The sequence below is a fragment of the Grus americana genome, chromosome 4 (genome assembly GCF_028858705.1).
Source record: "Grus americana isolate bGruAme1 chromosome 4, bGruAme1.mat, whole genome shotgun sequence".
Classification (NCBI taxonomy): domain Eukaryota; kingdom Metazoa; phylum Chordata; class Aves; order Gruiformes; family Gruidae; genus Grus; species Grus americana.
The window spans coordinates 45,425,185-45,664,086 of NC_072855.1; the positions used below are offsets into that span (position 1 = coordinate 45,425,185).

Sequence of the window (238,902 nt, forward strand, 5' to 3'; positions counted from 1 at the left end):
AGCTGGTTAATTTGCCTGTCAACAGCTGGCAGCGTGAGACATCCTTTGCTTCAAGTGTGAGGATGCGTACTGAAGAGGAGGTGGATTATGGAACTTCATGGTGCAACAGGATTCGCAGATTAAAGACGCTTGAGGTGATGCTGCTGGATACTTAAAAGTTTTCCTCATGGACATGTCTGTAAAGTATAGACTGTTCCACATCACCAGCCTCATTAGTGGCCTGTCCAGGGAACGGTCCCTACCATTACTGTATTTTCACATAACATGGGAGAACCCAAATGCGTGTGCCTGGTCTCTGCTTATTTTGCAAGCATTCAAAGGTTGAGAAAGACTCTGGGTGTACTCCAGGCAGGTCCAGGGACCGCGGAATAGCAGCAGCATTTAGGTACAGTGAATAATTGTTGACTTGCCTCACCACATACCAGCAGAGTACTGCTGCTCCTTGTCATTGCTTTAAGGCTGAGAGCTAGATGTCACAGCAAAGACAGATACCTAATGTTTGCTCTCATTGTCACTGTTACAGAAGAATTTGACAGCAGCCACTGTTGTTAAGCTTTCATTCTTATTTTTCTAGAATTGCAGCATGTTGGTCCTTCACTTTAGGCATCTATGGAAATAACTATTATATGTGATACTGAAACACTGCAGAAAACTTCACAATACTGTGGAGGTATGTGTCCTTAACATTGTTGGTTTATGTCATTAATGACTACTAGTCAAGAAGAAACAAAAAAGAATAGTTGTCTTCCTTTCAATAATTGTCTTGTGAGCAGAAAATTTATACTGCAAAACCATGAATGTTACTGTTATTTTTAAGACAAAATTAAGCTCTAATAAAAGACATGTAACATCTCTCAGATAGTCATTTTTAATACGATAGCTAAACCCATAGTAGATGTATGCCTTCAGTCATAACTACAATTTCCTATTACACTCATGACATTTTTGCTAGTAACACAGAAGATAGTATTAATACATTGTAATTGTGTCACAGAATATCATTCATGTGCAAGTCAATTTGCTTGAATGCAGTAAAAATACTTTTAAGATTGGAACTTCACTAATGTTGAATGTATATATAAGATCTTCCCCCCCCAAAAAAAAAAAAAATCAATGTCTGATTTGCTAGTGTAAACAGCAGAGTCTACTGGTTCACTACAGACACTTGTTTCCTGAAAATATATTGCTCTAGCTCAGGAGGAAAAGTTCTTTTTTTTCTTGTAGTCACTATTTCAGTTGTTTACGAATTTCTTTCAGCTGACATGAGCTCCTGAGGGTTCTGTTCAACTTGTTGTATACACTACTTTGAGCCCACGACACTGCTTTCATTTGGGACAAGGAGGCAATGCTGAATTTTAAAAGAGTATTTGAAAAGGGTCCCCTCTCCCACTCACTATACCTCCCCGCCTTCCACTCCAACTTCGAGCTTCAGGCTACTTACCTAAAACTGGTTTCAGGTGAGTTCACGTCTTACCAAGCACTGCTGTAATTCTCCATCAGCCACGACAACTGTTTGTGGAGTCACAACCTACCAATGGAGCACGACAGCATGTGGCAGCATGCCGTTGTAGACTACCAGGAGGCACTGTGGACAAATAGGAACAGATTTATGATGACAACTACTTGATCCTGAGGACCTGACATCCATACGAGACAGAGGGTTTGTCTGTTTATTCACTTTGGACTGGCTCATCTTTTTTCCCCCAGGAACAGAACGCCCATCTGTGGCTGGCGAACATTGCTGCCAGTGTTCCACCCAGGAGGAATCCAGTTCGCTAACTTTGAGACTGCTCCAGGATGCAAACCAAAGTACAGTAGGTGGGGATAGCCAGCACACCCCGACATGCACTAACATCAGCTTAGCACTTGAACACTGAACTCCCTCTCACTCGGATGCATTTATGCTTCTGCCCACCAACTTTTGTATAAACCCAGAACTGAACATGAGACTCCCTTTCAGCCAGGCATTGTCTTTTTATGTGTATATTTTTATAACAATACAGCTACAAAGGAGACCGTTCTGAATTAGATCTTTTGGATGCTGCCACGCAATAAATACTAGATAACAAGCATTTGGCATTTTCACGCTAGACATCCTTTGTCAAAAGGGAAATCTAAGTTAAATCATCGCCGGTCAATGCTGATTCGTGACAGCATAAGGATACATACGCCATTTTCCATTGTAAATACATTTTCCAATGGAATGTTATGCTTGCGTAACTGAGGAAAATATATCCCTGTATTAATAGCCTGCACATGCAGTCAACTCAGTCTACAGAAACACTAGATCCCTGCAGTCAATCATTCCTTCCAACACAGCAAGGCCCAAACTGTTCAAATCAGTTACTTAGCTCAGTTATCAGAGGTTTCTAGGTCACCTTGGACACATTTAAGCAGTAATGCCTGTGGAAACAGTGGAACCTGTAGTGTTGCGATGTCAGAGCAACAAAGCTAAGCTAACGTAGCGTGCAGTATTTCAGTATTCTAAAATCAAAACTTGATTTAGAATATCAGAACAGACATAACAAATTCAGTCAGAAAGGTTTCTTAGCTGGTAGGAAGAATTCCAGGAAAGACTAGAAAAAGAAAGAGGTTCATGTCACCAAACAGCTAGTACTTGAGGTAGTTATTTTGGATGGAAAAATGTTTAAGACTCAGTTTATTTGCCCCTGCCTTGTGTCCAAGAATAGGCTACACATGCTCACTGCAGTGCCAGGTATCTATGACAGATCCATGCCCTTCTGGAGACCAGATGGGATACCCTATGGCACTTCCAAAACATAGCAATGCGTGCACAACTGAACTGAGCTCCACGAGAGAGAGCTCTTCCAGATACAGATCCTGAACGTAGGTATCCAAGAGTTAGTTGTCTAAGCTTACATCATATAGGCTTGAATCAGTTGTCTGAATGGAAATCAGACTCATGCAATTACTCAGTTAACAAGACTTTTAATATGAATATCCTAATCTCATTAACTGACTATTTGGAGTTTAGTTATGTCATTATTTTTCAGTAAAACTGCATAATACGTAGAAACCACCTCTGTGTAGGATGTGAACCTGTGATATTATCACCCCTTTAAATAATATAGATCACAAAGAATCCAAAACTATATGAGATTAGTTTTGAACTAAATGCAAAAGGAGCTAGAGATGGCACTAGCCACCACGCCATATCCTCCACGTTATCTAAAGCTGCTTACAGGTGTAAGCTTTGCACTGTGTGACTTATCTAAATGAACCGTGCATTTGAAGGCTTACGAGAAAGAGGTAAAGTTTAGATTGCACAAGCAGTAATCTCTAAAACAGTGCACTCCTTGAATATGCATCCTTAAACCATACTGGGATGGCAGCATTTTCCGCATGCGAGTGCCTCCCGTGTGCCGGAGGAAGCAGCTGGTCTGCAGTTCCTGCGAGGCACCGCTCTGGGGAGACTGTTCGCCACCACGCTCAAGACAAAGCAGCTGCTTGACAGAAGGAGCAGCCAGGGAGAAGAGAATGACTGAAGCCTTAGAGAAACTGAAATGAAAATAAACCAGCTTTCTAAATCATCATCGCGTTCCTATAACATGTCATTATGCTTCAAATTCTGAAAGCAATAAGCCGCCATTTTCCCCTTGGGATAGTTAAAAACAATAGAAAACAACAGGCTAGAACTGTTTCCAAATAAAATTATTTTCAGACTTGAATTCTTGCTCTATGTTTATACTACAAACATTACCAAGCTTCATATTCCAAGAAGAATAGTTAACACTATATTAACTGGTCTTAAAAGTTAGCTTGTGGGTTGTGGTTCACTTGTGTTGCAGTAAGACAAAACCTCATTCTGCCTAAAAGTATATATATTATATAAAGATAAAAACCCCAAGCATCTTAGGGCTGAGTGGAATTACCTGTAACATTAGAGTAGGCGTATTAGTTAAGATCAAACCTGGAACTCATACACGCACAAGCACATATATACGCGTGTACACGCACAGAGACATAGAAAAGCAATTGCTACTCTCTCTTTTGAAAGCCCAAAGGTCCTAGCGAAGGAGAATAAATTTCAGCTGTACACAAACCTGGCTCAAAAGCGTTAAATTCTTCTTCACCTTTCTTAGTTCAGGCAACCACTATATTATGTATGAGAAAAATAGCTTATTCTCACCATAACCCTTCTGTAAACTATTAAATCTAGTCATCACCTGCCTGCGTCTCACGTAACTGCAACAGTATCCTCCAGCTGAGTCTCCTTAGGTCCGACAAAAGAAAACGCAGATCCTCCACCTTGGACTTGAAGGCACATAGGTGGATGCCGGCACTGCAGGTTTCTGCGCAGGGTTAGATGGGCACCGAGAACTATTGCATTTGTATTCAATCTGCTTGCAGAGGTGTCTTTAATACCTTCTATGACACACACGCACACACAAATCCCCACGATCTCAGGAGGTATGAACTTCCCTTTGCAATTAACCCCAGAAATATTCACTTTCAGACAGGCACTGTGAAGACCCCATCGACCCCATTGCCAGGTACCTACAGAACATTTACCTGCTAACTCTGCCCAAATTGCAGCTCTGCTAAGTTAGGGGCAAAAAGCGCAAAAAAGTGGGTGGCACGGCTGATGTACAGTACTGAGCAGTGCAGACCCTGGGGGGACCCTCTCTATTACCTATGCCATAAAGGTACATAGCAGTGACGTATTAGGTTAACGTGCCCCGTTTGGAAATAAATGTAGTTTCACCTGAGTTAACTTCTTTCAATATTGCAAAGTTTAGGAAGTCTGATACAGAGCAGCGAACGAGTTTGAATGCCAACGTCCTCTTTCACATTTGAGAGATTTCACCAAAGATAGCCTGCGTGTTCTTCACGAACCCTCATTTCCTTAGGCTACCTTTTGTTTCCTTGAATGTCCTCATAACGCTTTACTGACAAAAACTTGGGGTTTTGACACGATATGAGATGTTATGATTGACTGCATTCTTCTACCTCCTTGGAAACCAGGGTTTCTTAACTTCTGAGAACTAAAGTGAACTATTATGAAACCAGCTACCTGAAACTGAAAAATTAATTGTTCTGTAAATGGTTCAGAGTTCAAAGAAATCTTTAAACTTTCCTATCAGCACACTTTAGTATCTTTAAATCAAGTGGAAAAATGGGAGTATTTTACAACATGTTTCCTCTGTTAAAAAAGAACCTGATCATTTTAATACACAGATCACAGAAACTTATTCAGACAAAGATTTGTTTGTTTGTGTGATAGACCAAGGAATCACTGGATTTTGAGGTGGTTGGGTTTGGGGTTTTTATGGGGGTTTTGGGGCAGGGGAGGAGGTTTAATTAAATTTAGCATTATTTTCATCACACAATCTGTGTTGGGACTGTATCTTATTTTAACGAGTTGAGTGTCACTTTTATGAGCCATTTGCTCACCCCCTTCAGATTCTTATGTAAGTGGTATCAGGAATTCCTCTCTGGTGAAAGGAAGCTGAGCCACTTACCTTTTTATCAACAACGTAACTTCAGTTTATGCCTAGAGCAAACACCATAGATGGAATTACAAACTCACTGAGGCTTTCTTGCTAAATACATACACAGAGTACAAATATGTTGTCATATGCACACGCAGAGCTTAAGTAAAACAAAAGGAAAGAGCACAGCTAAAATATAAGGAAAGTATCTAGACTGATACTAGCATACATCACCTGAATTTGCATTTAATGTCTAAACAGAGAAGGTAAACATCATGTTTAATCTTCTGAAGCCTCTAGCACCAAATTATCCTCTCCCTCTCTCACTCTTCTTTGAAGATCCACTTGCAGTGTCACATCATTTACAGAAAAAGCTATTGTAAGAAATGGCTTAGCTGCAGTGTGAGCGTGGCATCGTCTACAGCGGCACTTTACAGGACTTGGAAGCAAGCAGACTCTGTAATACAGACAGAAACCCGACGTTCCCCTGCAAACCTGGCTGCACTGCCTGCTGGGGCCTGGGGACAGGGCGGGAAACTGCAGGGCCGGGGAAGTGCTGCACATTTCCATACAATCAAGGCATCGGCCAGCACCATACGAAGGTGACAGAAGCTGGGATGATGAGGAATTACGGGATGAGTGAAGGCTGCAGTTGCCAAGTGGGATCATTCTGCTCTGCGCCGCTCCCTTCCTGGCCACGTGTTGCTTTTTTCTTCTTGTGTGTCACCACTCACTGTGGGAAACTGATCCAGCCACATCTTTTTTCCCCTGAAGTTGTTTCCAGCCATATCGGTTTCTGTATCTGGCATATCAAAGGTCTGCGCTAACACAAAGTGGGAACAGCTTGCCAAAGACGGGGCTGCCCGTTTCAAAGGCAGCTGATGCTTGGACTGGCTTAAGTAACACCGCGAAGCTGCGCATTGCGGGGTGGCAAGGGGGACGCAGAGAGAAACAAGCAGAGAAAGATAATTTTGCTATTGAAAAAGAAACTCCAATGTTCTCCATTTAAAACGTCTAATAACTCTGCAGAAAGGGTGCACTGCTTTAAGCCCTATTTTGGATGTGTGAAACTTGTCATCTGAGAAGTCCTTTCTTCTTAAAATAGAACAATTTCTCTTCAATTATTTAATACCCTCATATTTGAGGATTGAAAATGTATTATTACACTATCCAACATTAGGATGATGACTACAGCGAGGATATTGTTTGAAGGCAGAAGCTTTCTCAGGCTTGTGAATGAATCTGCTAATACACGTTACTTTGAAACAGAACTGCAGCATTTTTTTTAAACCTCCATGTGACAGTTTTGCAGCTGCACATTCTCAGCTTCCATGTATACATCACAAGCTGTGCACATGAAGAGCCATACGGTGTGTACTGAAGACACTTGAAATTTGGCTGATGTTATTCCACAAATCTATTCCTTGGATATATAGCTGAACAATTATTAGTTCACAATTCAAAGAAAACTGAATAAATTCTAGGAATACAAATGAGGAGAAAAACCCAAGCGACCTCAAACCTGTTTTCTCAGAACATTTTTTTTTATTCTTTTATTTTAGTGGATAGCTATCCCACTGAAATAGACTATATTTTTCTATTCTTAAAGTAGGTTGCAGTCAACTGATACAAGTACATGAAGTTTCCTATTATACAATGAATCTGTTGAGATAAGTACCAGCTGGATCTATCCCCAACAGCAATAACAACATGTAGAGCATGATTATAATGTAACAGATTGTGAAACAGAAGAGGTGGTTTCACTTGTAATAAGGCCCTATGTTAATACCGTAACAGAAGAGAGAGTTTTGCTTGCACACAATGCTTGTAGCAAGCCCTTATGTTAATATAGTAAATTATTTCAGAGGTACATTCTCTGAAAATATTGCCTATGAACATTTTTAGGAGCTTGATTACACATGCACATATGGGAAAACATGGGCCCACTGCTGAATGAAGTGGGGCACCTGGTGACATAGGACATGGAAAAGGCTGAGGTACCAAATGCCGCCTTCACCTCAGTCTTTACTAGCTAGACCAGCCTTTAGGAACCCCAGGTCCCAGAGACCGGGGGGGGAAATATGGGGCAAGGAAAACTACCCTTGGTAGAAGAGGGTAGAAGATGGTATTCAAAAGCCATGTGGACATGGTCCTGGGCAACTGGCTCGAGGTGGCCCTGCTTGAGCAGGCGGGTTTGACCAGATGACCTCCAGAGGTTCCTTCCAACCCCAGCCATTCAGTGATTCTGTGAAAACTTAGACAAGCTATGCCTTGCAAGTAGTACGTGCTTTTAGTAGGCAAGAACACGTACACAGGCAAATCTAAACATCATGCACAAGGAGTTGGCAAGCAGAGCTACAGAAAACCATCCAAATGTCAACTAGCTCAGAGGCAGATCTATGTTCAGCAATGAGTGTAAATGCAAACAGTTTGAATTATTTGACAAGGAAAGATTTTGTCTAAATCTCTCATGAACTGAATTTGTTTCCTCTCTAAGCTTTCCAAAAGCCATTCTGCTGAGCAGCATTTATATTTGATTTTGAGATCTTTAGAGCTACTCTACGGATTTTTTGACAGATTTTGAAGTTGTCTGTACAGCCATAGCTGTTGGTACCTTCCAGGGCAAGGTATTTTTGGTCTTGCTATTGGCAACAATTACCAGGTCACTGTTCCTATGTGTCTCTCTCTATTGAAAAGTATTTGCAAATTAACTTTTTTCTTCTAAAGGCAATGACCGAGTAGTCAAGTAGAACACCAGCTTGGGAGCAAAGCTAGTGGGAACATTGGCCTGTTTGCCAAACGTCTGCATACCAGCCCTCATCCAAGATGGCCTGCTGACCGCCAAGAAACATTCAGTGACACGCTTGTGGCTGATAGATCAAGTTGAAAACAGCCACCTGCTGTCAGCTTGCATGATTTTGTTTTTCTAAACAAGGCTCACAGCATTTGGTGCATGGTTTTTTTTCAAAAAAGCTCCAGTGCCCAGATTTTTGTTTCCCAGTTCTGATATTACAATAAAGCAGCTTGGAACATGCTTCTTAATAGCATGTTTTGCAGAAGGCGACCGCTCCCCCGAGCAGTTAGTTATTACTGAAGAAAATCTATACATTTTTATAGCCCTAATGATGTGTTTTAAGACACTACTCTACATTCCTGAATAACCAAAAATTTCTACACTTTATTGTACTTATATACAGCTCTTATCTCTTTGAAATTTGACAGCATCCCCGGGATGCGTAACTGCTGTTCTTATTACATGTAGAAAATTGTAGGAGAAAGGTTATTTGGCTTCAAATGTCAGAAAATCCATGCAGAAAACAAGGATTAAATATATATATAAATATATATATATTCAAGTATTTTGTTTCCCATTCTTCTTTTAGGTTGTATCTTTTGATACTGGTGCAGTAGCAGCACCCTACATAGATCCCTACCATGACCAAAAAAGTTCAAACTGCGTACAGCCTGCAGTTGCACATTAATGAATTTATAATGGCAAGTCAATGTAACTGAAATAAGTTTGGAAAGACCAATATTTCATTCCAGAAAAGAGACCTGAGTTCAAGAGATTACTTATTAGCTAGCGAGTATATTTTCCTGTGATAGGAGTACATTTTGATGCAATAAGGTTTGGACACACGCCCAGAGGTTCCTGTAAACCCTTGCAAAGAGCAATTTCACTCACTCATCCCAGGTCACAGGCTTCATGTTCAGAGTAACAATCTCCAAATGTAAATAGGATACATGTGATCCCCGGGCTCGAAAACAGACTACTCGAAATGGAATAATAAAGATGTTAAGTTGGATTCTTTATTTATAATAGCTTAAGTAGGATTACACAGTTCTGAGCATCCCATTCTCATCTCTTCCATTCTCCTTAGACATGTTAACCATTGCCAAGAACTCAGGGCTGGCTCATGATCACCACATACTTTTAAAAAACCAAACCCAACAAGAACAAAGAACAAGCAAAAAAAAAAATCTCCCGCAGTTCCAGCGTCTATGAAATTTACTCTGTAGTAAATAGTACAAGTGGTTACCATGTGTGGATTCTAAAATCCAGCTGCTCTTCTAGTCTTGTTCCTATTGTAGGAGGAGATTCGATTTTCTTTACAAAACTATTACTTTAAAAGCAAAGGATTTTGCAGGAAGCATCTTTACAGAACAATAAAAACAACAGACAGAAAAAAGAAAAAGGAAAAAACCCTAAGAAATCATCTCAGGATTTTTTTAGGCAGAGACATGCACCACTTTCAGAAGCAGAGAAATCAAAATATGCTTTTCAGGCATCCCCAGAAGTGCAGTACCACACAGTCAGCACACGAGGTCTCTGGCACACGCTGAGAGTCATCCCTCAGCCTTTCCTCGTACATAGCTCACTAAAAATAGCATTTCACAGGTTAGCTTTGAAATCTGGGACCTCTCCCCGAAAGAGCTATGCCGACGTAAGCCAGCTGCCAAGCCCTTAAGCTGCAAGTTTTGCAGAAAAGAAATGGAAAGCTGAATTTTTTAAAAAATATTATTATTATTAATTATTAGTAGTAGTATTATAAAGAACACATGTGAGAAGTACTGCTGCACTTCAGCTGCACACAGGGACATCCTCAGAGCAGTCACGCTCTCATTGCTCATAGTCCTGGAGCTGCCCTCCTCCTCATCCTGCCTCTCCCTTATTTATTTCCACTCTGGCTGTACACAACTGTATCACCTGTTCGCAGTATATTAGCATGCTCCTGTTGGAGGACATTGCGATACTTGGGCACAAACTGGTATCAGGACTTTTAGGAATACAGCCTTGATCTCCTCACTTCTCTCTGTGACTTGTTCAACCACAATTTCTCCATGCTTTGTTATCCCGTCCATATTATTCTCCAGATGTTTTCTAGGTGTCTTTAAGCAGTAGCATACATCTTGTGTGCAGGTAAGAACCTGATCTGTCTCCATGTAGATTACTGTCAAAGGAGGCAACAAACATGCTAAGGATACCGTGCTTGTCTTGAGCCTTGTTTGCCCCAGCACTTTATGTTGTAGCCATAGAGGGTTTATAACTTACTGCGTCTTAGATGAAAGAGAGACTTGCAAAAAGCTCAAAGTAACGATCGGCAGGCAGAATCGGCCTGTCAACTTATAAACACTATTTTTGTGACTAGAGATATTTTGATTTTAAAACACAAAATTTCAAAATTGTTATCTTCAGGTATTAATTCCCATGATGTATTTTAAGTAGAAGTTTTCTCATGTAATTTTTATAGTCTGTTCTCTGAATTGTACTTTGTTCTTTGTATTAGTTTGGATTACTTTTATAAATGAGATCAGTAAACAAAAAGAGATCTAATCCCATCTGACTGATGTTTCTATCACCAATAGCTGGTGAAAGAATTGCTGCCACTCTGTCCTGCAAAACTAAGTGCATTCAAGATGTTTTTGTGTGTTTTAGCCATGCTCTGCATGCTTGTGGTTTGGCCAGAATGTGAGTATACCTAAAAGATTACTGAGAGAAGGTCAGATCAGCGTAACGTCCATTCTGCGGTTTGGACTAATTACCTTCCTTGTACATTTTTTTCTCCTTGGAGTGAAACATGCAATTTTGCAACAAAAAGTTGGGAGCACTAAGGTCATTGTTTGAAACAGCTAAAAGGTGGGGATTGAAATAAGTGTTATATTTGCTTCATGTTCTCCAGGCCATTATGACAATAGCAGTCTTAGTCATTCCATCACTATTTTTCTTCCTTAAGTATGGATGAAGAGGTCAATAAATTTAACTGAACTCTCATCTTTGAAAAACACTATTTATTGTAATAAGAATAAATGCTATGTCATCAACATGCGGTATTCTATTAAGTACATATTTTTAGCAGATTTGTGAAAGGTATTGATTGGGTACATCTGGCCAATTCCATGTTTCTAAAATCCCAGCACATTTGATTTATAAAATAATATTTCAGGTGAAAGAAGGTGACCTTCACTGAGCAAGCAGTGTTTTTCAAACTATTTAAGTGTGCATCTATAATTTAAGAATTCTGCAGAGAAATGTACTTTTTTTTTAAGCTTGGCAATGCAGAGCATGATTCAAGAAAATAAGGGAAATAAGAGTTATTCATGGATATTATTTTATAAATGCATTCTGCCTTTATCAATGGGCCTCCAATCTAAATTAAACATCCAAATTTGATGTAGTAAGTGAAGGTAAACAGTGGGGAGGGACTGGAATGAAGGGCAGATTGTGCCGTTACAATGCAGTGAAAGCTCATGTGTGAAACAAATATTAGTATAGGCTGAATTTACAAAGATTGCAAGATACACAGCTGAAGGGAGAAGGAAAGCAGTAAAATAATGTATGAAACATTGACCTACAACCCCCAAGCTCCCAAACAGCAGCAACAGCAGTTTATTTGACAACCGTAGGTGAACAGTGCAGAGGACACCACTGATCGCCAGGCTAAGCCAGCCTTACGCCCCTGTCTCCAGAAGGACAGCGAGCGGGCAGGGATTCACAACACACTGGCAGTGGGGCAGCCCACAGGAGAGCCCTCAGCCCATCACGCCGCAGGAACTTGAACTACTGGCAAGCAGCTCTTTCGGACGAAGTGGGGACATGACCGCTTTCAGGAGGTCAGCAATTTGCATTTTTCCCCTTTTATTTATGCGAGCCTTTTATTTATGCATGCTTTCAGAGCATCAGAAATCTGCAGAAGCTCATGCTTCAACCACGATGCTGTTTTGTAGTGACCCACACCACCAGGCAACCTTCACAAAGGTCGACGGGGACGGAGGGCAGGACCTTCTCGGCTACAGAGCACAGACTGCTCCAGAGTGAAGCACACCGGGACTTCCTGCTGTGGAAAAAGTACATAGCAAATCGTGTAGGCATTGGGATGGCTCACTACCGTGTAATATGACACAGGTCTACGTCTTAATGAAACAGTGTTAGAACTGAAACACTGGATAATATAGCTGCAATATCAGGGAGCAGGAGGGAGGAATTACAGGTAGATCAACTGAAAGGAGTGTAACTTTTGCTTACAGAAATCTTGCTAAAAACCATAGCATTTTTTGTTTTCCACCGATTACAAATAAGCATATTACTTCACAGTATAAAAAGAGTTGAGAATGCGAACGACATACCTAGATAGTTGCGCACTTCTCCATTTGGCAAAGACTGGAAGTACGGACTAAGGAAACCCTAGTAGCTATCTGCAGCAGAAGCAGTTGTAAATCTGTGCTACTCAGTTTCCCAACCACAAAAATGATTCCTTTAGGAACATCTTGCAGGAAAACCAGTATCAGCAATACGCAGTAAGGAAGGTTATTTTGAGAAAATAATCGGCAAACAAGACATTACAGTACAGGCTGCGATGAGAAACCATACGTTCCTCAGGCACTTGTGAATTGCATGAAGAATTAAGAATTATAACAGTACAAGCCAGGACTTCTCAGGATACAGGAAAATCAACATTTTCTTTCATAGCCATCTGTCTCCATGCTGAGATGTATCCTCGAGAGAAAATGTCCTGCTTGTTGGCCAAAGACACTAACTGCTACAAATGAAAGTATGCTCAAGAAAAGCCCATCTTAAGTGTCAAGCGTTTCTTGTGCATATAGCATTAGTGAGCTTCAAAACTGGAAAAAGAAATTGCTTGTGACACTTGGAGCAGCACCAGATGCAAAGAGGAACACAATATCAGCACATCAGCAGGCAGCAAACGCATTCAGCTGCAATGATTTCTTTAGCAGTATGCAGAAGAAGAAAGTGAAATTTCAGCTAAAGCTATTAAAATTACGAGGACACAATCATCAGAACAACTTTACAACCAAGGACGAGTTTACAACTAAGAAAGGAATAAAGGCTGACACCGCAGGCACTACAAAAATCCACATACTCCTGATTTCAGTTAAAACATGCAAATTAAGAAACCTCAATGATGCTAAGCCTGAAACAGAAAATTCAAACAAAATTTGAGTAAAAAAACCAAACCCAAACTAAAAAAGTACTAAGAGCAAACAATGTACTGTGACATCCCAGCAGGTTAGAGGTCTGCAAAGATTTAAAAAGACACAGACTGCGTAACACCTACCTCAGGAAGAATTCATTGCACTCAAAGAAAAAACAAATCCTGGAAAACAAAGGCAAAATTACTGAAATTAGACACTTAAACCCCAGCCCAGTAGTCGTAAAGACACTAAAACAATGCCTGCATCAGATCCAAGCAACTTAAACACTAAACCAACTCATCCCATTAGTTATAATTATTGACGGTATCACTTGACTGAATAGAGTAACTCACTCTCTGCAAGTGTACTGACGTTTTGAAAATAACATTTGTGCACAGTGTATCAACCAGGCCTTTAAGGGAGCCTTGCCCACAAGTGATGACATTTTTATGTCCCTAATGCAAGGATAACATGAAGGAAGCTGTAGCCACAACCTTCAAATGCCTGCCAGAAATACCTGGGAACGTGAAATTAAAATTGGCTGCAATAATACCTACGGGACACCTGCTGACCTCTGCAAGTCTTAGTCCTATCCCCTACAGGAAAAGGGTGATACTAACTGCTCAAAGACATTACTTCAGCTATTCAGAAACTATCAGAGTTTGTAAACTACTCCATACTAACTGCAATTGCAACATTACATGCCACAAGAAGTAGGATGTATCCAGTTGGCTCCCTAACCCCAGTAGCTCGGCAGCATAGGCAACCACAAACTAGAAACAATCTTCAATGAATTACAGAAGACACAGGGGGACTTCAAAAACATTAAATAAGCCTGTGACATGCCAGTTTCCATAAAGGGAATGGAAAAGATCCAAACACAAAGATACACCAAAAAAAAGTGCCTATGCTCTCCACCCTGGAAAGCCAGTCACCTGAAGAGCAAGCGCCAGAACGGAGACATCCCAACCAACCAAATGTTGTAATGCACAAAGTGAAGGTAGTTCAGTCCTGTACAGGTCATTAACAGCCGATCTCCAACACTGTTTTGGAAAGAAACACGTTTGTTATAAAGCATGCAAATGGGTCAAACATGATTAAAAGCAGCAGCAATGTGATTAAAAAAAATAGTCGGATAGACTAGATGATATTAATTACACAACAGACCTCTCTAACTTGTAAGATAATTGTTCGAATTTGCGAGGTCTGACCAGAACCACCAGCCCTCCCTTGGTTCCGCTCCTCCCCAACTCCCTCCACCGGTCCTAAGCCACACTCGATTTGTGTCTGACAAAGACTTCAATGAATAAAAAAGTTCTGTATTCATCAGATCATAACTATTGCGAGTACAACAAAGTAAGCTTTATGCCACGGATGTACATATAGGGTACTACATAGAAACCTGAACAAACCAGCTTTCAGGAAACAATTGAGGAAAGGGCTATGTATATGCAGACAAAGAACTGAAGTCTGGATTTGCCCTGCCTGGGTACACTCCTTTCAAGCTTTTTGAGCACTGAAGTGCTGCCTCCTTCCATTGTTTCTGAAGACTGCATACAAAACACACTTTGGGAGGAAGGAAATGGGTGGTACTGTGTCCTACAAAGGAGCAAAGAGAAGCTGTGTGAGAAAGCAGCTAATATAAGCAACAGGAAGAGGTTAATAGGGAGGGAGAATCGTGCATGTGAACAACAACGGAGGCATGAGAAGGAGGAAAAGCATGTTTGTGCTGGGAAGAGGAGAAGCAGCTAAGTACACCCTTTCTTAGTCAACAAAGCTCTTAAAACATGAATGATTTATTGAATCATATGCAAGAGCAATAAATATATAAGCCTTCTGAACATGAATTTCAATAAAGTCTTTGCTATGAGCTTTTCACAAACATAACAACTGACTTGCAAAATGACTTCATGTGGACTGAGACACAGCATGCAAAATTTCAGGAAGCTCAGTGATTTGCCAACGTTATTATTTGAACATAAGACAAAACAAAATTCAAAATTCTTTAGAAAATTTTATATTCAGTGTTAATCACAGAGGGATCTCCATCAGTTTTCAGGTCTGTTCAGCTTAAACAGTTGCACTGTCCTAACATCTCCACTCACAACACAGGGACACAAAGGCATTACACAGAGCCCAGGCACAGCCAAGTCCTTTGGCTTCGGGAGTCACAGAAAATAGGATTGCAGCTTTTTCTTGGAGGTAGCATTTCACAGACCTTTAAGCTTTCTTGTTCTCCTCTAACTCTGCCAAGAAGGTGCGGACTTTCTCAAAGTACAGCACTGAAACCTGGGTAAAATTCTTCAGCCAAGGTCTCAGATAATGTTACATGGAGTAAAAGATTCACTTATTTCATAGGTTACCCAAGATACAGAAGCTGTCCAGAATGTGTGTCATTAGCAAGGGGAAGAAACATGTAGGGCAAGGCTCCAGGATAACAAAACACAAAAAAGAGTAACCAGAAAAAACTAATACTCATCCTCTAACTCAAACCAAAATTGGCAAAGTAAACAAAGATTAACAAACTAGTATTTTGGAGGATGGAGATGAAAATCGACAGAAGTCAAGCTGAATTAGACTTTTCCGTTGATACAAAAAGCAATAGATTCTTCAACTGAAAAAATACCTCAAAACCAAACCAAGTCATTGGGGCCACTACATGGCCAGGAAAAAGCAGAGCTCAGGAATAATCCACCTATAGCTATGCAACAAAGTGAAACCTTCTTCAATATGGAAAATGTCATTAAATACGGAGGCTAATGAAAACAGTGATAGCATCCAGCCCAGAGTTCTGAGATATCACAGACTGAGTAGTAAGACTTGATGAAGCTATCAAGTGAGGAGCCATACCAGGTGACTGAAGAATAACAAATGTATGAGAGAAGTGGGGGCAACAAACAATCCACCAGCCTGAGCTAATATATATACACACAAAGCCTGAGAACAAGTCTCAAAAAAAGGAAGTTGTTTAAGGTCCTGAGCTAAACACAGAAAGGAATAAAATGCAAGCTAGAGATGATATAAAGTAAAAGAAGCTACGTACCTGCGTGGGAGGTAGGAATAAACTGTGCTGTAAGAATATCAATTTAGAGAGGGACTACTGTTCTCTATCAGGTTGGGACCAAATATAATAATTAATACTCATCATCAGAGCACAAACACAATTGGCTGAGAATACAGCGTTGGAAGGCATTGACAACAGATAGATCAGAATATTGATGACAGGATAATCACAGTGATAGAAATAGGATCAAATTCAGATCAAAATACAGATCGCACTTCATTTCAAGCAGTAGTTTTAGATCTGCATTAAAAAAAAAAAAAAAAATCAAACTGCACAAGACACAGAGGGCTACACACGTTTCCACTCCCCTACCTGCCCTGCTGAAGTTTGGCTTATTCTAATAAGACAGTCAGGAAGAACATATGGCCACCGTAACATAGGTACAAGAAAAGAGAAAGGAAGAGAGCTACTCGGCTTGAAGAACGTTAAACGCGAGAGTGGTGTACACATGTAAACCAGCACATGGAGGCTATTACCTTTCGACACTGGGGCTGTGGATCAGCCTTCCAGTTAAGAAACACAGCAACAAAGGCTATCTCTTCTTCAGAGCAAAACATGTGCATCACGGGGTTATATGAGGGTTTCCTGAACTGTCAGATCAGAACCACCCTTCCGGTTCTGCGCTGATGTTGGAACGCAGGACCTCAGGCTGGAAAGTTGCTTTCTATCAGTGCGATTCCCCGTGTCTGTCTTGGGCTCCGACCACCGACACCAAGGAAGCAAAGCCATCCTGGGCCACACGGACTACCTTCTGTTAGAAAAAGCCACAGTTCAGATGATCTTTTTTGTTACACAAAATTCAATAGACACTAGTTTAAAAAACCCTCATATTTCTCTACTGATGAGAAAAGCCTCAAAAGAGATTGAACAACCACCTAGGCAATTTATCTCTGCCACAGCTACTGACCCTGGGGCAAGTGGCAATTTTTTTCTGGGACTGTATCAGAAGATAACGACTGCATGTCAAAATAATTTGGTGATGACTGAGAAGGCACTTGAAACATCACTACTCTGGTGGAAGTTTCAGAAAAAAATAAAATAAAATTACAAACTACAGCCCTCAAATGCCTTTAAATAATGCTGTACTGGCTTCTTTTCCAGTGCAGACAACCTAGCTAAAAAAAGTGGATGCTGCATTAGCGTACAATGTTTACGTATACACATACGCACAGAGGCAGTTTTATTGCCAGCAAGGGCAACAGTGCTGCAAAGAAAGGGATCCTACTTTCAGAGGTTAGACTATATAGGACAAACCTACCCGTTTGAGGATCCACCAAAAACCAACCAAACGAAAACTGCAAAACCCCCCAACAAATTGTCCAAACTGCAAGAGAAGACTAAGCACGCCAAGCCATGAGAGACTGTCACCAAAAAACAGGCTGAGGTAGACGAGTCTACGCTTAAGGAGAAGGCAGCACTTCTCACTAACACAAACCGAGTGGTGACACAGGGAGCCAACGCTCATTTCCTCACAGGGAGAATGGAGCCCTGTGTGCTGAGTGTCCCTCTGTCAAATTCATCCCAGGCAAACCAAACTAGTGTAGTTTGGATTATACAGCTGACGGTTGCTAGTAGTTGGAAACTTTCAAGGTTTATAGCTTCTTGTTTTGTTCCAATGATACAATGATGTCAACTTACGAAGAACAGCCAATATTCTGGAAGCTGGGGTGCACCTACTCGTTCCTAAATAGTCACTGCATCTAAGCAAGACAGAACTTTAAAGATCTTTGTATTCTAGTAAAAAATACAATTTTATCTCATTCTTAGTGGAAAACAGAAAGTAACTGATTCCATCTTATGTCAGTAATAAACGTCCTTTCCCTCCCAGCCTTCTCTCAAAGCATGCCGTTTGTAGACACAGGACCGTAAAGCTTACTTAAAGGACAATCTAGGGATAGGTGACCAAATTATCCTAATCATTTCAAATGGTTCCTTTCTCCTGAGGGGGTCAACTGTCAGAGTAACTTGAACAATGTTCATATTTCCTCAACAGATCTGTGTTATTTCATGAATGTTAAGACAGGCTGTTGCTGCTATCCAAGTCCACAAAAATCTTTTTGGTGTTTCATCACATACCAGGTAATATATAAGGGATTAATACTTGCAATTAAATCATTACTTGCAATCCCCAGACTTGATTTTTGTCTCAACTATTATACAATCCACACGAGACAGGAATTCTGGAACTATATTACATTTCCTACTAGTTTTGAAGCAAAGAGTTTGTTTTGGTTTAAAGTAGCAATGCTTTAGGTGAAACAAATATTTTAGTCCCTGATTTGTAAAATATGCATGCTTCTCTAGATGACCAAGGTTAATCCATTAAAGCAGTATCTTCAATACCTCAGCTTTTAAGACTTTATGCATTACAGTACACATTGGAGTCAGCCATGAAAGAAGTAGCCTCTGCCTCAACAAGTTTCAGTAAAAAGTCATAAAAGAGTACAGAAATGAATGACATTTCTGCAGACAAAAAAAATTTCCTTAGACTTCAGCATTCAGTGCAATTTTTATTAATGTAACACCAAATCCCAGCAACCGGTAGTTACTTGTCCACACCTTGCTGCATCCCCACAGTGAGTGCAACATTCGTATTACAGGTACTAGATCCAATCTGTTTCAGAAGTCGTCATACCACAGCCAGGCTTTTAGCTCTACTGAATCGGTTGCTGTGTTAAGTGCTCTTTATCTCCCAATCCAAAATGAGTTAAGCTACGTGTATTGGACGATGAGCATTGAGGATGTCTCTACATAGTGTGTTCTAAAAATATTAGTTACAGAAGGGAGGTATGAACAGGCGGGTAGGGAATGCTGCCTAATTGAATACTATATCAAGCATATTGAAGAAAATTTACAAGTGTGCAAATGGTTCATACACCTCACAGGTTGATAAGAGGACTTATTTCCCTAACAATGTACCTTTAGTATTATCAAAGGACAAACTTGCAGGTAAGATAGATAAAAATGTACGTTCGTTCTGCTAGTGGCAGAACTAACGGTAGTTCTCTAGCTTGTGGAAATGTACCCAACAAGTATTAGACATGGATTCGCAAAGATTAGTTACACAGACACACACGCACCATACAAATCTAATAGTCCCCATAATTTGCTTCCTTACAGTGCTAGAGATTCCAGTGGTAAAAAGAGAATGTTTGATACCTGTATTTTCAGTGACTCCTAACTTGCTTATGATTGTATTTTAAGTGTGGAACATTTTTAGAATTATGTTAGGAAGAATTCAATCTATACAGAGCATTTTGTTGTTTCTCCTTGCAATAAACTAATTTTAGATTTGGAAACACCACCTGTCAAGCATTTTAAAGCTAAATGGGATACAGTTGATAATAGCTTTAGCAGTGACATTTTAACCCAGTCTTCTGCATACTGCTGAAAATAATGAATCTAACATCTGGAAAAAAGAAATCTACAGATTTGACATTGAATTAACATCAACTTTTATTACTGGTGGTGCTATTGGGTCATCTTTATTACCTGAAATACCTTCTTCGGTAAAAACTCAAATGGATCACTTTCCATACTTCTCCCTACCCAAATGTTACAACGTGTATTCTTTACTTTTACACCATACAGAATACAAAATCACCACAGTCCTTCCTTTAAAACTCTTTACATTCTACATATACCTAAGACTGTATCTATACTCCTTTTTTGGTGTCTCAAGTGTTTCTGCTGGGGACACACAACATATCAGTCATTTTCATTCAGCAGTACACATACACACCCCCCCAAACTTTTCAAAAATTATCAGCAGCATAACTTAATATTAAGAAAAACTCCACACCAATGGTTTGCCCACATCACTTGGCAATGTCCCTTTAATATTAATACACAGAGAAGTAAAATTTTTTCATAAATTTGTTCAAGTATGTGGAACATGTAAAATGCATAAGAATCAATATGGACTTCATTAATGTTATATTTATTTATTTTCCAGCTTCATACAAACTGGATGTAGAAGCATAAACATAGTACATTTCTACCATTTTCAACAAAAATATAACCAATATGTACAATTATTGTATTAAAAATACAAAAGGGATACAGACTCCACCAATGTCTTTCTAAAAGACATACAGGTACAAGTAGTATCAAAAGTATGAGGAAATCACCAGTTAATTGTACATTCTGCACTTGACATCACAGAGCGAACTGAGATTAGCAGTCCTATGGTCTACAATTACTTAATGCTTATATAACATTTGTGCAACTTGTGATAGAGCTAGGATTTTGTATTTCTATATGCACATGAGGTCCATAGCCTTGAGAATAAATCTGGCAAATAATGCATATTACATGTAAAATTACAAATGCATAATTGACAATGTGATATATAAGCAAATAGACAAAAAGCTATGATTACAGGAGAGAGAATTAAATAAAGCACTGACATTTGTTTGATACAGTGAAAAAACACTGCAATTTGATCTTTAAAAGTTGAAGCTATTTACGTTTATCTACTGATCAATATGATCAGCTGAGTTCAATGGAAAAAAAAATAAAAAAAAAAAATCCAAGACCAGCAGTTCCTCACATTTGAGTACTACTCGGATTGGCAGCCTTCACTTCTCCGGAGTCTGTGCAAAAACAACACAAAAATAGAGGGGAGGGTCATTTCAGTCATTATAGGGTTAATAGCAGCTGTGAGCAGGTGGTTGCTACACATTGGCCTTCTCTACACATGCAGTGTTCCATGAAGCCATTAACAGTTGTGACTATTTCTGCATTGCAAAGGCTGGCAAATCTAAACGTGTTATTTTTCATTACTTAAAGGCTCGTTTATCCCCTAATGCCAAAGTCAATAGATGGAGGTTATTAGATCAGTGTTAACAGCTGACACAAGCTGTGACATCCCAACTTGCCTTCACTGCAACATTATCCAGTTAATTTTTCTTTTAATATAACTACTATATAGTAAAAAAAAATAAAATAAAAATAATATATAACTTAAAGGTGGGGTTGCCGTCTGTCTCATTAGGAAGGGACACTTTCATTTCTCATATGCCATCCTGTATTCCGCAAGGCACAGGTATGAGACACGCAGTGTCCTCTTCCATCACCGGCCAGTTGCAAGCACACGTTTCTGCATTCACACTAGACCCGGCTGAGGATGCCATTAACGCTAACATTTACGAAAATTTGAAGATTCCAGGGTGGGGCACATTAAGAGTGAAGCCAGACGGTCAAGGAAAGGCTGCATCCCGTACCCTCTGCCTTCCCTTCTGCCCTGCTCAGCCATGCCATAGCAATATTCTTTCCAGGAGCTCAGGCTGGCAACCCTACTCACAGGTATGAAACAATACTGTAATTACTATGCAGATGCGGTATTTGATCTCCGAAATGCAAACATAGAAAACTGTAACAAAGGCATTGTAAACAAGCAAATAAGCACTGCCTCCTTGAAGGATTTCAATGCATTTTTCTCTTTGTAGGTTAAAGGCCAAATGCAATTTGACAACTAGCTTATCTCATTATCCCAATGAGACTAAGTGCTAGGATTGCGATTAAAATCTAAAAGGAAGATTTAAAAAAACCCTTCCAGGCATTGGGAAGTGCAGCCAGAGTTAATCATCCTGATGTGATGATCTTGGAATTTGGAATGATACTGTGTGATGTGGCAGACAGCGACAGTGGTAGCTTGGAGATTGCTGCACTGTGCATTTCAAGCAACACAGTTTGAAAAGTGCCAGGGCGATTTCTTCACAGTATTTCACATGCAAGGGGAGAGGGGACAGAAGGGGGGGGGGGGGCGGAGGAAGAAGCCCCATGCTGCTTTAAGGCAGGGAAGGAGGCAAATAGGTCCACCATCCTTTAACTATAGTTCCAAGGCTCCTATTCTAGGGACGTCTTCTTGTGCTCTCCTTTAAGGTGGCTCACTCTGGATCCAGAAAAGCCCCAAGTCTTAGACAGCAGAGACTTGTTCATCTTCTGCAAACACAATAGGATAAGGGAAAATAGAATTTAGTTCATATAGAACAAGACTGCTACTGAATGAAATAACCTGTACTGTGCTCATGTGTTTTCCATTTCGTTGTATTAGGTATATATTTTTAAACAATCTAAATATCTGTACATTTCAGGTCTCATGACAAAGAATTCCTTTGTAATTTTGTCTCGAAGAAAATAAGACAATTGCTATAACTGAGCTAGAGTGCAGTTCCTCAGCCTGAGGAACACAACAGCTATTCCTAGATGTTCAATAGCTTCATAAAGACATCCTACATTTTTCCCTGTGATTTATTCAAATTAAGATTGCATAAAAATTGAGTGCCACTGTAGTCATCATTGGTAGAAACAATTAAAATTCTCCATCATATTAATTCTCAAAGTTTGAGGCAATTTGATCAAGGTGGACTTCATTTTTTTTTCCATCATGTTCAACTGCAGAGTTCATCCTGCACATAAAACCTTTGTAACTAAGCAGCTAGGGAAAGAAGGGGAAAGTTAGCCTTTCTATCATCAAGCAAAACAAAGCCTTCCAATATGTGATCTGGGCACTGCCCTGCCTATATTTTGAGCTCCTAGCCCTAAAGATGCAATCCAGCTATGCTTGCACTCCATAGAAAACCAGCTATCATTATAGCTGAGCTAAAGCATAAAGATACAGACACGCTCGGGCAAGCCAGGCAGCAAAAGAGTAGTGGGCTCGTTCCGTGAAGCAGTTGGTGTGGAAGACCCAGTGTCTACAGCGTAAGAGATTCAGGTAGAATGTGAGCGACTATGCAAATAAACCTGACTAACGATGCCCTGTGGGGCGGATGGGCAGGTACTCTATAGAGGCTAGGAGACTTTTTTGACCATTAAATACATGGTTAGTGAGAAACATTAGGTACGCTGGCAACTTTCAGGGCAGGCAGGGCTGTACCTGATCTCTGTATTGCAGAGAAAATGACTAAGCCAACTGCTTGGTTGCCTAAGGTTCAGGTGGACCTACATTCCAAATTTTAAATTGCATTTAGGATGAACTAAATTCCTCCCCTTCCAAAAAGTTAACAAATAGTAAGTTATGAAAGATGGAAGAGAGCTCAAAGTATGGCAAGAATTTCTATGGCAGAACACATTTGCGTAATTTGCTTTGTGTCTGTGAAAGCATTGACCATTTTTGCATGCAGCACGCTCAAAATCTAACAATTAGAAATTTACCATCTTCCTCTGTGGAAAACCCTTGAGGCGGATAGTGAGCAAGACGTGGATCTGACTCATTTGGTTTATGCCACTGAGGTTTGTTCACAGGCCTGCTAGTGGAATGGCCATGCGACTGCTGCTGCGTAGTTGATGTCCCATGGGTCTCACATGTTCGTGCCACCATTCTAGACCTCTGAAGTGCTATGTTGTAATCCGGAGGCTTTCTGGTTGGATGGGAAGCACCTTCTGCAAACTCAGCAATAGGTATTCCTACATAACCAGGAGGAGTTGGAGGTGGTTCCCGATATCGACCCTCTTTTCGCGCTGCAGGAAAACCAACAGATTATTGTAAGAGATAGTAAGAGGAAAACTGCTCGAAGGAAAATAAACAGTGAAAGTTAAATAAACATCAACCAATTCAACAGCCCAGGAAGAGAAAATCTGAACCATACAGTAGACAATGAGGTCTTTAAAAATAAACCATGCAAGAAAGTACAGAATATACAACGTACACAGGATATAGCTACTCTTCCAGTAGTGAAGCATTATTCTAATAAAATTCACCAAATTTCATAGGGAATTCGTTCAAACTTAGCAACTGAAGGTGTCCCATCAATTGTATAGCATAAAATGTACAATGATCAAAGTAATGTGAAAGACTCAAGAGTCCACAGAAGTAGCAACCATCAGGAATATTGGCATCTCCCCAAACGTACGACTATCTTAATCCTGAAGATGGGCTTTGTACCTAAGAGCTCATCTCTTTTGTTTTTAGCATCTTGCAGGGAAGGAAGAAAAAAAAAAAAAAAAAAGGACCTGATATATTATTTCTTCCTACAAATCTTACTACTTAATGAAACGTAAGCTACAATTCCAAAAGTTATGGAAGAGAAGTGGAGCTTTATCTTCATATTTTCTATATGCAGTACTGTGTCTGCTGCTCTTACGGTTGTATCATCTGCAAAATTAAAACTTGAAAGCATGCCCATAAGAACAATGATTGCATATCATTTTATGTAGGAGATGGAAAGACCACCACCTAGTTTGTGGATCTCATTTGAGGCACAACTGTTTACCTGAACAAGACTTTGGGCATACTTAGTAGTTCTCTCTTGCGGAGAGGAAACAGTAGTTAAGAACTTTAAGCATCTGTGGGGACACACAGCAGACAGGCGTGAGACTGTTTTGGAGTTATGTATCTAAAGAAGTCAGCTGGGGCTTTGATACTGAACACTTTTCATGGGTCTAGCCCTTTAATACACGAGCACTTAACTTACAGTACAAAGGCAAACACAGCAGGAAAAACCACTGACACAGACGATTTACTCTCCACAGCTTGTCATACACTGTATATTCTTGCACAAGCGGTGATCACAACATCATTCTGCATTATGCAGCATGGAATTGACTGAAAGGGCAGTACAAGCTTAAAATGGACCAGTGCTACTTGCATGTGAGTTTTTATAGATTAAAGTCTTGGTATTATAACAAAACCAAATAGCTTCCAATAGAATCTGAGTATTTTTCTTGGGCAAATTGTTTTAACCAAGCAAAGCAGCATGAAGAAGTTTCTGAGAAATTTTATTCAAAGATTTCTGAAAAGTAACTTTGAGACAGACGAAATTCTGTAAAAAAAAAATAAATAAAATCTATTGAAATACTGCCAGAGATCAACGCCTATTCAGTGCAAAAGAACCATGCAAAAATAGTGGCTTCTGTTGGGCAGTGATACGCAGAGTTACATTTGCAGGACAATTAGGTAATAATAGTACTGAAGCGTGTAGCAGCATGTGGCTTGAAATTTCAGATCTCTTTCACGTTCTCTCAAGTCTCTAAAAACATAGTGGAAAGCACTGCCTTGAGAGGCAAGTTTGGACATGCTTGTTCCACATTCTGGTGGAAACCAAGGGCATCAAAGAGTAAAATTAGAGAGCGGCATGAATCAGAACCTGGAGTCCTGAACTGAATGGCTTCCTCCTCTTCATAGTTCAGGGATTCGGATCTGCACCCAAGCTTTGAGGCAATGGGCCATTGCTAAGCAATATGCTTGGGCAGAAAATGGAAAAGCAGTTTATCACAGTGGTCTCAGCATGACCTCAATCTGGCAGGCTTTTTCAGCTGTGTCAGCACAAAATGGCTTTTAAATAGTTCTTCATATTAACCTGAAGAAAGGCAAAGTGAAGGGGAATGAAAGGAATGAGAGGTAAAAATGCAGAGGTCTTGGATGGCCCAAGGACTGGGATGCGTAAAAGGAACAGGACAAGAAAAATGCTAAGCACTGCCAAAGACACCTCCACATTAATTTATATATTATCTAATCTTTCTTTTGTTGAATGATTATAAATGTATTTCAGCTCTAATTTCTTAGGAACCTCTTCAGTTTCAGCAGTCCAAAGAAACATCTTGGTATTTAAGCACACAGTGATCCCATTTTCAGAAGTAAGGAATATTCACAATTATCAGACAAGTCATACAGATGTATAAAGTAAAAGGCTTCTAAAAAAAAAAAAATCAGGCCACGCTTATTGAGATATCCAAATATAGAATGTGGAGCCTTACTGTGAAGAGAAATTCACATTTCAGAACCGACACCTAAATACATCAACCTCTCAAAACACTGCCCAGCAGCTGAGCTAGTTTTTTTGATGTATGGCAGGCTCTCTTGAAACACAAAGGCACTGCCAGAAATGAGAATCAACAATAAGTGACATTTTCCCTAGCAATAAATGCACAGTTAAAGGGGAGAATTTGAGAGAGACTGCAAAGTGTCCAGTTTTGCTTTAAAAAATAAAAAAAAAACCAAACCAGACAAAAGAAATGCAGTTTTAGAACAATACGAAGAACCATAAGCAAATGAACTAAAATATTTCACAGTAAACAAAACTTAACTTACCAATAAGCCCCTTTGTACTGCTTGATGATACTGCTATGTGCGTGGGCATGGGAGCTGGCTTTGACTCCTCCGCTGGTACAGATGTTATGCTACTGGTTTCAGCTTCAATAGAAACATCCTTCCCACCCCTCCGCTTTATGGTACCTGTATCCCCTTCCGAGTCCTCTCCCCAGTAGCCTGTTGAGGATGCCCAGCTTGCTCTGGACTGTGCTTGATCAAGGCCCTCCCTACCTTGACTTTGCCTGCCATACTTTGTGCCATGATCGGGGAACATCAGCTGGTCCATATGACTGCCCGAGGCCCACAGTCCTGCCCCGTCGCCTGAACTATCGAAATGAGCGTGTCCAAAAGGCAGAGTCTCCCAGCTTCTCTGGTGCTGGATTGTTTGTATGTTGTCGTGAGAACCACTGGAACAAGAAGTCCAGCTACCACGGCCACTGTCAGCTGCATCGAGCGAAGCTCTGTCCCCCTGATCCTGCGACAGTTCTTCTGTGCTAGGAGAAGAAAGCACAGTTGCTCCAGCGTACAGGCCTCTGGTCTCCGACAGCGGTGCATAGGAGCTAGGTGCACATTGACGAGGGGAAAAAAAAAAATAAATAAAAAAAAAAGAACCCACAGTTGGAATCAGAGATCATTTACAAGACACACGAAGAATTCAACAGTCAAGAGAAAAGCAAGCATATGGAACGTTTCGATGCAATTTATATTAAGTATTATTTGCATTAAGAAGTAATTCAATTTTGAGAATACTCATTTCAAGCGCATCCTCAATAAAACAACAACAAAAAAATAATTACTGGATAGATACCCTGACAAAACTTAACACTTCAGTGGAGTTATTTCAAAAGGTAAAATCTTAACTTCAGGCAGCCCTTTAAGACAGGCAAACTGCACTGACATACACAGAATAAAAGGGAACAGAGTGACAGAGAGGTTTCTACTGCTTTTCCAGCCATGCAAAGCAAAGGATCAAAAGTTAGAGTTTTTGCAGGAGGTGGCTAAAACTCAGGTTTAGGTTTCTGCTCTTCAGATTTTTTTCTGCTTAGGAAACCCAAAGCCAACTTTTCAACATTTCTTGCAAACAGAAATCTATTTTAACTTTAATTTTGGGAACACACACCACTTCGTAGAGCAAGTAAGCTCTCCATAGCCTTTCAGGAATTAAGTAAGCCTGACACTATCACTTACATATAGCAACAGTGAAAACCGACAAAGTGTCACTTTGGTTTAGCAGCTATCTGGGCTCCTGGGATTTGTCCCTCCAGGACAGCTTGCTATGCAGACTGGAACTCTGCTCTTCCAAATATTTAAAACATCTGATTAAAGAGTTTGCATAGCCTGGGATTCCCAAAGCTGAAGTACACCAGTTTTGGAACAGGTCTGCCATCCACAGACCCCTCAGGATTAAAAAACCTGAAACCATTCAGAGGACTGAAGCATCCAAATAACAGTTCAGAAAAGTAAGTGGAGACTAAATAGGAGCCAGAGCTCCAATTATTTTCAGACCGAGGCTCACTGCTAGAGATTTAGAGAATTCCTCACAGCACTAGCTTCCCTACCATTACAGAAGTTAATTATCTAGAAAATTACCTAGAAAACCAACAGCCTAATGTGAATTTTAGCTTCCAATTATTGTTGACTAGGAGAGATATTTGGGGAAAAATATTTCTGAGTTCGATAAATACACACTTTCCTATGAAACAGACTGGAAAATTACTAGCTATTTCTGTTCTCGGCTTGATCACTGAATAATTGTATGAATAATTTCTCATCTAATTCAGTTAATTCCCCATCTAGAAAACAGGCTAGGATACTAGTCTGCCATGAAGAGGATAATCTACAGCACTACTAAATGCTCAGATGATAAGGTCTACTGAGGTAAAGTCTTACTGCTGTAGACCTCATGACACATTCAGGAGTGCAAAACCTTTTCTTGTCAGAAAATGGAGCATTATCACAAAACGCAGCACTGAAACAGTGATTTTTAAGAGCAGGGGAGAGAAAAATATTTGAGCAAGATACTGGGAAAGTTACAGGAACAAATATACTTTTACATGCCACACACTATATGAAAGTATAATGTAAGTAAGCACAAATAAAATTCCTACCCTAAGCTGTATTGATCTGGTTCAATCATGATTCTTCTATCAATCCTTCCCACACCAAGATTTGTCTCCACGATGCTGACAGAATGTCTCTGTCTCCTCTCCTCATGCAGGGAGACTGGCATAGAGTCAAAAGAGGAATTGCTGACAATACTAGATCTGGAAGAAATTTCGCTGTGACCAGAATCTGAAAAGTTATCCACCGTGCCGCTAGGAGCCAAAGTGTAGCCTGCAAAGGGAAAGTCACGTTAATCAGGCTCTCCGAGAAGCCTGCTCAGTTATTTCCAGGCAGCCGGCAATACTGCTACCATAGTAAATCGAAATGACGATTACATTTACACAGAAGCAGCACTGCAAAAGACAAAGACACATAGCAGAACTGTGTAACATCGTGTATTCTGTCTCATAATAAGAGGTTTAAGATTGTGGGAACATGCACCACTCATTTAGGAACCAAGTGCTCACTCTCCTTCCTCTCTGCCCTCCTCCCCCAAATTATTTTCAAATGCATCATCACACTTGTATCCCTGCATTATGAAATCTCACTTCTCAAAAAAACCAACCACCTGCCTGAACATAAACAGTGTCACCAAGACTGGAAAGAAAGAGATGCCCTGGACAAGACTACTGCTTAGAGTAATCCGAGACACCCCCTCACACAGTTTTTCTGTTCTGCAAAGCTACGCTTCAGAGATGAACAGCAGATACAACATGAAGCACAGATGTCTGGGCTGACGGCTTATTACGTATCTTGGCTGACAGAGGGCCTGAAGTGTTTTTCAATAAAATTTAAAACACATATTCAAGATTTTCAAGCTTTCTTTGTGGTACTTGGCTAACTAATTACATTCCCAAAAGATGATATTCTAAAGTATGTATTACCAGAATTACACTGTAATTTGGAGGTAGCATTGACACCGCCAGACTGAGATAAAAATCTGCAAACCATGAAATGTCACAGAGGTAAATTCAGCTTTTGTTTTAGTATTAAACAAAGTTGAGCTGAATGCTCTTGCCAGCTAAGTCAAAGATCATTAAACAACATTCATCTACAAGTATGTACAGTTTTAATTTTTTTGCTTTCAATCTACATGTAAACATCAAGCTGACTTCAAGTGATCTATTCCAATTCACTTGCTGGGAACATGGATTTAATGCTGTCAGATTTGCCTGAAAGAACATACCATTTTTGCTTGAAAGAAAGCAAAAGAAGCATTAGCTTCATGACACCATCAAGCCGAGGATTTTTTAAAATTTATAATTATGTTTGCAATTGGCTTTTTGCAAAAATAAAGTGCTTTTCCCATTACGAGTCAAGTACAGAATCCAATTCCATTTTAAAGAAATGCACAGGCCTGACCAAGTTTATATAATTTCACTCTTTGCAAATATAGTATCTGGGAGAAATCATCCCAATCTCTTACAAGGACTTGAGATGATAATCTAAGTCTTCTCTACATAACATCCTCCATCTGACTTTAGTAAAGATCACTTCAATAGATATCTTGGATGGGCATTTGTACTTTCTTGCCACGTTCATCTCTCCCCTTTTGAGATCTCTGCTTATTCAACAGAAGTTGGTTTTTCCCCTTTTGTTTCCATAAACCCTGCCTGTCCCAGAGCTCCTCGGTGAATTGTTATTCTTGTTACTGCTCTCACTCCCAAGAGGAGAGGAGGAACTGGTTAGGTCCATTAGTCTGGAGCCATAAGGCCTGAGCTGATGGGCACTGCCTCCTACCACATTAAGACAAGGGCTTAGCTATCCATTAGATAAGAAAGTAGAAAAAGTGATACCCGTATAAGTTTCAAATCCTCACCATCCCTGTGCAGTTTAGGGAAAGTTAATGCTACTGGGAAGTTTCCCATGCACTCATCTCTTTAGCATTCTGAACTTCTGTGATGGGGACTCAACTCCAATATATATATTTTACAATAATGTTATATTATGTAACTGTTAAACTGAACTGTCATGATACTCTGAAAAGAGAAAAACTTAGAGAATGGAGGCATTTTCCTGTAGTTTAAACAAAAAAAATGTCCCTTTCGAAGTATGATAGCCTAGTTGTAATGCAGGTAACTTCTGTTTTATCAATTCATAAGCAGAACAAGTACAATAAAAAAACCGAACAGGGTTAAAAAAAAAAAAAGTCTTTTAAAGTCCTAAATTCACTTTAAAAAACAACTCTACAAAATAATTTAAAATTAACTCAGTTAAGAAAGCTCCAATGTGTAATACCGTTCCTCGGATATCCATATACGTTGTTTGAATAATTAATTAGGCTGCTAGTAAAACGTTGAGTATTAGTGATTTGAATTCCAAATATCTTAATCCTTCCTGTCATACATAGGTCACATCCCATCCAGATGCATGACACAGCAAATAATTCCTCTAATAGGCTAATGTGCTCAATGCTGTACCCAGATTTTAAGTTTCAATCCGCACATCCTTCCACTGGCAGGAAACACTGATGACGGGAATATTTTTGTCAGAAGCGGTTGCAGTGAGAGTGACCTACTGCATCAAATCCTGTATCAGATCAGGCTATCTTTCCCGGCTTTTGCTAACCAGAGGGCTTGCAGGTATCCCTGAAATCAGGTTCCCAGGTAACCTTTCATGTATCCCACTCTGCACTACACTTTCTGCCTTCTTGCTGACCACATGTGACAGAAACAGGAGCAGCAGTAGTTTATCCCGAGTGTCCGAATTCTCACTCAGAAGCTTCCAAAGTCTATGAGCTTCAGGAAACAGGATGAGAAACATTGCACGTCTAATACCTTTCCTTGGAGAGCTCTGTGGGGAAGTGGGAGGAGAAGACAGCTGTGAAGATGCACTCGAGACCGTGTCTTCAGATTGTTTCTTGTGACGATCCAAACTTCCTTCTTCAGATAATGAAAGAATTTTCTTTAAAGCTTGCGGGGAGTTAATGCCTTTAAATAAGAATTAATGCAGGCAGATGTAAAGTCCAGTATAAACACGTCTTTCTGTTTCACAATGCATTTATAGAGCACACGCCCTACAGGAAAAAATTTTTTTCCTGTATATTTGTGAGTTTCTGACACCAGCTTAAATGAAGGAAAACGTTTAAACATACTCCTGTTTAAAATACAGCATTTTATTTCTGTATATTAGTGAAGCTGGTATTTCATTCTGGCCACCTAAAATAAAATACTTTGTCACAAAAAACACAACGCAGATTTGTGTTGCAGAATAGTGCCTATACAATATATAAATCAAGGATATGCACAGTAATGGTTACTGAGAAACTTGAACTAAAATTATGTTGAACACAAACACACACAAATCTCACTGGTTAGTGAAGGTTTATACAGTAAGAATTGAAACTGTTCTCCTGTTTCTTTTCTATTCTATTCAGAGTAGTCTAGAAGGTCAAAGAAAGCTGGAAAGAAGATTAATAAGATTAGGCTTACAAAACAAGGCCATCCTGCAGCTGCCTTTCTCCCTTTCATTTTTGAGAACGATCTCTGCACCAGCTTATTTTGGGAAACTAAAGAGTAAAAACATCCTGAAGATGACGTATGATGTAAAGATCTAGGGCATCAAGAATTGCTTTTCTCGGGCAACATTTATCCATCTTTCTCTTCCCCTCCCCTCAAAAATCCACCTTGGCACAGTCTTAAAAGTGAAGATGAAGCTTCTCTGACAGTTTTGGCAATGTTTGCGGTAGGGGTTATTTTCAAGCATTCTACAGAATTTATCTTTGATCTGTTGGTTCACAATGCTTCTATCAATAATTTACAGCTGCTTCATCAACACAACCTAGTCAGTTTTCAGAAACTTTTCCACCATGAGCAAAGACGCAGTCTATGGCGCTTCAAAGTCCTTTTAATATTAAAATTTAATGGTAAAATCAACAAGAACTAGATGAATATTGAATTGTTTCTTGCTCATTTTGCTGCTTCTAATGTCTCACTAGGAGCCTAAGCAGTGCACAAGTAAAACTAATAAAAAGTGAAATCAGAATTAAGCGCTTGTGAAATTACCATCATGCAATAGGGAGGGCCAGTTATGCTACATACACTTATTAGGAATACTACGTACTTTAAGTGATATACAAGAAGTTCTTTAATAATGCATTGTCCTGGTTTCAGCTGGGATAAAGTTAATTTTCTTTCTAGTAGCTGGTATAGTGCTGTGGTTTGGATTTAGTGTGAGAATACTGTTGATAACACACTGAAGTTTTCAGTTGTTGCCAGGCAGTTGCAGTCCCTACACTCAGTGAAGGACTTTTCAGGTTCCCAGCCCTGCCAGGTGCAGCAGAAGCTGGGAGAGCACAGCCAGGACAGCTGGCCCAGCCTGGCCAGAGGGATATTCCATACCATAGCATGTCATGCTCCTTACATAAACAGGGGAAGAGAGCTGGGACCGCTGCTCAGAAACAGACTGGGCATCGGGTTGTGTTTCGATGGGTGGCGAGCAATTGCATTTGTGCATCACTTGTTTTATGTTTATCATCATCATCGTCATCATCTTCCTTTGTTATCCTATTAAACTGTCTTTATCTTAACCCACAAGTTTTTGTCCATTCTCCTCCCCATCCCACTGTGGGTGGAGAGGGCAAGTGGCTGTGTGGTGTTTAGTTGCCAGCTGCAGTTAAACCATGACACGCATATATGTTATGTACACATGCTGGGAAGCAGATCTGGAAATCAGATTAGAAGAAATTCCTATAGTTTGATGTCTTTCTGAGGCATACACAGGCAGCAACTACTGAACAACAATAAAAAAGCACTAGAGAGCAGAAGCCAAAGGGACAACAGTCAACGTGAAACTTCAGGCATACATTTCCAACAGGACTACCAGCTTCAGCAGGCCCGAATTTCACATTAAATGTTCAACTTTTGAAAAAACACCAAAACTTCTGAGGCATCTCAGATGGGTCACTCAAAAACTCCAAGTCACTAATCCCTTTGGAAAAGTTAAGCCAATATCCCAGGGCAGATAGTCAGAAATGCGCATTCTTTCCACCTGCTAGTGACAGGTAAATACTTATACTGATAAAATTGGCAGGATGCTCTCCTAGATTTCTTTCTTTCCATTTCTCAAGAAAAGAATTATGCATACACGTGCATGAACTGGCATAGCCTGCATATAATACTACCAGAAATAAACGTCTGAATCTTACTTGATTAAAAATGCCTCCTTGCCATAACAAGCAAACTTGTATTAAATCGAACACTTCATCGTTCCACTTACCGAACGGTGGTAGGTCTTTGACCGGCACTTTCTTGCGAGAGGGATAAAGAGATACGGCAGGGACCTGCAACGCTTGGTTTACTTTATGTTGCTGCTGCTGCTGCTGCGCTTTCTGCTGGATGCCTGCCCGAGGAGCCACCGGTGACGTTTCGGATTTGCCAGATCGCTTGTCTCCTGTATTCTTTGGCACTTTGCAAGAAATGGAAGAAAGCACAGAATGACTACTAGCTAAAAATATTGTGGGAGTTTTAACCTGAACAGTGCAAATCCCTCCAATTAATAATTAAAAGGTGCTCAAATACTTGTATAATTAATGCAGTAGGATACCTTTAGAGAGAAAAGATGAAGAGGAAAAGAGGGGGAGATTTAACTCCATTTAAAATATGTACCTTATCAAAGAACATTTACTCTCTTTCTCAGAAAAACCCCTCTCATAAATGACTATTATTATAGTTATCAAAAAGATGACCAGAAGTTAGAGTGGGCTATCATAAGGACTACAACTGGTTTAGAATGGATAGTTACTATTTTTTGCTACCCTGAAGGAAGGGAAGGGCATAAGATACTGCATTCCCTCAAATCAAAATGAAACCCATATCCAGCATAAGGTTCCGCCCTGCTGCAGCCAGGTACAGCCCTCCAGGTGTCTCTGAAATGCCTGGACATAAGGAAATCCCCTTTTCCCTCTCCAGGCCAACGTATCCGGGATGACCAACCCTATTCACACCAGTCTGACTACATCAGAACTGTAGAGAAACTTTTGGCTCCTCTATACCCTTTGTATGGACAAATTTGAAGAAGCTTTATGCACTTCAGCATGACATCATCTGAAAGCCCTATCTCCTACATAAATGCTACGTCTCTGTCTTGTTAATCTGCAAGATGATTTCCTTAAGATTCACAGATGTTCAGTACTGGGAAATGACTAGACACATCATTTTCCACCTCCTTGTCTAGCTACTGATCCCAATTACTTCCTCAGAGAAGAAACAGGTATATTTAACAGTTTCTTTGAAATCCATAACAAACGACAATGCTCACGTGTGTTGGTGGCTGGCTCGCACTGCAGAGACAAGGTCTGGAGACTCTCTTCATCCATTTCCAGATCCAAGTTTGAGAGATACTGCTTCACTTTCCGTGCCATCTGAGCATCTTCATACAGTTTTTTGGCATTAAGGAAGGAGCTGCGACGGACTCGCTTTTTATGACCCCCCGTTTGCGCGACATCCAGCACGGCTGCATTTGTACTGCCCTGGCTGAGAGACCTGGAGCGAAGCGGGGGCAGGATGGGAGAAAAAAGGGGAAATGTATGAGTTAGACCAACACAGTATCACTTGATAGACATGAAACGTGCAAAAGATTGCATGAATGTCAGTCTACAGTCAAAGCTTACATGCCTCATTCCAGTAAGTCAAACAGCTATAACAGATAGAAAGATAAGGGTCAGGAAATCTTTTTACTTGGTTACAGGCACTATTTTAATTACACAAATATTTTAACCTATTCTGCTCCAACTAGGCAATATCACTTCACACATCTAGAAAAGCATTCAGCTAGCTCTCTTATGTAAGCCAGCTACGGAGAAGACTGGAGCATTAGGAAAAGCTCATGCAGTAAGGCAATGCTGACAGAAGACTATAGTTGAGGTTCAAATTTAAATACATATACAGAGGGCATTTTAAAAGCTCTCCAAATACTTTTTACATCAGACTGTCTACAAAATGTACAGCTCAGTTTTACAGAATAGAACTTGCTTGTAACTTGCTAGGTTGAAGACAGCTTTTTGTTAAATAAAATGATCAACTAGTTCATGATGAAATAAATTTCATGCACATTTCAATGTATGTATGTCTATATGAAAGCTACGCATTGTTCCTGAATTGTTAAGAGTAAAAATGATGGTTGAATTGTAATATGAAAATAAGTTAGTTTAGCAGATACTGTAAGTTTTAATTTTTGTATTTGATTGTGATAATTGCTTATTAGGCATAAGAAAGGTAACAGCAATTTTCAGGTGTTGCAACCTTGCCATTTTACAATTTCTCTTTTACTGAAAGTCACTTCTTTTGGCAATTCAAATTGGAGGTGTGGGAGAAGAACACCCCACTCCTATCTACGACGACTTATAAATAATTTATGACTTTTGTGTTTTAACCTCAAAAGCAAAAGCACTCCTGGATTAAAATGTATTGTCAGTAAAAAGGGGTTAACAAAAGAAAAAATGTCAAAGCATCAGAAAATTAAAGATAGTGAGTAGGAAACAATGCAAATGGTAAGGGAAGAATGAATGTCTGTGTGTGTTGTCTCCAACCACTTACCCCAAACTCCTCCATTTCTTCTTCCTGCAAGTGAGAGCCAGGAAGAGTAAAGCATGGGTTTTAGAAGAGACAGAGAAAGATCACAAGCTCAGAAAGAAAAAGACCAGACCTCAGGACAAGCAGTTCTGGAAGCCCATAAACATTAAAAAGAGCCTTGACTCAGGCATACAGTCAGATATTACAAATTCTTCTAGCTCAAATTAAGAAAAAGAGTATGCAATAAGCTGGCCTAAAATGAAGCCAAAGAGCATTCACTCCACGTTTTCTAACACTACTAGCTGACACTGTTTCAGATACATTCCCACTTCTACTAAATCAAAATGATAAGGCTGGCACACATAAATTTTTCAAACACACACACACATGTGTGTTCAAGACAGTATCTCCCCCTCTCTACCACTGATGGAATCTCATTTTCATGAAGTAACTGGCAGCTAAGAAATAATATAAAACAATTTAATATATATTCATAAACACAAAATGTAATGATTTCTCCAGTTTTAGAACACCACATAATTTTAGTAAATTGTTAACAACAAACAAAACACTCATACTATTCTGATACAACAAGGGGCACTTGAAAAGTGCCTCTTGTTGACTCCTAACCTTCTCTCAGCTGGGAAAAGCTTTGCCTAATCCAACACACTTACCTTGTCCTAAACATTAAAGCAGGATCCATATTCACAGATGCCATGCGACCAACATGGCGTATCTCCTTCGCAATCATCCTCAGCTTCTCAAAATTGACCAAGCCCTCCACTTTTGAATCATTTCCTACAATCAACAATTAATAACATCAGTTATTAGGTAGCAAAGTTAGTTTTCCTTAGCTGGTAAAAGATGACGTACTTCTGCTTTTACCTTCGTGAAGGAATGTAAGGTCTTTTTTGATAACAGGAAACAGGGGGATAATAGGGGGCTGTAGGTTTTGGCTGTTAAGGACATTACGATATTTTGCCATATTCCTAGATGGATCAAACAAGTCCTGTAGATCTTGAAACAGTTTTTCATACTTGCTTGGAAGCTTTTCCCAAGTAGTTCGGAGCCTTGCAACCGGTGCCAAATTCAGGCCACTTGAAACAAACAAAAAAAGTGCAAAAAAAGTTCAAGAACAACAGAAAGAAACAAAAAAATCCTTGAAAAGGCCATGTTAAATTTTGTATGGGAGAAATACCATCTAGCCAGAATAGCGTAGCACAATAATGTCAATAAAGTAACACAAGTGAAAACTTCCTTTTGTTCGTGTGTATTACAGAAGAATTACGATCATTTCTATATAAAAATTGTAAAAACTGAAGATATCTGCATGATGCAATCATAAGCAGATAAAAATTATACTTAGATGAGTAATTAAACCTTATAGAGAGTATGTACTTATTACTTTGGAACAGTGTCTGGATTTGACAACAATATCATAATCTAGGAGTAACTCAGGATCACTGCTTATTTCCAGATTTCCATACTGGAGGAAAAACCATCTTCCACCTGCATAATGTTTAGGTGGTGACCGCACAGTGACCCACCTTCTTCCTGCAACAATGCATCTGACTTTGTTGTGTCCAAATCAAATTACTGCAACAGACTCTATATATCTGAGGCTATTCTGAAGCTGTAGCTGGTACAAAACCCAAGGGTTTTATCCCTTACTGACATTGGCAAAGTGAGTATCTTACACAGTGGCCAGCTTTTCTTGCAATTCCTTTCTACCTGTTGGAAACTTCGGTATCTAGAATCTTTCCTTCATTCAAGTTTTTGCTAGCAGGCAGGCTGCTTTTATTTCTCATAGAGGCCAGTTGAAATAGCTGAGCTAAATCTCTAGATATTTATGTCTCAGAGATGCTGACTGATTATCAACATGGATCCTTAACTTTGGAGTTTGCCACTGGTTTTGAAAACCATTCAAATGCGATCTTCAGAAAAAACGTCACAGTCAATCTGTTGATTGAATGTGACACGGGCTTTTGCCAGAGACAGTGATAAAATTATCATTTAAATGCAACTTACTCAAGCTTTTTCATAACAGGCAATATTTAGGGATTTTTATTTTATTTTATTTTTTTAGGTCTTTCTGCCTAACTTGGGAGGCTCTAAAGGAAATGTGAATGTTTTAAAAATGTGTATAAACACACACATTAGAGTTTCCCCTCATCCTTTTCATTGCTAAACTAAGAAAGGTTTTCTGTCTGAGATTTTCAGTACATTCTTTATTCTTATTAAAAGATCTTTAGTTACAGCTTATTATATGGCATTATAGTCTCCTACTGACTATTATCAGAGTTCCATTCAAGAAACTGCTGATGCAAAGAAAACCAAAGGCAACATAGCATGGCTCGATGAATTCAAGATACTGGGAACTATGTATAAAATGATGAGCTCCCTTTGGGAAATTAACCCATTTTTTTATGACAATGTTATAATTTTTCTTCATATAACGGCTGTTTCTTTTGGTCTTTGTTTTTAAATAAGTGTAGTAGTTTCTCTAGTGCCACGTTCACAGATGACTCTTGCCTCATTGTCTTTAGCAATAAGTACATAATAGTAGCATTCCAGATAATATTTCAGCAAATATTTCAATGTCAAGTTCAGAATTCTGGAAAACACCCTTATCGAATTGTCAAGTGTACATGCTAGCAGTATTAACTGATTTACTCTGTTTCATACATATTTTTATGACATAAAGTGAGACTTTGCTTCTTACACAGAATTAAAATTATTAAGGGGCAATACCTAATGATGGCAAACATCGAGTTGAAGTTCTTGCATTCTCTGCAGTGTAGTGCTATCTTAATGAAATGCTTAATGATCTTCATCCTTTTCAGCTGGTTGGTTTCTCTTAGAATCTCAGAAGCTACCCAGAATGTTTCTTGATTTATCACCTCTTCAAATTTTTTTAGATTAGTGCAACCTGTTTTTGATTTAAGCTTAAACAAGTCATCTATGTATTCTGTGGGTTCAATATTACGGAATAGCTCAAAGTTTCTCATGGAGAGTTGGGTAGCCACCTCAACAGTACTGAGCTGTAGTAGGGAAATTTGACTCTCCCTTAGTAACTCTTGAGCATCTTCATCTGAACAAAGAGTTTCCGTTTCCATGTTGTTCTTCAGGTAGTACCTTTAAAAACAAAATTCAAAGACACTTGATACAAGATACTCAAACAGTAGTGAAAGTTACAGTAATAATTCAGTTGGAATCACAGAATAAATGGAATTTCAACCGGCTTAGATATTCATTAGAGGTTACATAAGGAGCAATTTCTTCTAAAGAAACACAACATTAATAATTAAATAATGCTCCTATTAACAGGATTTTGACTTAATAAACTGGCATCATCAGCTTTAGCTCACAATCTCCAATCTCACCTGCCACTCAGCTGTATCCTGTCAGCAAGCTTGGATAGCTGATCAGGAAGCCTCCTTTGCTTGATTACACCCTCAGGTGTGACAGAGACTTCACATAGTGAATATGCATCAGGGGTTGCAGTGAGAGCAAATTCCCTGATGGCCTGGATGACCACTTCCTTTGCTGTTGTGTCCTTACTGATCATGATGTAGCGACTTTGCTGATCTGCCTTGAAAACCCTCAGGACTTGATCTGGTAAGTCTAGAAAAAAAATACATGCAATTTAGGTATGGAATTTAGTAAAGCAGAAGAAAAATCAATGGTATAAGAACAAGCAACAATATCATTGAGCCTAATCACTAATACTATCAGTTTTTACTTCAATATCATTTTCACCTCTCTTCTTCTTATAAAACAGCTGTTTGTTTGTGGGGTTTTTTTTGAATTAATGAAAGACTAGTTCTATGAACAACGAGGAAAAGAAGCCACAAAAATATGTTCAATTTCCAAAGTCTGGACAGGCAAACCAATGAGTAGTCTGATTTTCACAGATGTTGAGTCCTGGTAAATTCCATTTAAGTCTGAGAAAATTCAGGGACACTCAGCAACACTATCCTATACACTAACATAGAAGACATTTAAGCAAATTAGGTGATAGGAGTGTCAGTCCTCCTAATGATGCTTTTAAGAAAATAGACTCATTTACCTATGCCTGACACTCAAGCATAGTGCCACACACAAAGTCAAGACTTGTACATCTAAGTAACTAGGAAGATGTACGTATAATGGCCAGCATGCATGTATACACAAATAAACTGCACTAGTATTAATGCATCCAGGTACTTAACTATCAAGTAATAGACTGAAAGCTTGCTCTTTATTCTTTGTGCCAATGTTTTAGTAATTAAGAACAAAACCCGCCAAAGACAGAAAAACACAAATATTCAAGTTCTAAATATACTATTGTTTCAAGTGACTGATGACAGAAAACTTACAGTGAATACCTACAAGATGGCTATTTTTAGGAAACCTAGACAATTACCAGCTTAACTCCAAATGTTGCATTTGATTTTTCCGTAAGCTTATTAATGGATTGAAATCTAGACCCATTAATCAACTGAAGCTTCTTGATTATTATCATTACATTATAAAAAGAAAACAAAGAGCTAAAATTGTACAGCTATCCATCACTGGATTTTTTAACATAAGGTACTTTTAACTGACAAGATAAAGTACTTTCAATGTATTTAATTTAATTTCTTCCCTCTGTTACAAATAACCTTTTCTAGTTTTGCGTGGCATGACATTTGGTCATCTATTCTTTCTTTAATGAATACTTCTCTAAAAATATTTTTTTTTTAAGATCATAAAGGTCACGTGAACAAAAAACCAGATAATAATAGAAAGCCTGCTGAATCTAGAGCCAAAATAATGATTATTATTAAAACCAAAGATACTGAAAAAATAGCTGCCAGGTGAGAACATTCATTTTGATACAATTGCAATCTTTTTTGACAAAAGCTGAGTGTGTATAACGTATTCAAGTTACTACAGAAAGATCTAGTCAGCAACAGAAATCTGGTGACAAAATAACAAAAATTAACATCTTGCCACTACTGCTGCATGTCTCCAAAAAAATCTTTTGGAAAGCATTAAGATAAATGTCTCTGATATGAGTTGATTTACATGCTACAAAGGCTGTTCAGGCTTAAATATATTACTTTACAGATTTCATGCAACTAAGCCCATAACTTTTAAGCTCACAGTAGTATTTTTGCAACTTGAGAAGCACTAGTACTGAAACACATTAGAATTGAGTGATGACATCATCATTTACACATAACGGGCTTCAGTATAGGCCAGTTTTTAGCCATTTCCAAGTACTTGAGGCAAATGTACAAATACCTTATAACTAGCAAGCCATTTGTGCCTTTTCTCACCAATTCTATATTGGCCCATCTTCCTTCAGTAATTAGTTGAAGAGGGATCCGGAGCAGTACTTGAAATAGTTTCTACATTTTATGACATCTTGAGGAAGACAGATGCTGACGACACAGCCGTTCAGAGCTGTTATTAAAAACCAGAACACGCTCTAGATCTTGTTGCCTCTTGCTCTTACAGAAGTACTTGCCACTCAAAGAAATGCTATGAAGATGGGAAGCTACTGTAAACAATACCAAGGTGGGAACTCGCTTAATACTCCCAAGAAACAAGCGTTTTGTGCAAGGAGAAAATAACCTGCTCTGTTGGATCACTGAAGTCAATATGAAGAAATACAGAGAACGGCAAATAGAAAAGTATCATCTCTGCACCGCATTTTACCATCCAATTGCTCAGGCTGCATACCTATCAGAGCTGGTAGCAAAAGCACTGCACAGAATACAGAGAAGTCTGCCAGCAATTGAAATGATTACAGCTAAAGCAACGGTAGCAAGTAACGCAGCACAAGAATTTTTAAATAAAACAGCTCTTGAAGAGAATTGCAACCGGCCCCCTTCACTCCTTTCCACAAAAGTAAACTGGAGTGGCAGGCTGAAGAAAGCAATGCTATATGATAGGAATCTAGTCCCTTAGAAAGCTTGTGTGGGGAAAAAAAGGTACCAGTGACTGGCAGCTGATCATTACTGTATCATTTTGACTTTGAATCGAATAGCAAAAACAGCACAAGGGAAGAGAAATCAAAGTGCTATTGACTATTTGAACATTTAAAAATAAACATTAAAAAGTATATTTGAAAAAGCCTGAGCAAATCAGAAGAGAAACTAAAATGACTCCTTGCAGATTTCAAGCCTAAAAAAAAAATAAAAGTATGTTCTCATTTTCTGCTCAAAGCCTACCCTTCCAAAACAACAAGTTGTTTTATTTTCTATCCTGAGGAATATTCCCCAAAGCCTCAAAGGATGGCTGTTCTACCACTTTTCTCTTTCTTCTCCAGTGCATTCAATTTCTTGCAAGCTGCCTCCATCTCCATCTTTAATTTAGACCAAGGTAATAAAAGAAATTAAAATTGCAGGCTTTAATTTTTTCCCAGACTTAAAGTATATAGAGGTATAATTCAATTCTTCTATCTACAATGCAACCATTCCTAAAGCCCTTAAGGTATGTGCTTTTTATTTCAGTTACCCTTTCTCCTCCTTCCCACACAGGGAAAAATTACACCTGCAAATTACTTTTAAAATATCTAATATGTGGACATTTAGGCAAATTTTAAGAAAATAAAAAAGTTTTTTTTTTTTTTAAATGAGAAAGCACTAATTACTTAATACATTTTCTACAAAGATAATGGAAAAGCTGCTATAACACTGAAGCAATGGCATTAGATCATTATTTATCTCATTTTCTCAAAGCAAAAGGCAAACAGTAGAACATTATGAATTTATTAAACTTCTCTGAACTCCATCTGTGATGGAAGGATCTTCAGACCTGTAATGGCTTTCCTTCTCAATTAGTGGAGTTTGTTTGAGCTGTGTGAGACAGCGATGCCCGCAACTCTGGAAGTTAGCCAGTTGCTGTGCTCGTCATTAGGGGCACATTAATTACCTAGAACCGTCTGGTCTAGGTAAATGGCAAGCTGGAGAATGGAATATTCACCCATTTATAGATAAAGTGCTGATGAAAAGTTACACTCTTATTGATAAAGACTATCTTCAAAGTGTTGGACACTAGTCATTAGGTAAAATAGAAAAAAATACCATATCTTCCCACTCAGGAGCAATCTTAGACATCGGGACAAAAATCACACACCACCTTCTTGTAGTCTTCTCTAGCCCTAAAAAGCCTAAGACGAAGTGATGCTCAGCATCACAGTTTCAAGTGCAGTGATTGCACCAACTTGGACAGTACGTAGGCTGATGTTTAAGCACTGTCCCTTTAGGTAAGGTTTGAAATCCCTCAGGCTTAGGAGAGCACTGAATTTTTGGTTCTACTTTCGAGAAATACTCTAAAAATTAGACTAAAATAACCAAGTGTCTGCACAGCTACCACCACCACATCCTCCTCCAGCAGTTATGTTTTAATAGCAAAGATTTGGATACTTAACTCAGAGAAGGTTTCCCGCTAAGAATTTTCCTACAGCCAGATAAGAGCCCAAATCCCAGCCCCGCCAGGAGCTCTGGCTAAACCCTTCTCATAAGATAAGGCTCTCAAGTTTCTTATATTCTCCCCCTTTTTCCTCCCTCACTCGCCACTATGCTTTGCTCCTCTCTGCTAAATGTGTTCATTTTTAAAAGTATTTCAGAATGGGACTTGAAATCACTTTATATACAAAGAATTCAGCATACAGTCATAGGGCAGGGTGACTAACAGGCAACTTTGAAACTCTGTCCTTTACAGATGTAGTACAAGACGATACAAGCCTGTTCAGAAAAAGACTGAAACACGTGTCCTGTGTCCCAGTCCGATGCCCTTTCGCTTTACTGTAAGCTAATGATCTACTGTGCTATTTGAAAATAGCAAGTCTTTACAAGACTGACCTATCAGGGCAAATTATAAAATACCAAGCAAAATCAGTTTTTACTGGCCAAGAGCATTCAATCAGTAAGACGCACTCTGTATACAACATATGTGAAAAATAGATATCCAATACATTTGGGTAAAGTGTATTGGAGCAAATGTAATAAATCCTAGTGTATTAATATTTGGCTAATCTGTGGATGACAGCATACAGTTAATAAAAACTCACATGCATCTTCAGACAAGTCCAGAAAAAAGAAGGAAAAAAAAAAGCGAGAAAAAAAGAGAGAGCGAGAAAAAAAAAAGAGATCAATGAAAGGAAATTATAAGGTAAAGAACAAGAAAAAAAGGAGCCTTACCTGGAGTAGTATTGAAGTCTAAGATGCGGTGATGAGACTGCAGTAGATCAGGATTACTGGATGACAGGGTTCCGCTGACAGGTAAAGCAGGAGGAATGTGCTTCGTTTGCCTCAGTCCCACAATGCTGTCATCCTGAGACTGGCCAATTCCAATGTCACTGTGTCCCGAAAGAAATAAAATCAGGATTTACAGACATCCAGAGCTTGGGCTATACTAGAGGGATGCAGAGACTTATATATCGCTACATTTTCACACTTTCAATCATTAGTACAGTAATCACTATTTAGAAGTTAAAGTTCTCCAGACAACAACACTTGCTGTCTAGCTTTGTCAACAGCACCCAAATGTCCACTCAAAGTGATTAGGTCTGCTGCTCACACTGCTGGAAGGTCCTCGTGTTCACCACTAAGCTCTGAGGAGCTGCTAGGCTTGTTATTTTTTGATGATTTCGCACAGTGGCCAAAATCTGTATTCAAAAGCTGGTACATACCTCATCATTCTTGCATCACTCCATTACCTGAATTTTGATTAATACCACTGTGCCCTCAGTGCTGTTTCATAAGACCTGAATTGCACAGATCTTTCATGCCATCACAGATTTGGAACTGCACTTTGGGACATATCATAACCACTACTAAGACCTTTCAACAGACAGATAAGATTGTTGACATCATCCATTTTCCTACCCTCTATCACCTTCTCTGAGTTTCTCTTCACTGAATGTGACTGAAGGGATGCCAACTAACTCGGAAGCCTAAGGTAAGCATCCGCACTTGGGTGCTATCGGTATCCCCTCTAAAGTGCCTGACAGCTGTAAATAACGTTTTCTGTGATAAAGGTGAAGGATCTCGTCTTTTAAATTGTGAAAGGCAGGGTATCTAAGGAGGTCAGTAGTGCTAGATGGATCAGAGACAGAGCTATCATGATATGATAGAAGGCCTATTTTTTGCTCATTGTTTTGAGTTCATAACCAGCAAGTGAAGCAGGACAAAGTTGGAGCTAGCCATTGAACTTTTCTATATTAGGTGCAAATCCTTAATAAAATACTCTGAGGGTGTAAAACGTTGAATGGCAGCCATTGTAGAAAATGAAATTAATTAAAAATTTAGCCACTATAGACAGAGTCTTTTTAAAAGGATAACACATCTAAATCTGTATCTACACATGTAAATAAAGCATAAACCAGAACTTAGATTTCATTGCAAACTGCTGCAACTCTTAAAAAGTCAAGCTACTAAATTAAATGATGCAACACAAATGACCATTTGTACCCTAATTTTGGGCACATAAGCTTTTGCCTAGTGTTCTATCCATCCTCAGAAAACCTAAACAGAAGTAATTAAGGGCCTGATAATTATCCCTGTTGAGCTGTTACAGCACAAGCATCCTTTTGTGCTTACCAATGAATTACTTTACCCGGTACATTCTTGTACCACTTCTTTAAGTGCTATGAATTGAACAGCACTCTGGGCAGCAAGGACAGTATCTCTGGGCATTGAAGACACAATTTTAACTACATGGACACAGCAACTGCTTTTTTGGAAGGCAATGCAACTCAAAAAAGGTTGGAGGGGTATCTTTGTATGATGTGTTTGGGTTTTCTCATCGTTTTGTTTTTAAAAAATAAGGTAACTCAGTATTACAAAAATATTTTCCGAAGTGTAAACCCCAAGCCATGAGAGTGACAGAAATACCCAAGTCCACTGTAAAAAAAGTTCTTGGATTCTCTCTCAATCCAAGAGAGAATTAAGCTGAATCTGAACATCTGTATTTTTGTACTTGCACATAAAGCCCAAAATACTGTGACAAGCAGTGATGATCAACTCTGCACACAGCACTTTTATGCTAAGCCACGAGCAAGTCTTTCACTACAGCTAAAAGCATTCCCAGCAATCCACGTCTTGTCTTTCAAGTAGGAACCACCCCCAAACACACAAGCAAAACCACGTAAACAAAAAACCCCAAAGCCCCAGAACCCCAAAATGCTTTCTAGTGTTACTAAAGAACTATATAGTATATTTCATAAATGTGCCAACACCAGTACTTTCTCTAAATTCAAACCAAATGAAGACAATGTGACCCTTCCCTTTATATTAATAGTTTCACTTGCATTATATATTCTTCTTGGGGTTTGTCAGTGTTATATAATCTTATACCTGTCCTGTGCGTCATGACCAAAGCAGCTTCAGTAAAGTGGATCAACTGACAAATGTTAGGTTTTTTAAAAAATAAAAGCAATGTTTCTAAAATTCGTCTCGATTCTAAGTATTCATATACTAAATTGGAATGTATTTACCTCACGGTCAGTTTACTCTATTTTTAAAACTTAAATCAGAATCTGAGAGACTCCTAACTTATGCAAACAAGAAACGAACCCCAGAAATTTCAGTTACAAATAGCAACACTAGAAAACTCCAGGTCCTATGAAGATCAACTGCCCCTGCTGTTAGGTAAAATACTTTAGTGAAAGGAGATTCTGGTTTTAAAGGAAAGGCATTTCTATTGTTTTCTGTATGCATTTGCCATGCAGGGAGATAGCATTAACTAAGAAATAACTTTCCTGCTGAATGACAAACAGGGTGGAAGGGATAACGGAATAGCGGAGCTGTCTGAATGCTTCTTCCTTCCAAACACAGCAAACTGTGCATCCCACCGCAGGGCTGCAAATAGAGAGGAGAGAGGGGGGCTGCTTCTTTGTCTGGGATGCTGCACTATGGACCAGGCAGAACTTTTCTAGAAGTGGAGGTGGGGGTTGTGTTTAATCCCTGTTTGGAGCAACTGAGCCTATAGATCACAAAACCACCCTGGATTAGAAGTAAGCAAAGAGCTTGAGTGGAGGCTGTAGCCAGCAGCACACTTCAAGAGATGCCTCATAGCTGGCTGAGAGAGGGAGAATTCCCAGTAGAAGCAGAGGAAATGGTGCTGTTTGCTCTGACCGGGAAGTTACCTGACATTACTGGACTAAAAAGCAAGACTGAAGGAAGGCATTATCTCTGATTTAATGTCTCATGAAGCAGACAGGCTCTCTTTAAGAGTGACCTCATTCTAGTTTAAAGATTGGTTTTATCTGGATACATTCTGGAGGCATGGGAGAGCTCTGCAGTATTCACGTTCAAAAAAAGGTGGACAGTTTCACCTTATAAGCTAGCTGACTCATGAAATCTTCAAATATCTACTTTAACAACTAAATCAGCTTTTTCATCCCTCCTTATTTTGAGTATTTAAAAACACATGAAAATAGGTTAAGTGCCTTAATATATGCAATACCATTGATTATTAGGAAAAACGAGATAGAAGTTGCTACACAATAAGGGGGGAAAAAAGCATGAACAGGAAAGTCTACAGCTACACATCTATGCAGAAACCGTGCAGACACAAACAACGTCAACAGGCTTTGCAGACAAATTGCTATATATAACATATGAAGTAAAGCTAGCAAAAGGAAAAGAAAATAGGTCAAGTGTACTGTTTTTCTGAGTCTTACCCAAAGAGGTCCCTGCACAGAAAAAGTGCAAAAATGAAAGGAATCAAAGACAAAAAAAAAATTATGCAAAAGCTGTGAACAATGGTGAACAATGCGAAAAATCATGCCTAAGTATACATGGCTCAGCAGAGGAACAATCATACAAGACCAGTGAAATAAAAGAAAACATTCTGAAGACAAACAAGAGGATTTACAGATTCTCCTCTAGTGAATGTATCTGTGTCAGTTTAAGAAATATCCATTATTTGGATATAACAATTTATATTCTTTTAACCTTTACATTACCAACATTCTATTTTTAATGTTTCAGAATAGTATTCATTTAGTAGGGAATACCTAAAGTAATAGCAGGAAAAAATCCTAGATTTTCAACACAAATGTCTCTTTAATGACTTTACATAGAATAGATTTCTTCCTCAATGGGACACAGAAAAGAAAAATGCAAAAGAAAACACTGATTACACATCAACTACCCTCTACAATTAATTTTTCCCTGTCAATGCCATCTGTCTTGGCCAAGAACCAGATTCCCATAAAATCATATAAAACTCATTCTTCTATTGTTTCCAACAATCCTTATCAGAACTCTCTTTCTAAAATGCGTTCATAGAATAAAAGATATCATATACCATATTTAGCTTTCATTAAAAACATACTTAATTCTATCAAAGAACCCAAGTTAAAATTTTAACCTCAGTCTCCCTTACAGCAGGACATGGAAATTCTTATAGACGACTGGAATGGGGACAAACTGAAATTGTTGCTCCTATCAACCATTTGCAAGCAAACCTGCTTGCAGAGTTATTCTGAAATTAATTGCCTGGGATGCTTCCAGTTAACAGTCCTCTTAAAAGAAAACAGTAAATGACATGAAAAAGTATTTGTGCCATCAGTCTATCTAGAAGAGGTAAAATACATCCATATTGACGTCAGGAACTGCATTGTTAGTAGTCTATGATAATTCAAATATTCAGACTAGTATTTTCTAGTATATTTTTCCAGATATAAGTGTGGTTTGCATTAATAAGTAAAAAAAGTATCATGACAAATTATAAGTATCAAGAGAAATTATTGCAAGTTAACACAAAGTAAATATTTAAGAGGAAATAAAAAAAACTCACTTGTATGGTTTCTGAGGCAGAATACTGATTCGAGTCTTGTCAAGTATCTTCTTTAATTTATTTCTTCCCCCAACTGTGTTGGCTTTACTTTTCTTATTTACTTTTTCTAATCCTATTACCTGCTCCACATCAACAGCAAGGTCTGGGATGGAATAACGACTCGCCTTTTTAATATCACCAATTTTAGGCAGGTGGGGAGCACCATTTCTTTTTTCCTCTGACAACCGTGTTAACAGTTCTTTAAAAACTGCACAAGACAGGAAAAGGGAGGAAAGAAAAAGAACAAAAATGTAAAAGAAAGCTCTGTGCATCAGACCAGTTTAATATTAATCATTACATAAACTGATTAGGATATTCTGTCAATTCAAGTATTAAATGAATTTAGATATAAGACTTAAAAAAATTAAAATTTTTAAAAGGACATTCATTTTCTGTAGCATGAATCAGAAAATCAGTAAATTGGCCCAGCTCAGAATAGAAGTACACTGGATGACCACATGGTTGCACGGATGGTGTCAAGAGAAGGACTTTGACTTTTCAACCCAAAGACACAGGCTTCTGCGGAATAATAGCATGCATAAAAAGAGCACACTAGACAAAAATGAGATAGGAAAACTAATAACTGAGAAAGAAGGTTTTAAACAGATAGCCAGCAACAAAAGCTCTCAGATGGACAAGAAATTATTAGCAACAGGATCAAAAAAAATCAGAAATCATAGGGGAAACTGCAACGAAGTCAGAAAGAAAATATAAGAAGGTATGATACTACTGAGGCATCTTGGATGTTTGACAGGGCTGTTGCATCCATCTGCCAGATATATAAAAAAACCTCTCAGACTCCCTCAGCTCCCTAGCTAAGAGTCACCTCTGAGGTAGAAATATCTGATGAATTTATGAATTAGTTCTTGTACTACAACTTTTATCTTCACAAAAATGTTTATATATTTATTTAAATCAAACAAAACTGATTTGGAGATCAAGTCACATATTCTGAGAGTGAGAGGAAGTCTTCATATATAAATGGAAAAATCATCTGATGAGTTGATTTGTAATAATAAATGAAAACTGATAATTAAACCCAAGGAATTGTACAAAAAGTGGGAACGAGGGATGAGTGGGGTGAGGTTTTACTATTATGTATTAATTTTGTCATTAATATTCATCCTTATATCCGGAGGTACACAACAAATCACCAAGAGACTTCAAAAGCTTCAGGTAAGACACACAAAGAAAAGTGGAGGAGAGTAATCCGAGCCAGTAACTTTACCGTCGAATAGGAGGTGGGGGCTGGAGGGGCAAATTAGATACAGATAAATTAAAAAAAGGAAGCTCTCCTTTTGGAATTTGTTGATAAGGAATACTGCATGCAAAACACAAAAAGTAACTGTTCTAAGACTCTACTGTGATGTGATTTTAGTATTTGTAGTTGAGCAACACAATCAAAAACTTAGAAAAATACAACTGAAGAAATCAGGTTTAACACTACACATACTAAAGCAACACATGAGATCCAAAAACCTAGTCTGTGAAGGATGGTTATACAGAACTTACACATAGAGGAACAAGCACACACTGCTAAAGAAGCATATACAGATGTATTTGTATATTATATATAAAAGCCTTAATTACGAGAAACTATTGAAATATTAGAATCTTTACTGCAAAGCAAAAAAAAAAATTAAATCCCCAGAAAATAGATTTGACAAATGACTTTTGGAGATAACCTAAGCTTATTTAATCATCAGTTAGTGCAGTGACATCCTGTGGTAATATTCTGCCCTACTTATTTGCGATGCAGAACCTGATCCTGAAAGAGATACTTGGGGAACACATCACTAAATTATATAAATAATCCAAATATCCAGTGGTAAAAATCAAACAAACCCCACAAACTATTAATTACTTAGGATGCTAACTGAGGTTCTGAGCTGCATAAAGACTCCTTCATGACTGCTTTAGTACTTTTTAGAGGGAGAAGTGAAGAGAATAGACTCAGAGGGTAGCGAGATTGTTTTCACCTAGCTGGCAAGAACTCATTGTAGGCCACAATCATGGTAGGCATGGACTTATCAACTGAAATTCCAGAAGAGGCCTCTTTCTTGAGAAAGCACTAAATGTTACATGTCAAGCATGTTGTGTAAGTTTGAGCTAAATGGTTGCAATAGTTCCTCTTAACCCAGAACCATACTCTTGTGAGAGTGAAGTCACTTCATATAAGACCCTATTCATAATTTTTTCTCTGCAGTTATGAACTAAGGTATTTAGGGACCTGCAAGCGTCGTTTTTCTATTCTCCCCAGTACAAAGTGAAAAGTGTTTCAAACAAAACTATTTTAAACTATTAAAAAATAATTTAATCTTTCATCTAAATTAGAAGAGAAATTAGAACAAAAAGTGTACACAAACTTACCAAATAAATTGGTTTTCACAGTGATAGACAGATGAGTGTTATTTCTAAGGATTTCCATGGCTTTTGACAGCTGAATGTTTTCAAAGTTTTGACCATTCACTTCCAGTATCTAAAAATACAAACACAGGTAGCATTATTTTTATCTAGCGAACAGAAAAGAAACAAAAAAGGGAGGGAAAAAACCCACCAAACATTTTAACGTTACGTACCTGGTCTCCACGTTTCAAGCCTGCTTCTGTAGCTTTACTACCAAAATCTACACTGTCAACAAAGATTCCAAATCCCTTTTCTGACCCTCCCAGCAAGATAAAAGGCAAAGGGGCTTCTCGAGATGGCTTTGTTAAGGTTATCAATCTTCGTTTAGCTTTAGCAGCACAAGCAATATTTAACAGCCTCAAATGTCCACCCATTTTCTACAAGAGAAAAGCATAATGAGTTATATATAACAACAGCCTGGATACTCCCTGCCATCCCGAGTTGTCAGAAATTCCCCTCACTCTTACCTCCCTCTCCAAATTGTTCTCAAATTCTTCCAGAAATCGAGTCATAGCAGGATCTCCTTCAAAATCATTGAAGTGATTGTTCACCCACAACAATACTACCCGTGTAACCTGAAAATTAATCAATAATATAAATATTCTCCAGGAATACCCAGAACAGCACTAGTGCTAAGCCCTTTAAAAAATACTGCTCCTTAAAGCCTCTGTAAATTTCCACTGGAATCCTAAATATTATATATATATACACCCAAACCTAACTTTACTAATATGCAATCATTTACCAGGAGGATAGAATGAATTAAGTGTTAAAATTATTTTCACTAGTATAAGCAGTTGTATGTTGTATTTCATAATGAATACTATGAGTTAAAAAAATTCACACTAGCTGTATCAAATTTCATTGAGCAGGGAATAGAGCACACAGGTATGAGGCAACGAGTTAGATCCATTTCTGACTTATAACAACAATTTCCTGTTCATGTACATTTCCAAATCTGCTTAATTCTTCAAGCGCATGATCAGAAAGCTTCCGATACTGCTTTATACTGGTTCTTGAATACCACAAATCTTTAGGTAAGCCACCATTACCTTCATTAGGCATCTACCTCTGTAAAAGAGCTATTGTATGTTTAGAGAAGCAGGAAAGAGGAGCTTTTGTGAGAAGCAGGAAAGAGGTTTTAACAGCGAATACATGCAGTTCTTTTCCTTCGAGTCAATCTTTCAGTTCACTACTCCTCCTTTCTCTCCACCCCTACTCCCCCCAAGCAACTACGATTATCAAGTTCAGAAGGATCTTAGCTGGTATTTTACAGTTTGCTAGGAAAAAACCCTGAAGGAGTACTATCAATTAATATTATTGAAGGTAAAGCCACAAAATATGAGCTACATTTTTTAAAACTATATGCTTCCACTATAACATTTGATCTTAGTATGTAATTTGACCTGGAACATCAGCAGCACTTGTCCTGGCAAAACAAAAGAGTTTTGATGTCTTGAATTAATATTGATTCACGCTATTTTTAAAAAGCTTCTGAATCCAAAATGGTTGTGCTACTCAAAGTTACCTCTAAAAAATACAGCTGCATTTCTTCTGTTATGCTGGGAAAATAAGTTAGTAAGGGAAAACCTCTAAACATTTCAAAAACTAGAGCTTAATAACAAAATCTCATACAAATTTTAATCAGCTAAAGCTAACACTCGTCCATTCTTTGCATCTGCACAAAATCTAAATCTCTGCAGCCTCTTATGCTAAAAGTCTGACACCAGGCATCCAAAACCAAACATACACAGTTTCCAAGTGGTTTGCATTTTACCCCAGAAAAGCAAGTGAATTCAGAAGAATTGCTAAAATTAATGACCAAACTAATCAGGTACTTCAGAACTCCAGGGGAGTTCAGATTTCTAACAGGAGGCAACTGCACAGCACTGCTGTGTTGCAGCTCCCAACCACAGGGATGTAAGGCTAGGGGTAGCATTGCTGACGTTGGTGAGGTTTTTCCACCTTTGAAAGTGAAGATGAACTTCCTTTCTGTTAAAGATCTGTGGTGTTTTTCATTAATGTAGATGACATTGGAATATCCAGACAATGTCTGGTCAAATTTAGGCTAATTGCAGATTTTTAAAATTAGCTGGGAAGTTGCAAGCCATACCACGTAATATATTTTAAATCACTACAGTAATAGCTTCATTATCAATGCTGCTTTCAAAGCTGGGACTTACTGATGTACACCCAAAGGACACTGCGCTGAAAGCGTTGAACAGTGACTTCCAGAGGAATGCCATTACTTGTGTCACAAACAGAATTAATGCTGTAAAACCAAGCAACCTGCTGCTGGACAAAATCACCAGTAAGGCTGGATCTCAAGCGTCCCGGTCTGACTGCTACTGAGTACTGACCACCTTCATGAAGTTTTACTCACCCCTTTCCCCCTCCTCACTGCCTATCAGCACCTAATATAAAATAGCCAAAATCTTCCAGATTCCTTGATCCTGACTTGCTTATCTCCACTTGCCCCAAGCTGTTCTCGGACTCTCGCCTTTCTGTCAGCACTACTGGATGTCAGAAAGGGTCGGCTCTGGAGACGGCAAATCAAAGAGCTGCTCTGCTTTCAGACCTGATACCAGCAACTGTTCTGGCTCCTGCTTTTACAGAGGCTGAGGGGATTATCCATTGGAGGACGAGAAAAATAAGTTTAAAGAGGAACTCCAATATCATAGCTCTGAAGCCGTAACAAACCTATGCTAAAAAATATTAGCTGCAAAGCCCTTCCTCTCTGCCAAACGCAAGATCCTTCCTCCAAGGCACAGACATACTAGCATTTCTACAAGAAATACCCAGATCTAAATATAAGTTGAAAACCAAATTTCTCTTTAACGTTATTGCTATAATTCCCTTGTTTTCAAATTTGCAAAAGACACGTGGAAATTTTTACTAGGTTTTGTTTTGGGGTATTTTTGGTGCTGGTGTTTTTTTGTTTGTGGGTTTTTTTGTTTGTGGGTTTTAGGTTTGGGTTTTTTTGTTTGTGGGTTTTAGGTTTGGGTTTTTTTGTTTGTGGGTTTTAGGTTTGGGTTTTTTTACATATGAGAAAGTTGCATACAAGTGAAAATAAAGCATTACACTGTGAAGCACAATATAGCCTCAATGGACAGTGTGCCAAAATTGGATATACAGGGCCTTCTTCTTCCATCATGGCAGTTTTGTTTAGGGAAAGGATGTTTGATTGATTTCTTGTGTTTAGGTTGGTTTTTTTTAATGCTGTGTAAGACTCAACAGATTCTTAAAAATGGCTATATTTTCTAGTCTCTTTATATAAAAATAAATTATCACAAAATGTTTGTCAAGTTGTGTTACCTAGTATTATGTATGGAAAACAGAACTCAGTTATATGCTCAAATTACAAGACACAGTAGAATTCTATTGAATTGTATTAAATAAAAATACTGATTATTGGAAAAAAGCTTTCCCTATACTTGCAAGCAACTAAGTTATGTTGTAAAAACACAGCAAGGTAAAATATGGCTAATTTACCTTGCCTGAGCACATTAATACTTAAAAAAAATACAATAAAATAGGGAAAAATATTTTCTTTGTTTTCTCCATATATTCTGCCATTAAAATATGTCACCATATTTGTGTCTTATTCAGTTTAGTCATTCTCTCTAAAACATATTTTATTCTTAATAGCTTATATTTCAATGCAAATGGTAACAGGTATGTATTCAGGGGATTTTAACCTTATCCCTGAGGCTGGGGTCATTGAACCACTCCAACAACTTCTTGCCCACTTCCATTGGGCTGGAAAGAAAGGTCCGATATGTCAACAGGAAGTCTTCTATAAATGTTGGGTCTACCACAGAGTGCTCTTCCACCAAATGCATTGTTAACCTTTCAGCTGTTCCCTATTAAAAAAAAATAAATCTTCATTACTGAAATAGATTTTCAATAAATCCATTTTTTTTCTTGTAGCATGCTAAAGATGCATTACACTAAAGAGAATACTAGCATCTGTTGACTGATGAGCTAAGCAAACGTAACAGCTTAACCATTGTGATAAGAAATGTAAAAAAATTTATGTAATTAATTTCTAGAGAAATCACCTAGTTACCCATGTGCATAATTATAAAGAGAAAAACTAGAAATAATAACTGTCTATTTGCAAACATACATTTTTATAATATATAGCACTACTAATCCTGGACCTAACTTGCCAAGTTAAGAAGCTTATACAACACAAACTTTTGCAAGACATTCCCCTCTTTTGCTTTTACCTTGATGACAATGTGACCTTTTCTTGTTCCAGTGCGATCAAGCTCCCTGTGCTCCTTCACCATCACAATCTCCCCTTCCTCTTCTACCTTCTGCATGTTCTTTTCCACTTGATTGAGGATGCGGCAATAATCTTGCTGGGCTATACAAACAAACTGGAAAGAATCATTGCGCACCAGTATTAAAACGTAAAATCTTCAGAAAAAGCATTTAGACTTAAGATGCACGTAATCTATTAATAGAAAAGATGAAGTAGTTTCTCAACCTGCAAATGTGAGCCAAATTTGTCTTTCCAGCAGTTCAGCTGTAATAAGCAGATGAACACACAAGCACAGTACTTCCACTACAATCTTGCAGTTAGAGACCAAGATTCAACAGAGCAAAATGATTTTGCATTATCAGCCATTTTTGTTTAGCTGCTTTGACCTCCCCTCTGCTGGAGATGAAGCGCAGTATCCAAGCTGGTATTTTTTCTCCCATGCAAGCTTTTGTGTGGTATTTAGAAGCGTTAAGAGACTGAAGGGAAACCATAGCTTTTTTTTTTTGCTTATTGTTATAGTAAATAATTTTCATTTTTCATAGCTATGATTATTAAAGTCAATCATTAAGAAAACTAACATGTATTCAATTACGTGAGTGCAGGCACACAGAAACAAATTACTTCTGGATTAAAGTATACAGCAGGAAAAATATTTTCTACAATCATCTGCTCAGCCAAGAATACATGCAAGAATAGATATCGTCAGACTATTCCTAGCACCTACACTGTGCAAATATAATGAAGACCACCCACTACAACTTAGAAAAAGAAAATGCTGTACACACTATGAATTGCGTTCTATAACTTGTTACAAGTTTTATACCTTTGTGTCTCTTTTGGGGCAAGATTAAACTGTCTCCTTATATAAACTTGGGTATTTAACTGAAAGGAAATAACAGTATTTCTTCTGATTTAAAATTAATTTACATACCTTTTCTATTTCCAGCAGCTAGTAGTAGCTGAAACAGAAGTCCCACATTTGTAGCAAAACCTTATCCTAACAAGATACTGTTTATGTACTTTTTGAAAGTTAGATGGGCAAACTAAACCAGGTGATTCCATTTACACACATTTACACCCATTTCAAGGGGCATTTGCTGGAAAGTAATTAGCCATCAGGACCGAGCAAAATGCTTAATTCACCCAGGGTTTGGGTATAATTTTCTGGATAGGAATACGCAAATAGCAACCACATATCCAGCTTAGGCTAGTAGTTTTATGCTATGAGAAGCATTCCTTACATCTGACTGCTTGTGTTATAGCAAACATCAAGGCATTTTCCTTGAAAGGCCAGATTAGCTGAAACTAGAAGATTTTCCACTCAAACCATGGGAGAGAGAGCTTGTATTTCTTTAAGATTCAGTAGCTGAGTCAAGTAAGGAAGAATGGCTGTTACCTGTAAAAGAGCCTGTAATGGCTAATGGACCTTGAGATCCTGCTAAGGGAAAGTTTGAAGCAATGGATGTATGCACCAGGCTGCTGGGCCTCAAGTTCTGGAGAAAGCATGTAGGCAAACCTCTTCATCCAAAGTGATCCCTTATCCAGGAATTTAATTTCCCAGACTGTGGGTATGCAGGAGCCATATTTCCCAACTATTGTACAGGGTTACACACTGGAGATTTTACATATATTTGGTTTAAAATAAAACCGTGTCTGGCTATTGAGTTGCATTACATACATGTATGTACGTGTTTTTGCATGTACTACAGTCCAACACTCTACCTGGCAGTCATCCACTTTGGTTCTCATCACTCCTTTCATATATTCTTTTTCCATGGTAGGGGAAACACCAAAACTGTTCCCCATGCAGAGTATTTCTGTTCTTCCATCAGGGTACGTCACTTCCACAGAGCCATTCAAAATGACTGACCAGGAATCCAGCTACAAATCAAATGTTGCAGGACACATGAAAACTGAATCACTTAACATTGTAATATCATACCATATAGATACAACCCTCACAATTTTTCCAAAGGAATGGTTTGTTAGCACCTATTTAAAACATCTATAAGCTAGTTCACCTTAAATGTGCAACTATTTCCAGCTCAAGAAAACTGAGATCTTAAATTTATCTTCAATGATCAGGGTTTATGTAAGATTGTTAAAAAAAAAAAAAAAAATTTAAAAAGGGAAAGAAGGTTTTAAAACATCACCTGAACACCAAAATAAACTCCCAATCCAGCTTCCAATGAAGGAAGCATTTTGTATATTATCAAGAGTATTTTCTTCTGCTTTTAATGCATAAGAAATGTTGTGTGAATGCGTAAACAAAAGCTTTCAAACTAATCCAGAGCAAAAAGAGGTTTAATTTACCTGCCTAATGTTACTTTTTTTTTTTTCAATTGAGCTACAAAAGAGGACCTTAACCCTGTGGAATCTGGGATGTTTGGTATAATAGCAGAGTCAAAAGCAACTTCTACTGACCTCTTCCCCATCGTTTAGTACAATAGTTCCCGCTCTCTCCACAACTGCAAACACCATTACAGCACAGAGCTCTCTCCTCACTGACATTGTCATGTTGGCAAAAGCAGGCAATTGATGCATGAATTCCAGTAGTTGTTCTGAAGGAGAAAAAGCCCACTGAGTCGTGCATGTCAAAACAACAAAGCACAGTAAAGACAGTTCTTCAGCAAGATGCCGGAGGCTACTTAAGCTAAAATGCTGCACAATCGTTTCTGTATACTAATAAATCATGTACAGTGCCCTGTTGTAATTACTGGGTATTTTGTAGACACAGACTGGCTGGTCATATTATCAATAGAAGCCCTGCAAAGTAAAAGTCAGCATAATGGAAGAATTGTAATGTAACTGAGGGCTCTGAATACAACCAATGATATCTGTAATACTCCAGCCAGGGCAATAACTCCTTAAGACTATGATGGGCCTATATAAAACACAGCAAGACATTAAGAAGGGAAATTTCACAAAACTGAGCAAATTCATTGGTAAAGCCATCCCTTCCTAGGCTAGACTTAACAGTAAATTGTACTTGATCATCATCTAGCGGATTCACAAAGTTCTCCTTGGACAGACCTGACAGGATTACTGTCTTAAAGGTGACTACTGCTCTGTCTTCTGCATGCACTGGAGCTGCACTTGTACTCAACAGTGAACTTATCCCATATTTTCACTTTTTAAATTGCTCATAACTACAGAACTCAATTTTTTTTAGTAGTCCTGCTGAGGGATGCTAGTCATTTTTGCATTCAGTTTGATCTAAAATACCTACTGAAAGAAGTCAATACGACCTTATCATTTTCCTAAATTTTTATTTACTCAGAATTGCTGAATGGTGAGGTTAGAAGGAACCTCTGGAGGTCATCTGGTCAAACCCACTTGCTCAAGCAGGGCCACCTATAGCCAAATATCTCCAAGGAGGGAGATCTCTCCACCACCTCTCCAGGCAACCTGTGTAGCACTTGGTCACAGTAAAAAAAAAAAAAAAAAGCATTCCCTGGTGGTCAGACAGAGCCTCCTGTGTTTCAGTTTGTGCCCATTGCGTCTGGTACTGTCACTGGGCACCACTGAGAACAGCCTGGCTCTGTCTTCTTTACACCCTTGCTCCAGCTATTTGTACGCATTGATGAGATCCCCCCAAGCCTCCTCTTCTCCTGGCTGAAGAGTCCCAGCTCTCTTAGACCTTCCTCATATAAAGAGATGCTCCAGTCTCTGAATCATCTGATAATCAGCCTTAATCATCATTAAGTCATACTTTGATAAAACAAAAAAAAATTAAAACTCAGCCAGTGAAACAGATTAGGTTAGAAATTGTAAGAATTTGAATTCTAGTCCTGCTTTGCTTTCAATGTATTAACCTGTACGTTAACACAGCAAATTAGTTTGATTAGATGCACATTTACATACAGGTCTTAGCAGCCCCAATGTTTAACAGAAATGTATATCTTTGCTTTGCCAAGCTTCTGTCTAACTGTTTTCCAGTTCTGATATCAATTAGAAGTTGAAGCTTGAGATCAAAAGGGCCAGCAACTAATAGTGTTCACCCACATTATGTGTGTTTTCCTCCTCTTCTTTGGCGGTACGCATTCACTGGCTGAATTTATAGCATTTATGAATTACCTTACAGAATAAACACTAAACTTACCAACTACAGAAGCCAGTGATTAAAATAAAACCTCAAGCTCAAAAATTAATTTATTTTTGGTGGAGAACAAGTTTGACCGTATTTTACTACATTGCAATACTTACCTATGTCATCATCTGTCCTGTCTATTGGGTCTTTCTCCAAGCAGTCTCTAACAATATCCCTACTCATCAAAGGATCTGATGCCCTTTCAATGTCTTCTTCGTCGTCATCATCCTCAGAATCCACTGCTGTCTCCGGCAACCCACTGAGATCCATATCACCAGCCTCACTTTCTGTAGCCTAAATTCATGTATAAACAATTAAAAAAAAAATGAAAACATTCAAATGCTTCACTGCTACTAGTTTTCTAGTTAAATGTAGAGAAATTAATTCTGTTACCTAGCTGATCACTCAAATTCACTCAATATTTTGTATATTGCTTTTTTCTTTACATATGTTTTTAAAATAACTTACAATTAATCAACCCAAAACCATTGTTTAAACAGGTCTTTTAACACTTGTTTCAATCAGCCACACAAACAGGATTCAACAGACATTATTTAATCAGTGAGTCTTGGGGGAATTGAAGGCAGTCATATTTCAAGGAACAATTTCTTGAAGTATTGAATATATTTTTTAAAAAATAAACAGTTTATTTAAAACAGTTTCAGTTCCCACCCCAACTTTACGTTTTCAGATACTCAGGAATACACTGTAATTTTAAATAGACAGTTTTGGGCAGTAAGTACAGCATCAAAACGCAACAGGAATTTTGCTGTCTCCCACTAACCTAGGACTGGATTTTTCTTTTACAATTCCAGCTGAACACAGTTAAATACAGCTTTCATTGACCGATAAACTGTATAAGAATTTACAGATGCAGAAAAAATGCGAAGTCACTGCTTAAACACCACAGATGGACTACTTTGCAAACTGGCAAATTTAACCTACTTTAAACTGTATTAAAATGAAGGAAAACATAGTCCATATATAGCCTGAGGTCATTAGTATAGCACCTAAAGGTAAATACATTTTAATGATTTAATTTTAAGACCAAACACTTAATAAATCCCACAAACATTTGTCTGTCATGGCTGATAAAGCTGCTTTTTCTGAGAACCTGATTTAATACCACGGCAGCTGCCAAGGCTCAGCTATGACAATTTTTAAGGAAATGTGAGTTTCTAATGAGCAAGTTTTAAGCCATGGCTCGAGAAATCAAGTTTCACATGCCTTATAGGGATGGTTTGTTTCCAAGACTCTGGAAGCACGCAACACATTCACATCTACTTTAAAAATACTACATGGAGCAAACACAGCTACTAAAGCCTGTTTTAGCGATCTGTCTCTCACACTGGTAAAAAACCCCACCCAAAACGAGGTCACCCTCCAAACATAGAGAAGGTAAGACAAATTACGTTGGTATTTTCCTAGAATCACCTTCCCTGTTTCTGCCTCACTAGCTGTGTCTGACATCTGTTACTGTCACGGCCTCACACACGGCCACCTTATGAACGGTAGCATACGGCTGGACACGGATCAGGGCAGCGACTGTCATTCTTAAATGCTTCTGTCCTACAGCACGACACAAGCCTTGTAACAGGGTCTTGTTAATATAAAGAGCACGATAACAGCACCTACGTGATATTCAAATTATTCTCACTTCGTAGTTTGTTGGTTTTGAAGAAAAAAATGCTAAGCATTTCTTAAGCAGTATAAAGATGGATGTTACTGGCATACAAACAAACCACAAAAACGATAGCGCTGATAGCCGTATTTTCATTTGCAGTCTCACTGTGTTTAACATCCATGTTCCCTATGATGTATTTGAAACAGTTGCTGTAACTACTCTTTCAAAATAGCCTTCATCAGAAGTGACTGGTGGAAAAAGTAGTGACGATAGAGTCAGCAGACACACAGCTTATGACACCAATCTGTCAGAATCAGAAGCCTCCACCAGTGACAATTCCAGTGACAGTGGGATTCACCAATTCACAGTCAATTTTGCAAACCTTCCCATTACTAACAAGCGCCCCTCCTACCTGCCCAGATTAAGCTCTCTCAAAAGCACGTTAGTAAAATGAATGCAGAAGTAAATTTAGTCACACAATGCTAACATACATGAGAAAATTCCACGTATTGTATAAAATCTGATTATTAAAAGACTAGTTATTTGACTATCTTAAAACTACAAAACAGAACTGGATAGAAGTTGATGCTGTTTCAAAAAAAAATTCTCACACTGAAATTAAGTGCAAACATTGTATTCAGAAAATACTTTAAAAATACTGCTAAAGGCTACAAGCATTTCCCAAAGAGGATCACTTTTTACCGAGCTAATTAAATCTTTTTGACAATTGAAGTTATTGTTAGAAACCTGAATGATAAAGGAACTAGTTCTAACTTACTAGTTATCAAAAAATACAAACCACTGCAACAAAGTTCAGAATTGAATGCAACAATCCACAGAGTAGTAAGAAAAATTATTAATTTAACTTAGAACGCCTTTAAAAATAAACCTTATCTTTTGAGAAAAAAATATCTTTTTTCAAGTAACTTTCTGAAAATATTATGATTACACAAAAGTTAGAAAAGGAACACAAATGTAGCCTTTCCACATAGGCAACAGGCATTCATAGTAGTAAAGTATCAAACAACTCATCCGCCAAGGACTCTTCCTGTTTATACATGCAGAAAGTTTTGCATGAGTTTTGTTACATTATGAAGAATACTCAAATCTGTCTTCATGGTAAAAGCACACACCAATTTATCTACAAAAACATTGCAAATAGCTTCTTTAGGCTTAGTAGCATGCAGTAGCATACTTAGTAGTATGACATTAAGTATTCAAAGTCCTCTTGCTGACACGTTAAACTTCATAACCCACCTACTTTGAGTACTTTTGTACTCCCTCATGTTTTAGAAAAATCCAGCATGTCCACGCAGAAACACAGTTATGAAGCAATAGCCACGCATTTATGTAAAACTAAAGGGAAAACCTTGATTAGCTCCTTTAAGCACAGGGGCTTCCTTATAAACCTCCACAGCAGAAAATCCAGAGCACCAGGTGAATACCCGGCAGAATTTGTACTACAGTCAATCACGAGGCTTAGAACTTCTCAGGGCATGTAATCAAGGATGAAATACAACTCAGGAATCAGTGCTTTCATAGGTGCATGTTGTCCTTTGTTTCGAGAGTAATAAGAGAAATTAGCTTCACTTAAATAAATCTAAAGAGATTGCATGTAAGAAAAACGCTGTTTGCAGCTTAAAGTACAAAACAATGTCTCTCCAAACTCTGAACACCAGCTGCAATAAAAATTTTCTTCACAGTTGGAAAGATGGCATGAGAAATTTGCTGAAGCTTCAAAGGAATCACATAATAGTGACAGCCTAATATTTTATTTGTCACATCACCAACGAGAAAGCCAGGAGACTCAGACAGACATTTTCAAGCCTGGGGTGAAGAGTTATTTCACATTTGGTACCTAAGGAGAATCTGCACAATTTTAAGCAGTGTCTATAAAGGCTAATACCGTACTAATATAAAAAGAGTTGCTCCAACTGCTAAGGATCTCCAAGTCCAAAATCACTTCTAGATGCGAGTGATAACAGCTAATTAAACAAATACTGTGAAAAAACTGGAAAAAGATGCAAAGTAAAGGAGCCTTGTGTAAGTTCTCAGTTAGCCTTTTGCTCCTTGACTGATTTGGGGGGGGGTGTGTGGGGGGGTGAGCATGTGTTTAAAAAAAAAAAAAAGAAAGAAAAGAAAAAGTACTATCATTCATTCCCCTTACATCAAACTGGGCAGACTGGGGAAATGGAAGACCCTGTTGGTCCCTTTAAACTGGTATGAGAAGAAACTGATTAAGCCCAACTGTACTGGTCTTTCATTTTTTTGGAGGCATCATGAACACAGACATAACGAGAGAGGCGATGGACTACATGAACAGCTAAAGATGACGACCTCCTTCACTACCTCATTTCTTTCTCCAACCAATTTTGGGGTATCTGTTGAGAAAAATATTAGAAGAGCTCAAGGGGGATGTTAGCTCATCCAAGAGATCTATATCTTTACACAGTCAAGTAACTCTCCCTCCAATATACATGCTTGCGCATGCGTGCGCGCACACGCACACACACAGACACACCCCCCACCCACCCACCACCCTTACTATGGGAAAGAGGGTGAGAAGACTTGGAGAACTGCTTACAAGATGACCTTCATGGTCATCTTTTCTACACTGGTTTGGGGAAAAAGCTTCCAGCTGAGCATAACAATATAAAGAGAAAAAAACTAGAAAACCCTTAAACACATTAACTACTGATTTCTTAGTATTTTAAATAGAATATTTTAGCCTAGACTTTTTGGTTTTGATTTTTATTTTAACTACTTTCTTTAGGAAACATTAAGAAAAAAATGCATCATATTGAAGAATAAATCCCCTTTGTGACAAATTGTCAGCACCTAAATCGATAATCCAAAATCTCCAAACATGCAAGAAAAACAACACTGGGGACAAAAAAAAAAAAAAGAAAGAAAGAAAGAAAAAAGCATAGAGGAAACTTGTTGCGCAAAGCAAAAATATGTTCGTTGTCTGGTGCAGTCCTTCAAGTCCATGAAGCTAACAAAGAAAGCATCCATGCTCAGCCCAAAAAACCCACCCCCACCTTATTTTTTGATCGTGGTAGTTTAAGAGCTAAAAAATAAACCAAAAATGAAATTAAGAATGTTTATTAGTGAAAGCATTCATTTTTTTACTTCCTAATTTTTAAGCCAACACTGATAGAACACACCAAGAACATAGGCACTACACCTCTCGTGAAATCACTTGCAAAAGTCTCATTAGCTTGAAATATTTCCTCCTGTCATATAGACATATCGGATCCAGCTTCTCCACAGAGAGAAATCATGGCTGGGCTTTTGTTTTACATGAGCTTTCAATTCACTGGATAAAAGTTTACAGTATCAATACATTGCTACGAAATTCAATCCATGTAATTACAAGTTTTTAATAAACAAATACATATTATCATATATATTACAATCAATTATAATTATTACATGCACAGAAATCATACATAAATCTAAAGTAGTAAAATTATTTTTTCATACTCCACTGACATGAGTGCAAATGACCATGAAATACATTAAAACTCCTTCAGTCTAAGATTTTTACTGCACTCCCTCTTCATATTTGTTCTCTCATTATCCACTACAAAATTTACAACGGATCTGTCACAGGAGTCAGTCTGAGCAGTTTTCCTCCCTAGAGATGGAAAAACGTAACCACCAGGAACAGCGTCCTCACCCATTGCCAACTAATTTCCGCTTTCTCAAAACCGAGCAACGCTTGCTGAGACCACAGGCATACAGAACAGCAACTCTGGAACTTACTCCTAGGCTGTAAACTGCAGAATGGATTAGAGGAGCTGAACCCACCAGGAGCGAGAAGGTACTGCCCAGCTCTTAGCTGAAACTGCAGGGGAAGGAGTTCAGTAGGACATAGTTTACCTGAGCCGTTTCAGACGCTCTTGCATTACCCAGAGCCCTGCACTGCAGAGGCTGATACAGTCAGAAAGACCGACTTAATCTTAAGGCAAAACCTCTTTATTTTGCATACAGCGACTTCGGGGCAGGCTGCACGGACTCTCTGGTTTGCGAGATAAAACTTTGGACGCTCTCGGGAAGACCTTCTGGAAGGTGGACCTTTCTTGTAAAAGTTACCGTATCGGACTCGTGAGAAAACAAAGTTGACATCTTGAAAATTTCCAAGCAATACACACATCCTGGGAGGGTGTCGGAAAGGATGTTCCCGGTTTCCTGTACCGCCAGGAGTATCTGGGCAGACACCAGAGGGCACGTAGGGCCGGCAGGAAGCCATGGGCTGAGGACAGGACAAGGCAAAGAAAGGCTGGCAAAGGACAGAGCTGAGCCAACACAACACAACGACACCTTCCCAAAACAGGGAGGGGCAATAACACGCGTTCACGGGCTTAAACCTCCTCGCTCTCAAACCGGGATCCTCATCTGGTAATATACGTGACAGGTAAAGGAAGCATTTAGGAGCAATCAGGAACAGGTATTTGCTTCCGTACAGGAAGCATTACCTAAGCACGAGAAACAGGAGCGAGCAGCCATACGTGAGGAGCAGCAGTGAACCATTTGCTTTGCCAAACCAGCACAAGTGTTGTTCTTGGCAAATACAAGCCCGCACACAATCTATTAACAGTCAGCATCCCCTTCCTCTCCAGTCACATTACAGAGTCAGTCACTTTATGAACTTATTTCCTAAAACAAAAAGTAACAACATTTAAGGACCATACTGATTGGGACCTGAAATATTTTTGAGACTTCGGTAGGGTAAACACAAAGGATTATTTATTTTATTTTGGTAAGTACTTCTTATCCTAAAAGAAGTTCTTTCATGTGCAACGTTTGACAAACAAATTTAGTTACAGCATTAATATTTAAAAGGAAATATTCTCAGCTCAATGCTGAAAGCATCTGAAGATTCAGCTTCATGATTTATTAAAAAAAAATCTTAAAAGGCCATGAACGTATTTTCACTGCAAACAGCTGCTCTGAAGGCTACAGAACTAAAACTTACTAGGATGCAAGACCTGACATATCATTAACTCAGATTTCAAAGGTAAAGATCCAATTAATAGAATAATTGGAAAAAACCCAGCATTTCTTTTATTTATCAATTGAAGGATAAGATGGCAATCTTTCTAAATCATTCCTTTCTACTTAGGCATAATGAACATAAGTCCATTCTACTGAACAGAAAAATGACGTTATATACCTAACATAAGAATCAGAGGAACAACAATACTGAACTTTGCCTAAGACCTCTTAAAATTGAAGTAAAAAAATAACATGTAGATGATTTGGTTATGGCTTACTGTTTTTGAGAAAAACACTTGGGAGAGAAGTAAAAGGCAAATAATTGAGAGAGAATGACTGAAACAATCTCAGTTTCAAAAAGTATTTCTGTTAATATAATCCTTGACCCGAGAGAACTGAAATTACAGCCATTTTATTTTGTTGTGGCATTTTTTTGGCAGTACTTCAACCTAACATTGCTGCAATACATTCCTTTACAACTGAAACTGAGGTAAGAAATTAATGATTAGCAATGTGAGGAATCATTAAATCAAACAATACTTGGTACCGTAAAAAGTTAAATTCAATAATTTAATCTTAAGCTTATCAGTTTCAACAACCGAACTTATCAATTCATTTTTTAAATAAATGCTTCTTCAAGTATGTGTATTACCACAAAAACATGAGGCTACATTCCACAATACATGCTCATATTTCTCGATGTTGATAAGACATAAGTAATTTTAATAATTACTGTAACGTTGTACAATTACACAGTTCTCAATACATCTCTGCCAAGGCATCTTTAAATTAGGTGTTAACTGTAGATTTAAGAAACTAGTTAATATTTTTAAGACCATCAAGAATGACAAGGTATCCCCAATATTTTTTTAAATTAAATTGAAAAGAATATTTAAAAAATGTTCCCCATAAAAATATTTCACGAAACCATTAACTCTTTTCAAACACCAACCATCCCATTGATTCCATTACTGCAAACAAAACTTATTATGGGATTCATACACCAGGTTGGTGACTACAGAAACATGTATTTCTCTGAAGCTTCTGTACGGTTGTTTTTCTTCAGTTTTCCAGAGATTCAGTGATCCTTTTCTAGTTATAAAAGTTTTGCTGAAACTCTGCAAAAATTTACTTCCAACTTGTCTAGAGAGTAACTGTATGACTGTAACTAAATGCCACCTACAACTGTGTCTCTAGAGGTACTTGTTATTTTTATGTTAAAATGTAAAATCTTTGGAATGAAAGGTATGAAAATCTATAGAAGACTTGAAGAACAAAGCTGATTTTACATCTTCTTCACCCTCATGGTAAAAACCTAAATCCTGTCTCCAAGTAATCCCCTCTCAGAAGAAATTCTGACAAACATACTTGACTGGCATATGCTATGCCCAAAGTGTTCAGTTACTTTGACATTTTTCACAAAAATAAACCTTTGCATTATTGCAATTACTATCTAAATTGAACTGGGACCTTTTTATAGCCTATCTTCTCCCACAGAAAAGCCTACAAGCTTTTTCACCTGAAGCAGACTACAGGCTGCATCTATGCTCACAACTGAACTTGTACATACTTGTACAGAAGATGCTTTTCCCATTGTTTAAATGGCTACATTTGCATTTTTAAAAGCATCCTAACAAACATTATTCTAGTAAACAGTACTTATTAACTAGAACTAGTATAATTAATTTTTTTTACAATTGTTGTGATAGAACAACATTTTGACTTTTTTTTCAGAACAACAAATTGCTATATTTTCTTATCAGAAGGACAAGTCCTCCTCTTTGACACTGCAAGAACTGTAAACATCACATGAAGGATCTAGACCTTCAGATTTTTTTTCCTAATTTTTATTTAGAGGAAGTACACACACCCCAAAGTGCTCTAGGGGCCCTCTGTATCAGTTTCACAGTAAACCTCTCCAAACTCAAGCTGCTCCAAATGAACAGCATAGATCTTTATGACAAGAAGCACCCCCAGAAGTATAACAACTTAAAAAGCCTCACCAGTTCAACCTCTCCATCTTTCCCAGGACAGCCAGAAGACACAGCACTACTGAGATGCTGGCACCAGGTCTCTACAGGGTGGGGAAACTGGAATATGCCCCTCAGGTCAGGCCAGCACGGGCTGCTCACTGCTTCTTTCTCTCTCCCTACCACTGAATACGTTCTAGATGTTGAAGCCAATACCTCTAGGAACTGTAAAATACAGCATCAAGAAGAAGAAAAACCCCTCACGTTACAAGGTCCTAAATCTACAGTTTTGAAATTCTGATCCAGCTCTTAATCATCACACCCAGCTCACGCACACTTTTCATTAGCAGATCTCAAAGTCTAGTCTTCTAGCCCCCACTGCCACAGCTGTCGTTTTACACGTGGCAAATCGGAGACACAGGTGAAGTGTGGAAGCCAGGAACGAAACCCCTTTACCCCCTAGGTCCCACCAGGGACCTCTGCTGGAGAGGCCACGCTGGCTTCTCCACGCTGAAGTTCAGGAACATTTCCGCCCTCAAAAGTCACAAATTACAAACAAAATTAACAAAGCACAATCCTGCAACGTTGCCAAACTCTACACCCCTACATTGCTGACTCGGATCCTGACCAAGGCAACACGCCTCATGTCGTTGTGCTGCAGATTACTTGCTGAGTTTTCACAAACGTCAGATCTAGTATGCGGCAGATAAAACCCTGAAATTATTACAATTCAAACAAAAAATTAGTGGTTTTGAAATCTATTGAGTCCTGCTTCAGACAAAACCTGACAATACACAATAGCACAGGTGTTCAGCTATTAATGTCAAAGCTGTTGGCAATTGCACCTCCCATCAGCATCCATTCCAGTCTTACCTGGTAGATATCAGAAAGGCTGCTGCTTCCTGAATCACTAGTGATGCTACATCCTGAGTGACTAGATGAAACGTGGGTCACCTGTGGGTGGAGACTGTCAGTAAGGTGCAGCTTTGTGAAATCTGCAGGAAGCTATAGGTGGAGCAGAAAAAGCATCATTACAATTTGAGGTAGATACACAGCAAAATGAATTCAAATCATTTATGTTACACTTTACTCTCTGCCAGTACCAAGTGTATTAACAAAACCATTGGGGCTTGAGAATGCAGCATAAAAGTTTGAGTTTTGCAGTTTTTTCAATTCATGCAGAGGTCAGCAAAATACCAACAAATTGCTGCAAATATAAGGGATTTAAAAAACCCCAACATGTATCTGAGGACAAACACCAGTGAAGCGATAACCCTTATGCCAAAACTCTTCAGTATCTTGCTATAGGGTTTGGATAGAATTAAAGCACATGTGAATATTGTGCTAGCTTCGATACCAATGGTTTCCTGTAGAATGGGGATTAACAGCAAGTCAAGTCACATACTTTAAAACAAACCAAGCACTGCTCTGGATTTGGCTAACTCTTTTGCTTCTGAAGTTGACAAAGTACATTAGAGACACGTAAAATCTAAGCCACCGTGCTATCTGTTATACTTTGAGCCAAATAATATGAAGGCAAATAGGAAATGTGGGAAGACTGACACAACTGCAAAGAGCTACAAATCCTGAAATGAGTGTGCTCACAGGTGGTGCTGAAGAACAAATCGAGACACTGTATTTGATCATTTAACAATCACCCATCAGGATTTGTGACTTATATTTTTACTATTGCTTTATGCACACAGATCCCATGAAAATCTTTAAGAACTGCAGACATTGCCAGACTGCAAAAAGTGAACTTTGATAAAGGAAAATATTAGCATTTAAATATCACTTCAGACAGCAATTTCAGGGGCAAATTACTCCTCTCCCCAAGAAGCTTGCATCCCACCACTAGTTAGTAAAAATACGTCAAATGTATCAATTTTGGTATGCAATAAATGCTTCAATAATTTTAAAAAACCTTTTCTCATTAATTATTTTTTCGGTTTGTTTCAACTCAGACAAGGTAGATAGATACTCTCTATGGAGGTGTGTTTGTACCAAGAACGTCGCCCACAGTGTATCCATCCATGTCAGTTACGAATGCTACCCTGGCACTATTAACATTCTCCCTGGATGGAAATGAAATTAAATAAGAGCTCATTCAGCATTAAGATGTAGTAAGTCGATCAGTATAAAAGGTTATGAAAAAAGTCATCTGCAAGTCACAAGAGAGTGTGATTGAGAAAACGATTAGCTCTGGGCAGTTAAAGGTACTGAATGATTTTACTGATGTTTGCCCGGTTTAATCCTGTTTATGGAACATGCCCTGAAAGATCCCTGGCTTTAGGATTTGTGGTGAAAGCACAGACAACTGGAAACCTCATTTAGAGTGACTGGCATTTCCTATTCTAATATACCTGAAAAGGATTTCTTCCTTATCACAGCATGACTGCATCAGCGATAGCAAAAATGGCTACATTTTAAATTATTCTTTCTTAGTATTTTACCTGAAAGAGGGGCTAAAAACAGGAACCAGACATTCATAATCCTAAAAAGCTTCAGTAAGCCCAGAGGTAGAGTTGATCTTCACATACCAATCAACAAAGAAAGGGCAATTAACAAAAGCAATACTCTAATAGATACAGCCATGGATGCTGCCTCCAGAAAAAAACTAATTATGTTCACTACTGTTGATGAGATACCAAAAGGAGAAAATACGGTATGAAAGAGTGCCTTAGTTATAGTATCTGTTGTCTCTGCTGCTTGCCTTTTCAATCTGTAAATCTGAAGTAAATATGAAATCCATAGGGAGGTGCATATCCACAGTCTTGAGCCCAGCCAAACATGCTCTATTTTTCATAGTGCCCTTCAAATATCTCCATGTCATTAACAATTGCATTTATTTTTTATCAATGCAATAACAATTATTAAGAACCTTACATCAAAGCAAATCCAGTTAGCATGTTAAAAAATGAAATCAAACTATGTTTAATTTAATGAGTGCACTTAGTGTTTTAAATGAACCGCAAGGATTTATGTTTTGTTACTACAGAGGCAATCGGAAAAGGCAGAGGATTCTGCAATAACTGATGAAACACATCGCAAATAAAAGCAAGCCTTCTGGATTTTTTTGACTGTAGACAATCAGCTGAATGTTTGGTGATTGCTGGTTTCAGAGTAACTCCTCAAGTCAAAGCCATGCTGCATGAGCAGGACTTGCCAAGTGGTGACAGCAGAAGATCAGAAGCAGGCATTTTACTCAGGGCAACCTAACTAGTCACTTTGATCCTAATCAAATAGGACTATTCACAAGCAGAAAGCACATGCTCACATCTTTGCAGAATACTACATCTCTGTGCTACATGCCCGAAAGCGGCATCCGCTTCGACTGCTCTACCCCCAAATAAGTTAAGGTGAGAAGTTGTGCAAGGAAAAAAAAATACAAAAATTAAATAAGCTGAAACATTTAAACTGTAAGCTCAATTAAAAGTGTGTGTGAGAAATATATGCATTTCTATCTTAGTCACATACTGCTATTTTAAATATTTAACGTACAGAGTTGTACCCAACAGGGGGAGAGGGGGGGAAGTAAAGCACTGATGGCAATGAAAACCCACATGTGCTTAAGTCTTCCATGCAAGAGGCTACACCTGTCACTCCTGGACCACAATCTTTGGGAAATGGTTTTCGGTAAGCAGAGCAAGAATAAAATGCAACATCCAACATCAGTAGTGCCAGCAACCAGCACAATGTTGTTTGACCCACACCAGGGTATTTACATCTAATTTCTTACTTGCAGTGGAACATGATTAGAAAATAATATCACGAAATCATGCTATTATGTTCAGTTAAAAAATGGCTAGGCACATCAATCTCTGCTTTTGGGAAACATGACAGCTAACTTCACTACAACAGGTATATTTGCTGTGCTACTGAATATCCCTTTATTACAAATTTTTTAAGCACTCTGTGCTTGTATTCAGTTATCATTCCATTCAACAGCTCAGTACTGACTTTAGTATTCCGTACATTGGTAAAAATAAAGGTTTTCTGGGAACGTTTTAACGTGCGTACAGGCTAGATCTAGCCCATGCTTTATCTTCCAGACCATGCAGCAATATGAGACAGTCTAAGGACATACCCTTTGCCTCAGCAACATCACCTATCACAGACTGAAGACACCACAAATGGCATCAGAACTGAAGAGTCATTTTTCTCTTGCTTCCCATTGTCATTAAACAATGGCATAGTTTTAAAGAGTCATTCAAAGTAATAAGGATCAAAGGCAACTTGTATATTTTACATAACAAGTACTTATTTTTCTGCAACAGAACTAGGCTACAGCTTTGCTGAAGCCAGCAACTACAATATTTCTTAATTTTATTGCTGAACACTTGGAGTTGCAGCATCAGAAGGAAATAACAGACATAATAAAAACATAGCAGGGTAATTTAGAAAAATTAATGCATGATTTGTTCTTAAGTAAATACAGTTTCAAAATACATTATATGTACACTACATTAAATAATTAATAGTCATTAAAAGTCTCAGATAACTGTCCTGATAACCTATTTTCAGGACAAACTTTGTAAGTGAGAAACACTGAGGCTGCATATGCATAGATCAAATGAAGCGTAACAGGGGGACAAACATTTTTAATACAAACCAGGAACCAATAAAATAGTTAACACCAAAGCCCTAATCTTAATTTGACAGAAGTTGAAACAGTATTTTATAAACATATATGTAGCTTCTAGTAAGTGAGCATGCGTGCGTACATACACACATTTAAACAGTTTACACACATGAGGAAAAAACAGTTCCTCTGGGAACTCCAAGCTTTTACTTCTTGAAAACCCTAAAACAAATGAAAACTTAAACAATTATGTGAAACTGTCTTAGGGACAAAGAGGTATCTCCATTTTGAACTGTACAATACCTTAAACCCTATCACATCTTCTTATCTTAAAAGCAGCATTTTATTACTTCCACCCTCAAAGTGAGTCACTGCTTTATGCATGCAAAGCTAACAATTACTTTGCTCTGAATATGTTCCTCCTATTTTAAGAACATCATGATTTTCTCCTACCTTACAGCGTGCCTTTCTGTATAACAAAAGGCAACTTCTATTGCAACTTCTACTCAAGAAATCATTGGGTTCATCCTACTAATACAGTATTTTTTAAAAAAGAATGTATTTTCAGAATATTTACTGGACAAGAAATTAAAATCTTTGAATATAGCATAAAAAGGTATGAAAACAGCTAAACATGAGTGAAATGACATAAAAAAATTTTTCTTGCTGTAAATATTATTGCTTTATAGTTTTTTTGTTGTGAGGGTTTTGAGGTTTTGTTTGGTTTGGTTTTAGTTTTTTTAAATACAGTTACATGTGAAAACAAGTATAAATGCAACAATGGGAAAGACAGACACAAGAATGTCATTTCAAAATACAAGAGAAATTCTGGTGGGAGAGCTCCAATATAATACTCATTTTAGAGCAAACATATCAGTTAGCATTTTATAAACAAAGGTCTTCAACTGAGGCCGGTCAGAACTTTATCAAAGATTTATAAAGCCTGCAAGGCAACTGAAGTGCATCTGCAGAAAGATGGAATTTAAGAAAGCAAAGGTGTAACATTCTGTTATGCAGTTCCCAATGAATGATCCTCTAGGTAATTCAGTGTCACTGAGACAGGCCAAGCAAGTACGGTAGCCTAAGACAACACAAAATATCGCCTTTATAGCCTCTGTTTCCACTTTCTGAAGTTAAAGAAATGTAAGCACACACCAATTCTCCAGCCTCTAAACAGATGTATCTAAGCACTTATTCTGTAGTACTTCCTTACTAACAAAATAATATAATAAAAGCCACCATAATTAAAAAAAAATGTTTATTTCTTGTATAGATGACACACTTAGTCCCACAAATCTAAATAAGTAAATTACAAAGTTATTTTGGTATCCTGTATCTTTTCTTAAAGGAAGAGCAACAGCAGCCAAATAAAATAAATCCTATGCCTTAGCCTTTCCCATTTTTTTTCCCCACCAAGACATAAATTTTAAAATGTTTATTGCACTACAAGAGTGTAGGTCACCAACCCAGTATTCTTCAGTATCCTATCAATTCAGTAACATTTTATTTTATGTAATTGTTCATTTTTATATTAAGTGTTTGTAAGTCTGCTGTATGCATTTTAAGGTTGTATGCAGATTTATGATATTTAATGACTGATGGAAGAAACACTTCTAGTAATGGTGGGTATTCATCAACATGCTATTTCAACAAAATTCTTTCACTAACCAAGAGAGACATCAAGGAAAACATTTTTATGGTTCAGTGACCTAAAACACAGCAGTCAATGTAAGTAATTACAGAATAATAAAGTAATTTCTATCGATTCTGCCTGCACACATGATGCAGGCTGACATGTCCAGTGCAGAGTTAAATTTAAAATAAAAGTTTAAACTATACGCAGGTCAAATTAGGATGCAATTCCCATGGAAGCAGGATTTCCTTGTACTTAGGGGTGGGATGGAAAACATTTAAGAAGTTTCTATGTATTTTCTCTGAAAACTTCAGCAAGAGCAAAATAAAAACCTTCTGACTTGAATTATGTCTTCTGTACATCATTCACTTTACACAATAGTATCTCATGTATTTTGAATCTCCAAATTTTCCTCAAATAGACATCTTTATGTGAAACTGTGGCTCGAACTTCATGAAGACCTACTCTTAAAAACATTCTTTATCTTGACTACAACACAAGACGCAACCCATGTTCTGAAAATAGAGCATTTGGGCAGCATTGCTGTGAAGCAGTTGTTTATATACAAAGCCCACAGCAGAACAGTTCTAACAATAATCATCGTAAGGATCTTTTCTGGCAAGCTCTTCATATTTTCCTGCAGTGATAGTTTGCTATAGGTAGCCCCCCATAAAACTATTCAGAAGTTTAAGCTAATGTTCAGAAGTTTAAGCTAATGTTCAGAAGTTTAAGCTAATGTTCAGAAGTTTAAGCTAATGTTGGTCTCAGGGAGAGAGCGAGACAGAGCAAGTGCACGAGAACTTCATTTTGTTTCCCTTAGAAAAACACACAATGACTGCCACTTACTGTATGTCTCGTAGCTCTCAGCAGCTAATCCTATGAGCATTTAATGCATTGAACACAATTATCCTTTGCTTGAAGGATTATTGACTTCTGCAGAGGGACAGAGGTGGTGAAATGTAAACGGGTATCTGGGGAATGGAGAAAAGCTCTCAGGGACAACTCTTTTCAAAGGAAAATTATGAAATGCATCGCTGACACACAACCATTCTTATTTAATGTAACTACTTTATCTGCTATTATTTCCTTTTTCTTTTGACAGCATTTATGGCACAGGTTCAATGCAGCACTTTATAAGGAAAAATCATATCATACAGGTATTTACAGTGACTGCGAACCAAGAATACAAAAGGAAAAAATGCAGAACTGATTTGAACCAAATCATACTAAACTGAACTAAATCATACTGAACTAAATCAGGCTAAACAATTCTCCAAAGCTCTTCTCAGGTTTTTGAAATTCTGAACTCAAACAATTATAATGTATTTACAATGAGCAACAAATCTGCAAGATCAGAATATTTTTATTTAGAATCTTACTCAGAAGTCTGTCTCAGTCAGACCTGGTAAAAGCATAACTTCTTCATTGGACAACAAAGGAAAATTTAGTACTTTTAAAATGTGGAATTTGTGGTGGTTTTAAAGTTAGAACAGTTCTGCTCCAGGGATCAAACTAAGATGACCATTCTATGACTGTTTAACCATGGATATATGTTTAAGTACCAACAACTCCCTGACAACCTCAGCCACATGGAGAAACGTGGTCTGCTAAAATTTTTCCCAAACAGTGCAGTGGAAGTGAAACCTTGCAGAAGGGAGTATGTAGGAGGTCTTCCTCCTCTTTTTTCATTAAGCATCTGGTATTTTATGGTGATCTGTTTATTTCATAAGGTGCCTACAATTTAGATCAGATCCCAATCTCAGTCACTTCTGAACTACTGTGAAAAGCAGAATCTCTATTTCAGTATATTACGTCTGCACATTTACAAGGACATATCGTGTAACTCCTGGGAGCACCCCGCTGTCTCACCAGGCACTCGCATTCAGAGCCCTAACAGAGCCTACACACCCCACGCCCGCACAACAACTAACAGCTTCCCAAAAACACCGAGTAAAATCGAGAAGGGAATTCGTACTGTGGAAATCTACATAATGAGAACGGACAACTAGGGACAGGCACTCAATGACGACTGCAGTTTAGGCTGAAGGAAAGACCGTTCTGAGGCATTTCAATTGACTTGTGAAATATCTCTAGGGTAGGAGCGCAGAGAACTGAGCTCAACCACTGAACTTCAGTAAAAGCTCCCCATTATTTACTAGCAATAGACATGGAGGACAAAAAAATAACAAAGGCTGGCTTTGCAGAGATCTCTCTCTCGGGAATAAATGATTTTCATAATGCATGTTCAACTTGATGTTTTTCCCACAGTTAGATATCTCTAAATACTTTCTCTTGTGGCCGTTTGGGTGTGTAATACGCTGAGAACCACTGCTGGACCGGAAACTAAATGGCCTACTTTCAGGATTTTTTTGGGGACCTATAAGGTTAAATTTTGAACTCTTTGGCCTGTTACAAGTTACTGTGGGAGAGGAAGGAACCAAGAACCTGGTCAGAAACTTTGCTTCCACAGGAAATCAGATAAAAGATTTATGCCTAAGGATGTAAAAGCAAAAAAAAAAAGTTCAAGAACACTTTATGTGGGCACATATGTTTACAGGAAATGTTAATTCAAACATTTTCAAGCAAGACGTTTTAAGTCCTACAGAAAATTTTAAGTGAGGGTATGCCCACGTATACCTCGCATGCAGGCTCGTTTGGGGTTTCTTACACAGCAGTCTAACAAGCGGACACGGGGGATGCTGAAGAGCAATTACACCAGCAGGGGTAAAACTGGTGGCACCTACAGCCAGATTTTATTTTCAACTTTAAAGCACCACTCAGGATTGAAAACCACTACAGACAAGTAAAGAGTGTAGCCCAGAGGTGAAAACATCTATCCTAAGCACATTTTAAACGGGTAAAGCAAAGATCTATGATACGTATACAACTTCAAGTGTTGAAACCTCCATCAGTAGGGCGTTCTTACACCATGTGTTGCTTTCTGTGTTTTATACCCGATCACGGAATATTTCATTGCATGATTACAGCACTCTAGCCAATCTAACCAAGCCTGGTTAAGTTTTTCAAACACTCATGAAGGGACAACCCAGTTTTGAAGTGCAGCTGTTTAATCTGAACTACTGCAGTTTAATTACTGAACTACAGCCCTGAATTTTACTGCACTGAACTGACTTACAATAGTAAAAGAAATCATAGCAAATTGATTCTAGAATAAAGAAAAAATAAATTAAGGGCTACCCAAATAATTTTTATTTTTTTAAAGATTGAATATGAAAAAATATAGATATAGGAAGTATCTTAGAATTCCCCTTTTTCCAAGCGGGGGAAAAAACAAACGTGCTGGTAAAACCCTGATGGTATCGCAGTGCAAAGACGCTGTCAGTACAAGGGATGAGCAGGACACTCTGTGAGAATAGGATGACTCCTACTTGGAGTAGGAGAAATAAAATACAGCATGAGAAGATGTGAGATCATGCACTTGGAGACGAAAACGAAGAATCTAGGAACTTATCTGTCAGAAATGACTGTGAAAAGAGTTTCAGTATATTTGCTAATCAAAAGGTGACTGAACTGTTAAGGTGATGCAGTAGAAGAACCCAATGAGATCACAACATGCATCATCCAGAAATACAGAAGTTCTAGGCTCTTCTCCACAGCCCCAGCAGAGACCTTATTTGGAAATGCTGCACACATTCCCAGCTATATGTTTTCAACAAAGATAGACTTAAAGTCATAACATACATAGATTCAGAGAACTATCACGATTATCAGAAAAAGAAAAATTAGTATTTGAGAAAGTGCAAGAGGACGATGGCTTATTCAGCCCAAGCTGAGAGCGGGTATGATAACTATCTACAAATAGGAAGGAGGAAAAAGAAATATTTCCAGTAAAAGGCAATGCAGGTGCAAAGCCTAATGAGCAGGAAGTTGAAAGAAGGTTGCTACCTAATGAACCACAGAGATCCTCAAAACCAAGCTCAACAGGAGCTGTGGTAGAGAAGGCTTTCAAACCCAAACTAGACAAAGTTATGAACATGCTGTGCAACAGTGTGTGATGGCAGTGACCCAGAAAATCCCTTCCAGATCCATGTCACTCCTCCAAGCAGAAAAATCTGAAGCTAGCCTGTTTTTTGGTTTTTTATATACTTTATCATTCATAAGCATACTAACCAAAGGAGGAAAAAAGACAAAAATCAACATCATTAACATCATAACATTTTAGATTTTTCTTATTGGTATCTTCTTGGTAAAGATTTAAGTATTCTGTACGCTTCCAAGGAAAATATTTTTAAAAGCTATAGATACGCGGGGAGTTGCTGTGCACAGATGCAAACACCAGAGACTTCCATCTGTACACTGAGTCTTACCTCTATAAAGTACCAAATTAATTGAAAGAAATTGGATGAAAATTTAAATAGAGACATGACAATTCATAAGCAATTAAACAGATTATTTTTTTTATGTTTGATGCCAATGCCACCCTTAGAGTTTTAACTAAATGATTATCTTTGCTTTATAGTATCAAGGAATTGCTCATGAGAAAAGTGGGTGAGGTTGGTTTTTTCCTAATGCCACAACTCTGCTTTTCAGTAACTTAAGCAACAGGAAAGGAATATGTATGATTTCTTCTGCTAATGACTGGCTCCAAATAAGAAATCATGCACTGCAACTACATGTTTTCCATGTGCTTGCTCTACAATGGAAACTTCCTCTATTTTCCTTGTCTGACAATGAAAGACGCACACTTTTGCTTCACCTCAAGCAAAAACTGAAGAAACACAATATTGCAGGATGCATATTCTCAACACACAAGAGGCTATCAAAGTACTTGCTCAACCTTGTTTTTAAGAATGTTCTGATTGTAGCATTCTTTCATATAAAGTAAAAATGTGTATTACCAGAAAGTTTTGAGATTCTTAACTACATAACAGTAAGCATTTTGAAATAATGATATGAAATTAAAAAAAAAAAAAAAAGGAAGGCAAATAATTCTGCTTTAAAATGAGGATGATATTTTTAGAATAAAGTGATTTTTGAAAGACAGCTTATAGATGCTAATTCTGAGACTGCTGTACAGACAGCAAAGAGGTTTCATATTTGTATTATAAAGTAATATATGTAATGTCTCGCTATTTTTCTGGATAACAAGAATAGCACAGCAACAACTCAAAATATTTTTAAATGACAAGTATTTCCCTTTATACATGACTAATGTTGCAAAAATCTTAAAATAGTATGATTTTACCTTATCTATGATTTATTACTTATAAGTTTTGAAAGTGCAACTGTACTCATGCCATAGCAACATAACAGCAGTGAATGTTGCTATAACATTCCCAGCTTTAATTGCTACATTATTTTATTTACATTTTCCCCTCATATGATAACAAAAGAAAATTAATGAAAATTTTGGACAATATCAAATGCTAAGTTCAAGTAGCTTTATTTTTTGTTTTAATCACCTAATTTTTCCAAATATCTACAACAACATATTTACAAGGTAATGGTTTTCCAGCTTCCTTCAATGATGAAGCAAAACACAACGACCCTACACGGTGCCTGCTAAAACCAAGGCTGCTGGTCAATTCATTGTCAATTGAATTGAAACACCATGTCATTCTGCTTAAAATCCTGACATTCAGATGTGACTTCCAGAAATTTATCTATTTGTGTCTGTGCGGGTAGGTGTACACACATTTTAAATCATCCCTTACCTTCCTGCCTTAGGTCAACAGCATACTAAAAACCACAATTCATGTAGCAACTTATATATTCTGTTGACACCATGAAATATTTCATTGGTGCCTATTTAGGAAGGGATTTGAAATCAGAGATTACCAAGCTGCAGAAAAAATAAGCAGCACAGAAATCAGCTGGAAATACCAGGACCAATAACTGCAAAAACAATCAGGGAAGTTTATGGGTTTTTCTCCCACCTACCAGAAGATAAGCTATAGAGACCCAGTGTGTGTGCATGTACATCACCCACGGCATTAGGTCACCTTGCAATAACCAGAAAAATTGAGAATCAAATCTTAATTGCTGATTTATGACAGCACTAGAATGGGTTTTGCTATAACACCCCATGGTGCAAGAGATTAAGAAGGTTACTTTCTTTCAGAAAAGTGGTAGATGTTTTAGTCATTTACTACATTTAAATATGTTATCTCTGCATGCTTAACTGAATAAAACACCAGCTGGAACATTGAACCTCCACTTAAAAAAAAAAAATCGTATTACTCTAACTCAGGAATTCCTAAATTTAGTTTTCCCTGGGTACCAGGGAAGAAAGAATAGTAATGTACAATACTAATGGAAGTGGCAGGTGTAGGAATGACATTTAACTGTCTAAACAACCTCTTCCTTCAACAGGAAAGAGGTAGATAACTAGATTTTCTGTATACTACTGCTGACATGGACGCCACTGTTTGTGAAACTACACTTCAGTATACATTTATTTAGGAACCACAGCTGTATTTGGGGACCTTGGAAACTCTCTGCTACCCAGAAATATCTGAAATCCTTTGCTCTGAAGTGCAAGAAATCTCTCATCTTCTCCCAAAACTAAATAAAAAAATTAAAAATTAGCAACTAAAACAACCTCCTGTTTTGGAAACGAGCAAGACTGAACGGGACAGAAACTCCTGGAGTCAGACAACAGAAAAATGTTTGCAGAAGTCATTCACCAACAGGCAAGGAGAGGTACACCTAGCACACAGGCTTCTACAGTCATTCACAGAAACTAACACTGTTTTCATTTTAGTTTGCTTTTTATTCTGCTCTTACAGCTGTGAACAGCTTCACTTTTAAAAGAATTAGTACGAGTCTTCTCTGTTGCCTTAAAAAATTCAGTGGACCACCATTTCCAGACGCGGAGTTAAATAATTAAGTAGGACACTTTACAGAAATCCATAAATTCATGCATCTTCCTTTTCCTTGTGGTTCCTTAAAACTGAGGACAACAGAAAAAAGATCCTTCTACATTATTTATGGCTATTTCAAACAAAAGCCCCCTATAGTCATCATCTTATTCAAAGACCAAAAAACCTAGCTAAAAATGCACTGGTGATGTGGGTCAAAACTGAAAAGGCAAGCACACCAGGGAGACACATCCAAGTCTGACATCTGGCTCTTTTCTGAGCAATCTAGACGAGTAAAGAGCTACTGCCTGCCAAGTATTTGGAAGAGTTTTGTGGGGTTTTTTTCTAGCTCGTTATCAGGAATACATTAAGATTTGGAGGTCAAGCTGTACGCTGACCAGTGAAGCAGCAGAGGCAGACACTCTACAATGCAAGTTTTGAAGTGCCTTTAGCTGCTTACATATAAGGAGGAAAAAAAACAAATCAAGAGCACAAAATCATAGTTGGGTTAAAATGAGAACAGGGCTGATGGTTCAGCAAACCTAGGATATAGCCAACTAAGAAATAACTCCCATGAGTCTGTTTAGATTTCCCAAAACCTAGACTGATTATTTCTTTCAACCACAACCAAATGCACCCAGTTTTCCAGTACAATGTCCTTCATCCTCCCGTTTTCAGGCCATCGATCCCACTACCAGGATTAATTTTTGGTCCAGTTCCACAACCATATTCTCTTTTTCAGGCATTACCATGCCCTTTCAAATCATCCCACGTCAGACCTTCCTGACACTCATGTAACTCCTGCAGCATTCGGTAGGTTGGCAGGCGCACAGCAGCAGATCGGCATTTAGGAAACAATGCCGTGGATGGAGTCCTAACAGCACAACCCAGCTCCCATTCTCCTGGCTCTGCAGGAATAACAGCAGCACAGAACAGTAAAAGCCTATTTTTAACTATAAAGCATATAAAGCAAGCCAACATGACTAAATATACAAAGGGAGCAGACCTACAAAATAGCACGATGTCATTTTTATGAAATCATTCTTCAGAGGAAGAAAAAAAAAAAGCTTTAATCCATTTTTCTTACATGCAAAGTCACAGTCTGGAGTCAAGCTATAAACTAATAAATCCTACCCAGTCGGTGTGTGCAAATGACCCAGCGCACAGCGCCTGTGCTTATAAGCAAGCAAGCTGACAGGCTGCAGTCAGATAAAATGAGGCAATATTTATAGACTGAGTGAAAGAAATCACAGGTTGAGGAATTTGACCACTGGGTTATTGTCTGGGTTTACAATGTGGTTCCTCCCTGGCTGTCCATATACCTCTAAGGATCAGGTAACTGCAGGTAACAAGAGGAGCATTACTGCTACCAAGCATCAGCAATGTTTTCACTTGGTCACCAACCAACCCTGGGGCAGCTGAAATAAGGTATCAGAAGGTAGACGTACTGGGATTCGTGCTCCAACATTTGCAATGGAGACCATGGATCACAAAAAGACTGATGCCCTTATTTTTAGCTCTTTGACCAGCTTAAGGTTTAGGCTAAGTAGAGAAGGAATGCCAGGTTAGCTAAATACTGTAAAGTTGCTTCATGGTAGCAAGCTTCACGTTTGCAGTGAGAGCAACCCCAAAAGACAGATGAAACCTTCTGGCCAAAGGCTGGATCCACATTCTTGCATATTACCATACTGCACCAGTCTAATAAGCAAGTCTAGTATTCCAAGTGCAAATTACAAACATCACCTACATAAAATTTCACCCTATCTTCCAGTCATTTCACCAAATGCAATTGGTTGCAATCCTGCATCTTTTCTGAGCAAAACAACAAAACATTAAAAAAATAAAATTAGGCAATAGCTCATCTCCACCCTGATATCTCAGATATATGAGGGACTAAGTAGCAGCACTATTTGGGTCAGGTGCTATGTTAACATAAGGCTATTTACCTTCAACATCACCCACATAAAAGCATTGCAATCTCTTGTCCTTCTCTGCCCTTCTAGTATCCCCATACAAACACAGAGTTTAGGAAGGAATGACAAACACTCCTCTAAGTTGCAGCTCCTGGGCATAGGATCAGCTTTCACAAGTAACCCACTGAGTGGAGACTCCTTCACTACCAGACTTAAATACAATATCGAAAATGAAGTGTGGCAGCTGCAAGGTTCTTTGGTCAAGGGTAAATCTCAAGACATTAATCTCTCACTTTTCTCAAATCCTTAACATTAACTATACTTCTCATGTAGGGTCTTCACAGTCAGTAGTACTTGTCATCCATTGGCAATAAAGAACACCAGAAACACTGCTTCACTATTACATTTACCTGCATAAAATACCCTACTATCGAGATTTTCTTCTTCTATTTCCATTAATTTTTAAATTTAGAGAATGCGAAGAAGAATGCATCAATAATAGTAAGTGAAAATAATCATCTAGTTATGTATTTGCTGTTGCAACTAGGATATAAAAAAAAATTGTATCGGACTTTAATAAAATAACCCTGAGATCCTGAAAATCTTGTATTTATTTCAGTCAGACAAAAAAATCACACCACTGTGTATTTATGAAAGGGTTAGTAAAATTAGTTCAGCTTTTCAAACATCAAGGATGCTGTTTATGACTAATTTGTAGTAATTTAAAGACTAGAATACACCAGGGAATAAAAACCATCTAAGACAGTTGAAGAAAATCAAACTTTAAATAGGCTTTAAAAAAAAAAAATTATTCTTTAGAGTTTCCAGTATTAACATCATTCATATCCCAGAGAGCTGATTGTTTGAACACAGTTTAAATGTTTATCCAATTCTAGTTCACAAATTAGAAAACATGGTTCCTAATGCTCATATTGTTAAATCATGTGTCATTATCTTTTGACATTTCACTGATTTTGCAGACAACCTGTAAAGCTATCAAGTAGTATTTTGTAGACGAGCTTCAGGTCATCTCAGCAGCAGATACAGAACATAAGACACTTCCTCTTGTTTTTGCGTACTGGAGTAGCAGTAGCAGCAGTCACAACTGCAAAAACAAGCGACACAACTGCAGCAGTTTCTAATCCTCTCATAAGCTACATATTTCTTTGCATATCACTGTCTGAGATTCCCTGCCTTACATAATTAAAATTGAAATAAAAAAAAATCTAACTTACTTCATCTCGCTGGCATATTTTTACAGGTCCATTTGCTAAACGGTTAGGTTTATGCACTTGGAAATTGTTTAAGTACAAGCATAAATACCACTGTTTAAAACTCTCGAGCCAATATTCTGCAAGGGCATGCAAATATTTTGCAGACGGAAGCATTAACTTGAGGTAGGGAGACACAGGATTTCCTTAGCTGACTATGCCTGCTTCTAGTTACAATGGACTTCATGCTACTCTATGTGCATATTCAAAATTCCCTGGTATTTTTAACCTACGCTACTTAGCACAACATATTCCATTATCCATACCCATTTATAAAGCTTCTATTATTCCTCTGTCTTTATTAACTTATAGAATCAGGAACAAATCTACAGTACCTTAAGGGCTTTAGGGTTTTTTGTTTCCTTTGAGCTTTGGCCTTTTTTTTGTGAGTTTTTTGTTTTGTTGGTATTTTTTGGGTTGGGGTTTTGTGTTGGGTTTTAGGGGTTGTTGGTTGGTTGACTTTGGTGGTTTTTTAATTGTTGATTATCAGGAGCTCTCAATTTTTGCTGGATTTTCAGCATGCCTGAAAATCAGGCAGGAGTGCCTAGTAATGATAAATTGTATTAGTCTGTTGGTCTCAAAATAGAATTTTGAAAGAAGCTGACTTTCCTTTTCAGGTTCACATCTGTATTATAATGACACATTTCAGGGTACACCATCATAAATAGCACTCTAAGACCACCACTAAATTTGGCCGCTTTGGAACATAAACCAGAACTGGTAATATTGATTATGTTAGTTTCCTAATTCTCATTGTGAGGCCCGATCTTTTCCTATGTCAAACTTGCTAAAGAAATGCCCTGCTGTGACATCTTCTATGGCAACTATCCATGCTGACCTGGAAAAATTCCAGCTACTTCTTAAGAAGGTAGAGAAAGCAGTTTTGTGTGCACGCACACACACAGTATACATATAGATGGTGGCTTTTTTGGTGTGGGTTTGTTTTGGGTTTTTTTCTTCTTTTTTTCTTTTAAATTTGTTGTGCAATCCCCAGGCATTGAAATAGTAACAGAAAGGTGGCAGGACATCTCCTATGTGCCAACGATGTTTTCACTGCCATCTCTACAGGTCACTAATGCATTCGCTCTCATTCCTATGAAATGACCCAAATTTTTCTATTAATGAGCTTTTGAGAAAATCTGCAGTTAAATGTTGTCCTGGAGAACAGGAATTTAGCCAGTCTCTACCACAGATCTCTGGTAGGATGCCAGGCAAGTCACTTGAAATCAACCTTTCAGGCAATCATTAGGCCATAGGTGTCTGAACTGGGCCAATACACAGAAAATTCAAGTAACAAAATCCATACTCAGAACACTTACTTAGGCCTAGCTATGCTGAGAAATAAGCATCTTAAGTTCTCAAAATTCTGTCCTTACTTTTTGCCAAAGATTTGCTTTAGCAGAGCTACCTGAAAAATGAAGATAACCTGTCCCCCTGCACTACTTTAATGAATCACATGAACACTGTAGTTACAAACACCTAAAAAAAGCCACAGAAGCAAAAAAATAAATTAATGCTTTCATGTTCTGGGCAGGACTTGAATAGTACGCCATAAACACAACCTGGCCATTTGAGCCATAAAGCCATTGCAAAATATCAAACAGCTGCTCATTAAACCAGAGCTATCTATCTTGAGATGAATCTTGTGGAAGATACATGGTCATGTAATTAAAGGCTGTATCACAATGCATCTATGAAGAAGCGAAATACATTTCCTAATCACATGAAAAATCCGCAACTCCTTTATTGGTCTTCAGAGAGGATTTTTTTTTCAAAATATACAAATTAGAAGGAAAGGAATAATAAGAAGGGGGCAAAACAGAAATCTGGTTTCAACAAGCAATAAAGGTGTCTAACAACGACAAAAAAATCTGTATCAAGTCCCAGTGCAATGTAATTCATTAAGATGAACAAAATCACAACCATCAGCAGCTACAGTTGCTAACAGGTTACTACCTAGTTGGAGTTCTTTTTCATACATCTTTTTTTTTGGTCCCCCCCCACCCCCGATACATCTATATATACATAAAAAATATCCAGGTATGATGCCACCTCAGATTGTTCACCTTACCAAGCATACCCACCTGATCACTTCATCGTAGCTCTTTCACATGCATTATTAGTGCAGTGTGATGCTCACTCAAAGAACAAACTATCCCGGGTGACGTTCATTGTCTGAGTTATAAAACAGTACTGATGGTCTCTTCCAGAAAATTATGCTTATTCTGTATAGTTCTAGATTTCATAAGAAAGCATGCCAACCCACACCCTTACTATATCAACAAACTAAAATAACCGTATTTGAACAATTACCACTCGAGACTTTTCCTCAAAATACCACTCATTTCCTTCTCATACCCGAGAGTGAGGGGGCCTCTCACACAGGACTACAAATCTTTGTGAACAAAAATATGGTAAGAACAAGCCAAAGATTTGACTTATTGCTTTCAATATTTTTCAGTAATTCAAGACAGGTCAAGCACATCAAAAGACTGTAGTAGCTACATGATCCCTAAAGGAGAGTCACTGGGTTAGCAGTGAAACTTATGCTTTATTAGCAGACTTTGTTTCAATAATACCCGAAGTAAAAATCTAACTTATCCTTTCTTACAGGTTGTGCATAAGTCACTCCAATGTACCCTGCAATTCACGAGTTGTTGTTAATCACTACACAGTCATGAAAGAACTATGCATCTCATGTCACATTTTTAAAGGCCATTAGACTTGTCAATTTTTTTTTTTTTTTTTTAAATAACCTTAAGTAAGTTCCTACAGACACCACACAGAAGGGAAAAAGGAGAAATGAGATGGAAAGATAGCATTCTAAAAGGCCCGAGTCTACTGTGGGAACCTTCATATGCTAGATCTTTGTGTGATTTTTCCACATAATAAAGCAGGTATACATGTGATGTGTGAAACACTTCAAGAGACAGTTGTTTCAACATCCACAAAATGACCATCACTCATCCTCCTAATATTTAAGATTAGGAAAATCATAATGAGCACTACAAAGCTAGTTGAGAGGACTCTTAAGACCAGCAAGGATACAGCCAAATAGAGCAAACCTACTGAACTACATGAAATCTGGTTGAGTACTTTAAAGACAAGAACTAAGCAGAATCACTTTTTCAACAATCCAGTTTTCATTTCTCTGCCTTCTTTCACTCAGAGCAAACTTTTACTCCCTGTTCAGTAGATGACAACAGTTGTGTATCAAGGAACATCGCCTTCAGTTGTGTATCAAGGATGAACACCTTCAGAGAGGAGTCCGTAGCACTCCTTCAGACTCTTCCAATTTATGAAATATGAGACAGGTGGGACCAGTACACTTGATTGATGCTGCTGATTTTATTTCTTCTATTAAGTAATCTAGGAAATGCAACACAATTTTTCACTTTTCCTTGCTCCACTTTCACAATGATGAACATAGTGGTCAGTTTGCACACCATTTTCACAGAAGGGTAGATTTCACCCATATCCCTCATTCCTCAACTGAACTAGTGTGAAATTAAGATTTACCAGCATGAAGTAAAATTAATTTACAGAACTTCGTGAAACTTTGCACAGGAGATTTTTGCATTCAATTCTAGACTGTCCCAGCAAATCAAGCTGTGAGACTCTAGATGGGGATGTCACAGAAGAAATTTAGGCTCTCTCCTTGACATAAGATCAAGTCAGATATCAATAAAACATTTAGGATTCTGGAAATATACTAGCATGAAAATAACTCATCACCAAAAAGGATTAATTCAATAAGTCTTCCTTTTAGGCAAAGCAAGACAAAGCCTGTATACCTTGAAACTCCAAGCTTCCCTTCCCTCTCTACCAAGAATTCACATCTTTCAGTCCCATTTTCCAAGCAAAATAACCTCTACCTGGAGAACAACCATGGAAAAGTTTCATTGCCAAAGTGGTTTTTTTTCTTGAGCTACATTGTGTTCTAACAGTTTCATTTTAAATTTATATATAAACTCTAAACTATCACTTTTGTTTATGCAAAATCTGCAATTGCATGCCAGCCCTATGTCAAAGTATGATTTCTTTCTCTTGCACATATATGAACATTTCTTAAGGTAAACTAATTTTCTTGTAAAGTCATACTTTTACTTTCTCCCTTTTATTATTCCTACATTTTGGTCTAGAGAGTGAATTTATCTCTGTGATTAATTAACTCAAAGTAATACAACTGAAATATGACAGAGCTTATAACGTAGAGTCTCTAAAATGCCAGGTTAATTTTTTTTCCTTTACCTATAAGCAATTATTTTTTATATTACATAAATACACGTTATATAAATATATATGTGTTTAGAAGCTGTGTTGCCAGAATCAACCTAGAACTTTTCATCAACATTCTTTGGAGAGTAGAAAAAACAACACATATGCAGCTTTCTCATTTTATTCCAATTTGCAAAGTCAAGGTATCCTATTCTATTTCAGCTTCTTCAGTACTTGAGTTTCAGAAAGAAAGGAGTTGGGTTTTTTTTTTAGATTAAGTTCTAAATATTTCATGAACACCAAATGATTTGGTAACATGAACTCCTTTATTCTTAGAATGTAATTAAGAAGAAGGGAAAAGAACAAAACAGTCTACAACAAGAAACTGTGATATGTCTGCTACATGCATAAGAAAAATCAACTAGACACATTCTGAAATGTTTCTAGATTAGTTTCTGTATTTCTATACAAACTGAATTCTTGAAGGCAGTGTTCCTCCTTTAAAAAGTTCCTGCTATCACATCTTCCCAATACTTACGATTCTTAGCTGTATACGCTGAACATACTGTACATATTCCCACGCACATTCTAACACACACAGTATGCACAGAACATATATATAAATATCTTTTCAAGAAACAAATTGTCAGATTGAAAATTACATTGCACCATATAAAATCTAGCATGAAGATTTAAACGTGTTTACCAAGCCATAAGAATCTATACTTCTAGAATCTTTTTATCATGTAAAACCTAAATTTCTAATTCCTGACACCTGAGGCCCTGTTAAATAATGTTTGCTCTTCTGCTTATGAATGCATTTTTCCCAAACAATAAACACAGGCAGCCTATGGGATTAAAGCATGACAAAGGTGTAGCTGACTCATGGGATCAATTAGAAAGCATCAGTACTTACGCCTTTTGTTCATTCCGTGTTTTACTAACAGTTTCTGCATTTTGAGCATAAGTGTATCACAGATGTTAAACGCCATGCTACAAGGCAACAGCACACTAGTACCATACACTAGACAGAATAAATCTATTCTTATCACTACCTACAATTATATTACTTGTTATACAGCTTGAGTATTTCTTTAAAGTTTTAACAAATGCATAACAATTTTAGCTGAATGCTCGTAGCTTTTTGCCCATTGTATGCCAGCATTTTCTCAGTAAATTTTTAACATTCAAGAAGAACCTACAGAGTTGCCTTTTCTAAGCTAAAAACAATCTTAAATACAGCCACCGACTCTAATGCCTCCTCAGGTACAGCTTTCCCCCAAAACCCACTATTAAATTCACAAGCAGGAAAGCCCGTGAGCAGGACGACAAGCAGTTTCAATCTCCATGCAGTTTGCCCGTGACAGGTTATTGATAGAAGAAACAGAATTTGCAATACTTACTGAGTGTTTCTCCTGCTGGCCCATAACTCCATGGTTAGCTGGGATTGCAAGTGGTTTCATAATGAAGAAACATAAGCTGAACTGAATTTACACATCATGTACCAATTTCTTATGGATGGCAAGTCACCCTCCACGGCATTAAATTAAAAAGAGGAGGAGGGGGGGAAACCAAGCTGGAGCTAAAAGTGTCACTATTGGTAAGCTCAAAACCCCCCTCGCACTTGTAGTGCAGAGCAGCAATCCAAACGACGCGTTAGTCTCCATTTTTGTAACACTGAAAGTCTAAGCATGTCAGGACGTACAGAGCCTGATGAAACCCTACATATCCAGCATTCATCCGAGGAAACAAAACCATTCCCTGAGCCTGAGGAATGGGAAGAAAAGAAAAAGGAGGAAAAAAGCTAAAATGGCTGACTGCACAGAGACTCCCTCAAAAAGGCTTAATACAGTATTATATTAGTGAGGGTGCAGGAACCAGCCTCCAGCATTCAGCCAAGCATTGTTAATACTCCTGTTTCATTTGCAATCACACACACTCACACACGCAGCCTCCCCCCCCGCTCCAGCACTACCCTCCACTCCCCCAAAATCAGGGCAGAGCACGCGAATAGGGACCTCCTCCCCTAGCTGCTAATGATGCTGACAGAGTAGTGACCAGTGATCTCTGTTCCACTCAGCTAACCAAGTTTGCACAATTAATCTTAGCAGCATGACATTGATGGACATTTAATTTTATGATGCCTGTTCCTCGCAATCAAGACAAGCACGTCTACTGCCCAAAGAGTCAGCAACGAAAATACAACACAGTTACACACACACACACACACAAACCCAGAGAATCATGAGTCTGAATGCAATACGCCAATATAATTACGTTATTGTGCTTACTTTGGAAGACCATGGCTGCAGGCAGTTGGCATAGCAACGCACAAGGAAAGCCATTTCCTGGGTAGAAAGAATGCTTCCTTTTCTAAATAAAAAATTCCTCTTAGGATACAAACGGCATTGCTGCTTCCTGCAGAAAGCAAAGACACTGTAGTCTGTCTCTTAACCTGCACACAGGCACACACTCAATGCAGTTCGAGTGATGTAAGTGGATTTCTCTCTCCTCTCCCTCCCTCTCCCTTTATCCACCGAAATATTCAAGTCAAATGGAAGACACATTCCTTGAGGCTCGCCCCCTCGGATACTTAACCATTTCACTCATTAAGGTAGAGATGGACAATGCAGATAAAACAGCAAGCTCTTGCCTGTATCTGGTATCAGCCTCTGAAGATCAAGGCAGCCCCAGAGGGGAGGGATCCCTTCGCTGCTGGCTCCTAAGAATATCACTGAAGTCAGGGTGGGAATAAGGACCCACGTTTACCTCGGCAAATCCTGAACTGAACACGACTTTTCATGAAGATGAGGATCAAGCAGAGGGTTTGACATCACCTCCCTTCTTCCCCCACCCAAAAGAGTGCTGCTGCAGAGCTGTAAACATGGTTATCAAGTATTTATAAACAGTGCACTTGACGAGCTCGCTCAGATTTTCAGCAGCTCCACCGCTACGCAGGCCTCAGGCGCCCAGGGGCTGTGGCAGGTAAACGTCCAGAACCCTTTAACGCAGCATTTAAAGTCTTTCTGAGGATAGCTCCTGCTTCTCCTTGCACACCGAACACACAAATTCCACTAAAAACAAAAGGGGATGCAAGATCTGGAAGAGTTTGACATACATATGGCTTTTATAATTCTCCTCTCTGACTGTAATTACATCTTAAACTCGGAAATTTCCCCGGTCACTCCCATTTAACACTATACCACTATACCAGCAACATCATACTGCAGAGGAGCTGAAACGCCACGGGGAACACGCTCAAGCAATAAACTAATTGTCAGCCTAATACGACGTGCATCTTAAGTGCCACGAATTCACGTTGCTCGGCACGGGGGAGAGCAAGCCAGGGCAAACAGGAACACGCCACTCTTCCTTTAGGCTTCAACTTTACTACAGTTCTCTATAACACGTTTACAACACGTTCTTTAAAATCAGAGACCATCTGTGCTTAAAGTAACTTCAAAGTCTTTTTTTCTTTTTTTAACAAGAACAATAGAAAATAAAAGACTTAACAGTTGTTACACAGGCATAAACACACAGGAAAAAATGAATACTATGGAATATTATGTCACACAATCCGCAGCTGCCTTCCACCAAAATAACATGTCCACTGATTATGAGTTTAGTTTGTTACACAGTGATTTCTTTCGGTACTGCCAATGACTGCTAGTAAATGAGGCTATAAATATTAGTGGAAATGAATTCTAGTAAAGCAAGAAGAGATTCTGAAATATCTGGTCTATTTCTTGCACAGTTATTCTAAGGACAACACGTCATACACAGCACATTTTAAATTGAATATATTTACATTTATGAGAGTTTAATGACACTTGTACCCTTGGTGTTCTAGTATACGCTAAAAGATGAGTTATTCTTTAAACAATTGAATTACAAAAATTAGTTTAGAATTTTTAAAAGTCTTTGTAATATGCCGGTACAACTAACAGATGATTTAAAAATGTTAAATTATGCTTAAGCCTTGTAAAACAGTCTAATGCTGAGTGCAATCAATTTTCTGATGAAGTGTTGACCAGAAATAGCGGAAGTTATTCATTCTAGGAAGCTTAGACAAACCCTCTCTAGTACAAAATTAAAAAATATTACTTGCTGACAAAGCAATTAAAACCCTCTTGAGTCTGATTCGGTGGCCTTGCGGTTAACACCGTGAGCAGATTGGAGTGTGGGGTTTTAAGCTTGTGTCAGGAAAAAATGAAGTTCTGCCAAGACAGAAGTGTCTCCCCAGCGCAGGAAGGGAGCGCACCACTTTCTGAACTCCGTTACCTACATAGCTATCAACATGCATCTTACCATCAAGTTGGTATTTCCAACCAAAATCCAGCTTAGGTTTCTGTGACATAAGCCTTGAAGAGTAACATGCAAACATGAACAAAACCAGTAGTGGAAATCAAAACTTCCAGATGATGATGCCATCAAACACTCCCTTACTACTTATGCTGGTCACTACTATACACCTCTACTCATCTGTTCGAAAATTAAGTCAGTACTTCATACATGAATGCAAAATTTAAACGAACTTAACAAAGCTTAATTGACGTTCATGTGCAACAAACTGACGAAAACTTGGTGGTTTCCAAAATAGAAAAAAAACCTCTTTGCATTCAAAATATGAAAAGTCATATTTATGTAATTAGGTGAAGAAAACACCACTCTGAAGCAATTTGTGAGTCAAAACAATTTCAAGAAATAAATGGTTGGTTCCATTTCCCTATTCCTCCCTCCTCAACTGCCACCACTTTCCAGGTATGGTGGGTGCAGTGTAATCATATGCACTATCCATTATCAGTTCAGAAAATAGTTATGTATAAATTATATTTTATAAGAAAATAATTAAAGCAGAAGTTCAGTGAATCATTATATGTTTCACTGAAGAATTAATGGAATTTAAATCAGTGTCAGACACCAGAACGATATATCCTGGACAGTTTCTGTCACAAACAAGTATGAATAGTTTATCTAAAACCTAACTGCAACGTTGTGCTCATGTATTTCAAAACCCACATAAGAACACCTTGCTTAGACTTAAAATTGAAGAGAGCAAGACATTTTTGCAAATGCTTTTTGGCAACTGAAGTGAGACGTTAATAAACCTGATGTGCAGTAATTGGACATGACGGGCTATCCCCAGCTGCTTTCAAAATATTGTATTTATAAGAAAGCTGGCATCTCTATGATTCACAGAGGAGAACGTTAAAAAAAGTCCTTTCAAAAGTAACTATAAATGTTAGGACATCTTTGGACTACCCACAGGTTTCAGGATTCATAAACAGTAGTTCTGAATTTAAGGTAGAAACTGATACAGACTACAGCAGCATTGACCGTATTGCCTCTCAGCTATTTTACATTCTAGAATGTAATCACACATGGATATTTTTCTCCTAAGCAGTGTCAACAATGCTTGGAGTATTAACCTTTTTAGGTTAATGACAAATGCTACAACAACAGATTACCTCAAATCTTCAATTTCAAGCAGTCACCTTAACTTACACCTATTTACAGCAGTACTTAATATTTTATACAGATTATGTACACAGAAACCATTCTTTTCCTGAAGTACCTCAAAACCAGAAGTTATCCGCACATTTTCCCTTTCGCTTTAAATGCAGTATGAAGTACCATTTCCTTCATGTTCAAAATCTTAGACAAAAGACAACTGAACACTGCAAGGTCACGAAATTTACTGCCACATCATGACTCTTAGTAACTAGAAAACTAAGGGGGGGGAGGGAAGGCAAATAAATAGAAAAAAGACCAAGAAATAAGGCAAAGAAACATAACCATTATGTGTGTCTCAAACATTCACAGTGAAGGGACTACATTACACAGTCATGTAGGTGGAATATAGACACCTAAATTGAAGAGTGCAAGAACGGAGTACATAAGGCACAGGTATCTTTACTTCCCACCCCCTGCTTTCACTTAGAAGGGTATGAAGGTTTAAAACTTAATTTTAAGCTCAGCACTACTGGACACCTAACTGTTTAGTTCCCAGGAGCGTGCTTCTGCGTTTTATAATACTTATGCTCCCTCCCTCCCACTATCCTTATGAGAGAGATCACTAAATAACAACCTGATGCTTCCATCAGATTTAAAAACACTGGCTGAAACCACCAAAACCCCAGAACAGTAATTCACTCCAAATGCTACAACACATTTAAATGTCCCGTACAATATGAAAGTCTTATTCTAATGTATTTAAGCAAATTTACTGCCAGTAATTTAAATCTCTGGCCATCTGACCCAATTCCACGCAAGCGAGTTCCAGTTTATCAGCATAAGGCTGAGATGGGATTGCTCAGGCACACCTGTTCTATTTGCATTTTCTCGAGGACTTTGAGAACTTTAAATAAAACTCTGTTGAATAAAGGAAAATTACCAAATATCTTCTCCAAGGTGAGTTTCGATGACTAAAATACCACTTTAGCCAAAACACTGATCAAGTAATAGTATTTGTCAAATTACTTTTTTTTCCCATAAAGCTATGGCATTACCATCATTATACCAACGTTCACCGTGGCACTGGCAACACCAAAGCAACAGCTACAATGGAGCGATGTGTGCTGTTTTGATAACACATTTACTAACGTTACAGACCATTTGAACAAATGCCCTTCTGTTGAGCTGCTGCTGCAGATGAATCTATAATCCGGATCTTTAAAATAATGACAAGCCCCGAGCAGTCAGGCTGGTGCCTCAGCTGGGTGGATGTGCCGTAGACTGCCAATCTTCCTTTTGACGGCAGACTCATTTGTCACCTTCTGTGCACAGCTCTGTTTTCAGTACAGCAAACTTTCTGTTTGCATGCCATCCATCTTAAAATGGGAGCAAGTTATAGTATGCATTTAAAATACTTGCCATCGAATTCTCTTATATACAACAATTATGTTAGAACAGACATGAAGAAAACCTATAACTGATGGATATCCATCCCAAATATGACAAGATGTCCCATTTCCAGATTATTTACCTTACAAAACCGATTTAAGCAGAGGCTCACTACAGTAACAGAACACACAAACTTTTCTCTGGACTCCTTATTTATGCTTTAAATCCAACAATGCTTCTAACAAAAAAAAAAAATTAAAGGTCAATATATCTTTTTTATTCCTGCAACACTTAAAATGGTCTTATTTAATTTTACTTCCAAGATCAAAATAATATTTATGCTTCTGAAGTCACTTTATGTGATGTTTAACTGATTTACCTGTGGTTTTTACATCAAGTAAAGGGTTATTACTTACACAAGCCTAAAGTTTAACGTACATAACATGGCTTTAAAAGTGTATATTGTCATGGTTAAATGTTAAGAATTAGACATTAAAATTTGAGATATTAATTACTTCAATTGGAAGAATAGTCACAAATTAATTTCCTTAACTGTTTCAGTACTTCAGGAGTGGAAAAAATGCAGTCTGTCAGCATAGATGAAATTCTTCCCAATGTTCATAAAATTTTCTCACTTTGGTGTAAGAACAAGAGTTTAAGATAATGTGTTAATTAAATCAGAGAACATGAGAATGTGCTTTCTGCTTTTAAACTGGGGGGGGGGGGGAAGCATGAAAGCAAAAAAGCAAGCACTCTTTTAAGGTCAAGAATGATGGGCATACAGGGCTAACAAGGCCTCTTTACCAGATCTAAACAGTACCTTGACATCCATACCTGCTGGGGATGAGGTTCACTACTGAGATACAAATCGCCTTACTGTCTTGAAGGAAAACCAAAACAAATATCCACCAAAAAAACCCCCCAAAACCCAACACAAAAAACAAACACACAAAAAACCCCACACCACAAAAAACCACCACATATCATTGTGCCCGTACCAGTTTCACAGCAGGAATCCAGAGACACAAGTTCTTCACTTATGTGAGGCCCCATAAAATTTCATGTTCTTCACTGTATAATAATGCAGGAAAACTTTATGGAAGCTAACTAACTGCATACCTCTTTCATGTGTATCCTACTGCTGCACTGTTAAAAAGGTAAGAATAAAACTCAGGGATTTTTTAAGGTCAATTAACTGCCCAAATTCTAGACCGTTATGCTCTTTACCAGCCCCATTGAATCCTGTTACCTGAAATATGCTGACATGTTTGAATTGCAAGGATGATTGTCTGGCACAGAACTGAATGTATCTGAGACCACCCAATGCAGCGGAACAATTATTTAATGTTTCAGTATAAAATATTAATGGATTAAAAACAAACAAACCCCAGATTTTTCCAATCTTCTCTAAATGCTAGCTGGTTTTGTTGTTTGTTTATGCATTGGGAGATTTTGGCAGTAGTGGAGGGGGGGTATTTTTATTTTAAGTAAATACGATATGCTTTCTAAGAGTTTTCCTTGAACTTACTTAGAAGTTTTAAGGGAGAATCTGAAACTCTCATCACTTTGTTCAAGTTGTAGACATAGACAGGACTGGCAGAAAACCCCCAGTCTCCACTGGGTTTCCAGATTCCCCAAATCATGGAATCACAGAATGGTTTGGGTTGGAAGGGACCTTAAAGACCATCTAGTTCCAACCCCCCTCCTGCAGGGACACCCTCCACTAGACCAGGTTGCCCAAAGCCCCATCCAACCTGGCCTTGAACACTTCCAGGGAGGGGGCAGCCACAACCTCTCTGGGCAACCTGTTCCAGTGCCTCACCACTCTAACAGTAAAGAATTTCTTTCTAACATCTAATCTAAATCGACCTTCCTTCAGCTTGAACCCATTACCCCTTGTCCTGTCACTACACGCCCTGGTAAACAGTCCCTCACCAGCTTTCCTGTAAGCCCCTTCAGGTACTGGAAGGCCGCAATTAGATCTCCCCGGAGCCTTCTCTTCTCCAGGCTGAACAACCCCAACTCTCTCAGCCTGTCCTCACAGGAGAGGTGCTCCAGCCCTCTGATCAGCTTCGTGGCCCTCCTCTGGACTCTAAATAATGGTGGAAATTGCATGTCATTTTTACTACCATATGTGATGTTGAGTCCTTTCTGTCCATCTTCTTGAATGTTTATTTGGACATCATCTGGGGTAACTAACTACTTATCTCTGGTGTTTTGAGGAAGTTTAACTTTGAAAGGGCTGGTTGCTGCTACAGAGGATTTTCATTCACTTCGTCTATTGGAAGGAAATAACTTTTGCTTTTGTCCAGCCACAGTTTTATTGAAGGAGACTCTCCAAAGAGCCTACTTGAGGGGTTTGAAATTAAAATCAACACTAAAACCAGTTTACCAGTGTAAGATCATTTTCTTTTTGGAGAACTCTCTCCTCAGGCCCCTGCATATCCTCTCTTGTGTAACACACCACGCACTAACATATCTTGAGATCTTTGTGCCCTGGCTCTAGCAACTGTACAGAAATCATTTATCCAGACCTTTTGCTTTTATCAGTAACAAACCCCATGCAACTTCAGTTGTCCCTTACTTTTAAAATAATTATCAAGCAAAATGAACCAAATTGGTTTTAGATAGGAAAAAAGTAAAAACACAACATTACATCCTTCAAATAAAGAGACCTTAATATAGAATTCTAAGAAATGCCCATTCCCTCTCCTCTTCCCCAGTCAAATCAATCAGGCAGTCAACTACCCTCAACTGACAGATGTCCTATTTTGCAAATTTAACACTACATTTTCCCCTTGCAATTACAAGATCAGCTACCTAGATATAGAAGTGCTAAATAAAATTAAGTAGAAGTGCACCTACCACATTAAGTCTCCCTAATAATTTGATTCTACACTGTTTCATGTTCCAAGATTACTATCAGAAAAGCTGTTAGATGATCTTTTTAAGATGAACTTTTGTGCACCATAGATCATTTGCAGACTTTAAAACCAGTTAGCTGCAGGCCTTTATACTCACCAAATTAAAACATTCAAGAGTAATACAGATAATATAATTTAGCAAAGTGAATGGAAGAAAAAGAAAAATACTTTACATTTTAGCACGTGCATACACACACACACAAATAATGCAAAGCACAGTGAGAGCACAATCTGTGTAGATTTATGCCAGCCACATCAACAATAAACGTAACACCTGCCAGCTGTTCCAGGTGCATGTCTAAACTTTACTATCTGAAAATTCAAAGATAATTAAGGCTAACCACTCAAAACTAAAGCCCAGCTCCCAACACCCATTACTCATACAACAGAATATTAACATTTTGACTAGACCTTACATAAAACAACAAAAACTTTTTCATTATACAAACAAACAAACCCCTCAAGCTCTTTCCATCAGTAATGTGTAAATACCAGGAATTAAAAAAGTACTCAGGGATGCTCAACCTCTAAGAACAACATCATTTCACAGTGACCTGAGTACGGCTACATAAGCATGTTAACAGGGTGGTGAAGGAGAGGGAAAGAATTTACACACAAACCTTGCAGTAAATTCAAGGTATCTACCTTGCTTTACAAAGGACTCATTAGTTTCCCTGAACTGAACTGTCACCTTCTGGAAGACGCAAGCATGGACAACGGCAATTAGACTTGGCACGACTAGCCAGGGCACTGTAATATACACATCTACCCAATAAATTTGAAATGATTTACACATTATAAGATTTTGATCTCAGACTTATTAGTGTTTAAATAAAGCAAATTATTCCACCTTTCTTCTTAACCAGCACCTGTGGGCAAGACAAAATTTTGCTTAAATTTTAAGATTAAGACTACCTGGAAAGTATAATGGACATTGCTGCATCTTCATTAGCAGCTGTGACAGCACTTTGAGAGAAGCCTGATATCTGCAACTTGAGCTTCTGAGTCTCAACTAAAAGCTTAGAAACAGCATTATATTGAATGTGCAGTTACCATTGTAACAACTCTATTTCCTTCACTTTAAACAAACACAGCTTTTAAAGAAACCAAAGCATCTCCCTAAAGTACCATGACAGACACAACCTTGGTCAACTCCTTTACTCCTTAAGCATGTTTTCAGTCTCTGAAATGTTTAGTTTTAAGGACTTCTGGCACCTTTAAGAAAAAAAAAAATAAATCTTGAAATAATTCACAAATAGGAATTACAGCATTGTTTCCACATAGCAAAAGTTATAAGTGGTGCAAAGCTTCAAACACATGAAAATCCAAGCTATGTTAAACTAAATATACACAATTTACTTCTAATTTATTATCACCATTCTAATTTACTTTCACAAATTACTGTTTAAGATCATGATACCAGACTAGACGCCAGGAGTTGCAGGTTACAGGTTTGGTTTTTTTTATTACTAAATTCTTGCATTGCCTCTAATTTCCTCCTTCCTCATCTCAAGCTCGTTTGATACTCATGCACCAAAACTCGTCCTGGAAGGGTCATGTTTAAATGTGTTGGAATAGGTTGCAGTCTTTGGTGGAGCCTTTAGGCATGACTATAACATCAACATTTCCAAAATATGGAGAAACAGTCTTGGGGTTTTTTTGCCCTTCACAACTGATAACTGCAAGACCAGTGAGGAACTAACATATGCCAGTTGTCCAATAAAAGTAAATGTATTTGCAAATCCAAAATAGAAAGTGAAAGAATAACTCACCTTCTGGACTTAGAATCACAGAATCATTTAGGTTACAAAAGACCTTTAGGATCATCAAGTCCAACCGTTAATCTAGCACAAGTCCACCACTAAACCATGTCCCTAAGCACCATGTCTACACATCTTTTAAATATTCCGGGGATGACGACTCAACCACTTCCCTGGGCAGCCTGTTCCAGCAATTGACAACCCTTTCAGTGAAGAAGTTTTTCCTAATATCCAATCTAAACCTCCCCTGGCACAACTTGAGGCCATTTCCTCTTGTCCTATCGCTTGTTACTTGGAAGAAGAGACCAACACCCACCTCACTACAACCTCCTTTCAGGTAGATGTAGAGAGCAATAAGGTCTCCCCTCAGCCTCCTTTTCTCCAGGCTAAACAACCCCAGTTCCCTCAGCTGCTCCTCATAAGACCGGTGCTCTAGACCCTTCACCAGCTTCATCACCCTTCTCTGGACATGCTCCAGCACCTCAGCGTCCTTCTTGTAGTGAGGGGCCCAAAACTGAACACAGTACTTGAGGTGCAGCCTCACCAGAGCCCAGTACAGGGGCACAATCACATCCCTACTCCTGCTGGCCACACTATTCCTGACACAAGCCAGGATGCTATTGGCCTTCTTGGAACTTGGAACATTCCATCTTTCCCATGTTTCAGTTTATACATACTTCTTTAGTTGCTCAAGATATGTAAAGTACTACTTTTATTTTTTAGAGCTTTGAAATTCACTCAGCAAAATGATTATTTTAAATGATTCAAATCAAATACAAAAGCACTGTTAAAAGTACTCAGAAACAGAACCTTTTGTGCAAAGACTGACACCAAATACTAATCATTTTATCTTTAAGTCGCTACGTCAAGCATAGCTCACATAACAGTGGCTCAGATGCTTGGGAAAAAAATGAACTGACAGCTTCCTTCCATGCTTTAGTGGACAAATGTCCACATTAGGACTATCACTCTCAGTGTTGATCTGTATAGACATGCCAGTGTTGAAAGGATCTGTATTGGTATTCTACAAATATAATGCACAGGCAGATCCCATTTCCCCATATGTACTTTATATGCAAACATTGTTTCTAAATGAACAATCTTACGCTAATGAGGATATCCTATGTAAAAAATATTTAAGAACATATGAATGTGTGTGCATGTGTGGGTGTTTAATTTTCCTCGGCTCTAATCAAGTTTAAGCAGTGGAAATTCAATATTTGTATTTACTTACATTATGCAACAATCAGTTTAGGAAAAAGTTATGAAAAATTCATTTTTCTGATGCACAAACAACTTTCTGCTTTGATGACAAGCCTCACATTTAGTGTTATACCCTACACCTCAGAAAAGCAATCTTTTACATAATATAAAAGAGCACATCACAAGTCAGTAACAGCAAAAAACTCATGCTACTCTGGAAAAATCTATGCTATTATTAACCAAAGTTTCACATATATGTGGTCATAAATTACTGGCAACTCTACAAGTTGTAAACAGGACCTAGTGTCAGTAACATATCTTGAAAAAAAACCAAAAAACCACCCCCAAAAAACCCCTTAGTAATATTACTGACACTTCAGTTGCAGAAAATACTGCATAGTTTCAATGTTTCTCTTTGAATTTCCAATTCTAATCACAATTACAAATCCAGTTATGACATCAATGTGAGCCCTTCCAAAGGGAATGGAACAGTAAATCCCAATGGATATACGAGTTCTGCAGCAGGGATGATGTAATGTATAAAAATAGACATACTCTGACAGAAGCTGCAAGTTAAGTAAATAACACACTGCATGTCATTAATTTTGCATTAGCTTGCCAGTAGACATTACTAAAAGGATGATGAACTAACAATTTTGTTTTGCTTCAGGTGCTACACAAAATAAAAATGATAGCATTGCTCATATATTAAAAATAATACATAACATAATACATAACTTTAAACAGTAATAGTCCATTACAACTCAGATGCAGGAAGGAAGCCATGTGGCTAAAAAGGTTGCATTTTGCCACAAAACCCGAACATAGGGATAAGAATTATGTATTGTCATGATGACATTACCAGTGGGAGCTCCCATAAAGAAACACCCAAATTCTATACAAAAAATGGTTAACGGGAACTGCCCAAATCATCTCAGTAATTTCATATTTCAAATAAAGTCACCCTGCAATTTTTGTAGCGTCTCACTTCAAAATACACCTGCATATACAACACAGTCACACACCTCCAGAATTAGCATTACTGCATGTGTTCAGCTACTACATATCCAGACTAGGTATATCTATTTAGTATGTTGTAGTAATTCCTAGCATGATGGACACATCAACCTCATTCCAAATCATGAGTACATTATCACCATCATGGAATAATAAAAGCAGTTGCTTTTGAAATTGCACACTGAATTTTGTAAATTAACAAAAGCAACTAAACAAATATCCTTCCTGATAAAAGGATGCTCGCACTTGACAATGTTAAGAACTAGCTCCTTTCTTTTATTAATGGAATGATCAATATAGTATATTTTATTTTAAATATAAACACTAGACATTTAAAATAATTTATTTAATATTGAATGCATTATCACTAGAGACAAATTTGTTTTAGCAAACACACATGCATTATTGGTGTGATTAAACGTGTGATTAAAACATTCTGCATACCATGCTACTTCCTGTTGGCTATACACTGTAAATGTAGGTGTGTATACAATTAAGTTTTGAATTACCATTTCTCTGCTTACATTACTTAAATTAATTTGTTTCCTAACCAAGAACAGAATGAGTCCAGTTCAATTTCTATTTGTTCTAAGTGAGGTGACGTTTTTGCTTCCATTTTGCGTATGCCCATAAAAGGACCTTCTCAGCTTCCTTTCTCCTTGCTCTTCACATTTTTCCTCTATCTGGGGGGAAAACTAAGTTAGCATTAAGTCAAAAAATTAAATCTATTTAAATAGATTCAGCTGCCATAACTCATAGGAGTCTTTAAAGTCAAAACTCTCAAACATCCTGCTTCCCCAAACGTTTTTGACAGCCAAGTGTACCTGACTAGGATCCACAGCAGTTTTTCTGGGCCTTTTTTCCTTTGTAAATAGACTTGCTTAACACTTCTAAGGCCAAGGATGTTTAAAAAAATTGTTTTTCCCCCATGATCCCTCCATATCCTTTATGCCTTTGTATAAACCCAAGCTTTCAGTGTGTCCACATCTCCTCGTTTGCTGCCCTATCAAATAAATTTCCTAGACTTGCAAATTACCTCAGATGTGGTTCTTTCTTCCTAAAAGCAATTTTTTTTGTTTGTTAGTATTCACATTAAAAAAAAAAAATTGATTCTAGGATTTGCTTTTTGTCTTATTAAATGAACTTGTATTAGAATGAAAGTGCTAGATAATCCTAAAAATCATCAGGAACATTAAAAGCTGCAGCTATTTACAGCTAGAAAGATTGACAGTATTCCTTTAAACTAGTTTCTTGTAGATTGGGTATTTGACAACTGCTCCTACTGATTCAAACTAAAATGACTGAAATTCTATATATAAAGATTACTAAGTACACTATTATATAGGTATCAATTTAATATGTAGAATACAATGCACTAACGAGAATACATTATGGCAAGGTATATCACAATACTGTAAAGTCCACATTGTTGAGAAGCAAGCACATACGAGGTATTTCATGATCATTTGTAGTGGTCCATGGAAAGACAACCAGCAATATGTATTTTACAACATAAACATAAGTATACATGAAGAGAAGCAATCGTATTATGCACATTTTTTTAAAACCTTCTCATCCCAAATTATACTGGGCATCTGTAACAAATTCCTAAAATAGAATCAGCTTTTTTGAATTCTCATCTACTATACTGCCCACAAGAAAACACCGCTTGTTGTCTTGTAAACTTCTACATCGCTTCAGTAGTCACACGCACTGAATGAAGGAAAACAACTAGGCCTTCACATCAAATTCAGGCAGAAAAATTTAAATTCGTGGTTTTTAATCCTTCCTAAATGTAGAAATATGACATAAAACAGCTTTGTTGATTCTTAAAATGTAATTTTTCAGACAAAGGAAAAGGCAAATTTGTTTCATAAAACAGAACAATCTGAACATAAATTTTCAATCCAGGACTTTCAGACTATCAGCAGACGGTGCAAATGCAAACGATATCAGGAAAAAAAGGCTACTTTGCCAATGCTTTGCAATAACTATTAGTTAAAAGAAGATGGGACAGGAAGCAAGGTTTCTACAATTTGCTACTAAGTGAGCGGGTTCTAATTCTTAAAAAAACAATATAAAAAAAGCTAGAAAACCCCCTCATACTTATTTTTTCAGGGACTCATGGCTGCAGATGAGACTTGACCCAGCGACATTAGACACAGTTTCACTTCCAGCCCTCTTCTCATTCAACCTTTCAGTCATCTCCTTGAAATAAAATCCAGAAAGCCAACGCTTGTCTGCCCTTAGCGCACCGGCATGATGCTCCATAGCACCGTGCGCGAGGAGAAAGTTGTGACGTGCTTGTAACTTGGGGAAGAAGCCGGGGTGACTGGTGGCTCCCTGCCCGCTGCTCTTTTCCTTCCGACACCGGATAAACGGATTGTCTCCTCACGTGAATCTCAGGCTGAATGGGATAAGAAAGGCTGCTAAAGGCAGAGAGGCCTTTTGCAGGGATTTCAGCAGCTAGCTTTAAAAAAGCCTGGCTGAGGATGCACTAGCGGCAAAATGTTTATAAGCCTGTTAACTACTTCAAATCGGGACAGATTCTCACAGAGTGAAAAAACCACATGCTGTAGTTTCTATTCAGGGCTATTCACAGGTGTTTCAGCGTTTTATTTACGGGCCTCCCTGCATCTCTCTAAATATCCCTCAGTAAGCTTTGATATTTTGCCGTTAGCAAAGCAAAGACCATGGTACAGACTAGTAAAAGCCCACAGCTCAGTTGACGTATCAAGTCTAAGGCACAGGCAAGACAGACTATCACAAACCAGGGAGTTATAAATTACTACTCATAATCTCTATGCCACTAAAGAACAGCATCTTATTTTGGACAAAGTTATTTTTCCTTTATGAACTTCTGTTAATTTACACTAAATATGTCATGCATTATATATATAATAACAACAACCAGCTCAGCAACACTCAGACTGGGCATGACCAACTCTTCACAGATGCACTGAGGCAGCCACAAAGTTTATTAGTAGTAAGATATTATAAGAAAGTCTACCCTTTTTAAAATTCTCTCCATAGGTGACTATTCTATTTTAAAGTTTAAAAGAAAAAAAAAAATCAGTCTAAAGCAGAAGTAAAGCCACGTAGGTTCTCAGGAGAAAGGATCGCTCAAAACAAGGGTTTTTCACTGAAAACATTAAGTAGCCTTAAGTATAGACATACACAGAAAGAAAATGCACATTCGGAAGTTAAGATGCAATTTCTATTCTTAAGTAAGGAGGTGTTACACTAGTCTAGATAAAGACAGTTTCTGACACATTAAAAGCACGAGCAAAAATTTTCTATCAAAAAACTCTGAACAAGGTTTTCCAGATTCAAGTAAGAACAGCTCAACCTAAACGTATCAGGATTTTTTCCTTCCCTGAAAAAGAACAGATCCATTTTACCAAACTAGAAATGGTGGCAAAAAGGATGTCATTTTATCAGTCTGATAAAACACATGCATTTTATTTCCATACATTATGAAGTTTCTATTTTCTTCACCCTAGAAATCAGCAACACTTGTTCCAAAAGTAACATGCCTAAGTACGATAGTCAACATTAGATTTCACTTCAAATGGTTCCTCAAGCATTAGGGTAAGTTATCAAAATACTGCAAAGTATTTCAAATTCCTATCGTAATTTGAGAAGCAGATTATCACTCTTCGACGTAATATTTTAGTAACAGTAGGTTACTCAGGACTCAGGGCTCATTCCACTGAAAAAACTGGTGGGCGCTGACCTGAAGATAAGGAACTGAGTTTCTAAAAGAAACATACTATACATGATGAAGAAAGAGAATTTCAGCACTGAAGTCACTTGCCTATGATACTGGAACCATATTGAAATTTGAACCCTCTAAGTCTTTTAGATAATGCAGTGAATTGAACAACATGACACAGAAGGAACTTTTAAAATAAACACATTTCCTGACAAAATATCAGATGAATTGACCAAAGTAATATGTGAGCAAAGGCAGAATTTTGAAGCTAAAGAAAATAGTTTTAATTTGTTTTCAGCTCTATCACAAGAGATTTCTCAATCATAACAGTGGAGGCATTTAACAGTTTGACAAGACACATTCTTATCAAACATTATATTTGGTGGATGCTCAGTATTTACTCACTTTGGCATTGACAAATGCAATTACAAACACAAGTTTAAATGATGCCACTCAGATCTGCTGCATTTGAGATCCGATGTCAGGCAGAACTTCTATGTTTTGTTTGGTTTGGTACCATTCCAAGATACTTGACTTGCTTGGGCACACTTTTCTCCCTAGCTTGGAAAGCCTGTGTTTCAAATAATGGCCATTTTACACATACTTTGATAGTAGTCTACAGAATCCAGCTTCTTTACACCAAATCAGTACACTCGATCAGAACAGAAGACAAGCAAGAAGCGCTGTTGCAAGTTTTCAGCTAATAAAAACTTTTTGTTGCCTCTTTGGTCCTCATCCTGCCATACTCCATTTCCCTGTTCTAGTGACATACAGGTACTAAACAGTGACAGGGGACCTATTTTTTAAATCAAAATCAAATATTAAGTCTTCCGTGTCACAGGAGAGATACTTGAGTAAAGTGTCTGTCAAAGACTAAATATTTTATGTAAACCCTTTGCTTATTGTTCTCCATTTTCTCTAAATCACAGGACATCAAAGCAAGGAAGAAAGGTCAATCAAGCTGGGCAAGAGACACTGCGCTGTCACCAAATTCCGCATTTACATTAGTATTTTTATAGCATGGTGAGATTGCTCAAGTATCAAAGCAAAGGCTAGGAGGCAATTTTAGTCATCACATTGCATCAGTATTACGATATCACACTGCAAACCCACAAGTAAATTGTTAGTGGACCATACACAGTAAGTTACGATACCTGAGGTTTAGTGCATTCCTGAGAGCCAAAATGAAATGAATGCCATATAGGAGGAAAGGAAAAGATGAACATTATCAGACATGCCATAGTACATTCCACCACTATGAAGATAATGTTACAATTATGTTAATGAGGGCCACCGTCCCCTGCAAGTTGACTGTGTTGCAGAAAGCCATGCGACAACTGAGCACTGCATTTAATTTTTAATTCTTGAAAAGCACAGCCATGCATCTTCATTTAAGCTCTACATTTTGCTCTACGTTTTCACAAAGATACAGAACGCTTTCTTCGGAAAATACTGTTTGAACTTTCTGAAGAAAAACATTCAGAGACTACTGCAAATAAGGCATTAATAATTTATTAACAAAAAACTCATTCTAACTACAGATTTAGAGGAACATAAAAGAAAATTACACATTTTGTGAAGATTTTGAGGATGCTATCAAAGCAGATTTATTACTTTGAATCTCATGTACCTAACACCTAAACCAGAATACATCCACAAGGAAGTGCAAACTTGAGAACAAATGCATCGTAGTAATACTTTTTCAAATTGACTTTAACATGTTATTTATTGCAATATCTGAACATCTGCATTTTTAATGCTGCTTCATTTATCCAAAATTAAGAAGTAGAACCAAAGATGAGACCCTGACAGATGCTGACCAAAGAATGGATGGGCAACAAACCCACAAGGTATGTGCTGTAATATGCTTTGAATTCCTATGTGTTTCAAAAAACCCCTGCTTTCTTCAGTCAATTTTTCAACAAATTAAGACCACAAAAAATGAGGCCAAGGGACATAAAATAGGAAGAGAGAAAAGACAATGCAGCCTTTGACATGTATGGTTAAAGCAATAGAAATAATATCGATAATACAAGTGAATGAGAGAACAATGCATACAAGATCACCAAATACTGTAAAAAAATAGGAGGGAATGGGCCAGCATGGAGTCTTGACTACATTGTTAATATTGCTCATTCGACTCTATTTGCTTTGGGGCGGGGGGGGGGGGGGGAAATCAAGTCAGTCATATACATCATATTCCACTTTTTAAAGCAACATTTGACTGTAATTATTGCAAATTTTACAGTTTATTTGGCAATCTCTTCCAACTCAATATGAAATCTCACTTGCAATGAATTTCGCAACACGTACACAAAATCATTATGAACTCGCACAACAGAATGGCACACAGTGGGCTTTTGCTCTTAGTACCAGTTAAGCGTACAAAAACTCATTAGGCATACCTACAGTGAAATTTATACAACAGGCGTGGACCTACGAATGCAAATGGCACTGTGTGTAATCTAAATATTGCCCTTCTAGAGTTAGATAAAAATCACACTAGAACCGTCTGCTAAGCACAATGTACACATCTAAATAATACGAAAGTAATTCATCCTGTAATTCCCGCAAAGAACACCACCACATATTTATTTTTTCAAAAACAGACCAGTAAAACGTTTCATCTTCAAACCAAGTGAACTGGCTCAATCCATAATAAATTTAGAGGGAATTAAAACTGCACTGAAAATTAAACCATTAAAAGCTGTTGTATAAACAAAAACAAATTGTTGGCATAAAATGTAATTATTCAACTCATGAGGAAAAGCCTGTATAATTAACAGATGTAATCAAACATCTACACACGTACAGACACACATTGAATATACAGGGAACTGGCAAACAAGTCAAGGAATAAGGATAAAGAAGGAAAAATGGAAAAAACCTACAACTGCATTGGTTCAAAGGCAGTATTTTAAAAACACTAAAGCTCTAATCCTACAAATTTATATGCATGTGGCTTACATGGTGCAAAATTCAGCCCAATGAACTCAATGAGATTAAATACGCACAAAGTTATTTATGCCCATGCCTTTACGGTTCTAGCAGATTTGGGGACTTAAACAAATAAATGAGAGCCAAAGACAAGCAGCTTTTCTAGTATTTTGCTTACAGTTGAAATCAATACTAAACAAACATATTAATCTAATAGAGCTTTTCTCAATTGAAAGCCATAAATATTTCGTAGAATAAGCTTTAATTATTAGTTTATTTTCATCTCACGAGAAAGCCTGGAAACTTTCAACATGTAAGATTATTAAAAAAAAAAAGCAATTAAGTAAAATGACCAAATGATCTCCCTGATGATGAGCAGACTATGTAGCTCACTGAAACCCAAGTATAAAGGGCTCTCGAGGCAGACAGCAGGAAAGGTTAATTTGACATTTAGGTTCTGGGTACCAAAAAAGAAATGATAGATTTAATCCAAGAATTTGGCCTACTGCAATGCAGCACAGTCCCTTCCAAGCAATAACTGTTATCATATATGTGAATGAGTGCTTCACTAACTGACCTTTTAACACTGTACACCAAACTATTTGTACTGTAACTTAATATCAAAAGGAAATGAGAACATAGTTTCTTTCACAATTTCAAATAATGACTGGAACATTAAGAAATAATACATGACATTCATGGTCATAAAAAACGTGCTTTTAGCTCTGAACTAAGATACAAGCTGCACACATATTCATGTACTGATGGAGCCAAATTCATTGTATTTTAAGGGAAAACCTCCCTACAGAAGCACACTGTTTAGCCCGAAGTTTAGCCATTTTGATTGTTTTATTTTGAGTAGTTTTCCTGTTTATGTTGTTGTGAACCATAAATACAGACAGCTTACCGTATGGTAGCCTCTAAGTAGAGGTGGCTTCCCCACAGGATAAGGGTCAACAGTATCAATAATTGTTTGTCGCTCCCCTTTTTGGTTGATTTTCCTGAATCTTCTTCGAGATTGCCTATGAGAAGCTTGACGCTGAAAATACTCCTCATTTTCATCCATATAATCAACCTATAACAGATGTAAGAAAGTGTCATTTCCCACAAGATGGGCAATGTTTCTTATGGTTAGAAACACAACAAATCCTATTTTCAAAAACCAGCAGTTAGCTTTGAATTTCCTGCATTTTCAACACTAAGAGTGAAGCAACTACTAAAGAAAAAAAAAATAAATAAAATGCCTACAAGGATGACAAAAGAGTAAACACTGGCATGAACAGCATCACTGAGTATGAACACTTCTCAAAAAGACAGAAGAAAAATGCTCACCCCACCAATTCTGTCGTTCCCCCTCTCCCCTTCTTACTCTTCCACAAATACAAACATTTCGCCACTCAACACATTACAAAAAGAAAACTGATATGATAGAGCACCTGGTAGTTTTCCAACTGACCTCTATTTGTCACTTGGGATCTTTCCTAACCAAGCTGTGGCAAAGGCTTCTCTCTTCAATAGGCAACACCGGTTTTATTATTTACTTCAAGTATTTTTCAGAGCATGAAAGTATTTCTAATAGACTTGATTTTCATAAAAACAAATCACTTCAAAACAGCAGCAGGGAGAATTAAAATTGCCTATTAGGTATATCCTAATATAAAATTAGTCAGCTTGGTTTCCAAGTCTTCAAAGTCATCCTAAATTACTACACAACAATATACTGCAATGAAAAGATTTGAACTAGGAATTCTGGTTTTCCTGAAAGAAGAGAACAAGCTTTTTATAGTAGTTTGGCTGAAAATCAACATCCCTACTGTGTTCATCCTTCTAATAGAAACCTTACTCCAGACTAACAGGGAAATGAGGGAAAAAAAAAACCCCACAAAACTACTTTGAGTATTGGCCATATATGGGGATTCAGTTAACTCATTCTTCTACTCAATTCCAGCCCCCAGGGATAAATAGTATTTCTGAAGATACAGAGATGAGCTTATGAGTCACCTAACAAGGCTTGTCCATATTTTTCAACAAGAAATTAGACAAAATACTCCCATGAATTTGCATACTAGTCCCATACTAGTCAGCTCATGTCACTAAATACAGCTTTCAGTGTACTGGTACAAGGAGATGAGCACAGTTCCTGGTTCACCGGGAAGAGCTGGTAACACCGCCTCACCACCAAGTACCTATTCCACATCTGACGCAGTCACGCTCACAGCCTACAGCTCTCCCGCTTCTCCTCCCTGCAGAGTGACCCCATCCGGCCCTGAGACTGAAAGTTAATGTGCCCAATAAACTCTGGGGATGGGATTCTTTCTATTCAAGGTACAATTATTCCTTTGAAAGGCTGAAGTGTTCAATTTCAGCGTTCCCAAAACTCTTGAGGTTGGTGGGTTGGTTTTTTTTTTTTTTTTTGGACTAAGATGATTGATGTGGGAGTACCTACCCCTGACCCAACATCATTATCCATCAGTCCAGAAGATTTCTTCTGGACTCTTGTAGAGTTATCTCCTTTCCCCATGCCTATCTTTGTATCACTCTTCCTTATATCTTATCAAGGAATGCACAAGAGAGACAGACAGACATCAACACAGCTACCACCAACTAAACTGTATACTTCTAGAGAACAAATCTGGGACAATAAACTGTTTCCCAAACTTGTGGTCAGATACGAGTTACACAAACCGGTCGGACAAATCAGGGGCCAACACGGAGCCAAATGAGGAGGTGTAACAGGCTGCTGTTGAGGAGCTGCTCCTTTACAAAGTGAAGTTACAGAGAGCTTTCATTAGGGATAGCGAAAAAGCAATTGGCATTTCTCACGCATGCCTTCTGTGTCTCCTGCTATACTGTATTAGCTTCGTAAGATAATTTTCTTAATTAGAATTGGAAGAGGGAGAGATATCAAACATCTGACAGAAAAAGCTACCATTACACAATCATCTTTATCTGTTTACAGTGAAATCACAAGGAGCTTAAAACCCACAAATACATGCCTGTATCTGCATAAAGGTAAGTATTTTTTTTTAACCAATCAATTTTAAACAAGTAACCCAATCTCTTCTGCAAACCTAAAGCTATACCAGAATTTCTTGAGCTTCTGCAAGTTTTACAGAAACTCACTTTTCGGGAAAAAAAATGTTTACTGTCACAGCCTATATATGGCTTAAATAATTGTCATGCCTGTATTGTGAACTGATAGTTATCTCAGTGACAGAAAAAAAATTAGGCTGTTAATTGTATATTTGTTCAGATGATGCACTTTGAGGGGGCAAGTACAGACTTTTGAGCCTGTGAACCCTCAGAGACGATGCTGTTCTGCCACTGGACTACAGCAAAAACTGCTAAGGAAATAATCTTCACTCAGAAAAGTCAGTAGAATTTTAAAATGTTCAAACTGCTTCTTAAAACCTCAAACAGCTGAGAATAAATTTAATTCAAACATTGATTACTTAAGCTAACCTGAGATTAATACTTTAAAGCATCTATGCTTACCTATAATAATAAAGCAGCTTTAAAAAGAAAAAACAAACCACACAACCACAAACTGTTCTACTATTCTGCTAGCACAAGAAAACTTGAGTTTTACAAGAAATCTGCAAAAGTAAATGTAACAACAATATAAAATGCCTTTATCATTCAAACAATGCAAGTATGTGTGCAAAGAATGGCAAGAAAGTTATGTATGACATCTTAGATTAATAAAAAGATCATGTGCAAACCAGAAAACTCTTCAAGTTTTATTGGAAGTTGAAGTGTTACCAAAGCTGGTCTGTAAAATTTGAAAGGAACTGAATGAAAATATTCTTACCACAATCATTTCAGATGGCTCTAAAACAATGCATTCACAGCCCCGCCTGAAGCTTCCTGCAGAACGCTTGCCAAAACTGAAGAACAAAAATAATTCAGTCAGAACAAAAGTCAGAGCTATAACACAATCCATAAGCATATTTACATCTTCTCCAGATATTGTAAAGCATAGAAAAAAAATGTACATACCTCTGCACAATACAAGTTTCATGCATATGTCCTTTGACAAGTAACTGATACCCAAGGACACCAAGTGCATCCTTTGTTTACAAAGTTTGTTTTTACACTTTACTAAGAATATTTACTAAATAATTCTATTAACACTAAAACAAGTGTCAATCAAGTGCCATCTACTGAAGATGCATGGTTGATTCTGAACTACATTACAGAGTTTGATCTAGCATCTTCTGACATTACAGTATTAAGCTACCTAAGCTATCTGCATTTCTATAAAGCAAGCTAACTAGCATACTGAGAAAAGAATGAAAAGGCTGATCAACTTCAAATTAGCTCTTTTTTACTTAAAATATATTGATAAAATAAGGATGCTGAACACTAGAGTATTCCTGAATTGATAAGGGCAAAAATGTTCTGCCTTTCATGACACATTCCCACCTTAGTACGATAATTAAGCATGATACTATTTTTCTTCCTGTAAGATAAAACAGAAAGTTATTTCAGTTACAGTTTCTGGAGTGCTCTGCCTTTATTAAATGAATGTGTGTGTCTGCAGGCTTAACTGCAAAGAATCCTCGAAATGCAGCGGTAAAGGTGGAGTGCAGAGAACCAATCCGTAATTCAGTGAAATACAAGACCTTTACGGTCAGGTCCTTAATCACACGCCGTCAGAGTGGAAGAAAAGATAACCAGCTAAAGTTTGTTCCTTGGGTGTGTGCTTCCCCCTCCGGGTAGTTCATATTTAAGCCTGCCAGGCCAATGCCAGACCTTTCCCGTCGCAGAGAGGAAGGCAGGACAGACGAGAAAATGACTGGAACATCAGGATCCCTCTCGTAGCCTGCTGTAACAAACGTGCTCCAAAATTTGCCAAAAGCCAATGTAACTATTTATTCTTTCCCTTTCTTCAACCTGGCACTGTGCAACAGGCACGGGAAACCTTCCTATCTGAAGCTCACAGGGCAACAGCTATTAAACAACTTTATGAAAAACAAATCAGACTCAGTAAAATTGTAAAATCTGAATTTTAACCAATCCTGTAACGCACAGTCACAGTGACACACTTAAGGTATGATGTTGGTGAAAAATAACTTTTTTAAGCTTTATTTCATAACAAGCAAGCTGAAGAAGTTCATATACCATTTGGAACAGTCTATGTAGCCAGTTTATATCTATTCTCCTGTCCCGCCTGGCGATTAGTAGAAATGAACAATTTAACTTGCTACCCCAAAGGCTAATCTCTTGACAACAGCACGTTTATAGCTCAAAAAGAAGGCAGTCAGATATTGAAAAGAAATGCCAGCTGTGCTTATTCATCAAAATAATAATCGCATTTAATGGTACATGGGACTTCTACAATAGAAAAAATTTTCCAGAATACTAAGCCTCTTGAAAAGAAACATTCAGTAAAGAAGTCTCTCCACAAAATGCGTATTTTCCTAGAGGCAAACACATGCTTCCTCCTATAGTCCAGCAAAAAACCACAGGGTGCTCTACTCTACAATGCCACCTTGAATTTTATCCAATTTCAACTACTCTTAAGGCTAACAGAAAATGAAGCCATTATCATGATTCATTAAACTGTTGCAAAAGTGACAAACTTATTTTCTTGGTCATTAACTTGATCCATACACACAGTTTTTCCTTAAAAAAAAAAAGAAGGGGGGGGGGGGAAGAGAGAAGGAAGGAAATCAACTAATTGATTGAAAAGTAAAAATGCAAAAATGGTAATTAGGAAGTCAACTTATTTGATATTCTAATTGAAAACAAACACAGAAATATTCCCTTTCCTCTTGCATATAGATCCTCATTCTCCTCTTTGTAACCATTGGTTTTGGTCTAGAATACAATATTACTGTATTTTTGCCAGCCCATTTTCTAGCCTCATAATAAACACTTATTTCAACAGAGAATGCATATACACTTTTCCACCCCACCATTTCTTCTTCCTCTATTGCTGTCCGTAAGTATCAACTTCAAACTTCTGCCCATTGCTAATCACTGCTGACATCCAAAAGTTTCAAGCCTTAGCAAACACAGTAAAAAGAAAAAACTGTGTTTTGGATGTGCTCTGCAACTCTTGAATAACTTGTTTGGATTATATCCTTCAGCACAAGGGACCAGGTAGTCAACATATTAAGACAGAAGGCATGCATTGAATTACTATAAAGAAATTTCTTGATTTCTTTTCCCAGTAGAATAACAACATCATTGCTGTATTGCTCAGATTCCTATGACAGCATGAAATTTATCAGCGCAGACAGTGCATCACACATATATACTATCTTTGACCAAAGATCACAAGGCACTTCAGGGGGCAAACAAACTCTGTAATCCTTGTGAAGAAGTATTGTAAGCAAGACGACAAGAAAATCAAGGCAGAAGAAAGTTAAATGACCTTTCAAGCGTTACAGTTCTCAGATATGCCATGCCAGCTAAACCTCCTGACTTCCACGCTGCTGCTGAAGATTCACCATCAATGAGGAATTCACATAACCAGTGAAATTTAGGAAACTCTTTTGTCACTGTCCACTACGTCTAGACACTTCAGAAGTGTCCAACTCTGTGGTAGAACGTCCATCACAGTATTTGCATACTATCTGTTGCAGAACCACACTTTGATACCTACACAGTCACGCAAATACCTGTTGATATGCAGCTCTAAGAAACAACTGGGATCTTAAGGCACCGCCAGTCCCACTGGTTCAATGCAGAAGACTGATATCAATGTCAGTAAGATTTATCGAATTAATTTGTCAGAGCTTCACCCATGAGCAAAGACCAGCAAAAAAGAACTTCAGTGACATTCTCCTCCACCCGAAATCCCTGGGGCCAGTAACCAGCCACTAGGCAGAGGAAGCCACCAAACAAGCTTGATTTAATTGAAAATAAGTTACTTAAAATATTAGTAAGGAGCAAAAAGCAGCAAATACCCAACACAAAGTCTGTTTACCGAGTTAATCAAAAAGCCCAAGCTGTAAAGCATTTTATGAAATACCAGAACAGCAGCTTCATACAAGGAAGGGACCACAAGCTGACATGCAAGCTGGCTTGAAGGATGCTGGGTATCACAAAGAAACAGTAGCAGCAACTAAAGTTTCAGTGGAAGAGCTGACAGATTATCTTCATAATACCCGTTCTATTTTAGTAACTTCTGCTAGACACTCTTCTTTCCAAATTTTGATGCTAGACCATACTTACCATAGAAAGTGAGTTTGTCTACCCAGATTTATCACAAACTATGCAGTCTCGATGAGCACTGGCTAGCTAAAGTAAAATGTAGAAAGCTTTTATTAGCCAATTTCAATGGACCAGGGATTTGACAATTTTACTCCTTCCCTTACTGTAATGTGAAATAAGCCTGTGGATATATGACTTCACTAGGGAGCTTAAGGTTAAAACACATTTTTGTGTTTAAAACACAGCAGAGAATTTTACACAGTATACAGTTCACATTTGGTTGTATCATATTATTGCTTAATAATTTTGATCAAATTTGTTTTATTACATAAAGATAAAACCTTCTCTTCCTCCCTAAGCCTTATTAATTTCAACTGCTAAAAATAGCTCATTTGCAGCTATTAAGTCAGTGATGCATCTGAGAAAACCCCAGCTTTGCAACTATTTTCTGTAAGTCAGCGATGTGCATGAGCAAATTTCACCAGAGCAAGCTAAGGCAGTTTAAAGTCATCTTTGCAATGGTGGCTGTCAATATGGGATGTAGAGGTTATAACAGTAATTTAGATAGCCAGAAGGTTGCCTGGTTAGGATATTGCTGCCTCACCTAAATTCCCCAAAGAACCTTGTTTTGCAGCAGTTTTCCCAACACTTTTTTTCCTGCTATCACATAAGCTCTGACTTGAGGTTCCCTGAGTATTAAACTTCACAGATGCTCTCTTCAGTACCTGTCCCGGAGGCAATTTCACTTCTGGAGTCCTTTTCTGTCACAGTTACTTTTATTCCCCATAAAGCTACTGAATGCATGATGTGAATATAAATATACTTTAAAAAAAAAAATCAACCCCCAAAACCCTCCACCAATTTAAAGGTATACAAAACAATTTTATTTGCAGGAACCCACTTTATAGTAGCAATTTCAAAAGTGGATGATAAAAAAAATTTAACTCTTACAAGGTTAAATATTCTCCCTGACCAACTGCTCCCTAACTATATTATTCCCCGAAGCACTTGACAAAAAGTCTAATTTCCTGCTTGACTATTCAAAAGCATTATTTCCAAATAAATTCATTAGTACTAAAAAACCCTTTTTGCTCACTATGTATATTAAAAGCAGATATTTTAATCCATAGACGTTTACAACTCCATTTCCATTCTAATGCATTCTAAAATTGAGCTTACATTGACTGTAGAAGACAGTTTCCTTCTCTGAAAGTGTACCTTACTACATACATACCTCATCTTAAATTCCTTATACTCAAAACATACACAGTGGCTAATGAACACATGTGTTACAGTTTACAACACCCTGGTTAACAGAAGACAAGTTTTAAGTGAAAGCTAAGGGTTTCCATGTTTTCCAAGTTTATACTTTCAGTTTTCGTTAAAAAAACCTCGACAATTATACAACTACAATTAGTGCAGTGGCTCACAAACAGCAACATGAGAATAATTTAAGGTCGCTGTCTGCATTTCTTCCCCTTCAAATGTGTTAGATTTACTAACAAACCAGAACAACAGAGAACCTCACTTAACTGAAACACCTAAGGATACAAGCAACACATACATTTGTACAAGCACTTACGTGCAGAGACAGCCAAAAACTTCCAGGTATGGAGGGTGACTCGTTCTATCCTTTCTACTATTCTCATGACACGGGAGGACAGAGCAGTTTTCTCCAGACGCGACCCGTCCATTTCCCCAGGTGCCCAGACATACTCGTACACGTGCACACAGATGCTCTTTTCAAAGCTTGCAGGAAAGGCGGCAGCTACCGAAGAGGGAACGTTTCCCTATCAGCATTCAGCCCTGTCCCCTCGCCCGGGGCCTCCACATTCCTGTTTGCACATCAGCCCAGCTCCCAAATGGAAGATTATTTCTCAGCACTGGAATGTAAACGCATTCATCAAAAGCGAGGCAGAATCTGGGGAAAACTCCACTGACGACGAACACCAAGAAAAGGTTTTTCAGTGAGAAGCCCTTTTCTTCCTCCCTCTTAAAGATCAAAGATCACTCACAGAAAACCCAATTTCACTGGTGACAACTATTTTTCAAAAAGGACGTACAAAACTTTTTCCTCCTATCATGTGATCTTGACCTTTATTTCTTTTGATATTCACCGCCTTGCATTAGCTTGAAGTAATAATTAATTCACATATGAATCACAAGTCTTACTGAAACTACATCTAAGTCTCCCAAAGAAAGCTCCACAGACTCTCGTCATCTGTATCGTACACAGTTCTCAGCACATTTTAAAGTGCAAAATATTGTTATAGTTTTACGTATTTGCAAATGCAGTATTTGGAACATAGCTGCTGATTCAGAATAGTTAATTGGCAGTTCCTCTAATTGGCATTTCCTTTAAGTCCAAAAGCACACTCCATTTAGACATGTTCTAGAGCAATGAAAAATACAACACACACATTTGCTTGTTTCTCAAGTTCTTAGAATTTTCTATGGTACATTTATGCAAGCAAATAAATTCCATATAAATTTTGAGTTTGTTTTTTTTTTTTTTTTAAAGAAGTTCTACCAGATACTAAAACTAGAAATGTAATACATGATTACTGAAATGATTTATGCCAGAACTCTACCAATCAGATATTCAAAACGTTCTTCTGAAGTTTTCAAATGGCATGTACAAAAAAGCCTATTGCTTAAGATCACTGCTGTACAGTATTTGCCAATACAGGACATGTAAGTATATGTGGAGATTAAAGTAAATGTTTTCCTTCCCCCACCATCCCTGAAATTAATCCTTTTTTCTTCTAGACTGTACCTGAACAAATCTGTAAGCACAAGGCTTGAGTTGAGTTCAGTTCAGGTTCCCAAGCTTTTAACATATTCACGACAAAAACCAGACAACCCCAATACCTCCAAACTCTTTTTGTGAAAATTAACGTTGCTCCAGTTGACATCTACGTTGAGGAGAATCACAGAAAACTGCCAAAATTAACTGCAGAGGTATTGTGTTAAATATATTTAGAATTTGAAGTCATGTAGCACAGAGTCTCCATTTGCTTTTGGGTAGCACTCACCCTGTAAATGCTATTACTGCCGCGGCTATTTCCACTCAAATGCTCCCTACTGCATTTCCCACCTCCCCTCTACCCTCCACCTCTCAAACCCGGAGCACAGAGAAGCCACCGTTCATTCCTCATTTGCTGCACGTCCCGCCTGCACGTGCTGCATGGTGCTGCTTCCTCATACCAGCGCCATGACCTCAGCTGTGACCAGCAGCTGCTTTCCATCACTGCATCAATTATTCTCTGATGGTACAGAAGCAAACATGAGCAGAATGTCTGGTCTCTGACAAATGCCAAAGTCAAATCTTGGTGTCACAATCAACATTTAACTTGCAACAACGCCAAAATGCGTTAGATTTAGTTCTAAAGCAAACCAGTCACACCGAATTCCTAAATTAAATATTACAGAGCAGTATTTTGTAGATGTCTAGATGGGGAAAAAAAAAGGTGGGGGGACTATTTTCTATCTGCCACTTAGGGAGATAGTAAGGGATTCAGTCAAGTTCCTCCTCCTGTATCTTTTTTTATTAAGAAGCACCACATATCATTTCGGTACATCCAGATTAGAATTAAAGCCATCAGTCCCTCTTAAGGGCTTATTCTAACCAAGCTAGGTTTAGCTAGGTTTCACATGAATGTGCTGTGAAACCCAGACTGTTCCTCCACCCAACTCGCCCTTGCCAGGGATGAAAAAAAAAAAAAAAAGTTACAATTTAGCAGAGTGTATACACGCGCAAGCCATCCCTAGGGGAATGCTTAAGTGTTCTGATGAAAACTAAATTTGGCATGGCCAGTTTCTGACCCCTCAGGAAAAAAAAAAAAAAAAAAAAAAAAGACAGAGCCCTTCATGCATGCAGAGCAGCTCTAACGTGAACAGGCCTCCGCTGGGGATGATGCAAGGAGGGAAGGTAGTTTCCTCACGCTTAAAGCTGCACATTGGAAACTATAAAAGCATGGGTTTGTCAACTGGGGATCCTTATCAGATAATTTGATCTTCTGTACAATATAGACTGACTTCTCTGATTCTCATTTGAATTAGTGCCTTTAGAAAAAATAAGCAAATACGCAAATGCAGCCGAAGCTGCTTTTGACTTGTGTTAAGTATGATTTTAACTAACATGTGGCAGTCATCTGCATATCAACATAATCAGTAGATTCACCTTTGATTTTAACTTATTTCATTCTTGTAATGTTATTATATTTAGAGCATTTTTTTCCAGCAAGAGCAAATAGCTGCTTGACAGAAACGCTTTCCAATTGAAAGGAAAATTGAGATGCTGGCAACTGGAACATGAGTTGAAGAGGCATTTGCAGACCTGTCACTGTTTGCAAATCCTGGAGACATGAGCTCACTACACAACATAAGGATAAGGATGATTAGACTTATCCAGTGTCATATGATAGCTTAGATGTTTACAGTCTCAGATACAACAGCTCACATGTCGGGGAACGGACTCGCAACATCACAGCTACGTACAAGTCACTTAATAATATTTTGGGGGACGGAGCTTCACAAGAGGGAATAAAAGCCTCAAACATCACTGCAGCTCCTTGCTCGACCTGGGACCCAAACTACCTGCTGCCTGTGCGGGAAGAGGAATGACGGCGTCACGGGCAATAACCCCCGTGCCGCGGCAGGAGGGTGCAAAGGCGGGAAGAACCCAGCAAGCCGGACAGAGAATGCCTGACAAATAACTCGTCCGTGTGAACGATGCTAAAATCATAGGCTAAGCATGTTTATAGTATATTAATGCTTTAAATAACTCCTGCTAAAAATGCGTGAAAGTTAATTTGAACTCCAGCTGAAAGCTTTAGTAAACTTCCTCGGTATCTTGAACACGTTTGGCTAGCATCCTTACCGATGACAGTACTTTATGTAAAACTCCTAGGGATTTCTTTATTTCTTATGCAAATACAACCCAGATCAGAGGTTGCATTAATCTGGTAATTTATAGCTGACTATTGAAAGCACTTCAAAGGAAGTTCCTGAAAACCCACAGTGAATAATTTGAAATTAGCTAGATTCTGGAGGTTTGCTTTCAGAGAAAGTCCCTTCAGTCAACCCCTGAATCATATGCCTTATGATCTTCACACAGTTTTTCTTTTAGTTCAGACTACTATTTTGAAAAGTGTGGCTAATTGTAAAATTTTACCTAGTTACAAGATTGAATATGGTAGCAAGGTTGACAAGTAAAAAAAAAAGGAAGTTTCAAATTTTTTTCTTTTCACTTTAGCTTTTTCTAGTGTTACCTTAAAACTAAAATTAAGCTGAAAAATAGTTAAAAAAAACAGTCTGAAAGAGTGCTGTAAAGAAGCACAAATTGTTTTGCAAATTTACTGCAAGTGGGGATAGATGCTCAGGGCCTTGATAGCAGCAGGTGATCCTGAATACTTTTCAGACTAGAATACCACTCAGGGTTCTTTATGACCCTTTCATAAATATCAACAAGAGAAATGTGTTTATGAAATTTTCCTGTGAAATCCAAGATCTGTATTTATAAACTATATACATAAATATATAAACAAACCTGGAACATAGTAGTAGTGGCAACAACAAAATTTAGCTTGTTGCAGTTCAGCTTTGTAGTGTCTCTAGTACAGAAAGGTAGAAGGCAGGTACCTCATCAGAACAGCTGACAGAAGAGATCTTTATTTTGAAAAAAAAATAAAATCCTTATTCTATTTTTAAATTGGAAGTTCTCATGTTACTTTATCTTGGAAAAAAATTCAAAGATGAAAGCTTTTTTCCTAACCTACTTTTTTATTATTATTCCTTTAAAAAAAATAAATAAATGGTTTGAATAAAGACAGCTCTGCTTATGCTTCATCTTAATGACGTCTGTGTTGCCATGGTGATTACTGTGACATCACAAGATCTACATAATGGTCTCAAAGAATGAGAAGTAGTAGGAAAACATTACTTAAGAGGCAAGACCTTGTCAGAACACAATTTGGCTTATTAACATTCATGAAATTCATTCAAACAGAGGAGTATTTTTCCAACCTCATACATAGCCTTTAGATGTCAGATCCTAGATGAAGGCTGTTTTTTTACCTTGAAAAATATATAATAAGCTTTTTTAAGTCCCCCTATAGACTTTCATAATTAACGTACTATAAATTGTCATCTTTTTAAAAAACTCAAAAAATAACAACTGGACGTACCATCTAGGTTTGTAGTAGTAAAATAAGACCGTGCTTATTGACATTTTCCACCCCCACTTATATGCCTAACTCATTCAATACAACCAATTCATTCACGCGGAGGGCTAAACACATGACCTCAGTAACTAGTTTCCATAAATCTTATTAGTACAATGCAGATGTCTTCAAGATATCTTTGTAATAAGTGCCCTATACCTGTAAATGAATAAACAAACTAAAACAGTGAAGTAATAGTGACAATTCTGTTTTAGCTATTTAGATTATAATTAGAAAATAAATTATCCCTCACTTAACGTGTTATACTATCTCTAGTGTCCCTGGATTTATTTTTCAGAATCATCATTAGAAAATTTTAGCATCTACAGTCCTGCAAATACATCATTAAGTAAAAATCATTACTTCAGCTTATCAAGATTGTCCTTCACCAAAGATAAGTCTATAGAAGTTTAGACCACCGTAGTTCTCCATAGGAGGAAAAGGCTCTTCCCCACACATACCCCAAACCTAAATGCAGGGACAGCCATCCCATAACACATTTATATTGGACTTCCCTCAAGAGTTGTCTTTGACATTTTGTAAAATATATGTATCAGAAAAGACTTAAAGTCTTGCACTTGTAAGCACAGGATAGACTCTAAGGTACCTCTTGACTTTTCTGCAGAGTACCCAAAATTTGGTTAGTTCCACTCAGTATATTCCTCATTTAAATATAATTGTGCAGCAGTAATACATCACCTTCAATTTCAGGATTTTAAGTGGACCTCTCTGTCTAGTTAATGTTGCTCCCTAGGCTATGAAAACTTCACCACCCTGTTGAAAATGGTCTTTTCCCCAGAGTATCGTAACTAGACCAGCATCATCACCTTCTTGCTCTGCAGTGCACTCTGTCCCTCTCTCCACATGGGTACGCTGCTCCCTCTTTGGTATTCTTTACGCTATTTTTGCACATAGTTCATTTTGTTGTTATTTTGGGGTAAGCAATGACCAGATAACTTCTCAGTTCATTACACTTAGAAAACTTGCCCGGAGACCGTGAAAGCATGTAAAACAAACACGGGTCTTCCTTTTGCCTTCAGCAGGAATCTCATAATGCAGTTTGCTCAAGTAACTGAGGGGAGGGTTTTCTGATGTTTTGCAGGTTTGTACTAAAACTCAAAACCTTGAAACAGAAAAAACCTTAAATTAGAAAGAAAAGGTTGCAGAACAGGTCATCTCACCAGCTGCTATATCAGTTGTGAAAAACAGTTTTATTTTATCTTCAATTAGCAATGTAAGCAGTAGTGAATACCCAGATATAACAGGCCTCACATTTAACTTTGAAATAACCACGTACTTTATTACATAGAGAATCTTCCTCTCCTTAACTTATCAGAAAGAGCTCTCCATTTTTTCCACATCCCCATTTGTATGCAAGTAATTTATTATCGTTTCAGATAACAGCTTTTTAATATTAAAATCAAGCCTGAAATTCTACAAAGAAGATACCAGTATAAGCGAGAACTGTTGAAATTAAATGAATATGCCATAATTATATTGTACAGAAGAACAATAAAAGCAAAAGCAAAGATGAACAATGTTTCCAAGACTGATTAGATGTTGTTCTCGATTACTTCGAATTGTGACATGCGCCATTAGAAACCCTAATGCAGGGATTAGAAAGGTGTCTCTAACTAATGAGACACAAAATAAGCTAAAGAGAAGAGTCAGCAATAAAAACTATACTGTCTCAAGGCCAGTTTTCACTGCAGCACGTTTTAGAAACCAAGTATCAGCTAAGCAGTACCAAAATTTGGTACAATGAGAATACGTTAACATCTTCAGGAAAAACAAGTTTTCAGTTAAATGAATGTTCTTCCTGTCCCTCCTAGAGAGCATTCTAAATCAGTCCCAACCAAAAAAAAAATCCAAACAAAAAAACCACAAAACTCCACACCCAAAAAACCCCCCAAAAAACAAAAACACTCGCAATTTTAGCGCACTTTTCAAACACTAAATAGCCATAATTTTAACCCCAACTTTCTAACATTTAAAAAAAAAAGGGGGGGATGTGAAAATTGGTATCATTCATAGATGTCAAAGATTATATTTCCTCTGTCAGCTACCTTCAAGGATTCTCTCCTTTCCCCTGCTTTCCTTCTGCTAAAAGATTATTTAAGTCTGTTAAACTCCTCTGCTTAATTTTAATTTTTCCTTAAGGTCCTTTTCAGTCACTTTGAGTTATTAAGATATGTTCATGCTTACACAGAAAAATTCTACTATCTATGTTACCTCATTTGTTTTTCCTTAGCATTGGCCATATCCCATACTCACATTGAAAAATTTTGATTATACATAATTTATATAGCAAGTACAAAATTAACTTAAATTGGTTCACAGGCGGGACTTGCCATAAAAGCAGTGGTTTGGATTTATATCGTTAAATACTTTGTTTCTATGCTCCATATCACAAATTCCCAAGCATAATCTTGTCATTAAAAGAGATACATATAATTTTTTAGTATTTTTACAAAAATGCAGTTTCAATGGGGAAGATAAACACCATCGACCTGAATAAAGCACGACATAAGAAAAGCCTACTTTGATTTTTTTTCTTCTTTTTTTTTATGTAGCAACAGTAGCAGGAAATGCCATCTTGACTTAGCTTACAATTACCATGCGTGAAACAACGAAAAACTGGACCAGAACAAGGACTCTTGCATATGCGAACTCTATACCACCAGTTAATGGTGTCTCTCTTACAGAAAGTGTATGTTGTTCTGAACATTCCACCAACGCACCCGAGCATCAGCAAGTGATCCAGACCATCGTCACGTCTTTTGTGCGCAGAGACAGAAGTCTGTAGCTCTAGGATACACACCTAGAAACTACTACAAGGCTTCCATTTGGGAGGGCTTCGGAAGTTGGCTTTTCTCCTACCATGAGTATTTCCATGACTGAAAAACTCCCCCACCTTAAGAGGAATCAGAAATATTCAGGCTCACTTAAAAGTTATTCAGGTCATTTGAAACTTTCTGCTTCGCTGTTACCTTCTCATCCCCTTGTTACAAACTTGGAAGAAAGCCTGGTAGCACTAGCCCCACTACGCTAGATTTCTGGTTTTATTTTCAGAAGATGCCAGCGTAATAGATTAAGTCCCTTAACATTTTATCAGCTGTGCAAGAACAAAATTGCAGTAGCATTGAAATAATTATTTTGACAGGAACAACGCCAGATATCACCCAATCTCACCATTTAGGAACTGTGTCCTCTTCTATTTCCCAACACCTCAGATATTGGCAGCACGCTTGGAAGATGACCAATTTCAAACCTCAATGAACTCTTCAATTATTCAGCAGAACAGGAGACAGGTGGAATAAAGCAAAATGTACATAATACCAAACTCATTTAGTTGTAAAAATCATTTTAAGTATTCATAATTTAAAAAAAAACCTGTACACCAATTTCTGCAAACAGTAAGGACAATTTCAGATGACATTACCGGTACAAGTAGCATGTGCTCTGCGTCACGAACTTAGCTGTAACAGCAGATGACATGACAAGACAGGGCCCCGCTAATTTATGGCTCAGCTAATTCAGCTACAGCCAGAGCTGACACTGGCTGTGTCTAAGTGAGGAAGCCAGATTCGGGGAGCTGGGAACGCTCCCTGCCAGCCAGCCCCCAGGGACCTGAGTTTGGGGACAGACCCAGGGCAGCTCCAGCTCTTCTGGCACCTTCTGAGGAAGAAGGCATTGTCACACATCAGCGAGCTCCAGGCTTCATCGGTGACACTGGCCATGACACCAACGGGAGGTGAACAGATTCAAGGCAGACGGCCACATCAGGCACACTCAATAAAGTGTTCCCTCTTGTAAGCAAGCTTTTATTTTCTCCAGGAGTTTGAGTCTCAAAAAGTAATCACAGTCGCATGCACTGTGACAGTCTAATATTGTGCTTGCAGGCAGCAGTAAACATCTCCATCCAAAAGGACGTACGCAGCCTTTTAGGTAGATGCAGATTGTACAAAGCCATTAGCGTTACTTTCTCAAGGCCTATTTAAAATCCATTGTGAGTAAGTCATGGTAGACACATGCTCGGTCATAAATGGACTGACATCTCCACTACTTCTTCCAACCTCCTTCTTCAGCTTATGATCTCAGTCTTTCAGATTAAACTGTAAGATCGCGCTCCTTCGTGCTTCAGTTTCAGTTGATGGACTGAAATGCCGAACCAAGGCATTCGAACCAGAGAGAAGATGAGAGGGCAGTGGGGGTCAGCCCACAACAATACCGTACTCTGTACCTTCCCACCAGCCTTTAGAGACAGTCATGAGCATGGCTTCGGAACAGCACTAGCTGGATACACAAATAATGAACTGACAAACAGGTCACGGGAAAGTCCAGCAGCAGCAATTAGCAGAAAAATAAGTTTAATATTAAAGAGTGAGAGTTCTGAGGGCGAATGAAATCCAAAGCACGCATTTTCAAGTAATTTCTTAAACAGACTTGAAACCATAACCTGGGGAGTTATTTTTCTTTGCAAAGATCCAATATATAGTCTCCGTGTTTCCATCATGATGCTGTAAATCCTTAGCCATAAGCAAAACTCAGAAAGAGGGAAAAGCTCCATAAGCTCAGCACAGCCCTTGATCAACTCCCTCTGCAGCTTAACTAACTAAACCCACAGCTCCCAGAAGTACAACCCTGAGCCTCCCTCAAATCCGTTGTTCAAAAACTCTCAATTGCCTGCTCGGGGCAAAATAATCCCTTTTTAGTCAAATTCAAAATTTATCTTGGTTTAAGTATTTGTGTATTTTGGTCACTCTCAGTTTAAAACACAGGTTTCGTTCTGTTCTCTCATGAGTTTCAGCCAGCAGTAGCCATTATTAATAAACACTAAGTTGCAAATATATTAGGGTCATACATTGAGAGAAGGATTTTATCATTGTGATTAAAGCTACCAATATAATTATATTCACTGAAAATTCTCTGTTCAAACCATAAATGTATCAGCAGTTAGATATATGTAAACCACACAAACCAGCATGTCCCAGGCATCATAAAAATTACAAGTATGTTTCAGGATACATAAAGCTGTATAAACGTGTGTACATAGGCAAGAGCTCTGTTCCAGCACTGTTATACTCACATGCATTACCTGTCAAAACAAAAAAAAACTTGCCAAAATCCCTAACAAATTTTCTTCGGAGAGAGGTTACTTTACGTTAATCAGGACACACTTGGATGCGGACAAATCATTTCTGCACAAACTGAGTTTTCTTATTGCTTTAAACACATTCAAAACAAGTCCATAATTTCTTCAATAGCTCTCCAGTGGAATCTGATATTCCATTCCATTTGTTAAGTTTTAGTACAGGAAAGACCAGAGGGCTAAATCATCAATATTTAAATAGATACATCTCTCTCAATTTTTAAGAGGGGAAAAAAGAAAAAACCCAGATGTTCTCTCAACTTCAAAACTTAATCTTTTAATTAGAGGAAAAAGCTTCAATAATTGGTCTCATGTAAAATTTGTGAATTTGCTGAAGGGAGAGCAGCTCTCTGTTGCCGTATGAAGTGGTGAGAGGAGAACTGGTTGGGTGCGGCAGCAAGGCAGGAAAAGAAGAGGCTCCAACGAGGAAAGAGCGTAGATGAGTGAGTAGTTTAAAGGCAAGAGCAAAGCCACGTTTGCACGTGGCAAGTCAGCATCGCAGCATGTCTGAGCCGCGCCACACACACCCCCCAGATAGTCTCAGAACAATTCTAGGAGAAAAGCAGAAAAACCCAAGCACCAGAGCCTACCAGTCTGAGAAAAACTGCCCAGCAATTCTGGATTTTATTGCTGCTAAGAGTTAGTTGCATTCCCCAGTCATGGAGGCCACGGGCAAGCACGAGGTTAGTTGTGGGAGATCTAGGAGACATTTTTGTAGTGCAGCTTCAAGTCAAATAAGATGAAAGACCACGGTAATATTTACACTAGAGGCAAAGTCCTGGAACAAAAACCACACGGGAAGTCCGAGAGCTGAGCAAATGTGATGAGAGCACGGAGCAGACCTACAGATGCTGGAGGCCATTCCAAAGGATATTTTGAGGGACTGTCACATTACTGCTGTCAGTGACCACGTGAAAACACGGGAGAGCCAGGACAACCTTCAGGGAACTGTATTTTCTGCTCATTTATTTTCTGGACTTCATACATAAACCTCATTCTACCATGTGAACCGCTTCAGGGTACAGATGCTCAGGGGAAACAGTGAGGGGACCAAGTATTAAATTGTGCTAGTTTGGTGGCCGTGGTGGGAGGGCAGAAATAAGGAATGTTTAGTTTGGCTGTAAAATATGCCTGATATGTTAAAGAAAATGAATAAGTATGAAAACTGTTAATAGCAAAACGTGGGGAGAGGGAGAAGAAATCTTCCTCACATTAAGCTGTCAGAATAAATTTTGCTGTTGCAGTTTACAGAAATTAAATAGGAGAACAAGATTAAGCTTTACTTTATGTCACCAAAAATATGGCAGCTTTAATTGTTCAGGTCAAAAATCTTTAAAATTCAGAACTGTAAATATTCCCAAAATAGTAAGTTAAGATAAGGCCGGGGTTTGTTCAGTTATGAAGGCTATTTACTAGCTGATGGCTTGGCATTTGAACAAATACAAGCTAAACTATATTACAATAGGGAAATAAAATGATACTCATGCTATTTTTACAAAACAGACATGGATTAGACATTAAAGTTTCCAAAGCAAGTTACTCAATTCAGGACTTCATGTATGCTAATATTCTATCTTGAACATTTATATTTTTTTATTAATTTTGAATTAAAGACTTGTCAAGAAGCTAGTTACAAGTAGTTTTGCAAGTCACCCAGTACATTATATAACTTTGGCAAAATTGGCAACTATGCCACTCATTTCAAACTATTTCAACTAGCAGCTGTTTGACCATATATAGTACATTACAAAACTGCTTATTTTTTGACTGCTCTACTATTATTTATTTTGGTTTGAGTGGGAAAGCAGCAGGGTGGTCATTTCTTATGCTTTTAGACAGGGCTTTTTTAAATTATTTTTATTATTATTATTTAAAACATTCTTCTTCCCCAACTACATATTATGTTTGTCAAACCTAGTCATCACTCGCTCTCCCCAAAGAATTTTAAATGGTATCTAACACTAGGAATCAAAGACATGGGAACAATGATTTGGAAGAAAGAAAGAAAAAAAGAAGAGAGGGGGGGAAAAAAAAGAAGAGGAGAGGGGGGGAAAAAAAAGAAGAGGAGAGGGGGGGAAAAAAAAGAAGAGGAGAGGGGGGGAAAAAGAATTTACCTGACATATAATACACAACAAAAGAGCATTTCCAGTGTTACCCACCAACCAGTCTGAGGATGTTATACCTGAAACTAATGCACCTAAATTAGCTAATAAAGGCCCCAAATGCAAATAATATGCTGAGCATAGTGCATAGTCAAATGCACTAAGGTACTTCCAAGTTTCAGCTATAAATCCTGTTCCTTATAGGCTCACACGCCAACAGCCATGAAGTTAAGAGTAGAATGGAATTTAGCACAGGACTGAGAAAACACCCCCAAGATTGCAGGCAGATTTATTCACTAGTGCTATCTGCATCACCTGAACTAGGCATTACTCTTACCCTAGCTTGTACAGGCATACATCTTAAAAGAGTGAAATCCAACAAAGAATAGCAAGTGTTCTTGAAATTCAGGACACACACACACACACACATATATTTTATTTTTGATTTGTCTAGCTACTGCCCAGCCACCATTCAGTGAGGCTGACCTCGACAAAGCCAGGAGGACAGGCAAGGGGAAGCCTGCAGTCCGAGCAGCACCAGCAGCTCCCGAGGTCCCGATGGGAGAGCTGGATGCAGCCCAGAGAACCTGCGCAAAGGCATTTACTGCAGGTGCATGGGGTAGGCTATCAAAAAAAAAAAAAAAGAGAATAATTTTAAGGTGGGGGAAAAAAACCAAAAAAGAAGAGTTTTAGATGGGAGGTTTGGGGATAGGAAGGATGGATTACTCTAAGCTCTGGGACAAGAAAAGTTAGGGAAATGAGAATTTTCTGAGTCACTCAGATTTGGAGAGAGGAACATACTTCTTGCTTTCTGCTCCTACACAGATTTCTCAGCTCCATCCTGCTCTTACTCACACGCTTCACATGTTGCAATATTATTTCTTAGTGGCTTTCTAGATGGGCAAAGATAAAATGGATTAAACTGGAAAAAAGCCTCACTAAAATAGTCTAAATATGAATTTACAAAAGTTTACTCAAATGTCAATGTTTTGCCCAAACAAGATCAAAATTAGATGATCTCTACCTCGCAATGTTTAAATCTCTTCCTATTACCTGACATCAATGATGCATCAGTACGTGCTCCATTTGCTAAAGCGTAGCAAATGCATCTTAATGGCAATAAGACATCAAGACTCCCAAATTATGCAATGCTCAAAAAGGCACTTGAAATTATTACTCCTTGTATATGTAAATAGTCAGTTTAAGCAAACAGCTATCTAGTAACTGCCTTTTAGCCACTCTTGACACTACTCTAGATTTCAAAATATCACACCATCAGTTGTTTCTGTACAGCAGACTTTTCAGGAAGTCTCACTCCCCTTTTTTTTCCCCTAAAGCACTGTAAAATTTTACTTTAGTATTACTGCTAATCAGTCTTTTCTACCTAGTCTATATATCTGAGCAGTTCACTGTATAAAGCTGAACGACTTTTCTCAAGCCTTTGTTTTAAAATAAATAAATAAATCACTTACTATCCAGCAGCATTCCAAATCAAAAATTTAACCTGTGTGCCCTCTCACTTTTTCCAAGTTTCTTATTCATGGATGAGCCCAAGGCCCAGATATTGCAGCTTACTCATTTCCAGAGTAAAAATCCTGATTAGCCTTGTCCTAAATTTAAAAAGGCCCTCACCTACCCTTCAGTAACTATAGCTTCTGAGCACAAAGCCTCTCACTGGAATGACTCTGGTTTTGCACTCCAGAAATACTTTCTATCTTATATCATTAAATTAAAGTTTCTTAATTTTGCTTTCATGGATTTATGTCATCTTTGTTAATTAACAAATCACCTCTCTCACAATTACTTCCCAAGGCACCAGCTTTGGCAGCTACTTGACTCCATCCACAATGATGAAACTTTTTGTAATGCCAAGTTCCACACTTGCAATTCACCAATATCTCAGACACTGTCCCAGATGTCTTTCTGAATTTCTCCATGTGAACAGCTTAGAGTCACAGGACCTGTAATTTTCTGTTCATTCTTCCAGGAAGAATCCCAAGCTTGTTGTTTACCTTATTAAATCTCACCTCTCATCAAGTATCAAAAAATGCCTGAAGCACAAGCTTTGCTGTAGTTCAAAGGAACAGAGGATTCTTGCCACAGACTATATACAGCCACCCTACATTAATTCAGATATCGCATATCCCTTCTCCTGGCATCTAAAGGGAGCACTTTCTGCCAGCTTTTGTTCTGGCTTTGCCTGTTCATGGATGACATATGGGACAATTTTCTTCCATCTGCCAGCAGCAGGGATCCTATAATCTGTTGTTGTGCTACTTTTTACAATAACCAGTTTTGCACCTTTAGCATATACTGTTTGATGGCACATTAAATATACCATTTTATCAGCAGTGCCTGTCCTCTTACAGATCCAAGACACTTGCTTTCACCAAGAACATGCCACCATCACCAAATGGAAGTCCCAAGACCAGTGTTACTCTCCCACTGAAAGGCAGATCTGAACATCTAACTGTTCACACGCCAACCAACACTAGCTCTGAAGTGGTTTCCCACTGTTTAAACTGTAAGGAAGTTTCTAGTGCTTTCATTCTCATCATACCATACAGAGACAGGTCATTCTTTCATTCCGCCTTTCACAAATTTTATTACATGCTATTTACTTCAAAGAAGCCTTTCACAGTAGTCTGACTGAATATCCATATAACCAACATTTTAAAGTGATTCTGCTCTGCTTCCACCAAAAGGATCAAGCTCAGTCACCTTAGTTTAAAATCCTTGGAGTAATTTGCATATTTTTCCGTAGCTCAAAAGAATTAATTTTTTTACTGTAGCAATATATATTTTGAGTGTCTCACACTCAAACTTATTTTCTTCCATGTGAAATACCACTTTCCGTTGCAAATCCATTTACATGAAGCACAGCCTTAAACAGAAGTAGCAAAACTGGCAGTAACATGATGTAAGCATATGCTAAAACATGCACTGAAGACTTGTGGACGGTAAGTAAAGCCTCAGGAAAACATCAAAAGCCCTAGTGCATCTTATGATTGAAAGTTTGATTACTCACAGGAACTGACTACTCAGTACTTCATTTGTCAGGTTTTTGATAGTTTTATTTTTAAATTGACAGCATTCGTATGACACTTTGGATGTTCATACACTGTCCACAATGATGTGTTTTCAATTCTAGTTATGGGCATAAAATAATTACCACAGCTAGTAAAGGTAGGAAAAGTGTGTTTATACATGTACTTCTGTGTTTCATTAAGCATAAGACATTGCCTTTTAATTCTAAAGATTCTCTACATCTCATAATTTATGTTTTAAATACAGAATGCAGTACATTCATAGCTGACATACCTGCTCCTTGGGAGAAACATAGATTCTTTAATGAAGACTGAACCAGACAGCAGGATATACCAACAGGTACCAATATCATCAGGGCTGGAATAAAAAAAAAGAAAAAAAAAAGAGAGGGAACACAGTTTAAGGCACTTGATTTAAGTTACTCGTAGCACTACCAAATTTGCAGTATGAAGAAGATCAGAGAGGCAAAAATGCTCAAAATTATAGAAGAAAGCCACAGTTCTATTATTTACAAAACAATTCCATCAAACTATTGTAATTTTCACCTGCAAATATATACATTATTAGAATGCCTCATTTCATTTACTTCACTTTTTTTAAAAGCATGTATCTTTGGTAACAGCACAAATCCAGTGAAATATAATTGAAAGTGATTAAAATGAAGTCAAGCTATACACTAATTGTATTGTATTCTGTTGAATCGATTACTTCCCTCTTGCTGAAGAGAAGTGTAGCATCATGTCCCCTACAAATAAGGCTTCCTTTCCCAATTCTAGCCATCTCCTCCTTCATCCTTTCTTTCAAGACAGCAAATTGCCTTTTGGCATCAGTCTGCCTCCCCACAAAGTAAGACAGCATTGGATACATTTGCTGATGGTAAACCTACATCAGATTTGTTAGTCAACTTTATCTGCTGCTACTACGCACTGCCCCTTTCATGCCTCTTCCTGGCACAAGAATAAATTCCCGATAAAAGGGACAAAGAGTTTCTTTTCCCCAGTCTTTATCCTGCAGAGGAACTGGATGAGGACTTTGTCATCCAGGCACAGTTCATTCTGCTTCAGATCTTGCTCCTTGAGTAATACAAAATTCTTTTTACAGGCTTGGACTCTCCTTGGATAAGTTCTAATAAAGTTTAGACAGGGAAAAAAAGAATAGTTCAAGGTTACTAGAAATAGCTGCAGTGGAAGTCTTGTGCCACTTTGACAGTCCACACTGAGAACATCTGTACTTTACTTCAGTTTTTACCACTCCTGCTTCTTCCAAAGAAGCTCACTAATGGGATTCAAGTACGCCGTTATGAACTGCACGAGCATTCTTATCTGAAAACCACATCCCTAGTGACACTAAGAGATGCAGATCACATAATTAATCTGTAGCACCTTCATTTTTTTTAAATTACATGTCTCGGGTCTTTAGGAACAATTAGTTCTAACTTCAAGCAAGAACAGCCCACATATTTTAATGACGATGACAGCATAGTATTAAAACCCAATCTTAAATCTACGTAGGCTATGTACATGTTAGCAGCATGTTTTTCATTTGAAGAACTTCAACTTAAGAAGTACCTACATAGCGAGGTCCTCAAAACAAGAGTGCCATTTCCTCAGCACTCACTGTATTAGGCTTTCTAAAAGGAAAGCTGAAGTCAGAAGGAGAGGGAGCTGGCCTAAAACAGGCGAGAGCAAAACAGCAAACCATCCAATCTGAAAACATGCTCCATTTCCATTTTCCACTGTATAATATAACCACAAGAGAAAGGACAAACATCAGAAACATGGAGAATTAACAGTGGAAACAGAGGACACAGTCAATGACCAAGAACACAAGAACTGACTAAGATGACGCAGCCTTTATTTCTTTTCTACCAGCCTACGACCTGACCAGTGAAACCATACTGGTCAACCACACCCACCAGTGAAGGCTTAACATCTTCAAAATGGAGACTTCAGGAAATACTGTTTTATACTGATAGACAACAGAAAATGAAGCAATAACACGGTGTAATAAAAAACCATTTTGATTTACATAGTTGAAGTGCACCAAGCTGCCTTTTCTGAAGTGTACTTCACATCCTCGCTTCTCACATGGACCTGTATCGCCCTCAAACTTGTTAGTCTAGAAAAATCAACATTGTACGTAAGTACAGAGATCCAGGTTAAAGCAGGTAACTCAGGTGTATGTTTACACTTTTGAGAACGGTATTTTCTTTTTAAGTGGTGGTTTTCTGGAGTTTAAGTCTTTAAACACTCTTCCTCCCAAATGAGTCCTAAATTGACAGGCACACACCCAGCATTGCTGCTGAACTGCAAATCTGTTGGGTTTTTTGTTGTTTCTGTTTTTTAATAGATGCCATTCTAAATACAAATAATCTGCACTAATTAGCACAGTTGAAAGTTTTTAAAATAGACATTTGCAGCAATGGCTATAGATTGAGTAATTTCCAAAAATGCTGGGAAATAACTCTATTAGGATGTCAATGGTAATCTAATACTCTGTGATCCACACAGAAAAATTATCACATAAGAAGTTTTGTGGGGTTTTTTCTTTTCCTAAAAATTGGCAGTTTGACTATGTATAAAAGTGTAGTCTGATAGAAGAGAACCTCATCTGGGGTCACAGGCTTTATAACTCTAAAGCAAAAGTGATCTAGAAAATCTGTTTACACTTTTACAGAAAGCCCTGTCCAAGGATAAAATAATTGAAGTAAAAATTAAAAAAAATATTTAAAACAATAGAAAATATTTTAAAACTTTTGCAAATCTACTAATATAAAAGCTTTTATTTCCCTCCTTTAAGAGCTGATGAACTATTTTAAATCCTCTCTTAAATTACCTATTTGTAAGGGGCTTTAGTTATCTTTTGTTACTGGAGATCTTTTATCTCCAAAGAGAAAGGCAGCCACTGGATTTCACAAGCACCAGTCAATATGTTCAATATTCAGATTCTTAGTGCTACTTTTGAATCTACCTTTGAATCATTTAACAAACAGCTATAATGATTATACATTTAACTGCAGTGGTTTTAAGTTTTTCTTATTTGATCACACACAGCATGACTTTTCACTCAGTTAATCATCCAACTCAGTTTTATCTTTTTTCTGCCAGTTCACAGGTTTATCCGCTCTCTCTGCAAGTTAGCTTGTCAACAGTCGTTGCTCCTTCTCACTTATGTCATGAACATCATACTTTATCCACTTTATATATAATCAAAAGAAACATCTGTTCATTTGACAACTGAAAGTGCTGATTAAAAAAAAATAAAACTTTAGGAATACCATCTGATTGATTTTATTTTCCTTTTGTTTTATGTGTACTTTGATAATTGTTTTTATTGTTACAGTCATGTTTGAGAATTTCTAAGCTCTAAGGTACTTGCATCATGCATATCTACTGAACTCAACTCCTTAATTGTCTAAATAAAAATCTTCAATATTGCTGTGTCACAATAGTGGAAGGTTACTACAGAACATGTCTGTATTCAAAGTATCTTCTCCAAAATACACCGTATATTCTTTTAAACTTTCATTGCCAGCCAAAACATCATAAATATTTCCAAGAGTATGCAAGAGCAAAGAATGCTGATGCATTTTCATTCTCTTCATTTTTACAACTACTAGTGTCTTAATATAGTCTTGAACAAAACATCTGAAAAAACCCCACACGTATAGCAAATATATTCCTTCCTCCAGAACACATGTGCTTCCCTCCAAAAAAACCACAGACAAATGAAAGACTGATCTATTCCTTTCATATGAAAATATATTTAACTCCTGCACTTCTGAACACTTGCTACACTTTCAGTTGTTTAGAACTAAGCCTCAAAGCAGCCACTTGGCAGCCAGCTTTTGCTAGACAGCGCTGTTACAAAAAACACATGCCATTTTTTCATTTTAAGGATCCTGGGCTTTCTACAGTCCTATTCAAACATCAGGTGGCTTTCAATCAAGTTTCCATGTTTTCAGTACTATGACTGACATTTGTTCATCAACAACACATTTGTATTGTTAAGACTTTTGTGCCTGTAATGAACGACAGAAGGAACTATAGAAGCAGCCTATACTGAACTACAAAAGCACTTCTTCACGCCACGTGAGGAGGACTCATGCAAATACCATTTTACCCAATGTAGAATGCTCACGTTTGAAAGGTTTTCTCTGCAATCACATTTTACACTTTGTTTTTAAACATCAACATTGATTTCCAGAGAATAAATCTAAGCCTAATTATGGAGTTTTCATTCACTGCTAGAATGCTGCCTACCACTAGCAGCCCACAGAGGTATCTAGAAACTGTATTTGTCCTCCTAAAGGTATTTCTTCCGACAAAGAGATGACAGCGAATTGTGCACAGAAGGGTTCTTTTGTGGACAGGACACATCCCTGACTGGGTTTGCAGGAGGGTATTAACTCCGTGTAAGCACTAGCTGAAGTAGGATAGATGCTGATGACTTCCTTCACCCAAAGCCACCCTTGGAGGGAGACTGGGGTGTTTTTTAACCTAGGAACAGTTATGGGGAGGGTCTAGTAGCATCTATCAGTAAAGCTGATGTAGAAAGGAAAGACATTTGCTTAGGTAAGATCTTTCAAACAACTGGTTTTGTAAGGGTGCCACTGCTGTCCATCATCACCACCACCACTGAAGCAGCAGCTGCCAGACACTAGGAGACTGGAAGTGCAGTCAACGATCCACATCAGGCTGAAAGCAAAGCCCGCCCAACCCAGCCAAACAGCACTTCTACCTAGTTATGAGTTCCTCTCCCACCCTCCCTCCAGCCCTGCAAGGCTGCATGCACAGCAGGAGTGGAAATACTTGACGCTAGGCATTACTGGCACATGTTGTACATTTTCAGACAGGCATTCACAGATCTTCTTTGCAGGCAAGAAATTACCTGTTGGCCTTAAGTGATGGAGTACGTTGCCACAAATACCTAGGACTGGTGGGGGTTTCTTTGGGTTGTTTGGTTTTTGTTTGGTTTTTTTCCAGCTCATCTACTGTTCTGGATATTCATCTGGATAAAACTCAAGACTGTTAAAGTTACATTGCCTACCAAATGCAGCACAGCTATCCACTTTCCCAAGTTACAGAAAACAAGACTTTTTAACCAAAAAAGTAAGATGACAGAGGCAATTTACCCTGCAGAGAATCAGAACTAAGTCAACCCAGAAGTCACACGTTAAGGGGCAGTCAGAAGAATAAAATCAAAACATGTTGTCATTCTGCCCAGCTATATTTGGTGACAGAAACGTGACCCATCCTTTACAGAACCAACAGGACTATGGCCAGATTCAAGACACCAGCTGCACTATAACTGTAACTTCTGTTAGCTCGCTAGGATTAAACTAATGCCCGTATGTCTACATGCACTCAAAGCATTTCACTACAGTGCAGAGGAAAGAACCTAAATCTTAAGAAGAGGAGAAACAACAGATCTTTAGCAGAAGACAGGATTTGTATTCCGTGACGACAACAACAAAAGGACTCGGGTACCGAGACTTAATGTTCTTCTAACTATTCTGATAGAGCTACCTACTAATAAAGTTTTCGGAATACTCAGGTTCTAGCAGCAACCTTCATGTGGTGCAAAACTGAAAGCCAATACCAAAATAATCACCAATATACAGACTTTATTCATAGTCTGCTCTTAAATTAGTTGTATAAAATTTAAAGAAAGCTATTTTAAATCTTGACTCTGGTATTATAGCACTTTTGAAAGCAGGGGATTTCCTGAGGAATCTGTATTTAATTTCCCAGAATGCAAGAGAGCTTGATTTACAGGAATTCGGGAGCTAGAAACGGAAATCAAGAGACTGGATTGCAATGCCTTCCCATTGTGTTTCCCTCCCCAGCTTCCTTAACATGGTCCTTTTACACAACTACAACCTGCAGCCAGACAGCACACTTCTCCGCTTTGAGAATGACACAAAAAACTGAAGACAGACTTTGCAAAGTAACTTCATAGCTGTCACACTGTTATGTTTAGAAACTTCAGTTACATCATTATGCAATAGCCTATGATGACATCACCAGGCTGTCAGTGCTGATAAGGTTAGGCAGTATTTTCAGACTTAAGTCTTCACATTTTCTAGCATATGACTGTTCTTTGAGACCTCAGAGGTACTCAAAGTTCAAAAATCAGGAAGCGTTTATAAATCTCCAGACTGCCAAGATCCAAGAAGTTTGCAGACTCTCTCCAAGTCTTCAGCACTTGTCTCAGACTCTTAATGCTGCGAGCTATTTATTCCACTGGAAGGGGCAGCTTCTTATTCCCAGATCCCCAACTAGCTACATATACACTACTTAAAACTGAAGTTTTATTTTCCAGTTATAATTATTTTATTTTGATTTAAAGCAGTCTACAGCCCTTGTACACCAGGTTCCTAACTATAAATCTGAATCAATATTAACAGCATATCAGAGAAATTATGCACAAAAAATAACTTGTTTCAATATGTCCCCCACACGTACTGATTCTATAAGGCATCTGTCTACAGTAGCACAGGTGTTCCAATTTCAGCTTTCAGATTTCTTGATCACATAAGATGCTGAAAAACCTTCCAAAATATTCAGCCACAACAAAGATTTAAGTCAACCTGCTGAAAGATCCAATTAATCTCAAATATCTACATCATCTCTAGTGTCTTCCTCTATCCTAACAAGTCCTGATGCATCCCTTTCCTTTATAACTTCTTTAGAAATAGCTACATTTTAACAAGAGCAATCCATTTAATTATCATTCTCCATCAAGATGAGATGTAGCACTACTAAAACCTTTGGAATAATGAATCATATTCAGCACACGCTTACTTGTGTGCATTTGGTTCAACTGAGATAATGAATGTCATAAGTACGTACAGTGGCAAGAATCTGCAGGTCTTTGTGCCGACTGCTGTCAAACATGCTTTAATTCTGTCAAATAAGACATCACTTCAGTGCAAAATTCAGCACCTGGACTTGAAAGCACATGCTAAACACAAGTCTCTGCTGCTCTGTCCACCTTCTGATCGTTGGTTTCTCAGCCAACTCCTTTAAGACAGCACTTGAAAAAAAGCTGAGCAGAATGCAGGTCTCAATGGAAACAAGCATGGAAATGGCTTACATGTAACTATGGCTTAATATTCCTTTTACAGGAGATATGTCTGTCCCAAGACCCAAACAACAGAGGTGTCGTTCTTCCTCCAACACTGGAATCAATGATCTAGCAACACCAGATGCTGGAAGGACCCCTAACTTAAGTCAAACATCAGCATCCAGAATTACTTTCTGATTCAGAGGTATTTTCCAAGCTACTTTGTAAAAAGGCCACGAAATCAGCAAGAACAATTTCTTGGTTGTGAAAGAGCTAGTTAGAATTATTAATTAAAATTCCAACCACTAAAGGATTCATTCAAGACTTACATTTAAACTGGATATAGTACCATTCCTACCAGCTATAACATTTGTAACCGTTTTGATAAAAGAACTTACATCACAAACCAAGATGTACCTAGCAGATTACATTTTCAAGAAATCATACTCAATGTTGTTGAAAGTTGAATAAATTTCAGAACATAAACACAGAGTAATTGAGAACAGACATTCTTCACGCTCCCAGATCCCCACTTGAGAGGAACAGAAACAATGAAAATTTGACATGTCAGAACTGGGACCTCTTTCAGGCACTTAAGCACTACACAAGAAGAAATTAGAAAGAACATTGCTCTGAAAGCTTATGCTCCACAGGATATTGTTTCAGCAGATTAATCTGTCTGTTTCTCTTTGCTCATTTTGGTTATCCTCTGCATGCTGAAAGCTACAGGTACTTTATTGTTTAATTGAATAACCACTGCCACTATTAGACATTAGCCCTGAAGTGCCTTGGGATGTAAAACATGTCGTTAAGTTTAACGATTCTCTCAGGTAGACATTTCATTGCCTGAAGATCCTGCCCACTAGCACTGTATTCTTGCAACACTCGGAGTAAATCAGAAAACCTTTTATTCATATCATCAGTGCTGTCTATAACCCTCCTTAATAAGCCAGTTAGGCAGTTACCTGACATCTGCCAGAGCATTTTAGATGCTCCCGATGACATCAAGAGGTATATACGAAACAGAAGTAAAACAGACTGCGTACTTAATGCATCAACCATACACAATTTTCAAATACTTTTTTTTTTAATGAACATATTAAAGTTAGATTTAGTCTTAGTCCTAATCATCATTCTAAATATAAGACAAAATTAAAAGTTATCCAGTAACAAAACTGATAACTCAAATTTAGAGCTTCTAATTTTCACTAAACAGGCATCTTAAAGTGCATATTTCAACTGATGTCCATGATTATCTTTTATTAATGGACACAAGATGAAAACTGGTGTCTTGTCTTCTGGTAGCAAGAGTGGGAAGTAAAAAAGAATGAACCACAGGAAACAATTCCTCAGTAGTCATTAGAACAGATAATCAGAAGTATGTTTTTCTTTAGAGAATTTATTTATATTCTTTTCCATTTCTGAAATAAAATCAGTAAAATAAACCACAAAAATTCAGTCAAATCAGAGGTTATTGTAGAGTGTCAGTAATGTGTGTCAGTCTGACAGCTGATTAAACAGGCAATCAATAAATACATTATGCAAATATACATATGCAAGCTAATTGACCTATTGTCACTGAAGTCTTAGTATTAAACTTGTACAGTGAATTAGCCCTTGATATCAGAAGAGAAATTCAGAATGAAAAAATAGTCTCCTAAATCATCAGGAAAACAATGACAGTAGTAGTAAAATAAAATGATCTTGCATCCAAAATACTCTGAGGTCAATCAAGACAGACAATTCTGCTATTAAATCTTATACCTTTCTAATATTTCTGCAAAATCAAAGCTTTTATTCTCAAAATTACAACAAAAACATGATAGATTTTAGTGAAACATTTACAGTAAAGGTATAAATTAAAATCCTCTCCAAAAAAACCCTTACTTTAGTCTTCATTCAAAGAAGCGTCAAAATCAGGTCAAACAATAACACAGAAATTCGGAACTGGCTATGCAAAGCCAACAGCCTAACATTGATCACTGACACTATTAAGAAGCCTTGATTCAGTGTCTGCTTATACAGAGCCGACTGCCAAGTCCTTGAATGTATTTGTTTTAGTGATACACATTGCCTAAGAAATTCCCTACAGAAAATGTATCCACAACACAACAGATGAATTCAAGTTCCTGATTTACTGCAGTGCAGAACTGGCAGCATCCCAACGCTACTTTGGCAACTGCCCGACTATCAGAAGGTGCAATACACCTTCAGGAATATTTTAAGGAGGAAAAAAAAAAAGGGAAAAAAAAAAAAAGGAAAAAAAAAAAAGAGACCAGCCCTGCTGCAGCAGTTCTTTGCATTATTAATATACTGCTGCATGACTTCTACAGAAACCTAGAAGGAATATATATTGCCTGCAGAGGTCTACCTGCAAATTCAGGCACTGACCCAGAGAGATGCTTCAAACAGACATATTCTGAGACTACTGTGTATTCAGAGCATTTTAAATAATTTTCTAAGTGTCTCATATCTATAAGACCAAGGAAGAAATCTTTTATAGGGGCTCTCTGAAGTAAAGAGCATTCAGTAAACAAAGACAGTAAATGCAGAAATGTGTCCCAAGCCTCCACAAACAGGTGCATCCTGTCCAAAAACCAGTAATTCTAGTTAAAAGTAAAGTATTAAAGAATACAAGAGAATAATTTTACTGATAATTCAGAACATCACTAGTGGAAACATCAGCTTGATCCTCATACACACCTCTACTAATTCCTTTCTGTAGTCTTTTAGGTTTTAAGCGTTATAGATAAGACGAGGTTGGATGGGGCTTTGGGCAACCTGGTCTAGTGGAGGGTGTCCCTGCCCATGGCAGGGGGGTTGGAACTAGATGATCTGTAAGGTCCCTTCCAACCCAAACCATTCTGTGATTCTATGATAAGATATAAACATATACAGCCATAGATCACATATATTTATACAGAATAACTTGGTTTTATGATACCACCACCATAAAACTTCTTGAATGCATACAGAACATAAAAGCACTCCTTTATAACACAAATGTATGCATCAGAAGACAAATTTCAGTGAGGTGGTCTCAGCAGAGCTGTTCTGTTTTAAAATCACGCACCAACAGCTAAAGAAGCTTTTAGCTCATTTTTGTCACACTTCATTGCACAATTAAGTCAGAGTATGCAGAAATGTATGGGAACTTTGGCATCACTTTTTGTTCTTTTGTATGCACTGCTTCTATCCTCCTGAGGGTCCTCAGGGCAACGCGCTACTGTGAAAGAACCATGAATTCGCTAAACGTCACTCTTATTGTAGGACTTAAAGTTTGACTGCTAGATTCCCACTCTTAAAGACTACTCTTAGATCTACTTCTCACCTGTCCTTGCATGGAACTACTGTACATTAATTACATAGACCTACAGTTGCAAATAAAACTACACCTTAGCTGGTAGCTAAGACGCACTTTACAGCTACATCCAAAATCCCTGCTTGACTTTTTGTGTCATACACGATACCTGGACAGATGACAACACATCTCCTCCTTGGGAAGAGCATCCTCCTGAGGAAGCTCGGCAAGTTGCCTGCCAGTCGCTGCCCCAAGTCCACGTCCCCAGTACCTTCAGGCGATCCTCTAAGACAACCGGTCCCAAAGCTATGCAAAGCCAATGCCCTCCAACATTTTTCAAACATTCAGCTCCACCTCATGAAAGACACTAACATTTTCATCTGATAAAACCGTAAGTATCTGAGTAGCAACCAAAGACTCGTTCTCCTTTATTTCCTCTCCAGATTTTATCTGTTTCAGGCTTTGACGGCTGGGCCAAACCAGCTGTGGAGAAGGCCCCATGGCTAGCCCAAAACAAATGGGTTCGGGTCTTGTGATTTGCCATGAAGATGTAAGTCAGAAAACCTGACTAAGACTGGATGGTGATATTACAGCTACTGGACCTGAGAATTTAGTTCTAAATGTGGAAATATCCAAAAAGACTAGTTGAAATTACGTATCTTCATCTTTCTTACAGCCACTTCTCACATCCCCTTTTCTCTTCTCTCCCCACCCCCCATAAGCACTACAGTGTTAACAGAAGTGGATGTTTTTCATCCCAGATTGTATGACAAATGGGAACTGTGGAAAAAAGCAAGACAAAACGTAATTGTACAAATATGGCTATTTATTACACATCCTGCCTACCATAGTCAGTAATTTAGAAACTAAAGAGATTGATATTTCTCATTTCAGCTGTGGACATTCTCAATAGTAATAACTCAGTTTTACACGTAACATTTTTTTCTCTCCAATCTCCAGTTTATATGTAAGCCTTCTACTTTTTTTTTCCCCCCACAATACAGTCTTCTGAAAACACTGAATGTCACTAAAGCACAGAAGGCTTCACAACTGAATGACATAAAAGCACACAAACATGCTGACATTAGATAAGAGCTTTTTCCGACCAGAGACATTAACACTAAAATTCAGGTCAAGATGTCCAAGAGTCAACTACTCTTCTTTAAACATTTTTTTTTCTAAGAATCAACACAATAAAAACCAGTAGCATACTACTGAAGTGCTACAGACTGAGAAATTTATTACTGATAAGAGCTTAAATTCAAAATATATGTCTTGCAATCTTCTCAATAGGGACATGTGGGAGGTAGAAGCATATATTCCATCAGGCTTTTGTTGGAAGGTTCTCTAAAAAACTAAAACACACTTTACAGTAACCTGGGTTGGGGTTTTCTTTGTATTTTTAAAAAATTTTATAAGCAGCAGCTAAGTTAGCGCCAGGTTCAATTGCTCAGAAACTAAAGGGAATGTGATCACAAAAACATGTTGTGCTACAGCACAGCGATTAAGAGGCACGTGAGGTTTTATTATCGAATTACTTTGGACAGCAGGTCATCAAAACTTAGAATATTTTCTGCCAATCCAATATCCTTAGAGAGGAAAATAAGGGAAGTTTAAAGACACACAAGACTTCCTTACAGAAAGAGTAAGCCAAACACCACTGATGCATGCAGACAGAAATATCAAACAGCATGGCTGAAAACCACATACAGCCCCTGTATGACTAATGAGAGGGAAAAAAAGAAAGAAAAAAAAAAAGAGGTGCTGCTTTTATTAGAGACATACTCACTTGCTTATATGCAAAACATTTATTGCCAAAGATTTCTCTCTGCCATCACAGCAAACATTTAGATTTTGATCTGAAAAATTCTGTTCAACTGTCAAGATGTATACACACCCTCTACAAATCTGCTAAAACTTTAGTTTCCAAAGAAAATGCTAATTAGAAACTTACCGATGGAAACATCACGAATGACTATTACACAGATATAAAAACTATTTTATCCTTTGATCTACTGATAACATATATATCAAGTGACCAAAATAAATATTTTTTTAAATGGGATCTTTAAGTAGATTTGAATAAAGGTAGAAGGTAAAAAAAAAAAAAATCAGGTATGTGTGTCAGGTAAATCTCAATTCCAAAATTTTGCCTTGCAGGTTTTAAGTCCTTTTGTCATTAACTTCCCATCAAATGAAAGTAGTATGATGACTGGCAAATGAAGAACAACTCGACCTGAACTGCCACTTTTAATAACCCAGTTTCCATTCAAACAGTGAGATGGCCGTAGGGTTTGAGAATTTGTCACTACCATGTACACCCGCTGATAGTAAAGTAAATGCAGATGAGATGAGCCAGTTTTAAACAACGTGCTCCATTTTATCCCTTTAGTCATAAAAAAGTCTAGAGAGATACTATGAAAATTAACAACTTTTTTAAAAAATGAAGGATAATAAAATTACCATGTTTGTACTGAATGCAGTTAATTATTTTCAGCATTGCATACATGCAATAGAAATTTATCTTTTTATAAATGCAGCTGACAATGCAGATATGAACAAAATTTTCACAATGAAAAAGTTTTAATCAAATAAACAGAGCAACTGTATTAGTTTTCATGTTAGCATTTAGGGATAAAGATTTAGCTTATCCGCACTGAGACATTGAGTTGTGCCTCAGGGAGGTCACACACACAGGTCAATTAACAGCTCCAACAGTTGCAGCTATTTTAATAGATTTTTCTAATGAACACAGAAGATTAGCACCCAATTTCAGATTTCAATGCAAGTCATACCATTGCTGGGGGAAAAAAAAAAAAGAAAACGAGAAAAAAGAAAACGAGAAAAAAGAAAAAAAAAGAGTTGTCAGAGTTCAAATATAATGCTTTTTTAAAAAAACCTTAACCTTCATGACCAAAATAAGAGCTTCAAGTGATAGATTCTGGCATGTTCAATAAAAAGTGACCAGGTTGTATACTCCAAGCTCATTTCCTATGGCTCATAACTGAGTGGATTGATTCTAACTTGGCTACCACTTTGCTTATCTCCTGTAGTACTACAAGAATTTCTCCAAACGCGTACATTGTAAAATTAGAATTGTTTTTAAGAAGAATACATCTTCAATACATATGCTGAATTTGTGAAACAAAAAAAGGATTCCTTCAAGTTCACGATCCTTAAAATAGAAAACTGAAATTTGCCTACAGGTTCCATGGGATTTTCTTAGCAAGTAGATCTCAAATTGTTCATTAAAATAAAATGTAGAGCTACTACTCAGAGTAACAGAACATATATTTCTGGCTTCAAAATATTGAATTTTTTAAATTTTTTTTTAATAAAAAATATTCAGTGGTAACTTTAAGGTTTAGCCCATTTAACATTAAATCAGAGATGTGAAATGCTAGAGCAAGCACATTTTGCATTAGCATCTATATCCAGAATTTGCCAAACTGTCCATTAAATCTACTGAATAAATCATGGAGAAAAAAAATGTCAAGAAGCAAGTAAATAGAAATGACAGGCAAACAACCAAAGTGAAGATGAAGTCACCTGAAAGGAGTGACAAAGGAGATCAGTGCAAAAGAATTGCAAAAAGCTCTTCAAGTTAACCCAGATTTCACAATTTTCTGTTTGTGCATTGTATTTTCTCAGACACATATTCCCTTGTAACTTTTGCCTACCTTGAGTATATGCGTAACTAGCAGCCTTGATTCATTCAGCATATAAGTAAAATTTAAACCAAGAGTTAGAATGAGCCAAGATATTGAGTCTAAACAAAAGCTCTAGTACACATGGACGGACACAAACCAACTGCCTAGAAAAGGAAAAATCACCAGCACAGTGGTCACTAGCAAATAAGTCTGTAACATGAATAAAGATTACATTGGTCTACTTAAAATTATCTATCCCCCTATAGATTTTGACCTTGTGCGTCTCCCATACATAACTGATTACTGGGTTTCATTAGACGTTAATTTAACTTTGCTGTACGGTCAAAGCTTAGCATTAAAGTTTGTTCAATCACATCTTCCTCCTGATAGTCAATATAGGAAAAATTTCACATGTATAAAAGGAGGCACACATGTACATTCTTTGTATGCTTAAATGTTCAAATAATACCAGACAACCCAGAAAAATCTGCATTTAGAGTCTGGTTTAGGGGCAGTAAGTGAAAATTTGATAAGCCTTTTGTTTCAGTGAGTTGCTTGCATAAACAAAGCAATTGCAACCCTCAGATCTCTACTGTAAATCTGAGCTGACATTAGATCACATCCCTGCTAATTATGAGCCGTGTTAGATATGTCGATTTGGCACCTCTGGCACGACAAGCTGGTCACTACTACTGTCACCAAATTGAAGTGAGACTAAATGACAAGTTATTCTAATGAGAAGACATCCCACATCCCCTAATTCTATATAATCTCACACTGGTTACCAAAATTAATACAACACACATCACCAAGCAAGAGTCACTGTTAGCTCCCTCCCTGGCACCAGCAAATTTCTCCACTGTCTGACGATGAAAACAAAGTGGCTCATTTATGTTCACAGACTGTGTGCTGGGCGAGGGAGTTGGCGTTAAACACTGTCCTTAACACACTTGAAAAGGAATTAATTCCTTGAACATCATACGAAAGGAAGCAGAAATACTTACTAGTACAGAACTTCATTTGCTTCGTGCCTTTCGTATCTAACCGTCTCACACATCAGTCTGAAAGAGAAGGAAAGAAGTCATTTTTAATTGTGATTCCTATCAGTGTCACAAAGACTGCACTTTCTAAAGTTAGTCAGCATTTCCACGTTTGCCTCCAGCACTTGCAGAAACTAACCATCAATTTGAAGATAAGCTGATTTTTAATTTAAGAGAACAAATTGTTAAATCTAAGCATTAAAGTTATTAGTTCATCCAAGATCAGATTTGATTTAGGACACTAGATGTAATTGCTCCCATAAAAAAAAGTTTCTGTAAAACGGGTAAAATGATACTGATCTCATTTTATAAAGTTATCTGATAAAAGTAAGTTGCTTTATAAGGAAACAACTCAGAATTTTAGAAATGGATGGAAATTTATGATAGGTAACACTGATCAAAGATACCACAATATAAAAACTGCTCCCTTTTTCAAGTCAAGCCCAATAGATAAAACAAGAAATTACATTGCATGGCAAATCGATGCTTCTTATTTTGCTAAAATTCAGCAACTTAAAAATTACCATGAGATGTTAATGCTGAAATCCTAAAGGGCTCACAGTGGAAAGAACTTCCTGCAGGAAAATCCTCTGTCTAGAAGGGAGGATTAAAACACTTTCACATTCACTGTCAGCCTACCAAACGTAGCATAATAGAGAGCAACTAGAATAGAACTTACCACATATTAAGAAATGCAATGTTAATTTGGAATAAAAATATCAACACATCATTTCTGTCTATTTTCTTAAGGAAATGGACCCTGTAAATTACTGGGAGGGGTGGGAAGGACACAAACCCCACCACCTCCCTTGGACTTTCTACGGCTCTGAAGCAGACTGCAAACACCAAGGCTATTAGGCAAATCTCTGTCTGACTGTCAAGGAGACTCATGTGAACATTCGAATGAGGAACTATATTTAAATTTGGGAAGAAAATTCTCATTCCTCACAGGATCAATCATCAGAACCTCAGTGTACCAATGACCAGCTGCCCACAATAATATCTTAAGTGGACAAAAGCACTCAAGAGTTCCTGCTTAGGCAAAAAGTCTCAAAAAAGTTGATCTGAGGCCTGGAAGAATTGGGTGGGTTTGATGTGACATTTAAAAGGCTTCTTATTGCCATTTCCCATCATTTCCTAGATCATTCATTATAATGATATAGCCAAGAGGCTGCTACAAAAGTTAACTTAGCACTCATCTCTTTCAGTAATTTACTTATTCATTCAGCCCACTAAAAAAATCATGCTTTTTCTGTCCAGAAGTGGCAGGCTTATAGTGGTATCATGATTATTCAGAAACTGTTAATGGAAAATTGAGATCTTAATTCTGTGTGCTAAAAAAAACCCCCACACCACTCCACACAAACAAACAACAACCAAACCAACCAAACAAAAACCCACAAAAAACCCACTACCCTCAAATTTTACTACCACAGCCTTTCCCCCGCACCAGTATTTCAGATCTATTCTGTGGACTATCTTTGAAAACTTTTCTTACAGGCAATGTTGGTATTGCATATAATTAAGTATTATGTAATGCATATCAATTTCAGCTAATGAAAATTCTTCTTGTTTCCTGGCACAGCAAAATACTTTTTGAACCACAGAACCTTTTCTTTCTCAGACACTGCTCTCCCACCGTAAAATCGGGTCTTGCCAAAATCCTTTACAGACTCCAGAAAGCTACTGTCTGCTTCTACCTCCTGTGTCCTCACCTCCTCTCTCTGATCCTCTGTTTTGAGAGGGAAGGGGAGAGCAGAAGATACGAGGTTACCGGTGAGAAGACACCAGAAAGAAAGTCATTGCTAGCAGTCAGATTTAAAAATTAAAGTACTGCTCAAGGATAGCCTGTGCCCTACTGGGTTGAAACGATACCGGGCAACGGGCCATCTAAGAGCAGGAGTTATAGGAAACAGAATCATTTTAACAAGCCAAGTTTTGTTCCCCTCTGAATTGGGAGCAAAGGAAGTACATTCTTGATTAAGTCGCGCAAGTTCACCACTGGCACTGAGTTTTACAGCGTTTTGGTCCCGTTACTAGGACAGTAATAGGGGAGAAAAATGCCTCTTGCAGAAAGTAGCCAAGTGTTTCAATTGTTGTGTTAAACTGGAAAAATTATAAATTACAGTGACCAAGTAGTACAAACTAGATCACTTCCTCAAATATTTGAAAAATTGAATTACTTCTGGTCAATACTGATGTCTCAAACGTGATCTTTGTCTGCTTCCCAAACAAATGAAACAAATTCAAGATGAGATCATCAGCATGCCATAAGGTAAGCTATTCACTACTAGAGGCTATATTTAATACACGAGTTTCTAACGCATCTCAGAGGTTTTTGTGGCATCCCACTGCCACAAGAAATCTTGTATCCTAAAGGATACCATAAAAGCTTTCTGTCCCACATCTGCCCGGCCTTTTCCATGTATGGTACTGTAAACAGAAGCTCTCTTCTAGGAATTCACTGCGCTGGGAGAGCGAGTTCCACACATTCCTCAGCAAGAACCTCATTCTGCACAGGAAGCCAAGAAGCACACATCAACATACCACGCAACCATATGTGCACACTTTGATCTTGTAAACAAGTTAACATCAGCTCAACTCCAGCTATGCAAAACTTGATGTGTTAAAAGTCTTGCATATAATAGCATAACACAAAATACTTTAACTGAATGTGATCGTGGCCTCCTTCCAAAGCCGAAGTAATTACAGGGACTCCTTTGAAGTCAATGTTCACATTGCAAAATGTGTCTTGAGCAGTTTGGGAGAAAGAAAACCCCGCCTTTTATTTTCTCCAAATTACAGAATACTGGCTTGGGAATGTAGACTCTGACAGAATGACGAAGCAAGAGGCCAGAAATTAGAACCTAAACCAGTATTAATCAAGTCAAAGTTGCTTCAGCATCTTCAGATGTGGCAAATGTTGGCAAACGCCAGGATGCAAAATAACAGTAATTCACCCTCTCTCCCCGTAGATCATACAGAAGTTGTGCTGGCCTCCTCCTGTATCTGCCAGCCTCACACCGATGTCCAAAAACCCTTAGAAACCTCTGCTCTAAGATGTTTATGTGAGGACAACTGAAACAATTACTTTAAAAAAATCAAACACAACTCTTTACAAAAAAAATAGAAGTTCATTTGGAAGTCTTTACTTGAATTTATTTGCTTCGTGAAGCATTTCAATAAAAATATGTGGATGACATTTTTTAGTAATTTTTTATTAAGCATTAGTTGCACGTGTAGCATTTGCATAATTTGTCTAATGCTTCCACACAAAAGCAAGCACAAAGTGAAACAGAAGCTGAATAGCAGACTCAGCTCTCATGATTATTATGTTATATAAATGATTTGGACTATACATGGACTTTCATTCAGGACTGGAACTTGTACTCTGTATATTAAGCATTTACTTCTAGTCTGAAAATTTGAAAAGAAAAACAACACATCTGTAACAGAAATCAGAAGGAACAAGTAGGGATACGCACATGCACATACAGAAGGCGAAAGTGTTAGGACAACAAAGGGAAGAAATGGATGCAGTGATAGCCAGCTTTTCAGTTTGAGGTAGGGTACACAAGACTAGTGTATAGTTACCAAACCAACTGTTCCATTGCTTTGTTAGTGCATTAACATACATGTGTTTTTAATGATAAAGTGTCATACCTTAGCTGATGCTCTCTCAGATTAGACAAGGCTTCCATTCCATGTAAATAGGAATACACAATCTCCAAATCCTACAAACATAAGGAAAGCATTATTAGAATTCTCAGTTTGGTACAAGCTGTTAAAATACTGTTTTTGCAAAGCATCCAGCACTATCCTAATAGGGCAGCAGGAATATTTGAAGTAACACGTTTCCAAGAGGTTAAAGGCAAGTTGCAGGAATACCTCTGACTCTACACTGGAACCTGACATGGGTAAGAATGATGATATGTCCACATAGGAAAACACAAACACAGAAACCTTTCTGCTTTTGCTGTTGTTACTCATGTCCAGGAAACAAGTCAGGTCCAGAATTCCACTGAGCTACTTTGCAACTAGCACTGTCCTGCTTCCCAATGGCAACGCACCCAAAAACCTTCGTTTATTTTCATAAAGTAAGCTCACGGAAATTGGTATTTTCATGTTCAGGGGAAAGAAAAAGAAAAATACAAACCAGTCTAACAAAATACTCCATTGTACATAAATATTTATAAAGTTGTATCCTCTTCAAATGGAAGGTAAGCCACAAGCTTAAACGAGGAAAAAAATTGGCATGAACAGAAAATTATTGGCACAAGATAATAAAAAAATCATCAATACAATCCTAGTTACGCGGTGAAGTGTTACATTCAACAGCTGTAGACCTCCACTATCCAGCTCACAGAATAACATTAATAAAGATATAAAAACAACATCGAAGACTAAAACTTCCTAAGAGGTAACTATGGAAACACTAATGTCAGTCTAGAAGCTTTGCTAATGTTATACTTAAAATAACTACAGCACTTAAGAGAAAACTTTAGTGTAGCCCACAACTTCTAGGGTGATTTAACTTTGGCTCATGGATTTGATGCTGTTTCATCATCCAATTTTTTAAACGTGTTAAGAGACAATGTATTATCCATAATTCATTGAAAAATCAGAGCAGTGGCTTACAACCACTAGCTGAGGCTGACAAAGTTGAGACCAAACTAACACCAATACCATTCTCATAACTTACTGTAAGATGATGTTTTCAAGTAATGGAATACATCAAAGCTATAAATTTATTAAAGATTTGGTCACTGGGAAATATTTGTGTATTTAACATTGACCACAAAGTACAGAAATACTTCAGTTTTCAGACAAAATGAAAGAATGCTAGATATGGTATTTGGGCAGAGATGTTAGGACTGAAGTCACACAGCTTAAATTCAAGTAAGAAAAATAAAAATAAAATCTAATTAAATACATTAAGTGTAGAAATGTTACTGTACTTGTTAAAACCACGGTACAGATCAGAAGAGATACCAGGAGTTACACTCAATCGTTAATCTAAAGATATCTAAATAGATGTGTCTCATTCAGTATTGAAAAGATCATCTTTTCCTCACACTGAAAAAAGCAAATATTCAGTTTGAAAAAGCGGAAGAAATGCACAAGCCAAAATGCTGTGATTTCACTTCTATTCTGGTCCTTCTGCTTCCTTGCCCTCTAGAGGCTTTGGTCCTCCTGCGAGGAGGAGAGGACACACCAAGGACAAAAGTAATTATGCATGGTTTGGGATGGAGGGACTTTACACATAGAGGGCTTTGAAGAGAAAATACAGTAGTCGCATGCTTTTTTGACACACACACACACCCTTTTTTTTTTTTTAATACTAATAAAAGCATGTGAAAGACCACGTCTGCCACAGTCAGTGACCTGCTCACTTGCCAGACAGGCTGGGGGCGAGCAGAGGCTCCCGGGAGCCCCGCGCCGGCAGCACAGTAAGACACAAGCCCGACAGTCCCCGTGGCACCGCCACCACTCGTCCGGACGCGCCGGGCTCTGGCTGCCGTGGGACACTGGGAGTGGACCGCTGGGGATCGGATGCCCACAGCAGTGGATTACACGGAAGAGAGCCTGGCCAGAAGGTGCTACTGTAATTCATTTTCAGCGAGCCTGTCTAACAACAAGCAGACACGGAACAGAAGGAGAACAACCCTCTGCCACCAGCTTGCACTGAGGTTTCTCTCGAGTGGCACAGATTTTGCGTGCAGTGAAGGACTCACAGATGAATAAAGAACCATTAAGGATGTTCCTTACAGGGATCCCCAGACCTAAAAGTGGAAGTGCATAGCAAAAGTGATCCATGGATATTTAGTTTCCAAAACTGCTGCGTGACACAAACCTAGCGATGAACTCTGTGGATGTACCAAGCAGTAAAGAACACAGGTCACATTCCTTGAGAAATGCAGCTGAAGTGAGTCAAAGCAGCTTCACAAGCAACAGACAAGATAAGTTTAGTGAATGCTTTTTAAAAAATAAATAAGCCCTCTTCAAAATATAAGCATACTTGTCAAATATTTGCAAACACAACATCCCTTAGGTTCCCACACCAGGAACTGCAGATGGTGGAGCACCTTGCCTCTCAAATCTGCACCTGGAGATCTACAAGGCAGGGGGGGGTGGGGACGGGATGACAAAGAAAATTAAAAAATAAACAGATCTTTACTTGTGCTTCCATCATGGCTGCTGGCTGCAGCAACACAGGGAAGATAAAGTTGAAGACATCTCATCAGAGAGAGACACGTTTCTGTTGATTTGTAAAAAAAGCAACAAGAAAACAGACCGGTGCTCCCGGCAGCAGTTTCCCATCAAAGCAAATAGTCATTATAACATTGCAGCTGATGTGCACTGCCATTAAATCAGACAACTGTTTCTGAGAAGTGTGCTGCAGCCCGTTCTTTAAGCTGTACCTTTCCAGAGGGTGTCTAGCAGGAAAGAGCTCCCTCTAGCACCACAAGTTTGGCATTGAAACTTAAGTAACAACCGGCATCATTGCTTTCAATTAAATTCTCCGTAATGGTGCAAGGTACAGAAAAATATAGCAGAGACAAAAGAGCCAGATACATTTTCATATATTGTCAGCAGGCACTGCACACTTCCAGTCAGTCTGCAGCATTAAAGAGTAGGAAAGCAATTAGGGAAGGAAAAAAAAAAAAAGAATAATATCGGGTTATTGTCATCAGGTCACCTCAGTTTTCCATTTATCTCAGAGAAAAACTACACTTTACTTACTTAGCAAACATACTCATTATAGAATATAAATAGCTGATCCAACTTCTTAATTAAAAGTGAATTAATGGAATGCAAGAGTCCTTTAGAAATATTTGTGCCAAGTGTTGTAAAATCCTAAACAGATTCCGAATGCTTGAAATGATGGTTTAATAAAAGCCATTTCACAAAAATAACGCACGCACATAAACTCAGGCATGTAAGCTATGTTCGTTTTTAATTTTGATATTCTAGACACTTGCCAAAAAGCTAAAATTTTACAATTTTCAGGAAAAGAACTTTGTCTTTCAAGAAGGACACAGCCTGCCTACGTGATTTATGCCACCTAGTTGAGCAAAACCATAAAGCAGCTGCTAAATTCAATCCCACTGTGACTTACACAAACATTTCTGCCAGCTCGCAGCGTCCCCAAAAGCTGCCTCTAACTAATCCACAGAATATTAAAAGCGCGCAGGTGACAGCAGCAGTCCGATGCTTTCTTGGTGGTTGTTTTTGCAACACAAATACTCAAATTACCACCAGGTGGCAGACTGAGCCATCAAAACTTCAGAGAAAGTCAGTCTTCACACAGTTTCTCTCTTTATTTTTTAAAATATAACTTTATAACAGTTTATAAAAGTCAAGAGGAGCAAAGCTAATCAATCACCGCCACAACTGGTTAAACATTCTGCTGGGGGAAGGACTATTTATACAAAAGCACCAAGGAACCACCAACTTTCTGCTTTCTAGTTTTATCTAGCCAGCAGAATTGAAAAAAAAATTAAAGATAGCAAAAGCAATGCACAGGCTCAGCTGATCTTGCTACAAGAATCAAGTTCTACACAAAGATAGTGGCAACAGCTTTAAAAAAAAACTCAATCGAAACTCCAAAACCAAAAATTAAATGCAAAGCACAAATTAGCACAGTTTTTAAAGCACGTTTTTATTTAAATGAGGGCTAAAAGACTAAAATCCAATCTACGCTTACATTTGTACCACAGCCAAAGTCGTATGCTTGGGTTGCTGTGTGTGGAGCAGCCTGAAATTTGTTTAATTCAGTGTTATTTCTTAATTTGTTTGTTTCCGCGGTGTCAGCTGGCTCAGTTTAAAGTTCTGACTACTTTGAAACACAACGGAGAGACTCAAGTTTTAACACAGCTCAGCTTCAATTACATCTGCAGAAACCCATCGGTCTGCAACCTTACCTCTGCTCTCCATTCTAATAAAAATCTGCATACGTTTATGCCCAGACATTTCTATCCATTTCATTTGTGCTTCAAACATATTTGGCAATGCCGGTTACACAAACCAGACAAACCCAAACCAGAATGTTGGCCTCAAATTCATACTAGCTTAATGAAGAAATTTTTACTTTAGTAAAGTGACAGAAATGTGAAAATTTGCTACTTTGGACTGAAAAAGTTAAACCTCTAAAAATTGCAGATGTACAGCGGTTTCAGTCCTGGTTTGCATTTAGATGTGACTAACTACACGTCCAACTCAACTATTCATGCTTGCCACAGTGAAAAAGCAAAATGCTGAGCTGAGAAATTCATTGCTCTCTTAGTGAGAAATTCACTCATTTCTGTGAAGTGGCAAACAAGTGGAAAGAAGCTTTCATCTTATAACAGTTTGGTTTACGTTAAATCAAAGGGTAAAATTAAAATACAAGCTAAATCCTTAATTCACTGTCTTGGAGGACAGAAAAAAAAAAAAAGACCTTTTCAAAGCACTTAATATTCACCTTAGGCTCAAAAAGATCTGCCTGCTGAGCATATAACAGGCTCTGAAAGGCTGATCTTTGTTAAAATAACCCATCTTCAGCTCACATTCAGCCAACCACCAGTAGCACCAGGCTCTGAGGGGATGGTGAGTGGTGGGGGGATGCACCCGCTTCCCATCCCACCTGGCAGCTCCAGACACTCCCCCCCCAATCCCAGGTTTCACCTGTGTGAAAACGGGAAGTCCCAGCCCATCCCTCCCCGGCCCCTGGATGAGCACCCGCTCGCGGGGACTGAACTTCAAGCCTCTCTGTTGGCAGCATGAGACCCACCAAGTCCAGCGTCGGGGTCACGGAGGCAACAGGTCATGCACCGGGGAGAAGGTGGGACCTCAAAGTCTTCGATGGGTTTAAGCAGACCATGAACCCGTTGGCAGGAAGAAAGGCATCTGTCGTTTCTATATGGCTGACTAAACAGTCATTTTAGCTCAAAGTGGAACCTCCCTTTTCAAGTACTTTAATGGGGGTTTTTCCCCCCAAATCGCGATATGCTAACAAGAGCAGCAATGCCAAGTTTTTCTTCCTAGTGAGCAATGAAGCCACAATCCAAACCCAGGTTACTGAAGTCCTGCCTCTCTTTCCTTGTAGCTGCAGGATCCTGGGTTTTTTTACCCTTTTCTTCACATCCAACACCTGAAATCATTTGACTCTCAGCAATTCAGGTAGCCATATCAAGCATTTATATTTTCTTTTTTTCCTCTAGCATTGATTTAGCACCTGCCCGCACAGGCTCACCGAGGCCAAAGCAGTGCCTGCATCGCCAAAAGAAACAAGACTGGTCTACAGCAACATCAATCCCATCCGGCTTTCAACAGAAAGTTCTGTGTCCACAGAAAAGATGTGTCTGCTCACATCTGGTTCACACTAACAGCAGCTCAGGAGACGACACAAGTTACTGCCTTCAGAGACAGCAGCCTCTGAAGGAAAGGCAGGGCAGACACGGTGGGGGGAAGCTACATCAGTTATCCCAGCCAAACCTATCTCCCAAGGCAAGACCTTACCCTAAGGGTGAGCTCACACCTTGCAAATATTAAGCTGCCAGCAAAACCACAAAACACGACTTACGCCGTGGCAAAAAAAAATCCAGTATTACTGATACCAAAATCCCTGCCATGCACACGTGAAGATGAAGAATTAATCTTCACCTCCAGCTTCTAAACACTCACAGTTGCTGTGCAGGAGCATGCCCAGGTATGCATGGACTAATCAGTGAGCCATACCACTACTAATTTGTTGAAGAGATTAAAATGAAGTATTTGTCATGTACTACAAATTTTTGACATTTTTTCTTACATCAGGACCTTCATTTTCAGGGGTGGGGGACCACCACATGGGAAGCCTGCCAGAATCCAAACTATTACATTACAATTTAAGATAAATTATTCTTTTTTAACTTCACTGTATGCTACCACAACATTTTTCTGCAAGCCATTCTTACTAGTGTACGGCATGCTACATAGAAATCCATGGCTTAAAAAATAACTAAAGCCAAAGTTAAAGAAAACAATTTATTGATTCAATGCTGACTTGGCAACTACACAGATATAAATTAAATATTTAAGTGAAATTACATATGTCAAGTCACCCAAACTGGTACTTCTGTGAATGAAAAAGGGGCCATATTTTAAGGATGAATATAGATTCTGTAATTTACTTTTGTAAATTTACCTGAAACAACTATTTCCTTTATATCAGTCAATTCTGAAGTACATAAAAAACTGTAAGCTATCATAGACTAATAAAAGTTCATTCCTGAACATAGAATAAAACTGCTAATTCTTAACGCATTCAGTTTCTAAGTATAGTTTAGGAAACAAAGCTTGGTCTATCAGTTTTGCATATGAAACAATTAGCATTCTCTTCGGCCAAACTTGGGTTTTTTAATACTGAAGTCTGATTTTTCAAACAGAAAGCCTACAGAATCAGGTGACGCTGCTCTCTTCAATGATCTCACAGCAGGGTTGAAGAAGTTCCTATCCCGTTCATCAACCCTGTTTAGCACAGTTTCAGATCCCATTTGCCCTCCTCTACTCCTGTGGGACTCCTGTTTTCCTGCCTAGAGCAAAACAGACCTCTCCAGTCACCATCCAGCCCAACACAGCCCTCTCCTTCCCACCATCACCTACCAGACAAGCTGCCAGCGTGGAAACGCAACATTCATGACACAGATTCAAGGGGTCTCAGCTCAGAGTTGCTCTGATAAGCACCATCACACCACATTGCCATTGTAATTTTTTTCTTTTGTTTGGCACAGGGCAGATGTAAAAAACGGAGGGGTGGGAAGCAAGAACGAGTAGTGCTGGAGACGGGTGGGGAGCAAAGCCAGGTAGACAGAGTAGGAAGACAACTGATCGTAGCAGAGTAGCTTTGCCGTCCCTGGTTTGCCGCCCACCAGCCTTGTCTACCTTTTCATTAACTGCTTGTTCCAGGCAATGGCTTGGCTTACCTCAAAACCACAGCTCTCCAAGACAACGATGAGACAATTTGAAATTGAGGAGTTTCTAAAGACAAATACTTCCTTACTCATATTCCAAACAGGTGACTGGGATTAAAAGGCAATTTTTTAACTTAAAGGTCTGCTAGAGCCATCAAATGCCAAATTAGTTATCCGAACTTCAGCTAAATGTAACAGTGGCCACTCAAGTTCTGAAAAATTTTACCATCTTAACCCTGTATGAATTTGCCTCAGGAAATTTATGACAAAATATGACTCCACAGCAACCAGGCATGACTAAGCTTGGGAATCAGCCTTAATCAGAAGGGCATCAAGCCATCCCAAGTCTTCGCTTCCTCTGCTTCAGCTAGGCAGTGGGAAAGGAATATGGAAATTATATTGATCTTGTTAAGACTTGTTGACCCACAAAAAAAAAAATTATTTTTAGCTCCACTGTGGGGAGGGTGGGGACATTTGTTCTGGGTTATGGATGGAATTTTTAAACTGGATTAGAAACAGGAGGAATAGGCAATTTTAATCTGGAACTGAAGTACCCACACATGAAGCTGATCAGGAACAACTCCAAAACCTCACAAAGAAAAAGGAGAAATCCCATTTTCCTGGTTTGTCTTAACTGGGAGTCGTCCCAGTTGAGAACAAAAATATTCTTATCCAAAGCCTTCGGCTGCATTACTGCCTCTGAAAGTCAAAGGCTGGAGAAGCACCATAGGATCACAGTAAAATAGTCATGGAGAAACAAGATGTTTCAATCGGATACTTAAATCAGCCTTCCTGTGTTTCAAATACATTTTGTTTATTTTGGGAATTATTTTCATTTTAAATTATCTTCCCTCAAAAGCCAATTTCATTACATGTTTATTTTTGCATTTTAGATCTTTTTTTTTTCCTAACAGAAAGTGGGTTGAAAACCTCTACTTCCATGTAATGCCTCACAGATTTACATATAATAATATAAACAGGTTTTGGTTTTCGATCTTGCCAGCAGACCTGCTCAAATTTATAAAAATGAATTGGAAGGTTCAATGACCCAACCCACACTAACAGACTTTTAACACTGGCTCAAGATTAGTAAAATCGATTCAACATATCCTGCTGGTCATAAAGCTTTCAGCAGAATGAAGTAAAGAAATTAAGACATTCATGATTATAATCATCCTATAAGATGGGGATAAACGTGGAAAGGATAGACGGGAAATTAAAGCCTGCCATCTCGTAGAAGTCAGTGAACAAACTAATGAGCAGAGGAAATTACAGGGTAGCGCTATGCATTTCTTTTCTGCTTTCCAGACTCTCAGAAGTCAGACAATTAAATGCTTAACACAAAAGCCTAAGTTCTGTAGTCAAAAATCCAAACGTTGGTCACATGTCCAAATGCAAACAAAATGGTTTCAATACAAAAGATCTCTCCTACTGACTGCACAGTCCATAATTATGAAAGGCACTTAAGTTTTTCACCATTAAGAATATATATAATTGCCTTTTCACGCCTTTTCAATATTTATAGCCAACAGTTGGAAGCTTGTACTAAATCTGTTCTATCCATTTTCACATTCATCGCGCAAACATTCACATCTTTTGTTGCAGAGTTATGCCAGTTCCTAGGGGTTTTTCCTTTTTTTTTTTTTTTGGTAATGCTAAGGAGAGCCTCAAATTGTTTTGAGACAGTCTGTTATTTGTCCCATGTTTTCCATTAGCTATATGGAATAAGACTCCTACTAAATGAAAATCAATCTTGCGCTAAGAAATATATCAGCTACTAAATACAGTGGGACTTATTTTTAAACAACTACTTGTAGCTGATAAGTTTTATATAGGTTTATCCAAATACAGAGGACTATAATGATTGACAGCTTTTAAATGACAAAATTTGTTTAAAAAAAAAAAAATCAGGAACAAAGAACCAAACAGGGAAAACTAAGTGATACACAAGCATCCTGGAGTAAACAGACAAAAAGTAACTACTAATAGGCACATAGTTGTAATGATGGAAGCATTTTAAAGGACCTCAGCCTAGAGAACGACATCAGGAAGAGCAGTTAGGATGGCCAGGAAAAGAAGAGCACAGTATATCAGGCAGAGCTGCCTACTAAAAATAGGGTTAGCGGTTAGCTGTGCTTAGAGGATTCCCCAAGAGCTGTCAGAGCAAGATTAAGATATGACAATTCTCACATACTTTTGCTGGTGGTGCGGTTTTTTTTTTTTTTAGAGTGCTTATTTAGTCTACAGGTTTCAAAGCAGACAGGGTTAGTAGCCATTATACCAGTTTAAGCACAAAAACTGTAGTCCAGACAATCTAGGCATAACTAAACCAAACAAATTGCCGTGAAGGAAGCACATCACTCCAGACTTGGCCTTGATAAAATCATACAGTTTCCCTTGTAGTGGGTAAGAGCAATCTATTTTCTGAAAAATTTTAATTTCTGTAAAGTTACGGTACTTCAACATCATAGCCAAGTAGTAACCACAGCTACACAGTATTCCTTCTTCAAACGGATTACTTAAAATGTTGTAATCATTAAAAAAAATCCCGACAACATACACTTTGTAGTATACTGGTCTTCATAACACATCAGATTTGTTAAATGAGGCACGTATTCCAAATCACGAGCACGTAAGTCGCAGCGACATTGAAGAGCTGTCTTTTGTCAACTGATCTGCAATAACTGTTCACGTGAACATTTTAAGCTTTCCATTACAAACAAGCTTTGTAAATTTAATAACAAGCTAAGGCAGCAATGTTGTTAGGCTGACAAAGGGGTAACCTGGTAAGCCACCTCTGCACAATCACTTGTGAACATCTGTCTGCATCGGAAGCTGTAATGGTCCAACTGCTCATGTTTTATCTAACTTTTCAGGAATACCGGTGTTTTACCTTGTTAAAATAAGACCTTGGAATTGGTCTCCTTGTGCCTTTGGGACGGAGAAGCCCGGCAATGAATCACCAGGGGGGCTTTCAGCACTGTCTGAGTGCTGAACATCATCACGCTCCACCCCTGCTTGTTGCATTTCTCCCTTGCCAAGCAAAAAAAGAAAAAAAAAAACCCAAAACCAAAATCAACCCAGGAACACAAACCTCATACTCAGGTTGAGAAAAAAAAAAATCAGTTCCCAAGAACAAGTCAAACACAACCCAGCCAGCAACACACTCATTTCCAGAATCACCCAGAGCATCACGCCCACCTCTACTTTGTAAACTGGGATTTTCTAGAAGCCCTCAGTGCTGGGGGAGACCCCAACCACCTTCTCTAGAAGTTACTCCTTGCAAACAGCCACCACCAACCCAGGGTTGAGCTGGTGAGGAGCTCCGCACTGGCTTATTACCATGATGGTGGACTTGGTGGTTCTAGGTTAACAGTTGAACTTGATGATCTTAAAAGGTCTTGTCCAACCTAAACAATTCTATGATTCTGTGATTCTATGACAATTCACATCCAGAAACAAAAGAAACCAGCATGAGTTGGAAACTGCACTCTGCCAGAACTTGCAACAGAAATATCTCAGTAGTACTATAATCAAGAGAAAATACAGTGAGTTATTTTCTATGGCTGGCCTACAACCATTTTATATCGCTGGCTTACATCCAACCAAAGCAAAAACACAAAACAAAACAAAAATAAAGTTCGCCTTTCCAACCACCAAGGCAACAGTGGGTATTAGCTGAAGTAAAACCTTTCCTTTTTGCTTGGGACAGTTTTAGTTTTATTAAATAAAAATCATGTTTTTCAGTTTCTTTAAGAATCAAAAAAGCAGATACAATAAAAGCATGAGGAAGGGGGCGAAAAATATTATACCATAGCTAATTTCAAAGGTTTATATTCTGATATACATCTTTTATATTCATGTGTTTAAACAAAACATTAAGATTCATTTAGACAGATACTATTTTCCCAACATTCAAACATACAACTCCTCTCTAGTTCAGCTTACACTTTAAACACAAGCTCTGTCATTTGATTATTTTGTTTGTTTGTTTTAAAAGGAGGTATCAAAGAATGATGTTAATTTTTTTTTTTGAGCAGCTGAATTTTCAGCAGCATATTTCAGAGCATTTCTTCCAACAGATATTAACCTTACTTGAAGCATCAACAGTAGGTCACATGAAAATTATTCCCAGACTATCAGGCAAATGATCGTGAAGTACATATTTGCATGTCAAATCAATCCTCACTCAAAAAATTCATCTCAAAAGATGCCAGTGGTCACATCCTCCCAGAGCTGGGATTACTCCTCTGCGCAAAGGAGGCAAACATTAGAAAAATGCTAAAGTACTTTCCACATAATAATCTCCAAGCCTAAATTTATTTGTTAGCTCAGGTATTTCCTGAAACAGAGGCTGCATTTAACTCCAAATTTTTATCTCTTGGGTGGTATTTTTTCCTTCCTATGAGTAGGATTCTGAAAGGGACCTGAGTGGTCTTTTGGTTTGGGTTTGGTTGGTTGTTTTTGTTTGGGAGGGGGAAGGGGGGAGGCACTTTGGTTCATTGGTTTTCTGTTTGTTTGGGGTTTGGGGGGTGTGTGTGTGTGTGTTTATAAATACAACTTGAGGATGAAACAATTTCCGTATCTCAGATGGGCTTAATGGAGATGCTGCTCTAATCTGACTTTAGCAGATTTTTGCACTCTTAGAAGCAGAACACCAACCACCTAAGAAATTTTCCAGTCAAATGGGGAAAACACCCATGGAGGTCAAACATCTGTAGGGTTATGGTGGTGGTAAAGCATGGCCCCCTCTCAGGTCACTTACCCTGCAAACCTAAACACAGCTCTGAGTACCATAAAAGAAGTTGGAAAAACCAAACTAACAGCCTTCCCTTCCCAAAAGGGTTGGACCTTTTGAGCACTGGGAGAGCATCTGACATCTCAGTGAGCCAACCCCACTTGCCAAAGCCACCTCTCTGACTCAGGCTAGTGCTCTGACCTTTTAATGGTCCAAGTCCAACGAGCAGAGGTCACACATATACCCGCAGCCAGCCCACATGAGGCTGCCCGGGCACGAAGGGCACATGGGACTACCCTGGCTCGGCAGCAAACCAGGTGGAGGAGCTGGGTTCAGCCCAACTGCTCTGCCTATTACGATGAAGTGACACAGGGCAGCTTCAGTCGATGTAACAGATCATTGCCCTTACGGGGAAGGGCCCGACTCTCTTGCTTCAGTCTTACCCAGCACTGCACCCACAAGGGAAAACCTTCATGAACAGCACAGAAGCTTAAAGGATGTAAGAGAGAAGTCACGTGGTGAAACTTCACTGGAACACTCTGCCAGCCCCTAAAAAATCCTTTCTGGAGGGAACAAGGCATTCAAACTGGCTTGGCTATATTGTCAAACTGTACTCTGAGGGAGTCTGGAAACACCCGTCTCTCTAACATCCCCCATTAGCAGCTCTAGATAGCTCTTTCTCAGCACTTTGAAATCCCTTTCATCTCATCTTCCTTCTGCTGAAGGGATCCATCAGATCTAAATCCACTATGAGCATCAGACAAGCTCAAACCCAAGACCTAACACCTATATTCTTTGTTGAATTTCCAATTCTATGCCTTGAAACACTGCATTTGTACCACAGGTTACAGAGATGGTCCTATGAACATGATTGTCCACTCGCTATCATACACACACAAGAGATCCTGAAAAGGCTAGAAGTTGGAAATGAAGCAGATATACTGCTTCCTCCATTACCTGACCTGGCTGGCTCTGTATTTTTTGTTCAGTAACTTCACAACAAATGTAAAGACATAGAAAGACTACCACCTATTTCTTTACTGCCAAGAGAATTGTACTTAAGAACACAAGGCAATCCAATAGCACTGACTGCTTACAGCTGGTCTACAAACTGCCTGCTGAACTAGAGTTTAATTTCTAATAACTGCTAATGAGATAGCTAGCTGTCAGTCACGAGTGATTTTTTTTTTTATTTATTTACCCTAAGTTCAAGAATGTCCCTCCATTTGTTGCACTAGTTTCTCCCTGCCCCCGGCCCTGACAAACATGGACATTTACAAGTCTGTGGGTGGTGCAGCTGCCAAAAGACCAAAAGCAAGTGTTGTGGGATGGAGAAACCAAACGCACAGACACACAAAACCCCCTTCCACAAGACAGCAGCGGGCAGTTTCTCAGAATCTTAATCCAACCCATATTAAAGGGAAACAGGTTTTTCAACTGCCATAGTCTTTCCAAAGTGATACCATATGTCACATGCTTTGCTTAGTATAACATTAAAAAAAAAAGTGTTAGAGATATGACACTGAATTCCTCATTTATAATAAAATACATACCCTTAGTTTCATAACAGAGTATTTTGACCCAGATCTTAAGCATCATTATTTACAAACATTTTAACCAAGTCTTGATATGGAAAAGGTTACCCGTTGCTTTGCAAACTAATTTAGACTGAGCATATGACAGCCATCAATTTACTAAATCTTAACAAGATACTACTTATCAACTGATGAGTAAGCAACACTGAATGCATATCTTCACAGCGGCTTAAAATCATGCGCTTGAACTCCAAAATTGGACATTAAAAGTACAGACATTCCTCGTTAGAGATTACTGGTTATCTGCTGAGTTAGTAATTTACCACCGAGTCTGACACCTCACTTTTTTCTTGTAACACTAAAAGCAACTCCAAACAGAGCTCAGCTAAAGCGGGGCAGTGAAACATCGCGCCCCTCCCCAAAGCACTCCGATGGACAATAGGTGTGATCTCCTCCGTGGGTGCCCCACAGAAGCCCTTGCAATGCTATTAGAAACCCAACTCTAAACAGGTCTGAGCACCATATCAGAATCTAAGCAGTCCTAGGAGTGTACTAGGAAATATGACCAACATAATTACCTGCTTGCACAGACATAAAATGTCCTAAAACATGAAAGAGAGACAAACACCTTTCCATTCCTCTTCCTGAGTCTGGCACAAGAACATCGGAGTGACAAAGGTGATTTCGAACAGCAGCGAACATTTCCTGAAGATACACTGGCCTAAGATGATGCTGGATGAAAAGAACTGGCAGGCCCGTGCAGAAGCACTGCCGTCTCCTCCAGGAGCCAGGCGGTAGCCAGGAGGCTTATTCCAGAAGCATCTGGTGGGACTTGTGGCTGCACCGTGCTCCCCAGTGTTCCTGAGCTTTGGGCACGGAGGAAGAGGGATGATTAGTAGCAGTGTGACTAAAAGCAGAAGACTCCTATAAAGGCTGGGCATGGCGACTGAGGTAAATCGGCTCCCCAGCTGCAGAGGGCTGGGAGGGTGAGGCACGAGGACACCACACCCGTGGTGTTCGGCACGAGGAACCGAGATCCAGGCAGCCTTGTTATTAGCTTTGGCCTCTGCCGGCCTCATGCTGGTACCAGTAAAGCTAATTACTGTTTCTGCTCTCTGCTCTCCAACCCCGCTGGGAAGGGCTGATTAAGTCAGGAGCCTGGCAATACCCACAACAGTCTCCGTACATTTAGACGGCACGTCTCCGCTGGTGAAATAAGCCACAGAAACCCTGGAGAGTGAGGTGCAGAAGGTAGATCCACAGGGAATCACCTCAGGAGCAACAGAGCCGGATCGAAACTAGCTCTGTGGAAACCCAAGGTGTCTCTGCGTCCTGCCCACTGCCCCAAGGTCTAGAAACATAGCTCAGGAGTTACTCACACCATCCCTGCATCAAGCTTTCCTCAGAGCGTGCCTGCTGCCTCCACGCAGTGCTGCGTCTCAACTAAAGCATTCGGTGGGACTGGACATCTCTTTGAAAGATCATCGCAGCATGTGTAATCCAGATAACTACCGACAGGGAAGCCTGTAAGGGTTGAGACTCTCTCCTTTTAAAACAACGTCCTCAGTTACATTTAACACAGATCATGATTATTATTTCTAGTGTCCAACATATCAAGGGGTGGCTTGTCTGTCGGATTTGATCTATTTAATCTGCAAATGGTTAGTACCCTCAGGCAAACTGTCTAGTTCAAGAAACAGTAGTCAGACTGTAAACTTTTCATCGGGAACAGGTGATACAACTACAGTGGTTTCGGGTTATAAAGTCATTGTTTCTATGTACAGGACCCATGCACTTCTGCCAAATGAAGTTCCTAACTTGTCACGTTAGTTGCTTTGCCCTTACCAGCATTTTTAACCCATTTCACCAGTTCCATTTTTTCATAAAAGATAGGTTTTTGCTCCTTCATGAACCTAGCAATTGCTATAGACTAGCAAATATGTCTACCATTTGCTTTTTCCTCATGCTTAATTTGAAGGAATTAGTTCATTACATTTCTACTACATTCCCTTCTATATTTTCACTAATACTAGCATTTAGCCAGAACAGGCAGACACATGGTTGATGGCCAACATAAAAATGAATTAGAGACGTCAAAGGAGCTGCTACAGGGCAAACAGCCCTAAAAAACTACCAAGGGAAGAAAGAAATTGTCACCTCTCTTGGCAGTCTCAGATACTAGAAGACGACCGAATGAATGCAGCAGCGACTCCAAGGCCCCACACATTTTATAGCCAGCCAAATCCTGCAAAATCTGGTAAATTTTCTACATAGGCTCCAGCTGTACTTTTAACTAAAGCTTTTTTGGCACTTGTGAAGGTACGGGAAGCTGCCAGGAGCTCTAGAACAAGTACATCATCTGGATATGTCTATGAAAACAATTGGTAATGCAATCATTTTCTTGAAAATTTTGTATACTTTATACTGTTCTCAAATAGGGTATCCCACAGCTTGCTTCCCCTCCTTCCTCTGAGTGCAGAACACCACGACTGCACTGTTTATCCTTGATATTCATTCTTCCACAACTGAACTGACTAGAAACAAAGTAAGATTTGGCTGTGTATCATGGTCACAAGCAATCGATTTAAGCTATCCGCAGTTCACAGAACACCTTCACTTCAGCCAAACCCTAATCGTTCGCTTCAATTTAGTACGTACAGTGGCCCAAAACTTGCCTTGAAAAAGCACGCAGTTCAGGGAAACCTGCACTCACTAGAGTCCTTGGCTCCCCCTGCTAAATTGAAATTCTGCCCCAGAGAATTGGGAAAGCCTTTTTGCAACCTCCCAGAGATTGCTTTATGATCGCAAGCTATGTACTGACGCAGCACACGTACCACGTGCTCTCTTCTGCTCGGGTGGGTACTGTACAGATAAAAGACCGTGCTGACGGACAGAGACAGTTGCTCCTCAAGTTTCCACAGCAAGTTTTGCCAGAGGATATTCCCCAATGTTACAGTCACGATTTAGCTGGCTCTGCACAGTTGTCTCACCCAGAGGTCAGTTCTGCACTTTTGCCATTGACTTGCACTCCTTTGTGCTTTTGTTGTCCTTTTTTTTTTTTTTTGAAGACTTATGAATGAATGTAAAAGTCAAGAACAGCAAATGCCTTGTTTCATGTTCTTAGTGTTTTGTTGGTGGTGGGGTTTTTTTTTAAAGCACTGAAATACTACATTTTTATTTTAGTATATCAAGAAGTCATGGATTCCTACCCACATAACCTGAAGTTACAGAGCAGTTTCCTTCCAAGGATATCTTGATTTTCTTTCCAACGGCACATGAAAAAAGTCTGAACTAAAGATTGAATGCAAGAACGCATACTCTCTGAAATTATTAACTTGCACTGTGAACTTACAGAACGTACAAGCTGAGTAAGAAGAGGTTGGCTATTAGAGATTAGCTATTTACTAGGTTAAGGTTACAGTCACACACCGTGAGGGTAGGGAGCACAGTTGGCCATGCAAGTATATGCAAAGACTATTTGCCCTTCAGTGAAGCAGCTGATAACTCCAGGTAGATTAGGGTCAACAACGCATCCTTAATTACACCTTGGGGGTGGTGGGGGTGTGGGGCAGGGCGCTCCATTGACACGTGGGGGAATGGTCACAACAGGGAGGGCGCAGGGAGATGACAGGACAACATTATGCTCAGGCTACTGTAAGAAAGTCTACAGGTTAACTTTGTACAATGCTATCTAACAGAGCTTTCTGGAGTTACTTGAAAAATATTAAGTGCTTTGGGAATTAATTACATCATTTTTACATTTTAAACAGTGGAATAAAGGATTTTTTTTTTTAAGCAGAAATGTTGTATAATAGATCCTTAGGCATTTCTCCTTTTTAGGCTTTGGCAATAGCTGAGCTCTTTGTGGCATCCGTATGGTCTCACTTTGTAACTATGGGAGTTTATGTAACAGCAACCTGTCTTACTTTTTGCTGCAAGTGATTTAGAATTCCTGAGGGACAGGGGATGGGGAACAAATACTGTATTCAACACTGATCCAGAGACATACCCAAAGAAGAAAGCACAAGTCCCAGTAATAACTGAGTTGCAGCAGGCCTGATATCACAGAGACTTTTGTAAAGTTACTTAAAATTCTCTTTTTAAAGATTTCCTACGTTTAATTGAATAAAAAAAGATTTCTTCATTTTACAGAAGTTATTTGAGTGGAATTATAAAGGTCTATCAGCAAAAAACACTTGGTTTTAAGCTTGATTTTATACCCTGGTAGAAAAAAAAAAACAAACCTCAGTACTGTGCTAACAGCTTTACAGGAACTGATTAAACTTGCAAACCTGATCCAAAATAGTTGAAAGATGATTGAGTGAAGACAGTAACAGCTAAGGTTGACACAAAGGACTAGTTTTTCAAAGGTACATATCAAACAAGTGAATCAGGGACCCCATCTTTTATTTCAATACATTTATTCTTTTAATTGAAGAAAGAAGGATTTTGTACACAAACTGTACATATCTCAATTTTCATCACTTATGAGCCTGCTGGCTAGTTTTAAACCTATTTGACAGCATGGAAGATTTACAACAGGAAGGGAAGAAATCAAGAAATGCAAAGAAACTGAAAGCACTGAGCTAAAGGGCTGGGAAGCAAACAGAAGGCACAAGTTGGGAACATCAAACACTTGAAAATACAAATATTTACACACATTCTTTATGCTCACAGAATAACTTCTTAAAAAATTAAAAACCTGTCAAGTACTTCATACCAACACAAGTGACCTGAAACAGAAGTTCAATTTTTCCAGGCTTTCTAAATTAAAGTTAATATTTAATACCAAGTCTCCCTTAGTACGGTTACTCAAAGTGAGTTACATATTAGCAAATCAGAGCACCTATTCACTTTCAAGTTATAAATATATTTTTATATTGCCTCCAAAAAAAGGTGACTTTGAGAAAAACAGATCTCTAAGTAACACAACTTACCCAAATTCTCAGTTCTTGTAAAAAATAATGCTTAGATCTCTGACATGTAACATTTTGCCCAACAAACAAGGAAAGGAGTAGCCCAAGCTTTCACGCTTGGCTCCCACAGCAAGCTGGCAGAGGGCTCGGGGGTGAGCTGGAGAAGCTTGAGCATTTGGCAATGGAAGACCAAGAAGTCAATATCTGGCTGTCTGACAAGACAATTTTCTGGCTGTAATCTCATTCTCTTAAGCAAATTAAAACAACAACAAAAAAATGCTGTCATTGCCCTTCTGGTTAATGGCATTTCATTCTCTTGAACAGCCTGCTGTTTGAGTGCTTAATACGACTATTACCAAGAATAAGTTTTATTTCTGACCTCAAGCCAGCAGAGGAAAGTCTGAGAGGCCTGGAATGCACTCACAACGCTGAGATGGCTCACACGTGTCCACATTAACTCCTGGAGTGTGTTTTGTTGGCGAGTGCTTGCTTTACTAAAAACAACATACTTCACATGTGGAAAAAGGTTTATGGGTTGACAACTCATCCAAAGAACAAAAGAATCCTGACCAAGCAGCATCGCGTAAAACAAAGGCTTCTGGTATTTGCTATTCACTTGATGCTAAAAGGCATCCTAAAATAGTTTGAAGCAACACTAAAATTTTTCAAAATTAAGTAATTGGAAGAAATATGCTGAAACAGACTTGCAACAAATATACACTGAAGAGCTTTCATTTCTTCACAAGAAATATTCCATTGCCTCTTGGTATGTGGCTCTCATGTTTTTATTTGCAGTGTCGTATTAATGAAAGGCACGAGGAAGCATATCAAAAGAGCTTGTTTGGTAAGTACAAATTTTTCAGCAAGAAGTGATACCATGTGATTGTCCAAACTCCTGAATGCCATTAAAGAACCACTGTGTCACTGTAGAAATACATTTTGACATGATTAAAATACTTGATTTAGTCTAGCAGTAGTTCACAGTTTACAAGCACCCATAGTGAAGTATCAGAAGATGCAATAAGATGCCTGCACTTTTTAAAGAAGTCTTTTTTTTTTTTTTTAACATCTCCTACATGAACATATCAACACCGAATCCCACAGTTAATGTGTTTTTAGAAGATTCTGTTTCAGGTCAGTATCTTACAAAAACTACTTAAACATTTATAAGCTTTTTACACAACATGGAAAGCAAAAGTATCCAAATAACCTCCTAGTGCTAACACATCTGGTTGTCTCTGCTGTGTCCTACTTCACCATTAGAATCCCGGGAAAACACAGTAACTGTTTTGAGACCAAGCACAAAGACGTCCTAATTATTAGAAATCCCTCAACAAACCTAAGCAGCAGAGCAAGATTAATACAGTCACAAGACCCAGAGATTAATCTATTTACCAAAGAATCCATGCAACAAAGCAGTCTAATACCAAAAGATTACTGAAGCTAGATTTTCAACAAGATAAGAAGGGTCAAGACACCTGAACAGTGCAAAACATCTCCCTAATAATGGCTTCTTCTAAAAATAAAAATATGTTCCAGACAAGAGAGATACTACCTTGCTGACTTTTAATAAAAATGTCTTATTTAAAAAAAATCAAACTGCCTAGATAGGTTAAATCAAGAGCCAAAATTACTATACACGCATTAAAATGTAAGCCAAGTAACAAGTTGACCAGTAAAATAAGTCCTTTGTTTTTAGTTACATGTAAAGATCAAGAATGGATGCCAAAACAAAAACACACAACAACAAAAAAGCCTTACCCGACTCCCACCCCCCCAGAAATCCCGTATCTTAGAACAGCATAGTGTTTCAAAGCAGTAAGCCAAAGCTAAATTTTAATTGAATATAGAAAAAAAAAAGTCTAAAACTAATTGTAAAAACATTATCTATTCAGTACATTCCACAATTCCGATATGGGAGTCTCTCCCAAAAAACTATTGTAACCACTTTACAGGGAAGGAAAAACAAGCAATGATCAAGAACAGAAACTTTTTACTAAGCTTCAAAAACCCCAGCTGATCAGCTCATCCTCACTGAACTGAGAGAAGGCTCTGAGGTACCCAGACTTGATGACCACCTGCAACCAAGCATCATGGGTCAGACTTCCAAATCCCAGTTCAACAGAAGATGGCACAGTGAAACCCAGTAACCCAGAACCTGGAACGAGACAATGTGTGTTGGGTTTGCGTGGCAAGGTTTTGGTAGTGGGGGGGCTACAGGGGTGGCTTCTGTGAGAAGCTGCTAGAAGCTCCCCCTGTGTCTGATAGAGCCAATGCCAGCCAGCTCCAAGATGGACCCGCCGCTGGCCAAGGCCAAGCCAATCAGCGCCTCTGTGATAACATATTTAAGAAGGAGAAAAAAACCCAGTTAGGGGGAGCTTTTGCAGCCAGAGAGAGGAGTGAGAAGATGTCAGAAACTCTGCAGACACCAAGGTCAGTGCAGATGGAGGGGGAGGAGGAGCTCCAGGCGCCGGAGCAGAGATCCCCCTGCAGCCTGTGGTGAAGACCATGGTGAAGCAGGCTGTCCCCCTGCAGCCCATGGAGGAAGGATGAGGGGGTGTAGAGATTGCACCTGCAGCCCATGGAGGACCCCACGCCGGAGCAGGTGGAGGCACCTGAAGGAGGCTGTGACCCCATGGGAAGCCCACGCTGGAGCAAGTTCCTGGCCAGACCGGTGGACCCGTGAAGAGGGGAGCCCATGCCAGGGCAGGTTTGCTGGCAGGACTTGTGACCCTGTGGGGGACCCACACTGGAGCAGTTTGCTCCTGAAGGTCTGCACCCCGTGAGAGGGACTCCATGCTGGAGCAGGGGAACGATGAGAGGAGTCCTCCCCCTGAGGATGAAGAAGCGGCAGAAACACCGTGTGCTGAACTGACCGTAACCCCCACTCCCCGTCCCCCTGTGCCGCTGAGGGGGGGAAGGTTGAAGCCAGGAGTGAAGTTGAGCCTGGGAAGATGGGAGAGGTGGGGAGAAGTGTTTTAAGAGTTGATTTTATTTTCTCATTCCTCTACTCTGTTTTGCCTAGTAATAAATTAGATGAATTCCCTCTCTAAGTTCGGTCTGTTTTGCTTGTGACGATACTTAGTGAGTGATCTCTCCCTGTCCTTATCTCAACCCACAAGCATTTCGTTATGCCTTTTCTCCCCTGTTTATTGAATGAGGGGAGTGAGAGAGACGGTCTGGTGGGTACCTGGCCTCCAGCCAGGGTCAACCCACCACACAATTCGAACTAGAAATTTCATGGGCTATTGGAGTCTTTGTTGTTTTTCTTGTAAATTTTGAAAAACAAACATTCAGTCCACTTACCCAAAGAATTCAGCAAATCCTATCACTTTACACCAGGTCCAGATAGCTATCAAAGATGCATCTCTATGAATTACAGGTATGCTACAGAAGATGCCAGGAGTTCCCGTATGTTGATCTTAACACCCTCTTGATAATTTAGTCAGACTTCCACTTGCATGAATTTTAAAGGTATGTTCTTAATAAAAAGAGTATTTCACATGAAAAACTTCAAACCAACCTAGCACTGTTGTCACTTCTGGTTGCAATGAAAAAAAAAAATGCTCACTCTTAATGCTCCTATCATCCAGTATTTTCCACTTAGCAATTTTCTTTTTAATTTGCACAGCATGAACCAGATGGGAAACACCTTACAGCTCCTAAGAGCACATGCTACACAAGGGGAACACATACTGCTAAACTGTATTCCCTGCTTCACAGGCTATGGTCTTTAAACTGATGCCTGACCAAAACACGGCAAGGAAAGAGGTCCCAGCTGCTCATCCACGGACTTTCAGGGATCCTTAAAGAAGCTCAAGATGCTCTCCATAAGCCTCTGAGAGCACTTGCATGAAGAGAGAATTCCTTCCTTCCATCTAGGACATCCAACAGAGGGAAAAAATAAAGATGACAACAGGGGGATTAACAGCCTATTATAGCTCCCAAATTCCATGCTCCAGTTTCAGAGGCTGGCCAGCTGGCCACAGATCCCAGAGGAGCATTTCCTAGCTGAAGAAACTATACCACCAGCCAGTGTCACCCACTCCCCACTGCGCCATCGGCAGAGCCCTGCTCCAGTGACCCGCTGATGACAGTACGGAAGTATCTGCTGATAAACCACGCTGCGCAGGCAGATAACCCGTCTGAGGGGAGCATACTAGTAGAAAACATTCAGTGGTGGAAAAGGAGTATAACGGGGCAGGGACTTTTCCCTGCATACTGAACTTAATTAATGTTCAACACTCAGTCATCAGAAATTGCAGGCCTGTGCAAACAGATGTTTTTGAGGTAGCCAAACATAAGTGTGATATAAGAATCCACAAGTAAACTCAGGGCTATACTATAGCTTAAATTGTCAGTGCTGATAACTTCTACATTTACACCACACCTAACTCAATTTTAGGAGCAAGTCGTACCAGCCACATCCTCCCTTCCTTTTTGTGTTAAATTATCTTTAATAATATTTTTATAATAGGCCTTCATTTTCCCACAGTCTCATTAACCTGGTGACTTGAAAACAATAGGGCTTCTTGCATGCAAAGACAGAGGATGCAGCTGCTTCCATCTATAAATAAGATGTTGTATCAGATGTGACTGCTATTGTTTCAGCAGTCCATCGGTTACATGAGAAGATTAGAAGCAAGGGTCAAGGTGTACTTTTTTTTTCCTTTCTTTGAATTGAGAGGACCACTATCTTAAAAAAAAAAAAAAAAAGGACTGAAAAGGTGAACAGAAGAGAAATACAATAGTTTATGTGAGTCACCTCCCATACAGTCTAGCTTCTTGATGTAAAACAAACCTGAACAGTAATGACAAACTACTAAACAGTGGAACTGATTTTGTTTTTTAACATTCATTTATCAGATTATGGAGCTGTCATATTCTGTATATCCATCAATACTTTAAAACACCTGTAAGAAAGAGAAAATCTGAGCTTTCACTAAGATTTTTGTACCTGTGAGGAAGGTCTATCAGTCTGTATTTACTTGTACTTTAATCATACCTCAATTTTTTAAGGAGGACATAGAAGAAATATAGTATAAAAGCCTGTATTACCAGACAACCAAGACGGGAGTACATTTTATTAGGAGCATGAGTTTAGGAAGCGTTTAACATATATCACACTCCAAACCAATCTGTAGATACCCAATACTTTGAGTTCACCCTTGAGTGACCAAAAGAACAAGGGAGACGCAAACAGGGGAGGATGAGGAAATCCAAGTGCCTTCAGCACTGCTTTGTGAAACTGCATCTCAAGGAGACCAGGATGGATCCCAGTGCTGTTAGCAGTAGAAGATCCACAAACGAAGAGTGGCAAAAGGAAAAAGGCTCTACCTACCCCCATCAGATACTGAAACTTCACTGACCCATGTCAAAAAATTCCTCTCTGATGTACTTTTTTTTTCCCTGATGACACCAATTACATTAAGTTAGACTATCCACTAATCGAAATTAGCACTGTTATCAGATAAATTACATTAGAAATACTTAGATATTTCATCAGCACCTTTAGTTCATAAAAGTATAATTTAAGTGTTTCTTGAGAAAGCCTATGAAAACAACAGTGCTGCACTGGCTACGTAGTAAGCCCACCATTGGGATCTGGCTGCTCCGCGTGACACTCGGGAGCTGCTGGTGGCAGAGGAGCTCTGTTTGGCTGTTCTGCTTTGGGAGAAGGGCAGCTTTTTCCTTCTCCAAAGACTCAAGGACCCTGTGCCGAGGTGTCTTCTAGCTCGCTCTTCCCAGCGGCAACTACCGGCCAGGCTACTAGGGTAGAGGTGCGCCCCAACACTGGTACCCGCAGAGAAACTGCGCCCTTGGGAAAACAGTGTTTCTGTCTTTCAAGGTACATCTATGACACAGTCTGCCAGGCAGGCAAATACATTGCAGCAGGCTCCAAATTCAGGAACATCTGAGCTGACCAAGACTGGACCTGTCCTACACAGTCTAAAAGCAAATATATACTACATATTTTTATTTCTATGTATGTATATAAGGAAGATAGATAAATATTCCTGACAAGCTATATACAGTCTGTGGCAGTTTGTCTATATGGAGCATCATACCACTGTGGCAAATTTAGGGTTAAGTTTTGGGTTGTCTACGTGGACTTGAAAGGTAGGCATGCCCACAGAAAAAATAAGACAGTAGGGAGAAGAACTATCAGAAGCACGTAAGAAGGAAACAAGCTGCAGTCAAATAAAACTGTACACATTTCTACAGAGCGAAAGCACAATCCAACAGAAACTAGAATGTGCTTAAAAAAATTAGTGGAGGAGTTATAAATGAAGGAACAGCAGCTAAGAACACAACTCTGTTTTGCTTTTTAATCTCAAAAGTTTACGTGCATTATGTTGGAGGAAACTTTCTCTTCTGTGCTTACTAGCAGGAAAACCCCAGTTTTACACTCAACACCGCCACAGGCTTCCAGCATCAATTAGGGACTCTTTGTGTCTAGCAGAAGAATGTGACTTCCATCAAGAGTAACAAAGCGAAGCTCAGTATTCACCAAGTGCCTTACACTGTTCTTCTGATAACTAACTTGCATGCTTTTGTTAAAGAAAAGCATCAGAGACTGTTTACAGCAAATTGTGCTGCCTCCACACACGTTCATCCCTCTGACAAATGTTCAAATTGAGGAACAAGCCTAGATTCAAAATTAAATCAACTGCACCAATTCACACGGTCCCAGACTACTGATGATCTAGTTCCCTCTTAGTCATGGCCAGAACCATTTGAAAATCATTTCTGTGTTGAATCACACAAGTCTACAAACATCTGGAACTATAATAAAAAAAATCCCATCTGAAAACAGGCTAAGTCACTTATTAGCTGTTAAGAGGATATGCTACACACACTTACATGATGCAACATGGATTAAGTTCTCAAACCATTTTTCAGAAAGGACTACATTTTTCCAGTTCTTTTTAAAAAAATAGCATACAAGTATCAAACAATTAAAGGATTTCAATGACTTGACATAGCTTCCAGATATATTAAAAAAATACCATACAGTAGCTATACAAGCTCAGCAGATAGACAACCGTGTAGTCAAACACATTAACTTTCACAGCAATGCGTCAAGAGTCTTGACGTTACAAAGTTATCTTAATGTAATACGTATCCGCCACTTATCTTTTTCCTGAAAAATGTATTGTCTTGTTTTTGGAAAAAACCTGGACCAAGTTTCAAAATTATATTCTTTAACTCTACTAATGTTGTGGGGTTTTTTTTTCCCTAACTGTCCATTGCACACATTTCATCAATTAAAAAAAGATGTCATAGTAAAAAAAGAACACTACAAAGTTTATGAAGCATCATACACCACACAATAACAAAGAGATATTTTTCTATTTTCAGATCGAGTTGACAGAAGTCGTATTAGAAAAACATTATTTCTTTAGCATATGGTCTAAGCACAGAAATAGCATACTAGATCTCCTCAAACCGAATACCAGATAAGCTATAGCAGCACTCAATTTATTATCTGCATTAGGTACCATACATGACATGACTGAGCTGAATATCTATAAGTCTCCTTGTATGACTGTTCCCTGTAACAAGGCCATGGACAACATTCTCATTAGAAAGAAATATTTCCAGCTGTCCAAATCTAAAGCTGTCAGGTAACTTCTGGACAGATTTTACTGTAGGTATTTCTTGTGTCCCAGTACAAAGCAACTCCTCCTCCTCCAGTTTTGATTTTTTTTTTCCTACTCCAACCAATATGTGGGTAAAATAGGCAAAATTGTATAACATATGCATTGACAAGCTATTGACAACAGAAAGTATCACCACATTAACCACAAAAAAAAGCCACTCAAAATAGAGAGAAGAATTTGAGCGAGTCAGCTGTAGCATAAACAAAAAGACGTGAGGGTAAAAAAAGGAAGCACCTTCCCTGTTGCCTAAGGAAATATCCCCTTCTTCCCAGCAAAACAAACTCTTTGGAAGAACAGCTAGAGCAGTGCAACCCATCTGAGCATTTCCGCTACGGCAAAGATACGAGCAGGAAAGATCATGACCTGTACTGTTCTCCCTACTTTTTATTTCCCAAAGGTATCACAGTACCAGCAAATTAAGGGAACCACAGCTTTCCTTCCTTCTCTCCTTTGCACGTCTCCAAAGCCCCAGGCACTTGCTATACAAATGTTTATGTATAACGAGCCTTACATTTATATATTTTTATTGTAGCTGCTTCTAAAAAAAAGTCACATACCACTTCATATTCTTTCCAATCGCACTAACGTTTAAGGTCAAATTTACTTTGTACTTGCATCTGAGATCTGAATGCCGAAAGAATGCACAAAATATACAGATGATTACTAGCCCTACAACCTTTCATTGGATTTATGGTGAATGAATAAGCATTTGCAATTTCTATATTTTTGCACAGTTATCGTTTAACAATAGCTGCACAATGAATAATTACAGCCTCTGAAGATGAGAAAGAAAACTTTTTATTCCAGAATGAGAACAAAAATTGCTTCTTTCATTCCTCGTCTATGAAAAAAACTTAAATTTCTTTATTTTTGAGCAGAAGAGACACTATCTCTGAATGGACTTTTGCAGATCTTCAAATTTTACTCTTCATGTTCATCTTCTGGAATAGAGGTTTGCATGTGCAGAATGTTAGGATTTAATATTTGCTATTATTTTGCAGGAGCACACTCTGAGGAAAGATGGTTGGACAAAGGTGATCAACATCCTCCCTAAAAAGGACATCTGCCTGCTCAACTAATTCAAGGTTTTGCACTGAGCCTGGAAGCCTAAGAATTACAGATGCATTATATTCACCTTGCTAACTGAAAAAAGGTTAATTATCTTTTTTCAGCATGAAGCATTTCAATGTTTTTCAATTTCTTCAAGGATAACAATCATTTTAACGAGTAACTGTCATATTGTTGCTATTTTTACCTACCCAGCCAGAAGCTGGACAATTACTAGATGAACTGGAAAAAGTAAATCAGAAATCATTTTAGACAAAAATTGAATATTTGTGTGAACAAGTCTACACTTTTCTCCTTATCTGGCACCACCAACGCTTACCCTACAGCACTTGTTATGTGACACTGGCATCGACTTGCCTACATGTTCTAGATAACAACAGTTTTGAATAAAACACTGATACAAGCACTGCTGCCTGTTCAAAAATTTGATCTGCAACCACCCAAGGCATGTACAGATGTAGTGTGATCATTTATTTATCCCTCAGACAAAAGGAACGAGTTTGTTGGATACCGAGAACAAAATGAGAAACGCTGCTTTTGCTCCTCTCTTGGCAAAATCGCTTTACTTCCACACTGCACGTGTTTACAGCCATTTGCAAATGTTTCACTGCTCAGACATTACCAATACAGTTTAAGAACTCATTTTTTTGTCTTAAAACAGTGACAACAAGTCTGGAAAGGTATTTTTGTGAACTCTGTATCTTTACTACCTCGCCATACTCATCTCCTCGCAGGCACTCATCTCCTCTCTTTCTTTGCTACGCAGCAGCCTGTATATATTCCGAGTACTGCGTTACTCACTCCGTAACAGCGGCCACAGTTTGACACCAGGACACGCAGTGATGGAAAGTGGAATCATCATAAACCAAACAGAGCTAAAGCTTGCAAGGCAAATTAAACATCCAAAGCTTCTTCAAACACCTTAGTAGAGAGCAAAGAAGAAACGGCTGTTCTGAAATGTGTGATCGGAGATTACATATTGCTTCCCTCAAAATTAACTGTATCTTTACAAATAGCCAAGAACAAAATATATCACTAGATGTAAGAGGCTAAACAACAATCATTCATGGCAAAAAAAAAAAAAAGGCATATGGAAGTGTAAACTACCATACACAATACGCAAGCAAAAGGCAAAAAGGTTAATGCACTGAGAGGGCTGGATCTTTTCATCTCATAATGCTCTAACACACCAGCTCACCCACGTTAGGATCTCCAACGTCTCTGTCAAGTGATGGGCACATACGCATGGAGCAACAGAGCACCTGTAGCAGCTTCACTTAAACAGGGCATGTAAGAAACCAGCCTTGTCGACACAGAAGGTTTTTGAACAAATTTAAAGGTCACATCAAAAAAATGTAGTCATTACAACACACAGGCAACAACATAACCAAAAAAACCCCACGCTTTCAGCTACATTTGGTTACTTTTGTTTTTTCCTTTTTCTTTCTTGGACAGGATCCAGAAAGATTAGATGGTTTTAACAAAGACCATATCGAATACAGTGTCATGTAGAAAACCTTTAAAACTGGAAAACATAACTATTTATACAGAAACACAAAATCCAAGGATTTAGTTAAAAAAGGTATATAGCAGAGTATTCTAAAAAGACATTACTGGAATATCTTTGTGGGCTGATTTTAAAGCCAATCTTTCCATTATTCAACTTTTTCCCAAATTTATGCCCATGACAAAAAACATCTGCTAAAGGTAGCAAATTGGGAGGGTACAGTCAGGGGACAAACAAAGCATACATAAACAAATGGATTTTAATCATATTTAAAAAAAAAATCAGTCCAACAGGATGCAAAAACATATATGAACTAATAAAAAAAATACTTGCATGCTACTTAATAACATGCCAGTTTTGTGGGCCCATTAATGTAGCCATGAGAGAAGTAAATCCTATAAGAGCAGAACTATTTAAGCCTTTCTACAAACTGCTCCTGAGACCCCACCTAGTCACTTCCTTCAAATTAATTCAAAACCAGGAGAGCTGCAGACAAGAGTCTGTCCTGCACGACAGGATTCCCAAAAAGCTGGCTACCTTAAGACAACACAAGAGGTCATGGGCAACTGCAGGTCTCTAGAAATAAAAGTTAAAGAGAATCTACAGACTATCAGAAGAAAAAGCCGGCCTAATAGCATGAGCACCACTGCAACGGAAGTTTGGGAAGGAATATAAACGCAGTTTAGGAAACGCTGTGCTGCGTAACAGTCTGGAACTGCAAAAGCTGGATTCAGTCACCCTGGGGGCTCTTCTATTTCAGTCCTAAAACAAGGCTCAAGTGTATTATGTTAGAAAACCAAAACAAACTCTCTTCTCATTTCATTAATAAGCCAGTTTCATAGTTGAGGCCCGTCATGTGATTTTTGATTGTTTAGATTTGGGAATACTTATACTACAAATTATATATACAAACTATTGTAATTTACACATGCTCACCCACACAAACAATTCCTAAAGGCTTGTAACTTAAACAGCAAGAGCAAAATTCTGTATTCTGTCTTAATTTTGCTTTTAATAAAAGCTACATAAACCTTTTAAAGTTCCTAGCAAGGACAGAAGCAAGGAGAAAACCTTTAAAAGAATAAAATTACATGGAGATAAATTTATTTTCTAGAAACAGTGAGCTATAGCTGCCTTCTCCTAACTCGCTGTCCCTGAGGAGTCAGTAACGTATCAGCCATCTGCCCTGTCTTAGAAAACACCGGTAGGAGATAGTACAAAGACTCTGCACCATTGGGCTACAGCTACTTCAACCATTTATTACCTCAATAATTAGGATGTTTAGCTTTTTAGATGATGGTTATTCTTGCCATAAAATAAAAAGGAATAGAGAGAACATGCGCACATTTTACCAAATCAAAGAGTAGTAAGCACAACGAGTTCAACTCCTATGGTTACCAAGAAGTGTTATTCAACTATTTGTAGTATTTGGGAGAGTTATTTAAAAGCTTTAAAAAAAACCCCATAAAAAACACCACAACTGAAATACCAGTGAGGGTGTTTTTTTTCCATTCAAGCTGAATGTCCCAGCCCACTTTAGAACTGTAATTTTGGGGGGTGGGGGGAAATCCACTCATTCATTTCCTAATTAGTAGGCAAACTAGCGCCCCACTTTGCACAGGGAGGTTTAACAGGAAAGGGTTTATAGTTGCATACTTCACTGTTTGGAACAGTAATCATAATTTAGCAGCTTAGCTAGGAAGCCTGTGAACCTCACCAAGGGTAATACCACCGGCTGGGGAGTGATACCACTCGCTCTCCACGAGTCCCTGCCCACCGTCTGTCCCAAGCTAAGCTACTTGTTTTCAGCTTAAGAAATAGGACATGCAGATGAACGAGTGACAGACACTTGGGATTACATTCAAGTGTCAATTTGACACTTAGGAAGTTAATATTACTAAGGAGCGTGGTATCCCCAGTTCCTCATTCTTTAGTACCAGCCCAGGCATGGTAATTGGTTTCAGGACTCTCAAACCAGTAAGTTGAGTTCCCTTGAACCTATCTTTGATACTCATCTCGGCTCTGGCACACATCCTTCCCTATTATCCTTCCTACCTTTTGGCACCTGAATTAGGAGAAGAAAGGCAACAAGGTTAACCACAGATCATTTTCTTCCACGAGCTGAATCAGAGAAATCACAGTTCTTGCGTACCTCCGAGACAGAGTGCTTTTTCAGCCTTCGCCTACACCCTGAGAGCCACGAGTTACAAATAGCTGAATGACCTCTGCCTGCCATTAAGGCTTTCAAAATGCCCCGTTTCAAATAACTGTGCCTACCCAATACTGTCAGCAAAAAGGAGTCGCATAGACTATACTGATTACTAAATTAAAACAGTTGGAAGAGAAGTAAAAACTTCACTGCATGAAGTACAACTATCAACACGGAACCTAAAGCCTGTAAGTGGTGTGGGGGTTTTTTTTCACTTCACAATACCTATCAAAAGATTCTTTAAATGAGTACAACTTTAAGCTTAAAATGCCTCTTTTTTTTCTTTTTTTTTTTTAAACTACTCATCAACTGTCAGTGTCAAGATTCACTGTCTGGGTGTCAAGCATTTTATTCTCCTTTTCCTGCAACTCTGAACCGGCACCAATGCTGTCAGACATTTAACATAAAAGCTCACTTGCATTTGCGAAAGGAGAGCATGTTCTTTTAGTTCAAAAATTGGCATAACGCTGGACAGAAAAGCTTGACCAGAATTTTGAAAAGATAAATAAGGGCAAGCAACGTTTCAGAAGGTATAATTAAAGCTCCATCTTCTGGAGACCAACACAGTTTGGATTTCTTAGAAACCGCGTGCAGAGAGAACTTGTTGCTCAGTCTGGGTGGTACCAACGCTTGTTCCTCCTGCTTTCTCTCCTCCTCCCACCAGCACTCAGCTTGTTCAAGGTGACTCAGAAGAATTTAGGACTGGTCACAGTGGTATTAAACTCATCTTTCCTGGCTAAATGCACACTGAAGACTCTCAGTTATGTTAGAAAAATGGAAGTTAGAGGAAGGGACCAGGAAAAAACTAAAGTATCTGGGCAGGTGCCCACTACTGAGAAAAAAAATTAAGCTGCCCACCTAACAATTAGCTCTCTGAACACAGACACAGAAGAATAGTACTTAGTATCAATTTGTTCTAAACTTGAGTTCAAACATTCCTTAGCAACATTTGTTCAACCAAAACTAAACCAAAACCAAGTGACATCCTGAGGTAACGGGAAGCAGGGTTGCCTCACGAATAACTCCAGCACAGTTCAGCATTCAATAAACCCACCGCAATCAACGAGACAGGGAAGTCTTCAATATTTTCTTTAAAGATGACAAATTACTTCCCCACTTTATCCTTTAATCTTTTCCTATTGAATATATTTACTGTAAATGAAGATTTCACTTTAGTCCTCTCATTCATAAGAAGTGAGCGAGAAAAGCAAAACCAATTAAAGTTAGGAGAACAGCAACTCTAAGTATTTCCTCAGCTCTTTAGTTCTTATGCTTCACAGCGGTTATACAGCTTCAGAAAAAAATCAATGCTGGCAAGTTGTTTGCTTTGTTGAATTATAAACATATTCCTTTGAAAGAAGGGAGAAGGGGAGATAAAGCTGCAGATTCATAGTTCTATGCCTACAAAAGAGACTGGGCACACAATAATAAACTTGGAAAAGCTAGTACAGATAAATAAAATTATATTTAAAAGACTAAGCTGCTAATAAATGCTCTGATTTGTTATAAGCACTGAGTTTATCTATCCAAAGTGAGAAATTTAGATGGAATATAAATTAGTCAGTCACTAAATCCAGATGGCAGCTGATCCAGGCAAGTATAGAGACCTTACTAGTTTATGAGCTTCTTTCAACTAGACAACACCAAGTACAGTTGCCCATCTTCATTAAACACCTTAATGGCAAAAAACTGGACTGCAACTAAATCATGCCAAATACCTCAAAACATTCCAGAAAAAGAGAAACAGCTGGAATTTGCAGTGTGCCGTTCATCAGCTTTCAATGCAGAAGCACCAGTCTGATCTCCCATAGGCAGCAGGTCACATACCACCACACGCAGAAGCATACCTACAACTTCTACAACCACTAGTACAGAACAGTACTCAATCTATGATTTCACGCAAGAGAATCTGCTCAGACCCCAGTAGCCTGCCTCAAGCACTCACTGACAATAAACATTTTCTTAGTTATTCAGATCATTAATTTCTTTGGTTTAACTTGTAGTCTCCCCATACGCAGGGCTACTAGACCGCAGGCTCAGGGATCTCCCCCCCTGAAAGTAAAGGCTCGGGGGAAAAAGCAGCAAAATCCAAGTCTCTAACAGAATTGAAATCATTCTTGAACACCCTTTCACACCTTCTGGGTAGTCCTTTTTAGACCTATATATCAGGCATGCAGTATCCTCCAGCATCGTTTCAACAGAACTTCGGCCTTCTCCATTGCTTACTTCATATACCCCGATTAATGCACCCAACAATCGCACCCTGGCATGAGTACAGAAAGGAAAATGCCAGCTCAAAATTGTCCCATAATGTTATTCTAATTTCCTAAGAGTCTGTGATGTGGAATGTAAAGGAGCAATTCCACAATTGTGCTGTGGAGTACCAATTAAAAATGGTATTCAAAAAGAAGAAAACCAATACAAGAAAGGTAACAGGAAAACAGTAACCACATTAACAAGAAAAAAAAAAAAAAGAAAAAAACAGTCAGAGCTATCAATGTCTGCCAAATAAGTTTGTTTCTGAAATACGTTCCTTTGTCATGCTCCTAGTGGCACCCAAACAGGATTTCCTGTATTAAACTCATTTTTCAGCATTAAGCAGTGTGTACAGTGAATCCAGCTTTAAAAATATTGACATTAAGTACATAATGTTTATCCTTTGTGTAGGTATTGAGCGGTGAGTCCCACTACCCTGAATGAGTAGTTCTGAAAGAAATGTATTATCCCATTTTTCCCCAAGTACCACTACGATCTGAAAAATCCCCAAAGTTTTTGTTTGGTTCGCTTAAAAATAACAACTCCTACTACAGGCAAAAACTTCAAGAGGTGCAGGCGGGGAGAAACGTGCACTGTTGCACTTTCTGGGAGGCCAGTGCTCCGTGGTATCGCACTTCCCAGCTTCACAGCTGCAGCTGTAGGTAAGGACAAAACTCATTTAGGGAGCCGAATAAGATCATACTTGAACAGATTTATTCAGCGTTAGGATAATTTCTTACATCACAGAAAAAGGTGGTGTACAAAGTTGTCACTTGCTGTAGCAAACAAAAGACTACAATTGCTTAAAAGAAAAGCGTAGCTTAAGCTCATTTGGGAAGTGACACCTCTCTCATTACCAAACAATTACCATTTATTATCTCTAACCTGCCTCGCCACAAAGGAAGAAGAGGAATCCTATTCATTTGCACCTCATAAATACTGCAACAGCCGCACACAGGACCTGGTCCCACGCAGCAGCTGTGCTGTAAAACTGAATCAGAGAAATTAAGAGCCAAAAAGACTGCCACCGCGTCAACTGGCACCTCCTCTGGGAGCACACGTGCACCAGTGTCCTCCACGGCACGTCCTTGTCCACCTCGTGCAACCAAGCAGCCAGTCAGCATGGTTTCTGACGTCCTCCCGCAGGAAACTTCCTCTGTGCAGTATCTCATCAGAAACATGTTTTTCTGAATATTCTGATTCCATCTTGTCTTCCTTCCCCCTTTTTCATTAATTTTATAAACACCTTTTTTTCCACACCGCTCCCCTCTCTAGGGCTTTCTGAATTCCAGGCCAGAAAACCTGCAAGTCATCACAACCATCTTTTCTCTTCTTCCCCCCTGCCAAGTTATGCAAACGTAACAGCTAAGCATCCAAAAGTTAATCCTTGCCATATCTACCTCCTTTAATTTCAAACTCAAAGGGAGGGGTTTAGGCACACCTTACAAGGACTATCAGCTGGTTATAGCACATGTTAAGTTACGCAGTCAAAGCAGGTAAAGGGTCACGATGAGACGGTGAGAAGCGAAAGAGTTATAAGAGAAGCTAGGAGAATAAGAGCTAGACAAACCCTCAAAGGCTACCTTCAGGAAGGGTTACAGATCAGCAGAACTATCTCTGGTAGCAACTTACTCAAGCGAGACAAGAATCAGTGGTCATTTTTGGTTTACTCCATGGAAATTCATTTCTCTCTGTCCATACGGTTCCAACAATGGTGTCAGAAACTCGCGTACTATAATAGATATGGTTTGATATACTGAAATGTATTGTTAGAAGTGTTCGTTTCACCTTCCTCACTACTCTACAGCACATACCAATGGTTTTCCAATACTTTGTGATTCCAGTGCAACTCTAATATCTCATCACAAGCCTGTGCCCATCCTGATGCTACGATCAGCTTTCCAGTACGTTTCAGGTTTATGTCTTTTACCAACACTCATGCTGCACCAGTCGTCCTCAATCATGATGCATATTTGATAGTCAATCCTTGACAATGACATTATTTGGATTACATATTCCTTGGGAAAAAAACAAACCACCCTTCTAGACTTTCTGTAGGACTCATTATTACCAAATACAATGAGTTAATTCTTTTTATTCTTACAAAATGAAGTCATACAAGAAATAAGGCCTTTATAAAATAGAAAAAAAAATCAAGCACACCTACTGTAATAAACTTGGAGGTTCGTTTTTGGAAAAAATAATGTGAATTGAGCAAAGATGAAGCCCTAAGTATAAGACTGAGCATAAACATACCCTAAAGCAAGTTACAGTTTCTAGAATATCCACACTCCTGTAATGAGCTGCATTTTGTCTAAGCACATTAGACTCCTGGACTGTTGGGTTTCTCCCTCAGAAAGGACAAGCATACATCACTTCCATTTGTTTTCAGATAGAAAGTACTATGAGAAAATGTCATTCATTATATTATCCTCCATTTGTATTGTATGGCATTCTGAGGCTCATATAAACTTAAAGAACAGAATAAAAGGATTCATCCTTCTTGAAAGATAGGTCTTTGTTTCCAAAGAACTTGAGGGTTCCCACCTGCAAACATCTCTCTTCCTGCTCAGTGACCCTACCCTTAACCTTCAAGAAAATAAAACAACTTTTTTTTAAAGTAGATATCCATTGGATGTTTTTGACATAATCAACAGGATGCATTTTTGTTTGGAACAGCACAAAAATATGGGGATATGGTCACTATTTTTAGTCATACCACAGCGACATGGAAATATTTTCATGACAAGGAAAGCCAAGAAGTTAGACATTTGACTAATGACCTTTAATGAACCCTAAGTTCCCTTGGATAGCATGAATTACTTACATATTTTGTTTGGGATAAAATATCTCACTTTCTCTTTCAGTGCAAATCAGATCTTTACTTTTACAACATTTTATATAGATCAAGGCCATGAAATCAAGCTACAGGCTTTAAGCACCTTATTATAAACCTTTGCAGGTCATGGCCCACAATATCCACAATGGACTACAGAAGCAGAGGGAAAACACACTCCTTAAAAGACAGTTTTGGGAAAAGAGGAGATCAGAGGTTAAGGTGATAGACAGTAGATGCCAACAATGTATACAATTTATATACTCAGAATTACTATTTTACTGTTAGAACGCATCTGAGCAAGGTATGTAGTTCCTATCACCAAGTTCAAGCACTAACAAAAGTCCCGTAACTAAAATAATGAGACTGCAAGCTAAAATCAATTCGCAGGGTCAGGACTGAAGAGGGCTACCTTTTTAGGCCTCATTTAATTACCCCACAAAAACTGTATACACATCTTTTTCCTTAACAACATTGTGTTTAATAGACCGGTGTAATCACTCCATAGAGCTCAAGAATCCTTGTTACAACTACTTACAAGAAATCCTTGTGTAGCCTTTCAAATGAATTGGCCACTAAAGGTTTTTAGTCAACCTGAAGCTTATATATAGAGAAATCACAAGGGAGTCTCTTCTATGTACTTTAACACATTTAAAATATTTCTGAACATATGTATAAGAAGTATCAAGACTGTGCACATCAAAAAATGCACTCATAGGACGTAACAAAGTCTTTCTGGTGGAGAGAGATGTGGGTGTTTCAAGAGCTCTGTTTACAGCCCACACATGGGTGGTTCACCTTAGAACATCCTGCACCTGGGAGAAAGATTGAAGTAAGAAACACATATTTCAATAGTACTGAAATTTCAGCTAAGCCTCCCAAAACTATCAATTATAGGGAAGTTGCCATAAAAAAGGACTTAATTATTATCAGGTATCAGGAAGGACAGCACTGTCTGTGAACTCGGCAGGCAAGTAGTAACTACTTCATATTTCATTGAGACACATGTTAACTCAGTATTTAATTTTATATAATATTAAAATTTACTAATTTTTCTCCCACAATATCATTACTCTCTAGCTGCTCTATGAGCTGAGACAATGGAATAATGACAAAAAAAATTCCATCTCAATGAGATCACTAGGATTGATAACTTTGCTATTACTAGGCAGTACCATAAAGACATTATAGCAAGTTAATAAGCCTAGAAAACAAGAATACATCTGCATATTTATCTTACAGTGTTTACTTCCTTCCTATTTGTTACACAAGCGAGCTGGCCTTACTTCTTTCAGTTAAATCCTGCATTTTAAATAACGGCATAAAACTGCATATATTCCACCCAACGCAAACCAGGCCTCTTTCAAAGCCACAAAGACTTCTTTTTCCCCCGTCATTCACTTGTCCAATATGCAAAGCGTAGCTGTCAATCAGATAGCATCCCCGACAGCATAATTGCTGAACAGAACATGAAAAACGTGAGGAGGGTCAGGACTAAGAGAGACATACCAGCAACATTCCTCCTTGCACACTCTGGTACTAATTTAGGGTTGTCCTTTGTTAAGATTCCCCTCCAGTCACTACTGCAGCAAAACAAGGAATATGTAGAAGAAGGCTGAGGAGGCCTCGAAAGCCAGTACTGCTAAATAAGTTTGTTTTGCACCGCTCCTACCCATTTCGAAAGCAAGCAGTAGCATCGTTCCCAAAGAGGGGCCCCGCTCCTCTCAGGAGCAGGTTTATCTTTTCCACTGGCTCCAAGGTGCCATTTTCTAACTTCTCGCTGGATCACGCTGCCCTCCCTCAGCCTGAACGTACGTGCAAGTTGTCCTCTGTAGATGCCTAATGAAAACTACGTCTCACTGAAGGAATGGCCTCTTTCTTCTCATCTCGCTGCTGCCGAGTCATTTTTCTCTTACGCTACGAGAAAGTTATATGCAGCAGCAGAAACGCCGGGGCTGTGACAATATATAATAAAAATAACAACCACCACCACCACCTTTAACTTATCAAATGTCCCTAGTTATCTTCACAAACATGAGCCAGAAATTCCCTTTTTGCAGACATCTTTCCCAGTAACAACTGGGAAATTCTGACTTGTCCCTTTCCAAATTAACAGAAATTTATACTTAATACTTATAATCAGGCTTAGTTTCCTATTGAGGGCACATTTTAGAATAAGTTTAGGTAGAAAGCCAGAAGCATCAGTATTTTACCAGTAAAATTTATTTGAAAAATTTTAAGGTGTCTGTCTCGTGTGAAATAATACCGCTCCTTGTAGCACTTGAACAAATATGCAAGTTCATGTAAGTGATTCAACAGCTACACACCCCAGCACAATAGGTATTTTTCAGAAGATCCAGAGATTTCTTTGAATCATGATGCAATGTAAGTGACATTTTGACTACTAAGAAGGAGCCATTCCTTACAGGAATAGCTTTAATTTTCAGCCTATGCAGAAGTTTCATAAAAAACCCCAGCATTTACTGATTCAAATATAAATGAGAAATACTGGTTCATATTGGGCTTTTTTTTTTTTTTTGTAGCCCATATCCCCTGTTCCAAATCCCTTATTAAAAATTTTCAAGTAACCAATCAAAACAGAGAATCATTATAAGTAAATCCATCTCCAATCTTTGCAACTATTTCAACATTACAAAATATTTTAAAAAAACCTCTTGAAACCTGCACAACTACTACTAACTTGCACTTGATTAATTCTAGGCCTTGAAAATATGGGCAATCTTATTTCTACTATTCAAATTTTACATTAACTAAAGAATTTTCAGTCTCCTTACAGAAGGTTATTTATATTCCACTTCCTGAAATGGAAATTCAAAGTTTCCTGAGAGAAAAATGTTTGTGACTCACTGTGGGGGTTTTGCCAGATACATCCCTTTAAATCTGAGCAATCCAGCAGCATGGGTAGCTTATAGAAATGTGAAAGAAAACATTTTCTTCGGGTTCCACCACCATACCCATTTCTAGAGTTCTACTTTCAATCCGGCAGAACTTACGCTTTGTTAGCTACACTACGTAAGTAAAGGAGGTCTCAGTAATTTTCAGTGTCGCATAATCTATAACTTAGAAATACTACAGTGCTAACTTCTCAGGATTCAGAAAAGGTATTTCAGTGGGAATATATGGAAAGTGAACTTGCAAGACCTGAAAGAAGCAGCAGAAGCAATTTTGGTTCCTGTCCTCTTTTCTCTGTTCTGAGGAAACACAGAAAGAAAATTCAATAGATTAAATCTTTGCAGCTTCGTTTAAAAGATAGTAAATTAATCCTGATGGCATCAGTTGCATTTTCAAAAAAAAATAGCACATTTGCAACAAATTAAATTCACCAAAGTGAAACAACTCCACTAGTTCAGGCAACTTAAGAAGCCGTTGTATGACTAAATAAAGTATATCTTTCTGTTTAGCAGAGTGAAGGAATTTCCCCTCCCAACACCCTGAAGGCTTTTGATGCATTTTTTTCCTGTTCATAGAAGAACTGATTAATAGCTGTGGCTTAAATCCAGTGTACAGTTTTGGCAGCTGCTGACGGACCACTCCATCTACTTGCTGCTCCCTCTTTGCTATGCACGACACGTGCTGTTAAACGCATGCTGTCAAAAGCGCTAAAATGATTCACTTTTAAATCTGGTAAATCTAGAATATGACTACTTAAAGAAGTTCCTTCTTCAGGCACGGAAAACAAGCAAACATATAAAACACATTGTCAGTTTTCCTGTCAAATTCGGCATGTCAGTTTTCAAAGGATATACAAAGAATCAGCAGGTTAAAAAATGATAACTTTTTCCACTGTTTACAGAGCAAGCTTTAATTAAACAAATTGCAAACCCTCCTATGAGCAACAACGCAGCTATGAAAAACAAGTCTTACGACTACTGGAAGTCTATTTTTTGTCTCTCTAGTTTAAATAAGCAGCATTGTCTCTAAAATTACTGTTTAGCTATGATGGAAACAGATCTCTTTTCAGATTACCAAAATATAACCTCTCTCTCTAGTACAGCTGGGCACCAAGAACTAAGAAAAAAAAAAAACTTTTCAAAGTATTTATGTATATATGAACAGTATGCTATTATTTTTATTTCAACCCTCTGCATAAAATACAGACTTTGAGAGAACAAGAGCATACCAAACACAAATACAGATCCTACTCCTAACACTTCAAGCCTGCTTTTAACACTTCAAGATCATTTAAAGTCACAGAAATGCCTGGAAGTCTTAGATACCAAGAAGTGAATATATTTAATTTCTAATGGCAACAAAAGGTTGAGTCTTCGTCAGGTTTTAGATTATGTTTCTGTATGGAAATAAGAGAGACTACAAGCTTTACTGTAAAAGAAGAAATTGGGAGTTAATGGACATCTTGAAATGTTATTTACTTTCTTCACTCTAGCAAGTTAAAAATTTTATCTCATGTATCAATTTTGGATGTTGCTTCTGTTTTGAAGCAGTACTAGCAGTGTATCCCCCAATATCAGCATGGATACCTTCCTTCAGTCTTCTTTCGGTTTGCCTGTTTTTAAGTAAAGAAGAAAGAATGTAGGTCTTCCATGTAAGGATGCGTCATCAAAATTTGAAGTTCTTGCTTGGTTTAATTGGCATTAGCAGTGTTGCTTTCAATTTCAAATTGTCACAACCAATTTTTTAAGCAACAAAAAATTAAAGTATCAGGCCTGTAATTTACAGATGCTATATGGTCGATGAAAGAGGGACAAAAAGGTTAACTAGCTCCTGGTTTTCCTCCTATAAGCACCATTTTGTAGCCAAGCATAGAAGTACAGAAAGCTTGCTTATCCCTATTTACTAAAAGAATTTACTCTGGAAATATATACAGGAAAATTTTATCCTCCCCCAACCAATCATAAAATCACAAATCTATGGATACCTCTCCCCCCCCCCGCCCTTTACAACAGCAGCCCTTTCTTTTTGAAAGACCAGTCAGATCAGAAACAGTACTACCAAAGACTCAGCCAGCCCATGGCCCTGCACATCCTCCTGAAGTATGAAATACAGTCACTAGTCCAACCCATACTTTTAAGTCAGCCTGCCTAATGGTTTCATACAGCAATATTTATCATCTTTAGCATTTTTGTTTAGCATTCTTCCCTCCCCCTTCTTGCTTTCCAAAAAGGGTTCGTAATGAGTTGCACCATATTTTTGTAATTTATTGGAAGACAGAGGACTGTTTCAGTTTCTCTTGGTACCTTTTATGAATGGCAGCATAGTGAGATGAGACACCTATCAACATCACAGACATCCAAAAATCTAGGAACGCCTGCAGATCAGTTAGCTTAACAGTCGTTTAATTCATTGGTGAAGTAATACTTGTACAGGAAGATATCGAGGAGACTGCAAACACCTCACTAAATTTCATGAAAATGAAAGCTGTTATTATCCCTCCTACACTCTCTCTCTCCCCAGACAGGTCTATAAAAAGAACAGCCTGCAAAGGCAGTCAAACCTAGCTGACACGAGCCGAGACATCTGCAAAGGCTGCTTTGCCAGTACAGTTCATGTCACTTCCCAGAACAAAACAAGCGTTTGGTGATATGACACCATCAAAAGCATTTTTGCCGACGTAAAACTGATCAGAGCGTAAGTTAGGCTGGTACCACTGTACAGGAGAGCATCGCTGACATTGCTCTTCCTCCTGAAAATCCCAGTCTGGGCATAAGGAGCTCCCACAGCTACAGTACTGCATGCAATTGCTGCGTGACGCTGTCTTCTCTCAAGTCAGTGGATGAACGGCTTTGCCAATACAGTTCATTTAAATCAAGGAGTTGCTAAAATGCGATTCCAGTTCAAGCGCACTTCTACCTGGATCTGAATGAAAGCTACAAATAGTGGGTGGGGGAAAAAAAAAAAAAAAAAAGGCCAGAAATAAGTTTAGAAGTTGGTCATACTGAAAAAGCCCTTCACATTATTTTGCAATAGAAGATATTCAGATACTTGCTTCTGTAAATTAAAATTAAAGAGATTATCTTAAAATTCAGTTGTGTTGAAGCAAAAAATGGACTGAGTCGCTATGAACTCAAGTCCACTACTTTCTCCTCACATAACCTTCCTCCAAAAGTTACTTTCTGCTGCCACCAGGGTAAATGAAACAATATGCCTTTGTAGAGAACCACGAGTCTAGTGCCAAGTGGCCGGAGGGGACAGTTAACAGAGGTGGAAAAAGGAGCTACCTGGGAACATGCAGCAACTACTCTGACCTCCTCTCCTATTTCATTCCTTTTCCTACGTTACCCGTCTGGGGCTTAGCCTTTAAAAACCCGCCGAGCTCTTGGAAAGACATCGTTCTGGTAAAGTGGTTAATATTCATCTACTACATGTTAAAACATCGCGCAAAGTAGTACCGACTCTGCTGGCCGTTACACTGCTGCTGGTGAACATCACTGCGCTTCATTATTTAACAGCTTCCTCAGCCTTCACAAACCGTCTGGACTAGTGGGCTGAAGGTTATTAACATTTTAAAATGCTTGCGGCTAGTATTTCCAAGTTGTCCAAAAGAGTAATTATCGCCTGTATTATTCTTAAATATTAGCACCTGTTCATAAGATATGATCCAACATACACTTTCAAGCTGGCTGTTACATTTCTTTTGCATATGAACACTTCCCCCTCCCCCCTCCCAAATAAGCTACACTAAGTTTCTCTTAAGAGAAACAGAAAAAAAATATCGATAACAAATTATCTTTCTTTGGTTTTGATAATGGGGGATATGCCATTAGGAAGAAAAGCTTACATTAACAGGGAAAAAGCACTAACTGTATACAAAATGCTTTCTACAGAGTTCCAGGATGCTCTCTTCCTTCTAAAGGGCGGGGGGGGGGGGGAAATCTGCAGATGGTTATTTGAATAAAAGCCTTACACACAGCATGGCAGTGCTCAGGTTGAAGCAGGGTATCTCATCTAGGCAAACCCCACAGGGAAGAGAAGAGCAACAACATCCGCTTCCATCAGCAACACTCAAGCCCGCGTGCTCGCCTTGACTCAACCGCTCTAACCATGACAAAACTGGAGGAGTCCCCCCTCCTCCACTTAGGAAAGAGGGTCAAAGTGATCTCAAACTGTAGCAGGCTCCCTAACAAACAACAGTCTGCTTAAGTCTTCCAGACTGCAAAGATAGTTTCACTAATAATCATTTTTGTCGCTATAAAGTTTGCCTGGTGAAAGCTTTTATCTCACCCTCAAATTTCGAGTATTTTTATAGGCTAACTGTGGAGACCGAAGAACCCCTGTAAGGACGTGGTGTAAGTGCATTAGCTACTGAAGACTACGCGATCCTTACACATTCACCTAGCAAGTCAAACTGCAGGGCATCAGAAACATCTTTTGTCATCCTTCAAGAACTGGAAGATACATAAAAATAATTTTCTCCTGGCAGTGTTAAAAGTAAGTGCACATGGGTGGCAGAAAGATAGGGTCAGATAAAGTGATTGTGGTGTTTTAAAATGAACTTTTTAATGACTCAGATAATTTAAATGGCTCTGAGGTCCCTCCAAACAGCAGCCTACCACCAGTGCCATCAACAGAAAAGCTCTACAATCTGCCTTGCGAAACGGGCAACGTCTTTCAGCTGTCCGCAGGGTAGCAATTACAGAAGAGCAGTACAGTCGTAATGCAGAAACACCAAAAAGGTTTTTTTTCCCCCTCTACATTGCTATCATTGTATTGTAACTTCCAGTGATGCTCAAAGGAGCTGGACACGAAAATACGCACCAGAGAGTTTATTTGTAAGAAGTCAAATTGGCTGGAAAAAAAGAGCACTCCAGTCCTCTGCTTGCTCTCCCAGCTCTAATGACAACAGAGAACAAAACAGTCTGATATTAAAATATTTGCTTATACACGTAAAAGTATACCCTTCACCCTCACTCTAAGTTTACATTGACTATAAAAGCATTTCTTACTCTCCAGATCCACAGTTTTTCCCACTGCTCCTTTGTGAAGTGCCAAACAAGCAGCAGCTAACAGAAAAAGCATGAGATAAAGCTTATTTCTCAAAGCTACATAGACATCCAACTAAACACCTTCAGGATTCCACTAGAAGCTATTAATTACTACTTAATTCTGGATGTCGCCTATATTTTTAAAGCTGGCATAATGTTTGAATAATTTACTTGCCAGCTGATTTTCCAGATTACATCCTTAACAGACTGGGGGAAAGATTGAGAAACGGCTACCCATAACCCCAAATACGAAATACCAATTTGGAAAGTACATCCTCATTCTTACACTCATTTGTAGTATCTTACAGTCCTCCTACACAAAGTAAAGGAGTTTTGTTTTGTTTTTTAAAGGACAGGCTTTATTTGTTGAAACTGATAATTACAAAATGTAACATTTATATTAACAGAACTGTAACTCATGCTAACTAGAGGAAGACATCATAATGAGAACAAAATTAACAAAAAACACTCCACAACTGAACATTTAGAGCATATTCCCGTTGTTTCAAACACTTCACGCTATCAATCAATACAATTTCAGTGTAGCTAAGTTAGTTTCAGTTGCCGTAACTCTATTCTTAATGCAAAATAAAACAAAACCAAAGAAACCGCACACACCCCACAGGACAGCAAGGACATTTTCTTGATTTGATTCAAGTGTAAACAGATGTTTGAATAGATTTTTTTAAAATATAAACACAGTCAGAAACCATTTCTAATGTGTGTCATTTCAGTATCATGTTGTTATTGCTGGGAACTTTATTTTTTAATAAAAAGCACATGTAAACCACGGACTATTGATTAAACAGAAATTTCGTAAATAACAAGCCAAAAAAATAACCCTAGTGTTTTTTTTAAATTTCAGCATACCAAGAGATGTCTGTGCCGTTGCTGTTTCATCCTTCAGATTTTGACAGTATACAGGATTTATAAAAGGGGCATTTTTTTAGGTTGAGGAAGGAATCTGTCCATAAGCAGCAAGTACACTTTAGTGATTATGACAGACTGAATTCCCATTTATTCTAAAGTATTTTTTCTTGCATCGTTCATGAACCAAAGTGAATAATTTTTTAATTTTAGAAAGCTGAATCCTGGCAGCACGAATCAATCAGAAATAAAGATCCCACACAGAAATGCCTACAATTGTAAAGAGAATGAGAAGAGTAGACAGAAAAAGAAAAAAAAAATCATAGTTGATACTAACTGGAAGATTATCAGTTAGAGAAAGAAAAAAAAAATACCAACTTCTCATCCAAGAAACAGTTAGGTGATGGTAGTATAATATGCAAGTTGACACACACAGAAGACAACCCACTACGTGGGTGATGCTGTATTAAGCAGTCCAACATTTTTTCTGTACCTGGCTTTTTACCAGGTCACTATCGTGCCCCTACCTGGAACTTTCTCACTCCATTTTCTGTATTTATCTTGGATCAAAAGACAATCTTCTGGTTAGCAGGTGGTCTCACACATCGCTTATTTACTCCCCTTCCTCCCCCGCCTTTTTTTTTTTTAATGGCGGGAAAAACCTTTACCACATTCAAGTTCTTCACAGATTTCCTGAAAAGATTAACTAAAGTGGTGAATTAATTCCCTAGGAATAATTTCCTTTTAATATTCTCAAGGTAAAGAATTTGTAAGTGAATCAAGTTGGAATCTATTTGAAAAGTCACTGCACATAAACGTATGTTCCCGAACAGCAGGCTCCTGACTAAAATATTCTAAATGACTCATGATTGCAGCATCTTCAAGTTTTGCATGTGTACTCCGAGCAGGTTATCCATCCAGAGCAGCTGCAATGCAGGTATCACAGGGGACATACTATCCTTAGAGCTAGAATTTGCCAAAATGCCTCAACACCAACAACCCGCCGCTCAACACCCTTGCGTTGCCTGCAGAGCACCACGTGTGATGGTCTGCCACAGGATCCCGCCGTAGCGCACCTACAGAACGACTGCATCTTGCTTTTACAACTACGTACAGTCACTACTTCGTCATTTTCTTCGGGGAAAAAAAACCCAACACAACAAACAAACAACAAAAACAACCACATTCATCATGGTAAATGTCCATTCTGAAATTTTAGAGAGCATTCAGATACTAAACAAAGAAACAGAGTAGTGGATGCGAAAAATATCGTCTTCAGCACTCAAACACGTGTCCTCTGGCCTTACTTTACAGCTACCAATTCTACTTATTAAACTGAATACAAAATTTTGACATGCAACCTGATTCCAGTGGTTTCAAGGCCAACTTTCAACAGACAGCAAAGCACCAAAAAGATGCTTACTACCCCTCTACATTTTACAGCTGGAAGATAAGACACAGAGGTTAGATGTTAAGGATTTTTTTGTTTTAATTGTAGGTCCCTGTTATTTTACAGGGTTAGCAATTAAGAATACGAGCAAAACATGAAAGCAGCCTAATTATTATGGTGACTATTTGAAAGCAAAAGAAAAATTGTGAAAACACACAAGTTTCTCTCTCTGCAGAGTCTACGCAGGATTTTGGCCAAGAAAAAAGGAGCAGGTCCAGTTCACAAGCCTTCTGAGCACTGGGACTCACATCAAAATAGCACTTTGGGGTTTTATCCCATCTCTTAGTTAAAGACAGAATTAAAAATTGATATCCCAATCATCAGGGCACCAAGAAGGTTAGAAACAGGGTGAATATAGAAAAATAATTTGTTTGTGCCACATCACCTTTTGGAATAAATTTAAAAGAGTCTGGTCAGTACTTTGAATTTCAACAGCTAAGAAAACTTTAAGACATCAGAGCTGGTTTCATAAGCCTCTTTCAACTGGCACTGCACATTCAGGATGAGATAGTTAAACAGTGACAATTCAACCTCACTATTTGTTTTTTTGAAACCTGTTCAAGACAACAGATTGCAAAGTCTCTCAAAAGTACATCCAAAGTACTAAACACAAATCAGGTCCATTATAAAAAGTTATACAACAGCCAGATACAGGAACCTGAAGTTAAACAAAATGTTCAGCTACTGTTGACAGTCTTAAATCTAAATACAATTTAGTTTACTGCATATGGAAGTATGAAACAATATAAAACAAAGTCAAATGACAAAATAGTCATTGTAGACTATATAACATACTGTCAAACCTGTATTCCAAAAAGGAGTTGTTACTGGTCATCAGTAGTTTCAATAAGTACATAGATTTAAATAAATTTTAAAAAGGGGAACATCGCAAGAAGACTTGGGGGCCAGGCCTTTGTTTAGTTAAAGATTTTGATCATCTCTTCAAATATAATTTCATTTTAAATTCCTTATACCAATAGCTATTCCTCAAAAGTACTTTAAGGTACATGCTTGCTGTACGTGGTCATACCACAAGCATACAAGTTCAGTTGCTCTGCTGCATAAACAACAGTGCAAACTTTAATGACTAACGATTTGTGAGAAATCAATCCTGAATTTAAGACCTTGCACTGAACCCTGACTACCACAAACCCAGTTATTTAGTCAAAAGCATTCATTGCACTCCCACATCTTTGCTGCCCTCAGAATTGCCATATTCTCTCAGAGGACTGGTTTAAGTACTTGCCTTTTGTTTGAAAGTTGGGAAAAACCTCTTCTGTACACCAGAACTTGCAAAAAAACTTCATCTGTTTCACGCCCTTGTGCTTTTTATTCTCATCACCTCCATGTCAGGAGAAATGACGGGATGTTGGCGTGAAGACCATGACCTCTAATGATTGGTGGAAGCACAGGGAATGGACAACCATCTCCCCCACGTGTATATAATGACTCCCATCTAAAATAAAGTTGTTACAGTCATCTGAAAATCCACATGGGAAATAAGTCCTACCAAATAGGATACAGACTATGTTCCTCTGCATCCACATCCCAACCCACATGTAGACTCTACTCAAAGTAGTAATAATTCAAGATAAAGTGGTTACTGCCTTTTGCATCGTAATCAGTCATATAACTGATGTGGACACCAAGAGATGATTTAAAAAGTTTCATTTTTTGAGGTGAAGCAGTATATGCCACAGTCAGAGCGTGAAATCGGCAGAGCTGAGGATCTGTGTTTCATTGTGGAAAAGTACTTTCTGTACAGTTCCCTTTGGGAAGGAGAGGGGAAAGGATATGCCAGAAAACCACAACCAGTAGCATTTCTGGAGGAAGGCACTTCCTGACCTTAGCTTTCAGATAAATCCCAAACTCACGACATCTATAAACAGAAGAAACAGGAAAAGAAATCAAGTAAAATATCAGATGTCACTCGTATAAAGTAGAACTTTCATTTTTCCTTAAAAGAAATTCTGATATAGTTTTCCTAAAGCAATGCACAGTGTTTAAGCAGCCATGTCTTACCAGCCTAGATACTGGCCCTGCTATTTCTTCCTTATCTCCTGGCTCATTTTACAACTGATTTAGAAATATTCTTCACTACTGTTCATAAACAACATTCAAATTCAAACCTTTCGACACGCTCAGGCAACTTACCACAGACTCTCACAACCATTAGCACGTTAATTGAGTTTAACACATTATGGTATGCTCACAATACTTAATAAAAGCGTCTGATTTTTTTCTACCACTTTATGGGTTTTGTAAAGTTGGCGAGTTCTAGCTGCCTTATTTCCTACTGAAACTAAGATTACCCTGGAACAACAAGGGCAGATATTAATTCATTATGCATAGTTTAAAAAAGTCATCTTGGGAATGGTATTTCAGCAGCTATCTAACAGCAGAGGTGACGGGCCAATATTTGGCTGACAAATTGTGACAAGCACACTCTAAAAATAAACAGCAACATATGAGGCAGTAAAGCTATACTCTAGATTTTTTTAAAAAAATTTTTTTAAATGGAAACTTCACACAATAAACCATGATTCCTTATGAAGTTACCCGCAGCTAACAGAAATAATACTTCACTTAAAAGCTATTTATAAAGGCCGGGGTAACCATTAGAGCACCTGTTTCGAACAAACCTCCTTTGTTCAAAAGAAATGTAAGGTAACTCGTACGCTGGAACGTGGGCCAATGTCAACAACAAATCCAACTGGATTTATGTAGGTTGTGTCACTATAAAACGTGTTACTTTCGTCATGGCTAAATGTTCATTTACTATCAAGCAAAGATGGGCTGTAAGAAAGTGCCATTATTTTCTCTTTACTTTTAAATTCACATAGAATATTCATTCACATAAGAACATCGGACCTCAAACAGCTATGCTAGTTTATCGACTCAATAAAGTTAGAAATTTGACATATGCCAATTCCAATAGAGTTTACTTCCCACATAGAACTTAATATGCACGAATGAAAGCATTAGCCAAATCCACCCTGCTGTTTCTAAGTGCTTTCCTAATAATAATAATAAAAAAAAGTCTGAGTGATGACTTTAAGGTACAAAATTAAAAAACACCACCAAGAGAGGTTTAGAAAGGGAGAAACTACAACACATCAGATTAATAAGACAGAGGTTAAACCACTGTGCAGGGCTAGGTACAAAGAACAAGAGAGGGAAGAAATTAAAAAAGGATTAATAATTCACCTGGGAATTCAGAAACATGTCATCTTCTCACGTGGATGAAAAAGTATTCTACCAGAAATCTCAAATTTCTTTGCTCCAGGTCTTTAGAACTGCTTTACGAAGCTAACAAGGCCTTTATACACTGCCATGTCACGTACGCAATCACATTTTACAGCAATATCCAGTAGTCCAGAAATTTTTCAACTACTGAAGCAATATCCCTCTAAGAGTTATCTTAAATAAGAAAACTTCTTAAAACAGACTTAGGAGTAGTGGAGACCAGCTATCCATCAACACTCAGTCTGGTAAAATAAGAGCTAGTAGCACTAAAATAGACAGCTACCTAAAATACGGCAGAGATGGAACATACTCCTCTCCTCCACCTCAGCAAACATCTACAACAACAACAACAATCATCCTTCCCTTGGCCTTGTTACCTCAAATCATTCTTAATAGCTGAGCTTGAATTGCGTTGCCATCTGATAGTCATTCAGTGGCCTACGACCAAGGAGCTGGCATTTTCGAACTAAATCATCACGAATTAAAACAAGGCATTGGCGCTAATTAGCAGCTTTCAGCAGTAACAGAGAAGCCGTGACAAGGAAACTCAATTACCCTCATTCCAGCAAGCGCCTGTTCTTGGTCAGCATGTAGCTGGCAGAGCCGCTTGTGTTTCCATACCTACGGTACACGTGAAATATTTCAGTCTTCAGATCAGATCACCGCGTGCCATTACCACAGGGGTCGGATATTTTTCTGCTTTAACAAATACGTTATAGACCCCCAACAAATTTGATGCACCGTCTAGAAATGTGTACCACAGGTCACGAAATGCAACTCAGACTGAGACCCTCAGAATCAACCTTCCACGATTCAGAGCGAGAACTGCCTCACTGGGAGCGTTTACCGTCTGCTCACTACCTCCTTAGCGGGGAATATATTCAACAAACTACTTGGCTACTTCACCAATGCAGAAGAGTTGAGAGAGAGAGGCCACCTGACCAGCACTAATCATTAACCAGTACAAAATCTTATTTCTTGTTTCATACCCAAATAGAGCATCCTCCATGGACTATACCCCCATTTATTGCTTTTCCTAAGATCTATTTAGGCCGGGTTGGATGAGGCTTTGGGTAACCTGGTCTAGTGAAGGGTGTCCCTGCCCATGGCAGGGGGGTTGGAACTAGATGATCTTTAAGGTCCCTTCCAACCCAAACCATTCTATGAGTCTATGATTTGCTCTTTGCTCCTTTGAGACTTCAGCCAAAAAGGAACCTATATAAACAAACTGTATTTCTCCATGCTCTCACCACATATTTCATCCACAAGCTAAATTAATATTTTACAAAGGAACAGTAGTAATGTAATTTCAATCGATGGGCCATTTACTGCTTTCGCTGGAGAAGCTGCCAGTCGCTAACTACCCTCAACAGGAAATCACAACTACATCACTTCAGCTTTCAGCATCCTATGACTTTAGTATCTGGGATAAAAAGCCCAACCACACGCAACATCTTTACAACACATTCTGCTTCGGCAGCACCCAACACCTGCATTTTTCTTCCAGTTTTTTAATCTTTTTAGAGACTGTGGTTTGTCTGGAGTCGAGGAACAATTTCAGCGGCAGAGCTCCCCAGCACGACTGTCAGTGTGGGCACAGTCACCTCCCTTCCTCTCACTTTCTAATAAAGATTTCTCATCAGCTATCACAGAATCCAGCAGTACTTTAACGATACCATCCTGTCTGCTGTGGGGCCTGCTCTTCCTCAATGATACAACTTAATACATTTTAACTACACTTTAAATTTGCAGTTACTAACTTATAAAGTTCAAAGCTATTAGAACACGAAGTACCACATAGATAAACGTAATAAAATGCCACGACTTAAAAATATTGATGTCGCTATTTAAATAAAAGCGTGTCTTTTTATTACCATAGCTGTGCCACCTTCAAAAACCTGAATGAGCTACAGCACACGGGTAAAAGTAACTGATGGGGCACGGCGCCTGCTCCAGCAGCACCTGCCTGCCCCGCGGCGTGGACCGGGGAGGATGCTTCCGACACCCACAGGAACAGCGACAACAGATACAAAAGAAATCTGTAATACTGCAGGGCTAAGTCCGTCTGTCCGGGTACAAAATGTATCTAAATATTTACTGCTGTGTAAGTTGTGTATTCTGACGTGTCTTTTGAAAATCAGTTGAAATCCACTCAACTATTCAAATGAGTGCTGGCTACTCACACAACTGCAACGTGCTACTGATTTCAGCAAGATTACATATTTTGAGAAAATGTTCCGTTTGGGTGAGGGAACGGTTTCCTGACAAGATTAAGCACTTATCTCAAAGTCAAAACAAAAACAGTATCGGGTATGTATTTTAGGTATGCCCCTGTAGATTTCAGATACCAAATGGAGAAGCTTACAAGTCTCTTAACTCGCATACCAATAAAATTAAGTTTCACTTCACATCTTTGTCCCCAGAAAGACAGCCCACCAGCATCCATTTTTCAGCTACCATACAACAAAGCACCATAAATACAGACAAGATTCAGTATTAGCAATACAAAAATATATCAGGCGTTAGCATCTATTACCCACCCAATTCAGTGCACACAAAGGCAGTGTTACTACCCAGGTTTCTTACTATTGCTGTATTTTAATGGGGAAAAAACACCTTAGAGCTACAGCCTTATTACAAAAGTTTCCTTTGAGGTTAATCCTCAGAACAACAAACAAAAATGGAAGACCTCTCTCGAGAAGCATCTTGTACATATCCCTTAAAAAAAAAATTCCTCATTTTAGGAAATGCATCAAGAATAAACAACTTCATAATATTCCATGCAGTTTAAATTTTTTTATACTTCAAGATACTGTTCGAAAACAGAGCACCATATACTTTCTGGAGGAGGTTAAGCTGTTTCAGAGGTTCCTACACACAGCCATAAGCATTTATTCTCAGTCTGGTAGCGCAAGTCTTCACACCTTCAGCTGCACCAACACCGACATTTGGAGCCATAATCTGAACCAGACTGAGTCACTTAGATTTTAGAAAGAAAAAAACCCCTCACACACCACCTCTCAAAAATAAGTCACTTTTCTTTTGTTCAGCTAACCAGATTGTATCGCTTATCCTGTTTATACTGTAGCCTCGCAAACAGTTGGATCGGCACAAATGAGGCAGCCGAGAACATCAGCATGGGAAACAAAGCTCTTAAACAAGCTTTGCTGCTAGAAAAACACAATGTACCACGAAAGATTTAGCCTTTGGTTTCAGCAAGTCGAATCGCAAGCAGAAGCTTCTTCCAACTGTATTGGTGGTACAGGCTTGTTTTCCCATCAACTGCTTACAAACCGCATTTGCGTAACATCCTATCTTACCCCTCTAAATTTTGGGTTATTTTTTGCTTAACAGGACAAGAAATCTGAATGACTAATTTCAAATTGAAAAGACTGTACTAATATTTCCCCCCCCCCCCCAATTACAGAAAAAGTAAAATAAAGATGGAGACGAGTATCCTTAAAAATACAGAACTGCAAATACAAACTGTAAAGGGAAAAAAAAACCACAAAAAACACACCCTCAAAAATTGTAAAGCATCATCCCACAGGCAACAGGATTCATCTTCCCCTTTGGAAACCAGAAATAACAATGAAATAAATGGTTTTATTTATTAAGCCAAGTTTATTTTAACTTTAAGACATACAAAAAAGCAAGCAAGCAAAAACAAACATTCCGGTAAAGACAGTCAACAACAGGCATGCTGGACCAACATATCTTCCACGAAACTTAACACCCTTTCCCAGGTAATTTACACTGATACCAGATGCATTTTCATTGTGTTGCTGGTGTTTATCAGAATACATACAAATAAGAGAAAAATGCTATGCATAGAAAAAGTAATACCAGAAAATTCCTTCAATTTTTATCAGTGCTGAAAAGCAAACTTGTGCTCTTTTTTTCCTAAGAACATTTATATATTTTAACCTTATCTTATTCCTTCAGTGTTTTCATCAGGTAATGACATACATGCTGCTCTCTATTGTTGGCCACATTTCTTTAGAACTGCTGAAATTCAACTATTAAATCACTTTTATTCAGGTCAGACAAGACAGAGACACACAAAGAAATACATCTACAGATAGACGGGTAGAACACAGAGATACCCAGAGAGAACAAATAGCTAATTTTAACTCCAAAACAAAGCTGTAAGAAAAGCACTGCAGTAGGGCTCCTCTCTCTCCCTTTTCAAGAAAAGCAGTCAACTTCACCAACTTCAGAAAAAGGGAAGCAGAGAACCACTGCCATTTCAAGACTTATTCAAATACATCCCTTCGTGCAAAATATATCCAGCAAATTAAATCTGCAACACTGGCCGCAGCAAGCAAGGCGCGCAGGCTCAGCTGCCCTTCACAAAGCATCTTTGTAGAGCTATCTCTCTGCCAGCGCTCCTTTTGAATCCCCAAACAATACCTCGCAAAAATTAGATCTCCTACTGTGGGAAAGTTCCCAAAACACAAGCCAAAATATATTTTCTCATGAGGATACAAAAAAACCCTCAATGAGGAAGTCAAAGTTCTTACAATGACTGTTCAGTATACGTACGGCTATTCTTGAAACACACTAACAGATTAAGTAGCGGCATTCTGATTTAGGGGAAAAAAGTTATCAAAATCAGATCACTAATTCATCAGAACGAATTAGTAGCTACCACTCAATAATTTGCATTAGCCTACAGACTTTTAAAGACTTTTAAGCATAGAGACTTTTAGAAATAATGGAATTCAAGAAGCAATAACTGTTTTCACAAAACCTTAGCTAACCTCTATTGTAATAGGCATAGAATAAATGAAGCATCTTCAGAGATTACATTTGAAGCTTTTTTTCCCAGGTACAAAGTGTTTTCCATGAATAACCTGATAACCCACGGAACACTGTATACTCCTTCCAAGGAAAAACAAGATATGGGCAAAACACTTGTTTTGCTGATCTACACTTTTACACTCAAGACAAGAACGATCAATGGTTTTTTGTCTCAGAAGTTCAACAGATGATTTTGCTCATTACTGGCTTTAGCAGAAGGGCAAGCCTTGCCACGGCAATCAGTATTGCCTTGCACAAACCCTCCCCTACTGCAGCCTCCCCAGCTCACCAGAGGGGCGAGTGAGGACGGGAGGGACGGTGCTGTCCCTTCGCACCACTGAGGGTACAGGCACACGCTCTTCGGTCTGAACGGCACGTTAACAGGCAAGTAGACAAAACAAAAGCTTGGGCTGAGTAGAAGATCCCCGGGCTTCAGGCCCAGCACTGCTCACTTCAGTACCTTTCCTAGGCAGAATTACCACGGAAGGGCAAGGCAGCATCGTTACACTCCCAGCTTCAAAGCACAGGAGAGTATGTCCACGAGGCTGTCAAAAACACGCTCACAGGAACGTACCCAGCCCGAACCCAGCACAAACACTTCTGCAGCCACGGCATGGCAGAAATCAAAAGCAAGCTCTACCAAACAGATAATTAATCAAGTTGGAAATGACACAGAGCTTATCGGTGCTACAGTTAAACCCTCACTTTTCCGAGTTACCTAGTTTCAAATTGGCTCAGATACGTACAGCTAACCAAGCTGCAATCTTCTGATGTAATGAGAAAGCAGACAAATGTTTAGGACAAGGCTTCAAATCAGCTACTTCTACTCTACAGGCGAAGGCTTCCCAATCACTCCGAGGTCTTTGCAAGCGCTGGTGAAACCCACATTACTACAAGATACAGAAATCTACAAACGCAGAAGGTACGAGCCCTATGACAGGGGAGAACTACTGCAAAAGAAAGTAAAAATTCAATGTTCTCGCCATTCTCAAAGCTCTTAGCAACGAAGATATGAACGGCTATGGGAAAATGCACTCTCTGTCAGAAAGACTGGGAAATAAATATATTTTCTTTCAAAACAAACAGGATACTGAGCAGCCTGCTACAGTACATGCCCATAGTTTTGGGAAAGACATGAAAATTGACAGTGGAAGTTCACAATGGGACATTCCAGGGCTGTTTCGACAGACTGAGATTAGAGAGGTCGCAAGAAAATCTGAGCTGCGCAAGGGGTTTTGGTTTTAGTTATCAGCCACAAAAAGACATATTCATACAATTAAGTTTGTTGGGCATGAAATTACGCTGCATAGTAATACTAGCTTGAGAGAAAACATTAAGAGCAAAAAAAACCCAGTATAATTACTTCCAAAACACATTCTCCAATATTATTACTGTTCTGAACAAATACATTACTTGCTTTGTCAGGTAAAGGTCTCGCTTGTTCCAAATAATCACTTTGGTTTTTTATCCTCTCAGTTAAGCGCTGAAACACAGCAAGAAAAACCTCTATGGTCAAAAGGTCTATACATACACAGGTCTATTATAACTTCTTCCATTTTATCTGTATCCATCTCCCCTACATACAGCCCAAGAGACACCGAAAGACGCAACTTACAGTTCATGAGACACGTTCTGGGGATGTTAACTATTTTGAACAAGTTACCAAAACCCTGTGGCATCTACAGGGCTTTTTTTGCTCAGACCAGCTACCTTTACAACCCACTTTACGATGGTAACTTTACTTCAAGCTAACTGCCAAGCAAGAGAAAAGTGCCTGGACCAAGAACTTGCAACAGCCTTTCTTAATTACGCTGTGTTACTAACCACGCTCACAGTGTTAACACAAAACGTTAACGGGCTCGTGCCCCCACTTCAGAATTAGTTACTGCAGACAGCAGAAAGCACGAGCCCTATCACGGGAAGCGCAGTTAGGAACCTCATTTTGTTGGCCAAAGGGGCTCCCCCCCAAAAAAAGCAACATCAGACCTTGCAAACTAAAGCTGCTCCTGAATAATGACATTACAAAGCCCTGAGCTGCATTATAACAATGTAATACAGCCAAATACCAGGCATCAGCTGTCACAGTCCTTCACTTTTCAGGGCTACTGAGAACCAGCAGGAAAATTTAGTAACAGAACCAGTTCCCAGCATTCTACCGTTGTTAGTGGCATGATAACAGGGGTTACCTTCCTCTTTAAATACTAGCATCAAAAAGATGATAACATGGTAGCATGCTGACAGCGAAGAAAATCTGAAAGCAAAACTCAGGCTCCAAAATACTTTTGTTTTCCAAATGAAAGAAATCCCAAATAAGCTCTTTTGAAAAAAGATCATTTTAGTCTTCTGGTATATGTGATATACAGACACCCAACAAGCCTGAATTTAAAGACTAAGTATAATTCTCTATGCTTAGACTCACACGTAAAACGCTTATTTTCTATGATCCCATTAAACCAGATAGCCTGGTATTTATTTGCAAAGAGATCACTATAGCGAGAAGGAAATGTTCATTTCTGGCTTATCTGAAGATTGCACACAATCATGCTATCAGTGGTTACAAGTATAAAAATAACACGACTAGGGAACAAGCTGAAAGTTTATTTGGAAAAAGCATAGGTACATCCTATAATTAAACCATTGTTCCTCTCGAGTGCTCGAGAAGGGAATATCTGCTCAACAGTAGCATCCTGTTTAGATGTCTTCTGACATTAAATGACGCACTAGTATCAGACTAAGGGCTACTGTGTCGTTCTTCCCTCTCCGCTTAAGATGCGGCCCAATGCTGTTACCTCTCTGCTATTCGTTACTACTGTACCGAATTGCCTCCATGTAGCACACCGCGGTTTCCAGAAGAAAACCTGAGGCACCTAACATATGTAAGGCATACATTAAAAAAAAAAATTCTTCCTGCAGACGTCACTACATGGCATGAAAACAGTGAACTAGTATGTGGAGTTTCTGAGGCAACTAGTTATTCACATACCATGCCATACAAATGAGTTGTTAGGATAAAGAAAGAGATTAGGGCTCGGTTTCTCTTGTTTGAAACCAAAAGCAGCCCTACTTTTTTCAGATTAAGCTACAGCAGTATAAAATATATACGCACACTTTCCAAGATAGCCTATGACACCAATAAGAATTTGTTTTGAACAGACTTAAAGCTGTAACAGTTCATATAAGACGACATTCAGAGAAAAAACAAAATAGATCACTATTCCTCACAGCTTAAGGGCATAAAATCATTTGTAATTTATGAACATTTAGAAGTTAGATTCCCCAAAGTAGTTAAATTAACTTCCTAGTTCACATCTTCAAAGAGAAAATGAATACTTTAATAAAGCAATTAAAGAGGACAGTTCTGTTACACAACAGGCATGTTGAAGTACAGGCCACGTACATCATTCCTTTTTTTGTTTTTTGTGTTTCTTTAGTCAATGGAGTTGAGCTGTAATTCAAAACATTCAGAAAAACTCTGTAAGTGAGGATACACCAAAGAGACACGAAGCTAAGAATTTTCCAAAGTGATTGCAGAATACACAGTTTATCTCCCAAAAAAAAAAAATCAGTCCATTCCAAAATTACTGAGAGACTTTGGCACTACAGAAGTTCATGCAAAGCTAAGCTCACTTTCTCTGACAACGTGTATCAGACCTAGCGGTTCTCGAAGCTGTACATACAAATACGAGCTGGCTATCCTGCTGTCACTCCTCTCCTCTGAGCCCGCAGTGAAGTCATGTTGCCAAATTGCACCATGACAATCCATGGTGAATAGTAATGTCAAATGCGTATTTGCCTCCTCGGGATTTGGGAGCTGAGCCCCAATAAGTTTGCTGATGCAAGTAAGCAGCAAATACACTACTAACACACTTCTCTTGTTATTTCCTGTACTGACATGAATATGACAAATTTATTTTCTCTTTCTAACCCTCTCTCGGCTTTAAAGACATCCCGTGACTTCTCAAAAGTCAAAATTAAGTAACTACCTTTACAAGTTAGTGCAGCCAGGAAAAGAAAATACAAGAGACAATAAAAAGTCACTTTAAGCGATGAAGAAAAAACAATCTCTTTGTGCCTTTCTACAGAAACTTTTTTTTATATTTTACTTAATGACTGAAAGATGACATGCATAAACATATTTCTTTCAAATTCCAATACTGTTGTAAAATAAAACCGAATTTCCAGAACAGAGACCCAACATTAGAAAACTCCTCAACACACGCAACTCAGCATGAGCCAAGGGAACTTCTCTGCTGCAAGCCCCGCTCTCCCCAGCAGCAACAGGAGGGCACGTCTCATCACCAGCTTCAAGTATTTCCAGTGCTAACAACACATTATGTTTCCCACAAATTTGGTCTTATTTGTGGATTGTTTTGGCCAGTGTCAGCTTCGTGGATTTAAGGGTGGGTTTCTTTTCCTGTGGTGACTGCCACAGCAGGCTTCCAGTCTGCTGATTCGGGAAGTTTTACAGCATTAACGCAGCCCTGGTGTTCCTGATCTAGCTCTCTGCTCCATGCCCTTCACACCAGCTTTATCCCTGCATTCGAGCTAATTTCTTCACTGCATCATTTCTTACTTTCTAGCTTTTTTTTTTTTTATCCTTTCTAGAGAGCAGGGCCGACGGGCAAGGACAGGAGAAAGTTTAACTGTTCACACGGCACACATCATGTCACTCCAAGCCCAGCCTGGTGGCCCCACTACCTGACCAACTGGTTTTTGAGCATCTGCTGGTGTCACTCCTCCTGAACACCATATCAACCTTTGATAACCATCTCTGGAGGTCGGACATGGCCGGCAGCCTCCCCTGGCTGGAATTTACACCTCCCTCTACCAATGCAAGAGACCTCGCCACAAGTTTGCGGAGAGCGTCCTCCCCAGGAGAGAGCACTCGGCCTCCTTCAGCTTTCACAACACACTGAAGGGCTGGGTCCAGCACCGAAGGCAAACAGACATTTGGAAAAGGTCAAACAAGGACAGAGAAATAACTTTAGCACCACAAAAAACACATTCCAGAAGCGGCTTTAAAAAAAAAAAAAAAAAACAAACAACAAAAAAACCCCCAAAACCCAAACATACAGAAAAAAAAAAGATTTGCAAAAAGGACACGCTAAATACAATGCCTATGCAGTCAGTTTATTTTTCCATGGGAGTTTTTATTTTCTCACATGTATTTCATGAGCATGAGGATAAAAATAACATTACCACAATGACGTATCTATAGTAGGAGGAATGACTTATGGGTGCCGACCAAAAGTCAAGGTTTCCTCTTTGCCCCCAATTTGAAAACATCACCAGCAAATCAGCCGCCTGCCAAAATAATCAGTAATGCCATCTCTTCCCCAAAACCAGAACGCGGGCACTGCTCAGAGAGCAGGACAAGCCCTTAGAAAATAGGACAGATGGCATTACAATTCCAAGCAAAGTAACTCCTTGTATCATTAGCTATTGAACCCGCGGCTTGATGTGGGGATCAGTGTAAAGCTTATTAGTCTTTAGACAGTTGGCAGCAACAGCCACTGCAGCAACCATCCGGGAGCAGAAGGAACTCATTCAGTTTAGTTGTTTTTCAGGTCATGTTAAGTCAAAATGTTTCTATACGCACTCCAGTCCCAATTTAACCTTTCTGAGCCTCTCCAAGTGCAATTACGCTTACAAACAGCTTCAACTCCCGTACTCGTCTGACAAAGAGGGCTCCAGGAGCCCGGCGCAGGTATCTAAAAAATTCCTGCCTGGTGCCATTGTGTAAGGATTTCACCCTACTTTGGAGAGCAAGGACTTGCCAAGAATACCACTGACCTCAGCCCCAACATTATGAAACAGCGCTGCCAGCTCCAGCCAGCTATGTAAAAGTAGGGATTGAATTCAAATCCAGAGCCACAGCGTACTGCGGGATAATAACAAAACAAAACCCCCCAAAATTATACTCTAAGTGCATTTTTCTTTTTACCGGAAGCAACCTTCAAAATAAACTCAGCTGGCATTTCTCTCCCTCCCTGCCCCCCCCCCCCCAAAAAAAAAAGAAACAAACCAGGGAGTAGGAGGAAAGTTGTTCGCGTTAATGCATTTCTTCCCTTCCCGTGAGCTTGCCGCCCGGGAATTCAGCGCTGAGGGGGGTGGGGGCGGGGGTGAAACCCGCGACCGAGCCGCTCAGCTCCCCCGGGAGCGGGGCCGTGGGGCTCCCGGATTCTCCCCCCACCCCGGCCGGGGGTGCGCGGGGCGGGCGCGCTGGCGGAGGCCGCCCGCCGGGCGCGGAGGGCAGCGGAGCGGCCCCCTCCCGGGAGGGAGGAAGGGTGTCGGGGGTCCGGGGTAAGGGGCCGCCTACCTGGGGGCTTCTCTCCGCCGGGTTCTTCATCACCGCCTGGCGGAAGCTGTTATCCACGTAGGACGCCATCGCGCCCCTCCTGCCTCCCGCCGCCGCCTGCCCGGGCTCCGCCGGCACCCGCCGCCGCCCGGGGAGGGGATAGGGGAGGGCCGGCCGCGGCCTGTCGCTGCGGGCTGCGCGGCCGGAGCGCTGAGCGAGGAGATGGGAGGCGGCGCGGCGCGGAGGCACCGCGGGCTCAGCAGCGCCGCCGCCCGGAGCAGGAGGCGGCGGCAGCCGAGCCCCGCCGGTAACGGCGGCGACAACGGCTCGGCGCTCCCTCTCTAACCGGCTCTACGCCTCCCGCCGGCCCGCTCCGCCGCATCCCCCCGGGCACCGCCGTCGTCGTCGTCGTCGTCGCCGCCTCTCTTCTTCTTCTCTTCCTCCTCCTCCTCCTCCCATCCGGGCTGATGGGGGGGCTCCGCGCCCGCCTCAGAGACGGGGAAGTTGCTGGCTTGGGGAGGCGGAGCGGCGGGGGGGGCGGGTCGGGGCGGGACGGTGGAGAAGGGGGAGGCGGGTCGCTGGGGGCCGCGGCCGGCGGGGGGACCCCCGCCGGCCGCGGCCCCCAGCGACCCGCCTCCCCCCCTCGGCAACAGTGGTTTAGCATCCTCCTCCCTTCCCTCAAACCGCCCTGGGAAACCATCCCTGTCGTTTTTAACCCCTACAATGAAAATTGACCGGCTGTCGCCATCGTCCCGAGGGACGCGCATCATCCCGGCTTCGGTGATGCATCCTATGAATATTGGTGATGAGCAAGCTGGACGTTAAAAAGAAAAAAAAAGAAAAAAAAAGAAAAAAAAAGAAAAAAAATAGACTTGATCTGCTGGATCTAGTGACTCCCTGCTTTGGGGAGGCCACCTGTTGTCACTCTTCTCAAGAGTAATCCCTATCAGCCGGCTGTCCCCTCTGTCATTGCTACGTGGGATGAAAATGAGGAAGGGAAGGGTGTGAAATCTTTAATTTAACACTTTTCGGGGGGTTAACTAGTGGCTGCTTCTTCTCACGTGAACTTAAGTTTTTAAAGAATAAAGGTCTTGCAACATGGCTGATTTTCTTTGTTTACCACGACACAGAGCGTGTCTCAACAGCAGCTTGAAAGATACGAATCATGGAAGTATTATTAATGTGCCATTAACGGCAGTGTAATACTATTAATGTATTTGCTTTTACAAGCGATGTGTACCTTTTGTTGATATGGATCAGGCAATGTAAATAATGTCAACATTAAGAAATCTGTTTAATTTCCAGTCACTAACAGGGGGTTAGACAATTTAATGTTACACCAAGTAAGGTGTTGTAATTTTTATTTGTATTTTTTATTTGCAAAAAATCACAGGGATAACCTTGGGGTTTTTTTCTTACACAACATACACTGCTGGTGTCAGGAGACAAGATCTTACGCTTTTAGACGTACATGGCTCTCAAGCAGGCTGTGTCTTCAGGCAGTAATCTACTAAACCTACTGAATTTCTACGTGTGGCTCATTAACAAAGATAACTCTTTGGGCTAATCCCACTCATATGTGTCAGCAAAATATTTTGCAAGTAATACTGATAATTCTGGGCACACCATGGGAAAAGACTGCGGAGGGCTCCACATCCCGACTACATCTTCCTTGTCGGTGCTTATTAGTAGTCCTTATGAGGGATTTTTTTTTTTTTTTAAACTAACAGATTGAAAACATAATGTCCTTTGCCCTAAAGAATAACAGTTTTAAATATGCCTTGCATTCATCACCCACAGAGTATCATTTCTTCGAATTAATCAAGCCTGCAGCTACAGCAAAGTGCCAGCTTTTCTGAAGCCCAGCTTACCAACCTGGAGTGCTAAGATTCCCTTTTTTTGTGGGGCATACGCATAGGGCGAGTGCCGCAGGAATGCGAGGAATGCTCTCCTGGGCTCCGCTCCTCAATCACTTCAGGGCACCCATTCCCTCCTGCTACAGACTAGCTTGCCTGGCATCTTCATATCTCTACATCAAAACAGAGCTACCCACTCTATTTTAATATGCAATTATCTTTCATTTCAGAGCTATGAGCTGTAGCAGCATCAAGTGAAGTGCTTCCCTCTGATTAATTTTTTGTTGTGTTATCCGGTAACACAATACCTGCCGTTCACAGTGATATTTAACTTCAGCCAAAGGGATTTTGGGGGCTCCAATTGTACTCTGATCAGTGTAACAAATCTCAATGGTCATAAACATATGTCAAAGGCCTATCACGCACTACATGAATTGTTAGAAATGGGAATGAATGAAAGCTGCAGAATTAGGTCCAAATACATTCAAAAATTTCTTAATAATATTTAAGAATGTGTTGCATTAACACTTTCTCAGTGCCCGTAAGCAACATATTTGTATAATGCAGATGCTTCTGATTGTTTATATTCTCCATGGTGGATACAAGTCTGTCCTTTATGCTGGTTGTTGTTTTGTTGGGGTTTTTTTCCCTAGCTGAAATTAGAATAGTTCTTATACCTGAATAGGAAAAAACAGCAAATAATCATCAAGATACAGAGTAAGAATAATAATTAGAGAATACATCAGATCTTCATTGGAAACACCTATTTTTCATGCAATTGTTCAACAAAATAAAATTTACAGCATCGAACATTTTTGCAGCTTTCACACTCTCTGAGTCTCACTGTCTTTCCTGTTTTCTAACTTCAACAGTAAATCAGTATGTTTTAAAATACGCATGTATACCAGGCCCTGCCATTCATTTTGCGTTTGCTTTTTGGTTATTCCCCAGTCTATGTTATCCAGCCTGATTTACAATGGATGGGGGGTATGGGGGGGGGGCGTTGTTTACACTGGTCATGTTGTTACATTACATGGGTTTCCTACGCCATATTACACTAGGAGACCAAGAGTTAACCATGTGCATTACATGTAGCACAGACAGTATTGATATTTCAGCTATATGAAAAGGCTGCAACTCAAAATATGACAGCTCAGCATAATATCCTTTGGATAGCTGTAACTAAGCACTATGTTAAAGTATTTTAGAAAAGTATTTTGTGTTAGAAATAAGAGTTTCTGCCTTCCTGAATATCTCTGTTTCTTTTAAGGCATCAGTTGAAGTGGTCAGGTCAGACAGTTACTAGAATGCCAAGGAAACAAAGTCAGCATTTCTGTGAGCTCGTTGTTCATTTGCTAACCCTCATTTTTAAAAAGATACTTGCACTTTAAGAGGCTTGGACTTGGCTTAGCCACACAGCTTTTAATTCATGACACCAGTTATCAGTCACCCACAGTTAAAAAGCTTAGTTTGCTCAGGAGAGGCTGGAATGCCCCGGTAGGGAAACGGAACGTTGCCTCTTTGGGGAGGTTACTCAATTATATACAGTCGGTATGGATATAAACCCATGGATGTCCTTTTATCCCCTTTCATTTCCATCTATCTTCTGGAGACAGTGTGGCAGCTGAAGCAGATTCATGCGGCCAAGTTCCAGCCCTCAGAACTGCCCGTCTCCTCCCCGGCTCTCTCCTGGCACCTTCTCAGCAACCATGCAAAGTTATTTTCATAACCATTCATGGAGGTGGACAGTAAAGGGGAACGGAGGTATCGGTCTGGAGAACCATTTCGTAGCTGACCTTGAGAACTGTAGCCACCCTCATTGGCCAGGCAGAAGCCGATTTTATTGAATTTTAAGTCACAGATGAATGATTTCAGGTACGAGAAAGGCCATTAATGAGGGGAAACTATCTCCTTTGAACAAGATTAACCTCTATGCTCTTTTGGGATGGCAATGTTTTTTCCAAGAATGCTGTCTCTCACCTTTTGGGATTTGTACATGGATGTGATTATTACCATTTGCAATTCCAGTTTTTATCATCTTTTACAACATGATGAAGGGCATGTGGGGATTTTGGGGGTTTTGTTTGTTAAGGTTTTTTTGCAACATCCTCTAGTTATGTGGCTATTTGCCAACTAGCGATCACTAGTGTACAGCACAGTGTGTAACCACCACCTTGTATCCCTGAACAGGAGGGGTAGGATAGAAAAGTATCAGTGAGTTAACACAGTCTGTGCTAAAATAATTCTTGGACGTTTACCACTGGTTTATGGTCCTTTTGCACTTGTAAGGCAGAACAAAATTCAAAAGGTTATAAAAGAGAGCCTGGCCTCTGGCATAAAACAAATTTCATCTTCTTTTTTTTCTTAAAAGGACAAAGAGAAGAATTTGTGACTACTATAATGCATTTCATATATTTATTCAGAATTTTCTGCTATTTGCATAGCTACATTGGGGAATATTTATCATTCAACTTCTGCTACGGCTGCAAATGTATGCAAATCGGCTTTAACTGGTTAGTTTAATACTAGCAGTGGCAGCTCAGGGACCGCATGAACTAACTATTCAAGTATTTACATGGTCGTTGGAGAAGAATTCAGTGTTCCTTTCAGCTGCACTGGTAAAGGTGCCCAGCGGAAAGGCAGGGTGGCTGCAATCCGTATTGCAGCAGCACCTAGGAGGTGCAGTAATGGATGGTGGCCCCCTGTGCTACATGCTGTAGGAACACTGAACAAACGAGCAGGAACTCTTGAAGGTCAAGCCTGTATTTCTGAAGTAAGCTCAGGTCTGTCAACACAAGCTTCATGCATGCTTGTGACCACGATACAGGTGTGCCCTTCATCTCTCAGGAGTGGAAGTGATGATGGGAGATGCCTGAGAGTCTGGTACCTCCACCGGGAAAGGGGTGCTCAGGACCTCGCTGCAACATCATCTGCTCCAGCGTCTCCTTCTGTGAAGAGCGGCACAGCAGTATCGTCTCAACTTCTTAGGTAGAGTTTTCTGAAGACATAAGCAAAGCACTGCAAAGTGCTGTCACTAATAACACAAAAGGCATTTTGAGGGTTTTTTTTAAACAGACCATTAACCACAGACACAGAACCAGTCAAACAGCACCTTGTGTCGTTATGAAGATGCGCAGTGAAAGAGGTTTTTTCGGTGGGCTGGCGCAAAGCCCACAGCAGTAAGTGGGTGCTTTGGTGCTGGCGCACTCCGGGACAGGCTGCCAGCAGGGAGAGGGACCCTGCCGTGGTTCTTAAATTGCACCCGCTACGCAGTGGCAGAGGCATCAGACAGACTGCAAACAGGGTCCTTTTAGGTAAACGGCCCTTTCTGAATGACACCCAGGTTAAAAAATGCACTCCTTTCCAAATAGTCATCCACAATCTAACACAGGCAGGATATACGTAGGAGCGATTTCAACTGTTGAAAGTACACTGTAACACAGTTTTGTGAACTATATAGTCAGTGTCACATGTATTTATAATATTATATTTCAGTGAATAGCATCCCAAATAAGGAAAAAATATTTCATTCTTATTCACTGCCTTTGAAGTTTTCATTACTGGACAAATTAAAGCCCAAACTAATATTTTGTGTTTTGGTTCTTTCCTAAAAGAAAATATAAACTTACTGTTTTCTAAAATAACTGTAATTGAGTTGTTTAAAATAATCTTTTGAAGTTTCTACAACCCAAACATTACATGATTATGCTGAAGTATGAAAAGGAGAAATTGTCTGGAAGTCAATCTAGTCAGGACTACTATTTATTCAAAGCTGGCCAAGTCTTTAAAAGAATTTAACTCATACCTGTTAATGGTAGATAGCCAGATGATCATTAATATCCAACGATACTGCTTTTCTTAAAACACTAGAAGACAAAGTTATCTAATAGATCATGCAGAATGATAAATAAAACATGTAAAGCTCCACAAGGAAAATGAAACACCGAGGAGGTAGGATTTTTTTCCTGCCCAAAGATGTGAAATATTTATAAGAGAAAAAATTGCCGTTAACATTGTTATTAAGACCTTTCACTCTAAATGCACTATTTTCAGTATTAGGATTCTATGCTGATTGCCTAATTTTCACTGTCTACCATCAGAAACCTTTTTTTTTTTTTTAAAAAAAAAGTCAGCTTTATTATATATGATTGAAGTGTTTGGCTTCAGTCTGTACTAGCTGTTTCAAAAAAATATGAATATATTTATAACTTTTGGCATTACTGTGGGGCATTATTCTACAAATTAAGTTTACCGCTGGTAGCATTTTTCCATAATGAATTATTGATTAATTATTCCAGATATTGCCTGTCCTCGGCTCAGCCACCAAGCATGGCTTACTGCACTGCTAAGTCAGCCCGCGCTAGAGCTGTTCCTTGGCCTGCGTCCCTGAACGCCGCATTCCCGCCAGCTTTCACCTCTTTACTCTTGTCACCATCTCCCACAGAAATCGTCCGCGCTCTTCCCCGCTCGCTTTAACACGCTATACTGCATCACAAATATGTTTCAACATGATACTACCAGTGCTTATTAGAAGAGCATTTGCATTTACATTGCTTCCTAACAACCTTTATAAATTACTCCCTTGCTTTGAAATGAATAGTCATTGTGTATAATGTTTATGCGGTTCAGCCGCCTTCATCCTTCAGTCACCGTTTAGATCTGTTCAAAGCATATGGGGATGTGTGGGTGTGAACTTCAGTGAATGCTTCTGTGCTGTGCATACAGATCCTGGAAAAGCATATTCACACCTATATCATAATGTGACAAGTACTAGGTACCAATTTAAATGGATAGAATCAACTCTAAGTTCAGTAAATGCTAGAAAATTCTTCTTACTTGCAAATCAGTGATACCACGCTCCATCAGTTTATGTTCCATTTGTTTTCCCAGGAAGAAACTACCCAGTACCTGGAATAAAACAGCATTAAAATCTAATTTTACCTTATCCCAAGAAAGCGTACTCCACATAGATCGACACTGAGGTAAGCTACCAAGGTGATGTAAGCTTACTGTGGAATCGTCCTGATCGTTCCAGACAATTTAATGACAATATGCCTAACCTTGCGTGTGCGGAGCTCCTTGCTGCGTCCGCAGTCCAAGAGTACTCTTATTAGACAGATCATAGAAAGAAATAAACAGTTTATGTTCGGAACATTGTTACGACCAAGTTTCTCTCACACAGACTCTACAATCACCAGTAATGTCAGCAGTGAATATTAAGACTTTATATTCCTTTCTTCTTGTAAAGAACTTAATACGAAGAGATCCCTATTTCCACTGGGGCCTTCAGCTTCTGTACAAATACACGATGATAAATTCAAGCTTCAAATTAAGTTGGAGGAAGAAATCCTTGGCTATACAATAATATACAAAAACAAAGACATGAAGGAGCAGACAAAAATACGCAATACTGCACAGGTAGGCAGTCACTAACTAACCGTGGGGTAGAAGTTTACACAGTGTATTCCTTGTGTTATCGGGATTTATATTTAAGACAGACAGTGATAAAGTATCACTTTCCCTCATATTTTAGTGTAAATTTCTCTATGTTTCATTTATGAAGCAGATACTTATAGTACTCTAAACATTCAGCAGCTGGCTGTGATAAACACTATCTTCCTACTCCTGATTTGTGCCGAGAACAAAAATCCACCATTGCCTTGTACCACTGCTGGAAAAACGTCGGAACCTGCTGTCTCGTTCACTTTTCATTTCCAGAACAAATTAAAAAAAAAAAAGAAAAGAAAAGAAAAGAAAATTGCCTTTCTCATTGTTGCTGTGCTTAGTAGAGCAACTAGCACGGGGACGTTGCCAATGAAGATCTGTAGCCGACCAAGTTTGTCTTGTATCTGTGTTTTCTAAGTCAGGAAGAGAAACTGAAATGCAAGAAGCAATTGTACAGAAAGAGGTAGTCAAGATTAGTGTTTTGTGGGAAGTCAAGTGACTCTTTGGAAGATGTACATTTTTGAAAAACACGTGAACGCTTAAAGATTTTTCTTAGGGGGAAGTTCTTTGCTAGGAATTTTCCCTTTTTTTTGTGCTGTTAGCAACTGAAAAGGCAGCTGACATACGCTGGCATCTGACTGGCATGACGAGAGCCCTGTACACTGCCACAATAAGCACACTCCTGTCATCTATATTTAATTTTGTTTCTCTTCCTTCAGCTCGAGCTGGCTGGAATGGAGACAGCTCAGTGTATTTAGTCCTTGGGATAAGGAAGTCTTGAAATACTTCAGAAGTAGCCTCCTGCAAATAAACTGGAGGGTGGGGATCGTCATCCACGTGCTCTCGTTTGTGTGCAATTAGCATCCATGTGAGGGAGGAGGCTCTTCAGAGGGAGAAGAGCTAGGGTGGATCATTTTCTCCTGCTTCAACGTGTCTTCATATGACAGTCCAGGTCCTCATCTGATTAAAATCCATGTGTTTCAAGGAGATCAACCAAATCCTGCTAGTTTAAAACAGCTAAGGACCTGCCCCTTGGCTCTGATCCCTGTGGGGGTGGCTGGGAGTTTGGCAGTGCTGCGGCAGAGGATGGGTATGCCCCTTTGGGGCTCTAGCTGAAAAAACGATGCGCTGTTTTAAACCCCTGGAAAGAGAGACCTCTCTAACGTACGCTCAGCCGTGCCCCTGGGAAGGGGTGCATGACAAACGACAAAACAATCTTGCCCCTGTTCATCTAGTAGTGACATCTGTGTCTTGTTAGTGATGCGCAAACTTTTAAAATGGTTCTTCTCTCAGGTGGAAGTGAGCTGTATAACTTCATTCCATCGATGTGAATAGCTTACAGTTTTGCCTCAAGCTTTCGCATTACTATTGCGTTCAGGTATGAAGTTAGATTCCTCTTGCCATGGAGGAGAGGAGCTGAAGTACAAGAGAAAATTTCATCTTTAATTAATTTGTCTTGGTCCCATGTGTTCCAAAAATAATACCAATGTTCCAGAAGCTAAGTATTTGAATGACTATTTTGTTATATTCAAATAGACTTCCTAAAGTTTTATTTGAAGTACCCGTAATTCTTAGTGCACGCTCATCAGTAATACACTTTTAGTAAGGGTCCTGCTCACCATGTATGTAAATCTCTAGCCAGATAGCGGGTTGATACTCCTGGGCAATGTAAATACAGCTGGTTAAAAACACACATCAACACATCTTCAAAGTGCAAAGAGGGGTCTTTCAAGCAAAAATATCACATATATTTTTGAAACCAGCAATAACGGTACGGATATTCAGTTGATTTGAACGTGGAGACCAACACTGAAGCTATGGGAAGTGTTCTCCTACTGTGGTTAGACCTTAAAAGATCTGTGCATGTGGGAGTCAAGTTGCCCTACTCTTTGTGGGAGCTTCAAACCCGACACTGCCAAGGGTAGTCTCGTGGGAAATAAGAAAGGGGTTTGTCGGTAGATGGAGATGTGATGGCATTTGAGAAAAAACTGGTCCACAGGTGGCCTGAACCCATTCTGCTGTGCTTGCAAATCTTTGCTTTTGTAAATTTTGAAGAGGAGTAAAAGTAGTGAAAGTATCCAAAGCATTACATAGCTTTGAGATATTAATTTAAACACCTCGTGGTTTTGCAATGAGTATACCTATGTTTTGTCATCAAAACCATGCAGGTACGTCATAGCCCCAAATGTTTAAGGATAAATCGTATGGTATCTACAACCTCTAGCAGGCATTTGCAACTCTTTTGAAGGCAATTGAAAATGCTTAATTGGCCCAGATGTACTCACTTACATGATTATAAAGTGAAATAGGGTAGCTGACATTAAAGGCTGTGGATGTGGAAACCATAAAAATGTGATAACTTGTTCCAGCTGTAATTTCCCACAGAATACTTTTCATGAATTTATCTGCCCATCATTTCCCTGTATTCATCTGAAACACTGTACAGTGGTCAGAAAACCAGAAAAGAACTCACATTTGCCTTTTCTCCAGAGTAATTTCTGGGGCCAGCTACATTTCTCAGAGCAGCAAGAGGGAGAGAAGATCAGAACATAGAATTATTCTGGAAAACAAGTACGGATCCCTTTCTGGGGTTAAAAAAGCATGACTAGTTTATTCCCTTCCACTCCTTCGCCCTACTGTATGCAGAGTGAGAAGACGGTCCTCTCAGCTGCTCCAGAGAGTTCAGTAACTAATTCTCAACATCTTTCCTGAGATGCTGCAGAGTCCTTTTTCCCACTATGTGATTATTTACTCAGTGAAAAAGAAAAAAAAAACCAAAACAACTTAAAGAAAACAAAGCTTAATCAAAATAGGGAAGATGGAGCAGATTTGAAATAAATACTAGTTTAACCTACCTGGCTTTACCCTTCTCATGGCTTGAGCTAGACAGGCTATTTCAATCTATTTACCCAGAGAGCATGAAGAAGGTGTACGTCTATGAAGCAAATCCTTGTACTCGAGTCTCCTACCCGCCAGCCCCTGCTCGTTTACTCAGGATCAGTGCCTCACCATCTCACGGCCTTATGAACTATTCCTTACGGGGCTAAGGTGACTACGGTTTTCCAAGCCAATTTCCTCCAGCTACCTATGCATGCCCTGAGGCTCACCGAGGACACACAGACCCTTGATGCTGATTATTAGGCACCCCTCAAGGGCTTACTGACCTAGTTTAGAAACCACATCTCACGGAGGGATCTTGGCCCTAGCCAGATTATGTATGCTCGTCAACACTTGAAACTTTTATTGGCTTGTCTGTGCAAGGTAGAGCATGCCAACGTAGTCATGCCAGTAAAAGCTCAGTGAGAATACATAATTATAAAGATGCCTTTCACAGCTACAGCTTATTTCAGCCCCCTCGCTAAAATGAGATATGATATTGCACGGACTTTCGGGAGAAGGGAGTTCATACTGCGACTGTTGCTGTTACTGTAGCTGTTTTAATTATAATCATGCAGTTAAAGATGGAGGAAAAAAAATCCTGCACTGTCCTTTCAACTGAGAAGACAGGCATTTTTCATCACTCCTCCTAAAATCATTTCCCTCTGTTTTGAAATATCGTTTGAGGCAAGCGCTCCAAATCTTCTATCAAATTTGGGTCTCTTTGATGATCCCCTTAGGCTTCCGTTCTGCTGTATTAATTGAAGCTTAGTGCAGTAGGAAATTTGGCCTCATAAATTTTAGAAATGCTGCATATTTATCTGGTAGTACTATAACCTGAGAAACACTTTAATTTTTTATGTCGCTAATGACTTCTTTTGTATGGAAAACCACACAGCTGTGGTGAAATCTTGCGATTTTTTTTTTAGACAGGAAAACATCACAGAAATACATTAGGAAAGTATAAAGATTTCCTTCCTTTATAATCTTGCTGTGTGATACATCTTTGAACAAGTCACTAACATGTGTCCCTCCTTGTTATAAAGCATATAACAAAATGCGTGCACCTACCTCGCAGGGGCGTTCTGAGGGCTGGTGCTTGTAAAGCCCTTTTGAGGATGAAAAGCATTATATGAGTATTGAGCACTAATCTCGGGCATGTGGACAAGCCGTGCACATTCGAAGTAAAAACCTTTCTAATAATATCCATCTGCATCTTGAATACAAGCAAGAAATTGTAAGACAGCCTGTCAATGATCAAGGCTTTTTCATGCAGCTCGCCCTACTGTTTGGCGGCTGGCCAGCTTGGAGAGCCTACGGAGGAAAATGGCTCCAAAGGAAAAAATGTGCATGTTAAGCAGAGGACAGCCTTTGTGAAGGGTGAGAAAAAGCAAGACAAATACCCTCAACTGCCAAAGTGTTCTCTGGTACATGGAGGAATGAAGTGAGACAAAAGGGAAGGAAGAAACTGCAGTAGGCAGGAGCCTCCTCCTCTCACTGAAGGTAACTCCAGCCTGTGTGCACCATAACGCTGAACTAAAACATGTTTCTACTTCAGGACCAGGCCTGCTTTACATTAAGGATGTTTCTCTGTGGAGAGCCTGGGAGAAGCCAGGGAAGAATTTATTTGCAACTGCAGCACCTAAGCCAACCAAGGATGAGTGCCGACCTTGTATTAACGATACCACAAAGTCCTTCAAAAACATTTGTGGGGCAGTGCAGTATGATCAGAGCGTGCTGAGGAGGTCCAAGCAGCTCCTCTTCAGATGGAGTGATGCCAAGCTTTTGATTCAATGGGACTTATCTGGCTGTCAGAGGCACTTTAACTGGTGCTGCTGACAGGCAGGGCATTGGCTCGCTGAGTCCTCCCTTGCTATTACAAGCCTCTGTGCAGAATCATCAGCAAATTCTTTTGCCTGATATATATATATATATATATATATATGTGTACACACATGCATACATATCTCCAGTGTCAGAACTAGCCCCCTTACTTCCTCTCACCAGTCATCTACGGATTCATTTCACTCAAGCTGTGCTCCAGCTGTACGGCGTCGCAATGCTGCGGCAAACATATGGAGTTTCAGCCAATAGTCCTCCTTCGCTTCCTACAGGCCTTCAGTCTCTCTCTCCCTACAGCGCCTTGTGAACTACCTCAGATGCAGCAAGGTTTAATTAAAATAAAATATGCAGGAATTGAACTAATAACAAGAAAATCTCCATCTATCATCATATATTTAGAGAATTTAATCCAGAAAGCTTTCCAGTCCTCCATTAAAATGTTTACATGCAAGAAGTTTCTCCTCTAATAAATCACAATTTACATTTAGATACTACCTTTTGTTCTGATAGCTCATCTTTACTGAAAAGTTGATTCCAGTCATGACTCGTGTAGCCTTTCATTCAAATTCCTGCCATATAGGAAGAGCCCAGAATTAAATATTTAAGCAGCTTTTAATTCAAGTTATCTTGCCACAGATCAATTTAGCACAACTCATCAACTGCTAACATGATCAATAATTAATGTGACTGCAGATCATCTACATCAGAGTTCTGTTAGTCCTCTTAGCGTCTTCCCACGGTTCACTCCACGAGCCCAGGGAGAACTGGCCAGCTCTGCCATGGCTCACTGGAGCATAATTCATAGCGGGGCTCAGCCCACTGATAAATAGATAGATAAGTAAATAAATAAACATATAAATAGAGCCTCTGCCCCCCCCCCCCCCAAAAAAAAAACCAACCAAAAACCAACCCACAAACCCCACACCAAAGCAAAAGACTTTGAATATGCTCTCAGAAGCATTCAGGATCCAACAGATGAGCCCTGGTGAATTTTCCTACCGTGGTATATCGTGTTACTAATCCCAGCATTTGATTTCCTGACCTCCCCCTCTCCACAGCGGGGATGGCAGAAGAGCATGTGTCCACACCTCAGCTGTTCCAGTCCAGAGCCTGGCATCTGAACCCAAAATCTTTGCAGCTGAAACAGATGCCACGCTGTGGACTGAAGCAAATACTATTCACCTAGGTGGGGATATCCAGCATCCAGTCAGTCACTGCAGGGATGGCAACCTGCAGCAGAAAACAGAGACTTCAGAGATCTGTGGCATGCAAAAATGCACTTAGTACTAGTGGTCATTTGGCTGTTATTTTGGATGCATTTCGCAGTGCCACTGCGATTCAAATGTTGACAAAGCCAATACATACCCCAATAAAACAATAACTTGCCTGAGATCTCCAGGGCTTTTTTTAATCAAATTCAGCCCTGCCAGAAGTATTGACAAACATATTCGTTCTCTTAGCAAAAAAACCCAAAACAAAACAACACTGTGTAGTGACAAAGCACAATCCTCAGAGTCAAACCTTAGGAAGCATGAAAATCACATATTAAGGGCGAAGTCTTTAGGGCGCTTTACCATCTTCGTACCACCTACAGTGGCAATGTACCAAACAAATGGCATCATTAATATCTGCTACCAATAAATCCCAGTAAGCAAAACATAAGTTTTTTCCCCAGCCTTTCAGCAAAAGCCTTGGCAGCAAGTTCATACATTTTTGTATCCCTAGATTGCTGCATCCAGCTATCACGGTTGTTCATTTAGAAACTCTGGTTTAAAATAAAACAAACTACCAAGTCTAAGCAGGTAGAAAAAGCAGAACATGTGCTGCAGCTGCAGGGTTGCCTCATATCTCCCTCCATCTCAGAAGCAGACCCCTCCAGCAAGACTGCTCATTTGTGCGCCCTGAGGAAGTCCCGATGTCCACCATGTGGCTGCTTCAAAACTGGATGTACTTTTGCAAACCTTTTAAATGACACTACTGTTCTTGTTGCTGCTGAAAATTTTGAAATCATGTGATTTAATCTGTAGTCCAACGACACAACAGTAATATTTTCCCATATTTTATCTTTCTGTGACTTATTAGGCTTATTCTATACAAAATATAACCATGCCAACTAGAAGGGTTGGGTTTTCTTACTTTCATAATTAGACATGGACCATCAGTTGTGGAAGAATGCATGACAAGGGGTACTGACATAAGCACACTTAAGAAAGGGCAGCATCGCTTGCATGAGTGTAACACCTCTTCGACCACATTGGTAATTTAAAGGGCTAAACGTTCCATGACGGCGAGGGCTGGAGGACGACGCCAACCTCTGATCCTGTCCATGCGTGGTGCCTCCCAGCTGCGAGGTAGCATGGCACACCGCTGCAGGTGACAGCAGGAGGCTGAACCCAGGCCCTGGAGATGCTCGGGGGGGAGGCTGGGTGTGCTCCCACCCTGGTGTGACAGAGCACAAAGCAATGTGGCTCGAGAGGCTCGGGGAAGAGGCCGTTGGGAAAGTGAAGGGAGGAGGAGTGAGAAATGGGAGATGGAGACAAGTCACACGGGGAGGAGCAGCTGGAGGGTCAAGAGGAGGAGCCAGGAGCAAAATGTTGTTGAACAAGTAACCCTTGGTGATTCAGAGCCGGTGTCCACCAGCTCGGTTCTTACTCAGAAGATCAGCATTTGCCAGCAAGCGTGCACAGACAAGCATCGCCAATCAAACGCTCGGATCCTGCCCTTTAGGGACGGTTGGGAAAAAGAAAACTATTAAAGCGACAATAAGAAAAGCCTCAGTAGATAAATCAGAGCTGCCACGTATGTTTCACTAGAGTGTTAACGAACACTGCGCTATCCTTCATTATTCATTAATCAGAAGTTTATTTCAGATGTGGTTGGAAACATACTGGAAATCTCTTGCCGAGCATTTTTAATGTCGTATGTATTGCTGAAGCACTGAGGATTTCTATCGCACCATGCCAGTCCCTTTGGATTTGCACACGTAGAAATGGCTCGTGCCCTGAGGTGTTTACAAGTGAAGGAAAAAGCAGGAGACAACAGATGGAACCAGCAGCTGGAGGATCTGCAGAAATCAAGGCAGCTCCGCCAGGCACGCCAGCAAGACTTTTGTCTGGGGCTCTCTTATTCCATATCTTTTGCCAGAACCAAAAATGAAATTCTCAACAAAATTAACGGGTGAACCAGAGAAAAAGTAACTCCAGAAAAAGACCTGCATGTCCTCACTCACATTGCTTTCACGGAGTGGAGGACCCTGAAGAGCCACAAGTGCTGGCCAGGAGCCACCTTTTTACATAAAGACCCCCTGAAGCAGCAAATAGCAGCTGAAACCCAAAAAGTCGGGGTCTCTCCGACTCTAGTTTCCTAAAGACAAATCATTTTACTTGCCATTGGGCAGTCTCCAGCAGACTTGTGGCACCCATGGAGACGGTCGTGGGCCTCGCTTGGAGCCAGCTCTCCAAGGAGACCTGCAGGAGCAGGTTCCCTGCGGGCGGGGGGAACGGGCCAGGCCGGCTCCAGGGACACTCGCAGAGCCAAGAGGATGACACGTCACGACGCGTCAGTTCTCAGCGCCCGCGTGGGGCGGGACAGCCTGCAGCCACCATGGTCATCGCGTCCGGTGAACACGATAGATTGGTGACTACAGCAGAAGCAGCGTAGATAAAGATTTAGTGGCCAAAAATATATGTTAAATGGTGCCACAGTATTTGTTTCACCAGACAGCTTGAGGCCTAAAGAGAAAAAAATCCCTACTTTTGTTGTTCATATTTTTCACATCTAGTAAGTATCTGGGTATTTTTCAACCACAAGGGATTATTTATTGTGTGCTGGGCACACGCACGCACGGACATCCAGAGGCAGTAACATCAACTGGATACTTTTTAAATTTGGAAGCTTTTGTGCCCTGCTCAAGCAGTTCTCATTCAGTACTTAAAAACTGTGCCCCGCACCTGCATATCGAAGAAAAAGATCTGGCGGTATTTGAGGAGAGAACAAGGTTCTGGTCCGAAGGGCTGAATGAAAACCCCCTGCCGAGCGCCAGCCAGGACTTCTGGGTGTTTCTAGTTAACAGCAGTTACAGAGACGTTTTCCTACCACAGCTCTATTTGAATTTCAATGCACCAGTATAAAAGAGCAGGCTGAAGAATAAAACCGATTGACTAAAAAATATCTACCTTTATTAAATGAATCCGGATTTGTCTTGGAGCCTGCTTTTAAATTATAGTGATGATCTGTACACAGATTCACACTAATAATGATTTTTGAACAGTACAAATTTAAAGACTGATACATTTCAGTGCACTTGCATCTTCTAATAATTAAACAACAATTGTACAAGTTGTACTTTGATACTCTCTTTCTTCCTGAAAGGCCAAGGTACTAGAAACAGTATCTGGGTGGTATAAATTGTGTTACGATACAGTATATGTATTCCAGGAGCACAGAATATATGATTATGTGCTCTTCAAGTTATACACAGCGGTAGTTCCTGCTATTAGGTCACACATTACAGGAACATAAAAACCACAGTTTTGGGTCAGATTAAGAATTCATATAATCTAACACCCTTGCCAGAATTGCTCTTAAATCTCATTCACAGCTTTTTGCCTTGCAACTTCTTTGCGGCAAAAGGTGACTCAATTTAGCTATGAACTGCTTGAAAAAGAATTTCCTTTGATGTTTTAAATCCATTCCTAGCAATTCAATTCTAGGTTTTGGCTTATGAAACGTTGCAATAGCTCTTTATTCACCTTCTTCAGAAAGGTCATTATTTAACAGCTCTCTACTACAGCCTCTTCAGTCATTTCTGAGAAAAAGAGAGAGCATAAAGTTTATTTAGACTTCCTGAAAAAAGAGTCAAATACATTGTCTTTAATTCCAGATTACTACTAATTTTCAGCTGTTAAGATTAACAGAATGGCACAGGTAGATAAGTACATCCACATCAACCACTTCCCGTACCTTTTCTTATTTGAACAGATCATTTCATGATATCGGTAAGAATGGGGAACTAGAAGAGCACAAAATATTCAAGGTAGAGGTGCAGCACCAATATACTCAGCGGCATAGTATCTGGCGGTCACGTTGAGTCGCCTGTTTGCTACGAGCCAGCACGACACCATCCCCACTCCTTGTCAGAAGGAGCACAGAGTGGTAAAATTGCGCGGTGTAAGTTGCATAAATAGCACCCAGTGGCAGAACCAGCCTGCCAGTTTACCTACTCAACTCTTCTGCAGCATCGTTAATACCATTAAAAAACAGAGCAAGTTTCAGAAAAATGTCAAGTCGGATAAACCTATTTCGACCCAACTACTGTGCTATGTGCTGTCCTAAGAGGTTTTTCCACCACAGAGCTTTTCTACCCTGCTTTTTATCTAATATCATGGTAAGGTTGCTATTACTCTCAGTGGATGGTGGATTACACTCACTTAGGAGCGTGTGTTTTCTGGGGAAAGCACTTTTCCTGAGAAACTAATCTTGGAAAGTGCTTTGGACTCTTCTTGCTGACTGTCCTTAAATCCAATAACATTGCCATGGTATTGCGTGACACAGGCGTTGCTCCTGTGAATGATTTCTGCCAGACGATTCTGAGACAAGAGGGACAGTCAAGGTTATTTTTAAAGCACCAGAAGTAACTTAATCGCAGCAACATAATCGCTAATCGAGAATGCACAGCTTGCTATTAGTGACACTGATAGCTTGTAAAGGGAAAAGTAAATTTCACCTGATTATTTATAGAGTTCTGTTGCTTGTAATGGAGCAAATGTGTTATTGCAGATTTACAAGTTAGCAGATTGGTTCACAATTAGCATATTATTCATATGCATCACAGGACTTTTAAGATAAAGAGCCAAGCATCTATGTTTCAAATTCCTGATATTCCAGATAGGCTTACCATTACTATTCCATTCCCAGTGGTTTAAAGATTAGAAGATTAATATATTTTTTTAAAAATCCCTTAAATAATTCCTTAAAAATAAAATAGGATTTATTTATGTAATAGTATCTGTAAGCTTCTTGGTTCCGATTTCAAAATATACGACTTTCTTGCCATAATCCAATTTTTTAAAAAATAGTGCACTCACCTCTACAGCTACATCCTAGAATTTCTACTGTTCTCCTCATCCAAACGGCAGCCTTAAGGTCAAAAGGCATTTGACCTTCTCGTAGAGTCTCGGAAACCACCTTCTCAAGGAAGCAAAATGATAAGCTGAATGATAAACCTGAACAAGCAGGACTTCCTCACTATATCATTTCAGTCTTTCTCATAGAGAGTCCTGAGTAATTGTTTGAATGACTATTGGCAGGTGACAGGAGGGTAGAGCTTGCTTTTATTTCATCTGCTCTCTTCCAGCCCCAGGCTTTTCATCAAATTCAGGAGAAAAAGCTAAACAAATGAAAGGAGAGTTAAATGCTACTTGAAGTATGCTTGGCTGATACATGTTACCTTTGGAAGATATCTAACTGGAATATTGAAATGACACTTCTAAGAGCCCCATTATCTTTGTCATCATAACATATACGTGAAGAAGGAAAGCGCTAAAGAAGAAAGATGACTGTACAAGAGTCTGAACTGCCACGCAAGCGCCGCAATTGATGGGCTATTTGTTTTCATCTGCTGGTGGCTGCAGCTCCTGGGTTGCACTCAGCCCCCGGGTTGCACTCAGCCCCCCCAGGCACCCAAAGGCATTAACATCTGCGTGAGCGTCATCCTCCTCGGGGCGACGCCGGCTTCAGCGGTTCTGACCTTCAGTCACTTGTTCCCATCTCGCGCCATTTGCTTGGGCACAACTGTTTCTCCCCAAGCTGCCCCCCGAGGCCACATGGAAAATGAGATCAGCGAACTGATCTGTATTAAAAATAACCAGGGGAGGCAGGGGGGAACTGAACCCAACACTTGACCACGCGGTTGAGAAGCAGTGGTTTCAGCTGGGCGGCTCCAGGTAGGCAGGCAGGGGGGCTGAACCTGGCGGCGCTGCAAAGAGATGGCACATGGCATCCCACCCAGCGCCGGTGGCTCGCGTTAGATGGCCATCAAGCAGGTGAACGTCATGACTGCCGTTTGCATGGGTATATCCAGGAGGTTGAGATGTCCGAGAGATCTTTTTCCTCTAAAGATAGGTGGAAAGAAAGGCAAAAAAAGGGCAGTGAGACGCAGGAACTGTTGGTGCCTGTGCTGTCCCTGACGAGTGGTTACCTCTGCTTACTGACTGCCACGTGGTGCGTCTCGAGAGGAGATACATTTAATGGATGAGAGATGGAAAGCAGTTTATGATGTTGAAACTCTGCCTCCATCTTTTGAAGAAAATAAAGGAAGTAAAATAAGCCAGAGAAACATATTTGCGTTTGGAGTAACGTTTGAAATTACAGTCTGTAACAGAGCTTAAGCTTTTCATTATTTCTCCATTTCTCATTCACAAACTAATATTTAGCACTCAGTCTGGCTTGACTTATCAGTTTTAAGATGGAATAGAAAACTGTCTTATCACTGATCCAGAATCACCAGCCCTGGGGCTCTGTTTTCTGGGCTGCTCACTCCCCCTGCAAATCACAGAGCACCTTCAGCTCGTGTGGAAATTAATAGGTTCTGTTGTAAACACACATCCCGGGCCTGCTTATGCTTTTCATTAAGCCATCACGAAATAGCTATTCCTAGATAACGCCAGCTGTGGCCATTTTATACTGGAAAGCAATTGGGATGTTCCAGTTAAACTGGAACCAGCCACTCCAGAAAAAGAAAGTCCACACATGGAATTAATTTGAGAAGAGTTAATCAGAGCAATACCAAGCACAACTCATGGTATTGCCTATATGTTTATATGGTTTAGGTCAGGTTAAAGATGTTCATCACAGGATGACAAGGCCAATTTTGGCCTTGATTCTCTGAAACCTTACACAAAATATGCTCAACTGCATCCACCACAAGTAGTAAACTTAACCACCAGCTTCAGCTGGTCAAATTATTGTCATCTGGAAGTTACTGTTTGGCCAGTAGGATGAACTATTTCTGTTGTTGTTGAGGGAGTGGGAGGACACCAATTCCCTAAAGGGTGTTGTAAATTCAAGCAATGGTTCCATATTTAGCAATGATTTTGTTCTCTGTGCTTTTAAATATACCTTATTAGCTTATGTGCTTGCTGGGGAGTAAGACTGCTAGGATTTATTTGATTATTTATTTACATTAGTATAAATAAAATTAAATACCCTAGCTTATAATTAATATTTCAGCAGCAACAGTGAAACAAAAGGAAAACCAGTCTCAGTGTTACTGGAATAATTGTCATTCTTACCATCCTCTCTTCCCTCATTCATCATTCTGGGAATATACCCACAGCTTTCTCCAAAACCTTGATCAAATAAATATGTCTTTCACTGTGCCTAGAGAATCAGTGCATCTGGACCAAGCTAGGGAGCATACTGCAGAGATTTTAAGTCTCCACAGAGTGTGCACTGCCAGCAGCGCCTCTCTTTATCTGACCAAGAATAGCCTGCTTAAATGCCTTTGCTAAGCCAAAACTGTTGAGCAGCAGTCCCTCGGGAATCAAGCCAGGGTTTTTCCCAGTGACAGATATATTCCATCTTCATCCTTATTAATGGAACATTTATAATTGATTTTCTTTGTTTACCCTTTCCCTTATTCTTCAAGGAAGAACAACAGCCTAAACTTTGCTTTCTGTATGACAAATATGAAGGCATTCCTTACAGAGTATTAATCACACACTGGGACACGTTGAGAGACCACTTGACTTTCTATTAAATTGCAATCTGATTTCTACAAATAATTCAAATACATGGTTTCTTCTGAAGCCCAGACAGAACAATAACACACGCAATTAGTGAAGATCCTTCTCCAGAAAGGGGAAGGTAGAGTTACACGAGAATCCAGACTATGGAGTTGAAAAATAATAAACCCGATGGAAAAATCAGGACATAGTTCCAAGCTGTATTTTCTCTGGCAGCAAATCTGATCTAAGAGGTTCCTGCTTTTTTATTTTTGCACCTACGGCACAGTCCACTGCCTCTGCACTTGTGCTGATGCGACTGTTTTGGGGCTGTGCTGTAAACTGGATTAGTGAAACAATCTTAGGAAAATTTCTCCATTGCCTTTAATTAACAGTGAAAATGTTATAAACTATTAGGACCCCATCGTGCAGAGGCCTTGGAACCACGCTGTGCATCAGCTACTACCTCAGAGAAGCAGGCTCGGTTAGTAGCTGCTCCTCAGAGCTCAGCTGCTGATTATGGAATGCTGGAAATATAGCTGCGACACTAAAGGAAGCATTGCATGGACTACCCACACTTAAAATTTAGCCTCGTGCTGGATAGGACCGAATCTGGTTTTAAAAGGCTCCCTTCCCTGCTAACACAATATAGTCAAAACAAAATCATCAGCCTTTACCGAGAGGCTAACCTGACTCTGCACTGAACTGGAGCGGTCTTTGTTTCAATTGTCTCTGCACACAGCGATCTATTTTCAGTTAATGTGGATCCTGAGAAGACAAATGGCTTGGAAAGGAATCCCTCGCCTAGGAATAGGAGTCAAGTATTATCTACACTTGAAAGTTCAGTTGGATTAACATTTAATTATAGAAACTATTCTGGAATAACTCCCCAAATGTTTCACCAAGAGAGTTCCTTTCTGTTCCTGTTTTGCTTCACCCATTTTCAACAGCTGTTCCATGTGAAAACTCACCTTCTTGCTTTGCACTTTTGTTTTTATTTTCTGATAACTATAGTAGTTTGGGCAATTATTTGATTTTTTTTTTCTTTTTTCTTTTCTTCATCTTCAGCCTGGATCGATACAGCCCTACTAGCTAAAGCAATAGCATAAATATCAGTAGACCAGCAGGGAATTGATTTAAATCTATACTAGCAATGGAGTCGTCTGGCATCATCAGCTGCTGCTCCAGGAGGAGACTCTGTCAGCGCACTTCTAATGGTTTGTCCTTTTAACTGAAAACATGGCTTGTGGCTTTTCCAGAGGCCTGAACCCACACTATGCTTCATAATTCTTCTGTGTGACAAAGCTTTAGGGCTGAGCCTGGTGCAGAAGGAACTCTGGTTGATGACCAAAGACCTGTCTTCCACTATAATGAGGAAATATTTCTAGAACTTTACCTTTTTCTTTTTTCTTTCCCCCCACTCCCCCAAACATGGATGACACATATCCCCCCCTCAGCAGGAAACCTGTGTGGGGTTTGTCTGGCTAAATGATATTCAATGGCTGAATCATTATAAAGTACTCGTTACAGAGGTGATGATGGAAATGGTAACAAGGCTGTCCGTCTCAGGCAATCACGATGTTAACAACTTAGTCATACTAAATTTGGGGTATCTTTTTTCAAGCTATTATCCAAATGTTTTGTAATAACCATTAAGGCAGAATCTGCCTTCGTATACTGTCAAGCTCTAACAACCCTCAGTTTTGGCGGTAAAAATATCAATACTAATATCAGACTGTAAATTGATTCTGCAGAGACTTTGGTGATTTATGAGTTCCCATAACACTCTTGCCCTGTCTGCACAGGTGAGAGACACAGCTTGCAATCACAAGCCCTCAGGTTACGTTTCTAGCTATCTGTGTCGCTAAAGCAGTTTTCTAAAGACTTGATTTACTTAGTTATATTTAATCCATACAGACCATAACAGCTCCTTGCAAAGAGCACCAGTGCCTCCATTTTATGGACAGTGAAAGTGTGGTGGTGGAGGCTACTGGTGAACCTCAGCGTGAGTGAAACCCTGAGGTCAGCTCTGTGCCTCAGTCTCCATCGTCCGCCGTCTTGCATCGCAACCAAAGAAACCTCAGGTACTCAGGCTGGGTGGGAGCCGTGAGGCTTTCCAGCCACATGTCCCACCTGAAGGCTCAGCGGACCAGCAACGGGGAGCGTGCCTTCGCTTCGCTGTCCTTGTACTGTGCCTCCGGGATGTGCACCTGATCAGCTGGAACAGCATCTCATTCCATAAATTCAGACCCTTCTGTAATTCTGCACTAAAATTCCTTGTAGACATTTCCGGACCTGAAAAGTCTCTTAAAATGACTTTGCTTTGCTATTTAAAGTGACTTTGCATTCAATTATATTTTAACTTGACACTGAAATCAATTAAAATGAATTAAAGCCACTTTAACTCTGGATTAGAATGCCTATATTGACATCATTTAGTAAACCAAAGCCACTTTAAATTCATATCTTTGGCTAATACATATTCATTTCCTGAACATGTTTATATAAATAAAAATGAAAGTACCATTTTAACAGGTAGGCACCCAATCAAAAATAAGAAGTTGCTTTTTACCAGAAGGAGGAGGCTAATTTTGGTTTATGTCATGCCACTTTTCAATAACCAGATTTTCAAAGCAGGAAAAAGGAATGTTTCCATGAAAAACCCCATCCGTGACCCCCACTGCAGGAGACACACTCTAACAAAAGGTATAACGAGTACGACGTTCTTACAAAATGGAACAGCTATATAAAATTGTTGCATTATAAGTAAGATAAAAGAAAATAAGCTGTACTGAAATAGGTTAGTAGCAAAAATAATTTAAATGATGAGTTCTTCTTTCTTTTCGGTCTATGAGGCCCAGATGCTATACGTGATTACAGAAGAAAGAAGCCTGAAGCTACTCCCTACATAGGAGCGACATCTCCAGCAACAGAGGGTACCAACAATGCTAAATACTTGTGATGCCCGGCCCCCCGTCCTTCATACGTGTCAGCTCGCAGACCTCACTACCCTGGCAAAATTGGGCGGGTGTGAGGGAGCTCAGCCGTTTCACCAGGAAACACCTCCAGAATGGAGCACAGATTAAGGTAGGGAAGACTTCGTATATGAAATTATCAGAGTTGCAGAAGGCAGAAGAAAGTTGTGCTCTGCTTTGCAGTTTCATTCTGAATTATCATTAGGGCAGAGATTAATCGTGGACTAAGCGAGGAACAAGAGAGAATGCAGCTGTTAGATTAAAAACTGTGCTAAGCAAAATACCAGCCCAAGCCTACAGAAGCTTCAAGATATATTTTTGTAACAGTTTGCCCAAAGTCAGGCCCCCAAGTGGATGAAGATGCGTGAAAAATAACCTGATTAAAACATCCCACTTAACATAATACAACACTTGCTTTTAAGGACTGAGTGGCTGCGGGCTGGATTTTCCCACACGGCTAGAGTAGACAGAGGTGCAGAAGGAGCTGTTTGAAGGAGCGAGGTCTAACGCGACACGAGCCATCAAGTGATCCCACCTGCCCGATTCCCAGAGGCTGCCGAGAGACCCAAAGCACCAGGTGTGCAACCTTTGTGTGACCAGAATCACGCGGGGTTTGCATGCTCGCGGATGCTTACAGAGCCCCGGTACCTCTGCAAACCTGCGTGCCGCTCAGTCTCACGCAAGGCATGGGGTGCAGAAGTAGGTAACAAGCTTCAGACACCTGAAATTGTTCCTCTTTCCACTTCTTCTAGGTCCTCGTTTTGAAGCCCTTAAGTACACATCTAGTTACAGCTGAACTTGCATTTGCTTAAGGTTATAACAAAAAGTCTTACAGCTTGATTCCTGAAAACAATTTGGTTTATGTATATACATGTAGATATGATATACATCACATTGTTCTTATATATACACACACACATGCAAATTCCCATGTGATGGTATGGGTGTATATAACATTGCTATGTTTATTGCATAGCAATTTTAGAAGCCCAAAACGGGCTAGGATTTTGATTTTTTTAGGGCTGTATGAAAAAATACTACCATGGTTTTGTCCTAAAAGAAGTTTTTTCAATAGTTAAGGCGCTCTTACGTTGTGCTGCAGTGCGTCTGCATTGCACAGTGTGTATCCCTCCAAGTATACCCTTCTTAAAACACCAAAAATAAAGAAAGTATGTAAGTCATTCATGGTTTTTCATCTGTTATACACCATGTTGAAAATAAATGTAACTCATTAAGTGGACACAGTGAGGGGAAGGGAAATTGGTCCCTCCTGGGAGCAAACGAGCCTGCTTGGCAGGGAGGGAACTTCCCAAGGACAGAGCGAGACAGCTAGAAGAAACAAGCAGAAATAAGGAAGCTGGGGAACCAGAAAGCTGTGGCATAATTGGGATTAGAAAACTGCTGGGAATAGCAGATGCACAGCCTCCTGAAGTGACGGAAAGAAAAAACCTTTCAGGGAGCCGAAGGAGAGTGTGTAGCATTTGCTGTAACGCAGGCAGCTGGTGGAAGGTTATTAGAGCAGGCGTGAGCCTGGAGGAGAGCACCCGTGCCCCGAGTGAGCAGGGTCAGGCGCGTGTACATACCTTTCAGAGTCTGGCTTCAGCCCTGGTTTTCTGCAGTTACAAAATTTGTCTTGACTTAATATCTGCTCATGTGAAACCAGCTTCTGAGTTTAAGTGGTCTTTTGTGCTTCTGGAGGACCTCTGAAGAAAAGCTGTAGGGCTACCTTGAATCCCCTCAAGTAGAAAAGCCCAGCCGCTGGGTTGTCAGCTCCGACCAGCTGCCCGTTCTGGTCCTCATGGGGATCTGGTGTTCTCTTCCCAAGCGTGCAACAGACTGTCCCCCCTCCCCAGGGGGAAAAAAAAAAAAACCCAAGACAGAGGGGCAGACTTTCCTGCTTGATCCTCCTGCCTGGATGCGGAGAAGTGGCAGAGAAGGCACCCTCCCAGTTTGTTTTCCCCTGCTCACAAACAAAGGAATACGTTCAGCAGCACACTGTGACAGCAGCTGCAGGTGGAAGTGCAATAAGTGGATGGAGCTACTTGTCTGAGTTAACTAGCCATTGAAATTAAGAAGCCTAATTGTATCAGATCTACCTGAAAGGAAGTGGTACCTGGTACAAAACTGATAAAACTTTACTTGCTAAGGGTTAACTCTTTGTGACGGAATGTGATCCAGGGAGATAAAAGTGAGCAGCATTCAGACGCTCTGCAAGCCTCGTTTGATCTCCGAGGACACCCTTTTTGCCTTCCTGGTACACACCACCTTTCCAGGTCAAACTCTGACTCTTCATTGATCATTTCTCTGCAAAGTCTGAATAGATGTACCGTTCTGGAAAGAACCGTTGCATTGTCTAACATCTCCTGCCAGTACTCAAAAAAAATTTCCTGCTGAAATGAATCTGGTGTGAGCCTGAACTTGTGAAAACACAAATAAGGGTGTTAATATATATTACCTATATTCATAACCCCCATGTATAGGTGTGTGTTATACCTATACACTAGGTTAGTAATATTGCTTTTCTGAAGTTGACAACGTGCACCTGAATTCTCTTCCATCTAAACAAAAAAGCCGCGATGTGCAGTACTAAGGGGCGCTTTGGTTCGTCTGCGCGGAGCTGCGTGTTCTTAGGAAGCGGTGGTCGTTTAGGAAAGACTCACCCGATGCGGGTAGGTACATCCCGGGGGCACCGCCGTGTGCCAACACACAGCCTGGATTTTAATAGCAGAGAAGGGTGGTGTTGGGTCTCTCTGAACTGGGGAGGAAGCTGCTGCATAAAGCGTGCTATCGCAGCGTGACACATTCTGCGTCCCCGGCCGTGAGAGGAGCCGGCAAAAGCTGAGCTCTGCATAGGTGACCAGAGGTCCTCCTGCCTTGCCCCCTGGTCCCCTAGGTGGCAAAGGGCACTGAAATTTAGCATAATACAACAGGGTTTTTTTGCCATTATCAGCTATCTATTCATAAATGAGAACTCTCCAACGTAGAATGAACTCTCAGTATTCAATAGGGTTTCTTTTTTTATAGTCTATAG

At 39.0% G+C, this 238,902-nt stretch overlaps 1 protein-coding gene across 9 annotated transcripts; it reads right to left on the reverse strand.

The window, feature by feature from the left end:
* Positions 1-20,257: 20,257 nt before the first annotated feature.
* On the reverse strand, positions 20,258-212,661 carry RAPGEF2 (Rap guanine nucleotide exchange factor 2). 9 transcript variants are annotated; one of them, XM_054823764.1, is made up of 31 exons: positions 212,175-212,661; positions 151,529-151,599; positions 147,830-147,886; positions 133,080-133,163; positions 112,928-113,003; positions 110,024-110,191; positions 107,334-107,351; positions 69,153-69,284; positions 59,801-59,978; positions 58,019-58,155; positions 57,317-57,475; positions 55,557-55,709; positions 55,023-55,187; positions 51,792-51,899; positions 51,498-51,701; positions 51,289-51,397; positions 48,880-49,126; positions 44,274-44,431; positions 39,483-39,723; positions 38,851-39,234; positions 36,985-37,196; positions 36,774-36,897; positions 36,124-36,147; positions 34,847-35,070; positions 33,806-33,994; positions 31,366-31,518; positions 30,250-30,324; positions 28,594-28,819; positions 26,486-27,045; positions 23,611-23,916; positions 20,258-22,395 (listed from the first exon to the last, which is right to left on the reverse strand). In XM_054823764.1, the coding sequence occupies exons 1-31, from the start codon at positions 212,241-212,243 to the stop codon at positions 22,370-22,372; spliced, it is 5,037 nt and encodes a 1,678-aa protein (XP_054679739.1). In that variant the 5' UTR covers positions 212,244-212,661; the 3' UTR covers positions 20,258-22,369. The 9 variants fall into 9 exon arrangements, with proteins under 9 accessions (XP_054679739.1, XP_054679732.1, XP_054679734.1 ...); XM_054823757.1 differs by lacking the exon at positions 30,250-30,324 and having other exon boundaries at positions 20,258-21,044; XM_054823759.1 differs by lacking the exon at positions 30,250-30,324.
* Between the last annotated feature and the right edge of the window lie 26,241 nt (positions 212,662-238,902).

Coding starts and splice junctions, on each gene's coding strand:
- RAPGEF2 (XM_054823764.1), bottom strand. CDS start 212,243: ATGGCGTCCTACGTGGATAACAGCTTCCGCCAGGCGGTGATGAAGAAC. Junction 49,127..51,288: donor TGTGAAAACCAATTTATTTG/GTAAGTTTGTGT, acceptor TGTCTTGTGCAG/TTTTTAAAGAACTGTTAACA. Junction 39,235..39,482: donor AGGATACAGCTGAGTGGCAG/GTGAGATTGGAG, acceptor TTGTTTTTAAAG/GTACTACCTGAAGAACAACA.